Source organism: Brachypodium distachyon, chromosome 1 (genome assembly GCF_000005505.3).
Source record: "Brachypodium distachyon strain Bd21 chromosome 1, Brachypodium_distachyon_v3.0, whole genome shotgun sequence".
NCBI lineage: Eukaryota > Viridiplantae > Streptophyta > Magnoliopsida > Poales > Poaceae > Brachypodium > Brachypodium distachyon.
This window is the reverse complement of record NC_016131.3, coordinates 33,586,006-33,864,584: the sequence shown is the minus strand read 5'-3', so window position 1 is coordinate 33,864,584 and position 278,579 is coordinate 33,586,006. Positions and strand designations below refer to the sequence as shown.

The following is a 278,579-nucleotide window of genomic DNA, read 5'->3' as shown; positions in this document are numbered from 1 at the left end:
GGGTGCTACAAGCATATTACAAAGAAATGCCTTACCCCTCGTCATTTGGTAGATCTATACCTCCAATCCGTAGGACGCAAGCGACCTGCTCATCAAGGACCAAGATTTGATTCACACTTCAATTTCCAATCCGACAATTCTAAGGAAGCCGGTTGTTCACGTGATATCAAGGAGGAACCAAATAACAACCCGACAATCCGATCGTCTGAGGATCTAATGAGCACGGAGAACATGATCATTGAATTTACTTCTAATGATATGTTTGGAAATCTAAACTAGTTCACATATCTTCGAAATAGATATTATCTATATTGACGTTCCTAAGTATTGTTGTAAATAAATTATAGTGACTGTTGTAATCTATATTGTAATATTACATTATTATATCAGCACTTCGGTACCTACATATTTGACATATGTATTGTAAATTACGATATTGTATTATCAATTTAATACATAAATAAATTTGTATGTATTATATATATCTATTAAGAATGATATTAAAATTCTTCTTTTTCCATATATAGTTTTCTACGGGAGTCAATTCAAAATGGACGAAGAACTTTGTCTTGTGGACAGCGCCACCACAAACACTATACTTAGGGAAACAAAATATATTCAAATCCTTACTAAAATGCAAGGGAATATTTTGACACTCGTTGGACGCGATACATTAATTGTTGGCGCTGGACGTGCCATCATCACACTTTATTGTATCCTGATTCAACTCGTACTCTAATAATTTATAGGGATATCCGTCAAAATGGGATTCATATTGAAACCCACGATGACAATAATGAGGAATTTCTCCTATTTACAAAAAGTAACGGATATGGCAAACAAATTCTTGAAAAAATTCCTTCTTTATCGTCCGGATTGTACTATACATATATAAAACCTGTAGCCCATGTTGCGTACAAAATAATTTTTCAGAATGTCAATACATTCCAGACCTGGCATGATCGCCTTGGTCACCCCGGTATCGGGATGATACGGAAAATTATTAATAATTCTGTTGGTCATAATCTTAATAAAACAAAATTCCCAAAATCTCAGGATTTTGTATGCACCGCATCAGCACAAGGCAAGCTCATTTTAAGACCTTCTTATCTTAAAATACAAGCGGAACCACTCCAATTCCTTGAACGAATTCAAGAAGATATTTGTGGTCCTATCCAACCATTGTCTGGACCATTTAGGTATTTCATGATATTAATCGACGCATCTACAAGATGGTCCAATATGGTTCTAATTTCCAGACGTAACCATGCATTTGCAAAGATAATGAGCCAAGTAATTAAATTAAAAGCTCATTATTCAGAACATCGAATTAAAACAATTCGAATGGACAATGCAGCTGAATTCTCCTCACGCGCCTTCAATGATTATTGCATGGCATTAGGAATCGAAGTTCAGCGCTCAGTCCCATATGTCCACAGAAAATGGTTTGGCTGAATCTCTTATTAAGAGAATTAAGTTTATTGCAAGACCTTTATTACAGAATTGTAATTTACCAACAACTTGCTGGGGTCATGCGGTTATACATGCCGCTGATTTAATTCAATTGCGACCAACTGCATATCATACTCCTTCTCCCCTTCAATTAGAACATGGAAATCCACCAGTATTTCCCATCTGCGAAAATTCGGCTGCGCTACATACGTACCGATCTCACCACCACAACGTACATCAATGAGACCACATAGAAAATTGGGGATCTATGTAGGGTACAAATCACCGTCAATTATCAAGTACTTAGAACCTCTCACAGGGGATCTATTCACTACCCGGTAAGCTGATTGTATTTTTAATGAGAATCATTTCCCGGCATTTGGGGGAGAATTATAGTACCAAAAGCAAGAATGCCAGGAAATCAACTGGAATGTCCAAGGCATTTCCGCCTCAGATCCACGTACTCAAGAAACTGGACGACAGGTTCAGAAAATTATAAATTTGCAACATATTGCGAACAATTTACCAGACGCATTCCAGTTGAGGTACCCGAAATCTTATAATCCTGCACAGAACGTACCCGAAAGAGTGGAGGTACCTATAAAATCTACTCAATCTCCTGCACCTACCGTTCAAAGAAGAGGGGGAGAGGTACGACAACTAAAAAGGATCTAGCTTCCAGCAAGCAACAAAAGGAACAAACGAAGGAGCTGCGACAAAGAAAACAGAAGAATAAACCTTCTGAACCTCCTTTCACAACAACACATGTGAGTCAACATTTGATTGACTGAGATCAATTGGGAAATATACACCCAGTGGATAAACAACATCCACAACCCAGCTCAATAATGCACTCAATTACTGATGCTGGGACATCAGAAGACCTGGACTTAACCGCAACGGGAAATCGCGAACAGTCAACAAAGGTAAACGAAATTTCCGCAAATTATTTAGACACTGGAGAAATATACAATAGAAAGAATACGTTTGTCGACACTTATTTCTCTACTAAGATTGCAAACAACCTTCTAAATGATCATGATCCAAAGACCATAGCCGAGTGTGAAAAACGCTCCGACTGGCCTAAATGGAAGGATGCAATTCAAGCAGAAATAGCCTCGCTCAATAAAAGGAAGGTATTTACAGAAGTAATACATACACCTCCAAATGTTTTCCCAGTAGGATTCAAATAGGTTTTTGTCCAAAAAAGCAACGAAAACAATGAGGTGGTGAGATACAAAGCAAGGCTACCATAGGTGAGATACAATTCAAGCAGAAACAATGAGGTAGCACAAGGGTTCACGCAGAGACCCGGCATTGATTTCGATGAAACATATTCTCCGGTTATGAGTGGAATTACTTTACTATATTTAATCTCATTGTCTGTTCAAAATCGTCTATCTATGCAGTTGACGGACGTCGTGACTGCATATCTTTATGGGTCATTAGATTCGTACATTTACAAGAAGGTTCCTGACGGAATCCAAATTCCGAATACTAACGCAAAACGCAACATGTACTATGTAAAGTTGAATAAATCTTTATACGGTTTAAAACAGTCGGGTAGAATATGGTACAACCGACTAAATGAGTTTCTCATTAAATAGGATTACTCTAACAATGATGACTGCCCATGTGTATTCATCAAGAAATCCAAAACAGGATTTTGCATTATCTCTGTATATGTTGATGATTTAAATATCACTGGCAACAAACAAGATATAGATGAAGCTCGCAACCATCTAATGACGGAATTTGAAATGAAAGATTTGGGTAAAATCAAGTTCTGCTTAGGTTTACAACTTGAGCATCTTCCTTCGAGAATATTGGTTCACCAAGCTACATATATCCAGAAAATCTTGGAGAAATTTAACATGGACAAATCCTATCCATGCAAAACACCTATGGTAGTTTGATCTCTAGACGTAGAGAAAGATCCATTCAGACCAAAAGGTGATGCAGAGGAAATTTTGGGATCTGAATTCCCATATCTTAGTGCCATTGGAGCATTAATGTACCTAGCAAATTGCACCCGGCCGGATATTGTATTTGCAGTAAATTTACTAGCTAGACACAGCGCAGCTCCAACAAAACGCCATTGGGTAGGAGTCAAGCAAGTTTTTCGCTACCTACAAGGCACTAAAGATCTAGGTCTATATTTCCAAAAGGAAAACCAAGACTCTGAATTAATCAGATACACTGATGCTGGCTATTTATCTGATCCTCACAAAGCCAGATCCCAGACTGGTTTCGTGTTCCTACACGATGGGACAGCCATATCGTGGAAGTCTTTTAAGCAGACTCTAGTGGCTACATCCATAAATCATTCGGAAATAATAGCTTTATACGAAGCATCTCGTGAAAGTGTATGGCTACGCAGAATGATTAACCACATACAACAATCATGTGGTATTGGTTGTATTGAATCAGCAACAATTATCTATGAGGATAATTCTGCTTGTGTTACTTAGATGCAAACAGGTTATATAAAGAGCAATATAACTAAACATATTGCACCTAAACTATTCTATCCTCATGAATTACAACAAAATGGGGAGATAAATATTTTGCAAACCAAATCATGTGATAACCTCGTTGATTTGTTCATTAAGTCCTTACCCAACTCCACAATTCAAAAATGTGTATATGGGATTGGTATGCGATGACTTAAAAATTTACAAGCATCAGGGGGAGTATTCACCTGAATTTAACCTGTTCATAACATCATATTGCACTCTTTTCCTATTATGAGTTTTACTCACTAGTTTCTCATAAAAGGTTTTTAATGAGACGATATTAACATAAGATTATATGTCATATTTTCTATTTTTCCCACTGGGGTTTTTGTGGATAATATACAAGACATATTTATTGTTCACATAATTCAATATGAATTATCGAGAGACAATATTCAAAATATGTTATACCATTTTCTCCTTATTTTTCCCATTGGGTTTTTTAAGGAAGTTCTCGTAACATATCAATATTATTATTATTTTGTCAATATTTTTCCCACAGGGTTTTTGGAGGAAATTACAAGATTACAAGATTCCATGATGATTCAAGAATATACAAATCAACGGAACAAATTGATCAAGGGGGAATGTTGAGAATAATTATTTATGATCAATTAGGATTAATTATTAGTTAATTAACAGTTAATTAGGCAATTAGTGTTGTAACTGTTCGTGCCTCTACACTTGCCACTTCAACTGCAGAAAACCTTAAATAGAGCTCGGGCTCCTACGGCCATCGAACTATTAAAATTTTGAAAATCGTATTTATAACTGATTTGGATTATCTAGATATGTATGTATCTAAAACAAGTTTTAATGTAATGATACATTGCAAATATAGATAAATCTGAGTCACTTATTTCCCGACAGAGGGAATATATAAATATATACTGAATATAAGTAAGGCCTTCTTTGAGATTTGCGTAGGAAACTTGGAGAATTCCATTCTTAAGGAAACTCTTATGGACTAGCTTGCATGTAACTACAAAAAAGAAATTCTGAAAATTTTCATTGTTTCTATAACAATCATATCTAACGTCTAATCTTTCCACTAAGTTTTTATATTCTTTCTTATGGTACAATCAAACAATTTTTATTGCACATTTATGTGTTTTCAGCATCAAAGTGTTTCACGTTTGACTTGTTAGCGTGGCAGTCAGCCAACCTGTCACACTCTCAACAATTTTTATTTGTTTTTTTATTCTTTTACCTGTTTAGGTCTCAGAATTTTGGGATTTAGAAAACTAAATTGGCTAATGGACCAGACCCAAACAATAGACCCAAGTTAGGCTCCGGTAGGTTGGGCCAAACAATACACAGTAGACAGTAGACTAAGGCTTAGTTTGGCATCGTTAAATTATGCTGTGTTGAACTTATTTTATAATTTGCTTTTAAAAAATACACACGAAAGCAAAAAAAAAAATTGGTCAGCCAAACACGAAAATTTCCAAAAGCCGCTTGAAAAGGCTGGATTATCATAATCCACCGCAATGCCAAACGCTGCCTAAATTGGCTAATGGCCTCACATCCAAGTTGGGCTAGACCCACGCAGCCCCGACGACACAATGCTGGTGCATGAGGCTTCGCTTGGGGGATCGCCGCCAGGTAATGCTGCCTCATTGGTGTATTAGATATTTGAGGGATTGAATGTTCACTCAATACTTTAAAAAATCTTTTCACCCAAAAATACTAATACAAGAAACGTTTTTAATTGCCGGGTTTTTAATGTGTTTTTTTTCATTTGAAGGAGATGAAACCCTATAAATATTAAAAAAAACACTAATGCCAAGCAAGACTTTGACCTCAACCATGCCGGCCAGGTGTCCCGCGGATGTGATGACAATACGGAAGCAGGTAACGAGGCAAAGAGCTTGGTCCTTGCTGGCGATTTTTGCTTCCTGCGATGACATTGGGTGTGTCCGTGTGTGGTGCTCGTGAAGAGCATGCAAAGCTATGGTTCAAGCGGTGGGACGACGAGTTATGATCGACACAAAGAGGTGTTTGACGCGTGTACGGAGAAGATAGCCTGACGGTCCCAAGGCATCAAAGATGTTTGCTTTTATCTTTTACTCTTCTAGAAGAGCCACTGTTTAATTTCTGGGAAACGATTGTTTCCGCCCGACCCATCACGTGCGGCGGAACCCGTCTCCCCGCGCCGCGCTCGACACGTGGTTTCTTCGGCGAAAAAAAAAAACAGCGTCCCGTGTTGTCCCATCCACGTCTTATCCTTATCCTCTCCTCTCCTTCACTTCTTCCTCCAGAAAAATCTCTCCCGATCCTCTAGATTCCTCCCGTCGCTGCAGTCTCATGGAAGTCACAAACACCATGGCTCCGCCGGCGGTGCTAGGAGCGGTGGCCGGCGATGCTGCGAGCGACAGCCAGCTATGCCGCCAGCGGAGGAGGCAGGACGACGATGCTGCAAGAGACGACTGGCTGTGCTGTGAGCAGAGGCCGGCGGTGCCGCAAGGCACGGAGGTCACGGTGGTGACCCGTGGCTGCTGCAATCGGCGACCGGCGCTGCTGCAAGGTGGGGGGGGCTACGGCGAATCGCGGCCGTCAGGGCTCCTGCAAGCAGCGACCGACTGTGCTTCAAGCGACGACCGGCCGTGTTGCAAGTGGAGGCCGGCAACAAACAGTGCTACAAGGCGGGGAGGGGGAGCGACGGCGACCGCCGACATGTGCTGCTTTGAACAGTAGCATGCAGATCTGCGATCGACGGCATGCGGGGCTGAGGACGACAGCAGGCGGGGATGACGACGACGGCCGGCGCTGCGGCGACGGACGGCGACAGAATCAGGGGCGCCGGGGAGAACGCCGGCTGGCGCCGCTGCGACCAGCCGCTGTGGTACTTCAAACGGAGGCTGACGGTGCGGCGACCAGCAGTGCTTCGAATGGGGGCCGGTGGTGCTGCAACCGGCGGCCAATTCTGCTTCGAACGGAGTTTAGATGAGAGAGTGCTGGCAAAAACGAACTTGTGGATGAGGCTTGATGAACGGTTGGGGAGGGGGCCGATCCTTGCGCTCCTTCCGCCCGGTCGACGCGTAGCGTCGCCCTTGATTTTTCTAGTGATCTTAACGAAGTCTATAAACTCTGCAAAAATTCAGGAGCCATGTATAGGCCTTTAATAACCGTTGTACTCCTATTTGTTTCTTCAGATCTTACAAAAATGCACTGGATTGTTTCTAAATGTCAAATTCGACTACCTCTAGCTTTAGTTTATGTTTGTAAAATAAGCAAGTAATCACTCCGTTCCTAATACAGAATAACTATACAATAAAAAAAATCATGATGGACGCAATCAAACTAATTTAAAGACGTAGGTTCTGATAGTTTCCTTTTAATAAATTTGGTCAAACTATAAGAAACTTGATTTAGGAACAAAGTTTTCTAAAAATTGCAATTTTTTAGGCCAGAAAAATCTCGTCCACAATGAGCTCGCGCGAAAAAAACAAACTGCTGGGTCTTGCCATCTATACTCGGTTGCAAATCCTCGCCGTGGGTGATCCATAATCATATACCCGTAATTGCTTGGTAAAATTTATTCTTCTTCCTCATATCTTTCACCCTGTAGCAAAGTACTCGACGCACCAAACTTATTGATGGCTGATATAAAAAGAAGATACAAAGAACTGCTCGGTTCACGCAATCACGCTGACTGACCACGCAGGAGTAATTAATGAAAACATGAGCAGTCCACTGATCCATTCCTATGTTGGAATACATGTGCTGAGAAAAGAACCAAAATGGCCCAACTAACCGCACGTCCGCACCCTGGCCTTCAGGGCAGAAACCTCTTCTTGCATTTCTGCTAGGCCTAGGATTGTCCTACGTGCCACACCCATTCCAGCCATACCGTAACCCACACATGCATCTCGCTACTCACAACTTGTGCATATGGCACGCAGACATGCAGTGCCCATGCAATTTATCCACACTCACAGTGTTCACTGCACTTTTCAGCTGTCTCTCTCTCTCGGTCGTAGTCGTACTACACGTCCATCTGCTACCAACCAAAAGGCAGACATAAAATAAGAGGAAAAAGCACGGCATTAATTGACTTGCCCGGATACATCAATCAGTCTCTGTTGCTTGCCTCAGGACAAAGCAGATCTTGTATGTGTATATTCATAAAATACGCCACTCCTGGTAGTAAGCATAGGAGCTACGGCGAGTAGCATGCAGGCGCCGCAGCAATGAACTCCGCTCGCAACCTGGAAACAGTGTCATGGCAGGCAGTGCAACCACGGTACGGTGCAATCGAGTACTCCTGCTAGCTTCTCCTGTAGTGTTCTCTCGTCCAGGCGCTCGCCATTTTCCAAAGCATTCCACGTCCCAATGTTGGCCTTGCCCTGCCCCTCTGCATCCGCGTGCCCACAACTGTAGCATCCGTCGCACCGCACAGATCGGGGGGATGCATTGTCACATCGAAGCCACGGTTGTGCCTCTCCTCGTCTCTCTGCGCCCCTACAAAAACCAAAACAGCAAGGAACGGAGACGGCGGGTTGTGCAGGGGCGCGCCCTGCTTTCGCCGGCTTCGCATCCCATTAATGGCAGGATGCAGCTATGGCCCGCCGGGAAAGAAAATGTGACAAAACTTTGTCGTGAAATTATATTAGGAGCTGGTCAAAGTGTAAAAACCAAGCGCTACCGGCCAAGCGTGGTATAAATACAAGAATTATGTGCAAAACGTGTTTAAGCGGTGGATGTTCTATTCCACCTTTGTTCACAACCGATAATACACGTGAATGGTTTGCAAGTTTGCACCGCGTTAAGGTTTGTACTTTTTCCGTCTCATATTAAGTGATGCAAATTCGCTGGCTACCAATTCGCTTGCTGTTCAATCTCCACGCAGTCGTCGTATCGGCAAAAGCATCCCAACATGCTCCATCTGTGGGATGGAAGATGAGACCGCCTACCATGCCGTTATGGAGTGTACTAAAGCTAGAGGGCTACGACAACGTATGCGTCAAGATTGGAACCTCCCGGAAGATAGTGCTTTGGGTGATATCGGTGAGAACTGGGCTCTTATTGTCCTGGACTCGGTGGATGCTCCGACGAAGCAACGCCTCCTGTTCCTTTGGTGGAGGGCCTGGCATCTGAGAAATGATTCCATTTTCGGTACCGGAACTGCTTCGATCGAAGAGTCTGTTAGGTTCATTTGTAGCTACTCTTCGGCTATGGAGAACCTGAAGTGCAATGATTCCGTCCTCCTCGGCTGCTTCGATGTCACAGATGGGTCAAAGTCGGTGCTGGCCAGTACTTCTGTCGCCGAGGATGGTGAGCGCGGGCACCCTCGCGACGAGGGGTCTTCTTGCAGCCACTCAACGGATACTTGGTTCCCTCCTGAGCACTCTTGGTAGAAGCTCAACGTCGATGCTAGCTATCTGGAGCGGACGAAGGAAGCCTGGTGGGGAGCTGTCCTCAGAGCCCCTGATGGCGGAGTAATTGCGTTCGCGTGGGGTTCTTCGGGCACCTGCAGCTCAGCTTCGGAGGCTGAGGCCCTGGCGGCGCGTCATGGAATCTGCTCCCTCCGTCAGTTCGCAAACGACAGCGTACACCTGGAGTCTGATTGCAAGCTGGTCATTGGAAGCCTGTTGAACCCGGGGTCGGACAGGACGGTAAGCTGCTTCATCACACGGGAAGTTAATAATCTCCTTGATTCCTTTGGTCGCCATACTTGTAGCTGGGTAAATCGGGCGGGTAATCTGCTGGCGCACACCCTTGCGAGCCATGCCAGATGCAGTCGGTCTTCGGGTGTGCGTGTGATAGTGTGGTGTCTCTGGTCTAATGGAAGTGTTTTTCCTTCAAAAAAAATTGTCTAAATATAAATGTATATGTGTCTAAAAAATGTCTATATATATGTAATAGAAAGTCATTTAATATGAGACGGATGGAATACTCGACAAATCGCCATGTAGGATATCCACCTAGGTAATATTATTTTGTTCTTTATGTGATTTAGTCATCTTCGTACTTTCTTTCCCTCACAAGACTGTTCTGGTGTGTGAGGCAGACCTGACAAAATGCATGTAACTAGTTTAATTTTGCATGCATAGTACTTCGGGCTAATAACATGCATGCATAGCACTAGCTCTAATTCTACTTTTTAAAACCTCAAAATGCATGGCACATCCAATTTAAAATGTGTTTAAACCCAACTATTCTTGATGATGATCGCTGTTAGGATACCAGAGTTTGGTGACGGTGCTTTATTTTTGTGACAGCGATTGTTATCACCGTCACAAAAATCATATTTGTGACGGGCATAATATTGCCGACACGAAAATATTAATATCCGTGTCGGGCACCAGAACCCGACACGGAAAATCAACATTTTCGTGTCGGTTTTAACTATTTACGTGTCGATTCACCGTCACAACAAGCACATATTTGTGGCGGTGATGATGTACCCGTCACAAAAATAACACCGTCACAAATATTGTTTTTTATCACTTTTGTGAAGCAACTATCATATATCTTGCTCTAAAGAATCTAAAAAAAATTGAACATGCATAGGACTATATTTTATAGATTCTACTTGAGTATGGTAATTTTTTATACTTGTTGGCTATTATGTAGAATTAATATGTATTTTAGCCAAATTTATTTATAAAAAAAACACCCAAATGTGCTCCGAAAAATATGAAAATCAACTAGGAGTCCATTTAGGAACTAACAAGGTTGCCATAATGTTTTGAATCCAATTGAAAGAACAATGACTATACATTGCACTGTAATGGTGGCATCTCATAGGATGTGATATGATCTTTTGGAATGAGAGTGTGAAGTTAGTAATGCAAATGAAGCTTATCAACTCATAACTAATTAATAACAAATCCAACCAATGTGGTTCTGTTTGATGTAGTCTTCATTTCAATTTATTAACATGTTGTAACAATAATATCACGTGGTGTTCATCAGAAAAAATGATTTTTCAATTTCTAAATGCAAAAAATGGTGAATTTTGTGAAGCAAGCACAAGTTTTATGGTTCAAAAGCGCACATATTAAATTTTCACACATATTAGAACATACTTAATTGCTAGTGTCCAAAGGTTTCGAATTTTAAATTTTTTTTATACCTTTTCTCATGTAAATGAATTTCTAACGATTTTCAAAAGTAATTCAAATTTGTTCTGAAAAACAAAACAAAAATTGTGCCCCAGGGTTTGAGGGGTGGTATAAATAAAATACCCCCTCCTTTCCTTCTCACTTTCTCCTCATGCCTCCCCCCCTGTTCCCCCAGCCGCCTCCCTCCCCCTGTACTCTCTTCTCACCCCGTGCGTGCCTCCCTCACCCCGCGAGCGCCGCCCTCCTCCCCCACCCGGACGAGCCGGCCCCGGCCCGGCTTCGGGCTTCCCCGACCCCGCCGCCGTCAGATCCAGGTGTCCCCGGTCACCGCCCCTTCCCCACGTGCCCGCGCGACGGCGGCCCCGTCCCCAGCCCACCTACCCAGGGACCATCTCCACCCCGACCCCTTCGCCGCCGACAGCTGCCGCCGTAACGGCGCCACCCCGCCTCCCGGTGTCCTCACCGGCCTAGATCCGCCCGCCCTGGGGCCCACAGCCGCGGGATTCGGCTGACATCCGGGTGAGTTTCCTCTCCTTCTATCCCTCCTTCCATCTGGATGTTGTACTGTTCTATAAATTTGAATGTTGTATTGTTCTATCAATTTTACATTTTGACTGAAATAGAGTGTTGTGCTTGTGCAATTGTGACTTTGTGAGTGATGTGCAATTGACAGAAATTAAGTGTTGTAGTTGAATGGGTGTTCGGTAGTAGCTCTTATTGCTACATAATTTCTTTGTTAAGTGCTATGAATTCAAGTGGTACTCCACTTAATTGTTCAGTTATGCAATCTGAAAAGCTAATATTGTTAAGTCTGGAAGGGTTTGGAGCCCAGAGTATTGTTGTTTTCTTGCATTGAATATTCTTCTGTATATACGTTGATCCGAAAGGTCCCATTTTTGTATCAAATAGACTTTACAAGTCTAGTTTCTTTGCTCTCTGGAGAATCTGTTTCTCTCTGACTCATGCTATTGTATTTAGCAGTCAATGGAGCAATAGGTTGTTATATTATTGATGATGGACTTATCCTTTGTCCTTTCTCGGATAGCCTTATGGCAGACAGAAGTGATGGACCAATTGGTAGTCTCCCTGAACATCTCCTTGTAGAAGTATTCACTCGGTTACCAATCCGTGAGTGGGTTCAAATATCATGTGTTAGCTTGCATTGGGCAAGTTTATTTCAAGGAGAATACTTGTGGCACGATATGACTTTCAGCACATAAGTGCGACGATGATTATCTAATTTTTCCATTAATTCTTGAACTGCACATATGGATGCAGCCGCTTTTTACTGAGCTTGGAAAAGAACCACCAGCACACTTATTCCCTCGTCGGCAACAAGTGCAAATACAGTTTCAGGTAGGTATATTCGTCAACTATGGATATATAACATAATTGAAATGTTGATGGTGCCAAGAAACTGATGGCAGTACTTTTGTAATTGGGCTGACCTATTTAATTAATCTAGATCCAAAGTGATGGAATGGATGGTGCTGGAACCAATGCTGATCAATGTGGAGATCAATGACACTACTATTGACTTGGAGCCTTGACCAACAATTGATGTTGACAGTGAAGCCGATGCTGATCCTAGTAGCGCGGTGATGTATTTATTTTGATGGATGAACCTAGTAGCATATGGTGATGTTGACACAAAATGATGTCTAGTATGACTTTTGCGGGTTCTTATTTGGATGAATGCAATGTGCCATTGATGTCATGCATTTAATTGTTGTGCGTATATCTTGCAATTAAAATACTGATCTAGAACTATTTATTAAATTTCTGCAGATCCCAATTGTGAATTTTTTTTCTGAATGTGTTCATTTTTCTGTCGGTTATTGGACCGTCAGAAAGAATGTTTTTCTGACGGCATTATTATTTCTTTGTCGGCTACTGGACTGTCAGAAAACGGATATTTCTGTCGATTGAACCGACAGAAATTGTTTTCCTGTTGTTTAATTCTGACGGGTTAGCCATCAAACTAAAAGTTGACGAAACCGCACACCAAAATGTTTTTGTGTCGGCCACCATCAGAAATATCTGCCAGAAATATCATTTGTGACGGGTCACCAACACGCAAATGGTTTTTCTCCGGCCCGCCAGTTCTGACAGTATTTGCGTGATGGCTGACCGACACGAATTATATTTCTGCCGGTTTTTAGGCTATTTCTAACGGTTTTGAGCCGACACCAAACTCTGGAATCCTGGTAGTGTGAGATCTTGCAAGCATGACTAATATTGAATAAAAAATTATACCTTAAATAGATTGATGAGTGTAAAGTAAACATTAGATCATAACTATTTGGTGGACAATCACCATGAGCCAAGTTGGTGAACAAATTGCGACAACCCCTTTCCTCGATTAATTTGTTTTGGCCTGTTTTTTAAATTTATGTTTCAACCTTTTCTTCTAAAACTTCAGTTTTTGTTTTTTGACTTTTAATTTTTTAACTTTTGGTTTTAGCCTTTATTTTAATTTGCAGAAAAATTAGAAAAGAAAGAAATCATCGCCGACGAGCGCAAATGCGCCGGCAAGCCTGCCGGCGGCGCGCAGCAGTACGGCCTCTGGATCCAGCCTTTGCCTAGCTTTTCTTGGGGGTTGTGGCGGGGAAGGACAATTACGCATGGAGGGGAGGCCGCGGCGACGACTCCAGGAAGGAGAAGCAGTGTGGGCTCCGAATCCGGCCTTTGCCTAGCTTTCCTTCGGGGGTGGTGGCGGGGAAGGACAATTACGCATGGAGGGGAGGCGGCGGCGACGACTCCAGGAAGGAGAAGCAGCGTAGGCGCCGAATCCGGAGAGGGGGAGTAGCCACGGAGCTAGTGGAGGGGAGAGGAGGAGCTGCGAGGGCGCTGAACGAGTTGCGCGAGTAAGGGAGCGAGGGAGCGACGAGTTTCGTCTATTTGAAAACATGGCATATATGTGTAATTAAGAACACAAGCAGCGAATTTTGAAAAATTACGTCCGATGATGTAGTAAATTTTGGTTGTTTATCCAGTTCAAAAGTTCCTCCAAATCGTTACTCCCTCCATTCCTTAAAAGATGTCATATTAAGCTTTCATGAAGACAATGTTTTGACCACAAATTACTATATCAAGATGTAATTTATATGACATGAAATTAGTATCGTTATATTCGTTATCAAAAGTACTTCATGATACTTGTGATTTCATGTCATATATATACCACATTTTTATATAATAATTTATGATCAAAGCGTTGTCTTGATGAAAGCTAATGGAGTATGATATTTTTTAAGTAACGGAGGGAGTATACGAGCCAACACCTAGCTCGCTTGTTTTTCAATACGAGCCGAGAGGAGCTTAATTAGTCTAGCTCGGTCATCGATCTGCATCCCTCGAGCTCGCCAGTATACGACCATCGCACTAACCTGATGTTTAGACATATAATGCGATTTTTACGTGTGGTAAACTATACTAGTGCATTTTGTCAGCACCTGCTCAATCCCTCGCAGTCGTTGTTATACATCAACTAGATCACTTGTCACCGAATCAACATAGTAGTGTAGCCAGCACTTGCTTCCAGTTCTGGATTTTCTTTGGCAAAGTGTTTGTGCTGCCATGCCACGTTAGGTTGTACAGTACTGCTTTTATTCTCTGGAAAAAAAAGTTGTACTGCTTTGTTCGAACCGTGTCACCTGCGGGCTGCGGCGAGCAAACTTGTTTGCATCGTCTAACTATTGTAAATATTGCATTGGTTAATTATTTAAAATGTACCATTGCCCGTATTTTTCTCCGGTCACGTCCTAAAACTACTCAAACATGCATGCTTCCATGCAAATAGTGAGATGAAGCCAGGAAACTGCAAAGCCTATTCTCGCCCAATGGGCATTGGCCAGTGATGTTTGAGAAACGAGTAAAAAAGATGTTTGAGAATTAGTTTTTTCTTCACCAGAAAAAGTGGTTGCTCGCTTACTATCCCTGCAAAAATCAAGTAATCCTCCGGTTCATATTAGTTGTCTCAAGTTTGCTCAAATATGGATGTATATATATTTAAATACGTCTATATGAAAACTATCCCCACAAAAATCATGTAATCCTCTGGTTCATATTACTTGTCTCAAATTTGCTCAAATATAGATGTATATATGTTTAAATACGTCTATATGAATAGGAGGAAGTAGTAAATCCTAAACCAGAATAAATAAAGAGAAAAACAGTGATTAATATGCATGCTCACAGTAAAAAACTCTCAAGACTTCTGATTCAATACACCCTCTCTCCCAACAAAAACATAAGGACGGTCCAGATCACTCCGTACCACTTCATAAAGAAGAGCATGATGTACATTAATTAATATTTTTTTCTCTTCTTTCCACCTGGTTCCGAACAACACTAGATGTTTTTTATTTTGCCGGAGATTGTACCGTTGGATCGTGATGAAATTTCACGAGCTTGTAATAGACACAATTCCGCACAGTTCCACCAAAGGGACCAGCAAAATACTTTTTGAACCAGCAGGAAACATGCAAACAAGTCTGACGTTTGTGCTGTCCTGCACGGTTGCGAGAAATCCAAACAGCGCTCGGTGTTTTGCAATTTTTCGGAGATTGCACCGTTGAATCGCGACGGAATTTCACATTGTAGTGGTACACAAAATTCCGCACATTCTCACCGAAGGAATCGGCGAAATCTTTCTCGAGGCAGCGGGGAACATGCAAACCATTTGGACGTTTGTGCTGTCTCGCACGGCCGCGAGAAATCCGAACAACACTAGGTGTTTTGAAATTGGCTGAAGATTTCACCATTTCGCACTATCTCACCGATGGAACGCAGGAGAAAGAAAAATAGAAAGATTAGACAAGAGAAAAAAAAATAGAAGAAAAAACGTGAAAAGACCATCAGAGAAGGGGTTGTATTGAGAATAAGGCCTCAACTCTCAATACGTTCCCCGCAGAAAATAAAACTCTCGATAATTCAAATCATTCACATCCAACACACTTTTTGCAAAGAGAAATACAAACAGTACCGCACGCACGGAGTATCAAATTAAACGAGCATGCATGTTTCATGTTTGGTGTTGGCAGAGTAAGATGTCAAACCTGAAGTATGATCAGACACCATACAAAATAACAACTCGAATTACGGTGGTTCTCTGATATTAATTAGCATAGCATACGAAGCAACACATGCGACATAGTAGTAATAAGATTAGAATTTGGGACCCTCTTCGATTCACAGGAGTTTCGCCGGCATTTTGCATTCGTTTTACAACGGAGATATACGCTAGGCTTCTCCAAATTTTCCAGGCCGAACGGGGAGAATTTTCCCATGAACGCGCGAATTAAGAGGGCATAATAAAGGTGTTGCACCGGCCCGATGCATGGCATACATTACGACAAGTCGACAAGGGGTCTGTAGCTAGGACGACACCGACCAACATCTAAACCAGATTATAAGATGAAATCTATCTCCCGTTCTATCCGTCCATCCATCCACGGCCTTGCGAGGAAAAGATAGAATGCAAGATAGATCTCCGGTCGGGTGTTCGATCAGCGGGGACGGTGGTGGAGGCGTCCGACCACGCGCTCCGCCGTCTTGCGGACGCCGTCCCGCGGCGGATCGAAGCGCACCGGCAAGAACTCCCGTTCCCCGTAGCAGGGGAACCGCGACCCGGAGAAGTGCTCCACCAGGCCGTCCAGCCCCTGCATATATGCCACGCGAAACCCGAAGCAAGCAAATCGGCGGCCAGCATTAGTTGATTAGCACACGAATCCACACAAGAAAAACGCAGAGATGAAGATGAATCGGCCGGCAGAGTAAAGTGGTTACCTCGACGCGCGCGTGCACGACGTCGCACACCTTCCTGCGGCTCCCGACCTGCCAGCGGTGGCCGTCGAGGTGTGCGTGGAGGCGCCGCGCCGCCGCAGCCGTCGTCATGTTGACGAAAGCGTATCCCTTGTTGGACCCCGTCCTGCACGCAAAAGACAGACGCATCAGACAAATGCACCAGTTGGGGAAGGATTAATATGAATCAGATGTTCAGATCGGATACAATCAAGAACCCTAGCTGGAAAGTAGTGGCATGATTGTATGGAAAGGAACTGGTGTTTGGAAGGGGAACTAAACAGCACAAGTAGTAGTACCCGAAGTCGATGGGGACGTAGAGAAAGTCGTATTCCGACTTGACGCCGTCGCCGTCGCCGTCGAGCTTGGCGTTCTCGTCAGCGCAATGCTGGTCCAGGATGGCTATGAATCTCCTCTTCCTGCAATGTCCAACAGAAATAAAGAAGAAAAATAAATCAAAACCAAACAAGTACTGCACTACTGCTGCTGCTAGTTTAGTTCGTGCGAGAAGAATCGAAGAAAGAACTAGCTAGTACGTGAAACTGTTGGGGATGTTGCGAATCATCAGAGACGTAACATCCGCCGTGGGATCGAAGGCGAGGCGTGGGCACCGCGGGGAAGAGGGGGGCGCTTTCTTCGCTCCTTCAAAGGCAGGGAGCTGCCGGAGCCGCCGCGGAAGCGCCGGAGACAGCGGCGAGCTGGGCAGCTCCTTGCAGCTGTTCCTGACAGTGAGGACGGAGCGTGGGGAAATCTCCTGCTCCTCCTCGCTGCTGAGGTCGGTGATGAAGCAGGACGGCCGCTGCTGCGGCGGCGGCGGCGGCGGCGGCGGAGTCGGGAAGTTGTAGTACCCCGGATGGCACAGGCACAGCAACGGCGGCAGCGCCGGGAAGTTGCAGTACCCCGGATGGCACAGCAACGGCGGCGGCGGCGGCGGGGGGAACGCGCAGGACCATACCCCGGAGACGGAGAGGAACCCCGCGCTGCGGCACCAGTAGCTGCAGCAGCCGCGAGCAACGGGACACCACCCGTACGCTTCTGGCATGTGCAGCTGGGGCGGCTGGAAACACCGATGCGGAGCCACCGCGGGCGCGGGGAGGACTGCCTGCGGGAAGAAGGGCGGGGCTGTCTGGTTGAGGCGAGAGGCGGAGGAGGAGAAGGCGGCCATTGTTGTTTCTTTGCTTTGCTTGGTTGGGCTAGCGCCGGCGCAGGACAACGAAACAGAAGCGCACACGGCTTATAAAGACGGAAGGAGTAAAAGGAGAGTATTGGAATCCGAGGGATTAGAGAGGCGTGGCATTTGATCTTTTTTTTCTTCCTCTTAATAAGGCCTTTTCTATTCAACCGATTTTCATACGAATTTTGAAATCTGTAGGATTTTTTCAAACTATTCATTTGTACTCCGTTTCATGAGAAATTTTTCTATGCAGTCCAACCTCTTGGTACAAATCCATTGATGCAATCAAACAAACATTGGGGCAAACAAAAATTATACAGGGTTCAAGTGGACATGACACAACAATGCTCCATTTTTATTTATTCCCGTATTCTTTTTCAATCATGTGAATCAAAAGGGTCCTGAAAAATGAGTACTTCTGTGAGTATCGGTGGCTCCAAATTTACATTTTCAGAAATTGCGAATATATTTGTTACCTTGTAAAATTTCGATAATAAAAGACCATGTTCTGTGCAAGAAACAAGAATTACACACTTAAATTGATATTGCCGATTTAACTCTGGTATTTTTTTAATGCCATAGTTTGGACATATTTCAGATACCAAAGCATGAAATATATCAAAAAATAGTTTTTAGACATTTTTTGAAAACTTTGAAGTGTCCCTGTCGATATCAAAGACAGAGCTCCTATATAGTTCACATATTAAAGAACAACGTGATGTGTCCGACGTTTTTTTGTTCAACAACCATCTGACTGGGAGGTCAAGCCGGTCCTAGATTCCAGTCATGGCCGAAAGAATAGTTGGATAGAAAAATGGACACATGAACGTCGCGAACTTCTAAAAGTCGTATGCACAACAATTTCGCATCCACAAAATTTCATGATATTTGGAACTTTGAACTGTCTCAAGAGAAAATGAACAATACCGAGAAAATGAACAATACCACACCACGGCCATGGCATACAATTTCGCATCCACAAAATTTCATGATATTTGGAACTTTGAACTGTCTCAAGAGAAAATGAACAATACCGAGAAAATGAACAATACCACACCACGGCCATGGGAGTTCGACATTGCCGTTTTGGGGCGACCGCATGCAAAGTTGAAGTGCCAAGAAAAGGGTCGATGAACATCTTCAAAATGAGAGAATTCCATATTTGCCACTCAAATTTTGTCCATATGCTCAAATGCCACTCAAAATTTCCTTGTTCCAAATTTGCCATTGAAATTTTGCATAGAGTACAAATATGCCACTACTGTTAGTTGGCCGCTAGTTGACCATTAAGTAAGAGATGAACAATTATCAATTTTTTCATATTGACCAAAATACCCTTGGGTCCACATTTGCAGCGGGTCATGATTGATGAATCACTAGAGAAACAAATCTGCAGTAATTAGGCAGCCATATGGTCTAGTAAATTTCAGGGCAATCATGTGCCAATCGCGGAGTTGCTGAGGGCCCATAGCCTGAATGAAGTGTTGAATGGCCCATATTGAACCTGAACAGCCCATGGCGCAGGAGAGCGGACACACGACGTGTGTGACGTGTGTGCGACTGTAGCGGAAGTTCTAAAAAAAATTGTATCGGGAAGAGAAGATGACGTGGCACCATGAGGAGCCAGTAATCATTATCACTCATTTCAACTTTTTATGCCAAAATCACTACTATTCATTTCAATTTTTTGCTGAAATTTACTCCGATATTGTGTGTTACTGACATCGTGAAAATCTGAAATTATAAGTTCTCTGAAATAAATATTTTCTTGTAAAGGAAATCAACATATTATCTAGAGGCAAAATTGTCTTTTTATCTCTTACTTAACGGTCAACTAGCGGTCAACTAACGGTAGTGGCTTATTTGTAACCTGTACAAAATTTGAGTGGCAACTTTAGAACAAGGAAATTTTGAGTGGCATTTGGACATACGGGCAAAATTTGAGTGGCAAATATGGAATACTCTCCTTCGAAATTAGGTGGCCCAATGTATGGATGTCACCGTTAGATTTGGACCCCTTTTTGTTATGTTCGGTAACAAAGTATCTGGTTTTGTTTGTTTAGACTTGCTCGCTTAGCTTCCCGAATTTCCCCAATTAGACTTTGTTTGTTTGAATCATCTATGTCTTTACCCAAGGGAAATGGGAAATATGATGAAGGATCGTAATTCATCTTAATTTCCTTCAATTCCTTTTCATCAATATGTGGTTTTGCTCATTGCTGACAAACAAGGGCTTAGAGGGGTGTTTAATTATTCATTCCCCTTATTCTTTTCACCGCTTAGATACAAAAGTAGATTAAAAAGAGCGGAGCGAAAAAAAATCCATAACTTCAATACCATACAATTTTGGATATTTAGATTGGAACCACGTGAAACTACAGCAAAGTATAGGCTGCGTTCTTTTCGGCTTCTAAGACTGGCTTCTCCTAGAAGCTGCCCCCACCTAGCTTCCTGTAGAAGCCGCATTTCAGATTTAGCTAGGTTTCCAAAGTTGTTTAGGCAAACTAATTTGGCAGCCTAATCAAATTTAGGTGGCGGCTTCTCCAAAAAGCTAGGGGAGAGCGGCTTTTCGGAAAAGCCGGTCCAGAAAGCCGAAAAGAACTGGCCCATAAAATGTTTTCCATAAAGATGCAGATTTTAAAAGAGTAGAGCAACGTAGAGAATATTGTACTCCGATGATTCATGTCAAACAACCAACGTAATGTAAGGGCTAGGCCTCCTTGATTCACAAGATTTTAAAGACACGGTAATAGAAAAAAATCGTATGAACCGAATGGCATGGCATCAATTGAATGGCATATAATAGAAAACACATAAATTTGCTATAGAAACCGTTTGATTCCGTCAGAGAAAACACACAAATTTGCAATATAAGAATTTTCATGAGGGGTTACATGTATGCTACTCATATTTGTCACATAGAACCAAAAGAAAATTTTCACAAGGTTGGGTCTCGTGGACATTTTCCTTCAAAACCGCATGCAAAGTATTTCAGGGGAAATTTTCCTATGATTGAAATGCTACAGATCAAAGTAGTAATACAGAGAGAAAAAATATGAATAAAATACTATTTTCTTTGTCCAACAAATGATGTCAACTTTGATTAAATTGGAATGCATCTATATATTAAATCATGTCCAGATACATTCAAATTTTGACAAACTTAAGACATCTTTTTGTTGAATGGAGGGATTATGAAATTCCCATGAAATTTCTTGGAATGAAAGAGGTCCTAAGACATTTTTATCCGAATCTTTTTTCCGAATCAAATGAGACCATAGTAGCGCTAGCATCGGTATTGGCGATGCCAAACTGCATTATCACAATTTGGAAGGGAAGAGTGGTACCGAAGTAGCAGTAGTAACGCTTTGTACGAAGTTTGAAATGCACGGAACGGAAGGGTGCAATTTGGACGGTAGAGTAGAACACACCAGGGCAGGCACGTTAGCTTACGAGAGACGGATCGATTTCCATCGACGCGTCCATTTCGCCGCAGTGCTAGAAGCCTAGGTCACCCGGCCAATGCCATATAGGGGAATGATTAGCGGTATCCAGTTCATTAAATGCATAGATTCGGACGTGCACTCTACGGTCTACAGACATGCATACTGGTGCAGCTATAGCATGCCCTTGGAAGGGCGAGCCTCCCACAGGCAACACGCGCCGTGCATGTAACCGCTCTAGCTAGGGCCTTCCGGATTGGCCTCGGAAGATTTTTCTCTTGAACGCAAATCCAACGGGGAGGCGGGGAGCATTAGAATATTTACTCATGATGATGTATGCTGACAGAGCTGGCAATCCCAATAGGTGCTTCGCGCGCTTGCTTGTGGCCAGTTGACGACTGACGCGTTGGAAAGACAAGCTTCTTCTTTTTTAAAAAAATTTACGGGAAGATCGACAACCTTTTTTAATGATGACCTCGCCTCGCGTCGGACTGTACTACTCTGCTGCCCTCCGGTTTGATTTGATTTGATCTCACCAAAGCATGTCACTACTCATTTTTGACCGATGGCTGCCGAAAAGAGGAAATACAACTGCGTACGTACATCATCGACCTGGCGACCAATGTCTTGTCTCAAACAACAAGAAAACTCAGATATACAACTGCGTACTGGCACACCGGAGTACGTATATAACTCCGCACCAAAACACGGTTAAAAAATGTTGAGGAGTATCGGCAACACAGCAGCAAGAGTACTGCAGCAAGCAATCTAGCGGAGCACCACGTGGGCCACGGATGGTGCCAAGGGAAAACGGGCCGAATCGATCGATGTAACCCCTGGAATAACCCCTGCCGGCAGGAGGAGGCTTCATTAAACTACTCTGCCCGGGCATGCATGTCATGATTACTCCTGTGCCTTCTCTGTGCCCCCCGGTCACTCGACCACAGCAGAGGGAGTCCGGCTTCCTTCCCAGGTCAAGGACAAACCCCCATTGTCGAAGGATCGAAAGGCCGAACCGAACCTCAGGTTTTACCACTAGTGGCCTGGCCAACTGTTTGAACTTTGAAGTGGAGCATGTACTGCTAGTAATAAGGATGGAAGTAGAGAGTTCACTGCACTTCCACACGTTCTCGCGGCAAGAAATAGGCTCTGTTTCTCTGTAGTATCCATTTAATTTTCGGCAATGCTACTCAATTTGGCAATTTTTGACAGAAGAGTTGATCAAACATGCCTGACGACGTTTCAGGAGTAGTACTAACGTGTCCTTCTTGTTGCTTCGCTCATATTTTTTCCAAATAGAAAGGATGGCGCCTTTTTGCTTCCATACCCTTTTGGGAGATCTCAGGTACACTTTCTTTTTGGTGTTGACAATCTCCTGGTGGTTCTTCCACGACTCATGTCAACCATGCTTTATTTACGGCTCCGTATCCGAATTGCCTCCCCAGGTATCTCCTTTGTTCACAGCTGACGAGGCAGGCATGCGTGCCAAGTCCTATACAGGTTACGGGTTGTCCTAAGATCAAGAATAATAGTGGGCTGATCACATAATTTAAATATCATATTTGTATTTAGTTGGACGAATGAGAAGAGAAAGTGAACTGTAAAACTAACAGCCAGCTGCAGTAACGAGCTCCTAGACTATTTGAAATGTGAATCCGGATTTAATAAAATACAACATCTATACTTATAGCCAACTATTATACATGCTAATTATTAGACAGGCTATAAAAGTTTTATAGCCAGCGGCTGGTTATCACAATTGCCCTTGCTCTAAAGGAGTATTACACATCGTTCGTGGCTGATTGGCGGTGCAGTCTATTGCACTAGAGCCTAAAGGAGTACCAGGAGTGGACACAGGTCTCTCTAGCCCGTAGATTCTTCGTCATGCTCCGGGAAATCCGAAGCACGTGCGTGGACGGCCGGAAACATCTTCACAACAAATCTGGGTATTTCATTTTACATGCATGGAAAATCTAGCTTTACTTTTTAGAAGAGTCTATTGGTTTTACTTCCTCGGTTATTTTTAAAGATGTTCTAGCTTTACTTTAGACTGTTTTTTTTAGTTTGAGTCAGTTTATGGAAGAATATATCAACATCTAGAACTTTATTGTATATTAGATTCGTCATTATTGTTATTGTAAGTATTTTTTTCTATACATCTGTTCGTACTTTAAAATTAGGACATTTATAAAAAGGAAGTACTTCTACCTCCTCCCTGCTTAGTTTTCCGAATTGAGACTTCCGAATTAGAGGGCGTTTTCCTTCTTCTTTTTTCCACGGCTCAAACACAAAAGTAGATTTGGATACTACTCCGTACGTACTATCATCATCAGGGCCCTCGTCATCATACCCTCTTGTATCTTAGGATTGGAAACCACCTGAAACTCCACCAGAGAGTTTGTCTCCGACGCCGAAAAGATCCTTTCCAAAAAAAAATCCTGAATCAAACGAGGCCATAGTAATTTTTAGCATCGCTAAAACGTGCCGGTGTGCCAATGTGTCATCACGATGAAATGGACGGAATGAAGGTAGAACACCAGGGCACGTTAATATATGCAGATGGATCGAGTTCCATCGATGCGTCCATTGCGCCGCAGTGCTGCTACTAGCAGGGCTACACCCGGCCAATGCCATAGGGGAATGATTAGCAGTATCCAGTTCATTAAATGCATAGATTCGGACGTGTACTCGACGGTCTACAGACATGCATAGTAGTACTCCTACTCCACAGGCAGCGGGCGCTTCTTGCTCCATGCTTGCAGAGGCAGGCCCTCGTGATTGACCTCGGAAGATTTTCTCTTAAATGCAAATCCAGTGTGGAAGCATTAGAATTTTACTCATGCTTTGTGCTGACAGAGCTGGCAATCCCAATAGTGTCAGTTGACGCACGCATTGGGAAGACAAGCTCTTTTCTTTTTCTCCTTTTGTTTTCTTTCGGGAAGATGCATTGGGAAGACAAGAGCCTCGCCCGGGCTGTGCTCTGCTCTGCCCCCCGTTCCGGTTTGATTTCTCTTGATCTCACCAAAGCATGTCACTCATTTCTGCGGAAAGGAAGGGAAATACACTGCGTCGACCTCTCGTTACATATAACCAAAGAGCAAGAAAACCCACGTAGTGGCACCGAACAATTCCGCTGCCAAATACGCTTAAAAAATGTGGACTACAGGCAAACACAACCGGAGTACTGCAGCAACCAAGCATGCACCACGTGGGTCAGATGGTGCCAAGGTAGAACCGGCCGAATCGATGGATAACCCCTGCCCGGCGGGAGGAGGCTTCATTAAACTACTCTGCCCGGGCATGCATGTCATGATTACTCGTGTGCTTGCTCTATGCCACCGGTCACTCGACCACAGCAGCGGGAGCCTTCCTTCCCAGGTCAAAATTGTCAGCTGGTAGCACTGTAGCAGTCCTGGTAAACAAGGACAAACCCCTTTGCCGAAAGATTGACAGGCCGAACCGAACCATAGAAGGCGTAGCAGGTTTTACCACTAGTTTGCCTGACCAAGTGTTTGAAGTGGAGCACGGAGTACTACTAGTGTAGTAAAGGATGGAAGCAAGGGTTCACTTTACTTCCACACACGTTTTCGCGGCAAGAAATAGGCTCTGTTGCTCTGTTTCCATTTTTTTTTCGCACTGTTACTCGATTTGGAATTTTTTTACAGAACAGTTGGATCGAACATGCCAACATTACAGGAGTGCTAACGTGCCCTTCTTGTTGCTTTGCTCATATCTTTTCCAAAGCAAAAGGATGTCGCCTTTTTGCTTCCATTCGTTTGGGAGATTTCAGGTACACTTTTCTTTTGGGGTCGACCATCTTGGAATTTCTGGTCTTGTCCACCGTGTTTTACAGGTCCGTATCCAAATTGTCTGATCTACTACTTCCTCCCTTCCATATTAATTAACTCTCTATTACATGTATCTAGACGTGTTGTAAGTATAAATACATGTATATTTAGACTTCCTTCGTTCCATATTAAGTGACTTTTTATTAATGTATCTAAACGTTTTTTAGACACAGATACATTCATATTTGTATAAATTTGAGTCACTTAACATGAAACGTAGGGAGTACTATATTCACGAGACATGCATGCCTAGTCCTGTACAAGTAGTACGGATCGTTCGTGGCTCATCCGGGGTGCAATCCATTGAGCTAAGGACAATTCCATCGGGTGAAGTATTTGGGTTGGAGCGGTCCGTTCAGGTCGTAACGAATAAAACCGCGGTTCAGCGAGGCAATCCATATGCGGCTGAGTCTGGATTTTGGTTCGTCGAGACGCATTCTGGCCCAAATCTGTGCCGGTTGGCGTCTCCATAGACGGAAAACGGAATGGATCGCCGCGCGGTCCGCTAGTCCGTCTAGGGCTAAACGAGTCAACCCTTTTCACATTCCCAGGGCCGCCGGGCAGAGACCCAACAAACCTCCCCCCACCAAATCCTTTTTTAATGGGACCGAGTCGACCCAATTTCTCCACCCCACCACACACCCCACTCGTCCCCCCAAAAACCCTAGCTTCCCGTCGGCGACATGGATCCGCCGTGTCTCCTACATACATGTTCTCGACGAACGTGCGCGTTGGTCGCCGTGGAGGCGCCTATCCCTGCTGGGGAGATTTGCCAGCCGGTCGTGGAGTAGACAGGCGTCGCACGAGGCTTACCCCGAGGTGCGGTGGCGGCGGCGCGCTCTGGGTGCCCAAGATGGAGCACGAGGAAGATGAGGTGGCGCCGAAACTGGAGGAGCTAAAGATCAAGGAGGAAGCTCGGACCCTCCTGCAGCGGCGCCGCATCCCCCTCGATCTGGTTTCTGGGTACTCGGGACCGACGACGAAGTGGAACAACACCTCATCTTCTTCGTGTGCAAGGCCTCTGAGGAGCACGGCCCCAAGGACGACACCCACCGAAAGGCATTGGACAATGCGTAGCTCGTGCGGGATTTGCAGCAGACCGTGTGTTCGAGCTCAATCGGCGGGTGCGCCTTGCGGACAAGGGGCTGGCACCGCTCCTCCGGTACTCCGTCGCCGAGCCGCCGGAGGTGCTCTCCCGCGTGGACGAGGACGATCAGTAGCAAAGCTGATCGCATTCCTCTTTCCACGAACACCAGGGAGCTTCCGGGAAAGAGGTTTACCTAATTGTACTCCTCTTCCACTAATTGGAGCCAGAGTGGGTTGTGAACAATTTTGGTTTTACAAACTTGTAGCCCCTGGTGTACGAGGACGATCAGTAGCAATTTGTATCTAGTTCATACTCCCTCCATTTCACAAAGGTTGGCGTATCTTGTTTCGTTAAGATAAGGCTTTAACCAATACAAACTCTATTGATATGTGTTTTTTCATACATGAAATTTATATCAATGGATTCGTCTTTAAAAATTCTTGCTAATGATCATGATTTCGTATCATATAACTTACATATTAATAGAGTAACTAGCGGAGTGACCCGCGCAGATTGTGCGGCTAGATTTGTATATTAAAATGATATTTATATGCATCTATAAATAATATTTCTTATTATTTGATAGATTTATTCTATATGCAATTTAAATTTAAAAAAAATGCAATTTAAATATACTGTATCTTTCAGTTACTTTTTGAATATTTGATTCATTTTTACCTAACCAAGATATATAGTTTTGCGTTGATATAGATCTTTTGAATGCATATTATATTGTGGATTAGTTGGTCATTATATGTTTTAGCAAGAGAGTAGGCCCGCGCATCGGAGTCCGATATGATCGCTCCACATACGGCGGTACGCATCCTCACCTACTGTTTCAGCGTTAGTCGTCACCTCTGCTGCAGCGGTTCTCGCCCCCTCCCGGCAGCTCCGGCCTCCCTTTACATTAGCCAAATTAATAGTTGGTCTAAATTTTATGATGCTATTAGAGGTTTTATGATCGGGTCAAGAATTATCAATGACTAATCTGATTTTATGGAGCTATTAGAGTTTTTTTATTACACGAAACGTTTCATATTACCTAAGTAGCCAGATTAAGTAAGAACGGTTATTTCGTATTATTTTCTCTCTTGTCATCATGAGTTGCTACTGAAATTAAGGGTTGGACTTAGCTAATACTCCTATATGAAGTATCCATAAACCATTTTGTATCCATAAACTATTTTTCCCACATGAAGTGCTACTCATAGTTAATTATATATAAATTTTAAAAAGTTTGTTACCTCTGGGATTTATGTGTCTCGGAAAAGATGTTGTTAATTAAAGAGCTGAATATGTTTAGTTCAGGGCAGCAGATTGTATCACTTAAATATGATTTTAGTTAAGATTTCTGCTAGAAAAAAGTTAATCTCTTAGAACACGGTTTCACCTTAGACTGATATACCGGATTTTATTTTATTGGTACTCTCTTCGATTTCTAAAAAATGTCGGCCTATTTTGTACCAGGTTAGTACTAATTTTAAATGCTCATATGCATGGAATTTGTGTCAATTTTAAATACTTTACTTTCATTATTTTTGACATTAATTAATTAGCACATAACGCGTGTAGTGAGCCTAGTCTCCGTAACATGTATGGACTCCTACGATCTATGCATGGCCAACGTGAGTGTATTGGAGTTTGAACACACCCTGTGTCCTCCAAATACGCGTTGAAAGATTTCTGGTCAGATCATATTGATTAGTTTTAGATGGATTTGATTTATTCTCACCCGTACGATAACTTTGAAACAATTTACACTATATAATTTTTGTTACTTTAATTAGATATTAGATTTTTGTCCAAGGTTTGTCTTGACGAAACGAAATACGCCAACCTTTATGAAATGGAGGAAGTATTTAGCAACGAGAAGAGAAAAATCTATTTTAAACCTTGAACTTGTAGAGATCTTCGCAATCAAACCCGACATTCTAGTCTCGGATTTTCGACCCTTGAACTAAAATCCCGGCCAATTAAACCGTTTACTCGAAAAAAAACTGTTTGGTCCGGTGGGGTTGCTTGGTCCGGTGGGATTTTTAAGTTTGGGCCCACCGCTTCTTCTTCCTTGGACACCCCGCGTCTTCTTCCCCATGGCCAACCCCAACGCTCATCCCGCAGTCCTCGTTGTGGGCTGCTGTGACACTGCCGGCGGCAATAAAAGAAAGCAACTTCACTGTCGCCGGAGCTCACGTTGACCTCGCCGACGGACGCACACATTTTCTACGCCGCCGCGCACCTGCGCGCTCTCGTCTACGCCACCGTGACGGCCGTGCTGCCCGTTCCGTCCGTGCGCCGCGCGCCAATCGTGTTGCTGCCCCGCTTCAGCCGCGCCACCACCGTCGTCCGTCGAGGTTGGTGGCCATGGCGCCGATGTTGGCCAGAGTCTCGCTCGCCTACTGGAAATACGGTGGACACACAGACGCCGTGAAGCTGTTCGACGAAATGGAGACAAGGGAAAGGAAAGCAAAGGAGGTCGCATGTGAGTTTCTTTCAGGCAACAAATGCCCAATTCTTTTTTTCCTTGGCTCAGAACGGATGCAAGCCGTGCTCTTTCCAACCACGTTCTGGCTTTCTATTTTTTTAATAGTGCTGGTTTCTCAATCTAGTGGAGTAATCTCTCAGATCCAGGATGATGGATGTGCCATAGCTACGAGAATCGCAGGACAATGCAATTGGCGAGAAGCTGCAGGTGAATTGAATGATGAAATGAAAAACGAACTCGCTGAGGCAGACGGCGGACTCGAGCACGGCCATGGCATCACCTACATGTATGGTGGGGCAGCGCGGGGGGGATGGCGGGGCCAGGGGCGCCCCCGTGGCCGCACTGGCAGATATAGATCGATGGAGAAGAAGCCGATGAAGAAGAAGCCGATGAAGAAGAAGACTGATGAGCGTCACGAGGAGAACCACCGTGGGCTGATCAATCCCGACCGTACCAAACGGTTTTTTTGGGATTAAGGGCTTAATTGATCGGGATTAGTTACGTTAGGGTCTAAAAACCTGTGATTTGAAGGTAGATGATCTCAACAAGTCTACTGAGGTTTTTTCTTTTTTTCTTAACCAAGTTTTCAGGTTACTCTTTTTTATTGTAAGTAACTTGACTTGTTTAGATTTAGATGTTGAACGAAGTATCCGGTGAAACCCTCGTTCGTTGCAAACCGTGCAAACTGCATAAAAACCACGTTTAGAAGTTTTAAAATAATTCTAAAGAAATACCATATGTTGGGACTGTGATGTTCTACGAACCTGCAAAATTTCAAATTCAAAACAAAAGCATTTGGGAAATTAAAAAGAGAAATTTACAATGAATAGTGTCAAACATTGAAAAAACCACTATTCATGCAGAATTTGTCTTTTTCACTGCTACCAAACGAAATTGAGTTTGGACTTGAAATTTTACGCATATATAAAACATTAGTTTTCTAACATATGTGATTTTTTGAGAATTTTTTGAACTTTTTTCACTAGAATTTTCACAGTTAGAGGTGGTTTTCATTGGATACTTCGCCCTTGATTCGTCGGATCAAACAAAACTACTGAGCATATGGGGTTTGAAACCAAGTGCGAAGCCCGGGGATCGATCGTCAAGAGGAATCACCAAGAGAGTGGAAAAATGTTGCGGTTGTCAAGGGTTTGAGTTCATCCAATGGGCTTGGCGCCAAATCCTGCCCACCAGTTCAACACCTCCAAGATCCAATCAAGCACCATAATGGAGGGAGCAAGACGAATGAGGAAGCTGCCGTTGGCGCATGCCTAACCTAGGGTCGGAGTCATCTGCAACACCATTGCAGCCGTCATCAACGCCTAACCTTTATGTCGTTCAATAATATGGTACAGCCGGACATTGTTTGTTTCCAGGTCTGGTAATTATCTTGCGTTTGGTTATCCTGTGTGATGTTATTAGATTGATTCTTGGTGCCGGTAGCGGCCGCAAATGTTTAAGAATTCAGCACGAGCAAACGTTATTACCAAGTTCATGTTGGGTGCAACATACATAATCGAATTTCCTAGGTCAACATACAAACGATAACAATGTGCTAAGTTTAAGAAAACATTCAAAGGAAAATGAAAACAAACTCCCATTGATACTCTTTGAGAACCTTCGACAGATAAGTCCATATCTCAACGAGTTCCTAGGGTCAAAGCAGGGCCAGATCAGAGGCCAACTTTCTTCACGAGCTTTGTGTAGATAATGCGACTATCCCTTGCAGAATTACTCTCAGCAAGAGCAATTTGAACCATGTCCTACAGGCAGCAAACAACATGCCACCGTTAAACAAAAATAAGAAACAACCAAAATGGCCATATATATGTTATCGGAACAGGAATCAGCGTCAATGTTTCTCCAGATGTAAAAACTACACTGTCAATATCGTTCTCACGAACATTTCCTAAGAAGTTAGATTCTTAAAATGAAAAAAAAAATACTTGAACAGCATGTGGACAACTAATGTCAAGCCAAACTTGTCCACCTCCAGCAGGTAAAATTTAGTTACTATCATATTGAGTTGACAATAGGACTTCTGCTACACTAACCTTTGTTTCTTTAACGTGTTAAGCAAGATTATATCGCCTAGAGTTGGCAAATGAAAATAGTGGGTGAACTTAAAAAGACCAGTTTGAAATAGACGAAAAACAAGTTTCAAGAGATAGGATTATGGTACTTAGCACGGAATCCAACTACTGTAGTAGATGCAAGCAACTGACCTTCACATCTCTGTTAGATAAAAACTTCCCCAAGTTGTGAAGAATGCACCTCAAATCATCCACCTGCATTTGTAAAATTAAAAATAATGCAACTTCATATACCTAACTGAGGAACTGCTCCCAAATGAACAATGGTATCACTTACACCCTACCTTTATATAACCAACTCTGTTTTGATCGAAGTACCTAAAAGCCTAAAAGGGCAGGGAAAAGAAGATCATACATTAGAATAAACTGGGATGAATGTAAAAGGTAGAATTTTAACATTATGGCAACTCTTAATATCTTGCATACAGCAGGAAAAATACCTGCAACAGGTCCTTATCAACCACCTCATGCTTTGCCGCGTCTCCTTTTTGTGATGCAGATGTCTTTCCCTCCTTGCCAATTGCCTTTTCTCCAATTTCTATTAAATCTCCCTTCTCTGCTACAGACTGCTTGTCATCTCCTGAAGCAGATTTTTCATTGTTGTTGGCAATATTTTCCAATTTAAGATTATCTGTTGTCTTGTTTCCACCTTCATCGGCAGTTATGTCTTCTGGCTTATTTTCTCTTTCAGTTGAGTTTTCCTCATTCTGCAGGGAAAGAAAATTAAATGCCACAGGTGAACATGGTTTAAGCATAATTAGTTTCACATGACCTACAACGATAAATAAACTAGCTAAATGCACATGTGTTGCTACGGAATTAAGAATATGTATTGCACGAGCTGTTTAAATGCACACACCCTCAAAATTCCCAGTTTTGTGATAAATAATATTTTTTCACAAAATATTCGTCCATCCAATCGACTATAATCAAGAGATCACGATACATACATCTACCACATAATAGGTGGATATTACAGTGATTTCCTAATGATCTAGGAAATATTCTTGGTGGAGTGAAAGGATGACCACCAACTCGGATCTTTATAGAGTAAAAAATTGTAACCTATCATATGATGAATACGGGAAAACTGCATCCTACTACTGCCCTGTTTGTAAATAGATGATATTTTCGACATATGCAGCCTCCACACACAACTTTCATCATACAAATATAGTACAGTAGTAAAATATATTAATTGTGGCACTAGGAAAAATAATCATGACAAATCATACAGTTCTATTCTCACTCGATAAATCTCAAATTTTATAAATATTAGGGCATGTACAATGGAAGAGAAGACCGTCTTCTCTCTTCCTCTCCACGTCATTTAGAGAGACGATAAAAAATGCCTTAATATAGGTTATCTCCTAGTGTCATATCTTGTAATTAATTCATGCATGAATAAAACTAATTTTAAAAAGTGTGATAAGATGAACTCCAGTACAACGGGAAAAAGTGTCTTATCTGCTTACAAAGAGATCATCTCTTAGTTAAGAGAAGGAAAACACCTTTTTTTTCATTTCTCTCTTTCCACACCAGCTTTTATCCTACAAGCTTTGCTAAGGAAAGGCTGACATCAATTTATTGTACATGCCCTTACCCCTTACGAGTCATAGTTAGAGAAATTTGTTTGCGCAGCTCTCAAGTACATCTATAGAAACAAAGTATTTTGTAAGCTCTCAAACATAATCCAAATGTACTAGGGCAAACTAGCCTCCAAAAGTGAGCTCAAGCCAGTCCAGTCCAGGATGAGCTTGCTAAGTTCGTGATTCTGGTTTGCCACTATGCATTCAATTCCACTGGAACTAATTGGGTATGCTCCATATGTAGAGAGATATACATCCATATTTTGGAGAGAAAAATGATTTGATAACCAATGCGAAAGCTTAAATATATTTCAAATTTCAAATTAGATGAAAGATGGATAGCGACAGAAGAAGCATCAGTACTCTTATATGAAAGAAAAGTCCATCCAGATTCCAGTAATATATAGGGAGTAGTTTCTTAAGAAACAGAAGCTAAAAATGGTACGCTTAGTTCAAACTTCAAATTATCAGTATTATGTACAATGCAAAAGGGTGTTGAGAATAGTAACCTGTGATTCCGCCAGCTCTTCAGCAGTAGCATCATCCATGTCCTCATCGCCTTCGTATATTTCTACTTCCTCAGGATCTTCTTCATGTTCAGAATCTCCATCCTCCATTTTCTCTTCAGCAGGAGCATTCTCCAATTTCTCGCGGGCATCTGCGGACTGATCTTCGTCAATCTTTTCAAGACCCTCTTTCAGTTGGTCATGGGTAGCCTCTGGGTGATCTATGGCCATCTCTTGGTCACTCACTTTTATCGGTTCCTCGTGGGCAGCTGCTGATTGATCTGTACTCATCTTTTCCTCACCCTCTTTTGTTACTTCATCATTTTTACCTGGGATATCTCCAGTTAGAGTCTCATCAGTTGTCTTTGGTCGCTTCTCTGAGGATTTCTTGTCTTCCTTCTTTAGATCTTCTTCTCTTTGGCGCTTACGCTGATTCCTCTTCTTAACATACTGCCTGTACAGTTTCTGTGAAGATAAAACCAAACCACATGAGAAAACTGGAAACAGGTTGCTACCAAAACCTACTGGGTGTGACATTCACTTATCTCATCAAGCAATCAGAAAGATTCTTTTCTTTACCAAGTTCCACAAAAAAAAAAGACAGGCAAAACAGAATGACCATGACCTATCAAGTTACAACTTCCAACAACAACTTGGACCATTGACAGGGAACACAAACCTAAACAAACAGATGGTTACAACATCAGTGGAGTGTAGTCAGATTCTCAGTTCTGAACTTCTGATCCAGCTAGCAGGTCTTTATGAAGGAAGCATACTCAGCGACAAAAGTTAGATAGAAGTAGACTAACTTTTGGAAACAAGTTGCAGAGAGATTATAGTACTGGATAACAATGCAACCAGTAGAGCTTCAAATTTTTGACCCTCAGGGTACCCTTTGACCCTCCTTAGTTCAACCAAATGAACTAAAATTTTAAAATGACACAACTTTTTGGAAAACTAGTTCATTTGTTTGAACTAAGGAGGGTCAAAAGGTACCCTGACGGCCAAAAATTTGCAGCTCTAGCAACCAGACAGTAACTTGAATGAGAAAATCAGATGTTGCTAGATATTTAACAAATGAGAAAATGTGGAAAATGAATACACTTCGATAAAAAAATCAACTGGTGATTGTGTGTTTGAACTAACAATACAACTGATGAGACACCTGATTGAAGGAATTTACCTCAAGAAAGGACAAGATAACACAACCCATTCTGTATTGAAGCATTTCGCTGAATGACTCAGCAAACAAAGAAAGCTGAAAAACAAACATAAGAGCAGATCAATGTCAAGCCACATGAGCATCACCTCAAAAACAAGAAGTCTATTAAGAAATTCCGTTAGCATGTTATGCTCCCAAATAAGGTGGCAGCAATAAAGACAAAGAACAGAGCTAGCTATCTCTTGTAATGACAATTAGCAAATAAGTACAGAAACCAGAGAAAAATATGGACCTCAAATACCGACTCCTCTGTATCATTGGTGGTGTAATCTAGGAGGCCATCCAATGAAAGGGATGTTGAACGGAGCTGCAAATAAAATTCTTTCATTTAAGATTTAATGGGCAACTTATAAAACCATGTTTGAATTATGGTATTATATGAAATAAAGAGAAAATATCAGAGCATATTAGGCATACTTTAGATTCTTTACTCTTTTTGCACTGAAGAATGAATCCTGGATGTTTCGGAGGTTCATCAGACTTCTTCTTTTCTTTAGTGTCAGTGAGTGATTTTTTCTTTGGGTCCATCTTCTGGTCTTTATTCTTTTTTTCGTTATCATCCTTTGTCTTATCCTTCTTTTCATCTATTTTCACATCTTTTTGTTCCACGACTTCCTGCTGGTTAACCTCTTTATCTACACTTGACTTTTGGTCATCAGTCAATATGTGTCCCTTCATCTCCAGCTCCTGTTCTTTCTTCTGATTTGGGGTATCTTCAGCAGGAGTTTCCAATCCTTCTTCCAGCTTTGTCTGTGAAGTCCCAGCATCAGTGAGGCTATTATTCTTCTCCGGCTCAACTTCCACTTCTTGTTTACATGTTTCAGAAGGCACAGCAACGGCAGTCAATTCAGATGCTGATGCAGGAACTTTTCTTTTAACAACCCTTCGAATTACCTTCTTCTTCCCAGATTTCTTGGCATCAGGCTGCAGACTGATGCCAGCTCTCTCCTGCTCTTTTCCAACATCCTCACTCTTCTGTTCAATGTGCTCTTCAATTTTGCTCGCAGTTTCTGCCACAGCATTCTTATCAAGCTGAGGCGATTTATTGACTGAAGCTTCACCAGTTGTCTTTTTTCGAACAACTTTCACAACCTTCTTTATTATTTTCTTTTTCACGGGCTTTTTATCCTCGACGACATTGTCAACAGAAACACCACCAGAAGTGTTTCCTTCAACAACCACCGCCATCTTCTCAACTTTGTCCTCAACTTTATCAAGATTTCCCACATCATCCCTAGCAAGATTGCCCTCTCCTTCTTTGCCCTGCTGTTCCATATCAGTATCAACTTCCTCAGTTCCGGTAGCACTGCAGCCAACATCACCCTCCTTTAGGTGATCATCATTCATACTTTTAGCCTCGGTTGGCTTCCCTAAATTGTTTACAAATAGAAAATGATGATTTATTTGTTTATCAGGCAATGAAAGGACAGTCGAGTAATAAGCGAGAATTTTCTAACCTTGCTCCAGTTCCTTTAGATCACCTGGGTTCTAAAATATAACAGGGAGGTAGAACTATCAGTGCTGATTCAGAAGAAGACAAAGATGTTATAACAGCAACCACAAACTAACCTTTTCCTTCTTCATAATCAGCTGCTCCCTTTCTGTCTTTGATTTTCTGTATGCAATCCAATTATTCTTCCATACATCCACTGAAGGTAGGCATTCCGACAGGTTTGGCACAAACAGTACAGTAATTTCTTTGTGACTAAAAAGTCCATCATTGCCAGCTCTGTTGTAATGAACCTGCAGTATAACACACATGTTACATACATACATTACGATGACGACTGCATCAATAATATTCCATAAAATATGTATCGTAAAGAGAATAGCCAAATAAATGTCCTTATTGGGGTAAATGCTCTCATCCTATGGAAGAACGAATACCAGATATTGGTAGGGTTTGATATCGCATTTGCAACTGGCCAGTTACCAGTTATAACTTATATTTACTGATATTATCACCTTTTTATCAGAAAACCCATTTAGAATATTTACATTTTTAGGGATCAAACGGAAATTTTAAAAGAAAAAAATAAGAAAATATCAAATAAGTCAACAAGAAGCTCCAATCTCCAGGAAACGGGGAGGTATAGTTCTTTTACCAGTAAGGCCCTGCTCAGAATGTTGTATTTTTTTATGGGAAGGCCTGGTAATTAGTATAACTTACCCCAAAGTTGAACTGAATACCAGCCCACCCACTAAAAAATTAAAATATATAACAATCCGGGCAGACCTATGTCTTTCCAATCTTGGATGCAATGAACTGGAGAACAAAGTTTCACAAGCATTATTCTGGATAACAAATTAGGACCAGAACACCAATTTAGTGAAACCCGAACCGAATAAATAGGAATGGATGTGCTTTACACTTGCACTGTTTAGAAGAACATCCAGTAATGACCAATTACATAAAAAGGTATCTGATAGAAGGATGATATTTTCATTGAGAAGAACATATACAACAAATAACAGTTCCTAGGAAGTGCCAAGGTAGATTCAAGTACCTCGAGAAAACGGTTCCAATTGGTACAATTAGATAGATCGACTTGAACCAGTTCCTTCACATACCTATGGAAGTAGGGTTAGTAGAATTGCAAGTCATCCACGGTACACTACTTAATAGTCATACCTGATTGCAGTTTGAATCAAGCAAGAACAATCAACCAATGGATTTCCACCATCTAGTGCTGCACTCCAAGGGCCTCCAATAGCAAGAAGTGAACGATCCTTCTTGAATACAGCGAATTTTAAGATATTGTTCAAGTGCACCACTCGTTCCTCCGTGCTTCTCATCGATGTTATGTCAGCAAAGGCACCATTGCTCATACCACTCATCAAAAGTACCTGCACATGACCATATACGATATATCTAAGCACAGCAGAAAATCCATTCACATTGTTAGCTAGTATATAAGGTACAGCACAGCAGAACTTAATTGATTTGGTCTTATTTTCTGGTAATGCTTTAAGTTGCTTAAAAGTACACACAGCAAAACTCAAGTGAATGTCTGTCCCATGTGAGACTCTTGTAGGATCAGACTACCATGGAAACATATAAATGATACTGTTGCCACACAAAAACTGTACTAGTACCATCACAATAGCATATTCTGAGACGTGCCTATGTAAAAAATTCTTTGTGATGGACACATTTTTTTTAACACGGGGAAAACACTTTTTTCATGCGTTTGAAACGGTGCAACCAAAAGCTAGAATTAGACTACAGGTGTCCACCATCCTCAAAACATTACTCCAGTGACAAGCATGACACAGAAAAGGGAAGACCATCATAACACCTTTGGATAGTACAAGCCAGGACCACAAGTTGCACTTCATGTATTTGCAAGCTGTAAGAAGTAACTGTTGGTTTCTACAAACATGAGTGTCGATGTAAAACAATATACCATATCGACCCGACAGATCTTGATATATCATGTACAAAGGACAAGTCACTCAAATCAACAATATCAACTTATCACCAGATCTACTACTAGAAAAACCTACAGCTATATAACTCATACTTCAAAATAAATACAAAACTGCAGAACAAAACCTTTGCATTCCAAACTGTTTCTGGAGTCTTTATGCTTGATGTTTTCTCAGAAGAGGCCAGTACGTTTTCGTCAGCCTTATCATCTTCATAGATGCCATGCTCCAGACTGTTCCATAGAAGTGGCAATAGCATCGTAGAAATTATACCATTAATACAAAGATCGATAATTATAAGCAAGAAAAAAAACCTGTAGAACAGTACATTATGATGTATCTACTTGTGTAGTCCAGTAAAAAAAAACGTACCTTACAGGCGTATGCAAAGAAAGATTTAAACTTTCTTTGGCCCAATTCAAGATAATCTGCAAAATAAGAAAAGTAAATCTCAAATAAGCCAAAAAAATTGATATACAATGCAACCGTTCTACATTGACCTTTGATCAGTGATCAGTGACAGTCATGGATAGAATATCAGACCTTAGAAAAATCTGGAATAACTGATAGCCTAGGATATCTTTTTGTCAAAGATAAGTAGTCTCTCTCATCATCCACCAAGCGAAATGGCAAAACCTGCACCAGAGCAATCCAATTAGCATTAAGTTCATGTTGGGTGTCAAACTAAAATTATTGCACAACTGAACACACTAAAATGTAACGATGAGACTTGGATATAAAGGAAGCAGAAAAATTGAGGAAGGAAGACAACTTTTTCATGATTGCTATGCTTCAGATGTGAATCATTTTCGTATCACAAGAATAAGGTGACAAAGATCTTCAGGTAAGTGCTAACAGAAAAGAGAATGGCTACTAGAAAGTCAAACGGCAAGAATTAGTGTGGATGGATGAATAACTGGAACAAGAATCTATCAGAGATAACAGATCCAAGTGTGGACGTATATGTTCACAAAGAACAGGATTTACTAGGACAAGAGCCACGGAAACCGAAGACCAGAGTGCATCTAGGAGGCTGGTAAAGAAATAATATTATCTTCTGCAAGAACACTGTGACAAACACAACTGTCCGTTTACCTTGCATATATATTCTCTCTTTATTTCTTTAATAGGTGAACGATGCCTTCAGGACAACAAACGAGAGTGTTAGTTTAAAAGGCTGCACCAAAGACAAAGCAGCAACCTATTTGCATCCACAAAGCTATAGAGAACATGGAGACACCTATGCGCAGCATCACGTCGAGGTGAAAGTCGCCGCAAAGGCTTCTCAGACCTAACAGAAGAAGAACGCCGCCGGTCGCCAGGGGTTTTAGGTGGACTGCGCTCTCGCCTTGAATCAGCTACATGCTTCCTGTTCCGCTCCCTCTCCTTCTCACGGCGCTCACGAAGACGTTCCCTTTCACGTTCACGCTCCCTTTCTCTTTCACGTTCTCTTAGTCTTTCACGGTCCCTTTCCCTGTCACGCTCTCTTTCTCTTTCACGGTCTCTTTCTCTTTCGCGGTCTCGTAGGTCTAGGAACTCTCGTTCCCGCTCCCTTTCCAGCTCCTTTTCTCTTTCCAGCAATAGATCCCTTCGACGTTCCTCTTCTCTTAGATCCAGCTCACGACGATAACCAGCCCGATCAACTGCACGATCATCGACCATGGAGGTGCCTGGACGTGCACGGGGTAAGATGCTGTCTCGGTAATCAGAATCTGAAGATGGATGGAGCAGGCCTTTCCCCAAGGCATAGTCACGTCCAGGGGGCAGACCCATCCCATAACCACTACTTGACGATCCTTGCCCATAGCCAAGGCTATCCATGTTTGTCCTAGGAGCTCCTCCCAACAATGAAACTGCCTGTTGTCCTCCATATGGAACATTACCAAGAATGGACAAGTTGCGATGATCAGCTTCGGCTCTTGCATATGCAGCAATTTCCTGAGAATCTTGATGGCTTGGAGCGGACCTTCCTGCAAAGTAATCTGCTTGTCTGCCAGAAATGCATACTTTACTCAGTGCATGTGCTATGTTTTGTTGCAGTGATAAACACACAAAGGATTGCTACTGATTTAGCTTCCAAAAGTGCCAGTGAGATACATCAAAATAACTAATAGAACTTAGTCCTAGGAAGAGATGTTTGGAACATGCACATAGACATTCATTTGATGCACTTGTTTTAAGTGAGAGTAATTATGGTCTAACAGATGAAACAACGCCTGATGCAATCATTTTATATAACCAGACTGTGCGCTAACATACCTCATATCAGACACAGGCTGTAGTTGAGCTTTCAGTAGTGGCTGATGGCGCATTGTTGAACCCTGAAAATTTTAACAGGGTAAAATATATCATAACCTATCACAAAGAGCACTAAAATGGGAGTTACATGGTTTTGTAACGGAAAAACAAACTCTACCTGCTCCACACGGTCATGAATCTGAAATGGAAACAAATTTGGTCATACATGTGAGTTGGTTAAATAATAAGGGGAAAAGGCCAAAAAGGAAAGAGACTGCATGTGACAGACCTGATGGCCTGCAGGTATATGATCAGGATATCTTCTATCCAAATCAGTATGGCCATCTCTCCTGCCAAGGTTAGCTGAGTGTTCACCATACATTCTTCGCTCAGATGTGTAATCAGTACCATACTGATCTAGCTTCTGTGCATATCCACGCACAGCCATATAATCATCGTTTGGTCTTGCCAAGTTGGACCCTGCAGATCCAGATGAGAACTTGGATGACTGAGATAGTGAAGTTGGATGAGTTGGCAGGCTAGTTAGACTAGAAGACTCCGGACCTTTGCCACCAAGTCCGCCGACCTGTAAAAGTTATGTATTGGGTAGTAAGTTAAGATATCATGCAACAAGTTCATGAAGAAGCAGTTGTAACAGTTAAAACTAAAAGGAGGTCTGAAGGAAGTTCCAAACAAAGAAGAAAGTAATCAACATACAAGACAGCTGGAACAAATACATAACTCGGAAATGACAAAACCAAAGATAAGTTTGGTTGGCAAAATTTACACCAAGTATCTGCTCTTCATTGTATGAACTGCTGCTAAAATGGCTTAATGCATTAAATCTGAATATATGCACAAATGAACAAATAATATATGAAGGTAAGAAGATGCATTTTCAGCTCGCAAGAGATCAATTAAGCTCAAGATGGTTACATTTTTCTCATATAATTTTATTCCTTCGTAGACGATGACCTATGTGCTACAAGAGTACTGACTACAATGTTATAATTGACTAACCCAGAAATCATTACACTAAATATAAGCCAGGGTACCAGAAGGCTTAGCTTAAGCTGCATTTGGCATTTCTATGGATTATGATAATCCCATTAGCTGAACTACAAACGGTTTTATGACTGAGAGTCTGAAATGCCCTAGCATCGCTTATTTTCAAAATATTGAATATAGGATGCCTGGTACAAGGTCAGTTAATCAAGTTAGCAAACATCCTTCATGTAAATGTAATGATAATTGGTGGGATCTATTCCATTCTGCTGCTTCTTATTTGGGAGTAAAAAAAACTTCACTTCTAGATAGAAATCCCTGAAGTCTGATCACTGTTTAGACAAAGGAATTATGTAATGCTCATGTAAAATTCTTCGGATGATCTAGTAATTATGCAACGGAAAAGAGAACAAAGTAACTACACTAGAAAACAATGCTGAGATTGGGCTTCATGAAGCTGAACTTCGATGAGTGATATAAAATCAGTCCATAGTTTCCTATTAGCGAAGTTGGAGAAAACAGCAACATTTCTGGGCTTCCAAACCCTCAAAATTTAGTACCACCGCCCAAAAAAATTCAGGCATGGCCAAGACCTATGTAGGGGGTAGGGGTCTTAGAAGCTGGTCACACAAATCAGCAAATTCGATATAGAATGGTGCATACCATATCCATGGCTAGTATGTTTTAGATGTTAGGCAAGATATGGAATGGCATCTTCGGAGCAAGATTCTGGTGCAGATCAACACAATGTGATGAGAGATAGCATCCATCACTCAAAATGGCCATATAGGTTACCAAACGATAGAAATGTTGGATGATAGACATATTTTAAATAGATAAATACAGCGGCACACCCATTTTTTAAAATAGATTATCTATTTGACTTCACTGTAAGATTCCCCATCAACAGACACCGCAGAAATGACAACTCACAGAGCAACTTAAACACGGGAAACAGTAAAGAGCATGAGCTGCATTAGGAGGCTAATAATTTCAATACAATTTGAAAATGAGTTCACGAAATACGGCTAGTTAACCACCTGCTGTGTGCCATACACTGACGCGTAAGGCCCTCCATACTGCCCAGCAGCCCCTTGTCCAGCACGGGCACCTGCAGGGGCTGAGGCCCCAAATCCACTGCTACCAGGCTGCACACAAAGAATGCCAGAATAGCGCAGGTTTTTGCGCAAATATATGATGAGAACCTGCCGCACATCTGAATATATAATAACTAGGCAGATAAAAGATAAGCGAATTTTTCAGATGCATACGATTTGTCCGCCGTAAGATTGCTGCCCGCCGTACGGTGGCTGCTGCCCGTAGGGATTAGGCCCTTTCGGCGGAAACATGACTGACGAGCTCGCCTAGGGGTTCCTGCAGGGTCGCAGGAACCGACCGAAATATTGCAAACGCGAGCCCCTGCGAGACAAATCCTAGAGATCACACCATGAACAGCGAACAAACTTGAACCAATCCAATCGAGAAATGAACGCGAGATGGGTGGAAGCAGAAGATTTGTGCCCGCGGCATGTGCTAGGGTTTACCTGTGGGGATGGAAGAGGAAGAGGAGGATATGGGGGAGAGATGGGGTGAGCTCCAGTTGGAAGAATTCGGGAGTGGTCGAGCCCGGTGGGCGACGAGGAGAGCGCTCCGGTGGAATGGAAGAGGGGCGAGAGGGCTGGCGGCGGCGAAGGTAGGAGCGGGTTATCAACGGGATCGAACTGAATATAAAGTGTGTCCATACTTCGGGGAACTCATACCTGAAATATGGTTCTAAAAATAATTCACGTATTTCTATTTATTTTTTCTGTTTGTCCAACCAAGTTTTGACTGTTTTTAATGTCTATTTTCACGTCAGATTATAAAATACTTCAACGCATGACAGTCCGGCACCACAAACTGAGCCATATTCGTAAATCAAGCTTTTCTCAACGTCTGTTCTTATTTGTTTTCAAATCTTATCATCTGGATTCTTCCACGATCATAAAAGTTTCGCCTCGTTATTTTTACGTGCTTGAGCGAATCGATCTTGAGGGAGTATTTGGGTGAAACTAAACCATTGTTGCCTACGTATTGATAGGTGATGATAAATAAATTTGTCTAACATGGCATGGTTCTGAACTCTTTGCTTTCTGTACCAATATAAATTTGTCTACGTATTGAGGAACATGTCCTGGCAAGCGCCTGGGGCTCAATTCCTTACTGCTCTTCGGCCATTGAGGCTGAGTGTCTTGCCTGTGTGGAAGGATTGCGCTCTCTGTGCTTTTCCGTTGACATTAATCTAGTTGCGGAAAGCGATAGCAAGATCCTGACCAAGGCGATTGGCACTGCCAGCTCGGATCGCTCGGTCATTTGTTTCAGCCTCTGTTCCATCGCGGCCTCCCTGTCCAGATTCAACAGTTCAAAGGTGTGCTGGGTGCCGAGGGCTGGAAATGAGGCGGCCCACTGTTTAGATAAGTTTGCTAGGGAAAAGCTCTCTTCAGGTTTTCTATTTGGGTCGAGCCTGTGTCCTCTCACGGTCTCGACAGACAATGCCTGTAATACTATTATTGCCAGTTAATATAGTATTTTCCCTTAAAAAAAATGAAAAGCTTAAGTTAGGAATAGGTTTCATACAAACAGCCCATACAAAAAAATTCGGAAAATAAAGTATATTAAATACGTTTGACAACGTTGGTGATAACGACCTTAAGGACTTGCTAAGACTGAACTCCCAAACAAACAAAAATGTTGGGAGACATATCCTTCTTGCTTTCGACCAACCTACCCATTGGTAGGATCGGTTGGTTCTTGCACTTGCCTCTGTCACACGAGCTCCTTTCTACTTGCTCCCACGACATCTCTCTACCTGCATCCTCTCATACTCTTCTCACCGGTTCTTCCCTTAACGTTTTTAAAAGATCGGTATGGTCGACCAGAGGGGGGTGAATAGGCGACTAACAAAATTAACTTTTTCTTTTTTTTTCTTGAAAGATACAAACACTTAATCCTAGGGCTCACTACTCTAAAGTGAATGTAATCCTAGTACGACATGCAATAGCCGAAGCACAAGATAAATAATATAGCTTGCAAGAATGTAAAGGGGTGAAATTGGTACCACACGGGAGACTAAGATTTGACTCCAGAGTTCCACCTTTTGGGAGGTTTACGTCTCCGTTTGGATGAGTGCTCTACCACAAAGGTAGAGGCGCCACAAAGGCTCACAACACCACAAAGACGAGGTGAGCTCCACTAATGGTTTCCTTGAGGGTGAACGCCGAACCCTTACAAATTTGACCGGGGCATCACTCCACGAATCAATTAGAGTCTCCCAAACCAATCCTCGAGCTCAACAACACCAAGTATGCGCACGTGGCGACCGCTTGCTTCTAGTGTTTCCAAAAACCCAAGAGAAACGAAATCCACAAAACAAACAAGGGAATCAACTTTTTGACTTGGTGAAACCCTAGATCGAGCTCTTCTCTTCCTAATCTCAATATTGGCTTGGGGGAACAACTAGGGAGAGAAATCTCTTGATTTGAAGCTTAAAGTGTTCTTGAGAGAGTGGGGGTTGTTCTTGACTTCAAGCTCGGGCGGAATAACCGTTGGGGATGAAGGGGTATTTATATGGGGCCCCCAATTTGTAGCCGTTGTGCATTGGAAAAGTTAGGTGCGGAAGTTCCGGTGGATAGACGGAAGTTTCGGCAGACACCCGAAAGTTCCTCAATGTCCTTTGAAATTGGCCGAGAGCACCCGGAGGTGCAGCTGGATGTAGGGCGGAAGTTTCGGCACCTGGAACACATAACACACTGAAATTGTTTTCTGGCTTTTGTCTAACTCTCACACACTTTTAGGTAGGCTTTATGTGGGTGCAAATATGTGTATTTGTGTTGACATCGATTTTGACCAAAATAAATAGAGAGAATGGACAAAATACCACTAGTCAAAACCGAGAGTTCCAAAATACCACTAAGAAAACCAAACTTGTCAAAATACCACTACAGTTTTGGTATTGATGCCAAAATACCATTGTCCACTAACGGAGACTAACGGAGACTAACGGCCATTAAAAAAGACATATATGCCCTTAACTCTTCACACACCATAAGTCCCTAATTTTCACTTGCAAGCAAACTGACTAAACTTGTTTGAGAGGACTACTAGCAGTAGTTTTGCTCCTTGTAGATGCACTAGGAGGTGAAGAAGCCTTTGCAATGGCTGCTGCCCTCAATCTTGTCACTGGGCTTGAAATTGCAACAGAAGGTTGAGAAACTTGCTTAGTTGGTGTGCATGGAGTAGTGTTAATGGTTGCTGCAGTTTTGTGCGTACATGAAAACTTAACATTAGCATGCAGGAGATGTGCAAAATAACAAGGTACTCATGTTAAAGAAATTACCGTTTTGGAGGTGGAGTTGCATCCCGATCGGCATCGCTGTCCTTTTCTGGCTCTTTGCATGTCTTCATAAGATGGCCCGTTGCTCCACATCTTTTGCATACATGCTTCCTATCAGTTCCACCCTCACTGTTGTTCTTGTACCTCCTAGTTCTAGGACGTCCAGCACTCCTGAACAGCTTGGGAGGAATCGTTTCAAAGTCTGGTTGTGCCTTAGGCCATTGGGATTGGCCCCTAATTGGCATGAGAATTGGCTCATATCCGCTTTGAACTTAGCAACCGAGAAGTAATCATCAACATATTGCTCTACCTTCTCTCCTTTTGAGAATATGAAATGGAGAGCATGTGCCAAATAATTCTGCTCTCAATGACATGAGCAAGTCCATTATTTTTGCTCTCAATGGTCACACCAAACCTTATAGTTCTTGAGTCATTGCATTTGTCAAATAATTCTGCTATCTCTGACTCAGAAATTAAAGGAACGGGTCCATCTGCGGCTGCATACCGGATGGTTATTCTCTGATCAGTAGACCACTGAAACTCGTCCTCCACAGCCTTTGTTATCTTCGCCACGGACAAGTCCCGACCCACATCAAAATCCCATGTTTTTCCCCTTTGGTACACTCTTCGACCATCTAGAATCGTCAAGTATGACTTTAACATCTATTTCTACTTTGAAGGTGCCCATCAATCAACACTGAAACACACAAAAGAAAATAGCAAATTCTGAACTTGCTGCACTGCACATCGCTACAAAATCTCCAATGAAAAAGACTAATCCAAACAAAGCATACATGGGAAGAGAAGAACTGTACCAGTGTGGTGGAGGTGGTCCGGGTGGCGAGCCTGCGGCAAAGTAGCAGCAAGAATGGTGGATGGCGCCCCCGCAGCGAAGTAGCAGCAGCAGGGTCGGGGACGGCGCGGCAGCAGGTCGTCAGGCGGTGACGGCGCAGCAGCGGGTCAGCAGGGGCGGCGGCGCAGGAGCAGGTCAGCACGCGCGGCGGCGGACGGCGCCCCCGCGACGGGCAGAGTGCGCTCGCGGGAGGGAATCAGAGGGGAGGGAGGCAAGGGGATGCGGCCGGTGGAGGCGGGGACGCGGCCGGCGGAGGGGCAGCCATGGATCGTGGGGAGGAAGGGAAGGGGATGGGGTGGAAGAGAAAGGGACGGGACGGGGTTGAGAAGAGAAAGATCGTGGGGATGAGGAAAATGCGATGACCTTGCTTTGGTAGAAACGGAGGGCCTTTTGGCCAAAAAAAACCTTAACGGCGGTGTTGTTTTGGCAAGTTTTGTTTTTTCGGTGCTATTTTGAAACTCTTGGTTTTGACTAGTGGTATTGTGGCAATTCTTTCAAATAAATATGAGTATGGAAACTACGACGAAAATCATAATAAACTACTTTGAGCCGCAAAATCCCTTTGTAGCAATAATAATAATTAAAATAATTATAATGGGTATCGCCTCATATATATGTTTATTCATCCACAAATATCAGTTCACGACGAAATGCGAATCAAATACTTTCCTCGGGCAGGAAACCTTTCATAGAAATTTAGCATACAGAAATAAAATTACTTTTATTAAACAATAATAAGCCAATTTATATGTACAAATATTTCCATACCACGGATGAAAATGCACGCATACGTGCAAGTATAAATTCATGCTTTCAATATTGGAACAAAATATTTAAATAATCATCATGGTCTTGCATGCATACAAAGCTAAGCATGTATAAGCAACTATCAATTGGCTCGATCGATGCCTACTTCAAGTCACACCGTATAGTACCAAATACCAAAGGCTGGCCCATGCATGTGGTTAGAGACTAATTACGCAGTATCACCGGAGAAGCAACGACCTGCGCCCAGCCCTCTATAAATAGGAGACATCAGCAGAAGCAAAGCCCGGCACTCTCAGACGCACAAGTCTTCCCCTGATTCTCACACGCATGGATCCTCAACACATACACATACTGTCTTGCTGCTGCTCCTCTCCCTAATTTCACATAAGCAAAGATCATCCGTGAGAGAGTGGAAGAGGAAAACCAAGGAGGAGCTCGGTGCTACACATCAGGCGACGACGTGGCGTTCAATCTTATAAGAAAAAACCGCATGGCAGATGTTCCTAAAAAGAAAAATGTGGCTACCAAGAGAATGATGAGTTCTCAAGAGTGGTAAAAGATTCCATTTTGTAATACATGCAGATGTCACTAATCCTAGGTGGCAGCGCCACGTCGTCGCCTGACGTGTGGGCCCAAAGCCTAGGTGGCAGCCACGTCATGCGGCCGGAGTTGTGCATACAGTCGAGGAACCTGAGATGAACCACTTACCAAACAATGAGGACCTAAACGTGCATTTTCAAAGATTAGGGACCTACTTGACACATTCGCTAAAGAATAGGGACGTCGGGTGCATTTTACTCATTGCATCTCATCCAAAATAAATTGTATGCATCTTTCATATGGGTGCACGTAAGAAAAAAAAAGAATGGCGATTGGGAGCATAGCATGTGTCGCTTGCACCAACAATCATATAGTGCATTTAAATATTTTATTCACATAGTTTGAGCTGTAAAAATGCTAAAATGATAAACCAGTGCGTGGGTTCCCATCGGAATTCCATGATATGAGGCCGATGATAAATTATAAGTTACGCTCTACCCGTGGCTTTTTCCAAATAAAATAAAATGAATGAATCATATTAGCAAAATATATATTACAAGATACCAAACATGATGATGAAAATATAACTCATAAAACATCACTTTGAGTAGTCATACATGTGCCACTAAACTATGTCAAATTAATATGCATGCCCAATATATAAATATAGAGTCAACACCGTGAGCTCCACGCATAGCCAAAACTATATATTCGCACTTGATATCATACTAGTGCAAATCAAATCCAGAAATCTGCTCCATAATGCGAATATATGCTCCAAAATTCTAAACACAATCACATGAACAAACTTCAAGTTCCCCGAGCAGGCGTCCGTCATAGACAAGCGAGGAGGACTTCATTCTATTTTTATCTTTTGTAATAGTCATAGGCATATGTTGTAATCCTTTAGAAATGTTGGAATTCTTAATCAGGGGTTTTCTCATGAGAGATGTAATTAACAGAGTTTTTGTGTAAATGTAAGAATTCTGGAAGTAAAGAGCCTGCAACGTTTGATATTATTTGTCTCATTTATATTCATGCACTTTACATTTTTATTTAATTTAATATGTATCTATGACGTGGACGCGTAGTATATTTCCTCGCCCCATTTTCCCATCATCAATTTGTGTACGTGAAATTGATTCACCCATTACTTCACTTTTGGACTCACTCTTAATAGTACGGAGTTCCTACGACTCAAATAAATTAAAAAGGCGCTAAACTCCACTACGCTTCTTTCCTTTTTGAGGGCATCAAATCAATTTGCGCCATTTGATATCAAATCTGAAATACTTATCGCACAATTAGTCCACACGACATGTTGTTATTACCACTAAAATCGTTAGCGAGGGAAATGCACTTTTAGCTTCCTTCCTACGAGCGCTTCCCAAAGTCCCCTACATCTTCCTACTTCCAAATTCCCACCCTCTCCCCCATGGGCCAACTCACATCATGGATATCTGATCTCATGGTTCAGCTCGACTTGGCGGCACCAAGCTTTGAGAGATGTTGCTAATGGGTCCATGAACCCCCGAGCTCTAGCTCCAACGATCCAATTTCATCGTTGTTGAGCTTGAGTTAACAAAGTCGGTTCCTTCACTATGTGTTGCTTATCATGTACCTGAATAAGCGATCCAAGGTGTCACCTAGCATACAAGGTAACAAAACTTCCAATGTCCATTTTCGTTAGTAGCAATGTGTTTTTTTCTTGTAAATCTTAGTTTTTAATGTCACATTATATCAGATTGTCATAGACACAACATACAGATGCTAGAATTGCAATTCAAATAAAACATCGCAAGAGAGAAACCTCGTCCTCCCGCTTGCGGCGGCGATCCTCGTCGTCTTTGGTGTCAAGGCTATCCGCCACCGCTTAGAGGAACTCCGGGTCCTCTTCCTCAGTCGGGGCCTCCTCCTCCTCCTCCGGCGCCACTTCCTCCGTAAATGCGCAGCGTCGCATGGCCGCACGAGAGGACCCGGCCTCCTCTCGACGCGTGGGCCGGCCCAAGTCCCCGCCGTCAGCGCAGCCTCCTCCGCCAGGTATTGCTGGTACCGCCGCTCGGCGACACGGCTGGTAAACCGATGCTTCTCCCATTTGCGGGCGGCACGCCGCCAATCCTCGATGGAAGGACGACGGACCGCCTCTTCGTCGTCCCCTCCGTCGCGACCACTGCTAGGGTTTCCTTGCCCGTGCGGGGAAGCGGTACGGCGACCGCTGGACCCCTAGGAGCCTACGAGATGCACCATTGGGCCGGGTCGGAGGGACGGAATGTATGTTGCCGGAGTTGGAGAAGAAGGAGAAACGGCGGCAGATTTAGGTGGGCGGGGGTAGGGTTTGGCGGCGAATTTGGGCGGCGAGGGAGTGTGGTTGGACACCGAATACGCCCCTCAAGTAAGCATATATGCGACCCCTCGGCTGGTTTTTGGGGTAAACTGAAACGCATTTCCGGCCGGACTATTTTGGGGGATCTGTTCTGCACGGATTTTTGGCCCAAAACCGAGTATGGAGTTCGGATCGGCTAAATGAGCTATCTGATAGAGATGCTCTCATCCCTCGTTCACCCTAACACAGTGTGCATGTGCTGTTTTCCCTCTGGGCTCATTTTATTGGGCCAAGAAATAGCTGACATGCCAAGTTGGGCTGGGTAAGTAATAACCCAAAATCATTTATCCCAACCCTGAATCTAGAGTTCTTGGAAGACCGGGCAAAAGCTCATGCAGTCATACACTACCCCCACCCAGACGAGATCCAGGCGTATACAACTGAAGCTTCTTGTTCCATTCTACATATGGGATCCGTGTGCATTACAATTGTTCTTCAGAGATTTGATATTATTTAAACCAATATAATACCAAATGATGATGTGGCATGTGTCCGCGGACGATGTCTGGCTTGCCAAACCAAAATCAAATTTGGCTTGAGTTTGGCTTGTCTACGGACAAATGCATGGATTGCACGAATAGACAAGCCCCATTGGAATGATATTTTTGTCCGCGGACAAAACGGACAAATGACAAGTCTTTGGAGATGCCGGCCTCATTCCAAGAATTCTAATTAAAAATAGACACTTGTCAAGATTGTGTAGATCGTGTATGGTAGAAAATGTGACCGTTGACAAAAGAAAAATAGCTAGCTGCTAATTTCTCTATAGTTAGGGCTTATTTGACACAAATGGATTTCACGGGATTTTGTGGGAATTCCGAGAATTCTAATTAAAAATGAACTACAATTCCCAAAAAGCTCTAGAAATCTCGTAATGCCATCTGTGCCAAACAAGGCAGCCTTGAAGTTTTTCTATTATCTTCTTAATATAATTGCCGCTGTGCCGTTCTTTAAAAAATGACAGCGCACCTGCCTGGTCCTTCAAAAGGAGGAATATCATGTTTCTCAATAAAAAAAGGAGGAATATCATTCCCGCACCTTTTACTATTGCTGGGTTAGTAGAATCATGCGAATTAGAGTGTTGTTCAAATAAGGGAAGAAAAGGCCTACTGTCCAAGAAAAACACCTTATGCCGCCTTCTGAATCTTGGTAGTGGCCTAAATAAAAGTTTGCTTCCGAACACAACAACAGTTTGATATAAGCTTGCTTAAGGAGACAACGACGGTTCGCCGGTCTAGCACTCTAGCTCATAAAAAGAAACCAAGGTACTGGCAAAGGGGAGAAGAGATAACAATCTGCATACCTAATCTGACAACAGCTCGTCATCTTCCCTTATTATTCCTTTTGCTTTGACAAATAATCTGTGACAATTTACAACTGTTTAATACTACGAATCAATGGAATAGAACCCCCTCACCGAACCTCACCAGCCTAACCTTTTCTCTATGTACATCACAGGTACAACAACACCTGGCTCATTTCACAACCAAAATTAAGGCAGATACAATCAATATCTGATAACCGGGTTAGCCTATAAGCCTTCGCACTTCCACTGTTTTCTTCCATGCCTACACTCCGAGATTGGCTCGCGTCTTGATTGGCTTCAGCTTCACCCCCATGCTCTCAGGCGAGAGGAGCTCCGGCGATATACAAAATGGGTTTAAAGGGCTGCGAGGGCTGGAGCTTACATGGCTCGGCCTGAACAAGCCATAGCCCATGAGGAAGTACTCCATTGGTATGAGCATTGCGTGTGGTTGCTCCTCTGTCACAACCGACCCACAATCTTGAACCTGTGAAAACACCAGAATCAGTACTTCAAAGCAATGGAATCAAAATATGAAGATTAGTCACTATAGGTAAGTAAGTAGATACCTCGACGAGGGCACTGTATCTCTTATCAAGTTTCGCAGCCATGTGAACAGCTTCATTGTGGAACTGTGAGTTCTCGCCAACAAATATTAGAGTTCTGCATTGCAGCTGCTTCAGGCTTTCTGTTAAGTCATGTCTCCTGCAAGGGAGCACAACGTTTTGATTCCATCAGCTCGTGTACAAAATTCATCATACAAGAATTAAGCAAAAGGGTACATACTGATTGATTGTTTGGATAAACCGCCATATATTCATGCTTTGTCGTTGATCTAAAAACTTCATAAGACATGAGAGTTCAGCATCAAATATTTAGATAGAGAAGTAATAGTTGATAACAGAGGGTGAAACGTTTTCAGAATACATACACTTCTGCACGCCTGCATAATATCAGATTCTGGTACAACAGAGCCTCCTCGCAGTTTCTGAGGAATATAAATTCCAACAAAAGTGTTTAATAGAAAGCCAAGGAAATATTGCATGAACAGATCTATAATAAATCACATTCAATAAAGTAATCATGGTTTATTACCTTGCCAAAGTACCGCTGCAACAAACAATCCTTCACCATATCACACATCCCGTAATAATACAACAAATTCGACATCACCTAAGAAAATGACTTCGTCAGTACACCCTTTTTATTAGATAAATTTGCCAGTATAATTTATTCTGTAAGACAAAAACAGAGTACTAGAGGCTATATACTGAATAATTACCTTATTATAGAACCACTCAGTCCATGAGGGGGTTTTGCATAGAGGTGAAACGAGGATAAGACCTAGTACCCTTTCCCTATACTTCGTCTGCAGGAAAGGATGTAGATGGCTATATAATGGTGCGAGAAGTAGAAAATATGTGACTTCCAAAGAAACACATACAGCGAAGAGAGTAAGAATGTATGCACCAGCGCTGACACCTAAGCACATAACAGAACCCAATCTGGAAAAGCCACAAATTAATTAGTTCAAAGACACCGAGAAAAATCATCTGAACTTTGCAGAAAAATATCTGAGAATATATACCCAAAGAAATCAAGTACTTCTGCAACCTGATCTGCCAATTCATCAACAGATGCCACAGGACTATTTGGTGAAAATGGAGCGGCTCCTAACTGCAAGATTCTTGCAAAGGACAGTAAAGCATGCGATCATGAAAAAATAGATCGAATATTGCCTGACGCATCATATCAAGATAAAATGTGAAGGGCAAAAGATTTATTGTGAGAACAAAGTCTGCTAAGAACCTCGTGTCCAGGGGGGCTGATATGGTAAATGCAAAAATTATGGAGCAGCAGTGAAGCAGCTTCGGGGCAGAAGAGCAGTCCTTGGAAGCAAGACATATCTGATGAAAAATAATGAACGTAAGTATCTGTATCGTGGGAATTGTGGAATAACTCAGTGTATAGAGGGCATGCTGCACAAGTGCGCATTTAAACAGGTTCAGGCACTATTCAGTCAGTTATAATTGTCACACTTACGGTTCAAAGCAATATCTGGATAGGTAATAAGGGCATGCTTATCATGGTCACCATACACGGCAACAGATACAGGCCCATGTTTTGTTTGTATATGATGTTCCTGAAGAGGGCAGGACAAGAAGTATTATAAAAAAAAGGACCAACATGGTATAAGCATTTGATGAGTGAATAATTCGACAAACATGCCCAGCAGAAGAACACAACAATTAAATATGGCCATGCAGTAGCTTGAGCCAAGCATAATAATGAAACAAGTGACATGATGATTTTTGGCAAGTAGGATATGATGCAGGATCCACATGGTCGTTTCTTTGTTGCTATCAAAAAAGAAATATGAACTAGCAGTGCCTAACAGATGCTTGAAGGAAGGAATTTCTCTAAATTGAAGAAAAGGTTATGACATCATGATAGAAGGTTCTCTGTTGCTGCATGTTATGCTAAAACTAAAAAGTTGGCGATGTGCTAAGCTCCATTACAATGTGTGCTGGCATAAAATGATGATTCCTAAGACCATCTCTTGGACCTGAGGAAGAATGGGGAAACAGGGGAACCAGCCAGAAGTGATTCCTCCAGCATTTCACAAGCAATCACTTTGCTTGTCAGGCAACCATATGCTAGGGCAAAAACCTAGCGTTTCTGCTCACAGGAAGAATGTGTATGATAACTATTACATCACAATTATCCTATTTTCATAAATAACAGTATCTGCAGAACTTGTCGGGACAGAGACTTGTAATCTGCATTACCCTTTTTTAACAAAAAATAGCAGAAAAAAGTATTAAAATAAACCTGGACATGCTATCTAGACCATTCAGCCATCTATCCTACTGATAACATCTAGTGCAGTAGAATCTTCTGTGGGCTTTACCTAGGTGGTTGTTTGGGAAGAATGCAATAGTGAAGAGGAAACTGCCATTGGCCCTTTTCTCATTGCACGATGAAACACGATTAGGATTTGTTCACTGATTAGTTGCCTCACCAATCAAAATTTGGATACCAGAAACGTAGAAAAATCTAAAATATACTGTAGAACGTTTATAAACTATGCAAACTAAATATTAACTTCAATGTCCTTTTAGCTTAAGCATACTTGTTCGTCCACACTAATCTCGACTCTTCTGCATCTATTTTCTGATTCTGTGCAAAATTCTTTCCATGCAAACTTAAGGATGAGTGGTCTCTTGGAAAGTACTTAACTAACCATTGTACCATAGCATCTATGGCCACAAGCCAAATATGCAACAACTAATCATCAGAACTATGGTAGCATCTGCAAACAGGGACTTCAGTTTGACCAGCATCTTGTTTCATTTCAGTTTCATACATAGATGTAGCTTAAGGGTTTTGAAACAACAAGGAAACTTGTGTTCGGAAGCCCAACTAAACAATATGATATCCCAGAATTGAAGAAACTACCAACAAAAGGAGCAGTTAGGACACCCAAGCAACAACTCAAAAGCGTCAAAGTCGAATCTTTATGGCTTATTTTCTTCTCTTTTTTTGATCAGGCGTAAGCACAAACAAAGCAGGCGATTGGATTTATTAATCAAATTAATTAGCACGCGAGACATACAGAACCAGGACCACAAAAGATATCCGCACGAAGGATAGTAGGTAGGGACTAGAGACCAGCACCCTACCCACGGCCACAAGCACCCTAAAAAAATACAACTTCGATACTACACGACACAGATGGCAAGCTAGTCGATGTGGACAGGAGCAGTGTCAAGCGGGCAAGGCAGAGAAAACTCCAATCAGATTTAACCTGATAAAAAAGTTACATGAATGAAGAAGCAAGGGAACCCCAAATTATGATTTTGATGCTCAAAAACTTCGATTTGAATTTATATGTTAAAAAATCTGATAAATAAACTAATAAAACAAACAAAGTAGACCAAAGAAAGGGATTAATTCTGAAACAAACACGACATTCAAAGAACTTATAAAAATCAAGATACAAAAAATTACAAGTATGTATTATTTTGGGCAAAACTCAAGAAATGACCATGACCTTTCCCTTTGGACCTCTAAACAAACCAAAAAATCGAAGGCTAATCTCCAACCGAAGCATGATAACAAGAACCCAGCTAAACTCCAACATCCCCACCAAGTTCGCATCTTCCAGCGCCCAAACGTTTCAATCCGCCTGCCAGGCAGTACCAATGCTGCCAACCAAATCGCCCCGATACTAGCAGAAATTAACCATAGAAGCAAGACATCTCTAGATTCAAGGGAGAAAGGGAGAAGTAATAGGGGATCCCGAACCTTCCCGCCGAAGGAGATGCGCTCGACGTCGACCGACACGACGGAGCCGCCGGAGTCACCCATCCCGGCCGCGGGCGACCGCTTCTGCGTCAGCGGAAAGATGAACTGGCCCTTCCCCCTTCCCTCTCGCTTTCTCCTACCTCGCTCTCAACCACCTCCCCCTCTAAAATTTCTGCTGCCGCTTCTCTTCTCCAACTCACCTGCGCTTCTTGGAGTTCTTGCCTCGGTTATAAACCAGGCGGCCGCAATTGGCAAGCCTATGCCTGCCTACCTGCAGTCCTGTACTACTGTATTTCGGACCCTGCAATTTCCTCGTTATGACAAATCAGTCCAGGTCAGTAGGAGTATAGAGTAATTAAGCGATTTCTTTTCTCTAATAAAAACCGGCTAGTACTAGAAGACGGCAGGTCAAGGCAAACACTCACTAGTGTCTGCGGTTGGTTAGTCTCATCCGTTGCTATTTTCTAGTCCAAACTTTGTACTCTGCAATTATTAAATTAAATTATTTCTTTCTTCTCAGCCTGGATAAAACAAACATCATTTTTCTTAGGAAGTTATTTTTTAGTTCCTATATTTAGGATACTTTTGAATAGTTCCATTCCACACGGCCTCCACAATGTGTGCCAAATACCTATTTGGCATATGTCATCATTTTTCAACGCTATGAGCCCGGTGGCAAATCATGAAAAATTGGAACCGAATCAGCTACTCGCTCCGGTGCTAAATTGCAAGAACTAATAAAATAATCAACGGAGCCAAGAAGGTGCCGCCGCTCGAGACCCTCACCATAGCGGAGCCGCTGCCGCGGAGCGCCTCTGTAGTCGCTCGCCGCCACGAAGCCCCTGCCGAAGTCCCTCGTCGTCATGGAGCGCCCACATATCTGACCATCAAGCTCCCCCTTGGATGTCTTTCTAGTCCCCATGGCTGGCCGGCTCGTTTGCTTCCTACTTCCGTTAGGGCGTGCTCATTCGAGAGAGAAAAGATGGCTAGAAGAGAGATTTGGAGTAGCAACAAGCGGCGACTTGCCGGTGGAGACATTTGGATGCCTATCTCGGTGGCTTGGGTGCGGTTGGGGGAAGAGTCAGAGAAGAGGGGAAGAGTCAGAGAAGAGAGGGAGCAGGCAGATGCAGATTTTTGGGTTTTGTTTATTGTTGTGTCGGTCCCATAGGAGAAAATTTAGCTTTTAGCTACGCTGGACCGAAGATGGGAATTTAAGACCAGAGTCACATTGCAACTTTTTGGTGAATTTGGCTTTGGCACGCTGTGGATGCTCCAACTCTTACTTCCTTAAGCTCCATACTTCTTTGCAACTTTTCCATCCTCTGTGACCACAGTAAGCATGAGTATCACTCATATTGGGAATCTATCAAATGAGATATCATTTTTTCTTAAAGAAACGATCAAATGAGATATCTATTATAGCACATTGAATGTGTGTGATATCTCATAAAATTATCTCGTAAAATCAATGCATATTCGTAGCACGTTGAATTTGCGTGATATTTCGGACACAACATCGTCTAGTTTGGCCATACTTCAATCACTAATACATGCGTATACGCGTACCCGTTCTTTGAAACTTAATGGAACCCATGTTTTTTAAGATTTGGGAAATTACCAAAAGTTTAAACATGTAGAGTATTGGTACGAACTTAACTTGCGATTTCTTAAAGTTTATTGGTCATTTGCAATTAGTATAAACATCACAAGATGGATTTCTATGCAACATGTCATGTGACTTAAATTTTGTGGTTTCTTGTGTAGCTCACAAATGATCATATTTTTACCACTTTTTATAAAGAACGATTAATATCCATCCATTGCATTTCAATAATTAAAACGCAATTTTGCAAAGCTTCAAAACATAGTTAAAATAATGGTTAAATTTTGGGACAAGAGAAACATCACTGGTTGCCGACTACAAGGACCCATCACTGATAGCCAAGAATCATGGATATTTTATACTAGCTGAGTCACTCATGCGTTACTATGGACCCCGACAATTTAGTTATGTTGAAAACAATGTTATTTAGATGGATAGTTATCTTTAAACTCCTGGCATTTTTTACTTGTAGTTTGCGTGTCTTTTTTGATCCACCACTATATAGAATAATTTCAACATTTAAGCACTGTGTTATGGAAGATAGCAGCAGTAAAGAAAACCTTTTGCGTCGCATTAATATTAAACAAAAAATAATTCTTTTTTAGTAAATAATAAGATGTTAGTTCGGCAAAAGTAGACAATAGCCATAGTATCATAATAATAAGAATGGACGTTGAGTATTCGTGCACCAATCCATTGAACGTTAAAAGTATTAACCGAATAAGAACCTATGATCTTTTATCCACCTTATTCACAAGTTTTTTGTTGTTGAAAATGATGCTACAAACTCAAGGAAGGGAAATCACCGGAACCTCATATTTCCGTTTGTTTGTTGCCTTATATGTATGTGATCTGTTAGGCTCCGGTGGTCTGCGTAAAAAAATAAGTGCACTCACTTGTAAGCAGGGGTGGAAAAGTCCTTTCGGAGACACAAAAGGTAGAGGTTGGAAAAAAACCTCATAGCTCGCAAGCTTAAGGAGCTTTTTGTTGCTTGACTCGTGCTTTTTTTTTAAAAAAAAAGCCAATGTAATCAGTTCACCATGTCATTCGATCTTAATGAGCCGAACCGTACTATTAAGTTTTGCGAGCTGTTTCTTTATAGTTCTTTAACTTTCCTGCCTATATAATTTTTCATAGTAACTTGGCCATAGTAGTTTCGGGCGATCTGAGTCAGTTCATCGTGACATTCATGCTTTTGACGGTGAAAGTTCACGCAAGACAATTGTTGATTTGAAAGATTGAAATAATTTTTTTTATCTTCTTACAATTTCCCCCCATCGTGTACCAAGTTTAGGACATGTACAATGGTTGATAAGACTGTCTTATCTTAGGTATTCCACGTCAATTAGAAAAGACAACAAAACATGTTGTATAATGGATTATCTCTTACTGTTCTATCTTAGAATTAATGTTTAGATGAATAAAATTAACTAAATAAATGTTAAAAAAAGGTGAATTCTGGTACAATGGTAAATTTGCCTTATTTTTGCCTTATCATTCTTGTGAAAAGATCACCTTGTGTCTTTTCTTCGTTTATCTTTCTTCCACATCAGATTTTATCCTACATGACATCGCTAAGAGAAGGTTGAGGTCGTCCCATTGTACACGCACCAACAGGTTCGTTCTTTCCGGTGGTAGAAACGTGAAGAATCCCACGATGTCAGAGAAAGAAACGGGAAAGGGAAAAAAAAGAGCTTCACCAACGCAGATACGCAGAGCGCTCGAGGCAGACGGACCCAGACAGAGTCGCGAACGCAGGAGAGAGACCTCGACCTCGACCTCCCCCCACATCACTTCTCCTCTCCCCCCTCTCACAAGGTCACACCCCTCCTCCCCCGCCCCCCTCGTCGGCTCGATCTCCGTCGCGGCCGCGGCATCATCGCCCCCGTTCTCCCCCCCTCCCGATCCCCGATGCGATGCCCGCGCGGCGCGATCGCGTGAGCACGGCGCAATGAATCCCAGAGATTCCGACGACGACCACCCCGGGGCGGCGGCGGATTCCGCGGCTCCGCAGCCGCCGCCGCCGCAGCAGCAACCGCTGGAGTGGAGGTTCGCGCAGGTCTTCGGCGAGCGTGCGGCTGGAGAGGACGTGCAGGAAGGTACGTTCCGCGCGCACCAACGGGCTCGCGCCTCTCGTCCCTGAGATCCGGTCGATTCATGGGGCCTATGAGGGCTGTGCTGGGGGCTGTGTGGATCGGGAGGATTAGGTCAAGGATCGGTGGCTGTGTGAGGGTTGGGGTTGTTCGTGCCCAGCAGGCAGTAGCGTTTGGCTTGTTGGCTCGTTGGAAGTGCGCGCGTTCGATTTGTTTTGGATGCTGTTGGAGTATGGATTTTGCTGTATTTGTGGAATCGATTGTTGGTTCTGGTAACAAGGGTTCTGTTCTACTAGCATGTCCCTCCTTGCCACAAAGTTTGGAGCTGAAGTCAGAGTGAATATTCTATCTGTTGGGAACTTGTTTTTTTTTTAGTTAGTTAAAAAGTGAACATCTTGTCATGCTTGGGGCTTAATCATAAAAGGCTTCTGCTGGAGTTTGAAGAATGTGGTCACACACATTGATCTTATTGTTTAATGGAATGTAGGAAGGTGGTAAAGGAATGTGGAGCTTGTGTGCTCTTGTAGCTCCAGTGTTGTAGGAAATATGTCGCTTAGTGCTTCTCGTGTGACTTTTGGCGACTTAAAGGCACCTGAACGGAATTACATTTGTGGGTTGATCCCATGAAAGGAAGGAGGCTTTATGACTATTTTGGATCATTCTGGGTATTGGGTTGTCGCCTTGTTGGGAATCATGTAAGGTTTTCAGTCTAGCATGATTTTGCATTGGCACACGGTGCTTTTGGTCTTGTGTTGGATTTGGATGTATTTGTCTGAACATTAATGTTTTCCATTAGGTAATGCCCTTGTTGCAACGTGAGAAACTATGTATTTTCTATTGCGAATGTTCTTATGTCTATGCTCCATTGGTTTGCTTGTGTTTATTTGATCTCTTTTGAGGAAATAGGAAAATAACAACTTTTGATTTCATTCGTCTGGATTAGAACGGTAGTTCATTTGATAATTACTTAATTAGCCGATTTGATTTGGGATTTGAAGGATACTTGCTAAACGCTCACAGCTTGTATTACACTCTAAGGGCACTTTATCAGTTTATTTGTTTGTGTTGCAACTTGCAATTGCAACACTTCCTTTTTCTAGAATATTGGAACACTTCCTCATTCCTTGCATATTGACTGGATCTGCTGTTTTGTTTCAGTTGACATCATCTCTGCGATCGAGTTTGATAGATCTGGTGATCATCTTGCCACTGGAGATAGAGGAGGTCGTGTTGTTTTATTTGAGCGGACAGATGCTCGGGACGTAAGCACCACATAGTTGAACTTATATGGTTTCAGTTTCAATATTTTGCCCTCATGAAGTCAATCTAACAGCAGCATGCTAATCGGAGAGAACTGGAGAGACAAGATGTTCCAATTACTAGGCATCCCGAGTTCCGCTATAAAACGGAATTTCAGAGTCATGAACCTGAGGTATGTAATCCGTATTGGTTGTTGTGACCCATAAACTCTTTTCCTATTCCCATAAAGTTGTGGTTACATGATAAATTTTCGAAGCGGGTGTTCTTTTCTTTGGAAAAAGGTTCCTTAGTTTAGTCATGGGAGTATGCACCAACTGAGTCTAGAATAAAGCATTACATCACCATAACCTGGTCTTGCTTGTTGAGATCACTGGAAGATGTAAGCTAATACTCCTGCTGTCTCATTTGTATGAAATTATTTTAGTTCGACTACCTCAAAAGTTTGGAAATAGAGGAGAAGATCAACAAGATCAAGTGGTGCCAGACAGCCAATAATGCACTCTTCCTACTGTCCACAAATGATAAGACCATCAAATACTGGAAGGTATGCTGGGGTGCTTTTCAAGTTCTCTTGCACATGTCGATCTTTTCCTACTGTTTCATATATATTGCCAGTCTAGCCCTACCATGGATGAACTGTATATTTGCAATAATACCAATGTGTATTTTTCTCCATACTGGTAGGCCCATATGTGTTTGTGTTGCCTATTATTTTTCATTGGCGGGAACCAGAAAATTCATGAAATTTACAACAACACTGGCTGGTTAGTTGTAGATAACTATGGTGCCCAGCCTTCCATTTTACTATTACCTTTTGACCTTCGCTACCACAAATGAAGCAGACATTCTTCTAAGTGATTATCTTATGTGAACCATGGTTTTGCATTTTTGAATTATGGGCTGTTCTTATCATGTTTCATCTGTATTGACCTATTGCTTTAATTTTGGTACAGGTGCAAGAGAAAAAAATAAAACAAGTTTCAGTTATGAATCTTGACACCTCCCAAACTGTTGGGAAGGTTATGTCTACTCGTGCAAGTGCCAGTACTTCTAAGGCTCCTATTCCAAATGGTGGATGTTCAGAAAAGTCTGAAGGTCTCAACAGTGAGCTCTTATTTCCGCCTGGAGGTTACCCATCACTGCGTTTGCCTGTGGTAATTATAGTTGTAATCAAAGTCTGTTAATATGTTGTTGTAGACATGACATATGATCAGTTGTAGCACATGAAATTGGCACTATGCAATTGTTCATTGAGCTATCATGGAGTCTTAACTGACTTCATTTCCAACCACATGCAGGTTGCTAGTCAAGAGGTGAACCTTGTTGCTAGATGTCGACGTGTATATGCTCATGCTCACGATTACCATATTAATTCCATTTCAAATAATAGGTTAGTCTTGCATGGCAGTGAGTTTTATTGTTTTCAACTGAATCCCTTTTTGCATTATATTTCCACGAGTTTTTGTATATACCCCATTATGTCTTATTTTCTTACAGAAACAAGATAAAGATAAGCTAAAGCTAGTACTATCTATCTTCTCGAAAAATCAATATCAGTTCACCCCCCAATCTTTATAAATCACTCTTTCATAGATGAGTTTCTATGCATGCGTTCAGTGACTAAACTCGCAGGTCTCAGGAGGTACTGCAATCTTTTGCACCTTCTACCCCTGAACCTTTAGATAGGCAAATCAGATCTAAGTTTTGTCCTTTTTAATAATATAATATACTTCACTTTTCTGTTTTCTTGTATCACTCATGTGCCTTCTTTTATTACGTTCCCATTCTGTACCTTTTCTAATAGGAATTATGGTAGACGTTACCCAACCTGTACCACCCAACATGTATGTATATCCTGCACATAGTTACTGGATTTCCTGAAAACCCCTTCAAATCCTGGTCTACATCTGGGTTCAAAGTTGATATGTTTCGCTCCCAATACAGGGTAGAATTCACTTGGAAGTTGTGATTTGTGAACCCATTGATCTTTACTTGTTGTAAGAGGCCGGGGACTCACACTTCTGATTGCTCACAGTCAAACACATTAGCATTGACGCTTGTCGCAGACTGTACATGTGGTGCGATATCTTCTGCTTGTGATTCATCAGTCGTCACTGGATCCTGCTGCAGAGTTTAGATTAGATACTGCCCATGCCACCTCAGAGTTGTTGCTACCTTTGACGCCCATTGCTAGCTGCAACACCGTTCCCTGTAGGGCTGGCTAAGGAGCACGCTCGGTTCGTTAAGAGCTCGGATCGTTAAGATCGTTATCGCTAACGATCTGAGACCATTGTTCGGCTCGGTTTTAAGAGCTCGCGAGCGCTCGTTAAGCTCGTTAAAAACTCGTTAAGATAAATAGATGGCATGTTGATCTAAATTTTTGGGCATTACCTATTTGCTTGGGATAAATTTTGGCAGCAAACAAAATATATCAAAAGTTAAACAACGCTATAAAGATCGGAAATAACACAACAAAAGAGAAATAACAACACAATTCCAACAGCAAAATATATTCCAGTAGCCACTCACAAGTGACGTACGAGACGAGCTCGCTAACGAGCTTAACGAGCGCTCGCCGAGCTCGCTCGTTAAGATCGTTAAGCTTAACGATCTGAAAAAGAAGTCCTGTTTGGTTCTTTAGTTAACGAACCGAGCCCTTAACGAACCGAGTTCGCGAGCGTTCAATAAGATTATCGAACTTCGATCTTTTTGTCCAGGCCTAGTTGCCTGTAACACCTTGAGAATGAGGCAAAGCAGCAGCAGCAGCAGAACTGGGACGATTGAATGTTGAGAGACAGAGAGGGGAGTTGAGGCAGCAGCTTGAGCATGGGACTAGGGGTGCGTTTGGTTCACCGTCAAGCAAAGATGGATAGGGATAGCCATGGATGACATGGATAGGGATATCTGTTTTTTGTATTTGGTTGCATAACCTGGCGAACCACAAACTAGTTAACCATGATCCTGCATGTATGCTCACTTGTGCCCAAGGATCCTAGCAAGCTTATTTGCATATGATATTGCTACAGTGGCATAACATAATTTTCCAACGCTGTGTTCTTGTATGTTTTATTAAACTACGGTACCAATGATATGATATGTCATCTTTTATATTGTGCTGATACATTTTCTCTCTTTTGAACCCAGTGATGGTGAAACATTCATATCAGCAGATGATCTGCGAATAAATCTATGGAATTTGGAAATAAACAGCCAGAGTTTTAACATTGTCGATGTGAAACCTGCAAACATGGAAGATCTAACAGGTAATCCCACTTAGTCCCCTGATCTCTTCTTATTGTGTAACATGGTACAAATCTACTTGAAAAAAACATTTGTAGTTGCTTTACCTTTATTCATTATTATAAAGCCTTGCAATGTTTCTGGTCTCACTTGGTGCTGGCGTCACACAGGTGTTGCCGTGTTGGAGTGAAAAACTGAATATTTTCATTATTAAGGGGCTTTCTTGTTGTACTGTGACATTAGCATGTGCCTCTATTATTGTCAGCCAAAGGCTTTATTAAATACTTTGGTTATATTAGTGGGCTGACGAAATCTATTATTGTCAGACAAAAGTTCTATTAAAGCTATAGATATCGTATGACAGAGCAGGTGAAGGCCATAGGTAGATTATTTTTGGTATCAGTCGTTTTTGGCTCCTGGGTTTTTGGCGTAACCTATCCGTACAATAATTGCCACGGACTCTTTGCTGATCAAATTTATTGATTCATCAACTTAAGTTTTATTTACCTAATTGGCTCATTTGCATTAGAGTCCAAGCTGTATGCTGAAATTCATTTAGTTTTTTCCTGTGGAAAATTGCTGATGGAAAATTAGGTGACACAACTTATTAGAGAATTCACCCAAATGAATGAAGCAAACACTACCCATATTGTCACATACCATTTGTGTTAATCTGGTACTCGATATTTTTGTTGTTTATTATTATACAGGAAATGAAAACTGGTTTAGTGCCTTTGCTAGTGAGATGAATGAATCTCATAGGTTCTGTTCTTTAAAATTACTTCAAGTCTTGTTTTCATGTCTTGGCAATATGCATTGCATGATATAATTTGCTGAAATTTCAGAGGTGATTACATGTGCGGAGTTCCACCCAACTCATTGTAATACACTGGCGTATAGTAGCTCAAAGGGTTCTATCCGACTAGTCGATCTGCGACAATCTGCATTGTGTGACAACCATTCCAAGATGTTAGTAATTTCTCCTGTACCTTATCCCTGCAACATTTATCCATCTGTGCTGGACAAAAACTATACATCTGGACTATTGGAATGCGTACAGTTTATTTATATTGCTAAACGTTAAACAGATTTGAGGAACATGAAGCACCTGGGGCAAGATCGTTCTTTACAGAGATAATTGCATCAATTTCAGATGTAAAGTTTTCAAGAGATGGAAGATATATTCTTAGTCGTGATTATATGACTCTCAAAGTATGTCTGTAGTTTAACCTTTTCTGTTAGTACTTCAAATTTTGTTCAAATCTATGCTACCGCTTCAGTTTCGACACATTTTTTGTGTTGTTGCTGCTTCAAATCAGAGTAGTTTTATGTGTGTTGGTATCATAGCAAAGATCAGCTGAGTTAGGAAATACCATCAGTGCGTCACTGACATGTGGTCCTTGGCCCCACCTCCACCTATCAACTTCGCTTAAGATAGTATTTTAAATTAATGCATCTCTGCGATGGTATCAAGCAACTATTTTTTGATAGAAGATTTGAGATTGAACGCCTATAATGAAAATTGAAACAAACTCAGCTGTGCTTAATGCTTGTAGAAGTGGTCTACTGGCACCACCAGCATGACTTGGAATTGCTAGGTAATCCCTTGGTTGCAAAGATAGTGCGTCTTTTGACTGTCTGATTTTGAACTTTGGTCATAAATTTCTTGTACTCCCTCCGATCCATATTACTTGTCACTGATTTAGTACAGAGACAAGTCAGAGACAAGTCATAGGGTCGGAGGGAGTACAATATTTTATTGATAGTCACTAAACGACAATCGCAATCACAAAAATTACTCTTAAATATGAATCCCAATCATACCAAGTTTACGTAACATAAATCACATATCATTAGATAAATTGTTGGTCATAGTATGAATTTGGCTACTAAAATACACCATTTGTTCCTTCACGCTAGCCCAACTGTGATAGTCGGTTAACTACTTATGCCTGCTAGTTAGTTGTTAGATATATAATTGTTTGATAAAACTAGTTAATGTATGGCTACTTAAACAATATGGAACCACTTCTTTCTTGCTAAAATCTTTTAAAGTCTTAGGGTCTACTTTTCTCATTGCCCTTCCTATGCTTTGATGTTTATGGTGTATCAAGTTCATTTCAACAGTAAATTTAAGGTCAGATCCTTTTTTGAGGATCATATTTGACCTGCTTGATCTAGTAAATTTAATCCAAACATTTTGAGTTCAAGTCTAATATCTCTTTGCTCTGTCAGCTGTGGGATCTAAACATGGATTCAGGTCCTGTTTCAACCTTCCAGGTCCATGAACATCTAAGACCTAGGGTGAGATTTTGTAAACAAATGATTCACTAAGCAGCCATGTGATGACCTATATGTAATCTAGTCTTATGCTATCACTATTTCCAGCTTTGTGATCTCTATGAGAATGACTCGATATTTGACAAGTTTGAGTGTTGCGTTAGTGGAGATGGACTTCATGTTGCAACTGGCTCTTATGGGTAACTCCTTATATATTGAATACATGCACAATGTTACACCTATTAGCTTGCGCTTATATATTTCTGCATGCTGGTGTCTTTACATGCAGTAATCTGTTTCGTGTTTTTGGTTCTACTCCTGGAAACACGGAGGTGACCACCTTGGAAGCCAGCAGGAACCCGATGAGGTACCCTTACTTTTTGAGCTTTTGATAACCTTTTATCTTATACTCCGTACTTGTTTTCCTCACTTGGTAATTGAAACTGGAAAAGCATGATGAGGTAATTGAGTTGGATTAAACAAAACACCGACGAGGGGCTAATTTTCCTTATGTCTTCTGGAGCTTATAATATTCTTTTTTATAATCTTTTTTGGAAGTACATAATTTGCAGATTGCTTCCCTTTTTTATTGTTGTACCAAGTCATGCAATTAGCTTTTTATAATTTGATTGAGCTTTTATTTCATTGTTGGATTTGGGCATCATATAGACGCCAGATTGCAAACCCGACCAGACCCACGCGGACGCTGACCTCTATGACCCGTGGTGTGCGAAGAGGTGAGTGGCTTCGTTTGAACATTGGCCAGGAATTTACATGAGGTGGGGGAATTGTTTTGTTTACCTAGTTTCATCACTGAGACAATTTTGCTACAGGTGGAGAAAATCTAGGTGTTGATGCCAATGGAAATTCATTAGACTTCTCAACGAAGTTGCTCCATCTTGCATGGCACCCCACTGAGAATTCCATTGCATGTGCCGCTGCAAATAGCTTGTATATGTATTATGCGTAGAAAATTCCCTAGAGGAAATTTATTGTTCTTGGTATGCCACATTGTCCTTGAAGGCTAGGGCCTTTCACATGCAACCAGAGGGATGGTGCAGGGCAACGTCAATTCCTTTTGGGGCCAAAACAGGTCGGAAATGTCCAAGACGAAGACTGCTCTCATTACTGTGCTAGCGGACCACGGCCGTGTTGATTCTTTAGTAAATGTGTAAATTATATTCTGATCATCAAAGTTTTGGTCCCAAGATGCGATCACTTCGCTCTCATCGCAGTTACCGTTTATCCCAATCAGCGGTCCAAGGGGCAGATCAGAAGATAGAAAGGTTACTTTGTGCTAATTCTGGTGGCAAGGACATGACCAAATCTGCATTGCAAGATCTGTATGATTGATTTATCTTTCACATGTAATGCTACATAGACAGGGCTAACCAGTTGTTTTGAAACTTAAATTGTCTGAACGATAGGTATTACTCAGTTATTGTAGTTATTCTTCTCCATCACAGTTTTATTCATTGGACTGTTGAAATAAGTCAGCACTCGTATAAGTGCTCTTGTTGTTTCTGATTCTTAATATGAATTTGTTCATGGTACTACCCCCTCCGTAAAACAAAAGATGTTTTGACTTTGACCAAATTTGAATGCATCTATACACTAAGTCATGTCTAGATACATCTAAATTTTGACAAACTCGAGACATCTTTTGTTGGACGGAGGAATACATTATTTTAAACAGTTTAGCACATTCATGAAAGTAACTTAATAGTTTAAATTATGCCATAGCTTCTTAAATGTGCCGTTTCTGTTCCAAGGGTAGGGAACTGCCTACTCCATGTACCAGCAACCTTGAAACACACGCATGTTCCAGCCCTTGGCCTCCTCGTCTGACATTTACATTTTCTTGTATGAGCAATATGATCGTTTATCCTGAATTCCTGATTGTTCTTTTTTTGACTTGATTATGCGAAAGAGATGTTTTTGAGTTCCTAATTCTCAAACCCTATCAAGCAGGGCGGAGATGTCAGCAACACATTATATTAGCATGAATGTTATATTTGTGTATTCTCTTTTGTTTCAATTGAATCACTTAATTCAAAACCCTATCTGAAATTACATGATTTTGAACTGTCATCTTGTTAGAATTTCCTGCTTACAGAGAATGTATAGTACGTACATACCAGATGCAAGTTGAAAGCATTGACCAGACTATTTCTGTTGTCAACATAGCTTCTATGTGAGCCTGACAATTCTGAGAAGTTGAAGAGCTGAAGTAAGATTTGCCTTTTTCCCATCAATGCTAGAACGGCAGGATGGTATCTTCATCCCGGGGCGGTTGTCTCACGTACAAAGAAAGAGGGGCCATCCAGATACAGCGAACCTATACTTCCTTTTTGTTGCCATGCGTGACCTGGTTTCATCTTGTTTTTCTGGAAGATAACCATCATGTTTTCCCTTTTCTATGAGAAAAATACTTATCCATGTTCTTTTTGAGAAACTTATTCCATGTTATTCTGATGTACTAGAAGATATTGGTGCAGTGACGCTGACGACAGAAAGATCAACTAGTGAGTATTAATACACGTTCTTGTTCAGATGTGATGTATATTTCTGTATGAATCAATACTCAAACTATTGGATGTATTATACTTTCATGATAAAGGTATCATATGTGATGTATATGAAACTGATCCAGGGAACGAATGGTTAGCTCGAAGTAGTTTGATAGCTTAGTTTTCCCGTCAACATCCTTAGTGGCTAAGGTGTAAATCAACTATTTAATCACAGCAAGCAAGTGGGGTTCGGATATATTCCTTTTCTTTTGTCCTTAAGGACAATCCTGCTCTGGCCCATTCAAACTGATATCAATTGGTCTTTGCGACTAGTATAGCTTAGTCTAGGTAATCTCTATCAGATGTGACATGTCACTCGTTCTTCTTATTCTTTTTTGTGACATGTTACCTCTCAGAAAAAGAAAAGAAGAAGATAAATTCTATTTTGCCAATAGTAGTGCTGCGAAGTTAAAATATGACACAAATTGACACTCGGTAAAGATTAGTTCTTATAGCACAAAATGGATTTACAATGTAAATGCCGGGTCGTTTGCTTCTAACCCCTTCCACGGTAAAGTGGTCGACCGTTGCACAAGCAAGAAAGTTTAGAGAGAGCCATAGATTTGTCTTGACGGTGACTTAAACTCACCATTAAGTTAGTACCGCCTCATGCGGCCCTCATTATTTAAGCAGAATTTGTTGCAAGTCTGGCCTACTTTTGGTACCTTCCTGATTCATCAATCAAATGCCATAAAAGCAGAGTAAGGATCAAACGCCATAACCCGCAGGATCGATGCAAGCATGCATGCAACTGGGAATATATTATCGCTTGTCTCTACAAAATATCTTGGAGCGTCGCAGCATAATTTCTTTTCCCGAAGCTCATTCACTGCAACATTTCAAAATAACCAAAAAAAAATTGCTTTTTATTACCATTGTTTGAACGGAATTTATGTCCGAAGCAGTCCTTGGTGCCTCTTTTTTCTTCTTCTATAAAAGGGAGTTTTTTTTTTGCAAAGATCCTAGACTAGCTACTATCCGATTACGAAAAAGGGATCCAATTACGAAGATTCGTTCCCTCCTTTTTAACTGCAGCCCGTGCCGTCCGTTTCTCGATTGATCGATCGGAACTCGGAAGCTACCAGCTCGGCGAAGCTGGAGACGCCTGGCGGAGCCGTCTCGCCACGTGTCCGGCGGAAAAGCCCTCCATCTCCGCCCGCGCCTCCGTGCGTCAGCATCGGCCCGCAGCCACCGCCGCATCAAAACCCAGTTACCCAGCACCTCCTTTTCCCTCCCTCTTCTCCACCGCCCCAAACCCAGAACCTTCCTCCATGGCCCCGCCTCCTCCCTCCATGGCTGCGGCCCACGATCGCTCTCACGCCGACGCGGACGACCCTTCCCTCCGCCTCCGCCGCGCCCCTGCCGCCGAAGCGGGCGCCGCCGGCGACTCCTCGGGTAGTCGGCGGGAGAACGGCGTCCCCGGAGAGGCGCGCTCGCCGCCGAACCCACAGCAGCAGCAGCACGAGATGTTCTGCTATCGCGCGTCGGCGCCCGCCCACCGCCGGGTCAAGGAGAGCCCCCTCAGCTCCGACGCCATCTTCCAACAGGTGAGCAGTCGCCGCGAATCAATGCATTTTTTTTTCCTGTGCTTGATATGATCCCGTAGCTTGCTTTGATTCCTACTGACCGTGTTTCCTCAAGGGCTGCAATTTTTCTTAGTCTGCTTCAAGTTTATGAAGTCTAGCTGCTGCTTGTCCGTTAGCATCACGCGTGCTTGAATGGCAAGTTTGAGCTAGATTACACTTTGCTATTATTTGTACGGAACTGCTGATAGACAGTTCGTTTCATGGTGGCACATGATGCTACGGATTGAGGTCGCTGCCTTAATTTGCTCGTTTTGGTTGTCTGGGCACCAGCCGGCCTGGGCTGGCGTGGGATGCATGCGATGCAGAATTTTTGGTTTGTTGGTGGGGAAGGCAGAGCATGAGAATAACTGTGGCTGTTAGCAGGGTTTGACGTGTTGAAATGGACAAACAGATGTGTTGGTGCATGCATCAGATGTAGACTTGTACTAGTAATAGTAAGTACAGAGAGTTGTACGCAATGTGTTGGAGGCCTTGGGGATTACCTTTTGATATAAGCATCTGCGAATGCAGTGCTAATTGGGAAGTTCCGTGATGTACATGCTCAGTATCTCTTGCTGACATCCTAAACTAGGATTTGTGCAATCTTGTTCTTTGCCCAATTTGGTACGGTGTATCCTGATTCATGAGATATGTCATCTTGCCATTCCTGTTCGTGACACTGCTCGTCTACATGACTCCGTGTGTTGTCATATTAGAGAACGCTAATTTGGTTCTGCATCCCATTTTACTAGGTATGTTTATGGACTTTTTTCGGAGTATCATGTTACAGTTAGAATGTCAATTGGACACGAGATGCAGAGCACCAACACTCTGAATGATAAAATTCTTTACTGGAAGTTTTATGCAAGGTTGGCCGGAATGATGAAGTGATTGGTGCCCATAATAACCCTTCACACTCAAATGCACGCTCGATCATAGTCTTTAATGTATATCTATGCAAAGTTCAGTACATGGCTTCATTTAAATCTGAAAAATGCCGTGGTTTCAATCATCATACGAGTTTCAAAGAGTTTTTGTCAAATGCCTATTTGGGTGGAAACCTTCTCCCTTTGACGTGCATAGTGTGGTATATGTTTCCACATTACATTATTCTATAGATGTTCCTGGGCATAACATCATTATATAACCGAGTCCATATTAGAACATTTCATTAAGATATAGGAGTATGTACCATCAGAGATCACTTTTTTCTTCTTCTTTTATAAGTGATAGTGGATCCTTTATTTGCAAGACATATTACTAGGTACGTTCGAGTCCTGACCTTGTTCTTCACTTGATTTCAGAGCCATGCTGGTCTTCTGAATCTATGCATTGTTGTGCTGATTGCAGTAAACAGCAGGCTCATCATTGAGAACTTAATGAAGGTTTGATTAGTTTCCTATTTCAATGCCCTTCATTTGCATTTCTTGCTTCTGTAATCCATCCCCTCCAGAAGTAGCACTTAGTTTCAGTGCTTTCTGCAGTCTTTTATACGTCTTGACACATTACCATCATCTGAATTTGTTGCTTCAGTATGGCCTATTAATAAGAGCTGGATTTTGGTTTAGTGCAAGATCACTGGGAGATTGGCCACTTCTGATGTGCTGGTAGATATATTTACTCACCCAGTCTGGTCTGGGTTTGAAGAAACAGTACTAGACTTCGTACAATTAATCAATCTCTGACTTGCAGCCTCACTTTACCAATTTTCCCGCTTGCTGCACTCATGGACGAGAAGTTATCTCAAAGAAAGCTCATTGATGAAAATGTAAGTTTGTTTCTCAGTCTTCATCAACAGTTCTTTCTAGAAAGGCCAAGTCTTTTCATCCAAGATTCATGCTCTTTTCCTGTTTCTTATCTGTAACTTATTTCTCATAGGCGTGATTGTTATAAGGTCAATTTAGCATTTAATTCGACCTTTTTCAGTTCTGTATTTTTGTAAGTGTCAATCGCTCATGACTTTGGTACACCTCTTGCAGGTGTCTATTCTTATCCATATCATTATTACAACATCTGTCATCGTCTATCCAGTTGTTGTGATACTCAAGTAAGCATATTTATTTTTGCAGTTTGTTTGGATAAATGTTCTTCTGACGTTCCTTGAGCTCTTGTATTTGATTGTTCGAGTGCACTTGGTTTGTTTCTCATGTTTTGTTTAGTGATATAGAGATGTACTCTGTTGCCTGTTCATGTTTTTCAAACATGCTTTAACTATTTCTATAGAGGCTAGACAATGTAAATTGGTTGGTTAAAAGGAGCCAATGTAACTCTTTTGTTTGATTTTATGTGGTGATCTGTCAATCATATTACCTTCATCCATTGGTTCAGTGACAGCTACTGACTTGAGAATCCAATTTATATGTATTTTCCATTTTAGTTTTCAGCTGACAACAAAAAATTGTTAGTTATTCAGATCGTTCGGTAAATATGATACATGAGTTTTAGTAATTTCTATTAGAGAGGTGCCAGTACATGTCTGGTTCTGTATAATTTAACACGTTATATTTTTCTGTGCAAGTTAGCATGTGTCAACTTTCTGCCCAACTAGCGTTTTTTTTATAGATAATGCCCAACTAGTGTTTGGATATATGAAAATTGGCTCGTGTCACTATTTTCATTGAATAGAATGACAGAGGATTACAAGTTCATGTCATTTTCAGAATTTTCTTCTGAGATTTAGGAATGTGGCATGCATTACTTTTCATAGCCATCCATATGGGTCACACATTATACTTGCTAATTTTGTTAGATAGTATTTCTTGCATAAGTCATGGAACCTGCGGTCTGTTACATTTGAACCCTTTTCAGGTGTGAATCAGCAGTATTATCTGGATTTGTATTAATGTTCATTGCAAGTATTACTTGGTTGAAGCTTGTATCATTTGCTCATACAAATTATGATATAAGGGTATTGTCCAAAAGTATTGAAAAGGTATGAATGCAATATTTCATTCTTTTATCACAGTTACTGATTTCTAAGGCACAGAAGAGTCAAGACCGATACAAAAGCATTGTCTTAAGCAGTTTAGCTTTTAGGCTGACCACTGCCACATTTCTGGATAGTGAAAGTTGACCAATGAACATTTGTATTTGTGTCTCGTAATTGCAAATCTTTTAAGAAGACTGGATCATGATCTTCTTCTTGTTAAAACTTGTTTCTGCTGTTTTTTTCTTCCTGAACTTCTCTATGTGGTTCCGTTTAGTTCATGAGGAAAGAATTACCTCGCTTTGATTAGCTACTAATGTCGTGCTTTTACATAGACTGACCAGATTATTGATCTATGGCATGACTGTGGTTACTTTCCTTTTTTGTCACTGTTCGAACTAGTAAGTCCCTTTCATGTGTGATAGGGTGCTTCACATGGCAGTTCAATCGATGAGGACAACATTAAAGGTCCGACCATTAAAAGTCTAGTGTACTTCATGTTGGCCCCAACACTTTGTTACCAGGTAATACTCTTGGACTAGCACTTGTCATTTCTTCTTTAACTTCAAGTTATTTGCTAATTGTAACTAGTTAAATCATCATTATGCTATTTCCTTGATGCCATCTGGTGCATGCTGCAGCCAAGTTATCCCCGGACATCATTCATTAGGAAAGGCTGGGTGATCCGACAACTTATAAAGTGCCTGGTTTTTACAGGCTTGATGGGTTTCATAATTGAGCAGGTGAGCGTGTTACGTCACCCCTTGCGTACTTTGGTTATATGTTTTTTAATGAACTATGAAACTCCTTTATTTTGCAGTACATAAACCCAATTGTCCAGAATTCGAAGCATCCACTGAAAGGAAATTTCTTGGATGCTATTGAGAGAGTGTTGAAACTCTCAGTGCCAACATTATATGTATGGCTTTGTATGTTCTATTGTTTTTTCCATCTGTGGTAAGTATCTTGATACCTTGGCGTGTTACATATAATGGATTTTCTCATTTGTTCCTTCTAGTTAGGTATGGCACGTATAAAGACCCAACAGTACCGTAATTTGTTGGATATAGTGATTTTCTACAATACTCCCTCCTTTTCACAAAGAATGACGCCCACGCTTTTCGAGGTCGAACTTTGACCAACGATTAGACCAATTATATGTAGATTATATGTTACAAATTTTATATCATTGGAAAGGTATTTGAAATACGAATCCAATGATCTAATTTTCGTAACACATAAACCTCAAATCATTAGTCTAATTGTTTGTCAAAGTAAAATCTTGAATTGCGTGCGTGCCATTCTTTGTGAAATGGAGGGAGTACTTTTCTTTGCGCAATTTTCTACAATACTTAATCAATCACTTATTGATGTTATGATGGTTTCCTAGTGTCATGTGTCTGTAGCTTTTTTGCATATAATAAGAGAAATGTTGAGTGGACAATTTCTCTATGGACCTGACAAATGGTTGTCTATTGGGAAGCCTAGTTCTATTGTAACAGTAAAAATTAAGTCTCTGATAACAAACTCTTGTCTTCTATGGCTTCCATTTATATTTCTTCTGTATACAGGTTGAATATTCTTGCTGAACTCCTCTGTTTTGGTGATCGTGAATTTTACAAGGACTGGTGGAATGCGAAAACAGTTGAAGAGGTGAAAGACTTGTTCAAAGTACATCTTGTTTATTTTGAGAGAATTTTGAATATGGCTGACATATTTCCATGCAAATTAATGTGCTGATATTTTGGGGGCTTACCTCAGTACTGGAGAATGTGGAATATGGTAATCTTGTCAATCCCTCCCATTTTGAGTTCCTAGTAATTTTCTTAAAAATAGTAGTTCAGGAACAACGGGCAGTTTCCTACTAGCCGATACTCCCTCCGATCATAATAAGTGTACTAACTTTGTACTAAACCCAAGACACTTATTATGGATCGGAGGGAGCAGATGACACATGTCCCTACACCTGAGATAGTTGTCTCATTAATTGGCATTGATATAATATCCTTCCAGGCTTCCACTAATCGACAGTTCGTCTGCTTCTTGTCAGCCTGTTCATAAGTGGATCGTTCGACATATATATTTTCCATGCATAAGGAATGGCTTGTCAAAGGTAATTTCTTCGATTTATGAAAAAAATGGATATGCCCGTTTTCCCTTTCAGTGACCAATTTTAATATCAGTCATATTAATTACTGTACCATTTATTTTGTCATTTAAATATATCTTGTGTGATGACTGACGTTTGGTTGCTTCACTGGTGCTATATAAAGAACAGTCGCAGGACTAAAATCTGCTAGTGCATTTCTCTAAGAACATGGTGATATGCATTTCTCTAAGACTACGCTAATTAATATGCATGACATAAGTATAAAAGATGGCATGACATGGATCAATAAGGAACATACTGAAAAAGCTACTCCCTCCATTCCAAAATACACCTCATATAGATTTATGCACTTGGACCAAGACAGCTCTCGTTTCTAGTGCCTAACCACTCATATTAGGCTAATACTAAATGGATGGGAGTAGTTATTGGCCGGATGCGGGTACCAAGATAAAATGAGGTGTATTGTGGAATTTCCTAGAAAAATCTACACACGTTGTATTTTGGAATAGAGGGAGTATGACATAGCATGAAAGGTCGAATAAAAGAACACCTAACTTTCACTTATGAGCGAGTATGGATAATAATAATTTTGATTTCTTTTGTTTCACAAATTTAGTTTTCGATTTAAATACTTCTGAAATCCATGTTGAATCTACACTGCAGGGTGTTGCCATTCTCATCTCGTTTCTGGTTTCAGCTGTATTTCATGAGGTACTGTACTTATTTGACAATTCCAATGTACATACCTCAAACTACCATTTCTTATTGTTTTTTGTAGTCACCAGCTAGAGTGGAAAACGGCTTGGTTCCATGCTTTTTCTCATTAATGATCTAGGCTGAATTTAAATGAACCTTCTGCTGGAACTATCAAAGAACATAAACCGAACTCCTGGCATTTTTCCTGCTGCATATATGTATGTATTTGTACTGACAGGAAAAGAAGCTGGTATGACATGTCCTATGTGTCCTTCATTTCTTTGTCTTTGTCAACTTGCAGCTATGTATTGCTGTTCCATGCCACATCTTCAAATTATGGGCATTTTCCGGAATCATGTTTCAGGTATAGACCTAACTCATGTATGGATGATTTAAAGTATACTTGAGTATATGCCATTCTTACCTTTTTGGGTTCCACCAGTACCATACTGGCTGATACCCCATGTGTCGCCCTGGGTATAATAGAATAAATAATTATATGTATGCAAAATCAGTACTAATAGTCTAGCATAAAAATGTAGTACATAGAATCTCATGCAGAAAATTTTCTTGCGCAATCTTGCGGACCTAACTGTTTGGGGATGCAAAGCTGAAGATTATTTGGAAAGAACAGCCCACATACATGCATGTTGGCTTTGAGAAATTTCTACATTGTTCCAAGTGTCTACAAAATCATAATTGCAGAGAAGAAAAACTGCACTGGTCGCTTTTTGAAGCATTAATACCTGACAAATATCTTCACATAACAAAGCGTTATTGCCTGCAATCCTCGAACTATCTGGCGTAGTAAGCCTAAGAGGAAAAATACGCCAAGGATCACAAATAGTTGGTCTAGCCGTCCAAGCCAGGCTCTTGAGCCATCACTCGGGAGGCGACTGGCACCCATATGTTGGTGATGTGGAATGGCCACGTCGAATTAGCATCCTCAGTGGCCTTGCAATTGGACTTGTGCTCCGGATTTCGCTACATTGTCATGTGCATCGGTCAATATTCTTCAGGGACATGGTGAGAAATCGAAGAGGTTTGGGTTCATGTGCATGTGGCTGGAGCAGAATTTTCTTAAATAACTGTAAAGCTGATTATCTCCACTGAAGATAGGGATTAGTCTAGGAATGCTATTTAGTCGATTGCATACCATTGCTTTGCCTATGCCATGAACTGCTGCCTTGCATGAATATGGGGTAACAGATTGGAGGGAGTCAAGATTGCATTATTCATTAAGGGAGTAAAGAGTGGAAATCAGTGCCACAAAACATGAATCCGGATGGACAAATTAAGCTTATTTTTTGGCAGCACTCTTTGCGGTGATGCGGCTCACTCATGTTTTAGCTTATGACAATGAATGCGGGGAGGCACTTATATAGGAACATATGATCAGCCGTTATGGTGGCATGCAGACCTTACCTTACCATACAAAATTTGAATTGGTGCTTGTTTGGTTGTTCTCGACTGATGTCGTGAATATCACTACTTATCCACTGGTATCATATGACTGATGTTGATGTCTGTCTTCCCCAGATTCCACTGCTATTCTTGACAAAGTATCTTCAAGATAAGTTCAAGAATACAATGGTATGCTATGCTCATTACATAATTTCTCCATCTTCCATTGCTCCTCCTGACGCATTGGGCTCTATTGAACTTAACAGGTGGGCAACATGATCTTTTGGTTCTTCTTCAGCATACTTGGGCAACCAATGTGTGTTCTTTTGTACTACCATGATGTCATGAACAGGCAAGCTCGGACAATTGTATAGCACTGTTTAAATTGAACTATAATACCGATCAGCCAAGGCCTCCTTAGCATTTCACCATCAGCTGTCAGAGCTTACTATGTTCCCAATCCCGCGGTAGTCAGCGATCTGAATGTACTACGGATGTGGTGTTGTATATTACGGATGATGCCTCGGTGATGCAAATCTTCATGCAGTTCTTCGGCCATTGTACACTACTTTCAGTCCAGCGTCAGCTGTGCTGTGTACATGTTGCTATGTTAGATGTAAAGTGTACGTGCTATGTGATACAACTTAGGTCTGGATTCCAACTGCGATCGTAGAATAGCAATATGGGCTTAACCTGAATTTGGCAGCAAATAAATCGGAAATGATTTGGTGCTTGAGCTCGGATGCGCTCTTTATCTGGATCATCCTATCGGCAACGATCCGCATGGTGAGGTCCCGTATTCGTCAGGTATCCGTTCTGAACTGTTTCTTAACTGAAACAAGAGTTAACAGATGAAGCTGCACACTTAAGCCATGTTTGGTTAGGCTTAAGAGTGTTCTTTAACTTTTGGCTTACAAGCCACAAAAGCACATATTTAGGTGCTTTTGATTTTGGTTTTTTTTCTTGTTCCATCATCTAACAACATCAAAAGACAAAAGCCAAAGCCGAATGCAACAAAAAGGTGCTTTTGTGGCTTATAAGTCAAAAAATCAGTTTTAAGCCCACACCACCTTAACATGTGATACATCATGCTACAGGCGGTGCGGTAGCGTGAGTAAGCAAGCAGATGCAAGGGATCAAATACACCCACGACAGTGTGGATCGCCCTTTTCACGGTCTCATTTGGTTTCTACCCAATCCTCTCGGCTATAGTCTTTTCCGGGATTCAACACAAATACAACTCCAAGGTAAAGCCCTCAGTTGTCTCTCACATTTGTCCATTTGTAGGTTGTTCAAATAAATGGACAAAATGTGAGCGACATCGTCAAAACTCATATATGGCACATTCTTGATACCTGCTGTCTGCTGACGTGTACCATTGGAGATGCTCTAAAAGATATCCATACATCCGTTAAAAAATAGGATTTTTTTTAGGGAAAACAGTGGATCCATGACCCACTGAAATTATATTAATGAGAAAATAAAGACCGGACAAAGCTGATAATCAAGAATTATCAGGCAACTAGAAAAGAAAAAGAAAACTAACGAGACCTATCTATCTAGCTTTTAAATCTGGAGTAGTTCTTTCTTTTGGCCCTATGAAAAACAAGGTTCAGTTCACCTTTGAAAACCTGTCGGCATCGATAGAGTGAGGGCCTAATGTTATTGAAAATACACTACGAGTTTTCCGGATGTTCCAGCAAACAAGTGTAGTAATCTCCATATGGAATGGAACACCAAGATGATCCTTTAGATCCATGATGTTTTGATGAACGCTCTGCCTTGGGTTGTGTTGTATCCAGGACAAATATATCTCCAACAGGCCACAGAAAATGGATACTGAAAAAAGAGATGATCTCTGGTCTTCAACTGCAATCCATTGAAAAGGACACAAGTGTAATCAGGCAGGTGGAAATTCTTTTGATGCAACATTGCTCTGGTGTTAAGTCTGTTGATGATCAGCAGCCAAGCAAAGAACTTGTGTTTCAGTTGGCAACAGGAATTCCAGATCCACATAAGCGTGGCAGGAATGTCAATGTGATCAATCAGCATTTCATAGGCACTGGCAGTACTGAACCCAGAAAGGGTATCTCCAAGTGACCAACAATCATTCTGGTGACCGGTCCTGAATTGATCCAATAAGTCATCCATCAGATTGAATTGCTCAAATACATCAATAGATTGGGGAAGAACAAAAAGGGCAGTCCTGTCTTGACAAGTGAGTATATCATAGACAGACATATCTTTGTCTATTGCAAAGGAGAACAATTGTGGCCACTGATCCTTCAGGATAAACTCAGCCCATCTGTCACTCCAGAAGTTGGCTGTTTTCCCAGACATGATATTACAGCTAGCCAGGTTTTTGAATGAATCCAGAAGTTTGAGATTGTCCTTCCACCAAAATGAAACATTGCTTGGGTGCATCAGAGGTGAATCATTGGGGTAATGAAGTTCCCAGACCAGCTGAACTCAGGGCAGGTCATCATGGTTGAGAAATTTATGGATATTCTTCATGAGAAGAGTTTTATTCTGAACCATCAGATTCTTAACTCCAAGACCAACTTCTTTCTTGGGTCTACATACCATCTCCCATGCAGCCAATGGGAGGTTTTTCTTGGTGAGATAAAAAAAAAGAATATCCATCCATGGAAAATGTAAATCACAGTAACCACCACATCTAAAGTAGGCCACTAAACTAACAAGCATTTTTGCACTTTCTTTTCGCGTAAAAACTACGACAAAGCTTGTGCTCTTACACAACAAATTTAATATTGACAACTTAATTTCTCACCAAATAAACATTTCAAAGAACATATAAATATCTGTTGGTAGTATTTGCATGATCAAGGCAGTCTCTTCTTCTTCTTCGGAAAAGGAAAAAAACACAATGCCAGCTCAAGAAAGGAAGATTGACGTATAGATGGACCAACCAAAGAAGAGAAGAAACTAATTAAGCTGCATGGTCGCATCCAGAAGATCAATAGATCATACATACGGCATGTGTGTGATGTCAGCTCATCGATCACCTTGCAGGCTTCACCACAAGCCGTCCACCACCTGGGTGCACTTGCCCTTGAGCCACCTGACACCGCTCTTCAGGGACACCTTCACCTTCCCTTCCACGCCGTACACCCTGTACCCCGCCACCCTCCTCTTCCTCCGCAGCTCCGACGGGGCAACGAAGCCGCTGCTCCACTTCTTCGCCTTCGAACCGGCCGCCGCCGACGTCGTAGTAGTAGAAGAAGAAGTTGCAGAAGGAGGCCATGTGGTGCCTGCAGGTGCCTTCTTGGCTGTCACATAGGAGGCGCTGTAGCACCTCAGGTCGGTCTTTGTGCTGGAGGAACCATGGTCTTTGTTGCTGCTCTTCTCTGAAATTGAAAAGGACCTTGACCTCTCCATTGATATATGGTGAGCTTGATGATGATGCCTTTGTCTTGGAGGAACAAAACAGGCCAGAATGGAGTGGCAGGGAGATGAATTGTAGGCTGGGTTAGGTAGGAGTAGCTCTTAAATCTGGAAGAGCAGATGATGGAGGGGTCTGCCTTTTCTCTGCATGTACTTTGTACCCAAAAGAAAACTCGACTGTGACATGGACAGAACAGGGTTTTGCTTTGGATTACTGACTTCAGTGCATACCAGCATGTGATCTGGCTTCTACTCGAACATTTATATTTTCAAAAAGATTTGTTATAACATTTGTTATAACTTATTTCTTCCTCTGTCCCAAATTAAATGATTTTTTATTAAATATATCTAGACGTTTTTTAAACATAGATACATCCATATTTAGACAAATCTAAATCAGTTACCATGGGACGGAGGGAGTCTTCTACTTCGGTCAACTTGGGGTTGCTAATGCTATGTTGATGCGAGTGCGCAAACTAGTTAGCTACAGGATTGTACTAGTGCCGTCTTCATGGATCAGTCAAACTTTGATGTTGCAGTCTTGCAGACTTTTAAGTATATATTTGCATATACTTTCAGTTGATTATTATTGGGAACACTAATAACATGTCAGTGTTAAGTTATCGCTTTTCAAAATTAGCAGTACCATTTCTTTCAGATGGAGTAATTTAGTTCACCTGCATTCTGCGAGTTTTCAGTACGGAGTACTTTGTTTCCAGCTTTTCCGGGTGATACTTGCTCGGTCCATCGGTTGGTCCTTGTTCCCTGGGTAGGCTTGACCAGCCTGCTATAGTAGCACGAGAAAGAGCGCGAGATCGATGCTGCATTTTGAAGGAAAGGATCCGTTCATTTAAGATACTTAAACTTTGTTTGCGTTGCATAAATGCTGCTTTTCAGGACGAAAAGCGACTTGTAATTTGGTCTTTTTTTTATTCCTTGAACAACAGCACTGACGGAAACCGTGGGTCCGTTGCAAGGACTGTCGGCACCGATCCGTATCACATCAGAAAGCTGACGAAGTTCTTCCATCCATGAAATTCGGGGCTGCGACGGACCGAGTGAACAGCTTACAGCTCTCCGCCTCATCCGAGTGCGATAACAAAAATAAACTTTCCCATTTTCTTATCAACTTGTTCAAAAGCATGTAAATGGTTTTTAACTTTTTTCGTATATTTTTCATCCCAATTTTTTTTCGTATATTTTTCATCCCCGGCTTGCCGTGTTGTCATTTGATTGACTATCCGATTGGACTCAACGACATATGGTGTTGATGAGACGCTATCGCATTTCCACGCTACTCGAGTCTTTTCTTGTTTTTTAAAAGCTAAAACAAGTGGATTCGGACTAAAAAGAAAATCTAATGCCGACATGGCAAGTCGTGGGGCAAAAACATGTCGCGTTGACACCAAAACCGTCTTAGGCTGTCTTTGTTAGGCTGGAGCTGAAAACAAGTTAGCTGGAGCTGGAATAAGCTAATTTTCTGTTGGAGCTGAAACCTGACTGTCGTTCGTTTAAGCTGGCAGTGAAACTATGTATGCAGCTGGATGAGGATGGAATGTCTGAAATGTCCCTGCTTCCTGTAAATTTTGATTAATTGTTGGGTTTGATGATGTAAGTGCAAATGATGAGTTAAGATTTGTTATAGGATTTACATGAAATTTGTCAGATTTAGCATGTTCCGCATGATTTCATACATTATTTAACTTTGACAATCCAAAAAATACTACTCCGTATTAATCAAGTCGTTGCAAAGTCCATACCAGAGAATAACCTAAGCCCGAAAATTAACCATACAATTAATGATCATAGCAATGGTGAAGTAAATTTCATCACAAATTCATTACTCCAGGCATAAAATTCCATCCCAATTCACGGACAAGTCACAAATCAAACGCATTTTTCCATGGTCCAATTATCCGTCCCATTGGAGAGGAGGAAGGGGAGTAGAGAGGATGGGAGGGCCGCCGCTGGGGAAGAGGAGGGGCGTCTCCCCTTGCCGGGTCCGGCTGCCGCTTGTGAAGAGAAGGTTCGCCGCTTATTCAGATCCGGCCGCCGCGGCGCCATCTCTTCGGGATCCGGTGCACCGGGAAGGGGAGCAGATCCGACCGCCACGGTGCCATCTCTTCGGGATCCAGTCGATCCGTGCAGGAGAAGGGGAGGGGGGACAGAGGAGGAGGCGGATCCGGAGGAGGCAGGCCGGTGCCGCGCCCGGGCGGACGACGGGGACGCGGAGAAAGACGCGGTCATCTGGATCCGGGAGGATGTGGAGGATGGGAAGGGGCTGAGGTGAGGTGCGCCGGTGGCCACCTCTCGCGAAAGAGGGGTGGGGGAATCGTGGAAGGACGAAGGAGGAAGAAAACAGTTCGGGAGCTCGGTGGCATTTACGACGTAAATAGAGGATAAGTGAGAAGGGTATTAGGGCGTGGTAATTCGTAAAAGCTCCAGCCACAAAGAGAAGCATCGAAATATGTGCTTGTGGTGTGTAGTGCATTTTTGGCTGGAACCTCTTCTCTCCAGCTGGCTGCAAGTGAGGTGTTTGTTTTAGCTTGTTGGCCTGTAGTCCCTAGAAGCCAAATAAGCACAAGCTCTAGCCTAAACAAAGGGACCCTTAGACGGGGTGAGGGCCATTAGTGTCCGATCTTGATAGTTAGAGAAGGAAGAGTAGACGGAAAAAAGTTGAAAGACCATTTGAGTACTTTCGATAAGTAGTGGGACGAAAAATATACTTTTCTCTTTGATGACACAAACCTAAATGTAAAGAAATTAAAAACGAAATGATAAAACTCTACTTTTGATTTTATGTTCTAGATCATTATTCATCTAGCAATAATTCGTGGAAACCATACTCTCCAGACGTAGCAAAATACAAGTCATGTAACTTCTGTTGACTGGTAAAGGTGTTTAAGTTTGACCAAGTTTATGAAGAAAACAACAACATTTAAAGTTTAGAAACTTTGACCATAAATAGAAGTTATATGCCTTATATTTTAAAATTTAGAGTGTATAAAACTGCACGTTTTTTTACTTATAGTTGGATATAACTTATTTTGGCACATAGACTTGGATGATGTGCAATTTGGTTGACCTACAAGCATTAAATCATCTGACAACTTAGGGATAACGAATTTGTAAAAATATACTAGTTCCTCCGTCCAACAAAGTATGTCTCAACTTTGACTAAATTTGAATGCATCTATACACTAAGTCATGTCCAAATACATCCAAATTTTGAAAAACTTGAGACATCTTTTGTTGGACGGAGGAAATAGTACTCATTGTGGAACAACACCTGTATTGTAGGGTTTTAATATACCACGTCTAGTAAAGGAGAAGGGTGAAAGATCGGTATGGTCGACTAGATACAAACACTTAATCCTAGGGTTTACGAGATTCTCTAAAGTGAATGCAACCCTAGAATGAAATGCAATAGCCGAAGCAATAACCGAAGCAACAATAGATAACAAGAATGTAAAGGGGAAATGATACCACACGTGCAGACGAAGATTTCACCGGAGTTCCCACCTATTGGGATCAGGGTACGTCTCCGTTTGGAGGAGTGCTCTACCACAAAGGTGGAGAATCCACGAAGGCTCACTCTATTTTCTAACTCACCACACCACAAAGGTGTGATGAGCTCTCACAACACCACAAAGGTGAGGTGAGTTCCACTAATGGCTTCCTTGAGGGCGAACGCCGAACCCTTACAAAATTGACCGGGACAAACTCCACAACTCAATTGGAGGCTCCCAATCCAAGCCCTGAGCTCCTCACACACCAAGGGAGAGCTCGAGGTGACCGCTTCCGTTTAGGGTTCCCAACAAACCAAGAGAAACGAAATACATAAAGAAAACAACGGGAATCAACTTTTGACTTGGTGAAACCCTAGAACAAGATCTTCTCCTCCAATTCTCAAAGAATCAAGAGTTATGAGTGGTTAGGGAGGGAGATCTTGGAGATTTAAGTTTGAGGTGTTCTTGAGGTGAGTGGTGGTGTTCTTGGCTGCTTGCTCGGTCAAAATGGCTCGTTGGGGACGAAGGGGTATATAAGTGGGTTTCCAAAAATCGAACCGTTAGGCACAGGTCGGGGTAGGCCGGAAGTTCCGCTGAATAGCCGAAACTTCCGACTGACCAGAAGTTCCGCATTTTCTCCCGGGACTAAGAGAGAGCACCCGGAGGTTCGGACGGAAGTTCACCCGGAACTTCCGTCACCTGGAAACCTGAGATGCCAGAAGACACTCTAAAAAATGTTTTCTTCTCACACTTTTTTGGGTAGGCTTTTTAGTGGGTGCAATTTGGTGCAGATGTGTACGTGAAATTGATTCACCCGTTACCTTCAGTTGTGGATCTCCTCTTAATAGTACGGATGTCCTACGACTCAAATCAACTGAAAAAGCCGCTAAACACAACTACACTTCTTTCCTTTATGAGGGTCCACAATTCATCTTGTGTCGAGTTCTTTATAAACCTTAAAATGCTTAGCACAAGATTAGATAACAAGCACATTGTCATCACCACGAAAACCACTTAGGAGAGAAATGCCCTTTCAATCTCTCCCTTTTTGGTGAATGATAACAACACAAAGATTTGCATAAATAATAATCAATTAAGACTAGATGCATGGAATATAAAATATAGACGGGCTCTCCCTAGATTTATGCACTAATTTGATTTGCTTGACATGCAAAGTGCACATACACTAGGATCAACACTCCCCCTAGATTTTATAAACCAATAGCTCATTTGCAAAGGATTGAAGGTATTTCACTAAAAGCTCTACAAGGGTATGTAGGATTCATTCATAAAGAAGATATCGATCATACCTCCACAAGGCATAACAATTTTGAATGAAATCTACAATGACTTATCCAACAAGATATCGAGCAATGCTTCCAAGAAGCATAAAGGGTTAGATAAGTCAAACCAATTGAAAATATACCTGTTGCAATGAGATCTTGTGATGGAGCACATATCTAAGGGCACAAAAACATCACATCTCGACACAAGATTAGTAAGACTTGAGATAAGCATTAAAGTCATATCTGGAACAAATAATCCATCACACAAAGCTTAAAGCTAGCTATTACATCACACAAAGTTATCAAGTATTACACAAACCACGAATTTAAAATAGTTCAACGCTAGATAAGTAACACAAGCACATAAAAACTCCATGAATAAGAACGAGCTTGTGACTAAACCATGCAAATCCCCGAGGCCCTAAACTTTCCCTCACAACTACACTCTCCCCTTTTGGCATCAAGACACCAAAAAGGGAAGAATCGTCCCAAGAGAGAAACAAACAAATCACTCGGAGAAATCATCATCAGTGTCTTCTTCCTCAGCCTCTTCTTCACTACCCTCAGCAGCAGGCACTTCATCTTCATCCTCATCCTCATCTTCTTCATCACCACGCACCGGAGAAGGAAGATGACCATCATTGCGGTTCCAATCTCTATGGGTGCTCCTCCAATTCTCAAAGTTCTCAACATCGGACACAGGAGAGCTAGGCAAGCCCATGTTGTTCATAATGCGCTCTTGACGACGAAGAATGCGATGATTAACTTGCTCAACCTTGTACAACTTCCTCTCATTAGATTGTTGCATGCAAAATATCTTCATGATGCATGAGAGGTGTTTCATGCATCATGAAGATATACGGGGCATAGGAAGGGGTGTTTCACAAATGCTACATCATGCATGAGAGGTGCCTTGGCAAGAATAAGCTTCATGATGTACGGGGCATAGGAAGACACTCTCCTATGGAGAATAGCAAAATAGAGTTCATGCCACAAGTAGTCCATCACATCCAACGGTGTATCTCCATTCTTCCTCCTATGTGTTTCCAACATGAGATTGACACCAAAACCATGTATCTCATCTGAGTTACCCGTCTTGCAAGTAATGGTTTCTCTGTAGATGCGTTGCAAGATGTCATAGGTGGGCTTCAGAAATTTGGTCCCTCCAAGAGTAACTCTTCCATCCATGTAAAGTGGCTTCAACACCTTTTTGCCAGCAGCATCATTGTCATGGGGGCAAAAGCCTGAAGGGGTGCAATGTCCAGCATTCTCATACCCAAGGAGGCTCGCAAAATCGGCCCATGTGGCAGTGCAAACGTGGCTCCTTGACATCCATGAAACTCTGCGAATGTTCTGGTCATTTAGATCTTCTTGGAACACCGTGGCATAAAACTGAGCCACAAAAGTCTCATCATAAGGTTGATTGAAGGTCATGATAGGAAACAAATTGAACTTCTCACAAATAGATAGTGCTTCTCCAAAGTATTTCTTGTCGGCTTGCATAGCTTCAATATTGGTAGAGCATTGAGGAAAATCTTTGGTCTTAGGAGGCAAATATATCTTTTCAAAGATATGAATCTGAAAGTTGGTGTGGAAGTGATGATTGTTATCCTTAAGATCTGAATCAGGTCCTTCAAATAAGGATTAATGAACGTTTCATCTGCAAAAATTTGCTCGGGCCAATGCTTGATAGGAAACTTGCTGGGCTGAGCTTTGAAAGTGGACTTTCGGCGAGAGGGCTTGGACTTGGCGAGGTCTAGCTACTCACGCTCACGTTCTTTCATAACAATCTCTGCCCTCTTCTTGGTTGAGAGCTTCTTGGGAGAGGGAGGAATGACCGGATCCTTGCCCCTGTCTTGACGAGAACTAGTACCTCCTGTGAAACAGAAATAGATACGAGGGACAATAGGTAAGTATTCAGGATTGTAGAAGTAAATAATTGATTAATTGGAGTCAAGGTTGTACAGAAAGATTGTCCAGGGACCGGAAGTTCCGCCCGACCAGAAGTTCTGGCCGCGACCGGAAGTTCCGGGGTCCCGCAGAAACGGGATGAACCCTAACTTCCAATCCCTTAACAATCAAGCCATACAACCTCAAATCCAACTAGCATAGTCCTTGCATTCTACAAAACAAAGGAATTCCACCAAGACATTTGCCCTAATTTCTCACATTCATCCAAGGATTCAAACAAACCCTAAAAGGAGAGAAAAGAGGAATTACTTGATTTCACCATGGTGAAGATCGAAGAGAAACGCGTCCTTGTTGTAGATCTGAAGAAAGGAACCGGATCTTCGGGTTGAATCCAAAGATAGAGATGCTTCCTTGGAGCTAGGGTTTGAGGGAGCAAGAGAGATGAGGAGGGGGTCGGGCTGGAGTGGGGGAGAAAACCCCACCCGGTCGGCCCCCTTCACTTAACAGGAAAACTCCCCACCGGAAATTCCGTCCGATAGGTGGAACATCCGGCTGACCGGAAGCCGGAAGTTCCGGCTAACCCAGAAACAGAATATGGATTCGAAGTGTGGGAACATTTGAGCATAGAGAGTAGATGGTTTTCAGATAAGATGGCTTGGGTTAGATCACGCAAAGTTGGAATTATATTATGGCATTATACACTCAATTTGCAAGAAGCAAAGTCAAAATACCAAATATGAGTGCATTTCCATAGATACATAATATGTCATATTTGACTATATAAAGATTTGCAATGAATTAAAAGAACCAACCTCACAAAAGTTAGGCTGGCCTAGGCCACCATATTTGAGTATGTATGAGCTTGACACCGCGAATATAGATTTTTGGGCTCAAGACTCAAAACTCACATTGAAGCTCAATGTATAAAATTGATGTTAGCATAGTAAGAGTAGCATTTGCCCATGAATTGAGCTATGCTCCCCCTACATCCATGCGCACATCCAAACTAAACAAATGTTAACCGTGGGTACGGGTGCAAGTTATCAAACCAGAACACTAGAATCTAGGATATTTAGCTCATGCCTTATCTCCCGAAATCTTGCTTCATCAAGTGGCTTCGTGAAAATATCTGCTTGTTGCATACCGGTGGCAACATAAGAGAGATCAATATCATCACGGGCCACATGCTCTCGAATGAAATGATGACGAATCTCAATATGCTTCGTCTTGCTATGTTGCACGGGGTTGTGGATTATCTTGATTGCACTCTCGTTTTCACATAAAAGAAGCACACTTTCACAAGTGATTTCATAGTCCAACAATATTTGCCTCATCCATAATAATTGCGCACAACAACTTATGGCGGCTATATACTTGGCTTCCGTCATGGAGACAGACACACAATTTTGCTTCTTAGAAGACCAACTCACCAAAGACCTACCAAGAAATTAGCACGTCTTAGAAGTTGACTTCCTATCCACTTTGTCTCCTGCCCAATCCGAATCCGAATATCCCATGAGCTTGAAACTTGATCCTTTAGGATACCATAAGCCAAAGTTTGGGGTATAAACCAAATATCTAAAGATTCTTTTGACCGCCACTAAGTGGCTTTCTTTTTGTGAAATCATATGTGATGTGTAACATTGGCAAGTGTTTTAGATGAAACATTGATGTGGATACTTTGGATAATATGGATATTTAAGTGATGACATGTATTTTGTTTGGACTTAGTGCTTTGCTAGTGGTGTGCTGATCCATTAGTTTCTTATGTGAAAACATGGCGTGAGTTGTGTGAAACTTACCCTGAGTCAAGTCGTGGACTTGTGCTCGTACTGGTTATTTGTGTGTTCGCTTTCAGGTGTTGCCGGAGCTAGAAAAACGTGGTCGATGACGGGATCGAGAGACGAAGCTTGGGAAGCTGAGGTCGAGGATCAAGGTCATGCAGGACGTTCGTGCGATGGAACAATGGAAGTGAAGGCTACGATGATCCGGGAGGGCACCGGTTTGTCGTATGTTGTTTACCAGAGATGTACGGTATTGGAGATATTCGATACGTGATGGTCGAGTTTTGAAGACATCACAAGAAGAGTTGATGGCATGAAGTGACATCGAGATGAAGATATGTAGGTCCAGCCGTGGCTGGATGAGAGCTGTTTAAAGATTAAACAGTAGCGTCATTAAGATGGCGTCGGATGGAAAAGTGATCCACATGAAAGTTGTGCGCGTCGTCGAGACGAACAACTTTGCTTTTGGAGTCATCTCAATCCGAGGTCGTATGCGGGCCCCACGAGCAAAATACTGACCGGGACAGAGGAGTCCGTGTTGGATTCGGATTCGGTTTAGAGTTGCGAATTTTCCCTTATAAATAGAGGGCATCCTAGCTAGGGTTTTAGCAAGGACGTGAGCGAACTCAAAGCTTTGGATCTAAATCAATTCTTGGAGAGTTCTTGGATGCATGGTTGCATCTTTTGTAATCGATCGACATCGTTGCAATAAAGAGATTCGTTGGCGGTGTCATCTCTGTTCTTCTCGGATCTTCGTGAAATCTTCGTGCTAGATCTTTCTAATACTTTGGTGCAGGTTCATCACAAGTTCATAATACTTTGCTGCAGGTTTATCACGAGATCAAGAGAAGATTGCGATTAATTCATCTTTCTTGTTATTCCTCGAAATTGGTTTTAGATTAATCCTCGTAACTTTCTGTCAGCTGTTACTATTTTGATCATATCTTTTGATTGGTAAGTACGATTGAGCTGATTCTTGTTGGGTTGGTTAGATAATTTTAATACCTTTCTTTTCCATACTCATACGTATTTTTTGGTTCATCCAATCAAAAGTTACGGCTGTTTTACTATCACAGACAAAAAGGTGATTTAGGGTTTGAACTTTCGGGAAAAGTTTTAATTTGCTTCTGCGCAATCATTCACCCCCCCTCTGATTGCCTATCTCGATCTCACACTTTATGAAGATTTCCAACTCATTCATATTATGCTTAACAACACTACTTGGGTGAGATAAACTCTTAGGAATGACATGTTTGGTGGGAGGAGGGATTACCGAAAAGGTCTTGGCCATAAGGCACTTGGGTGAGTGGTTCTTGTTCTCATTGGGGGAGTCGAAGAGAGATGAAAGTGAAGGAGCAATGGCAATGTTCACCCCCTCCGTGGACTCTTCATCATCATTATTTTCGTCACCCGAAGTATATTTTTCTTGAACAAGAATCATTCTTGGTTGCCTCTTCTTCGTTGGCTTCTTGTGGAAGGAGGGCTTGGTCTTCCCCTTAAGTATAAGGCGACTACCATTCTCCTCACTCTTCTCATAAATACACTCTGCAACGAAATGGTCATTGTTACCACAATTATAACATTTACGAGATCTTTGACCTTTGGGCTTCGAGCTTGAAGCTCCCTTGTTGTAGTAGAAGTTGTTGGGGTTAAAGGTGTTGGTCTTGACAAACTTCTTCTTCTTTCAAAAAGCTTGAGCCGCAAGAGCCATGTGATCACTAAACTCATAGTTGCAATTTTCTTCCGTGATCTCAACCTCTTCTTGTTGGGGTGCTTCACATGGAGTTGAAGTGGGAGTCACGTTGGCCTTCAATGCCAGGTTTGAGCTTTGTGAGAGAAACTTGACGTGAATGAGGTTGTCCTCAAAGGTCTTCTTGAGAATATCCATAGCCACAAACTCTCCCATCACTTGACTTAGAGTCAAACTATAGTAGTCCGTTCTTTGCCTAATCATTGCGGCATGATCCTCTCGGTGTGGGGAGATGGCTTCTATGAATAGACGCTTGAACCATTCATCATCGATGTCACGACTTCCATGGTCCTTCATCTTGGCTCCAAGAGAGATGACTCTCCTATATAGCTCATCCGGAACCTCTCCATCCTTCATGAAGAAATTTTTGCATTCGTTGATGTCCACTTCAAACTTTGACTTCCTCACACTCTCTTGTTGTCAAAGTGGTCACCAATGAGCTTCCAAGCATCTCTAGTGAAATCAACACCACAGACAAAGGTTCTATACTCCAAGGATAGAGCCTTTAAGAGTATTCCAATGGCATGCTCATTGAGTTGATTGTCCACATACTCTCTTGGTGACAAGTTCTTTGGATCATGAACAAAGTAACCTTCTTCAACAATTCTCCACAACTCCGTTGATGTGCTCTTGAAGTGAGTCCTCACAACTCAATCGGAGGCTCCCAATCCAAGCCTTGAGCTCCTCACACACCAAGGGAGAGCTCGAGGTGACCGCTTCCGTCTAGGGTTCTAACAACCCAAGAGAAACAAAATACACAAAGAAAATAAGGGGAATCAACTTTTGACTTGGTGAAATCCTAGAACAAGATCTTCTCCTCCAATTCTCAAAGAATCAAGAGTTATGAGTGGCTAGGGAGAGAGATCTTGGAGATTTAAGCTTGAGGTGTTCTTGAGGTGAGTGGTGGTGTTCTTGGCTCCTTGCTCGGTCAAAATGGCTCGTTGGAGACGAAGGGGTATATAAGTGGGTTTCTAAAAATCGAGTCGTTAGGCACAGGTCGGGGTAGGCCGGAATCCGGTTGAACGGAAGTTCCGCATATTCTCCCGGGACTAACAGAGAGCACCCGGAGGTTCGGGCGGAAGTTCACCCGGAACTTCCGCCGCCTGGAAACGTGAGATGCCAGAACACGGGTGAACTTCCGCCGCCTGGAAACGTTAGATGCCAGAACACATTCTGAAAAATGTTGTCTTCTCACACCTTTTTGGGTAGGCTTTTTAGTGGGTGCAATTTGGTGCAGATGTGTACGTGAAATTGATTCACCCGTTACCTTCCCTTATGGATCCCCTCTTAATAGACGGATGTCATACGACTCAAATCAACCGAAAAAGCCGCTAAACACCACTACTTTCCTTTTTGAGGGTACACAATTCATCTTATGTCGAGTTTTTTATAAACCCTGAAATGCTTAGCACAAGATTAGATAACAAACACGTTGTCATCACCACCAAAAACACTTAGGAGAGAAATGCCCTTTCAAAGGGGCTAGGGTACGGCTAGCGAAGGAGACGGTGGAACGGCGATGGAAAGTGCTACACAAGTGGGACTGAGCATGTTCGTTATGATAAGGGTGTTGATCATGGCTCCAAAAGTAGAACTCGTAGTACAATTTTTTTTTGCATTAGAAGTATCTATTTATCGATTGGTAATACTCCTTCCGATTTTAAATTTTTGTTGTTGTTTTAGTGCAAATTGGAACTAAAACAATGACGAAAAAATGTAGGATCAGAGGGAGTAACAGTTAACATCATAGAAGTTGGAACTTCTAGCGACTTATAATACTCTCAAGCCAAACGACAGGGACGAAGACAGATAAAAATGTCTATTGGGTCATCTCTATTGTGTTGGGTTCATTTTTCACAAATAAACAGTAATTATCACTAATTTAATGAAGGATTAGCTAAATCCTTTGGGTGACACCAATGCTAGTGAACCAGCTCCGTCCCTGCCAAACGATCACAAGTAGTCCAGGTTTCAATTTCATTTCTCGTAAAGGTAGAGGACAGTGATAGACATATTACTAAGAGACAAACACTGAAGCAAATTAATCATCAACGTCCTTTCTCTTGCGGCCCAAACAAACATTGTCGTTATGATTTGTGCTCCATCCTTCATGGACATCTTTTTCTTTCCCGTGTAGTGCTTTGATCACCCGAGTCAAAAGAAGACGATCATTTTCATAAAATGTTTATAAAAATAATCCATTAAAATTTTCTTAAGAACATGCAACGTGAAATTGTACCGCACGTTTTTTATTTGTTCCCTGTAACGATTTTTGTGAAACATAAAAAGTAGGACAAGTGTAAATATCAAAATATGGTTTGGGTTTGAATTCATATGACCACAGGTTTTGAATTACTCCTTTCGTTCTAATTTTGTCATAAGTTGAGGTTTATAGAAAACTATACTAGTAATGTAAATATTGAACTTCTAAACAATTGATTTAGGACAAAACTCGGAGTAACTCGGTGCCTCTCACTAAAACAACCGCTATTGACACAGTTTTCTATCCTTTGAAAACTGCACCTAAGAAGATGATATGTAGTTCTAGATTGCATTTGTTTGTCCTTACGGATCAAAGTTGGAAGAAATTGCTTCCGGTTCTTCCACTGCATGTAAAAACAAAAACTATATCGCAGTGTTTATGGTTAATTCGTTTCAGTTTGTGTTTGAATTTATCTGAGTTATAGCAAAACCTAATGAAATCACACGCGCAAAGTATAGGAAAAAATTGCATAAAGAAAAAATATAAGTACAGTACTCCGTATAAGAAATGATGAAGGGGAAAGATGAAACACAAGAAATGTGATCCGGAGGCAAAACCTCACTAAACCCTACAACGATACCTCCCCCGGCCCCCCTCCATGGCCTGATTCTTTCTCCCTCGCCGCCGCCGGAGGCGGTCAAACGATGCTATCCCTCCCCCTGCGCCGCCACCTCCTCCTCATCTGCTCTCGCCGGAACCCTAGATTCATCCCCTTCTGTATCGCCGCCACGGCCATCTCCACCCTCCCAACCGGCACCACCGCCGCCACTCCCATCTCCGACCGCCTCCGTCTCCTGCACTCTCTCCAAGCCGTCCCCGCCGACCACCTCCTCTCCCACCCCCTCCCCTCCTCCGCCCACCTCTGCCTCGCCGCCCACATCCTCGCCCGCGCCCGCCTCTTTCCCCATTCCCGAAGCCTCCTCTCCCGCCTCCTCGCCCCCGGTCACCACCCCCACCTCGCCGCCTCCCTCGTCGACCTCCTCCACCGCGCGGCTCTCGCACTCGGGCCACGCCGCAGCGCCCTGCCTTCCGTCGTCGACACCCTCCTCTCCCTCCTCGCCGACCGCGGCCTCCTGGACGACGCCGTCCTCGCCCTTGCCCGGGTACGCGAGCTGCGTGTGCCCCCCAACACCCGCACCTGCAACCACATCCTTCTCTGTCTTGCGCGAGAGCGGAGCAGCGAGCTCGCCTGGCGGCTATTCGAGCAGCTGCCTGCGCCCAACGTGTTCACATTCAACATCATGATTGATTTCCTTTGCAAGGAGGGGGATCTCGCGGAGGCAAGGGCATTGCTCGCGAGGATGAAGGCGATAGGATGTTCACCGGATGTTGTCACATACAATTCCTTGATTGATGGGTATGGCAAATGCGGGGAGTTGGAGGAAGTGGAGAAGCTTGTTGGTGAGATGAGAGGGTGTGGATGTAGACCAGATGTTGTGACATACAATGCATTGGTCAATTGCTTTTGCAAGTTTGGGAGGATGGAGAGGGCATACAGCTACTTTGCTGAGATGAAGAGGGAGGGAGTGATGGCAAATGTAGTGACTTTTAGCACCTTTGTTGATGCATTCTGCAAAAACGGGATGGTCAGGGAAGCTATGAAGCTATTTGCACAGATGAGGATGAAGGGGATGAAGCCGAATGAGGTCACGTATACTTGCTTGGTTGATGGAACCTGCAAGGCAGGTAGGCTTGATGATGCCCTTGTTTTGACCAATGAAATGGTACAGCAGGGGGTTCCGTTGAATGTAGTCACATATACTGTTCTAGTTGATGGCCTTTGCAAAGAGGGGAAGGTTGCGGAAGCAGAGGATGTTTTTAGGCTGATGGAGAGAGCTGGCATCAGAGCGAATGAGTTGTTGTACACTACACTAATTCATGGGCATTTTGTGTATAAAAACAGTGAGAGAGCACTGAGTTTGTTGAGTGAGATGAAGGATAAAGGGATGGAACTTGATGTTTCGCTTTATGGTGCCCTCATTTGGGGACTCTGTAATCTTCAAAAGTTGGATGAAGCTAAGAGTTTGTTAAATAAAATGGATGAATGTGGTCTGAAACCCAATAATGTCATCTATACGAATATAATGGATGCTTGCTTTAAAGCAAGAAAAGAGTCGGAGGCCATTGCCCTGCTCCAAAAGATGATGGATTCTGGGTTCCGGCCTAACATTGTGACTTATTGTGCATTGGTTGATGGTTTGTGCAAAGCAGGATCAATTGATGAGGCAATCTCCCACTTCAACAAAATGGTTGATTTAGGGCTAGAACCTAATGTGCAGGCTTACACTGCTTTAGTTGATGGTTTATGCAAGAATGGGCGCTTGGACAAGGCTGTGCTGCTGTTGGATGAAATGATTGATAAGGGTATGTCTCTGGACAACGTTGTGTGCACATCTCTTATGGATGGGCACCTGAAGCAGGGGAATCTCCAGGATGCCTTTGCACTCAAGGCCAAGATGATTAACAGCGGTTTGCAACTTGATCTTTATGGCTACACTTGCTTTGTTTGGGGCTTTTGTAATCTAAATATGATACAGGAAGCTAGAGAAGTTCTTTCAGAAATGATTGAAAATGGTATTACTCCTGATGCAGTAGTATACAACTGTCTGATAAACAAATGTCAGAAATTGGGTAACATGGAGGAGGCAGCTATTCTTCAGAATGAAATGGAAAGTCTACTCTCTTGTACAAATGCAGATGCTGCTTCTGGTTCTGATGGTTAAACATGACTAACTGCTTGTGCTAGGTAGGAGTATGGAATTTTGAATTTAAGTGCCATCACTTCTTGAGCATCACTAACTTGAAATTTTCTATACAGAAATCAGGCAAATTCCATTGATTTTGATACACTATGATATTTTGGCAGGATCAAATTGCCCAAGAAACTTCATTGATGTGAATTATCGAAACATGCAAAAGTTTCCTGTTATATAGATACAAATTCCAAATTTCCAACAGACACAAAAACGACCTGGTTCTCCATTTTGTCCAGAGAGTGAGGTGGTACTCCAAGTTTGGAAATGCTCCATAGGCAAGGTTAACCCTCAACATGTTGCTTCCCTTTCAGTATATCCTGTGCAGATAGATGTGCACTCAGGTTGCTTGTGCAGACCTAGCGGCCTAGCGCCTTATACATCTAGATACAACAGTAATGATGGTTTCTAGTGATATTTGTCGAATAGCATTTGATAAGATCTTTATTCAGGTTACAGATACCATTTTCCATGCTATCGCTGATGTTGATGCTCGTATAAAGATCCATGAGTGTGTAAAGCAAGTAAGTTTTGCATGCCTTTTCTCTTGATCAATTTCAATTCTTTCAAATTATGAGCATTTGTTGCAGCTTATTTTAGCAGTTTGGTACAGAACAGTTGATTCTTTTTAGCATTACAGCACATAGTAGTTATTTTGCTTTTCTACTCCTTTCGTTCCTAAATTCTTGTCGTTGTTTTAGGACAAATTACTAAAACAACGACAAGAATTTAGGAACGGAGGGGGTACTATGCTAGTAATGGAACAGGCAATTAAACATCACTTGTACCACTCCGTATAATATTCTTTGCAACACAATAGTAGTTTTGCATGCCTTTGCAACTTATTCTTCTAGTTGACTATTTTTTTAAGCTTGTGTTTAATGTCTCGCAACAGTGGGTTTTACATCATGTGACTAACAGGATGGTGCAAATATATTACTCCCTCTGATTCATAATAAGTGTCACTGATTTAGTACCAACACTTATATGGATCCAGGATCCGAGGGAGTAGCACTTGCATCCACCGTTTTTCAAAATATCATCTTAGTGGAAAACCAATAAAGGAATTTATAGTTATTGAAATTTTTCCACATACTAAAATGTTATCTGGTTCTATGGTCTCCATCTTTCTGTTATGGAAAACCACTAAAATAGTATAGCTGATTCAGGTTTCATGTGGCCATGCAGAACTCGTCATTTTCCCAAACAGATGCCTGAGGATTCATGATGGGCTATCTCATGTCTAAGTAAAGACACCTGATGTTTTCATCATGTTTGTACAGAAGTCAACATTGTGTTCTTCCAGATTGCTAGTCAATAACTGCTGAATACTGTGAGAGCACATAATCTGATGCCTTTTACCAGTCAGCTAGTCCTATGACACAGTAGTCAAAACAAATCTGTGTTTTAAGGTTTTGCTTGTGATCTATGCTGAAACTCAATGGCTCTGGTAAAATCGGCAGAAGAAAAGACTGATCGTGAAGTATGGCAAGATGCTTTGCATGCACTTGTTTCTGGTGCTAGTATAGCAAATGAGAAACATCGCAGGTCATAACTCTGTAGTGAAAACAAGATTTGGCACATATGGTTACTATCAGCATTCTTCAAAGTTCAGTCAGCATCAGGGATGCAGTAATCAAAATGGTGGAGAGGGCAAGTGTTATGTTTACAAGCTACAATAACAGAAGCCCCCGAGAAGAACATCACAAGAAGCCTTAACTGAGAGGTTCATGTTGATGCTGGTCATATCCTTCCTGCCAATCATCAGGTGAGAAATCCACCTATGAAGATGTTATGGTCTCTAGAAGTGCTCAAGTCTTTAAAATAACATAGTGCCCTTGTGTTACCCCCTGTTTTTGAGGTTATGATAAATTGAGTAGGATGTGGTCCATTGTACATCTTATCGATGCCTTCTTCTGCTTAACTAGGGTTCCTGTTCAACTATGCAGAGAGGCGGTACTTCCAGTGAAAAAGGGTATGATTTGGTGATGGGAAGAAGTGAATAATACTGATAGCTAAAGGTTTCCTGAAGAAGAACGAGATGGTCATGCATTTTTCTGGCCATGATACCAATCATTCTTTTGGTGGAGCCATGGCATATCGGGAGTCCCGCAGGTTGCAGAATACGCTGGAGCTGTTATTTTTTCTAGGCCAGCATCTCGTCTCAGACTCTAAAGTCAACTGGATATTTTGAATAGTTGGCAATAACTTTTACAAGAACCACCTAAACAAAGACACAATAATAACATGGAATCTTAAAATTGGATAGGGTTAGGTACTACCTTCTTAGGAATTCATTTTGAACAGATTCTTTGTACTATGCGTTGTTGTCTGCTAACTGCTGATTCGTTTTCTTCTCTTGCAATTTGAGTATTGCAAATGTCATTGCAAATCTGTCGGCTCATTCACACTGCCTGTACGGTTGATATCATAACACTGACTGTTGAAGCTCAGAAACAGGGGTCCTGATTATTGTGATCTTCATGCAAAAACATTGCACTTGCTGTCATGTCGCTTCTAAGGATTACATAACAGAAGTATTGTAGTGATGGTCTCGTAAACGAGTACTAAATTCCCAACGCTTGTTATGGATCGGAGGGAGTAATCATCTGTCATTATTTTTTTTGTCAAGAAAAAGAAATGGATAGGCTCGCGTTAATGCTACAGGCAAGGTTGAGTTCACTGGGCTTAGAAAATTTTCTGCTACTGAACAAACTTGTTATGGGAGAATTCTGTCATCCTGAGCAATTTTTGTTTCTTTCTGTTGAGAAAATTCTGAGCATGAGCCTCATGGAGCTTGGAGCATCAGGGACACAGTTTGCCTGACGGGGGAACGCATACCAAGCCGATAGTCTGATTCTACGAGAAAACAATCCGATTCCCACAAGAATCAAGCTCCATCCTCGCAAGTGGCAACGACGTTACATCTAGACGGCCTCATTGCGCGTCAGCCTCTTGATGGCCCTGAGCTTGACGCCGTGCCTGAAGCTGAGCACCATCCCGAACTGGAACTCGGGCGGCGACTCCATCCTCGGCGACCGCCGGAACACGAATCTCCGGTACATGTGCACCATGGCCAGCTTCACCTCCTGCAGCGCGAACCGCTGCCCCACGCACGCCCGAGGCCCGAGCCCGAACGGTATCTGCGCGTACGGGTGCCGTGCCTTCTCCTCCTCGCTCCCCGCCTCGAACCGCTCCGGCCGGAACGCGCCGGGGTCGGGGGCGAACTGCGCCGGGTCACGCGCCAGGACCCCCGGCGCCAGCCACAGCCACGTCCCCTTGGGGAGCGCGTAGCCCCCGATCTCCACTTCCCGCGACGTCTCCCTCGCGATCAGCGGCGACACCGTGTAGAACCGCATCGCCTCCTTTATCACCTGGTCGAGGTAAGGGAATTTTTGCTGGAGGTCCTCGGCGGTCGGCACGGCGGCGGGAGGGTAGCGGTCGATTTCGGCGAGCAGCTTGGCCTCGACTTCCGGGTGGCCGGCCACGAGGTAGACTGCGGAGGCGAGCGTGAAGGACGTGGTGGCGGAGCCGGCCAGGAGGTGCTCATAGGTGAGCGCGCCCACGTACACCGGCGTCAGCAGCTCCCTCATCTTCCCGTCCCCGCCGTCCCGGGCGTCGAGCAGCGCCGACAGGAAGTCCCTCTTGGAAATCTGGCTCTTCTGCCTTCGCCTCTGCAGGCTCTGCTGCTCCCTGCTCGCCACGATCTCCTCCACCCTGGCCTGCAGCCGCTCGTTGGCCCGGGCCGTCCGCCGGTCCGCCGTGCCCGGGACCCGGCTCAGCAGCCGCCGCGCGGGCTCCTGCAGGGCCGGCGCGACCAGGCCCAGCACGATGGAGAGCGACGCCGAGAGGTCCATCTTCAGCGACGTGGTGGACTGCACGTGCTCCGCGATGAACTCCGCCGCCGAGGCGTCCTTCGTGCCGTCGCCGGCCGGGGGCGCCGAGAGCGCGAAGTCCACGCCGAACGCCGCCTGGCCGATCACGTCCGTAGCCAGCTTCAGCGCGAGGTCGGAGAAGTCGAAATCGCCGTCGTTGACGGTGGATATGGTGTCGGCGGCGCGCTCGACGCAGCGCTGCATGGTGGGGATGAGGCCGGCGAGGTGGGACGGCTGGTAGAGCGAGAGGATGGCGTTCCTCATGGCCGACCACCGCGCGTCCCGCGTGAAGAAGAGGCCCTTCTGGTGCAGCGCGGAGCCGGCGATCGGCGACGGCGTGCTCCGGTTGGGGATGCTCTTGAACTGCCGGATCCCGACCTCCTTGCACAGCTCCGGGTCCGCCACGATCACCAGCGGCTGCCTTCCCAGATGGAACCTATCACCACACGCTCATCCAAATTACTCCACATCAAAACAAACTGTGGGAGAAAACACTCAAATTTGAGAGATTAAACGAGCACTTGGTCGAGATCCGAGAGTGACCTGAAGATGGGGCCGTATTTCTGGGCGAGGAGGCCGAAGACGTCGGGCCCGTGCCGGGCGAGCAGCGGCAGGTGCCCGACGAGCGGCAGCGCTGGAGGCCCCGGCACCCGACGGACTCCCCAGTAGGGCGCGTAGAAGTAGAGCACCAAGCCCAAGAGGCAGCAAGCCAGCGTGGAGATGCACGGCAGCCATTCCCCAACTGGTGCCATTATTGGCGTTCGATCTCGGCTTCGGCTTAGCTTGATGACTGCTCCTGGATGCTTCTGTGCGCTACTTGCACACTCGATAAATGTCGCGGAGGTTTACTTGTAGGCGCCGTCCGTCCGTCCATGGCGGCGCGTGACGTCGGAACCAAAAGAGATGGGATTGGGGAACCTAGCTACTAAGCTAGTGTTGATGTGTGCAACTGAGTGACAGCCATTGTCGCGCGGTGCACATTCTCCTGTTCCTGTGCAAGTGGGGAAGAAGGGCAGGACTGTAGGAGAAGCTGAATCATTCTTGTCATCATTAAAATTGATGAAATTTCATGAGCCATTCAAGTGGCATCTACTGCAACTTTTGAAAGTTCTGTTCAGCGCACAGTAGTTTTTCCCTTTAGAAAATATGGGCGATCAGGGCGGAGCAAAAAAAAAGTACAAGGAGAGTCAGAATATAAGAGATAATTTATTAGAGGACCAAAACATAAAAATATGAATCTTATATGATGAAATTGCAAAAGTTATACAAGGACTAAAATAAAAATTCCAAATCAGAGGGGGGGCCAGGGCCAGTGCTGGCCTGGTCCCTGCCTCCGCCACTGTGAGCGGTGGTGGTAGCACCTGCTATCAAGTCCAAAAGAACGGTCGCAGAGGATCTGATACTAAAATCTATCTCCATTTCCGCGCTATATCAATTATCCACGATATCTTACGAGTTAGAAGAGAACCCGTCGATTGTCATGTCACCGGGTTCTCAGGATTGTTTGGACATGTATTTGGGAAAAAATGGCATCTACAGATCTACTCAGCTAGCTCGGTCTATCGCCCGTTCTTTGCCGCTTTCACGGATTTTTTTTTTGACGAAACGGACACAACGGTCCATTTATTGCCATAGAGCCGGCCGGAAAAAAACTACAAGAGAAAGCACTTGCAATTGGCAGAAGTTTAGAAACAACCAAAAACAAAACTAGAGGGTTTGGATTACTCCCTCCGTTCGAAAATAAGTGACCCAAGTCACTTATTGTTGGGTCATTTATTTTTGGACGAAGGGAGTACAAATTTAGGGAACATCTTCAGGGCCCGAACAAAGGACCCCAATGCCTGCGCCAGCCTTCTCCCAGAGCGCCACCTCTCCTTTGATCATAGCTAAAACGCCCGCAGTCGGGAAGAATTTGTGCTGAAAAATATGACGATTTCTCTCATTCCACAACTCCCAAAGGACGAGCATGGTGACCAAGGAGGTTGCCTTGCGATGAATCTTGCCCTTGGGTTAGCTCTATCAATGACTAAGCACCAGCGCTGCTTAACCGAAGATGCAACCGACCAAGTGCTCGGATCCCACACATGATTGTATGTCCAGTTCACGATCCTCTTCCACACACCCAGGGCGAAGGTACATTAAAAGTTGGTGTGAAGGGCCGATTCCTCAATAGAATGGCACAAAGGACACCACTTATCATTTGGGATACCCTTCTTTATCAGGATTTCACAAGTTGGGATTTTCTCCTGAACAAGGAGCCAACCAAAGAAGCGGCATTTCTCCAGGTCTAGATTTTCCAACAAAGCTTAATGTAAAGTTGACGAACAAGTCCATGAAATTGCGCAAGATAAGCGGACTTAGCGGATTACTGGCCGTGAGACGTAAATTTCCAGGTGATCACTTCTCTCTCGTTCTCCACAAGGTGGCAATTGAGAGTCAGAGCCAAAAGAGAGCAAAATTGCGGCAGCATGTCCACATTGAAATCAGCTTGAATGTCCAAAATCCATCTGTAATTTCCAAGGGCTTCTTTCACGGACCTGTTCTCGCGGATGGAAATCACGAACAGCTGCGCGCGATATCCATGGTCCAGGTTCCCTACAGCCACGCATCAGAGCAGAATCGAGTCGTTTCGCCATCTGGAAGGAGTACTCTGGAAGCGCAAATGGCAGGCCGAACAGTTGGAGAAGCGGGGTGGCCACACACCTAAGATCACATTCTGACCAGCGCTCATATTGATGTCAGCCAGGTCTTGATCACAGCTTCTGCGAATGGTGGCTTTGGTCTAGCATTCCACTCCCAGGGACAAGCAAAGGAGCCTTGACAGCTTGTTGTTTCTTGGTGCTCTGTCCAATCGGGATGACTGTGATCACCGCATCTTCAACAAGGAAATCATTTCTATTCAAATATTTTAAAGCTTAGGGTCTCCTTGGATTAAAGAAATGCCAAAGGATCTTTGTAGGGTTCTACGTAGTACTAGCCAATAGAAATCCCCACAGAGACTCTTTGTAGAGTACGTATACTCTTGCTTTAAAGAAATAGATTCTTCGAATTCCTATGAACTGCTTTCATACACCATAATTTTATAGCAGGAGGTTAGATCCCATAGACTCTTCCAATGCATACATTCTGCCATGCTATCTTAGGTGATGATAGTTCATAAGAGCATCTCTAAGAGGTTCCCTAAAACCGATTTCCTAAAATCAGTTTTGGGGATAAGAGAGAGAAGAACTAAGAAAAAATGTGTCCCTCTTCAACAGGTTCCCTAAAGTGGTTTCCTATATCTTGCTTCTTGTCTCACTGCTGAAGCGGCCCCACTTGTCAGCTACAGGAAAGCTGTCTTCTTCCTCCACATGCCTATTCCAGCACATCGCCACCCTCCAAGCCCAAAGCCGATGCTCCCCTTCCCGTCGCGCGAGCCAGCCGCCGTGCCCGGCCGCCTGCGCCTTGCCTCCGCGCCCCCTGTCCGCTACTCATCCGCGAACCTGCACGCGCCGCATGCCTCGCAGCCGCGCGTGACCCCCGCCTCGCGGTCGTGGTGCCTGGGGCGCTCGCGGAGACGAAGGGGACCGGTCTGCCCTTGCGCTTGGCGGCGGTGGCTGGGAGAAGGGCGCCGGAGGCGCGGATGAGGGTGGCGCCGTCGCGGATGCGGGTGGCGGCGCTGACCCAGGCGGTGGCATCAACCCGAGGCGGCGGCGCGATTTCTTCGTGGACGAGGCAGCGGGAGGCGGAGGCGGGCCGTTTCTGCGTGGATCCGGAGGCGGGGCCATGGCCGCCGCCGCCGGAGAGCAGTGGCGGCGGCCGAATCGCAGGAGGCGGTGCACGCGGGCGGTTGCGGAAACGAACGGAACCATGACAGTTATTCTCCCGCAGGAGCTTTTTGGTTTTTAGGGAATGAGATGTTGGTTCCCTACATATTGGGAAGAGGAGAGAGAAAATAGAGAAGTTCCCTAAAATTTTAGGGATTGGGAATGGGATAGGGAACCTGTTGGAGCAGTTTTTGAGACTTTTTAGGGAATGGTGGTAGTTATTTTAGGAAATGGGTGATTTTAGGGAACCTCTTGGAGATGCTCTACGAGATAAACTCCACAGCATTGTCTCTTAGTTATTGTCTTTAAAAAATATTGCATTAATTAATTTAGGAGGTATGCACATGTGATTAGTGGAATTAATGTTTTTGCCTATGGCCACGTGCAAGAGTTGTATCTCCAGCAGAGATAACCTCCCTCTTTTTCTTCATTAATTGTATGCCATGTCAGCAAAGTGCCTAAAATATTGTTCCAAGATAGCCCCATTGAGAGAGGCCTTAGAAAAAATTCTTTTTGAAAATGACAAATATCATCATTAATATTTATTATGCCAAATTCATGTATTTTTTTAGTAATACAAACAAACAACTTTTCCCTCTGTCTCATATTAAGTGTCGAATTATTACATGTATCTAGACGCATTTTAGGTACAGATATATACATGCCTATTTGGGCAAATTTGAGACACTTAATGTGGAACAAAGGGAGTACTAATTTATGTGTGTTGAATTTTGATAGGTTTCAACATGTCACGGTATCTTACTCCTGCAATTTTTCCTCTTCATGCGTTAATTTTACAATGCCTTTAGTCAAAGAGGCTAAACGTTCATTCGGTTTGCAAGACTTTTTTACAGGATTTCAATCCTTAAGATTCTATTCCTATTGATAGCATCTGTTTTCGCATATATAGAGATGTTAGATTCCTAAATATTCTTAGCATTAGATGAGACATCCTAAAGATTCCATGTCACATCGTTATAACCAAAAACACCCCGGCGGGGGGGGGGGGGGGGGGGGGGCAGCGCCCCCATGTCCGTAAGTTACGTGTACGGTGTTTATACCACTGCATCTTTGCACAACGGCGAAATCTTCAGATCCAATGGTGTCTTTTCTTTGGATCATCTTTGTCTTATGTTTGTTGTCTCTAGAATGGTTGTGTTGATATGTTTGGTTATTGCCCTTGGGTTGTCCATTTTGCAGCACCCATGTACTACAAGAACATATACAACATGTTTTACTCATATAATCCTTTCAAATCCATCTGGTGGAACGTGACCTAATGAAAATTTCTTACGAATTGAATTGTACCGGGCATTCCAATCATATAGATTTTCTATTTTTATATTCTCAAAATCTTGTAAACCGAATTAGCTTGAAAGATGGAGGTAAGCAACGAAGCTTGCTTGGGGACACCCACACCTAATGAAAATTTCTTAAGAATTGAATCGTACAAGACGTTCCAATCATATAGATTTTCTATTTGTATATTCTCAAAATCTTGTAAATTGAATTAGCATGTAAGATGGACGTAAGCAATGGAGCTTGGCTGGGGACGCCCGCAGGACCAATACTGTGTTGTCTTCTCTAGTCGTTTCTTCGGGTTGTTGTGACTTTTTTTTCTATATTTGTGCTACCTCCGATATTTTGTTTCCTTTTAATAAAGGTTTGACCACGATTTGCTCTATCAACAATGTGACTTATGTGATATAATTCATAACCATAAGCACGCATTTTTTTAATACGAATACCATGATACCAATACCTCGGTCAAAAAACAAAATATATATTATATTTTTAAACTAAGGGAGTACCCTTTTTTTTTCTCAGGCATGTTTCGAAGGGGAACAAAAAGAGGTGAGGTTATTTCCCATCATAACTTTTCTGTACAGGCCTGGACCCAATATTAGGATTCCGACCGAGCCCAGCCCAAGCCTGAAACATGGCCGATTCTTCCGGGCACATGAACCATCCAATCTCCTTTCAAAAAAATAAAACCATCCAATCACCCGGGGGCCGCGCGAAAGAAGCCAGCTCACGAGTGGGCTCTAGGGGCCGTGAGAAGCTTCGAAAGAAAATATCCACCACTGGATACAAAATCCCCCTCTTTCTAGTACTTTCCCGAATGTTCCGCCCGCAAACTATAAATAAGCCACAACCCCCGCCCACACTCCTCTCCCGCCAAGACAGACATAACCAAGAACGCCACACTCACTCTCGCCACACTACTGAACCACTTGGCAGAGATCGATGGAGTACTCTGCTATCTTAACGGACGTGAAGCAGGAGGAGCCGGAGCTGGTGGTGCTGGACGACGCCGGCGACGAGGACGACGGCTGCCTGTTGGTGCCGCCGACGCCGATGGACCTGTCGGCGAGCGCGGCGGTGGCGCCGTTCCTGGCGAAGACGTTCGACATGGTGGAGGACCCGGCGACGGACTCCGTGGTGTCGTGGGGCGCGGCGCGGAACAGCTTCGTGGTCTGGGACCCGCACGCCTTCGCCGCCCGCCTCCTTCCGCTCCACTTCAAGCACGCCAACTTCTCCAGCTTCCTCCGCCAGCTCAACACCTATGTACGTAAGCGCACCCCACGCTTTCTTTCTTGTCCATTGTATGATGTCGTGTGTTTTTGTTCACTGGTGATGTGTTGCTGCTGACTCTTGGAAAGTGTGTTGTGAAATGTGGTGAATTGTGAATGCAGGGATTCCGTAAGGTGAACCCGGACAGATGGGAGTTCGCCAACGCGGGCTTCCTCGGCGGCCAGCGCCACCTCCTCGCCGGCATCCGCCGCCGCCGCGGCGCCGACCGCCGGCCTGCGTGCCCGTCGTCGTCGAGCGCGGCGGAGGTCGGGGGCGTGGTGGAGGGCGAGCTGGAGCGGCTGCGGCGGGACCGGGAGGCGCTGGCGCGGGAGCTGGCCAGGCTCAAGCGGCAGCAGGAGGAGTCCCGCGCGGCGCTGCTCGACATGGAGCGCCGCGTCCAGGGCACCGAGCGGCGGCAGGAGCAGTGCAAGGCCTTCCTGGCGCGCGCCGTCAGGAACCCGAACTTCCTGGACAACCTAGCCAGCCGCAACGGCATCGGCATCGCCCCCGTGGAGGACGGCTGCAAGAAGAAGCGGAAGATGCTCGACGCCGGGATGACCCCGACGCCCGCGGACGGCATCACCTTCGAGGAGATGGCATTGGCGGCCGGCGTCGACGTCATCGCGACGTCCCAGAGCGCGGTGGACGGCGGCGGCAGCGGCGTGACGACGGACATGGTGTGGTACGAGCTGCTCGGGGAGGAACAGACGGAGATAGACGTCGAGCTGGACGAGCTCGTCGCTGCCGCGGCGGCGGCTGACGCGGAACCGTGGGAGGAGATTGGGGACGAGGAGGTGCAGGAGCTGGTGCACCAGATCGACTGCTTCGCTGGCTCGCCCAGTTCTTGATCAACATCAGCTCAGCACAATGGATTAGTATTACTTACTGTAGTAGTTTTAGTAGTGATAGATCATAGTGGCTTTGCAATTTGATTGTGATTTGTGTGTGCTTGGTATTAATGGTATATTGGTCTGGCTAATTCGGATGCTGCGTGTGTTTGTGCAGGATCCGACCATGGTATTTGTTGGAATGCAAGATGTGGATGCGCGGGTGTGTGAGAATATGCTCCGGAAGTTCAGATGCTTCCCCTATGCTATAAGTTTGTACCGCCCTTATGATTTCCTCTTGGAATCTAAGTTATTTGTTCAGTGTTTGATTACCGCCTTTGATGATTATGATTTTTTCTCTCTGTAGGACTAGCAACAAGGGAATGCAGCAAGCACTGGAGATGGAGAAAAGGAACATCGTCACCAAACATGTTCCCTTCTTTCTTCAACATGCTCACGGGCTTGTCGCCTGAAATCGCCTTGATTGCCAAAAGAGGTTACATTTGAGCAGAAGCTTAGTCCCAACCCGAATAATAAACAAAAAAACTGATCTCTTGAGAAATGAACTATGGAAAATTCATAATCCAGGCAAAGAAAGCAAATGGACATATCATAAGCTGAACAAGCATCCTCACAACATTTTTCAGCTAGCGACAAAAAGCACAAAACATTTACATAGTTCCAGAAGAAAAGGAGTGTGCCAACAGTTACATTACATTTTCTCGTGAAAGGCGCAAAAGCTTCCTTGACAGCGTTATCAGTCATCGTCGTCTTCATCATCAAATTCCTCCTCCTCCTCTTGTTCGTCATTCAGCCCTTCCATAGCCTCATCCTCTTCGGTGACTATGAAGCCTCCCAGTGTCTCGTCTTCATCATCTTCTTCATCCATCTCATCCTCTTCGTCTGCAGCATCATCATTTTCCGTTTTAACCTTTGAGTTCTCCTTACAAGATTTTTTTGGGTCTTTAGATCTTGTTACATACTTTGTTGGTCTCTTCAAACTAGGACCTGTCGGCAAGGAGTCTTTGTCATCCTCACTCTCACCAGTCCACTCCTCATCGTCACCTTCTTTTTTCTTCTTGTTCCCGCTACTACTACCCCTGGATTTACGCCCTGGCTTAATAATATCGTCATCATCTTCATCATTGCAGCTCTTACTTATTTCTTCCAGGAACCAATTCCAATCCTTCGGAGGTCGAATCCTTCCCTTGGGATAATTATCAAATTCATGGCCTACTGATAAAAACCTGAATTCTGCAGCCAAGTTTATACGCATTCAGTGACATGGACAAGACAAAGTGTCAAAGCAGGACGAGGTTTTAATAATATTCGTGAAATATTAAATAAATTAATCTCTATAATCTTTAGATTTCAGAAGAGCAAATAACCTATTTCAACATCAGGCCTGGACTGTTTTTAGCCAATAATAAAGAACAATAGCATGTATGAAGCGAGCTCCGCAGAATCCTAGGTAAGTTTCAGTGAAGCCAATCAAGTTGTAGTCCATAGCAATTGTTGTTCCTGGCTTCTTGCATTACAGATTTACAGATGAGCACGGTTTATTATACCCACAGAGATATACAGGCAATTGCTAACAATAAGAGGCGACATAAGCAAAAGAAATAAAAAGACAATGTAATGCAAGCTACTGGAGTACAATGTAGCCTGCCCAAACCCAAGTCTCATATCAATTCATTGCTGCAATATTGTTCCCAACAAATTTCAACCTCCTAACCCCGGGATTGGCTTCGATGTTCCCGCTAGAAGGAAGAACAGCACATATGACATGCTCACCTCGAACCGGATCGATGCTTGCTAGATCAATTTTCGAATCCTCCAGTTCCGCATTGAACTCCTCGTCACCGGCAGCCGGCGTCTCTTCCTCCTCGGTCACCTCCATGGCCTCCTCGACGGCTCCCCTCTCCCTCTCCTTCCTTTCCCGTGTCCGCTTCTCCCGCCTCGCCACCGCGTCCAGCACTGCGGTATCCACCTCCGGATCCGCATCCGCAGCCGCGGCCGCCTGCCCACCTGTCCTGCGCACTTTCCAGAACAACGGCGCCTTCAGCGACAGGGACAGCAAGTCCCCCTCCCGGAGCTCGCCCGCCTCGCCGCAGCGGTACACCTTGTCTCCGCCGACCGCTGAGCGGACAGCCACAGGGTTCCTGCCTACGACCTCGAAGGCGACCCGGGGATCCCTGCCGCCGAGGAGACGGAGTGACACGTGGCGGCGCGGGACGGTGCGGTAGGTGGGTGACGTTGGTGCCAGGGCCAGGTCGCCGCGGCCGAGGTCGGTCGCCGGGGATTCGCTGGAGAGAGCAATAACTCTGGTTGCCCCGCCGTCTCCTGCTTCCAACTCCAGCTCCATCGCGCTCGCCGACCGGTCTGCGGCAGGATTTTTTTTCTTTCTTTTTCTTTGAACGGGAGAATGGGGAAGAATGGAGGGAGGGTGGAGCGGAGTCTTTCCGGGCGGCGCAGATTATCTAACGTGCTGTGCAAAGGCAGAGGTGAACTTACCTCCCTCTGATGGCGTCCGTTGCTGATCCAACGGTGGCTTGATCTCTCAGCCTTTCACAGCAGAACAAAGCAGGCCGGTGAACAAATTAGCCCACGGGAAGCCCAGTTCAGAGACAAGGACGCTCTTACTCGGAGTCTGAAACTGCATCAGTACTCTAGACAACAAGTGCTCGTACGTACAAACATTTAAACAACCATTTTAACGTCAGTTTTGTTAACAACACGTGCTCAGTACAAATTAATTTCTTGATCAAGCACTGAGTCTCATACGACAACAGATTAGCACAGAACTGATGCTCCGAAAAAAACAAAATAATCTGCAGTACCATAGTTACTCCTACAGCAGATTAGCACCCTTTTTTCAGAGCAACTGTCAACATGTTCATCCAAAATACCAAAAGAGACTCGACCTAGCAGCAGGTAATGAACCGAGCTCTAAAGAAGATCTTCAACACCCATATCATCAAACACACTAGATCCCTGCAAAGACAAATAAAAAGTTAAAAATTGAAAATATTGGAACTAGTTTAAGAGAAATTGCAAAAATGGAAAACTGAAAGTACCGTGAGCAGTTCTGTTGTCCAAACATACCTACACAAAATTACCTTTCCATCATATTCACTTTCATTCGTGTGCCTTTTTCTGACCTCAAAAACCTGCACGACCTCCATAGTTCAACCAAAATGACCGAGCATCATCCAAGTTTCTAAATTTTTGACCAACTTGAGGTAAGCCGAAAGGATTCACGTTCTCACTACAGGAAAGGAAAATATCCTTGTTGCTAGACATCTGGATGCAAACAAATCAATGAAACCTTGAATTGAAACCTATTCTTACTTGTTTGATTGTTCCATTGAAATTTTAGATCAAAGGCAGGAACCCTCCCCTGCTTGTCGGTGTTGAAGATTGAGATGAAATCCCAGCTGAGCAGTGCAAAGTCGAGCAGCTGCTGGCCGGCAGCCGGCGCGCCGAGCACCCGATGATCGCCGCAATCGCCACCAAGAGCACCAATCTGCGACTCGCACCTGCATCTCCCGTCAAAAGCCCGCCAAATCGCCGCACCTTCCTATATACTCCCCGCCTAACCCTCGTTTTCCCTCCTCATCATCGAGTTGGGCTCTTTTTGGGCTAAGCTGGGCTGGCTCCGTTGCGCTCTGAAGGCTGAGAGATTAAGCCACCGTTCGATCAGTAAGTTCGCCTCTGCCTTTGCCAAACGAAGTTAGACAATCTGCTCCGCTTTTCAGGAAGCAGTGGTGATATCTGTGGGCCAAGTAGGCCATTTAGGGTTGTGTTAAATGGGTCGACCAAATTTGTTTTTCTTTTTTTCGAAGAACCATGCTTTAATTTGTGGAAGCTTGCTTGTTTTTGTGATCTTGTACTAGGCCTGCACGGCGGTCTATTGGCGGGCCACAACAAAGGGGTGATGCCACTCAAAAATAAAATAAAACAAAACAACGGGGTGATGCAGCCAGCTCGCTTTTTGCAAAAACGGTTTGCAATTTGGACAACAGGTTCAAGGTTCAAACATCGTCGTCACGAAGATTTCCAATAAACAAAAAGAACCGTGAGGCTACCCACGTGGAGGCTGCTGTGTGTTGTCCCTGCACCCCTATGCGGAGACGAAAAAGTAGAACTAGTACCAACTAGCAAAGCAAAGGAAAAAATGCCAAGAATTGCTTAGTCTAGAAGCTGCTTAATTAGGGTCTTTTTGTTTGGGCTGCAAATTCTTGAAAAGCAGCTGAAGATTCTTGGACCTAAGAAGCAGCTGGAGATTGTCAGATTGTGCTGGTGCTGAAGGACTGTTTGGCAACCTGCTTCTGAGAACAGCTGGTGGCATACAGTGCAATACACACAAGTGCATATAGATTTTACCACAAGTGACTAGTTAAATATAATAACAAATAGTCCAGAATATGAAGTGCTCATACATTACTATGAACCACTAGTAGGAAATATAATAACAAGTAGTCCAACATATGAGATCCAAAATACATGCAGGCTCTAGCGTGCAACTTTCCTATCGACCTATCAATCCATTAGCAATCCTTTCACGAAGCACATCCATGTTGGCATTATGGACTCCTTGATGAAGACCAGGAAGGTCCACTGATGGTGTAGGTTCTATGTTCCCCGGCATATAGTTCTCATCTTGGTCACATTTGTAGAACTCGTCATCATGTAGAGCACTCTCTCTAATCCAGTTATGAAGCGCCATGCATGCAACTATTATACGTGTTTGCTTCTCAATTGCATAAGAAGACACATGTAGTAAGATGCGCCATTTCATCTTCAACACACCAAAAGAGCGCTCGATGACATTCTGAAGTTGTGAATGAGCATGATTGAAGATTTCTTTTTTACCAGTTGGGTGTCGACCTTCTTCAATGCCTCTTCGGAACTCCGGCAAATGATACTTTTGTCCTTTGTATGGAGCAAGATATCCGGTCTGATTCGGATAACCAGAGTCAACCAAATAGTACCTGCCTAGAGAAAAACAATGTTAGTGATAAGTAAAGGAGGAAATAATATAGTTTGCAAAATAATAGTGCATAAGCAAACCTGAAGGTGGATGTGGAAAGTTTTCTGAATAAGTTATCAACGTGTCTTTGAATATCCTTGTGTCATGTGCGGATCCTGGCCATCCCGCAACTATTGAGATGAACCTCATGTCAAAGTCACACACAGCCATCACATTCTGTATGGGATATCCATACCTTCCTACATGGTTGGCAATATCTTCAGCTGGCACGACAACACGTATGTGTGTCCCATCAATTGCGCCTATGCAACCATTGAAGTGGGGTGAGAATCTAGAGTCCTGGAGCCTTTCATGCACTGTTGGAAACTGAGGATCTCTTGGTTTGATGATATCTGCTGCTAGTTGGGTCAAGCAACCCAATACATGTTCGAACTTCCGGTGGATTGTTTCTTTGGACCTCTTGAAGCGGTTCTCAACTTGGGTCACCGATTCAGGACCTCCAACTGTCCATAGAAACATAGCTAGTGCCTCCATTGAAGACATCTCCCTAGTTGACTCCAATTTGTAGCGTCCCACCAATGTGTTATGCAGTCCATAAAAACAAGCTGGATACATTCTGAACATTGCATAACAATCTTTTGACGTGCTCAGGTTCTCAAAGACCCACTGTTGTCCTGTGCATAAAGGTATTCTCCTCTTTCTCTTCATCAGGTATTTGTCATGATGGTTCATAACAAAATATGCAGTCATAAGCATTAACTGATCTTCATTTGCTTGGGAGTCCATATCACTTTCATCATCACTTCCACTCTCGCCTGTGCTCATCTAAAAAACAGCAATATATGGTTAGTATTATGCTAGAATAATACAAGAATAGTTTCAGCACGGCACAACAATTTCAAAACAGCCCACATTAATTTCAGAACAGTTTCAGCACCGCACAACAATTTCAAAACAGCCCACATTAATTTCAGAACAGTTTCAGCACAGTTTCAGAACAATTCCAGCACAGCACAATAATTTCAGAACACAACATAACTGCAAACAATAGATTCAGCACACAAATATCCATGTTTTACACGACCGAGACAAAGGGAAGCTAAATGGAAAGTACGCCTAGAATAGTTTCGGCTAAAGGAAATAACACAACAACATGACAAGGATACAAATTCTATTCCTTTTTCGATCTTCATGAAGGGGCGCGTAGAGATAAACAAAAACTTTTCCTACGCGAACTCCCAAGATCTAGCCGAGGTAGAAGGCCACGAGGATTACCACTAGACGCGCAGTTGCGGATTATCGATGCGGCGCCTTGATGCAGTGCAGTCCCTCGATCCGATCCAGCCGATCCAATCCCGCGATCGTCGAAGTGCTGAACGTACAGCACCTCTGCCGGTATCCACACGTGCGAGGAGGAGCTCCGGCGGCGGACTGCTAGGTCCGGTGCGACGGTTGAACTGAATCGGGCTAGGGTTCTCAACGCATGAGAGTGGAAAAACCGTGCCTCTTAGGCATCCCACGCCCCTGCTTATATATCGAGTGGAAGTGGGCTCCAAGCCTTGTGGCCCATCCACCCTGCGAGTCCAACTCGCATTGTCAGCCCAATTCCAGTTCGGGTCCAACCCGACCAAATACTTGCTCCCGCTCTTAAGTGTGTGACCCCGCAGGCTCATGACGACTTGGACACGATTGGAGTCCGACTCACAATCGATCAATCGGTAGCGGCTCCTAGCAGAACGTGCCGACTCCCAAGTACCATCGAGTCATGACGACGTACCTTCCAATGTGACATACGTCTTAGTCCCTTTTGCCTCACGATATACCTTGTCGAACTATAGGCGATTAATCGTCATCCCTTTAATAGTTCAACTCTCTTCTCGATCCGTGATATACGATTCATCCGACTAACTCTTAGTTGATCGACCCGGTTAACAATTAACCAAGTCGCGCATGGCCATGCTTCCCGAATCATATCACTCGAGAGGGCCCAGAGAATATCTCTCCAGTCGGAGGGGCAAAATCCCATCTTGGTTATCCACATCACACAGCTTGATTCTCAGTCAACCCGAACTCTGCCTTTATAACTGCCCTGTTACGGAACAACGTTTGACAGAACCTAAGTTGGTGATCCACAACTCGGATTGTGCGATAACCTCAGGTCTAAGGATTACATTGATTGAGACATGCAAATGACGACCTACTCGTTGCATCTCAATATGGGTCAGTCCGACTCGCTAAACTCTTTAGCCGAGTCCGTGTAAGCTGGAATGACATCACCATGCCCATGACAAGTGGAACCGAGTCATCAGCCAACTTTCACATTAGTCTAGGTTATGTGTCCAGCACAACCTCAATGACTAAGGACAATTTAGTATGAACAACATGAATACATAGTTCCACAATCAAATCACATATTCAATGATACATATCAGATGTTCAAACAAGGACAACTTAATAATATTTATGAATATATTGGGAATTACATCATACATGATTGCCTCTAGGGCATATTCCCAACACTTCATACATCCTTGTTAGCCAACACAATCTTCCCTCTTTTGTCTTCATAGTATTAAAGAAGACACGATTCTCAACTTTGCCAAACAACTTGGTTGCCATGTAGTACTCAGGACTTTCTTCGGATGCCCCACATTCCACCACCTTCTGCATTGTACTTTCAATCTCAGCAGTTAAAGTGGCATTACTAGTAGATGACACCGACGATCGGTCAGAAGTATAATGATCAACCATACGCTTGAATTCTCTCTGCATGGGGGTCTTTTTCTTATTTGGGCTTCCACCACCACTACTACCCACACGCTTTCCATTCAAACACCCACTCTTCTGACTTGTAGGAGTAACTAGTACCTCCTCACCTTCATTATCATCTTCAATAATAACTTGCTCATTGCCTGCCCCGGGCATATAAGAACTCTTCCCATCAACATGAGCTCTCGCAAACATAATTTCAAGTTCATCTATGAAATCTAGAGGTCCTTTACGAAAACCTTCAGCAAGTTTATTGCCCTATGAATAAAAACAGTACAAATTAGCATTGAATCTCATACCAACAAAGTGTGCACATAATATTAATAACCTTTTAATATAAACAGTACAAATTAGTAACTATATACCTTTATAGTCTCTTGCCACCGGTCCTCGTCGGCGGTAACAGTTCTTGTAGCTTGGTCCCAACCCAGCCCAGTGCATCTACCTCTATAGTACTTCCATGTTGAGTACAAAGCTTTCATGGCATCCCATCTATTTTTGAATTGTCTTCTAGTGTAGTTTCTTCTAGTTCGTTGGAAAAAATCTCGCTCTAAGTTCTTGTACCCTGTGGTACTCAAAAAAGCCGTTGGTCTATTTCCTTCAAGCATTTGTTCAGCGCATATCTCACAGAATGCTTTGGCAGCAATTGCATCCCAATTTGCTTTTGATTGATTTACTTTTTCTTGATCCATCTATATACATCGACAGCAAGCATATAATTGTTAATACCTAACAGCAAGAACAGCCCTATCCATGAATGCTCCATCAATACACCACAAAATCCATACATCTATGGAATACATCTATACATCCACATATAATACATGTACAAAAAAATCTTAGGTTCATCCAAACATGCAGCAGAGAGGGCATCCATACAGGCAGCCATATCAGAGAGAGGGGAGAGGGGGCTCACCTTGGCCAGATCCACGGGACTGCAGAGGGAGGGGCGGTGGAGGGCAGGGGACTCCGGCAGTGGATAGCGGCGCCGGCGGGGAGGGCGGGGAGAAGAGCTGGCGCCGGCGGGGGAGGGCGGGGAGGAGAGATGCTCCGGCTGGGAGGAGACGGAGTCCGCGGGGAGGAGAGCGGCGCCGGCGGGGGAGGGCGGGGAGGAGAGATGCTCTGGCTGGGAGGAGACGGAGTCCGCGGGGAGGACAGCGGCGCCGGCGGGGAGACGGAGTCCGCGGGGAGGACAGCGGTGCCGGCGGGGATGAGGGCGGTGAGGAGAGCGGCGCCGGCGGGGATGCGGGCGGTGAGGAGAGCGGCGCCGGCGGGGGTGGGCGGGGAGGAGACCGGCGGCGGGAACCCTAGCCGCCGCCTCCCATGCGCGTACGAACGGAACAGAGAGGAGAGGGTTGGGGAATCGGTGGGGGTGGGGGAGAGGGGAAAAAAGAGAAGGGCATTTTTCGTAATAACGGGGAAGAGGGGTGAGCGGGGAGAGCCAGAAGCTCGGGAAGCACCTCAGGAGGTGCTTCTGTGCTTCTAGTGCAAATGAGAGAAGTGCTTTCCATAAGCATTGAACAGCTTTTTTGGTGTTTGTTTGAAATTGTGCTTTTGGAGGGCTAGAAGCAGCACAAGCACAAGCACAAGCCCAAACAAACTGGGTCTTAGCCTAGTCAGTTCTCAGCCACTCAGCCTGTCTCAGCTGCGCTGCTTCACGTAGACGGGTTTTCTTTTTCAGAACACACAAATCCAGACACTCACAACGCGTGCATACACTCACCCATATAAACGCACATACGGATATCCTATCCCTACGAGGCTTCCGAAATAATGAGGATTTCGGTACCTTCAGAAAACCTACCACTGAAAGAGTAGCGCCGGTTAAATTTTATAAAATTTCAGGTAAATGTGACACCCATGTCAACTCTAATACTTAAACTTGGATGGGCTGGTCCCACCACAAGAAACCAGACCACCTAAATTAGGCTCAGTTCACACATACGACGGTTTTTGTACGGTATCTGTCGTCAAGTCTCAGCCATTGATTAAATCTTCATTGTTGTTAATCACCGTTAAATCAACCATCGTATAAAGATCGTACTACCAAATTCGTACGCAAGGCAATTTCGCCTCGAGATTGGCTATTAGTTGGCGCTTCTGCGCTTGACCCTATCCCGATACATCCGATAGGAAAAGTAGCACGATTGATGAATTTTGAAGCACCGGTGCTGGCAAATGCAAACACGTACCCTCCACTTCGCGAAGCACGGCAGCGAGAAATAACACGGAGACTTACAACTTGTATAAACAAGATTTGAAGGGGATGATGGAGTAAATTAACAAGCCGCGAATCCCTGGATCTTTTTCGAATGACATGACGGCCACCACCTCCAACTTTCCAATCCAACCTGCGCCGGTACAACCACAGGGAGCACTCGCTGTCGCGGAGGAGAGACGTGCGCTCTCCCCCTTTAATTTCGACGCTTTGGATGACGCGTGGGCCCCTGCCGGTATCAGATCAGGCCCAACTGAAAACCGGTAATTTTCCGATGTCGTAGCGACCGAACGGCGTACTAGCTTACGTAGTTTGTTAGGCACGACGTGACCGATGCGCATGTGCAGCTCGCCATGTACGTACATTCCGTCTGCGTCGGTTGTCGTCACGATCCATTTTGATTCCATTGACTATTTCTCTCCCCTGCAGAGTCTCTCTGTTCGGCGGTTCGGTCTGCAATTAGTGTGGCTTAGGCAGTTAGGCGGACCTAAATGATCGTTAGCGGTTGGAGGGTCGATCTTGTGGTACGTACGTACGTACCAGTATATCTTATCGTGCATTCATGCCGTCATGGGACATGCACTGAGAGGAGAAAATGTTTTTCTTTTGGTTTGTTATAATTGAGCTTTACCAAGGAAAACAATTATCAGCGGAGCGTTTCTTTAGCTAGTGACTAGTGAGTGTGTAAAATTAACTGTCAGGACACTCAGGACAAGCGCCAACACCAGCCGGCGTACCTCGCACGTATGCTGGCACAGTTGGACTATACAGCGTACACCCCCTGGGTGGAAAAGGTGATTGCGACGCAGCTAAAAAAATCTCGTACACAGTGGCAGCTGCAGCCTCGCGTCGCCATCTTGCTTGCACTGATTCCTTTGCATTGCAGCTAGTACCAGTACTAACTTTCAACTGTCAAATCGGCATGCCGTGCCTACCGGGGCAAGGCCACGACCCATTTGGACGTGGCCACGTAGATCACTGCATGGCTTAGCTTAATTAACCCCGAACAGAAAGGAAGGTGAAAGGAAAAGCTCTTTGACGGTACACCTTCAAAAGTAGGGGTAGGTCGAAATATGAGACGGCGTCGTTTCTTATTGCTGTTGTGCTAATCCAACCAACGAGGGTGCAAAAAGGATCACTCGTGAACTCAACTTCATGGTAGAGGAGAAACTTTGAAGTTTGCAACAAAAAAACAGTTAGAGGATAAAGTCAAAATGTACCGCAACATCCGCAATGAAAGAAAACACAGGTGTGGAACAACTTTACATATGTCCTCAGCTCCGCATCATTTTAATCTAATCCATTCCAACCTGTAGGTTGCATTTGTAGTATTCCGTAATCCCGTTTGCTCTACTCTTTGTTGTTATTTGACTAACTTTTGTCAGCTCGTGTGTATTCTAACATAAGTTTAAGTTCAGTACAACACAGTCGAGTAACCACAAACTGAGCTTTTTCTTTTGTTACGGAGAAATGGTTTGTATTAAGAGATTGTCTATTTCTCGGTCGTCTAAAAAATACTCCCTCCGTTTAATAACTCTCGTCTCAAATTTGACCAAAAATGGATGTATATATCTATTCTAAAAAAGTCTAGATAGATACATGTAATATCCAACAAGAATTATGAAACGGAGTGAGTAGTTATTTCTCAATCGACAGTCGTAGCCATCCAATGAAGATTTTTTTACCCATCAAACCTTAATTATCTTACACGAATCTCGATGATTGATTCTTAGTCGCCTAAAAAATAGCAAAACCGTTGTGTTAATCACCAGAACCAGAACCAGTGGCAGAGGTACGGGGAGGGCCAGCAGGTGCCGTGGCCCCGGGCCAACAAAAAAAATGTTTCATTAGACATAGGATTAATTACTCATAAATTTGTGTAATCTATTGATGTGTCCCTCCTCAACATTCACGCAACAAATAAAGAGCCCATGGAAAATCTGCTAAGTTAAGAAATATTTGACTAATTGAGTTCTCATCTTCTTCTGTTATATCCTGAAAGACCAAAAGAAAATACGAGGAGGCAGACTGCACTAATCGCTTGAGCCGGCCAGCCCCTAACCATCTACACGCACATGTTCTTCTTCCCCAACTCTCCCCTTTAGGTCGAACCCTTCAGGCATGGAGAAAAATCATTCCTCTTTAGCTGAAACATGTTAGTTCCTCTGTCTTCTCTCGTCTTTGTCTGTATGTTTCTCTTCTGCGATATGCAATTCAACACTTGTATATCTTTTTCTTCTCAACAATGAATGGCAGTATAATCAATGAAAAATATTTTTTGCTACTACATTTGTTTCCTTTTTTTTTGGCAAATTCTGAATATAATGCAAAAAACAAATTGCTACTACATTTGTTTCGGTCTTTGGCAAATTTTGAGTATATTGGTGTTGTGCTCTTTAGTCGGCCCTCCCTATAAAATTTTCCTGGCTCCGCCCCTGACCAAAATGGTTACAATAAAAGTTTACGGCCTCGGCTGTTTCATCCGGCTCAACAAGCACGGGAACAAAGTTGTTTTTGATGCACAAGGCTGTGTGCTAGAAGCATCATTGAGGTGATCTGCACGGAAGGAAATCTTTGTGACGGGCGAATCTAGTAGATGAGAATTTCTTTAGTTTGGTAGAGATGGTGGGGTTTTGTCATGTAGAGACACATGCTAAATTATAAAATGTTAAACATGTAATTGCTGCTCCTCATCTTTTTTTTTCTTTAAATGATGATACGCAATCTTGGTGTATTCTAGAAAAAAAAAAGCCTGGCCCAAATTTGTAAGGATATGGCTTCCTCAATTTTGGCTCTTACTATTTGTGAAAGGTTACATTGCGATTACTGACTAACCTTCGGATTTCGTCTACCCTCACTATGTGGGGTGACATATGCAGCAACATACCACATATCATACTACATGCCTCGGAGCAGCTGTCAGTTTCAAGAATAATGGCTTTGTTTGTTATGTCCAACGCGATCATCAGACCTTCCTCACCGACTTCCAGTTTAGCCTCCAAAGGTTCAGTGCTAGTCTATTGAGATTTAATTGGTGCCCATTGTTGTTCTCAGTTCATCTATATATAGTCCACGGATCAGAGTTTATGATGTACTCATGTCTAGTGTTAATTTTCTTGGCTCTTCCTACAAGTTAACATTTGTGAACTGTCAGTTATTAGCGCATAATACACAAGAGTTTTGGCCGGTAGCAGCCATGAGTGGCTTGCTCCGGAGAAAATGGTTTTGAGCGGCTTCATGGGTGTGGCGCCAAGATGGCGATTTGAATATATATTGTCTTTGTGTTTGCGTGAAAACCCGAAATTTTGCCCCCATCGGTTGGATCCGATAACGACACACATGTTTCAACTCTTTATTGAAAGCCTTGTTTTTCTGCCGACGTTTTGGCCTTGATTTTGTTGGATTTGGATTCGACAATCCCAATCTGACCTCTTGGCTGGTTCTGACAACATCGGCATGTGTGTGCGTAATCTTTTTTCTCGACAACTTAGCTTTGATCATTTTGCAAAGATTTGCATGTGATCAAATGATACGGGTACTACTTTGTGAAAGTATGCACCAGCCGCCAAGGTTGGAACCTTTCTCTTCTATGACTGGCCAACCATCCATTCCCCCCTAAATTCATTTCTCAATCATCCAAAGAAAAACAAAACATACTGCCATTGCCCTCGCGTCGCTCCCCTTTGGGCAACATGGGCGGCAGCCCTTCCCTTTGCCCGCCTCCGACTCCCTCCCTGCCGAAGCTGCCTTGTCGCCGTCGGAGGAGGCCGCCGGGCTAAGCCTGCGTGGCGGATGGCGGCAGCAAGGCTCTGTCCTGTGCGCGAGTTTCTCTGTTGCGGTTCTCGGCGGCTCCAGGGCGGCCGTGACTGGGGCGGTGGTGTTGGCCGGATCTTGGCCGGGGTGCCCAAATCTGTGCGGTGGTGGCTGGTTTCTCGGCGAGGTTGGGGCTCTTCGGCGTGGTGCCCGCTGGTTTGGGCGTTGGTTAGGGCTCTTCCGTGCTCTGGTGGCCGGAGCTAGGCTTCGGGTGTGCTTGGCTTTCCGGTGCCATGCGTGGCACCCGCAGGTTCGGGCGTGGGTGGTTCCTCTTCTCCAACGGTGGTGACTCCTGCATGAGACGGTGCGGGTTGTCCTTTGGGCAATCCGGTGGTGGTTCTGGCGATTCTTCGGACGAAAGCCTTGCACCATGACTTCATTCGGTACTTGTTGCAGTGGCGCTTTTGAGCGTCGTTCCCCACCTTGGTGGTGTCGTTGTGAAGCTCCGGCCTTCTACCACCACCTCGAGACTTTGCTCTGGGCAAAAGTTCAAATTCGGCTGCGCTGGTTTTATTGACGACGACGTCTTTGATGTCGTTTACCTTCTTGGAGGCGTCGATGTTGGGGATTGTCTTGGGGTGGTCCGCTCGTCAGTGTCATTGTTTGTTGTTGGGTTGTTGTTGTCTTCGCGTGCGGCCAGGCTTGTCTAGTCGCACCCCGACCTAGTTTGGCTAGGTTTTGTGGCCGTTTGTTGGTCTTTGGCCGGTTTCCTCTTAATTGACCGTGCTTTTTATGGTTTTTGGTCCAGTTTTCCTGTGGATCACTCCTTCCACAATCGGATTTTTACGGTCCTTTTTTTGACCATGAGTGACCCGCTGATGGTTATTCCCACTGGATGAAAGTGAACAATGATATGAGGAGGATACATATGATGATAATGTTTAAAGAACATTTTTGTAATTCGAATTTTTTTAGGTTAATTTAACTTTTTTTTTGGGAAAGATCAACTCTTCATTTGTCCCGTGACACCATCATTCACGGAACAAAACCTTGAATGCATAAAGTAATACCGAAATTCTTCACGATTCTTATTTTTAATTGTTTATATGCTTGTCTCTTCCAAAGATCTCCAACTATCCTAGGATTATTTGCATGTGAGACCCAGCTCACCACCAAAGATTACATTAATTGATTCTCTGAGGCACTCAAGAGTCTCAGATAGCAGGCCGTACTTGTGCTAATCTGCCAACATTACCTAATTTTGGTATGACTAGTGGCTCCACTCCTGTACTTGAATAATTTATTATGAAAACACACCGCTAAAACATTCACTAAACATTCTTCCAAACTAAGCAATCCTACGTGGAATTCTTGGACCGAAGGAACACTTTTTATCTTCTTTGATTCTTTTAGGGGCATCGTTTCCTTTTAGCTTTGCTTGAAAAGAATCCCTGCACCCGTATGTACTCCGTGCTGGCATGTACGTAATAAAGCAAGCTATGATTCATTTTCTCAAAGGAGAAAGTGTAGTGCACCTGTGCACAGTCATATTCCTAGCAGAAACTATGTGGTTGGAAGTTTCCTTTCACTTTCTCTTCGATTCAGATGAAACTCCCAAGGTTAAAGCGGAGCGAAAAGCTAGCAGATTACATATAGAACGAAAAAGAAGAAGCAAAAGGGTGCCTTCAACTATATGAATTGCAATTGTTACCTGACAAGTTTAGCATGAACTTTGGCATCTGATTAGCATAGTAAATGAAGTACTTCCTCCGTCCCATATTAAGTAACTCAAATTTGTCGAGTAAATGATTTTTCTGCTGTTCTTTTCTCTCTGTTTGGGGACGGTGATTCTTAGCATATCATCTAGTACCATTTTTTCTTTGAAATAAATAAATATTTTGACTGGTTATGTGAAACCTACATGTACAGATTTATCTCAAAAATACCTTCATAATATATTATTTCTATTGGGTTTAGAATTATATGATAGAAGAAATTAATGATAATTTTTTGGTAATGTATAAGAAATTAATGATAAAAGCTACTCCCTTCGATCCACGATAAGTGTCTCAGATTTAGTACAACTTTGTACTAAATCGCTGTACTAAATCTGAGACACTTATTATGAATTGGAGGGAGTACATCTTAGAGACCATGTCAATATCCAAAACGTTATTTCTGAAGACCGAAAGAAATAAATCCTATGGTGATACACCTTTAGAAATACCATGCATTTGATATCTTTTGTTTACTGATGTAACATAAAATATATTACTGAATATCCTGGGCGGTGCTGCAGGCCTCGAAGAGTAATGCATTTGCCCATATGTCAAAGAAAAGTGTATTGCAATGAATGATAATAAACATTATAATACTATTGGAACTAATGGTATGATTGATTTTAAGAGAGAATGCAAATGTGTATGTATGATATACAAATTTATTTACCTTCATGACTAATTTCTCGTGTGGCTGACAAAGTAAATATATTTGGACCAAACCACATGCTAGTGTTGCTCCGAGTCTTCTTCCATAAGAATAATCTGGAGATGTGGCATACCATTTTTCATGTGATCAATGTTGATCGATCACACAATAGTTGGTTTGTGATGTGAGCATTAGAAGAAATACTTTTGAAAGTAAGACACACCAATGGTGGTTTAGTGTCTTTCAACTTTTCAATTATATCTGTATATTTCTTATGACCTTCCATTGATGGAATGATGAAAGAAGAGCGATGACATGGTTGGGTGAAGTGGGTGACATCCTAGAGATAAAGAGTTATGATGAGATTGCCTTCACACACGAAAATTTTAATTTCCCACGGCACACGAAGGACGATGAAGAATTTTTCTTGGATAGTGCAGATGCTAGGAGCTAGTTGGGTTGATGACGACTTGAAAAATTTGCGTGGTGAGCTTGCAAACGCTAAATGAATTTTAATTAGTGGAGATCAACTTGATGACATGCACACTTTTCATTTTGAGTTTAGTAGGGATAAATTTGATGACATGGACACTTGCATGTTGATTTTAGTGGAGATCAACTTGATGATGTGAACACCTTACATGTTGAGCTTGCAAACATTAAATGAATGTTAGTGACGATCAACTTTATAGAGATTAAAATTATACAGAATATTAAATCAAGGAAGCAATTAGTGCACGGAAAAGTATCAAGAAAGAGACACACTTACTACGTACAAAAAATTGAACCGGGACAACTCGTGGATGGTAATATACGTCTTAATTTCCCTGCCATAACTCCAAATCTTGTGATGGCAACGTGATTTTCAAGGATCACAACAAGGAGATTCTCAGTGATCTCCCTTGATGAGGACTTATGTCTCCATTGAGGTTTTGTAAGAATAAAATTATAGAGAGTTAAGCCTATTTCATTCAAAGAAATTTCATGATATAATATCATAATTATGATTCTAATACTTGTAAAAGTTCCCTAAGGAATTGGCCGTTTGATACATAGGATTAGAACCTTTTGCTCATTTTTTCCATGTACCAATTGTAGTCCATTTAGAGGGAAAAAAATCCATAAGTCTGACTTTGTAGAATTTTTTTTTTTGGAGGACTTCCTAAAAATTTATGTTCGTGCCTATGATAACTATGGCATATACCTACTTTGGAAAATAAATTCTGCATTTCTGTTGTACTGCAACTAAATACTATGGACGAACTTACATAACTCATTGATGCGTTTAATCAGTTGTCCAGGACATCCAATTCTCGCCAATTCTTTTTTACATTCTTGTGTTCTTTTCTATTTCTCAGAATAGCAAAACCTTTAAAATAAACCACGATGCCTGCAGTCCAGCACTCTCTTTGTGTGCCCCTGATCCGTAGGCTCTACGCTCGGCTGTCGCTTCCTCCGCTTGTCTACCCGCAACATCAACGACCTCGACGTGCCATGCCATGAGCACATCACACATGGAGGCAGGGAGGACCCAAGGCTCTCTCTCGCAAACAGCAACGTGTTGACGAAATCAATACGCATTTTAGAGCGAAATGGATTCAAAATGACCAATGCCTCTAGAATCAAAATATAGAAAACTGTGGCCAGCTAAGTGGATGCGATCGTGCGAATAAGAAGATACCAAAGGAAGCCAAAACTCTTCTTGCTCGGCCTGCTTGCCTTGCTGTCCTACTCTACGGAGGAGGAAGGGGGCCGTGGCCTCTCGAAAAGCGCAGCGACCATGAATACGCCTCGCCCGCTAAATGGCTAACTGAAGAAATTAATCTGGAATTTTAATTAATTAATCTCTCTCACCGCTCCCCCCTCTCTCTCTCTAGTCGCCCCCCACCTCGTTCCCTGTTGTGTCCTCCCTTCTCGCTCCGCCCTCCAATCCCCAGGGCCAGCTCCCCCCCCCCCCCGCATCGCCGGCCGCCGCGCGAGAATCCCGTGGAGGGATCGGACGGCCGCCTGAACGCCAGACGGACTCGCCGCCTCGCTTCCCCCTCCCTCCCAGGTGGGCAACGCCGACACCTTCTCTCCCCCTTCGCCCGAGCTCAAGCGAGGTTCGGTGCGTGCGTGCTAGCTAAATGCTTTCTATTCGGTTGTTGGTCCTGTGGTTTCTTCCCCCTTTGCTCCCACGAGTGTTTTCTTCCGCTCAATTTTTTACGCGTTTTTTTTCTCTCTTTGTTTTTTGTTTTGTTCGCTGTTCTTCCCATTGGTGAATTTGGTAGGTGGTCTTGTTCCACGCGAAATGCGGTTTGCCGGATTCCTGGGCTTTTTTGGCACGCAATTCCCCTTCTCTTTTTTTTGTTTAGATTTATTGATCTTATTTTGGCTCGCGAGATCACACGACCTGATCCCTCCCCCACCAATTCGCAGGTCGAATTTGCCCCGACGGCACAGGAATCCCCTCCGATACGCCCGAGATTTGATCGAGAAACGCCAATGCGGGCCTACGCGTAGCGGGAATCGGCGTCCAGAGGCGGCTGCCGAGATGGCCCGTACCGGCGGGCGGAAGCGCGACCGGTTGCGATGGAGCAAGCTCTACACCTTCTCCTGCTTCCGCACCCCTTCCACAGACGAGGCTGCCGGCCCCTCCGCCACGAACGGCAGCGCCGTCGGCGGGCCGGGGTTCTCGCGTATCGTCCACTGCAACAACTCTATCCTCCACCGCCGGAAGCCGCTCAAGTACCCCACCAACTACATCTCCACCACCAAGTACAACGTCCTCACTTTCCTCCCCAAGGCCATCTTCGAGCAGTTCCGCCGTGTGGCCAACCTCTACTTCCTCCTCACCGCCATCCTCTCCCTCACCCCGGTGTGCCCCTTCTCCCCCGTCAGCATGATCGCCCCGCTGGCATTTGTTGTCGGGCTCAGTATGATCAAGGAGGCGCTGGAGGACTGGCGAAGATTCATGCAGGACATGAAAGTTAACAACCGTAAGGTCAGCGTGCACAAGGGTGACGGTGAATTTGGGTACCGGCATTGGGAGGACCTCTGTGTTGGTGATGTGGTCAGGGTAGAGAAGGACCAGTTCTTCCCTGCTGATCTGTTGTTGTTGTCGTCGAGCTATGAGGATGGCATTTGCTACGTTGAGACGATGAACCTGGATGGTGAGACAAACCTGAAGCTGAAGAGGTCACTCGAGGTTACTCTGCCATTGGAAGAGGATGATCTGTTTAAGGATTTTAGGGGAGTGATAAGGTGTGAGGACCCAAACCCAAGCTTGTACACATTTGTTGGTAACTTGGAATATGAGAGGCAAGTGTACGCCCTTGATCCGTTTCAGATACTTCTCAGGGACTCAAAGCTGAGGAACACATCCTTTATCTATGGAGTAGTCATTTTTACTGGACATGACAGTAAGGTGATGCAGAATTCAACTGAGTCGCCATCAAAGAGGAGCAGGATTGAGAAGAAGATGGATATGATCATATACGTTTTATTCACTGTCCTGGTTTTGATATCACTCATCAGTTCGATAGGTTTTGCTGTGAGGATCAAGCTTGATTTGCCCAGATGGTGGTACTTGCAGCCTCAGAACTCCAACAAGTTGGATGATCCATCACGGCCAGCTCTTTCTGGGATATTCCATCTCATTACAGCACTCATTCTTTATGGGTATTTGATTCCGATCTCTCTATATGTGTCAATTGAAGTTGTGAAGGTAGCACAAGCGCATTTCATCAACCAGGACCTTCATATGTTTGACGAGGAGACCGGCAATACTGCTCAGGCCCGAACATCCAACCTGAATGAGGAGCTTGGCCAAGTTCATACTATTTTGTCAGATAAAACTGGCACTTTGACTTGTAATCAGATGGATTTCTTGAAGTGTTCAATTGCTGGGGTTTCATACGGTGTGCGTTCAAGTGAAGTTGAAAGGGCTGCTGCAAAGCAGATGGCGTCAGGTGCTGCTGACCACGATATTCATGTAGAAGACGTGTGGGAGAATAATGAGGATGAAATTCAGTTAGTGGAAGGAGTTACCTTTAGTGTGGGAAAGACCCAAAAGTCCTCAATAAAAGGCTTCAGTTTTGAGGATGACCGTCTTATGCATGGGAATTGGACCAATGAACCAAATTCTTCCACAGTTCTTCTGTTCTTCCGGATACTTGCTCTTTGTCACACTGCAATTCCTGAGGTGAACGAGGCAACGGGTGCTCTTACCTATGAAGCAGAATCACCTGATGAGGGGGCTTTTCTTGTGGCAGCCAGAGAATTTGGATTTGAATTTTTCAAGAGAACACAATCGAGTGTATTTATCAGGGAGAAACACACTTCTAATGGCCCAACTGAGAGGTTGCATATTAGTATTCCATATTGTAGCTCTAGCATCTTTTATTTATTTTTAAGCAGAATCCTCTGCTTTTCTGATTCATGTTTATTCATTTATCTTCATCTTCAATTGTGATTTCTTAGGGAGTTCAAGATTCTCAATTTATTGGAATTCAACAGCAAAAGAAAGCGAATGACGGTGATTCTGAAGGATGAAGATAATCGAATTGTTCTTCTTTGCAAAGGAGCAGATACGTAAGATTTTAAACCAAATATATTTTCATTTGCTGATGCTTATACTGTAAGTTGATACCTCAACATGCGCTGTCATCTCTGTCCAGATTTTTTTACACTCTGCTAACTTTGTTAACCATAAACCAAGAAAATGACAAATGAACAAGTGCTACCAAAAGATCGGCTTGTACTCTTGGTTTCTGATTAGGTACTGTCCACATGGGTTGTTTATGCTTCAACCTGACTCTTCTGTTGTTCTTTGTTCCAACTGAACAGCATCATATTTGATAGACTAGCAAAAAATGGAAGGCTGTATGAGCCTGATACGACTAGGCATCTCAATGAATATGGTGAGGCCGGCTTGCGGACGTTAGCACTATCATATAGAGTGCTTGAGGAATCAGAATATGCTTCTTGGAATGCTGAATTTCTTCAAGCGAAGACATCAATTGGGCCTGATAGGGAATTGCAACTCGAGCGAGTCGCGGATTTGATTGAAAAGGAGCTGATCCTTGTTGGTGCAACTGCGGTAGAGGACAAACTACAAACAGGGGTGAGAGTGATCTATTAATTTTTGCGTTTGTGTCTTACGTTGCTTGTCCTGCTATCATGCTTGTAATTATTTTGACTTGCTAAATTTTTTTCCATGTTATATTAGGTTCCTCAGTGCATTGATCGTTTGGCGCAAGCAGGTCTCAAAATCTGGGTTCTGACGGGTGATAAGATGGAAACTGCAATTAACATAGGGTAAGCTGGATCGTAAAATAGTTATTCTGAATAATATTGTCTGTAACCCCAGATACTTCATTTAGCATAGACTTTATCTACTTACAAGGATGGCAATGTTTTATTCTGAAGGTTTTGTTCATTTCCTTTTTTTGCAGATACGCATGCAGTTTACTAAGGCAAGGCATGAAACGGATATCCTTGTCCACAACCGCTGGTGACCAAGTAGCACAGGATGCACAAAAGGTACCTTTGCAGAGCATTTTCTCTGGTACTATGGATAGATTTGGTGTACACGGTAATTCTCTTTATCTTAGGCTTTGGATTCATATTTGACACCTGAGCAGGCTGCAAAGGAGAGTCTGATGTTGCAAATCGCCAATGGTTCACAAATGGTCAAGCTGGAGAAGGATCCGGATGCAGCATTTGCTCTAATTATTGATGGCAAAGCTCTTACATTTGCTTTGGAAGATGACATGAAACATATGTTTCTGAATCTGGCAATAGAGTGTGCTTCTGTCATATGTTGCCGTGTGTCTCCAAGGCAGAAAGCACTGGTATCTCCATCTGTCACCAATCAACAACTGGATTTTCTACATAAGCCAATTCTGAGTTTGCTCACCTTTTGCAGGTGACCCGACTGGTCAAAGAAGGTCTAGGAAAAACCACTTTAGCAATAGGTGATGGTGCAAATGATGTGGGCATGATTCAAGAAGCTGATATTGGTGTTGGTATAAGTGGGGTTGAGGGCATGCAGGTCTGTCTAGATTATTATAGTTCACTTGGGAATCCAGTGCATTGCTAAGAGATACATTAATAGTTTGAATATTATTGAGAATGGCTCTTTCCTTTTGCCAGGCTGTGATGGCTAGTGATTTTTCGATTTCCCAATTTCGGTTCCTTGAGCGACTCCTTGTTGTGCATGGCCATTGGTGCTACAAGAGAATTGCCCAAATGGTACCATTCAAAGCACCTCATTAATTTGTTACATTCTAGTACTATTGAATTATATTGTTTCAAATCTGCGATTTAGTGTTCTCTAAGTCCTATTTTGTGGTATTGCAGATCTGCTACTTCTTTTACAAGAATATTACCTTTGGACTTACAATATTTTACTTTGAGGCATTTGCTGGATTTTCTGGGCAATCAGTTTATGATGACTGGTTTATGCTGCTTTTTAACGTTGTTCTTACCTCTCTACCTGTTATATCACTTGGAGTATTTGAGCAAGATGTTTCATCTGAAATCTGCTTACAGGTATGTGGTAGAATATTCAACTTATTTTAACCATATGTCTATGAGAAATAATAGCATGCTTGGAAAGGCACAATAAGGATTAGTTATGGTATGTGGTGCGTTGCATGTTGCTGTGGACTATGGGGGTAAGACTGTTGTGGAAGATAATTTTTACTGTACCTGTACCATAATGCTTCTAAAGTAGAAAGCTAACAAATAAGAAGATATAATAGTTTGTCAAACCTTGTTTCTTGAGAAATAGTGAAGCATCAAGCATCACAATCCCAATGGAACATAAATAAATCCATCAGGAACTAATATTGTGCCCGAGTTTATGTTTAGATGGTTTATGGCACTGTCATCAGATAAGAATAATAACACTATGCTCATAACATGGCCATGCATGTTTAAGAAAAGTATAATCAAACTGTGAGTACACACTGAATTTACTATCGATATTTTCCATGTTACACTTGTTTGCAATGCTGGGTTGCACTTACAGTCAAAACTTCATCCTCCTTCAGTATGCCTGATCATTTAATTCATGTGTGTGAATTAACCTATTCTTTCCATACATATTGTTAGAATTAGAAACATACACCCAGTTTACAAATAAGTGATGTTTTGGACATTGGCACGATCTTCAAGATGTAAGATCACTATTTGCTACTCCCTCCGTTCCATAATTCTTGTCGAAATATTTCATGTATCTAGACGCTTTTTAGGAATATATACATCAATTTTTGGGCAAATTTGAGACAAGAATTATGGAAAGGAGGGAGTAGTTTGTTAATATTGGTATATGTATAAAACAAAAAGGTTATATTTTAGAAGAAAATGAGACAAATATAGGCATATAGTTTTAAAGTTTTCAATTTAAATATTTAAATTATATTGGCAGTCAAAGTTTAAGTTTGAGTGAAGGTATGTCCAAAACGTCACTAATTTGTGAGCTGGATGAACCAGTTCGGTTTAGTGTGCATTGAGTTCTGTTTTCTTCGTTTTGTAGTTAATTGAATGATGTCACATTTAGAATATCCGGTTGAAGCGTTATTCACGACTCAATCCTAATGAAAGGCACAAGTCAATCTATGTTACATGCTCCGGCATATGTGATTGTAAAATACATGGTATGAAAGATCTCATAAAATGTCCTTGTAAGTTGTAACCAATAGAAGTGGTTTAGTCAATGCTATGCTGTGATATTTGACAGACAATTCTCTAACGTTGTTTCAGCCACCCTGTAAACATGTCAGTGTTTTCCTTCAAGTAGATTGTCTTGCTTAGCGTCTAGAAAATAATTAGAGAGTAGGTCAAGGAGCATATAATCAGCTTGAAGTACATGCATGTCAGTACATTTGTGCCTATCGCAATTTTGCTGTACAGAGAACAAATCGATGTGTTTTCGGATGAGTAGTTTAAATGTCTCCAGAGTAAATTTCTCTATGTGTTTTCTAGTCGGATGCTGGGTGATATCGGAGTACTCATGCATCATGTCCTTTGCACCTTAGGACAGTTTTATCTGGACATCCGCCAAAACTAATGTACCCTCTTACACCAACACTGACATGCTATAATTTGTACTTCGCAGTTCCCAGCGCTATATCAGCAAGGGCCAAATAACCTTTTCTTTGACTGGTACCGCATATTAGGATGGATGGGGAATGGCCTCTACTCATCTCTGGCGATATTCTTTCTCAACATCTGTATCTTCTATGATCAAGCAATCCGTTCCGGGGGACAGACATCTGATATGGCCTCAGTTGGAACTACCATGTTCTCCTGCATCATCTGGGCTGTCAACATTCAGATTGCTCTCACGATGAGCCATTTCACCTGGATTCAACATCTCTTTGTGTGGGGAAGCATAGGGACTTGGTATGTCTTCATTATCCTATACGGGACCGCTTTGAAGTCCCGTGACAACTACCAGATTATGTTAGAAGTTCTCGGGCCAGCTCCTTTGTATTGGGCAGCGACGCTTCTGGTGACCGCTGCTTGCAACATCCCCTACCTGATTCACATATCCTACCAGAGATCATGCAGTCCACTTGATCACCACGTGATTCAGGAGATCAAGTACCTACGAAAAGATGTCGAAGACGAAACAATGTGGAAGAGGGAGCGGTCTAAGGCTAGGCAGAGGACCAAGATTGGTTTCACCGCGAGGGTGGATGCGAAGATTAAGCAGATCAAGGGCAGATTGCATAAGAAAAGCCCATCTTTAACCATCCATACTGTATCATAGAACATCTCCGAGTCATCTGATAGTCCTGTCGACAGTAGATGTCACCTTACTTGCTCCTGCAAGGCAGCGGTTTTTGGCTTCACCGAGCGATAAGGCAAATTTCTTTTTCTTTGTCCTGCCTAATTTTTTCTTTCACTTTGTTGCTGTTCTTTCCTCTCTATTTGTGTAAGAAATGTTGGGTTGTAATTGGTGGCCTTACCCGCCGAGTAGAAGTTCCAAAGCCAGCCGTGTAAAAAGTATAGCTCCTTTCAGTTGGAAGAAACAACCGAGATAGGTATATGTATATCTGCAATTTTGACTATGCTTATGCTGCGAGTATTTGACATTGTCATCTGTCTGCTGCCCCTGCCTACTGAACAGAACATGGCAATCTATCCTGGATAATTCATACATCCATAATAAGGATCGGAGGGAGTACTATACTTCCGAACGTGCCCGCGTGAGTGCACGATCTACAATGAGCAGAAACTATTCTGAGAAACCTTCGCGACTGTTTTTTAGATGATGTTGTGGCTTTGTTGATTCACTGAAGACATTATAACTGGTAAAAGAAAACATAAATAAACACAACAACAAAGATCTACTCCCTCAAATCTGTAATAAGTGTCTTGGATTTATGATATTTGTACTAACTTTTTCAACAAAAAAAAAATCCATCAGTTTATCTCTCTTTTCACTCATTGTATCAGTTTATAATATGAGCATGCATTGATGCATAAATAAGGGCACACACTTTCTCGTTTTTATGTTGCTGCAAGGAAATTTATTATAATGGCACACATTATTTATCAAGTTGGTCGACATATATTGCTGCAAGAAAATTTATACGACTGTATATGGTTCTATCGCTTATAATATTAAATTTGTCTACACACTTTTTGGGTTCTATACTACCCTAGCTGTTGAACTCGTATAGAAAGGCTCCGGTAAGCTAAGGTCTTGTTTGGTGTTATTGTAATTTTTAGTCTAGTGTTTTGGTATTTGAGAGTTTTGGGTGTCCATCCAAAACACTCAAAAACTTGAGAAGTGTTTTAATTGGTAAAAAAATGAAATGTTTTGTTGGGAAAACTACGGATAATTCTCCTCCAAACTCTTCCTACCAAACAATCATTTGGAGTTTGTAGTGTTTTCAATTTGGAGTGGACGATACCCAAAAAAACACTCCAAAAACTTTAATACCAAACAGGGCCTAAAAAGATTCATCCAAAATCGTTTGGCAATACATCCTAAAGAGTGTGGTCTCTTTGGCAGCTGTGTGTGTGAATTGGAGATTTCATATTATTAGCTACCCGTAGGATTGTGGTGTTTGTCCTGCCCAATACCTCAAATTGTTACCTGGCTCAATTGCATGGGCAGGTTTGGCAATGGTTCACAGGGCGCAACATGAAATAGTAGCTGCTTATGATGTTCACCAGATTAGTTTTCGCATTGTTAAGGCAGAACTTGGCCGATCTGGTGAAGAACATGACGAGGCAGATCAGTCATAACAGGGGTGGCTAATGACTGCTGAAGAACATGGCGATTGGCGAGGCAGAATTTGGCTGATTGCTCGAGCCCAGGTGCATGATGTACAAGCCCCATGTGTCCACCCCACTCCTCTCTGCGGCGTAGGCAATTCCGATCGCTGCAGGACCATGCTATGTCCTGTTGAGCCTAATTGACACTCTCTCCGTTTCATAATTCTTGTTGAAATATTACATGTATCTAAATACGTTTTAGAAATAGATACATTCATTTTTTAGCAAATTTGAGATAAGAATTACGAAACGAGGAAGTACTGTATTTTGCTGCAGTCTTAAACACGTGGGATTGCTTAAACCCTTGCTTAAAACACACACACGGGAAGAAGGGAGTCGTAGAGTTATCGGACGGTCGCACGCGCAAGCAAACCCGGTCTGTGGGCTGTGGCCACACCCGAGCTAAAAATACCCTCGCGAGTCCCGACCACCTCGCGTCCATTTCTATAGCTCGACTGTCCGGCTGTCCCCTGACCTCCCACGCTCGAAGCGGAGCAGCTAGGGTTTGCTCCAATCACGAATACTAAACCCTACCACTCTCCCCCTACTAGGTAATCTAGCCGCTACGCTTCGCCGCCCACTTCGATCCGGAGCTAGGGTTTCGTCGTTCTCTGAGCTCCGCGTGCGGTGGTTCCCGTAGCAGGTGCTGCCGTGGTGGTGGTCGCGTCGGCGCCATGTCGGGGTACGGGGAGGAGAACCAGAACGCCATGAACGGGTACGAGGATGACGACGAAGAGCCCGAGGAGGTTGAAGTGGAGGTTGAAGAAGAAGTTGAAGAGGAGGTGGAGGAGGAAGAGGAGGAGGAGGAGAGGACCGCGGCTGAGGCGACTCGAGACGGAGGTGGAGGGGATGCCGTTGTTAACTCAGAAGCTGGTGGCGAGGAAGGGAAGGACGTGGCTGCGGAGCCTGCTGACGGATCGGGGTGAGTTCCTTGCGCTTTTACGGTTTGGTTTGTGGATCGGATTAGGTTTGGTTAACTCGTTTGGTTTGGTCTGTTGCTTCTACAGGAAAATTTTCGTTGGGGGTGTAGCCTGGGAGACAACCGAAGGTAGATACGTGTAATTCTTACGGGGAATTTCACTAAAAAGGGGTCGATTTTAGATATGTCAAATAAATTGTTCCTCCTGGGCTTGCAAGCATTTTTAGCAGAACAAAATATGTAGTTATGCAAGCATTTTAGAAAACTATGGTCTAAAAGATGTAGTTGTGTGCACTAGATCAACATAAAAGAGACAGCGGTCAGATATGAGTATTTTATCTCACTGGATTATGTGATTCTCTTCATCAGTTGAAATACATCCTATTTCTGTTTTTTCTTTTTGTAATTTCTGAAGAAGCCTATACATTATTTCAGAGGTATAATCTTAATGGACAAAAACCATAGGTAGTAATGAGCTGAGCCAACTTACTCATACTGATTATTTAGTGTGCCCAATTGTCAAGAAAAGAGGGACCCAAAGCAAAAATTCTGGTTGTGTCCTGTGTGTTATCACTGGTATTACATTACTCATTTCTGGCTGCCTGGGTAAGTTGCTCGGGTGCAATGTTTATTTTGATAAATGCCATTATTACCATCATAGCGAAGTAGGGGAACTTGTGTGTCACCTGTTGCAGATCCAAAGTGTTGGAAGTTTCAATATTTTATTTTACAACATTCACACAAACTGCATCTACCATGCCACCAAATTTTATATGCAATTTTGATTCATAGACAAATAGGATAACTTCGTCTGTGAATAGTAAAAAATTCAAACGAATAGTTTCAGGCACTATTCGTACAAGACATTCTGTTTTGTTTATCAATGTATGGATCGTATGTGGTTCTGAGATTTTGTGTCATGGCAGATTCATCTTGTAAGAATGATGTCAAAAAACTTCTGAAATTTTAATAACTATGAATGGTAATATCAATAGTTGTAATTGTGGTGTGCTTGGGCGAATATGCCTGCTGAATTGGGAAGCTGAAATTCTGATGTTGCATTGAGTTAATAAAGGGGGCTTGCTTCCAAACTGTGTGGAGAAATCTCTCATGGTGTAGGTTTCCATGATAGTATATTTGTGTAAATTGATTTTCTAAGGTTGAGCTGGTTCATACGGTTCTGTTACTAGAGTCCAACAAATGTTTCTTGCTTTCAGATTGTCGGTGATCATGCTGTTTCATTTATTTACTTGGGATGGGAGTTTGATGATAGGAGTATCATGAATTCATGATCTTGACATCGCAGTGATCTGTCTCATAAGGGGCTCTGTGCTTATAACTTCTGGTAGAACTATCTCTTGGGGACCACATATGAGATTTGTCCATTAATGATACTTTGGATCTGTTCTAAGCTGTCCACAGATGACACTTGTCCATTTCACAAAAAAAGGACTAGAATTCAGACACTTGATTTCACAAGGAAATGAGGAATTCACTAGGCAAAAAATATTAATGCTGATAGTTTTTTCCTTCAATATTTTCTAGTTAGATGTGTTCTAAATATTTCTTTGCTTGCCTGTGAAATCCATTTGTTTATTTTGGTGTTCTCACGCCTCATTTATTTGTGTGGGTTCACCAAGCATTTCACTGATGCGTCATTTGTTTGTATGCAGAAACGTTCAGTAAGCACTTTCAGAAATACGGAGCTATAACTGATTCTGTCATCATGAAGGACAAGCATACCAAGATGCCTCGTGGATTTGGGTTCGTTACTTTTTCGGATCCATCTGTGATTGACAGGGTTTTGGAGGATGAGCATACTATAGATGGAAGGACGGTAAGATCTTTAAGCTGACAGTTTGGTTTGGAGGTTGTCCATTTGTAACACCGTAAATTGAAGGGAGTTTGTTGTTATTGATCACAATTTTTTGGTCATTTAAGGTTGAAGTCAAAAGGACTGTCCCGAGAGAGGAAATGTCAACAAAAGATGGGCCAAAGACAAGAAAGATATTTGTTGGTGGTATTCCAACATCTCTAACTGAAGGTAGACTGCAAACAAATTGGTGTTTTAAAAATATTATTTGAAGTTCACAACTCCAGACGGGGTTCACATGTATTAATTCATAATCACTCGAATACTCAACAATTAGTTGTTAAGTCTTGAGTGTATTAGACTATTAGTTTCATTTGCGAAGCATGACTGACTTAAATTTTTCAGGTAAGTTAAAGGAGCACTTCTCCTCATATGGGAAGGTGGAAGAGCATCAGATTATGGTTGACCATAGTACTGGGCGTTCACGAGGCTTTGGCTTCGTCACCTTTGAAAGTGAGGACGCTGTTGAAAGGGTTATGTCGGAGGGGAGAATGCATGATCTTGGAGGGAAACAGGTTACCAGATTTCTCGTGTTTTCATTTGCCCCCCGTAACAATTAGTATTTTCAACTTGCTCGCAATTATTAGATTCAGAAGCAAATATTAATATCTGGTATGAGGTTAGTGGCTTGAATTTTTAATATTATAAATATAATAATTGTTACTACAACAATATGCATGGTATTAAATTGCTCTCTTATTGAAACTGATAGTTTAACACATAGTTACCAGATTTGTGGTCTGGGTTTTTAATTCGGCATGTTCTATGAATCGAGTTTGATGGGGAGCATACATCTCTGCTTCGCAAGTCGAAGTTGCTTGGGTTCGTGAATTGATTAAACTACCATAGAAGATCATCCTTGACAAGAAAAAATATTAGAAAAAGTAAGTATACAGCTGAAGTCGGCCCACCCAATTAGCTAGCCCTCACGCAAAGCCACTTACACAGCTTGCATTCCTAGAAAACCTAAGCAGAACTGTGAAGCAGCACAGTGACTCCCGAAGGCCGCCACCTCTCTATCTGCAGCTCTCAGACTTTGGTGGACCCTGCTTTTTCCACTTAGCCACCCTCCTCTACATCTCTTGTAGCTGCTGCCTTATGCCCTTCTCCATGATGACGCCCTGATTATGTGGCTTCTAACCACTGCCTCGAACTTAGGACTCCAGTCCACGGCGACATGCCTCGTTCTTTGATGGAATCAAATGTCTGGTGAGGGAGATGTGATACCTAAGGGTGATGATACACCTTTGTTGTTCCCTAATTTACTTGCTGCTACTGAGTCGGAGGTGAATTTGAACCCTGATCTAGGTACGATCTAGATCGGGTTTGATGGTGGTTGTTGCGTAGCGAATCCTGTAACTATGGTTTAACATGTAATCATATCAAACTACACTGTTATTGGAACTGATAGCTTCATGGAACATTTAGAGATAGTGCTATGTGTCAAAACCATAGTGACCCAGAATGCATTACTTGTGTCTCTTCTGGGCTAGTCTTTGTTTTAGGATGAAAGGAACTATTAAATATTACCTTTTTAAATCCCTGCATAATCTTATCTGTACTTTCAACAGAAAGTTACCTGTATGGTGCTTGCATTGCCCTTTCCAGACTTGCTTGTTCTCTTTTGAGGAACTATAATTAAGAGTACAATACTTTTAATAGTATTAATGAGAACAAAATCGCACCACATATTCTAGGAAAAGAGAGTAAAATCATACCAGCTGAAGCTGTAACTGTTCTTCTACCAAACTATTTGCTTTTGATTTTAGATAAAAAGTCAATACCTTTTCTTGCTGAACCAAATTAACTGGATTTTGCTTTTATTCCCCTCCTTAGCCTTAAAATTTATAACTCCCACTGTAGAAAAATCTACTTATGTCAAGCTATGGTGCATTGATCTTAAGGTCCTTGCATCCTTAGAGGGAGCTTTGTTCTCTGAGATATGAAATAAATGATCCTGAACACACATATATTTCATATGGTAAATGATTACTCCTAATACCTGTGCATATTTTCCTAGTGAGCTGCTCAAATGACAAAGCTTACCCATTGAATTTTCCTTCTTAATTGAGTACAGCTGTCACAAATCCTTTTTTGTAAATTTAAGGGTTTGTCCTGTCTTTTCAACACTTACCTTTGTTATCTAGAGTTAGGAATAAGCTGTGTGATTTTTTCTCATTGAGAGGCTTTACTTGGTTGGCAATTGCATAACTCAATTTTCACTCCAAGTTTGGAGCATCACTTGAATCAGAGTTAACTTGAATGGTTTTGACAACTTCTCCACCTGTTCTATAATTTGCAGGTTGAAATAAAAAGGGCTGAGCCAAAGAAACCTGGTGGGGGCGATTCGAGCTCTAATGGCAGATATGGTCATGGCGGTGGTGGCCCCCGTAGTTCCTACCGCAGTGGAGGTGGCGGCAGCGGTGGAGGTCGTTCTGGGAGCAGCGGCAGCGGCGGCGGCGGCGGCGGCGGCGGTGGCGGCGGCTATGGGTATGGAGCTGACTATCGATCAGCTGCTGCAGCCTATTATGGCAGTGCAGGATATGGTGCCTACGGCAGAGGCTATGGTGCATATGGAGGCTATGGTGCGTATGCTGGTAACCCTGCCTCTGGTTATGGTGGTTCTATATATGGAGCTCCGTATGGTGCCTATGGGGCATATGGGGGTGCGTACGGAGGTGGCGCATATGGTGCACCTGGCGGCTATGGTGCAGGAGGGTATGGTGGCTACGGGGGAGCTGGAAGCACGGGAGGTGGTGGGAGTGCGAGTGGTCGAGGTTCGAGCAGGTACCACCCATATGGAAAATGAGTATCAGCTATTCACAGCGGGCTCACAGATTTGATAATAATAGATCTACACCTTGCCCTCAGTTCTGCTAACGAGAAGTTGAAAACACCCTGCGGCATCAGAACATTTTTTAATTTTGCATTGCATCGCAATATCAGGTAACAAGAAACGTCGATTCTAGTCGCTGCTGAAACACCCTGAGCTTTCTGTAGAAGCTTCAGCAAAAACTACTGTGTTCATTACTGAACTTATGAAGCCTTTAGAACCCTCAAACTTGGAACCCAACTTTGTGGTAGAAACAATATTTATGTGATGGCACGGTGTATTGCTAGTGCTATGTAGCATTCACTCACTATGCAGCAACTGTTGACATTTCTGCTACTGAAGAGATTTGACTTGCTCTAGTTGGTGTCGTTTGATATCTACGTTGCATGCATTGAATATCTTGCAATATTTCTGTGGTACGAAAAAGTTGTTAGAATTATGCAGCTGACACATTTCTATGTAGGTTCAATGCTAACTTCATTTGAAGTGCTATGAACCACAGAAATATTTCTATGTAGATTCTAAAAAGATTCTATTTAAGGGCCGGCCCTGGGCATGTAGTGTCCACATCCAAACATTCATTATTAATGCTCTACTGCCCAAAGAGTATAGCCAGAAGAAGTATGAGCCGGAAACGAGACACTGGAGGTCTTGACCGGAAATGAGAAGGAATCGGAATCGTCGGAAGGGTGTGGCTCAGACATAAGTGAACCAGCAGTACTTTTATTTAGAAGTGAAAGGTTTTCCCGTAGATATTTTTTTCAGAGGTCATTGCCACCTCAATTATATTCCCAAAGAAGGCTCCCAAAGAAGGCCCGAGGAGTAATACAACTTGTCGTAGCAAGAAACATACGGAGTAGAAAAAGAAAAACCCAATACATAATTATAGAAAAACCCAATACATAATTATAGCACAATGCAAATGAACCTTCTAAACAAAAGTTAAGCCGGCTAAAAAGAGGCATGGTGATGCCGCATAGTTTATGGTATAATAAACGAACACGGTAACATGAGCAATAGCAGGGGAATTGTCGCATGAAGCATAGCGCCAGAGGACAACACCAGGAGAGGATCACAATCAGAGAGCTTAGCAAAACATGGAAACCGCTGGCCAGGAAAGCCACATGTATGTTGTCTCTGTGCCACGCGCACGCTCCACCGGACGGGTGTAGAGTTCACGGGGCTATGCAGAGCGATAGGAAATGGAAGACGATGTTGGATCGTCAAAAACACCATAGAGATTGCATATATCCTCTACCGGTGGTTTTTCCGGGAGAAGTAGAAGTAGCAATAGGATGATGACATGCTCTAGGAAAATGCAAGTAATGCAAAGTATCTCTCCGAAAGGGGGTGGTTTACCCAGTAAAAGAGTGTAGAAGGAGGACACATATGATGACAAGAGGATGACAACAAAGACAACCAGACAGAAGTTTGTTGGAGATCTGGAGGAGCTAGCTGGAGGGTGATAAAACACGATGGCGGATGGCAAGGAAACGACAGGAGCAATGGCACTGTGTGAAACAGGCAGAGAAGGATGCTATGAACCCCTAAAGGGATCTGCAGGAAGGCTCATGAATAGCAGCGCCCTATGAGGGAGTATGATGCTCCCAGCACAGTGGACACCGTGGTTGGATTTCTCCCGGAGCCCATCAATCACGCCCCGTCCGCTACACACATACAGTGTGGCGGTAGCAGGCAACGTTCCTATGGCAAAACACGGCGCCCGAAGGTATAGCCGTTGTCGACCATCATGCACTAGCAAGGTTTTCACCCCGCCACCCTCATCCAAGCTACACAAAGATGCATCTAAGTAGGACCCAATGGAAGAGATCTTGCCGGAGCATGCCGAAGATCACAACAGATCTATCCCTCTACGGGTACAATGTGCACGAGACATCGATGGCGAAGGAACAAAAACTAGAGTGGAGCGGAGAAGTCTTGAGGAGGGATTGCGATGGATGAAGTTGGTTGTGGCGACTTGGAGTAGGATGACGCAGGATTTGCTCGGGATTGTGGCAGGACAGGAGGCGCACACCAGATCAGCGGCTAAACTCGTCGAAAAGCCGCCGGCCGTCGTCACCGAGCCTGCATGAAACTACAGCTAGGAGTAACCGCAAGCGCAGTGAAGCACGTTGTAGCCGGGGAAGAGGAGGACGAGTCGGGGTAGAGGTGGGGCGGTCTTGGCGAGGGAGAACGATACTGGCTAGCCCACGACAAGTCATGGTGAAGCGAGGTTCATCCGAGAAGGTCGCCACCTTGCGGATTTTGGGTGTGCGGCAGCCAGTGCAGGTCAGGATACAACAACACAGATCCAACCCTCTAGTCATCAGATCCTAGGAAGGAGCCGACAAATCTGGACAAGGGACCGTGACACCAATGATGAATTCGAGCAACAAAAGGGAGGATGGCGAGGTGGGGGCGGTGGTTGGGACACACTGATGAAAGCAAAACTCGTCACCGCCACCTTCATGGCGGGAAGGGGAGGGTGGTGGCGACGGGCGCTTTTCCCCTGAGTCACCCATGAGAATAACAGTACTCCTTCCCCTCCTAAAACCGCCGCCATCCTCCTCCCTCACGCGCCACTGGGCTAATCCTGCGTGGCGGCGGCGGCGGGACCCTCATCCTTTGGTGGTGCGTGGCTGATCGACGATATGGCCAAAGCTACGTCTGGGCGACCGGGTCCTAGTCATGTTGTCCATCGCAATGGCACGAGGCGGGGCCGATCACATTGTGGCGGCGGCCAGACTAGCGGCTAACGGGCTTGCGGCGGCCTAGAGCCGAGCGTGATGACCGTGTTGTGTGTGTCTGGTGGTGGCCGTGCGGGCTATGTCCTTGGGTCCAAGGACCCTCGATCCTAGGTTCCGGGGTTAAAACCCAAAGTCCTCGGACTGGGCGGCGGCGGCACTGGCGGCATAGTTGGGGGAACACTAGATTTGCAGGTGAGGCGGTCTTGGTCAGTGTGCAACGGCAGGGCGCGTGATGGTCGGTGGCTTGGGTAGGCGTCGTCGGTGTCAGGCCTGGTAAGGTCAATGCTTCGATCCTTGTCCTGAAGAAGGGTTGGTGGTAGACGGTGCGGCTGATTCTGGGGCATGCGCATACAATACGCGCTGAGGATTGGCTTGCTTGATTGTGCCTTGAAACGGCCTCCGGATTTAGATGTCAAACCAATAATGCCGAAATATTACATGTATATTTACGTCCATATTTGAGTAAATTTGAGTCACTTAATATGGGACGGAGGGAGTATTATTATTCTCATGTACTGAAATTCTAGTGGTAAACGTTTAAATGATGTTCTTCTAAAATTTGTTACGAACGACTGAGCTTATATATATACAACAATAGGTCGTGGTGGGTTTGATCATTGTTGCTACTTCGTTTCCTAGATCATCAAATTTAGAAATTCAACATCCAAACCATGAGCATGCATGCTACACAAGTGTACCGAGTAGAAATCCAGCTCGAGTAAAATCAACCATGCATCCAACCATCATGCAGCTCTTCTTCAGAAAGGAAAAACAAATCGGCCGGCCATTGCATTTTCTGAAGAAACTAAACCACACGTCTGATCGGCGAGAAAAGTACGCAAAACCAACAAATTTGAGGCAATATTCTAGGAAAACCACATTGTTTATTTTTTTTCTTCAAATCATCACCGACTTTGGGGATACAGGTCACTCCGAAAACTAATCTTCTGGCTGAGCACGAATTGACGGTAAATCTGACAATGAGGTCCACTTGTCGGAGCCAACGTGGCATCACATCAGCACTCAACAGGCAGCAAACAAAAATCACGAATTCTGTCCCGACAGTTGACTTCGTCCTACCCCATGGCCGTGGACGAGCCTGGCCGACACCGGGGCACCCTCCCCTGCTCCGTCGTCCTCAAGCTCGCCGTGTGGCTCCATTCGTGCCACCGCCGCCCCTCCGAGCACAGGGCGTGGGAGGGCTCCACGCACCGTTCGACCGGCCCATCGCGGCGGCGCTCTGAGCACAGGGCGGCCGAAGCCTCCTGTTCCACTGTTGGAGACAGTTCCCCAGCCCCAGCGAGTCGGTGCCGTGTGGCTGACGGAGAAGATGGCGGCAACGGTCGTCGGGCATGGGGAAGAACAAGGAGGAGCCGGGCTTCGGGCTGCTGCTCGAGCGGTCGGCGCGCATGGCGGCATGCGTGCGGACGAGCGTGTGCATGCTCTGCAGGGTGGCGGCCGCCTGCAGCTTCACCAGAGCCTTGAGCGCTCTCAACTCCTTCTTCGCTTGCAAACAACAAGCATGAGAGCTGAACCAGGATCAGGATGTTTGGAACCTTAACTCTTCACCAAAGGGTTTTAGCACTGGCAAGCTTTATCTCATTTTCATTGAGCACATCGACATTGCTGATACCTTCCACTGACTCTGGCAGTCCTGCTTGCAATTGAAACATAAATTCTTTGGCTAGCTCCTGATCATTGATAAGCTTAATACTAGATGCATGTTGCAAATGAAAACTTTCCAGCTCCAATCTTATACATGTGTGCTCTGCCATGCAAGCTCCTGAATCTAGAGATCACTTGTTTTTCCAATGCCCTTTTGCTAGAGCTGTTGGAGCTATCTTTGCCCTCATTTTCATCCTCATAATAATGTGCATGAAAACTTCAAGGCTCTGAAGGAGCAACTCAATGTGCCATTCCATATGGAGATCATCACCTTTGCATGTTGGGGCATTTGGAAGTGCATGAATGATGCTATTTTTAAAGGGATATCTCCCTCCCTCTACACCTGCCATAGAATTTTCAGAGAGGAAATTAACCTGGTCTTTCATAGAGCCAGAAAAAAGAGATATGCGCACCTGTAGGATTGGATCTCAGCTTTTCGTTGATTTCCTTATTTTTGTTCTTTTTCTGCCTCTAACCGTCTTGGTTAGAGTATTATAAATACTAGTGGATTCGTCGCGCGTTGCCGCGGAAATTTGTGTCTTTGATATCTGCATACATAGAAGTTAGGAACAAATATGGAAAGTCACTTGTCTTTTCAGTCAAACTAATCTGAATATACAACTAAGCACTAACAATATGCTATTGGTGTATGTACCTGCCAATGTGTTGATGTAATTCAGCACCTGGGATAGTATACATTTCATAAAACCATTCATTCGTTAAAATAGACAGCGGAGATTCTTATACCAATCTCATTACTAACGGTTGAGGTTGCGCATGCCGGCGGTGGTGCTGTTGCCAGAGGCTGTTGGGGTTGCGGTTCTAGTTGTCGAGGTGGTTCCACTACTAACGGTTGAGGTTGCGCATCCGGCATTGCCGACGAAGATGCAGTCCCGGTCTCAGATGTCCCCGGCTTCGGCGACGCTCGAAGCGTCGATGCCAGGAGCGACCTTTTAAACAGGGGACACCGGGTTTGCAGCAGTCTCGTTCCCCCCCATGGCTTGAGCCGAAGGATCTGCAGGTGGAGACGAGGTGGCCGGGATCTCGGATGCAATGCATGTCTTTGACTGGGTAGCAGTCAGAGCCTCCCTGTAGGAAAAGAGTCATGTTACCTTCATGATTTGTTAAGAAAAACTACCAAAATACCGATATTCAAGATCTGAAGCGGCACGAGACTTACTCGACGACCATTGGTTTCGGCTTCGGAAGCCGGCAAGCAGCTTTCTTCCGCTTCATGTTTCTCGGAAGCTCTCTATCAGCAGTACGCTTCTCGCCGCCGACACCGGAGCAGCGGCAGGGGCCGCGGCAGGAGTCGGCTCGTCTAAATCGGCTATTCCCGGACAAAAATGAGCATAAGTACTCCTGGAATAAGGATTGGAACATCAACAAAGTGGAGACAGAAGTCCTCACCTATGGCGCGTCTGGGGCCGGCATGAGGAATCGCCATATGATCCTTAGAGTCCGGATCTTCCCGGTCGATTTCAATACGGTCAAAGCCGAAGCGCTTATCCGGCTCATGCCCATCCTCGTTGCGTGGGAGAGTAAATTTCTACAGAAGACATGAAAGTTAGGCCGAGATGAAGCAATATCGGTTATGGGCCGACATGAAATATGCCGGAGAAGAATTGAAAGATCAGGTAGACAAAAAACTCACGACGTGTGCGGGGTTCTTTCGGCTGAACGGCACCATGCCCCAACTCCAGTTTTCCGCCAAGTTAGTCTTGGCGATCGCCTTAACTCGGCGTCGAACCTCGCTCTTGTCCAGGGTAACCGTCGAGACTCAGTTTGGGTCCTGCTGGCTGCCGTGGAAGCACATCCTATGCATCTGACGTTGGAGCGGGCAAACCCGCCAGAACACGAATGTTGCCAGCAGATCATCAGCAGTCATCCTGTTCTCCTTGAGCGCGATGATGCTGACATGAACTTCATTGATTTCCGGAAAAGAGTCCTTGGGATCATACTTCCAGTTCTTCTTCTCTTCCGGCAGGGCGACTACGAATTCCGGCAGATTGATCCTGTCGGTGTCGGAGGTGTTCTTGACATAGAAAAAGGTCTTGAACCACTTCTTGAAGAACTCAAGACCCTGGATCCGAGGGAAAGCGGAACCCCGGCTAGGTATGACGGTGGTGGCGCCGCACTGGGTCATAGGCTTAGGTGCGCCGGGATTGTCTTTGCCGGGAAGGACATAGGGCCAGAACATAAAGTACTTGGCCCACATGTCGACAGAGGGCCAGAGGCCGAGATAGTTTTCGCAGCAAGTAATAAAGGAAGATAACGGTAGAATGGCATTAGCCGGAAGATGGTGAGGCTGGTGTCCGAAGTGATCAAAGAAATGTCGGATGAAGTCGCTGACCGGAAGCCCGAAGCCGCGTTCAAAGTGAGATACAAAACTACGTACTCACCGGGCCCGGGTGTCGGCACCACTTCATCGCCGGGAATCCGGCACTCCACTCCCGCCAGAATCCGCGGAGTGCGGCGAAGCCAGTCAAGGTCAGCCGGGGAGACGTCAGAGCCCTCCCATCCGTCACGCTCCGACCCAGCGACTTCCTCGATGTGCGGGACGGCAGGGTCGACGGTGGCGGCGTCATGGGAGGAGGAAGCCATGGCGCAAGAATAGATCTGGAAATGCTTTGATGGAGAAGCGGCTGCGCGAGGCGCAAGCAAGCACAGAAGTAGCGAAGGAGCCGCAGGCGGACGCGCACGAGGAAGCGGCGGTTAGCTTGGGCGCCAGCGGCGGCGGAGACGGAGCAGCGAGAGGATTCGACGGCGAGAAGCTTGGCACGGAGAAATTTACGCTGTGCGCGAGGAAGCTAGGGCGTCGGGGGGAGAGTGAGAACGCCGTATCTCACCCCTGGTATTTATAACGGAAGGGCAATCGTGGGGTGTGGATCTCTCGCACCCACGATCCCCATAGCCAACGGTAAGGTGGCGCTACAATCATGGGGGCGGTTTCCCCCATTAATGGCACGCGCGTGGTTACTGCGCGACGTGGCGCAGTAAATCCCGCGAAGTTATGAGGAGATAAGGCAACGGGTGGAATTCGAAACTCTCCTCTCAGTGCCAACAATGTCTCAAGCCTTATCTTCCCATTATTAAAGTGACACGAAGAATCAGTACGACATGTGGCGAAGATGTCGGCGGAGTGAAGCTGTCTAGTGCTGGTCGAGATTAAGAGGGGTAATCTCGGCTCGAAGCTGAAAGTACTGGGCCGACTAAGAATGTCGGAATCTTGATGTAGGAGGCTCGAGATCATGTCGGCATTTTACCTAGTCAACTCCTCCTTGGCGCTGAGTAGTCTGGATGTGGGAAACTGTCGTGGCCCAACATCAATCCCTGCCGGACCGCAACAGCTTCGGGGACTAGTGTCGGGGGAATGACCCCGGGTAGGGTCATGACGACACATATTGGCCGGCTAAGCGAGAGCAAAGCTGACGTAAGCAAGTAAGCCAGCATTGTTAAGCCGACTTCCTAACAGGCCGGCATACCAAGAGTATGCCGGCGTCTCTATCTTGTCTCATGTGATTGTAGGATAAGCACAAGTTATCTAATCTCGGCTGGAGCCGGGATATGCCAACGGTCTTATTCTGGTCGCATGGCCTAAAGTAAAGCTACGCTCCCTTTATGACGGAAAAACAGTCGTTGCTCACATCGCTATGCCGGACGACTGCATAGTGACCCGTCGTAGAAGGACGGTGACGAAGGCCGGGGCGTGGCTACAGTGCGCGCCGTCCCACAGTACGAAAAGCACAAAGCTGCATTGTCCCCCCGGACAATCCGGAGGGGACCATGGGCGTACCCGGCGGGCCCGGGAGTAGCTAGGGTTTCCTTTGCCCCACTTGTCAGTGTAACACCCCAAGCCTATAAATAGAGGCTCCAGCCCTCTTGTGAGAGGGGTTCCTCCCTTAGAGATTAGAAGCTCTCCTTCTTCTTCTTCCTCGAATACAACTCAAGGAGCACCATTGTAGCCCTCCGTATCTTAGCTAATACGAACAAGGAAGGAGTGGGAGTTTTACCTCTGCAAGAGGGCTCCGAACCTGGGTAAACATCGTGTTCACAGTGACTTGTGCGTGGTCACTCTACGCCATCCCTTCTCCGGATCCACCATCGTCCATCGGCCCCAACTCAAGCCATCCTATGGCATCTGCCGTGACGCCACCACGACAATTAGGTATCTGATGGAGCAAGTGGATACTTCGGAGACGATGAAGACAATGCTTCTCCAGCACCTGTTGTTAGTGTGGATTCTGATAACGACATGATGACCATGGATACGACCTTCGGCACCCTCAGTTTTATAGTACTCAATAACAATTATAATCAGGTGAATTCAATTATTAAATGTGTTCAATATATTACTTGCAAAGAGACAGAGCTACTATCTTGTCTGATCTTATTATGCAGGCATCCTATTGAACTATATAAGTCCAAAGTGAAGATGAAGTGTGATAGCATGCAAAGGAAGATTCAAAGTGAAGCCTATCAAGTCTACTTTCCAACAAATCAAACGGCACATGATTCGGAGCTTTGCTAGAGAAAGATATCACGAATTAAAGTTGAATCCGATTCGGGTCCGAGCTGTTAGGAGAACCGAATTTGTTTTAATCACCCAGGCCGCATCCGGAGTCCAAATTAAGCAAACAAGTACTTGTTGGAAAGATAATTTCGAGACCTTTCCAAAGGATCCGTCCCCACCAGAAGATTCGACGCGAGCTGACCGTGAAGGACAAAACAAGCTGACGGATCTGTTTTTCTGTTTCCTAAAGAGTTGTTGTTTTGTTAGGAAACTTAGAGATAGAGTTGGATTTCAGCCCCATGACCAAATTGGCCGAAAATCCATCTTCCTCCTCCTTTATATACCTCATGAGCTCCCTTAAGGAACCTTGGGTTTTGTTTAGTTAAAAGTTAGTCATCGCTACTACTTCGTGTAATCGCGTGTGTCGGTTAGACCACCTGTTTAACGCTTTCGAAACCCCAACTTATCATCTCGTTGAGACATTGGTTTGATATAGTATACTCGCAATTTCAAATTGCATCTGCTATTTATCTTGTTCTTGCTTGTTCTTCGATTGCTTGCAGGAACAAAGACCTTCGTGGTTAGGTTGATCGTGCCCCCGCGTGATCAATAACCCTCTGGAGTTGGTGTATCGATTGCTAAGGCGCTGCCTTCTAGGCCGTAGTCGGATCATCAACGTCACCTCCTACCCAAATCGAGAGTTATCAATCTCATCGAAAGATCGGGCCACCCCGACCCATATCAATAGCCATTTCTTGCCCAGTCTTCATACAAACAATTTTCTGGAAATTGATGTGCCTAACTAGCTTCAAGAACGAGCTGTTGTACATGGGGAGGAGCAAGATGAGCATGAGCAGGATGAAGCATTACAACATGAGGAGACTGCAGACTCAGCTGCTTGGGTAAAAGACATGCTCGCTGCGGGTGTCACCTCATCAAAAATAGAAGATGATTTCTATGACTACATAGATGATTTTGAGGTTGTAAGCAACCTTAAAACACCGTCATGTCCGTCCTCGTCTAGTGTAATATATCCTTGAACTAGGTGTTTTAACAGAAGCTAGATTGCTTTTTAGTATCATATGCAGCCAATTATATTGGCATTATAACCGTGGTATGTTTTAGATGGTATGTAATTAAATGCCATATTTAGTATCCAAGGAGATTGTGTTGTCTTGTGTACTGTTGTACCAGACAATGAGAACTATATTTAGGTGGTTGATTTAAGTTTTACTGGATAGATTTGTTATGTTCAAAGAATGTGACTAATGAGAAAACATTTAAATTGATTCACTGAATCAGTGTTTTTAGCATGATTATGTTTTAAAGTTTGATACGGTGAATGTTAAAAAAATATGTTACTCCCTCCGATCCATAATACTTGTCGAAATATTATATGTATCTAGACAATTTTTAAACATAAATACATCAATATTTGAACAAATTTGAGACAACTAATATGGATTGGAGGGAGTACATTATTTCTGGGTACAGTTTTGCTTTGCGTTCTATACATCAAGTACAGCCGGGTATATTCAAAAGCTAGGCTGAAAGAATGAAATAACTAATCTATCACTAGAGCTAGCTGCGGTTCTGTTGTGAGAAGGGGGATGGACAGCTGACAGGTAGTTATTTCTACAGTACTAAATAACCAGCCATGTATGATGGGCAATTTCTTTGTCAAATTTGGGGCTTCATGCGTTTTCTTGACACTTCCATAAGTACTAGGGAGGCCATGTGTGCAATGAAGTTTTCAGATCCCCTCGATCCTGAAATCTGGTGACAAGAAATATGCAGTCCTCTCCATCCTGAAATCATGGGACAAATACCACAGGGCTGAGCTGCTTGTTGGATGTCAGATGCGTACATTGAAATCTTATGACACCCTAGCTATGTCCATAGGTTTCTACACATCAACCTTTTATTATAGTTTTGTGGAGAACAGCTCACTGTATTGAACTTGAAAACCACTTTCTTCCTCAGCTCAACCCAGGTCTCACTAACACGGCAAGCATTCGGCCATGGGATGGCAAAGTTCATCTCTTTGCTCTGTCCACATACTCCTCTCTTCCTCATCTTCCTGATATGATTCTACAGTCATTAGTAACAACCCATCCAGAGACCATGTGTCTTCTTTGGTACATTGTTGTACTATTTGTTTGCTTTTCCTGATAATGCATAGTATGCATCCCTTATAGCGTTCATGTCGATGCACATCAGTCTTTTCATTGGTTTTTGAAGTGCAACCGATGCTTTACTCTCATTTCTTTTCTCTAAACTTTCATGGTTTATCTTCTAGTGCTAGTGTTCTGAAATATTCATTTTGGTCAGCAACATAATGTTGAAGTGCAAATCATGATTTATCTACATTGCTTTTCTATGCACTTCTCATGGTTTATCTGTTATTGCTAGTGTTCTTCAATTTGAATCCATATATACTGCTTTCATGGCTGCTTTTGGAAGCCATGAAAAATTGTGTTGTTGTAGTTTGTCCATCTAAAATGGCACATAACTGTTTCAGATAACGATTTACTGCAAGAGTATTGGTCCTTTTTATTCTTTGAAGTGCAAACAATGCTCCCCTTAGATTTGTTTGAATTGCAGATAATTATTTACTTGCATGTTTCTTGTGCCTGGTGGATTCAAGCCTCCAAGACGATTGACAAAGAAAGAAGACAATATTTTAATGGGGTGGTCATTTACATCATGTGGAACATTTGGAAGGAGCGCAACCGCCGTATCTTCCAGACCGTGGCAGCTCCTGCTTTTGTTGTCGCGTCGCTTGCCCGTGACTCAATTGATACACATAGGTTTGCTTTCCATTGCGTGACCGTGCCGTGAGATTTCTTGTGGTTCTTCGGTTTTTTCTGTCCGTCTTGCCAGCCAGCTGCGTTTGGTCCGTTGGGATAGTCTTTCTCTATTTCGTCTTTGGCTTTTTTCCTTGTTTCGACCTTGGTCGCTTGTACATATATTTGGTTTTCCCCTTCTAATATTGCATGGCAGAGCACCTGCCTTTCACGGCAAAAAAAAATTGCATGTTTTATTTGCTGGGGCTAGTGTTCATTAAATGATCTGAATTTTTTTTGTCTAGTTTTGCAAGCAATGAAACATTAGGTTGCACTACTGGTTCCTCCTTCCAGCTGATATTAGTTAGGAACAGATTTGAAATGTTTGGCAACTCAGCCGTAGAAATTTTTCAATCTGCAGATATACGGGGAAGTCATGTATTCCAAGGTGCTTACCTTCCCTGATTGCTGAACTACATGTTCTAGTTCCTGGAAGGATCTGAGATCTTTTCAGAGTATATGGCTACAGTACTTATTTGCAGTCATGCTAATGCTTCTTTTCAATGCTCCTTAGTGGTTCATTTTCAAGAGAGTGTATCTATTAACTCATCTATAACCATTCAATGATTTTTTTATCTGATAACTTCAATATATAAATATACATAACAATGAAAGAGTAATGTTTCGTATCTTAATTTGTGCAGGAATGAAGAATACATAAATATGTTCTTCCAGGTAGTACTCAATTGTCAGGAGATATATTTATGTTCTCATTAAAGATATGCACAACATAATGTTTCATGGTCTTGTTACTGGAACGATTAAGCCGGTGAATGTGCCAAAAAATCAAATTATGTAGAAGAAGGACCAGTCGGTTTGTCTGTTTTGGATCAGGTGGCCAAAACAAGCAATGTTGCCTCTTTTCAATCACGCAAATATACATAACCAAGAAAAAATAGAGGGTTTTGTTCGGACGCACTCAAAAAATAAAAACACTTCGTATTTGATTACACAAATATACATGTCCCAAGAAAATAGAGGGTTTTATCAAACGCGCTCATATAATAAAAAAGAAATAGTTCTGATTGCTCCCCGCACACGACAATGCGTGAGTAATTGGGTTACAGGCCCACACGACCAGGACCCAGCAATTACAGCAGATACTTTCCACACACAACGATACGTGAGTAATTGAGTTACGGGCCTACACGACCGAGGGCCAGCATCTCTTGTATTAGGAATAGATCTGGCCATCGGGCTATGTTTCTTCGGGCTGGCCCGAGGCACGCAAAAAAAAACAGGGCCCACAGAATGGCACGGCGCGGACAAATCAGGCCGGGCCAGGCACGAAGCCCATCACGTACCAGGCATTTTTCTTAGATGAGACCCGTGGGCTGGCACGAGCACGGCACGACAAATCGCGCGACTAGCACGGCACGGGAACGAGCCCGGCACGGCACGGCACGAAGGCAGCAACACACTGACTTTTTTTTTAGCCAAACTGCCAAAGCAACGCATGAACTAATCCAGTCTCCACGTCGCCAGCGCGTACAGGCGGCTCCCGAACGGGCGAACGGCCCAGTCTCCACGTCGCCAGCGCGCACGGGGGGCGCCCGAAGCCCCGAACGGGCCGAGCTGCCTTTCTCGGACCTTCGGGCTAATATAATAGAAAAGAAATAGTTCCGATTGCTCCCCGGGCTAATATAATAGTCTCCACGTCGCTAGCGCGTACAGGCGGCTTCCGAACGGACGAGTCTCCACGTCGCCAGCGCGCACGGGGGGCGCCAGAAGCCCGAACGGGCCGAGCTGACTTTCTCGGGCCTTCGGGCTAATATAATAAAAAGGAAATAGTTCCGATTGCTCCCCGGGCTAATATAATAAAAAAAAAATAGTTCCGATTGCTCCCCGCACACGACAATGCGTGAGTAATTGGGTTACAGGCCCACACGATCAGGACCCAGCAATTACAGCAGATACTCCCACACACAACAATGCGTGATTAATTGGGTCACGGGCCTACACGACGGAGGCCCAGTATCTCTTGTATGAGGAACCGCTCGCCAGAGCTTGGCGAAGCAAGCAAACGAATCATGTCTTTTAACCGGTCAACGAGCCTGTGAACTTCGGAAGTGGGACTATCGTCGCCAATAGACGCAGAAGTCCTCCACCCTTCCCCTTCCCAACCGATGGCTGGCACCGCCGGGCTGCGATGGTCCAGACGGGCACCGACTGGGACTGCCGAGGCGCTGACGGGGCGCACGGTCGCGGGAGGTGGTTCGCTCTCCACGACGGCGTGCTCTCCTCCACCGCCTCTCCCGCCCCTCGACTCGTCCTCTCGTCGGACTGCGTCCATATCGTTGCCGAGATCGTGTGTCCGCCAGATAAAATTGGATTGTGTCCATATCGTTGCCGAGCTCGTGGACACCTACCAGCGGCAAGTACGCCCACCGTGTTGAGGGGTCAGACGACGGGGTCGTCGGACGGGGGCCGGAGGGAGAACTGCAGGTGGACGGAGGGGGCCGTTTTCCCGCGGCTAGAGGTGCAGCCGGCGCGGCTGGGCGGAGGAGCTTGCCGGAGCGGCGGCGCGGGGCGGAGGATCCCGCCGGAGCTCGCTCCCCTCACAGCCTCACTTCCCTCGGCGGCGGCGGCCGGCGGGAGAGCCGTCCGAGAACCCGCGAAATTTTCCCCTGAGGCGCTCGTGGTAGCTGCTGACTCAACCTGACTCCGCCATGCGCTGCCAGCCGTGCGATTGGAACGTACGCCCCCGCCGCCTCTCCGGTCCTTGGACCTCCTCCTCGTCGTTCGACTCCAACGGCAACCATCTACTCCGCAAGCCCCTCGGTGAAATCTCCTACAGGTTAACAGAGGGATCTCTTCAACTGATGCTTTCCCTTTTCTTTTCTTGATTGCAAATAGAATGCTGAATTCTCAATGTTTCTGTAGAAGACAAGGGGAGAGAGTCGGAGAACATCAGAGACCTCCAAAATTACAAAGTTTTTTCTCAGCTTCCCTATATATCTTCCCCTGGAATTTTTACCACTCCCTCCGTCCAACAAAAGATGTATCAAGTTTGTCAAAATTTGGATGTATATCTAGACATGACTTAGTGTATAGATGCATTCAAATTTAGTTAAAGTTCAGACATCCTTCGTTGGACGGAAGGAATATTTCAAACTTATACATGCACACCGTTTCAGTTTACAATCCGGTCATCATTTGTGCAAGCCATGCCGGTGAAAATATATATATTTGCTTGCCATTGACAGTTTTAGGCTTTCAGTAGTAGTCACTAGCTATGATGGTTTGCATGATGCATCGTCATTCTTATTCTGGTTTTTATTTTATTTTTAATGTAATATGGCCAAACTTTGTGATCATTTATGGTGTTTTTATTCTCAGTATACCATTTCTTTCTCCATGTACTCCCTTCGGCGCCTCCTTGTCTTAGGCCAGCTAGTTGCAGTTGCCAGATAAGTTTCAGCAAAAGTTTTGCATTCTTTGTACTGAATGGTATCAGTTTTATCATGTCCGTGATTTGGATTTAATTTTGATCCCTTCACACATAAATACTCCAGCTTTGTCTTATGAGATCTGTGGCAGATGATTTAGTTCTTTCGGTTAATGATTAAGAGGAGCTAATGTAGTTGTTTTTATCCTGTGTTCTGAGATGTGTGGATTTGAAGAATGCGGCACTTGCATACTCCTCTGGTATTCAGATCATTAAGCAATAACACGTGAATTTCAGATCATTTCCGTGGTTAACCGTTTACGTATTTATGGTCATAACATGCTATACCGAGTATTGTTTTCTGCAACTGTATCATTTTGTCAAATACTGAAGTGTTAGCAGATAAAATTGCAACTTTTTAGTTGTGTTTGGGCACAACGCACGTGTCAGTTTTCCTTATGCAGTTTGCATTTATATGCCAATGTTTTGAGACATTGTTCACTGCCCTGCAGCATATATATACCGACATGGCGACATGAACTTCTTAATCTCCCAAATCTCCTGCATATCATTCTTATAGTTGCAGTAAATACTAGTATAACTACTGCATATTGATTTCCCTACTGACTAAGGAACTGATTCATGGTTTCCGTTTTCAGTAAGATACGCAAACCACGCAATATACAAATTAAATTGGTTACTTGGGCCCACTTGGAGTCTCATAAGCAAGCTCACTGTGATCGCTTCCATTTTGTTCTCAACAAAAGTAAGGAACTGAGAAAAAACAAAGATGATCTTTATCAATTAGTTTGTGTTAACAGCCTAACACTCTCATTTTGTTCTAAAGGATGCCTCCACAGGTCTTCAGATCACCGGTCCCCAGATCCCAGGCAGATCCGCACCTCTTACTCCACCTCTCGCCGCTATCGGCCCCAGACGACGACGCATGTGGCCAGCCACGCCGAGAAGCACTTCCTCCGCCAGACCAACCTGGCAAGAAGAAGTGCCACGCCACCCTCGTCGACGACACGACGAGGAGGTGCACATCTACTTTGATCCGATCAAATTTCAAACCAATTGCTATCCATCAGATCTTGCTGCTTAATTCTTCTGGTTTGCTATCGACACAGATTTGCTTCTTTATACCAATTTTCATGCACTCTGTTGATGCTCAGGCATCCTGATCAGATAGTATATATGTTTACTTATAGCACTATGCTGTAGATAGGCATGCTGCAAGGCAGGTTGTTTTCTTTAATATAGTTTTAACAAACAGCATCAATAGTTGTATCATTGGTTAAAGCCAGTTAAAGTTCTCTGTATACAAGTGTAACTTAATATGTTTCTTTACAATACTTGTCTAAGTGATACTTGTGGACATGTGTTCAGTAATTAGCTTACTTCTTCTCTTTCCATCTGCTGCTCATGTGCAGGTGAAGATGACAGGCAGGCAGGCAAAAAGAACCACCCATGATAAGAAAGGGCCAGCAACACGAGGTGACATGTCCGTTTTTCAAATTTGCTTTTCCTCATTGTCTCCATTGTGCATTGATAGACTAAGAATTATATCATAGTTGTTTGATCTGTGCCATTATCTCTTTGCTTCAACTGAATTTAGCCTCACGCAATAATTCACAGTGCGAATCGTGTCACATTTCCCCATCTATTCCAGTATCCTTTCGCTGTCATGAATAACTAAGACCTACTGTCAGTTCTAATTATCACATAACTTTCGCACGTACAGATAGAATGACCAAGTGTCTCAAGCTAATTCCCACGTCATTTCTGGCACCATCTGGTCGTAATCTACCTCTCTATTGTGTATACATAGACAACTTCTCCACATTACGCAACTATTAGGACAAATCTAGCATTACAGCAAGGGGACAACTATGGAGTTAGTAATCCATCATATTCAACACGGGAGGTGGTTATTTTGGACTTTTGGTTGGAGACTTATTTCTGTACTCCTGAGTATATAAAAAAAATTATATGTTCTTTCCCCCACTTAAAGAAATTATATGTTGTCATGTGGGGGCGCACGTACCAGCATAGGGCACGCCCTACTGCGACTGCTCAGCCCTAGTTCGTGTCTTAGTCAAATTGCTTGCTAGTTAGAAAGTTAAGTGTGAGGATTTAAGTCGGAAAGGTTTTGTCCCGTAGAAGGTTTCCCTGCCGACCTAATCTAATTAGGTTTCCTTTCTTGTTTTTCAAATTGTAATTGGCTATTTATAACCCACCCTGGTCTATCAAAAAGACAATAAAGCAAGCAGAACAATTAATCTAATCTCTCATCTCCTTCCTTTGCGCGCTGCGCCCCTCCTCACCCCGATCTCCAGCTATAGGGCGGCGTGGCTTCAAGCCTCGCCCTCCAACCTATAACGACTACAACCTCCGCTCCAACCCTCAAACCCCCGGTTCCCAAGCACGTGACAACTTGGTATTAGATTCATCTTCGATCCCCGCTGCTGCCATGATTTCACCGCCTCCACCCAAAACCCTTGAAGACCTCATCGCCAAGCAACAGGTAGATCAACAGGGCATGGTGGCTACCCTAAACAGCCTGGCCTCTGAACTACAACTTGATGCGGAGGAACGGCGCGCTGATCGCAAGGCAGACGTCGCCAAGTTTGATGCTTCGCTCAAGGAAATCATCGGAGCCTTGCAGACGATTCAACTCCAAGCCAACGAGACCGTGCAACAGCAGCGCTGCCAGCGCCTAGCCCTCGGCCATCTCGAGCAGAGCAGCTCGGCCTCGCGGCTTGGCGGTCCTGGCATCATGCCCACACCCGGGGACAGGGCCACGGCAGACCTGCTCGCCACCTCTGATGGCACAGATCGAGCCCCTCGCCTGTACAAGATCGATTTTCCCACGTTTGATGGGGAGAGCGACCCATGGCCATGGCTTACGCGCTGCAATTTATTCTTCCTCGGCTAGCGCACGCAGGAGTCCTACCACCTCATGGGCATCGCTGCTTTGTGGTACGGCCACCTCGAGGAAAAGATCGGTCGCCCGCCATGGGAGACGTTTTGGCAACTCATCTCCAACCACTTTGGGCCTCCCACACGTGCTAACCCGTTTAGCGAGTTATCTCAATTCGTCGCTCCGGTACTGTGGCAGACTACACCAAGCGCTTCCGCGAGCATCTCACTCGCGTCTCTCCGATCCCAGACACCAAGGAACGAGACATCTTCACCAACAACTTGGGTGAACCTATGAAGACGTAGGTCGAGATGATGAAACCGGCCACCTTGGAAGCGGCCATGGACCTGGCCATATCCTTCGAGCATCTCCACTACGTTTCAGCGGCCACGACGGGCTCCGTTGCTCGGGCGGCATGACCTCCTCGTCCTCCACCAGCACCAGGTCTGCCCTCGGCGGACTCCTCTAGTGTCGCCCCGGCACTTGTCTTCAAGAAGCTTACCGCTGCAGAGATGGATGATAGTCGCGCGAAGGGGCTATGCTTCAATTGTGACGAGAAGTTTGTTCGCGGGCATCGCTGCAAACGTCTCTTCTACATCCAGTCTGCCAACGACAACGCGGACACCTTCGAGGATGGCGACGACGACATCCAAATTTCGCTCCTCGCAGTCACGAGCGTCCACACTAGTGACACCGTGCAGGTTATTGTACGCATTGGCGACCGCGAGCTCGTCGCGCTCATCGACTTGGGCAGCACCCACAACTTCATCAATGAGGACATCGCTGCCACTGTCGGAGCCAATTTCTCATCCGGACGGCGACTTCGTGTTACCGTAGCCAATGGCGACCACGTCACCTGTCGGGGCCTCCTCAGGCACGACGCTCTCATCATCGCCAAGGAGCAGTTTGTCGTGGACCTCCATGTCATTCCCGGCGGCTTTGATGTCGTTCTAGGCACGCTGATAAGGGGTGGCCCTATCTTCTCAGAGAGCAACGAGGATAACTTGTATGAACTTGCAACCCAATGGAAATTCCGGCTGTTCACCCGTCGCCACACGACGAACTTGCAACCCAATGGAAATTCGCAACACCACACACTTGCGCAGTAGTCCGCCGACCACAAACGGTTTCGCAATCTTCCAATTCCCAACGGAACGACAGACTACGCTCGAACTTTCAGTAGATAAAACACCCTATCGAAACGAATATGGTGTAGGTAAAATTCCTGATCAAAACAAAGAGGAATTATATACTTTCAGATGAATGCTTGGAGCAATTCAACAAAAGGTTCTGAATAAGCTAAAACGTGGTCCCTCCTAAACATAGGCGTACCCCTTGTATATATAGGCGAGGGGCAACCAAACACACAAACGGATTCAGACTCAAACTAGGTTCGACTCAAACACACACAACCAATCTGAATAGGACTTGGCTTAAACTAGAACTCGCAGGTCCGGGCGCCCCTTAGACGTGTTGGGCTCGTCGTAGGCTGTCCTGGTGCGCCTCATACTCGTACTCAACTTGTGGTGGGCAGAGCATTCTTGTTGTTGGTTGCCCCTTGCACACAAGTTGTTCTTCTAGCTATTTGTATCCTCCATCTTCATTTCTGGTGCGCCTGCCTCCCTCTCCTCCCTCGCGCATATCTTGATGTTGGATAACAGCACATGATGATCCTCACACGCGGCCTCCTCTCCTCCATGCTCCATGGTTGCCTCAGCCTCAAACCTGATTACACAAAGATACAAAGACTTAGGCAATATAAAATTCTCATCAATATAAACGTTAGGTGCAGCTAGGAGTGAGTTCACATGTTGTTCTAATAACTTGGCACGTGCTCGTGTAATTGGTCCAATGCGTAGATCATTGGGTTTATCTTGAACAACAAGATCATCATTAGGCAAAGATGACAAAGGACTAGGGATGCCCTCATCATCCTCCCCCTCTTCAAAAGGTGTCGACCTCGACGCTCCAAGGTCTTCTCCATCATATGGCGTCAATTCAGCAACGTTGAACGAATTACTCACGCCAAACTTATCGGTTGGAAGATCTATCTTGTAAGCATTATCATTGATCTTGGCAAGCACCTTGTATGGTCCATCTCCTCGTGGCAGCAACTTTGACTTACTTGTTCAGGAAATCTATCCTTGCAAAAATGAATCCATACCAGATCGTCGAGCTGAAAGAGCACTTCTTTTCGCTTTGTATTGAGACGTGCAGCATTGTACTTGCCCTTCTTCTCTATTTCTTCTTTAGTCTTCTCATGTATCTTCCGAACAAAATCAGCACGCTTGGACGCCTCCATATTCACACGCTCTTGACTTGGAAGTGGCAGCAAATCAAGTGGCGTAATGGGTTTAAAACCACATACCACCTCAAACGGACAAAGCTGCGTTGTTGAATGTACCGCCCTGTTATATGCAAATTCCACATGCGGCAAACACTCCTCCCATGCACGCAGGTTCTTCTTGATCATTGATCGCAGCAACGTTGAAAGTGTGCGATTCACCACCTTCGTTTGGCCATCGTTTTGGGGATGACAAGTAGTGCTGAACAGCAACTTCGTCCCTAACTTCCCCCAAAGCGTCTTCCAAAAGTAGCTCATGAACTTCACGTCAGGATCAGAAACAATCGTCCTTGGTACTCCATGCAATCTCACAATGTCCCTGAAAAACAGATTAGCAATATGCGACACATCGTCGCTCTTGTGGCAGGAAATAAAATGCGCCATCTTAGAAAAACGATCCACTACCACAAATATAGAATCATGTCCTCTCCTGGTCCTAGGCAATCCCAACACAAAATCCATGCTAATATCTTCCCATGGAACACTAGGGGCAGGAAGAGGGGTATACAAACCGTGAGGCTTCAGCTTGGACTTAGCCTTATGACAAGTAATACACCTTTTGACAAACCTGTCCACATCACGCCCCATCTTTGGCCAAGAAAAATTCTTATTAAAAATAAGCAAAGTCTTTTCACGTCCAAAGTTACCCATCAAGCCACCGGCACGTGATTCCTGCAGCAATAACAAACGCACGGACGACTCGGGTATACAAAGTTTGTTAGCTCAAAACAAAAACCCATCATGTATGTGAAACTTATCCCATCCTTACAAAGATTATAAGGTGCAGCAAAGTCACGATCAGAAGTATATAAATCACGTAAACTCTCCAGTCCAGGAACTTGAACATCCAATTGATTCAAAAGCACAACTTTCCTAGAAAGAGCATCAGCAACTACATTTTCTTTACTCTTTTTATGCTTAATAATGTAAGGAAAAGATTCAATAAATTCCACCCACTTAGCATGTCGTCGATTCAACTTAGTTTGGCCTTTCAAATACTTTAAAGCCTCATGATCAGAATGTATAATAAACTCTTTAGGCCATAAATAATGTTGCCAAACCTCAAGAACACGAACAAGAGCATATAATTCTTTGTCATAAACAGGATAGTTCAATTGTGGACGACCCTCTTGCATCAAAACACCACCAATACCTATTCCACTAGCATCACACTCAATCCCAAATTGTTTGGCGAAATTAGGTAAAACAAACAATACCTATTCCACTAGCATCACACTCAATCTCAAATTGTTTAGCGAAATTAGGTAAAACAAACTACTTACTCCCTCCGTTCCTAAGAATACACATATTTTGTTTCCTTTGACAGAGTTTGTGACCAAGAATTAGCTTTTTAATATATATTTTTTGTGAAACAAAATTGATATTATTGCATCTCTATTCAAAAGTACTTGTTTATGGTTATGATTGTATCACATAAGTCACAGGCCGATGGAGTAATTTTCGATCAAAGGAAACAAAACACACCCTATTTTAAGGAACGAAGGAAGAAATCTCGTTCTGTTTTTTGTTTCAAAAAAAGAGGTTGAGACCCCCAGCCTCTGCAAAAAAATCCCGATCTATGAAAAAAACAATGAGATGTTTTGTCCCTAGCTCATCAGATATACCGACCTCATTAAATCTAAATCATTCGAAAAAAATTCTAATAGTTTAAATAATATAAATGAATGCGGATCAGGGTGAAGCCTCCTTGGGTACCCCTCATTTAGTATTTTCCGCGCAATCAACACCGTGCTAGTTCCCGGAAAGGAAGGAACAAAAATCCTAGTGTACTGTGAAGTAGTAGTACTAGTACTAGTGGTACTGTGGTTTATTGAGAAAATAAAAAAATAAAAAATTAATGTCAAACTCTTTCTCCAATGCAATTATGCAAAGCACTTGCCGGGCCAGCACATGATTCTCAGCACAAAGAAGGAAACGCCACTAAGAGCATCCTTTGCAGCCTGTCTATATGAGGTTGTCTATATCTTCATATAGACAATGGTCTATATGGATTCCTCTTTTAGCATCTTCCAGGTTTTATCAGCTTGTCTATATACATGTTGTCTATATTCTCTTTCATATATTTTAATAGTATATTATAACTACCATTTGAACTCAAATTTTCAATGGCTAGGTTTCTAACGGTTACTTTTTCCAACGGCTACTTTTCCAACGGCTATTTTTTTCCAACGGCTACTTTTCCAATGGTTCTATTTCAGGTCTATATATACATCTTGTGGCTTCTCTTATTTTTCTCATGGTGTCTTCTCTCCCAAAACACGATGAGTGGAAACACATCAGTTTTATTCATGCTCATGGATTCGTCATCGTCTTCATCTGATGATGACGAACTCATAGCTGCAGCAATTGCAGAGCGTGAGGAGGAAGAGGAGAATGTTCCACGCCCCGGTGGTTCCAAGCATGGACGTCGGACAATTAATCGAGGAAGAGATGCCGGATTTGTTGTATTGTGGAATGACTACTTTGCAGCAAATCCCGTCTACCCAGAAAGCTTTTTTCGGCGAAGGTAATTTGTTTAAACATTTGTACATTATTATGTGTTCGTGTGCTTTTCGCTTTTTTATCTCATTAAAAAATTTATGCACAGGTATAGAATGTCCCGTAATTTATTTAATCGCATAGCTCTAGCTATACTTGAGCATGAGCATGAACATCAGGACAAGGAGCATAGATATTTTAAGCAAAAAAGAAATGCTGCTGGAGCCCTTGGGTTGCATCCTTTGCAGAAGATGACCGCGGCAATGCGGATGCTAACTTATGGAATAGCAGCTGATGGTGCGGATAAGTACATCCGGTCTCCAGAAACTACTAATCTGGCGGCTTGCAAGAAGTTTGTAATAGCTATTGTGAGGTCTTTGGGGAGCAGTACCTGAGATCTCCAAATGAAGAACAACTGAGTACGTTTCTCTATATGCATCAACGGATCGAGAATAGAGCATTTCACTCACAGCTTCAGGATGATCTAGTTGAGCACCTCCGGCAAAAGTTTGGAGACAAACGATCTATGTAGTAATTTTAACTTTGTAGTCCATTTCCTTTCATTGTAATAATATGGTAGTCAGATCCTATCATGTACTATCTGTAGTCAATTTCCTATCATGTATTCAATTTGTAGTCAATTTCTTATCATGTACTATGGCATAATGCAATGTTTTTCAATATCAAATGGTTCAGAAGACACATAGTCTGCCCACTACAATTTCTATTAATAATCTGCTGGCAACATCCATAAAACTTATTGGTCTGTTCCCGGATAGTGTTCCAACGACAATTGATTGCATTTGAATTATGCTCTGGCCATGACGAGTTCTTGTGTGTTGTAGTACTCTGAAATCATATTCCAATATGAACTTGATTGTTGATCCGTGCCGATCACTGCATCCAAACTAGTGTGTGCCCATGCTTGTATCAACACCTTGTCATCATCACTAGACCAATGTTTTTCTTTCGTGGATTTTGCTTTCACAGCTGCCGAAGATTCTTGAGTTGCTGGCACCTCTTGCTCTCCAAGTGGACTACATGGCATTTGTTGTGAGCCACCAAAACTCAACATGTCCAGGAAACTTTGATCTTCCATCTGCAAAAGATCAGATTTACAAGGGCAAATTAATAGCTACAGATGATTGCAAATGCTGCTAAACTCTGAAATCATAACAACAGCACAGCTCCCTTGTGAATCCACACAACAACAGCACCTAGCAGTGCCCCTCGGCCTCTCCATCTTCCTCCCACGAACAGCAGCCAGAGCAGGGGCCCTCCTCTTCATCTTCCTCCCCAGAACAGCAGCCAGCAGCAACCCTCCTCTCCATCTTCCTCCCCACGAACAGCAGCCAGAGCAGCACCCCTCCTCTCCATCTTCCTCCCCGCGAACAGCAGCCATCAGCCAGCAGCACCCCTCCTCCTTCTCCCCAATGGCGGTGCCCCCCTCCTCTCCATCTTCCTCCCCACGAACAGCAGCCAGTAGCGCCCCTCCTCCTTCTCCCCAATGGCGGCGCCCCCCTTCTTCCTCCCCACGTACAGCAGCAGCAGCCAGCAACGCCCCTCCCCTCCATCTCCCCCATCGGCGGCGAATCCAGCGACGGCGGGGCGGCAAATCCAGGGACGGCGCCGAATCCAGCGACAGCGCCCCTCGGATGCACGGATCTAGCGGCGCCCCTCCCTTCTCCGACGGTGGCGGGGCGGCGGATCCAGCGGCATCCCTGCCCTCGTCTCACGGCGGCGGATCCAGCGGCATCCCTGCCCTCGTCTCACGGCGGCGGATCCAGCGACGCCCCTCCCGTCCCCTCGTCAGACAACAACGAATGGAGGAAAAAAATTACCTCGCGACGGACGGCGGAGGCGAGTCGACGGCAACCTCTCCTCGGCAGTGCGGGTGACCTCCGCTGGAACGGTTGGGGCGGGAAGTTTCGCGATGGTGGCGGAAGCGAGCGCTGGCGATTTGGACGTCGTCGCTCCGTAGTCGAGTTGTGGACGTCGTGGAGCTTCGTTTGGATGATGTTTCCTTTTAGACAAGCACATGGACGAGCTGGTGGAGAGGCTTTTTTACCTGATATCGTCTATATCGCATATACACAGGCACATGACAAGCTGCTGAGGATGGTATTGGCGTTTGCTCGTGGTGTGAAACGCCATGGAGTGTGGCGTTACACCCACTGACGTCTCAAACGCCACTGACTGTGGCGTTTCTTTCGGATTGGAAATGTCAGCGGGAGCGGCGTTCCAGAAAAAGGTTAGATTAGAAATTAGTTTCGAAGTGAGGTTATTTTTGCCTTAAGTTAAAAAAAAGTCAAATTTGTGGTTCTCGCCTTGCTCGCCATGGTGTCGACATCGTCGTACCTTCACGTCCATTTGCCCTTCGTGACCGCGTCCACGCCCACCCGCTCACAAAAGCCCCTCCCAAACCACACCTCACGGGCCACTGACGTGTGGGGCCAAGGCACCCGTCACCCCCTTGCACGCCTAATCGCGCCCACCACCCCCAACGTTGGCCCCGCCTGGTGCCGCAGCGGTCCCAACGAACGGTTACGATTCGGGAAATTGATCCTGCTACTGCAACTTTGCAGGTTGGCAATGACTCGATAAATTTAGGAGATGTGATAGCAGGAATCACATGTATGCCCGATGCGGACTATCCAGTATTACATAATAAATTGTATAGGGATGGAAAGAATTCTTGTGATGCAGTGAGCAAATATTTTAATCTACAATACCTCCACTTCGCCATCCGACTTTATGGGATCATCTTCATAAAAAAATGAAACAAATGGATGATGCCGAGTTCAAGATAAAAGCAACACTTGATGTGTTCAATTATCTTATTCTTCCATCCCACTATAGCAATCTGGATTTCAACATTTTTGCAAGATATTCTTCCTCCCGAGAGAATTAATAAACTGAACTCGGTCAAATTATCCCTTGACGCTCTTGCTGATGCTCGTCCATTGCTTCGAATTACGTCCATTTGGTATCTGTGAGAAAACATAACACATGGATGTTTTGTAGGGCTAGAGAAGTCCGACTCCTATCTACTAAGATAACATCTTCGTACTTATATAGTTATCCTAGAAACATAAGAAGATTATCTAGTTTTAGATCATATATACTCATATTTGTTCTCCTAATTATTATTTAAATAATACAACCAATTTATTATTATCTTTTCATAAGTTATATAAATGTGTTTTTTATTTATTTTCCTAAATTTGGTGCGGATCCTTTTCTTCACTGGCTGAGGTTTTTACCTTAGCTCTGTAATTGTCCCTTTGTACGTGACATTTTGTTAATGAAATAGACTTACTGTCAGGGCCTCCCCTACATTTCTCGGTAAAAAAACAATTTGTGCGGAACGACAATCATCTCAAAATATACATAAAGCCAAACAGTTGTAGCCAAAATATTTTTTACATATATCTACCTTATTGAATATTTGAAAATTATAATAATTATTTAGCAATATAGGGAATAGTCTCAATAGAGTGGAAGGATGGCCAACAACTAAGATTTTTATGAGAAGTAAAGATTATAATATTGTTTGTAAGTATTATTAAAAATATCTGATTTGCTACTAAATATCCGTCTCGCCCGAGTTTCTTCTAGATCGACACATAATGCTTACTTTCGATTGCAGTCTACACAAATACAATTGTGTTTCTTATTGACATGTTTTTTTTTCTTTTGTATTGTATATAGTGCCATATTTTGGTTTGTATTTAACAACTTTTGTAGGCTGTCCAATTATGAGTGTGTGATAGAGAAGTTTCGTTGTGCTTGAATTGTTTGTTAGTAGACTCACTGTCGTATTCATTATTTGGCTGATATTTCCTCATATGAGTACTAATTTAAGTGTTGTTGGACCTGTAAATCCCATCATATTGGATCTTCAATCTAATCTCATTGGGAAATGTCATTTTGTTAGGCTCTACATAAGCCATGCATCTAGTGGAGGAAATTGCATTGCGGGCCCATTAACTCGGCAACTATGTTCATTTTCATCCATTAACTCGCAGATTTGAAAAGCACATCTATGAACTTGGCAAGTTGGTTAATGCTGAACTCTGCCCAAACTATGCCACGCTGGCTGCCGATGTGGACATGCAGGGTGCTTTTCGCAATTTCATGTGGGACGAAACTTTGCAGTTAAACCCCTACCAATCTCAGCTCGTCAATCCATGGTCCAGGGCGGCACACTGCGCAAAAAATTTGCACGCACACCCTCATCTTCATTTGCTCTCCACCATCGGGTCCGTCATCTTAGAAGAAGAGAGGTGGGGTAGGGGCTGTTTGGTGTTGGCATACGATTCAGACATCCCATTTTTGGGTTGTTCATTTTTTTTTTGCCTTTTTGGACATCTTTTTATTTTTTTCAACGTTTTCTTTTAAAAATTGAGCTTTTAATTTTTATCGGCTTTTTATTTTTACCTTTTGATTTTAGTCTTTTATTTTTGAACTTTTATTTTTTATTTTTGTGTCTAGCTTTTTAATTTTGTTCAGTTCCAATACTTTTTTGACCGGTGATGCTATATAATTTTCAGAAGGAGAGTAGAGTATAGAGACAAAAATTTCGGGAGAAACATTTTTTAAAGGATTGTTTGGTGGTTGTCAAAGAATATCAAAGAGATAATTTTTTGTTGCATGCCTTAAGTGTATCATTTTACTTTATTGTTCAGAGCAATCCTGCTAGTTTAAGTGTAAACAAGAAAAAAAAAATGAGCACTTGATTATTCCTAGACAACGCAAAGAGCTCGCGATCCGACCGGATGTACCGCCCGCAAAGGGCCGTCCGAAAACACAAACGAGTCTCGTCTCGTCTCGTCTGCACGCGCGTCGCTCGCCATTGTGTCGACATCGTCGTAGCTCCACGTCCACTTGCCCTTCGCGACCGCGTCCGCGCCCACCCGCTCACAAAAGCCCCCCTCCCAAACCTCTCGACCTGTGGGGCCAATGTACCCGTCACCCCCCTCGCACGCCTAACCGCGCCCACCACCCCGAACGCTGCCCCGCCTTGGCGCCGCACGATCCCAACGAACGGCGACGGTTCGGGGATGACGACATCTTCGCGGCGTCGGCGGCCCCCACCGCGCGCGCCCGATGTGTACGGGTTGGTATGTCTTCTTGCTTCCCGTCGCATGCGCGTAGTACCATATAGATTGATTGATTATAAATTGTTGGAGCTGGACCGAGCCGGATCGATTGTTCTGGTGAGTCGTGAGTCGTGAGTCGTGACCAGAAGAAGAGGATTGGATTATCTGCGGCGGCCATGGCGTTCTTCGAGGTAAGCAACACCTGCTTCCTTCTAATCTGGTGAGTTGGAACTCGCTGCGTGCGCGCGTGTCCGCATGCCACACCTCCCTTCCGAGTTTCTTTTGGTGCATGCTATTCTAGTTCTTTTTTTTTTAGCTATTTTGGTGATTGTTTCCCTCTCTGGGTTACAAGTGCACAACGCCGAATTGGGATGCAAATTTCATTATACTTAAGTGGGATTTCGACGATATATATGATTCAATCCTTCTGTTGCTGACTTCCGAATTGGGGATGCAGGGAATGGAGTCGTACGCCCCCTACCTACACCAATTCGCAGGTAGATATGTATGCTAATTCAGGGGTAGATTGTGATATCCTTTTTCTTCTTCTTTTTACTCGTTTACTACAAACCCATCAAGGCAGCTCTTCGCCATTCTAATGCGCTGTGGCATCGCTTTGGTTGGCGATGATAGCAGCATCGGTCTCCGGGACAAGCTGCGACAGGGCGGCGGCGGACGAGGAGTGCCGCGACGATGCGGCGGCGCTGAGGCTCAAGATGGTGGCCGTCGCGTCCATCCTCGTCGCTGGAGCGGCGGGCGTCGCCATCCCGCTCGTGGCCCGCAAGCGCCGCGGCGGCTCCGGCAGCGGCGCCGGGGGCGGCGGGACGTTCGTGCTCGCCAAGGCGTTCGCGGCTGGGGTGATCCTGGCAACGGGGTTCGTACACATGATGCACGACGCGGAGGAGAAGTTCGCCGACCCGTGCCTCCCCTCCACGCCCTGGCGCCGGTTCCCCTTCCCGGGATTCGTCGCCATGCTCGCCGCGCTCGGCACCCTCGTCGTGGACTTCGTCGGCACGAGCTTCTACGAGCGCAAGCACCGCCGCGACGAGGAGGATGCTTCCGCCGCCGCAGCCGCCGCACGCGATGAGAGCGAGGCGACGCGCTTCCTGCTCGACGACGGCGTGCCCTCCTCACGGATCGCTGCGGCTGCGGTGAGCGGTGGCGACGAGAAGCAAGACGCCATGCACATCATAGGGATCCGCGCGCACGCGGCCGCGCACCGGCACAGCCATGCGCACGGCCATGGCGCCTGCGACGGAGGAGCCGTGTTCGACGGCCACGGCCACGGGCATGAACATGGCCATGCGGACGAGGAGGGCCCGTCCCAATCTCGGCATGTAGTTGTGTCACAGGTACGTACGGACAGTTTTCAATGTGGTTATCTATTGTTAAGGCGCCAAATAAATTTCTTACACATTGAATCAAATTACAATTACTGGTAGTTCAATCACCCAACTAATCCAATAACCCAGAAGTCAGATAACTTTAAATTAGGAAAATCTGACTACGTACCTTCCTATGCATATAGGAGTAATTCCTTCCTTAGTTCCTTGTGTTTGAGTCTGAATGAGTCCAATTATCTAAGCTATACCTGTATGTGAATGTTAGTATGACTGCACAGATGAGCAAATATACAAAATGTGTTCTTCGAGTAGATGGTTTGTGTCGTAAGTCTGCGAAATATGCTGAATTGTGATTTGCTGTATTGTCAACAAGATTCTAGAGCTGGGGATTATTTCGCACTCGGTGATCATCGGACTATCGCTGGGTGTTTCGCAGAGCCCATGCACAATCAAACCTCTGGTTGCTGCCCTCTCCTTCCACCAGTTCTTTGAGGGTTTTGCATTGGGAGGCTGCATTTCTGAGGTTGCCCACTTCCTTTCTGCTTTGTGCTTAACAGTTTTCTCACTTGAAACTAATACTCATGTGCCCTTCATGTTCATTGCATCAATTTATTGTGCATGAACGATTACAGGCTCAGTTCAAGAATTTCTCTGCTCTCCTGATGGCTTTCTTCTTTGCTATCACAACACCTGCGGGGATCACCGTGGGGGCAGGGATCGCATCATTCTACAATCCCAACAGCCCCAGGGCGTTGGTGGTGGAGGGCATTCTGGATTCAATGTCGGCTGGTATATTGATCTATATGGCACTAGTTGATCTCATAGCTGCTGATTTCCTTAGCCGGAAAATGAGCTGTAATCCAAGGCTACAAGTGTGCTCCTATGTAGCATTGTTTCTTGGGGCTATGGCCATGTCATCACTTGCTATCTGGGCTTAGTGTTAGTAAGTATACTTAAGCAAGATGAAGGCATAGGGGGAAGCTGCCTGGTGTCCTAGACTCCAAGTAACTTTTGTGGAAGATGGGTTGATCCTTTTCTTTGTCTTTTTTTGTTCATTCTTTTGTTTGTTTGTTCTTGTCTTGGTGGTTGGGTGGAATAAGTCCCTGTTCGGTCATGCAAAACGAAGTCCCTCTTTGGGATACATTGTGAATTTGTGATGGGTGGAGAAGAGAGGATGAGAGAGGAATTTGTTCAGGGAATAGAGATCTCAATGAGTGTTGGATATGAGAAATTGTCAATCCACGTTATAAGTCTTTTAATCTTACATGTACATCAATGTGGATCCTGGAGCGGCCAATTGGACTGTTCGAATATTCAGTGTCAGGTGCTGTTCAAAATGGGAGTGGTACTTATGCAGGCCCACTGACTCTTCTGCTGCACCTTCTATTACTGCTTTGATTATACAGAATGTGGGTACTAATCATTCTCAATTTGAGTGCAAATCTGATCACTCGGTGAAGTAGAACACTTGGTTCATATTGTTACTGCTGGACTGCAGATTCAAATGTACATCACAATTACATACACTTCGATCATCCTTATGACTTTGACTATAATCAGTAGATTTTTTATCATGACTTATGTGCTGGACAACTTCGGTAGATTCCAGTTCGGTACACATCTTATACTTAGTTAAGTGTAAAAAGTGAAATTTTTGTGAAGTTCCAGGCTCCCAGCTTCATCCTTGTATTGTTTGCACCTGAACAGCATTTGTGTACTTCTTTTCCTGTGTAATTATGTATCCAGGTGCTGACTGCTGAAGGTATTATGCCTACTATCAATATCTATCTATCATCTGAAGGGTAAGGACTAAGGAGTTTGTATGGTTTTCCATCTTGAACCAGTAGAGGCCTGTGAGCGAATATTGGATTTGGGCAGCTTTTGTTCGAAGGTAACCCAGGTACATTTGCATATTTTTTCTTGCGTGTTTTACATCTTTTTCTTAGTCTTCTTATGAGATGCCTGATACCAATTTTTTTATATGAAATGCAGCTTTTTTTTTTAGCGAAATGCAGCAAGCGCTGCTTTCATTGATAAAGAGGAGAATATGCAGCTTTCTTTCAGCTTTGTAACGTCTCTTGCTCACCAGCCACTACAACCGTGCAAGTTTTAATACCACTACTCATTACTGGCATTGTTATTCAGTTTTTTATTTATTTTCAAGTACAGTATAAGGAGTAAAAGTGTCTTCAAAACTTTTTATTTTCATTAATTACAGTTCATGGTTGTCGCGGAATTTAGCCTACATTTAGCTGAAAATTGCCAGATAATTATGGGGAAAATGATATTCCGCTATATGCATCTCATATGTCATTTTTTTTGTTTCTTAGTTCTTATAAGATCAGACGATTAAAAGCTTATTGTTTTGGAATAACATTAGTATCTGCAAGCTGACTAGAAAACTATACATGTCGTTATTTCTTCTACAATTGAATTCCTTAAACTATCAAAGAATGGATAACAGATACGTGGGTGAGAAAAATAACATTGTAACTTCTTTTTTTTCAAGAATGCAACCTAGCGGGTGCATCATTGATTAAAGAAGAAGAACCAGATGGCTAGTACAACACTGAAAACATCAATACAACGCCACAAAGTGGCCAAAAGATAATATTGCAACTTCTGATCAAATATGAAAATAGATAATGAGCATGGTAACAATTTCAATGCTGATCCAAGTCAACCTATGTGCTCCCATCTTTAATAGGATTCCCGCTAAAAGCATACATGTAGTATAATGCGCTTCCCCATGGGTATCTGGGAACCACGTATGGAGGGCTTTAGTTGGCAGTTTGACAGCATAAGCAATAAGGAAGCGAAAATAGAAAAGTTGCAGGGTATGATCGATTATTTGATCTTTTTTAAATCCAATCCCGGTTGGTTGGAATCATACAAGCCCACTGTTGAAGTTTGTCTACTTGCTGTTGTTCTCTGTACACTTAATCTTCTGTTTGATGTAGGTCTTGTCAACTGGAGTAGAAGAAAGATAACCCACAAGTTTGAGCCGACCCACAAGATGATGAAATACAAGTTTGTTCAACACTTTCTTATTAACAGATGGTACTCATCGGCAGCTTTGAAGACTTGTTTCATTTGCTTGCTTTCTCCTTCTGCAACATTGTGATCTAGATATATATGGTAAATTGGTAATGATAGTTCTATCGGCGGTGGAGTGGAGAGTGATACAGATCAACACACACGCCTATAATATTCCAAAGCCCTTCCACTGGACCTGGCAAAAGTGCTGTCTGAAAAAAAACCATAAGGTCTCTTCTTGTTATTCCTAATCAATAGACTGAACGCGAGAGATGCTGCAGTGTCAAAACTTCACTTTGCCGGTCTATTCATAGTAATCCAGAAAGTACCTGTTGCTCTAGGCAGGCAGCAGCAATGGAGCAGCTTAGGAACAGGTCTAAACATCACTGGCAAGAGCGAGTTCGTCTTCAACAATATACAGCCCAGTCTCACTCGGTGCCGCAACAAGTCTTTGCTTTTGTTATCAGAGCAAAAAGGGAAAAAATGCATTCAGATAGAAATATCGCTTATATCCCTAACTCATGTATTTTCTCTCTCCCCGTTTATTTTTATAAAGAAATAAGTCCATTTTACCCCACTCAACTAATCAAGAGTTCAAAAAACACCCTAAACTGAAACTGGGTATTTAACCCTCTTGAACTTTCAAAACCAGACACCTGACCCCCTGTGTCTGTTTCCGCCTGGTCTGGACGGTTTTGACCGGGTTGACCGTCCACGTTGGCTGCCTCTCTGGCACTGCCACGCTAGCAGGTGGGCTATCTGAGCCTGTCTTACCACCCCCCACCCCCACCCCCACACACACACCCCCGCGCCCGAGCCCGTCTTTGTTTTCTCTCTCGCTCAATTCTGTTCTTTAGCTCAGGTGACCAGAGGAACCCTTGTTCGTCGCCGTTATTCGATTTGGTTTTCCTTCTCTTTCCTCTGCTGGTTTACCCTCTAATTTGTATGTAATCGATTTGATTTGCGGGTAGATGCCTGACTTCCTTGAAGAGGGGGGAGATTGGCCTGGAGCTGGGGTATTTCAGATGATGGACGAGCGTTTTTGTGGTGGTTCCAGGAAGAAGACAGAGGAGCATGGCCTGAAGAATGAACTGAGGAGAACTGAAGAAGAGAAGTTGAAGCTGGAGTTTGAATTGGCCTCACAGGACCTGAGGATTGTAGAGCTGAAAAAGGAGGTCAATGACCTGCGAGTTGAACCAGAAGAGATGAGCAAGAAGTTCATGTATGATGTGACTGTTGCTATTACACTTGCCGCAGTTCATGTGTGCCTCTTGAAGCCAACATTGCAGTGCCAGAGAGGCAGCCAATGTGGCGGTCAACCCAGTCAAAACCGACCAGACCAGGCGGAAACAGGCAGGGGGTCGGCTATCCGGTTTTGAAAGTTCGAGGGGTTAAATATCTGGTTTCATAGTTTAAGGTGTTTTTTGAACTTCTTGATTAGTTGAGGAGGGTAAAATGGACTTATTTCTTTTATAAATTTATGTACAGTTTTTTTGGTAGTGCAAGTACTTCAAACATGTTAGAAGAACAAAAAATACTCCGTATAGTACGGAGTAGGATGCTCTCCTACTGTTTCCCTTTAAAAGAAAGGTGGTCGTCCTCTGTGTTAAATCCGAAATCTCATTGCTGAAGGTATTGATGACCTGTACAGCCCTCGAGCGAAGTCGATCCATGTCTGACTTCAGAATATCGATGATGACACCTGAAACTCGTTCATCATCAGCAATTCAAGAGGCTATGGTGATAACTATCTAGTCTGCTGCACTTCATGTCATAATCTCCCTGGATATCGAATCCAGCAAAGCCTGCAGCGCGTCTTTGTTCCTGAGATACGAAAGGCCCCAAGCTCAGTGTGTTTTTGCCAGCTTCGCTCATGCTGCTCATCCTTGACCACGGCTAAGTGAGAGAACTTTATAGGACATGCTACATAGACTGGCAGCAAGTTAATTCAACGTTAATGGAAGTGGGTGCTTGCAACGGAGATTAAAGATTCATAAACTACTGCAGGCTGCCCAGTTCATCAGGTAAATGCAGAGCTTGAGCGTCCAAGAAATTAGACCAATGATTATGTTCTTATAAGTGTTCTTCCAAAAATTAAAATGATACATTAGTGAATGGAGTTACTGGTCTAACGATCGTCATGTTTGGTATGCAGATTTTCAGATTTTCCAGGGATCAGGACAAAACAAAGAGAATGCAAAATGGGACTGTTGATTGTTGAGGATATCCGGTGTCAGAGAGCTCTAGCCAGGGACATGATGATACGGTTCACACTCACGACAAGTGAATCTGTCAGAGGTGGTGGTGGTCTACCGATTGTGGCAACTGGCCGAGACATGTTCCAAGGCCAAAAAAAGGGCACCCGTGAAGGAGGAATATAAGCACGGACCGGAGCTCTTCCGAGCGTTTGTAATTGTATGTGTCAGCATGAAATGTGGCAGCCTGCCTGCCATCATGAACCTCAAAAAGGACGAAACGATCGATGGCACCTAGCCTCGAGTTAGTTCAGTTGAGAGATAGATTCGGCGTCTGGCGAAAATCTTGGCGTTTTCAGTTATCACGGCATCTGGCAGAGAAAACTGGCCGTACCACCTCCAATAAGGGAAGAAGATATAAAGGAGAAACTCAAATCAGGAGTGCGCCCAGCCTGGATGGAGCCCTGACTTGATGAGATGGCCGAGAGCTTCAGACATCCGCGGTGATTGTGCCAGAAGCGCACTTGGCATCTTCTTCCGCCGTGGGCAGGTGCTCCAGGATGCTTCACCGCGCTTGCTGCACCAGCCTAAGCAGTGGCGGCTCCAGGTTCTAGACACTGGGTATTCATTGAAAAAAAATCCAGTGGACTCTATGAGATAAAACAACTGATAATGAAATTTTGGATAGCATTGGATGCAAGTTCTAGACACTGGGAGCAATATTGGATGCAGCTGCTATCTGATTCGGTGTGGATGTATCATCCAACTTCTTTGCCTTCGAAGCTTTTTCACACAACGCAAATAGGCTACTGCCAGCAGCGCTCTTCTTCTTCATCTATATACGAAGAAAATAAAGGGAAAATTCAGATAATAGAAGATAGTTTCCTTGCATCTATGGTCGAAATTAGAAGCTAATTTTCTACTCTGGTAATCTGATGATTTATCCCCAAATTTACACAGTACAATGAAGAAAAATTGTAATTGATCTGATGATTTATCCCTATGTAGATTGTAGTCTGTAGAGTAGAGTACCTGGCTTCTGGGCACCTGGCCACGCCACGATCGAACAATCCTTGCTCCGCTGCACTGGGTCGTCGGCTCGCCACTGCTCCGCACGTCCGCCGACGGTCGCCGCAATCAAGGCCTCGCCTCTGACGTCCGCTGCTCTGCTCGCTAGGGTCTGGCGGCGTTCGCGTGCGGCGTGCCGATCGATTGATCGAGGAACGAAACCGTCAAGCAGAGGCAGACTAGAGTCGCGGACGTAGGGTTGCTGGGCCTTGACCTGAGGTCTACGGACTAGTGGACTACGGGCTCAATGACTAATACTAGTACCAATATATGTATATAATTTTTTTTTGCTCAAAATCTTGGGTATTCATCTGAATACACGTGAATACACCTGCAGCCGCCTCTGAGCCTAAGGTCACCTCCAGCGGGGCGACCCATTTGGGCCGGCGCAATCCGTTTGCGGATAACGGACAAAATGCGCGGTCCAGCGGGGCGATGTATTTTGGTGGACGTCCGGTTTTCTCTTTGATGGACCCATTTCCGTCCCAAATTTGGGGCGGGAATGAGTCACGCGCAGACGAGGATCGGAGCTCCGCTCGTCCGCCCTCGATACACCCTGGCCACCCTGTCTTGACCGAATCAATTTCATTTGCCAACTTTCTTCCCCACTGCCTCCCGCGCCCTCTCCTCCATGACGGCAAAAAATCCCGCCCTTCTCGCTGGCGCCATCAACGGGCGAGCCCCAGCCGCCCCCGCCGCCGCCTCATCATCAGAGGCAGCCGCAGCATCCCTAGACCCAGTTGCTCCTGCCGCCCTCACTCGACCTAGGAAACCGAACAAGGAGATGACCCCGGAGGCGAGGGCCATCGAGACCCAGAAGAGGGGGCAACGGTGGGTGTGCAAGCTCGCAAGGGATGTGGAGCTCGCCGTTGCCAAAGAGCGGGAGCTTGAGGAGGAAAGGGAGCGCTGCCTCCAGGAGGAGGCGATGCGAACCATCCTCCTCTTTGGCATGTTGGCACAGGGCGCATTGCCGCCCGACAGCTGGCAGGCGACAGCGGCAAGCACGGAGTCTAGCATGGTGAGCCGCCCGCCGCCACCCCAGCTGACGATGCCGGCATCACGGCCATCGTCGGAATCGCCCGACACGGCGAACTGGGCGCCGTAAGGTGCCCCGCACTTTCCTTGCCTCTTCTTTCGATAGCGGCCGCAACCTGTTCGGTGATATGCCCGAACGGGCCGTTGATCCCGTCGACCCGAATTACTACGACGAGCCGTCCCAGTTCATGGAGGACCTCATCAGCCATATGATTTCTTCCATGAGCATCGCCTCTTGCCCCCGTACAACTTCATGAGCGACCGGGGAGAGGTTCCCCTTCAAAAGGGATGGGGCCTCATCCAGTCTGAATGCAACAAGTTCGCGGGCGCGCATGATCACGTGAAGGCGAGGCCACTCAGCGGCGTCAGCGTCGGCGACATGATGAGTTGTGTTACCATTCTCCTCTTCTCATGTGTTTTGTTTGTCCTCAACAATATGTCGTCCTCGTTGTCGGCAGGCGTATCAAGGTTTGGATTACTTCAAAGTTATGTATAAAAAACCATTTGCCTTGATCCGTTGTTGGCGGATCCTCAAGGAGGCCCCGAAGTGGCAAGATGTTTATTTGGTCACCAAGAAGAGCCCTGGCAATGGGAAGAAGCGCGAATGCAGCGTCATCGACCTCAGAGGAATGATGCCAATGCGGCGGCGACCAAAACTGCAGTCGAGGCCGCTATGCTCGCTGAGGAGATAAGGATCATGACGGCAGACTTCAGCCTCATGGACCCTCCGACGCAAGCTTGGTTCGCGCCCTTGGAGGAATGATATGTGGCCAAAATCTGAACACTAATTTGTATTTTCGTATCTTAAATTGCCATCGATTTGGCCGCAATCCTTGCCGGCGAGGAGTCTGGCCGCGAACAGGGAAGAGGCACAAAAAATGAGCTGCCGCGTTTGGATCGCACTGCTGGAAAGATGGGCGACCCAAACGGACGAAGACCGGACAACAGATCGTATTCAATACGGCCGCGACCCAAACGGACCAAAACAGAAAAAAAACCGGTCCGTTTGGATCGCCCCGCTGGAATTGCCCTAGTGGAGATATTACTCCTGTCCTAAACAAGGGAGTAGCAGCAGCAGCATGTGAAGAAAATAGCATCAGTGTCCAGCTCAGACGCCTAAACAAATTACCAGCGTGGAGCATCTCTCTTGGCTTTCGAATATGTGTCCTGCCGTACGTGACAAAAAGAGCATTTTTTCCCCTTATATTATATCGCTGCAAGATCTGAGTTGGGTGTTTGGCTGCTCAGAGACTTTATTGAGACAGCCACCACCACGTTGCCTCTTGAACATACAGCATAGCAGCAAGCCAGCAACCTACCGTACGTGACCAAGATTCATCGCAAGATATTCAGGTATATACGGAGTCTTGGATAGTGCGCACATTTCTGTCGTGCGTCTGTGCGCGTTTGTCGGTTTCGCCTTTGTTCAGGTTCTTGCAGTTTCCGAGGTTTGTTGACATGTGCTTCTTGTACTTGTACATACAGCAGAAATCAAGGAGCAATTCAGTTCATGATGGATGGATGGCACTTCACGTTAGGAATAGACTTGTTCAGCGTGTTAAAATAAGTTCATCTCCAGATCCATGGACGGATTAATTTCAAACTTTTCAAAACAGAATTCTACGAGGATTGACTATCCAAATTGAATTACGAGAATAAGGATGTCCTGCCAAGGCCTTGGTCGGTTGCAACAATACCTGCAGGGACTGAGAAGGATTTTGAAAACTTAACTAGATTTTCACCCTTTTCTGTCAATCCCACCGAGAATGGCTTAACTGAACAGGGCCTAAGAGGGAAGTCACATCCGCCTCTCGAAGAAACACAGAGCAACAAAACTTCGTGTTTCTCGAAAAACAAAACACAAAGGATTCCACGTCGCATCACGGCGTAGCAAGCTAAGATTGCGCATGTGCGTGCGCCTACAGCAAGGAAGATGTGAACGCGAGAAATTGCGTGGCTTCAGACAAGCTTGATCGACCACGTTGGCGCGTGGCCACATTGATTATATCAGCTGAAAAAGCTCAGCAAGTACTACCTGTCAGCGTACTTGATGACCCAAGACAAAATAATCAAGGGAGAAGGCCCTTGATCGAGCTTGACTCTTCCGATCGAGTCAACGTCAACCACGCGGCAAGCTGTTAATTAGCAGTTAGTTGGCCGGGGCCCGTCTGGACCTCGATCACGACGCCATTTGCATATAATAAAACGAAATTAAGGAGCGAGCAGGGGCCGATCATCGTGAAATGATTAGACCCCGTGGGCGTAACGTGACGCACCGTCCCTGGCGTCATACCGCCCTTCGGCAGCTCACATCAGCAACGCCGCCGACAAGGGATCGAAACCTACGGCACGGCAAATCTCACTCTCACACGGTTCAATGCGCGTCCCGTGTGTGTGCTCGTACATAGTGATGAAATAGATACGGATATTTGTATCGGTTTGGTGTTGTAGAAGTTGATAAATAAGAGATGAACAATTGTCAATTTTTTCATGTTGACCAAAATACCATCGTGTCCACATTTGCAGCGGAATCATGTTTGATGAATCACCGGAGAAACCAATCTGCAGTAAGTAATTATTAGGCAGTCATACATGGTCTACGAAATCCTGAGGGCAATCATGTGCCAAATCATGGAGTTGCTGAGGGCCCACGGCGTGGACGAAGTGCTGAATGACCCATATTGCAGATGAACAGCCCATAGCACATGAGAGCGGACACATGACGTGCGTGCAACTGCAGCGGAAGTTCTAAAAAAAATTGTATCGGGAAGAGAAGATGACGTGGCACCACGAGAAGCCGGGAATCATTATTACCTCTCTAAATATTCCCTACAGTTTTTCGTCAAAAAAAATCATTATTACTCATTTAATTTTTTATGCCAAAATCATTATTTTATTATTCATTTCAATTTTTGCAGAAATTTACTTTGAAATAGTGTGTTACTGACACCTTAAAAATCTGGAATCATAAGTTCTCTGAAATAAGTGTTTTGTTGTAAAGGAAATCAACATACTATCTAATGTCAAAATTGTCTTTTTATCTCTTACTTAACGGTCAACTAACGGTAGGTCATATTTATACCCCGTACAAAATTTGAGTGGCAAATTTGAAACAAGAAAAATATGAACGGCATTTGGGCATATGACCAAAATTTGAGTGGGCAAATATAGAATTCTCTCTTATTCCTATAAAATTGTTCAAACTCTAGAGCATGTCGGAAATGAAAGGAGACAACGAACAACTCATAAGAAAATGGTAACCTTTTCTGTTAGTTTTTCTAGAAAGAGAGAATCCAAGATCTCTTTTAAATATAAGCAAGTACCGGTCTTTAAAAAAAAAACTGGTCAAAAAAGTACCGCTCTTTATGGTTCGGATGGACAAGCCGAGACGCGGCACATACGGGCCAAACATAGTCTCGCGGGCCCTGGGACTGCTAAACCACGTGAGAGAGAAAGCTACGTCCGGAATCTAGAGATGAACAGCTGGGCAGAGTCGGTGTCCGTGGTTGGAAGCCGGGACGGAGGTACGCCGTGGTCGTTGCGCTCGCGAGTACGCACGAAACGGAATCGATCGGTAGGTCTCTCGGACCGCGATGTGCCCGTACTACGTACGTCCAACGACGCGCGCGGTTTCACTGTTCTTGGCTCGAATATCCCGACCACTCCGGATTGCTCAGCTGTCGACTGACGTCGTGTCTACGCAGATCGCGTTTACGGGTCTACTCCCTACGTACGTACTCATGTGTAGCTGGGTCACAAATTTAATTTAAGAGATTTAAAGATCTGATCTTAGCTAAGGTTATGTGTGGCGGTAACATGCCCGCCTCCCTACCGAACCCCCAATTAAGTACTCCGTAAGTACCAACTGCTTTATTCGTGTACTTTGTTTTAGTTAAGAAGGACGTTTGACGCTGCAAATGCAAGGGTTAAGCGGGTCAATGCTCATATATCGTGTGTGAACGCAGAGCGACGACTAATCGAACAGCAATGAAGCATGACTTGGTCACCTGTGAGAGCAACATATTAAGCGTGGGTTTTATTTATTTATTTTTGAAAACCGAGGCAAATATTAAGCGTGGATTAAAACTGCCTACAAGTGGCTCTTAATATTTTAGACAAAGAAGTGCCTCTCATGGATAAATGTTACTAGTAATTAAGATAAGCCAGCTAACGTGTTTTGGGCATGACAGAGAAAATGGGAAAAGTTGTAGAAAATGAACACAAATACTCATACTCGTAGTCACCTTGATCCTCCATCTTGCTATCAAAATAAAAAAACTTGATCCTCCATTTTTGGGGAAACTTGGTAGAAATGTCTAATACGTCGCGTATTTGTTTACGGATTTGCTAGAACTCAGTCGATTGGTCTAGGCCATTGGATCATGTGTTAAGATTCATGCTGGCGTTAATCTGAAGGCGATTTAAGTTAAATAAAAGACAACTGATTCTATATATTGACAGCAGGTTGTTTGGGTGGTTGGTGGCCGGTGTTGTTGGGCTCTAGGTTGCAAGTTCAAGTTCTGTGCTCTCCATTTTCTTTTTCTTCCTTTTTTCTATTTTTGTTTCTTGTGTCCTGATTTTTGTTTGTACGGGTTGCCCACTGACCATGATTTCTTATTGCTTTGCTATGTCCTAACTCCTAACTGACCGTGATTTCTTATTGCTTTACGAATGTGCAAGTATTTTATATCAATGCCTAGCCCAATGTATTCGTGTAGATATCACACACTTAGTAAAATTGAGCGTCCACCTCATGGGTAATTCACATATCAACAATGTGAACTCCTTTTCATTTTTTAAAAATGTTTTATTTTTGTTAAAATATCCCTCCCATTTCACCTGCAAATTTTATAATCGTGCATAAATTTTCACCTACAGTTTTTAGAACCGCACATACAGTTTGACCTGTAAATTTTAAAACCGCGCATAAACTTTTACCTGCAATTTTTAGAACCGCGCATAAATTTTCACCTGCAATTTTTAGAACCGCACATAAACTTTTACCTGCAATTTTTAGAACCGCGCATAAACTTTCGCCTGCAATTTTTAGAATCGCGCATAAAATTTCACCTGCAATTTTTAAAATAGTACATAAATTTCACTTGCAATTTGTTTAAATTTTATCGTTGTTATAGTTTCGGCCTAAGAAAATTGCATATAAAATTCCATGTGAAAATTTTGAGGTTGCACAAAAAAAATTCAACGCAATCATAAAACTTTCACCCCCAATTTTTTTCAAAATTTCACGTGCAATTTTGATAACTGCACTTAAAATTTTAAGTCAGCAGACACACACGCACACACGCACGCGCACAAAAGCACGACACACACATCGACTGAGAAATAAAATTTCTCAGTCGACTTACACCTAGGCACTCCATTTGTTTAAGAGTAGGAATTTCATTGGAACTCTTAGCTTGGTCCTGGTTAATTAAACCCAATCCCAAGTCAATTGGTCATTTATGCTTCTTGCGGGATACAGGTTTGTAGAATGAAACGAATTACAATGGTTACTTGAGCCAAAGAGAAAAACACCCGGAGAGCATTTGCTCTTACTCCTGAGTCCTAACTCCTCGGGGGTGGGGGGTGGGGGGGTGGGGTGGGGAGCATTTCCCCCCAATATCAAATAGTATCTTTAATGATAACGTAATATTGATTCATGAAGTATCTAAAAATGCATCTACACAATCTTTGTGACAATCTATTAAGCCTAAAAATGCCTCTACACCACAATCACATTTCATCTTTCTTACAAAATGTCCCGCTAGTGTCTTTATATTTAATACATTTCCTATTGTGCCTCAAAAGGGTGTATTTATGATTAAAAAATCCTCGCCAATCCTCGCCAACTATGTGCAACTTTTCTCTCATAATCTTTAAATTTCACATATTTGCAACATTTTGTGTGCACAAAGTCCTGACAAATGTTTCTCTCATGTCATAAGTTCTGCCCTTTAATCTGCATCGATCCACGCACCAAGTCACGTCCCTTTTCACATCCATCAAACCACCGCGCCAAGCCTCCTATTTTGCATCCATCCACATTGCATGCGAGTTGCACCCTCTTTTCCGCATCCATAATCCGACTACACACCGGAAGTACACACCTATCCCGGGTCACTATTCACGCGTAGTGTCATCTCATGACAGCGGTATCTCGAAACTTAATAATTTCAAGAATAGGAACAATAGCCATTCTTTACTTCATTTTTGTATTTATACACCTCTCATCAATGAGTACACACACAAATGCAGAACATCGAATTTATGTGGTCATGGACACATGAGTTGCTTACCATTTTATCAAGCAATCCTGAAAACCTTATTTAGTAAAGAAAATGGAAAAGGTATAAAAATTATGAAAGAGTAGCTTGCATTCATTGTGAGTTCTCTCCCCTAACATGTGCACGCAATGTTCCCACCACCGCTTTCACCTCAGTCTTGTTACCCCAGAACTCCAAAACCTCAACCACCCTCATCGAAGAGGAAGAAGAAGGGGGCACAATGCTGGAGGTGGCATCCCTTGCTCCATGGAGTACTGTGCATGTTCACGTCGGATGTATTCACCGTTTATGAAAAATCATGAGTGTCATTAGGAAGTGAACAGATGAGCAACTCACCCTTGGCTTATAGTACATACATGTGTAAGCCCAAGCTGAGGACTATTCTTCCCCGCAGGAACCCTATGTCTGTAAGGTTCCCACCTGCGTCACATGATCAAATTGTCTACCGTTAATTTTAGCCTCGTCCCTAGAAAAATGTGGCATGTTTTACATCGCACCTAGACTGATGACTATCTATATACAACTCTGCTCTCATAATCTTTAAACATCATGCACCTTTAACGCTACATACCCACAAAATCCTCACCGATGTATCCCTAACATTAAAAATTGAACCTTTTTCTGCATCGCTTCACACACCAGGCTGCAGCATTTTGTCACATCCGTCTAACCACCAGGCTGCATACCCTCCTCCCTCGTTTTTTGCATCAATCCGCGCCGCGGGCTGCGCCCTCTTTTTCGCATCCGGCCACGCTGCGGGTTGCGACCCACTTTTTCGCATCCGGTCGCGCACCGAAAGAACAGCGTATGGTGTCACGCCATCTATGTGTAGTGTCCACTGTTGACTTATCTCGACACTTAGACTTTCTAGAATGAAGACAATAACCACTTAACATTTACGTTTGTATTTATACACCTCTCATCCACAAGTTCACGCACAAATGCACAATGCAAAATTCATATAGCCATCAAGATAGAAGTTGCAATGCATATCATTTTATCAACAATTGTAAACCTCTTTTTTTTAATTAAGGGAAACAAGAAAAATGTGAAATACAAATTGTCTATTGTAACTTTTAGCCTTGGCACTAGAAAAAGTGTGTTCTGTTAACTTTTTTTCTTCCCACCTAGACTGATCACCGTCTTTATACATCTCCTCTCTCACAATCTTTAAACATCACACACCTTTAACGCCACGTGGCCACAAAAATCCTCGCCGTTGTATCCCTGACATTAAAAGTTGCATTTTTTTTCCGCGTCCCTTCCAGCACCACTCTCTTTGTCGCATCCGTCCAACCACCAGGCTGCATACCCTCCTCCCTTGTTTTTCGCATCCATCCACGCCGCGGGCTGCGCCCCCCTTTTCGCATCGGCAACGCCAAGGACTGCACACCCCCCCCCCCCTTTTTCGGGTTGCGCCACCTTTTTCGCATCCCGCCGCGCACAGAAAGAAGGTGCGTGTCGTGTCACCACCTCCGCGCAGTTTCATCTGGCGACTTATCTCGAAACTTAAACCTTCTAGAATCAAAACAGATACCATTTTTTAAGTACAGAAAACAACAGGAGTTGCAATGCTTATCATTTTATCAACAATGGTAAACCTGTTTTTTTAAGTAAAGAAAACAAGGAAATGTGAAATCCAAAAAACGCAGCCCTGATTGTCCGCTTCATCTCCCCTCCCATGTGCCGCAAACGCCCCCCCCTCCTTACCCTGCCTTTAAATAACACACCCCCACTATCATCCCATCCCCACCACCGCTTCCTTCCACCACCTCCGGCCCCCCAAAACGCCAAAACCCAAACCCCACTCCGCGAAGAGGAAGAAGGAGAAGCGGCCGCAATGCTGGAGTCGGCGATCCCTGCTCTGCTGAGCACCGTGCACGGCTGGTTCACCCCGGCCGTGCTGTTCGTCGTCCTCAACATCGTCATCGGCACCATCGCCGTCACCTCCAAGGTCGCTGCCGCGTCGGGGAGCAGAGATGGGGCTGCGGCTGGGTCTGGTGCTGGCGCTGGCGCTGGCGGCGAGAAGCGGGGCCTGTCCCGCGTGCCGTCGATGGCGCTCGACCGTCTCCGTTCCTTCAACCTGTCCTCCTTCGCCGCCCCCGCCCCGGAGCCCGCGGTGACCGGAGTTCTGGATCTGGGGCTCGACGAGCAAATCCCGGCGCTCGAGACGGATGATGAGGGCGAGCCTGAGCACGCGCCCATGGAGAGGAGCATGTCCGAGGCGGCGGCGGAGGCTGAGCTGCCGCGTCTGCCGGCGCGGCTGCGCAAGTCGGCCAGCGAGAAGTCCGCGTTCGCCCACTTCGTCGCCGAGGAGGACACCGAGACCGTGGAGGCGCGCAGGCCGGCGACAACCAGGGACGCGGGGCGCCGTCGCACCCTCGCTGCGGAGCCCGAGGAGCCTGCTTGGGAGGAGGAGATAGAGGAGGCCGCAGCAGAGGTGGACGCGCGCGCCGACGACTTCATCAACAAGTTCCGCCACCAGCTGAAGCTGCAGCGCATCGACTCCTTCATCCGCTACAGGGACACGCTCCGCCGCGGTCAGCAGGCAGCCACGGCGGGCGCCGAGCAGTAGAGCGAATCCGGAGGAATCCAGGGGCGAGACGCAAGAACGAGAAGAAATGTGGGGATGAGGAGGAGACGGTAGTTTCGTCCTTCCTTCCTTCATTCCCCTTCTGTTTTTGCTCTTTCCTTTCCCGTGGATGCGAGTAGTATAATCTAGTTGGCCATAAAACCTTTGCGCAATGTGGAACCATATCCTGTGAATTGCAGCCTCTTGAGAAGGCGTTCGAGGAATAATTGGTGGCTCAGCTTATGTAAATTCGTTGCTCCATCTCTTGTTTATACTTGTGCAAATGCGGCCTATTTCTGCAGGCTTCTAGAACCAAAGCATAGATTGCAAAATCACGACGAAATTCCTCTGTTCCAAGAGCATCCATATCCATCCAGTTGCTATAACCACCGAATTTTCTGCAGGTCACCAATGCGAATTTTCCACTGACTGATCATGATGTGGTGTTCTTGAAAAAGTTTCATCTGAATATATACGAGTAGAGTATATGAAAAAGTTCCATATCCACCTCTGGAAGGGACGGGTGTGGTTAACTCGCTAACATACGAGTAGAGTATATACTAGCTGGTGCCGTTGCTCTGCTGCTTGTCGTCGTCAGTCATCAGCAAGCCTGGAGCTGGAGCTCTATCCGGCTGTCTGTCGCCTGCACTGCAACGACCGGTCTACCCTACGCGGCCTACGCCGTCGTGTTCGGTCGCTTTCCCTTTTCTTAAATCGCCTTGCCCTCGCCGGTCCGGCGGTTTCACATGGCCCGAATCACCACCAGCTTATTATGTAGGTGAACACCTGTACCACCCATCCATAATCCATTGGTGACGACACCTGCATCTGCTTGGTTACTAGTGCTTACTCTCAAGTTTAATGCGATTCTTGCTCGTAGAGGGAATGCAGATCGCGGTATTGTATTACCGTTAGGTCGATGGAATGATTCGTGCATTTTGGTTAGTGGCAAAGCTGGTGGCGGAAACGGGAGGGACCGCCTCGATGTGATGTGGACAGCATCCGGCAGCGTGTGCTCTTTGGAACTGGGGAACTTTGCTGTGAAACATTACATCCTGCTTGTAGCTCAAAGCAGAGTGCCGCCTCAGCTGTCATCTCGTACGAAGCTCCGAAGCTAGGTTCAAAGTGCACGTTTCATTTTCATCGCAAAAGTGGGTGCAGTCAGACACTCACACTTGTATTTCAGTTACTCTTTTCAGTTACAATAGCCTGGCTCGTGTAATTACACCATCTGGATTGAACTCTTCTTAGCTCTGGATTTTTCCGGTTTTTCCCAGACACTAGTCGCTTCTGAATGTTTCTTCTAAGTTTTTTGCATACAGCATAACAGCAACACGATTTAACCTACATGTTCAATCAGCCTCGTGTTTGGGTAATAACCTATGCATTGGCTGGTTGTATATGTGTCGTCGTCGAGTTATAGATCCTTCTCCGTTCTTTCCCTGCTGTAGTATGTCTGTATGTGGTCCACATGCGAGGTATAACATCGGATGCCCTGGGCACAACAAAACCAAATGGGATGAAGGGTGTCTTTTGACTAACACATGATGCTTTCTGGGAAAAGCTAGAGTGCTGGCCAATGATTGGAGTGGATCTCTACCCTTGTCGCTCCTCCTAGGATTGGGATTGTGAGAATACTTGGACACCAATCGTCCAACCCATCGGAATAGCAATGGGAGGTGTTCATCTTACGACTAGAAGGTAACCACATTGCTTTACAAAGAAGCTTTTTTCAGTTGACAAAGAATTTTCTCTGGCGATTGAGAATTTTATATTTCCTAGTCAATCCAGAAGTTCCTATTTCTCAATCATAACCGTCAACATGTATACCTTTTATCGGAGAGAAGCTAGATCGTTGCACGTTAAACAAAGATAAGTATATTTTTCATCTTTCAATTTTCATAAAAATATGCATTTATCCTGTTATATTTTATTCATAGATATTTAGCTGGACACTTCGGCCCTCAACCCGCCCAAAGTGGTATTGGTGCCAATGTGTTTTTTTTGGGTTCCTTGCCCCTCTCATGCTTTTTTGCACACATCCTTCCTTTCCTTGCATCTCTGCATGGCCTTCTTCTCTTCTCTTCATCCTTGATGCATCCTTCTTTGCTACCACCGTGAGCGCATGTCAAATGTGCTAGGGTGCTTAATGGGGATGGGGTACCAAGCTAGTGTGGAATAGCCAGTCCTGGCTCACTCGATGGATGCCCCACGTCGTGGCGAAGATGCAGTCAAGGTACATAGAGAGCGGATCCCTTTGTCACTACGGTCAGATCTAGAACATGAACTGACACTTCTTCTCAAGAAGCAGACACAATAAGAACACTGGAGAGTAACAGAGTGACACGAAGCCACCATGTGCTCCGTTGGATGCATGGCCACGTGGCAAGTAACATGCAAAACTACTCCATTGGCACCAATACTGCCTTTTGTGGATCGAGAGACCGCAAGAGTCTGATTTTGACAGTTGATGGACAACATATGTATGAAAAAAGTTAAGAGACTAGCTGTAAACTTTTGCCTTAGTTAAAGGATGAAAAATATTTGTACCGATCTCTTTTAGAAACTGTGTACAAGTTTAGGTATAAGAACATGCAACCGAGCACTTTCTTATTTCAAGAACGCAAGTTGGGCGCAAAGAAGCCAAGGGTTGTACGCAAAAAAGTGTCTCCAACATTTAAGCTTTGAAGCGCAACTCAATCGATTTTAAATAACAATTACACCAATGATTGAGAAATAGCAACAAATTTACTTATACAAATTGTATAATTTCATTATCATCTTGTGGTCTCGACACCTCCCCCTTGGGGAATATGTAGACCTTAGGGCGTGTTTGGAATTCATGGCTAAGGTTGTCGAGGCTAACTTTAGTCATGTGGCTGGTTTGGTGGCTTGCCACATTTCCTTAGCCCTTAGTCATATGATCCACATGTTAGAGTCATTAACTTGTCCACCACACCTTGTGGCATCCACAATTTGCACAACATTTGTATTGAACTGCATGTGCTAGCCATCTGAACCAAAAGCCCGAGCTGATTGAAAGAGGCTAGATAATTTACTTTAATCTCACCCTCTGTCTTTGTCTCTTTTTTTTTTAGCTATTTTGACGTTTTTTCGGAGAGCCGCAAATATTTATTTAAAATACTGCATTGCCCAGGAGTCAAACTTGAGACCTCCCGTTCTAATACCATATTGAATTGCAGCTAGACATCTGAACCAAAAGCCTGAGCTGATGGAAAGATGGCACACTCGAAATAAATTGTCTAGTCTCTTTCCATCAGTTCGGGCTTTTGGTTCAGATGCTAACGCATGCAATTCAATAATTTGAATGGTAGGTGCACCACGGTTTTTGTTTTTGTTTTGAATATCTAGCAAATGTCGTAGCTCGAGCAATCTCTCCGTCAAAGTCAGTTTGCTATCCACGCTCCATTTTGGATTACAAGTCATACGAAAAGATTAGAGTTGTCCCAAACAACTTGTGTCCTATAAGCTGTGGGGCCACTGATTACTTGCCAGCAAATATCACACGGAGTTCGATCATCGAGGTGCACATCCTGATGCCTCTGCAAGTCAGCATGACCCGAAAATTATTGGCTCCGGGCCTGGCGCGAATGCCTCTGCAAAGTCAGCATGACCCAAAAAAGAGTGGCAGTGCAAAATTTCCAAAGTCCAATCGTTCTGCACTAGCTCATATATGGTGTAGAACCGCTACAGAATTTCAAAATATGTAGCCAGCGGGCATTAAAGCAGACATCCTTGCTCGAAACTTTGGAGGTGAACCAGAACGGGGCAAATTGCTGGCACAGAGTTCAGCCAACAACTGCGGTTCTGCCCTGTTCTTCTGGATATACACAACCCAGCCAGCACAGAGACTCAGTCCCGCAGCAGTCCGTGGCGTGGTGTGTGTAGCACGTGCGACGCCTACAGCCGCGGCCAGTGACAGGGTCCCCTCTGCTCTCCTCCTCCTGCCGGTGTCGGAAAAGGCTCTTGCACACACGCGCACCATCAGTGGCTTTTCGGACAGAGGATGGCCACGTGCCCAGGAACGAACTTCTCTCTCTTATCGGGCGAAGAGGAGAGGCGGTCGCCGAGTACACACCGTCTGTGTGAGCCAGAAGAAGATCTCGGTTGTGTACTGCAAATAGTATTCTTTTGCTGCGTTGCTGTTCTAGGATTGCCTTTTCGCAAGGCATTGGACAGCAGCAACCTGCGAGAATTAGGTGGAGCCAGAAAATGATGCTCCTCCGTACGTGTTCGCTCATGTAACAGCACATGGAGTATAAGCTTAGCCTTGTAGATTTTTGTAAAAATGTGTGATAATTTGGGTTTTTGCAAATGTCACAAGATACCCCTGTTCTTTAAATTAAGGCATATATTGTTTCTTTTGACCGAGAATTTGACCAAGAATTACTCCATCAATGTATGACTTGTGTGATATAAATCATAATCATAAACAAGTACTTTTAAATACGAATCCAATGATATCAATTTTATTTCATTAATAGACTAAATCTTAGTCACTCGGTCAAAGAAAAATTTAAGGAACGAAGTGAGTATTAGAAAACTTGTACTTCTTTCATCCCAAAATAAGTGACGTGGATTTGTATGATTCTTATACAAATCCACTTCACTTATTTTGAGACGGAAGGAGTACTCGCTACAACAACTTGTTTCAAACATTATTTTGTGAGTTTTGCATATCTCAAATGATTATAACAAAATATTACAATGCTAAGTATTACTTGCATGATTGTTTTAGATTTTCTTAACTTAAAATGCCAAGTTACCGAAGTGGGACATGTGACCATGATTATTTTTGTATTTAACCAAAAAATCATAGATCATAGAAGCACAATTTTCTCGTCCGGCATAAGTAGGAGGCGACAGGAGAGAAGTTCCGAAACGCGAGACGAATTGGCCAGCGCCGAACGAGGTTGTTGGCAAAAGCGCCGAACGACGTCTTTCCTCGGCGTCGCCCATGTACAGTACGTCTATACGTCTTGATCGACATCCAGGTCTCACGACCGTGGCGTCTCCTGTGTTTCTTTCTAGGCGTTCCATTTCCACGCGCTGCAGGAGCCAGCTAGGAGGCACGAGATGCCAAAAGGAACTCAAAGGCGCCGAACGGTGGCCCGTGTGCCGGCGCCCCGATCGAGCCCGACGACTCATCAACCGCCAGCAGGAAATCGGTGAGACGCGACGACAGACGGGGATGGGGATTGGGACTGACAACAAGACCGGATCGACGAGGCTAGCTAAGCTAGCACAGCGGGCGAGCTGTTCGTTCACTTCGATGGGCACAAGCTGTTTTGTCTGGACTGGGTTGGGTACTTGGGTTTGATCCTTCGGTAATGGGTCTAAGCCACGATAAATTCTACAAATGTTATACTCTTAACTAACTGCTCAATTTGGGGGTCTAAGGTCAAGTCCAGCAGTTCTCCTAAAATGTCTTTTCTATATCTCAAAACAGGTGACTTTCTTAAAAAATTTCTCCCCTAAAAATTGTTCAACTCAAGCAGTTCCTCTAAAAGATCTCTCCTATTCTTTTTCATTACTCTTTTTATTTCAGATCACAGCACAATATGTATAACCATCCATCGACGAGCAGCCCCATCCTTCCATCCATCTCCACGAAGCAGTACTGAATCGAGGAGCAGCCCCATCCTTCCATCCATCTCCACGAAACAGTACTGCATCGAGGAGCAGCCCCATCCATCCATCTCCACTATGCCATCCACGGTCCCAGATCGAGGAGCCGACCTCCTCCGCTGCCACCACCACATGGCCGGCCGGACCATGGCCACCACGCCCTCCTCGCTCTCAACCCCGCGGTGCGACGAGCTCCTGGCCCTGCGCCACCCGCTCCTCCCCTGCCCCATGGCGCCGCCGCAGTGCATCTCCCCGTCGATTCGAGCTCGATCCGAATGAAATCGGAGAGAAACGGGGAAGAGGAGGAACCTGTCGATGGCTCGGGCTCTGGCTCGTGGCGGGACAAAGAAATCCGAGGCGAGCCACCCCCATGCGCATCTTCCTCTCCCTCACCCTCTCTGCTTCTGGCCGCCCGCATCTGTGCTTGCCTCCGCGCCCGCCTCTGGCCGCCGCCCCTCGCATCTGGCCCCCGCCGGCTCGTGGCGGGAGAAAGAAGGAGGGCGGGGACGTGGTGGCAAGCTCGTTTTGGCGGGAGGGACGACCTCGCGTTGATAGGGGGAGGGATCAGCTCCCCGATACATCGGGAAGAAGGAGCTCTGGATTGGGGACGCCCAAATATCGGGGAGGGTATAGGGGAACTGCTGAAAGTCTTTTTTGAGCTTTTCCCCCCTAAATTTGGTATTGGGGAGGCTTTAAGAGAACTGCCGGACTTGCTCTAAGCGATCTGAGCACCTTGCTCCTGGCCATGGATAGCCCTGGTCCACGATATCAAATAAAAGGTCACAACGTTCGTATACTGTACATTTAAGCATGCAATTCGTTTATGTAACTAGGCAACACATGTTCTGGCAAAAATATGACGTCACTTCATGTTAGGCCATCAGCCCACTGTCTCAAAAAAAAAAGGGTGCAGGGAAGGGACCTGTACGCCAGCGACCACTTGGGAAACCAAATCCAAAGAAACTAACACCAATAAATCTCAAACTTCTTATGCATCTCAACATATCTAGAGAACGAAGAAGGATCCTCTAACGTACCCACTAACGTGTAAGCCCTCCATCTGTGGAACCCACATGTCATTAATCCCACATTAGGGTGCAGTTCGTCAAGGTATCCACGTCCCTGAAGAATACACAAGTCTGACCTCAAACTTCTGCTGTTTTCCCACAAGTGGGCTTACAAAGGGTAACAGCAAAGGACATCTTCACTTATTTCAATCATGTTTCAGACAATTATTTTGGGGTAGCGTTTTGGAGCAAAGAAAACTCTCACATCAAACTGGCCATACTCTAACATCGATTTATCAGGAATCCTAACAGCCCCAACATGTCCATCCTGGAAAGTCCACCAAAAGAGTGATTCCTCCAACTTCAATGAAACATCCAGTTTTTTATGTGCCTTCACCGCGACTACATGCTGAAACAGTTTCTTATTCCCAGAGAATTCGTCATCAAACAGCAGAATCTCATGATCAAAGCCACTGCTGAAAGCGGCAAATCTGACATGATGAGGAACATCAACCTTTGCAAAGACCTGTATTACAGCCTCAACACAGTATGTAAACAATATGAAGCCTATGTCCAAGCTGAATAGGCCACTGCGAATCTGTCCATCGAGCATTTCATCAAAACTTGGGCAGTTGTCAATCTCAGCATATGCAGAGAGTATTTGTTTGTCAGCTGATCCATCCCCATCCTCCTTAACCCAGAGATCGACCTCTAGTAATGCATCATCCAGTAGATACATTCCTCGACAAGGGCTACAGAGAGGTAAAGTAAAGGAATCCTACAATTTAACAACTTGTTAGAACTTAGAACTGAACATGCTAAATTCCACTTTTCGATACATTGGTATATGTGGATGGAAAAACTACATAAGAAAGGTAAGATCAGTTGATCACATTTAAATAAGAAAAATAGTCCTTTTGAAGTAAAGGAATACATTTTATTTCTAGTTTGTTTCGAAATAAAAGGTATGCATGTATTTTCTCGTTTTAACCATCATTTATATCTTGCCAACCGCTTCAACATGTATAATTAATTACTCCCTCTGTCCCATATTAAGTGACTCAAATTTGCCCAAATATGAATGTACCTAAAAAGCGTCTAGATACATATAATAGAAAGTCACTTAATATGGGACGGAGGGAGTACTAAACAATAACATATAAGAATTGTGGGATTTCATGGAATGTTATTGTGATCCAGAACAAGGAATGGTTAACAACTTGTACTTCGAAATGGGTTTAACGCCAATATGTAGGTCTAAACGCATACATCTGGACAGACTTGATTAACTTTTAATCAGTCAATCCAGCCAATGAAGACAAGTGACACAAAACTCATTCATACCGTGAACATCAATCATTCTTGAGCAACCAACAGTGTGCATACAAAACAAGCCTAGCTTGAATACCTGATCAATGGTGACAGCATCATCTCTGCAGGGACGGTTATAGAGATAATTCCGTAGCGGCTCCAAGTCATCCCGAACGGCAATTATTCCATAGACACTAACAGGATAGGATGCAGAGTTCGATATACGCAATGAGAAGACCTGCAGCATCAGATCTGGTTTGGGATGTGCAAGAGTTGATTTAGCTGCAAATAACAAGAGAAAAAAATAAGTTGCCAATGACATTCACACATAGCACCAGAGCAGATTGGTTGGTTAGGAATCAACGAGACTAACTTACTGATGGAAGTATCATGTGTTTTGTAACGGCGGTGGTAGCAGTTGCCCCGCTCAACACATCGACCTGTTACCTCAGGGAATACTTTCATGGGAAAAGGAGGAAGGGTAAAATTCTCATCTCCCTGTGCTCGAAGCATCTCACACAGCTGTATGTGTTCAGAATACTGTTTGCAGTCACTAGCTATCCATAATCGGTTTATTTGTCTTGCTTTTTCCCTAGGGAATTTCTTCCCTGCATAATCAAATCAATCGGCAATTAATCATTCTATGTTATATTTTGGAGAATGAATTTCACTCTGGAGAAGGACCTACCTGGGCAATTTGTCTCCTCGCCATCTGTCACCCCTTCCTCATCATCGTAGTCAACAATGACCAAGTCCTCCAAGTTAACTAGATCATCATCGCTGTCGGATATGCAGATGTCGTCCCAGTAAAGGCGAGGCGGCTCTGGATCATCCTCCTCCTCCTCCACCTCCTTCCCCTCCTCCTCCTCCAGCACCACCACCTTCCCCTCCACGCGAGCACCTTCGAGATGCTGGAGCGCGGGACCATATGGGTCTTCGGGGTATCTGAAGATGTCCAGATCGCGGAGGTCGCGGTCGCTGGGAAGTGCAACGAGGGGCCAGACTTGCTGCTCGTTTGACAACATCGTGACGATTAGGGTTTCCTTGCCGGCGGCGGAGGTGTAGATGCGTCGGGTTGGGAGAGAGAGAGAAAGAGGTAAGGAAGCGTGTGCCGTGTTTATCTTTTTTTTCGAGAGATCCCTTTCTATCGGATTTCCTCGCGTAGTCGGATCCCTCGTCGAACATGTAGAAACTGTTTTAATGCATTGCAATTTTTCTTGAATCTCACCCTAAAATAAGCATAGTTAAAATCGTTAGTTCTGAAACGGAAGATTTATTTTCCTACCGTCCGGTGGTCTGTCTTACGCGCTGACGCGTTCCGTGCCGTTCAATTTCAATCATGCGAGCTCCTCTGTCCCCTATTCTCCTCTTTCTTTGTCTTCTCTCTCTCTCTCTGGTATCTCTCCCTATGCAGCTCTCTCTCTCTCTGTTGCCTCTCTGCAAAATCCTCTTCCTTGGGCGGCCTCTTCCGTGTGGCGCCCCTCTCTGAGATCCTCCTTCCTGTCCTACCTCCTCCCTCTCGTTGCTCCTTGCACGAGCTGGTCAAACAAGCTGCGTGTGATTGGGAGGTCGCTGAAACAAAGGAGGGAGGTGAGGTGCGAGTTGTGGGAGACATGGATAAAGTGCGTGGCCCATGCTTCTGCAGGAAGCCGGAGGCATCGAGCAGGTTGCGCGTGACATCGGGGTGGCCAGGGAGGCCAAGGTGTGGCCTGAGGGAACATGTGTGCCAGGAAGACGAGTAGGTGGGTGGCGGCCGGGAGACAGATTTGAGACGCTAGCGAGGGCGGACATGGTCCACATCGACGTGGATGGCCAGCTTCCATGGCGAGGTCGTGCAGGCGGCGGCGGTAGAGGCAGCAACAATGTTGCTGCTAGTGGATGGCTAATTTTTTTTGTGCACTAGAGGTGTTTGATAAAATGGTGGCTCGGAATTATTCTATGCACGGGAGGTGTTCGATGAAATGGTGACTTAGTTTATTCTTGTAGCTGCAGTGAGTGGCTATTTTGATACATGATTTCTTCTCTTTATTCTTGTTCTCATGGACCATGTACTTTCAGTGCTTCTTTGAGAGGTGCTCAAAGTCCCAGCCATTAATAAGGTAGTACTAGGTAGTTACCGTTGTAGCATGTACAACTTATAGTTATCACATGTTCTGATGTATTTACCCACTATCCGGATTATAGTTATCATAAGTGTCACTAATGGAGTTGCTAACATGTCCAGGTTTTAGTTACCATCATGAACTGATGTAGTTACCCGAAGTTCTTATTATAGCTATCATCAATATTATTGATGTTGTTACCAACTTGTTCACGTTACAATTATTGCCATGAGATGGCATAGTTACTTGATGTTTGGATTACAATTATCATTAATGCCATTGCTGCAGTTACCAACTTGTCCAATTTATAGTTACTACATAGCTAGGATGGAATTTACCTGCTAGTTCAGGAAAGAATTGCCTGCTTGTCGTCATAGCATTGATTTAAGTTACCAACCTTTTCAAATTGTAGTTACCCTCATCTCACTTATGTAGTTACCGATATGTCTATGATATGACAGTTATCACCATGGCATCGATATAGCTACCAAGCGAGATCTATGATTTTGAACCCAATAGCTCCACATTAAATACCATGGTAACTCGTATATTTACGTGTTGGTAACTTCTGACTTTGAAGAAATCCTCCCAAACATATTGTATCTACTTGTGAATAATCTAGTCTGGTAACTCACATATTTATCAGTTGTTAACTTCTGATCTTAGTTTTAAGCATCTCTAAGTGATTCATAGTTTTAAGCCAGTGAAAAATATGAATTGTTAAGTAACTCAATCATTTATGAGCCGATAGCTTCCGAACTTGAAGAAAGTTGTCTAGAATAATACCCAAATAAATTCTTAATTCATTTATGTTACAGTTACCACCATCATGACTCAGTCATCACCATGACTCAGTCATGTAATTATCCAACCATTTTGCCCTTATTTATCCTTTCCAGACCTCTCAGGGCATCAGGCCCGCTGACTGTCTGATCTGTCGTCGTTTCGATCCTGCCGTCCGTTTGATCCTCAAATTCCGACAGGACTTACCGATTTGGCCCGTTGTCCTCTGGGAGAAAAATCCCAAGGCCCTGGTTAACTGGGCCAAACACGCAGCCCGTGAGCCCGTATATACCCCGATAACACTCGTCTGACCCTTCTTCACGATGAAACCCTCTCCCGAGCGTCCCTCTCCCTCCCGAGCACGGCGGCGCACAACAATTCCCTGACCCTCGCATGATAAGGCCCCGCGCGTTTTCTTCCCCTCCCTCCAGTTGCGACCGAACGAAGGCGGAGATGCATGCTCGTTGTGTGGCATATATGTGGCTTCACCGGGCTTGGGGAGCACTAGATATGTGGCTTCACCGAGCAAACGAACCGGACTTGCGGAGCACTAGATGCAGGCGCGGGCGCGGGCGCGGCTTCGCCGATGACGGCCCCTCGTGCAGCGTGTGCCACGCTGCAACGCGCTGTCCCCTTTCTCCGCTCTCCTCGCCCCCTATTCGTCAGCATGGGCACCACACAGTAGAGTAGCAGCCTGCAGTTCCTGCCGTGCTCCTAACGACCCGCCTCCTCGTGTTGATCCGAATCACAGGTAAGGTAGCTAGACCCTCTCATTACCGTACCGTCTTCGTAGTCACAACTCCTTTCAGCCAATGCATGTGAACTGAAGCATTGGCTAATATTCCACATGTTTTACACACTTAAGATTTGAAGCCCAAACACAAAGAAGAAGAATGGGATACTTTCTGATAATAAAATAAAATTGGCAGGAACCATGCAGGAACGTTCGGTTGTAGTGGAACATGAACTCATAGGCAAACAACTTGAGCGTTGAAAACTTTTGGCATAAGACTTGATAAGGTAACCTACCCTCAGTCTCTTCATATAATCAAATTCAAGTTAAGAGGGGAACTGACAGAGTATGCTTCGTTCAGTGCTAATTTAGACCTTATTATATAGGTAGGCTTTACATCAGTTTCATAATCATGGAGAAGTGCGCTGTACATGAACTTATTAAGATGCTTACCTGAAGAATGCAGAGAAATAATATTTTCCAGGACATAGATAATGCTCAATCTACCTCATCGATTGTATGAAGTGTTTTTCAGTAAGTTATCCTTGAAATATGACAAGCGCATCTTTAAGTTCTGTCCTTCACCATCATATATATCCTCTCCTAGGTTCATGGAACTTGAAATTTGTTTCCATCAGTTTTTTTTTCAAAATTAGCATGTTCATTTTCTGTAGGTTCTCACCATCAAAGGAAATTTAACAATTTAAACATATTATGTCCTCTGTTCGATTCATAGTCTATTGGCTGCACGTTCTAGCACTATTCTTAGGCGAGTGAAATATATTTATGAAGCAGAAGGCAATCGAGAATTTTTCTTATGATCAAAACTCATGATTTTGCTCATGTCAATGCACTAAATAATACACTGATTAAAGTAGGCATTTTTAGGAATTTTACATATATCATTGATCCCTGCTCTTGGACATAGTATATATTAGTTGATTTTCTGGTTACCCATATACTTAATGCCGGGCATCTTCCTATTCCAGCATGAGCTTCATATTTGCTGGAAAGGAAATATCATACATATATTAGGTAAATTGTTTACGCATTACATAAGTTGTTGATTTACTTCTACAATTTATCACCCATTGTGACGTTGCACTGGACATGGGATTAAATTGGTCCTTCCAATATAGTCAGTCACTTAGTCATACATTAATTGATTTATTTTTACAATTTATCACCTGTTATTGCTGTGCATGCAGTTTATATTTATGTCTACACATTATAAGGTTGCACTGGTCATGAGATTAAATTGGTCCAATATGGTCAGTCACTACTTAGTCATTTACATGGTGGGAACATCCTGATCCATGCATACTGGACAAGGATATTAACCTATGGGTGCTAATTGCCAAGATTCATCTCAGAAATCTTCTCTTATCCAAGATAACCTGTTTTTTTTACCAGATATCCAAGATAACCTGTTATGTTAAATTTCCCCAAAGCATGTCAAATAGCCTGAATTAGTGTCACCCTGGTTATGTGGCATTGTATTTAGAAAATTCTCTACAAATTATAAAGGTTTTGGCTATAACAAGCTGTATGTAAAGACATTACTGGGAGCTTCTAAAAACACTTGCATAAATATACCTTGTTAGCTTGTTTCCTTTTTATCACAAGCAATGCTAGGTTAGTTGTGATGGTCGTGTGGATCTCCCAGCAGGAAGGATTTAGATAGGAAGCTGCTGTGGTGCTGTTTCTGTTATGGTTTTCTTCTGCCACTATTGTAGTTTCTTTTTGCTTATATATTGTATGTGCTACAGTTTCACTTCAGTTACTTAATGAATGCAAAGTTGTTCATTCAGTTGTTATCAATTATTTCTTTTGGAATGAGCTTACACCTGCCAAGTGATTAGGATGTATAAGGCATGGATCAGCAAATATTTAGTCATATAATTTATGTTCATAGAATGAAAACTTTATGCTTGGTGAGAATTTAGTTTGTACTATTTGTCAAGAGTAGTTCACTACTACAGAACAGACCAGCCAAGCCGCGTATGGCAGGCCCTCATGTTAGGTGGGCTGGCCCCGGAAAGAATCAGAGATGTGCCGCAGGGCAAAAAAAGTCCGCTGTGATTTGTGCAGATCTTTGCTGACAAATCGCAGGTTATGATTTCACCTTTGAATGGTTAGAGTAACCTGATGGTGAATGAAACCTCATGACATTTATCTTAGCTGGGCATGCCGAGAGGGTCACTATGGAGTGCATGAAACCACATGACATAATGTTCAGCATAACCATGTGCCTTGTATTTGTTTTTTCTGTTTTCTGTTTTCTTTTCTTTGTACAAATAAACTAATTGCCAACTTATTTATTACACCTTTATAATAATGACGGGAAGGCTAACTTGTTAGCCGTTATAGGACTCCCTCTCCTTTATGTAGTTGTGTACTAATTGTGTGAAATCAATGTGAAACAATACTGATTGTATATGCGCTTGCAAGGCAAGTGAAATGACAAAGGTCGTGTATGCTGCTGTGTGGAACACCAGCTGCTATCATGCATCACAACCCCTTATTTTCAAAATGTATGGAGCAAAACAAAACATGTTTTACTTCTAGGTCGTTGGGTATATATAGTTATTTAGGACAGTAAAACTGATGCCACTTTGAACGCTCACGTCGCGTTTTCGTGGCCGTCCTATCGTGCAAATCTAGCTGTCCGTTTGTGGGTTTTCGTGCTAAGCCTTCTTGTTAATCGGACCACCTGGACCAAGCTGGGCCGATGCGCAGTCGAGTACTTCTCGAGAATCCGATCAAATTGAACATATCGTTGGGAAAAGAGAATTCCAGATGGATCAAAACGGCAAGTCGTTGGGAAAAAAACTGAAGCATTGAGGAAGAGAAGTGGGTTGCAACGATGTGAAGCTGTGGTACTAACCAACTAAAAAACATACTTCCTACTTCCTTCCTCCGATTCATGTTATATTAATTTTCTCAAATTTGCCCAAATATGATGTATCTATGCATAAAAACATCTTGATATATGCAATATTTTAACAATTAATATGTATCGGAGGGAGTATTTAAAACCTGTTTTCCTTTATTGTCCAGAATATGATTCAGCTTGTGCAAATAAAATTACCATGTCTTGAGTCTTTGTAAATTGCCAAAGAGTTTGTGAAAGATGGATGCATGCAACATCTTTGAATATTTGTGTTCTTCCTACATTGTATTGTCGAAACTAACGGGCACGGCGATCAATTCTTATCGGTTCTGAGCTAATTCTCACTGATGCCAGACGTTGATCCGTGCACCCCCCCCCCCCCCCCCCGCCCTCTCAATGCCGAAACGACAATCAGAGATGAAGGAACCGCCGGATATCAAAATTTCCTTCAAAGGAGCTAGGTCTTCTCTTCTCTTGGCGGCTAGGGCAGACGATGCGACGAACCAAAAGAAAAAAGGTATACGTATGTGAGAGCATCTCCAATGGCATCCTCCAAAGCTATCCCAAATGTCATATTTGGAGGATATGGACATTTTGCTTCTAAAGTCATCTTCCAATGGCATCCCCTAAACGGACAAAATGTCATGTTTGTCCAAACATATCCCCCAAACTTGCCTCAAATTTGAGGGAGGTTTGGGGTGTCCGGACATTGTCCGGTGCTCTCTTTTGTCCGTCCCGGCCTCACAACAAGAGATCGAAAAAGGAAAAGAAAAAGTGAAAAGAAGAAGAGAAAGGATAAAGAGAAGGAAAGGCTAATTTGGGATAAGAAATTGGAGGATGGGGTTGGGTGACATGGGGAGGACATATGTCCACTTGCTCTCCCAAATGACCAAAATAAGGACATTTTTGGACGAAATTTGGAAAATCCCATTGGAATTGCTCATACTGGGCATGATGGATCTGGCACGGTCGGCTCAGATCTGGGCCTTGGCCTGTTTTATCTTTTCTTCGTGTTTTTCCATCGGGCTTTGAGGAAGTGGGCCGAGAGGGGGTGATACTGGGCTGGCCGAGTGTGGCCCGCCATGGACGACGGACGGTTCGGGTCGGTCAGGGGTAAACGGTGTGGTTTGGGTGGCAAGCGGTGCGACGGCGCAAGGATGGAAAACGGGCGGAGGAAGGCGGCGCTCACCGAGGGCTTGGAAAGGACTCCATGTTCGAAGGAGAGCCTTTGCAGCGTAGGCGTAGCAGAACGGCGGCGTTTCACCGGCGATGAAGAAGATGGCTTCGTCCTGGCGACTCCTGTCTTCGAAGCGACGGGCCGGAGAGCTTGTCGGATAGGCGCGCAGAGAGGCAGCGAACTCGGAATGGTAGGTGGAGCCGTTGAGGAGGCTAGAGGGGAGTGGTTCGGCAGGAAAGTGCTCAGCATCGTGGAAAGCTCGGCGGCGAGAGGAAGAACTCCGGCGAGCTCGGGATGGGGAAAAGAAGAGCCGGGGGCTACCTTTTATAGCGAGGGGGAAGATGCGGGAGATGAAGAAGCGATCTAGGCTTGACGACAAGGAAGAAAAGGCGTCGCCAGAAGAATGGCGCGGTGCCGCGGTGGCAGGCGCTGCAGCCTGCAGGCGACCGGAAATGGCGACGGGCCATCTTCTTGATTCTTGAAGCGACGTCAGAGAAAGATTCGGCATGTTGGCAGGGAAAGGAGGGAGGCGATGGGGTCTGCGGTGTGACGTGCCGGTGCAGACGACGTGGTTCAGGCCGAGCTACAGGGCTTGGTGCAGGCTATCGCGGCAGAGAAGGAACGGCGACAGCATTCCTTGGGTGATTGGGTCGGCGGACTCCGCACGTGACACGCGGCAGTCCAATACTGGCCTGGGGCCGTGGTCTCACTGCCGGTGGGGCCCGCTTGCAACGTGTCTGGCGCGGATAGGGCCCACGGGCCTGACATGGCATGGCGGGAACAGCAGCGCGCTGGACGCCGAATGCCCAACAGGGAACAGATGTGTTCGGCCGCTACAAGTCTTCCCTCTTCCGCAGCTCGTTTGGCATGCATATAATTCTCATTCATTTTGAATTCCAGAAACCAATTTGTTTGGATGGCACGGAATTGGTCATAGAAATCCAATCTTAAATTTCATGGAATTACACTATAACTAACCCCAATTCCTCTCTAAAAAACATCATTTCTTTAAAATTGTCTCTCACTCTACAATTCCAATTCCATGTGGTAGACAAATATGATTTTTGAAACCGGAATTCAAATTCAACCAAATGAAATCTTATCAAAAAATGGATTTCATTTCATTTCATTTCTACCAAATGAAATGAATTCTTGGTTGCCAAAAAAGCTGTAAGGTATGTAGAGCTAGTCTTGAAATGTTTTTCTCCACCGACTGTAAAGTTTCAGCTTATTTTGAACAAGTTTGACATAGTTTAAATTTAAATACTTGTTTAAATCCTAAAGGCACTAAAAACAATTATAAAAATTCTTGAAACTTTGCAGGGGCTCATCTTGTGCAATAGTAATTCCTAATTTCAATGGACGACTTTTAAAGTGGGTTTTTTACAATTTTTTCAATTAAAGTGTAACGACGAATAAGAAAAAGTTTTAACAATTTTTTGCAGTCCCCTAAGGAAAAAATCAGCCACCGTCCAATCTCTCTTTTATAAAGTTTTGTGATGTTGCCACATGTGGCTTAATACTACAAGTGAAATGGGAAAAACACAACCGCGAAATGTTGGGGTTTGAAAGGAGGACATCAATGTTGTAGACGCGCCACAGGGATTTACTAGTTCTCTCGCTTCTGGCCATCACCTCGGATCTACGAGGTGGATGAACCTCTGATCCCTCCGATACGTATCAAGAATTTTTACTAATTTGAATTGTGTGATCCATGTTGACAATGTTATAGTGGTGGGAGCGACATCATTGAGAATAAAAGTATTCTAGTTCTTACCGCCTACCGAATGATGCCATTGGGCTAGAGAGCTTTTCCATCTATGGGTTCGGTGTGTCTGATCTTATAAATTTTGGATGTGTCCTTGTAGATTTGTTTATACAGATCTGATGAGTTTTTATTAGTGCGTCCTGGTGTTTTTATTTGCCTGATCTTTGTGGCTTTAGAGTTCTTCTCTGGTATTCTGACGAAAATCTTGTGATTCAACGACATGTATGTTTACGGGATCATCCTTATATCAAACTAGCTGATTCCCCGCGCGTTGCCGCGCAAAATTCTATATTCTATATGCACGTCTGGATATGATTTTAGAAACAAATGATAATAATATGATTTAATGTAAAATAAATATGAATATTGTGGGAAAAAAGACTTTATCATTCATAACACCTATGCAACAAAACAATAGGTGTAGTTTTGATGTGGATGAAAATTAACAATTTCGAAGAAACCGAAAGTGAAGCTTCGTCAACCTGAATATTTGCAGATCTTAGAAAAATTGACATATCATGAAAATATGTGTGTTCAGGTGAAGTATTATATGCAACAGGAAGATGAAAAATCATAGGTATCAAAATATTAAATTCGAATGGACCACTGAAATGGATTCTTGGTGTACTACAACAAATGATGAGAATGATGATGTGGAGACTTTGAATGTGCATGATGTGGATGATGATATGAACACCTTACATGTGAAGTTTGCAAACATTAATTGCACTCAGTGGGAATCAACTTTATAGATTATATAGATACATTCAATGCTCATGGCTTCACATATTTTTGGATGGCGATTCGAGGGGCTTTTTGAAACCTCCGAAAGTGGTTGAGTTCATGCAGGTGTTTGATTTTGATTGTAATGTCTTTACGAAAACCTTGATGGTACTTTGTATTGCAAAGGTTTATAATGGGTGATGCACAAGTACACCCGGCCGCACCACACCCTTATATCCAACCGTCCATCGTAGCGGAGAGAGAAACATAGATGAGGAGAGAGAAGGGAGAGAGACATGGTGCCGGCACGAAGGAGACGTCTCGCCAAGACATGAGAGGGACACAAAGAGACACTGCTCGGCCCGCCGACCCGTCAGCCTACCACTGCCTTGCCGCCACTGTACTCCCCGCCACCCTGCGGGTTGTGATGCCCCGCTGCCCCGTGGCACCCCCACTGCGTCGATTTGGGATTGTGGACATCGGGACGTGAAGAAACAATGATAGTTGATGTGGGCGCAAATCTCAAAGCAAATTGTGCCGGTGGACAGTGCGGGGACAGTTGCGGTGCCATGGGCGCACAAACCCCCTATCAAGATTTATATACCAAAGAAAAAATTATTCCAATTCGTAGTTGTAAGAGTTTTTTTTTAGAAAATAGTTGTAAGAGTAGTCGAGTTTGATAAAATTTTCGATTCCAAACTTTTTTTTATAAAAAAAATAAGCCTCCAGGCTCCAGCCCTGTCATTCTCTCCCCACACCTCCTTCTGTGCCCCGTTGGCAACGACATGCAGATGGCGGTGCCTCCAAGCTCCTCCTTCCGCCGCCTCTGAGATCCTTGGCCCCTCTCGTGCGGTCGTGCCGGAGTTTGTCGACGCCCGGTCGTCCCCGAGCTCTCCCGCTCCCTTGCTCGATTCCTTGCAGCACCTCAGCTCGTCTCCGGCGGCTCCCATCCCCGAGGTCCTCCCCGCCGCTTGTCGCCGAGTTCGACTCTTCGGTGCCGTCCAACATCTCGCGTCACCTCCTGCCCTCCGGCCACGACCTACTACGCCCGGAGGGAGGTCGGCTAGCTCTGCTCCAGCATTCCTTCTGCCTCGCAAGTCCTCAAGGAGCAAGGTACCCGACCCTCTCCCGCATTTCGCGGGGTCGGGATTTACTCGCCGCGCCGCGCCACGGAGGAGAGGGCAGCGGCCGCGCCCCCGGGCAGGAGAAGAAGGCGGCTGCACGCCGCGGAGGAGGGGAGGCGGCCGCGCTTGCAGACGAAGAAGAGGGAGCAGCCACGCCGTCGTGCAGGTCTGCAGGAGAAGGAGGCCAGGGCTCAGGCGCGGAGGAGGAGAGGCCAGCTGCGCCGCCGCGCAAGAGGAGAATACGGGCGCGCTGCTGTGGAGGAGAAGAGAGGGAGAAGACGTGCACCGCCAGCGGAGCGAAGGAAGAGGGCTGCATCGCCGCCGCACGTGTGAACTGACAGCAACAAGAAGGTATGATTTAGCTGTGTTACTGTTTTCCCGCTGTGATGTTGACTGCTCCGTGCACTTGTAGTGTTTTGCCTCTGCAAATGGTTCACTGATTATACGTTGTTGGCTTGAAATTTGGCAGAATTGGAGTTTTGTGTAATTGTGGGTGATGTGCAATGGCAAATTCTGTTAAGGGGGTGCCCTGAGACCTGAAGTTGGTATTGAATTCAGAAGTTTAGATGAGTTTTGGATGTTTTGGATAGCAAATATGGAGACTGAAAAGTAAAGTGTCATTGGAAGTTTACCCAGCTGATCATAGCTCCCCCTACTAGTGATGGTAGTCTTTTGGGGTTATTTTGGGGGGCTAACTATAGTCTTCCAATTGTGTGAGTGATCTGCAGAAATTGCATGTATGCTGGGTTCAGTTTTTGCTACAGATTTTCAATGTAATATGTGACCTTAATTGCTTCAGACCCTCAATGTTAAGTTCTACAAAATGTCAATGTTAGCTGGTTCAGTTTTTCCTCATAATCTTTTCAAGTTTTGCCTTCCATAATCTTTCAGCTATCCAGATTTTCTTCGGTCCGTACAATTGTCAGTGCAGATTGCTTCAGGTGTTTGGAATACTCTTTAGAATAACTCATGGATGTTATTATTTCCTGTACCATGAGCTTTCTAAGTCTTCTTGCTATGATGATTAGCTGGGAGGCATGGGAAAGAGCGGTCAAATGCGTAGAAAGAACAACACAACAGAGTATGGTCAGCGATCGAAACATTGTGATAAGGAGGGGGTATCTGGAACTGAAATTCAGGTCACAAGACCAGACCCAATACCTGTTCAATGCCCGGTATATATATAGACATTTCATCCCTGTGACATGGAAACACCTTTTCTCGAATTTGAATTTGATCATCTTTTTTTCTCTCTATGAACAGGACTATGCTGTGTTGGATCTCAATGGCGATCCATCTGAAGTTCGAAGGAATTGGGAGAGAACAATATTGCTCTTCCGCTTGTGGTGTTTCAACAATACCGATGAAAGATATGAGTTTGGCAATCCCCACAGCAGGAGTTGCATGATTCCTCCTGCAGGCCATTTCTTGATCTATATGCACTTTGGTTCCAAATGGCTATGTGCTGTTATTGATGGTCCTTCACTCTATCTTGACGGGTATGTTACCAGAAGTTTTGGGCATCATAGTGAACTCAGAGTGTTTGAGAATAAAAAAAAAGAAAGGAGAGTACCGACTTTGATAGAAAACTCAAAGGCATTGCCGTGGAGGGGATCCTATAACACAGCTGAGCATTGTCGTCTTGGTTACTATGGCCTGTTGTCAGCCTTTAAAGTAATGCATGCTTTTGTTGACAATCCCAAAGCTAAACCAAGTGATAAGGAGATAATGGCTGGGGAAACGTTGATTGTGCACCTTCCTGAGGCAGCGAGGTCCGACAACCTGTTCCAAGATATTTATGTCAGTTTCTGTCAAGGTGACACATTAGGCAAGGACCGACTCGGTGCTGCTAGGCATTGGAGCAAAGATTCAGAAGACGCAAGATCAAAAATGGGCAGTGTACTCTCACTTGAATCTGTAGAGGAAGAAGGATCAAGATCTACAAAAGAAAGTTCAAGTTCTGCTGAAAGCAAAGACAAGAAGTCACCCATAGATATCATTGAAAACTTCAGGCTTCTCCACCGACCATACCATTCCCATGGTTTCTTTCAGCTAAGAAATATGCCTATACAGCTCGGGAAAGAAGGTCCAATTGGTGATGTGTGGGGAAGGCAACAGCTAATAGATAAAGATATGTCCTCTTTTAGATTCTTGATCCAGAGATTCTCAATTAATGGCTGCAATACATACAAAAAACTGGACAGTGAGAACACCGGCAATAAAACAGAGAACCGCTGCATCGAACACGAAGGTACTAGAAGAAAACCACATAACCATCTTGTCAAAAAATCCATTCCACTTTGGGAATTTAATGAGGGCAACTGTGCAGGAGCAAGGAGTTCACTCAACAAAGACATTGCAAATTGGGAGTTTGCAAAGAAGAGCCATGCTGGTGAAGATATTGCGAGTAAAACCAAGAACCAGTCTATCAAAACAGCTGTCACAAATTTGGAGCCTATTGAAGAAAAAATTGCATTCCAAGGTAAACAAGAACTTGAAGTTTGCTAGATTTGGATTGACTTTGATCCTGATAATCCTTTTGTGAACCTAATGATGATAGGTACACAGAATCCACGTGTGGAGTGTGCAAAGAAAGCAACAGATCCATTTAAGGTCAGATCTTACTTTAGCTAGTAGATTGCAAAAAATCATCACATTTGAGGCCATGATATAAGAAATCCATTTATTTAGTTTTTTTACAAATCATCACTGTCTTTGGACGGACATACCAGTCATGCCGTGCACTGATTACTCAAGTGTGCGTGATTTGATGGGAAAACTGAAATGGAGCCCATTTGTCGGGGCCAGCATGGCTCCACGTTGGACTCATGGTCGAGACCCAACAGCATTCACCAGGTTCTATCTGGGTTTTGAACAAGTCCATCCCCTCACCCCCTCTCTCGAAGAAGACGAAGCCATCCACTACCGCCGCAGTTCTCTCCCGGCTGGCCATCATCAATCGCGGTGGCATCATGGCTGACCGAACAACTCTACTCCTCTCCTTGGCCGCCGCCCCATGCTCAGCCACACGAGACGCACCAACACTGCCACCCACAGATGCTCCTCCGTGCAGTCCCCTACCTCTCTCCTCTCCTCGTAGGCAATTCGTCAATCGACGAGCTTAGCCAATAGCCACCTTGCTTGTTAGCTCCGTCCTTTTCAGTAGAGCCTCCCCATAGAAGGAATCAGGCCAGCAATGTTGAGTTTCACCGCCGATGTGCTCGTCTTCTTCGAGTCCGGCAGGATCCCGCCGCCATGCCGATCTCCTCCACCGGCGAGTCCTTGTCTAGGTCAGATCAGAGATGCTGCAACTCATCTATATATGCCATTAGAATCCTCCCTCCTCGGCGCAAGTCATGCACTCTATCCTCAGTTTGTAACATTTGCATGAGGTTTCCCTTACCAGAGTACATTTTTAACAGTGTACTCCAGGTACTCCAGACTGCCGCAACACTATAGAGACCCTCAGCCGAACCAGCAATGGAAGGGGACAAATAATTCAACAGCCAAGAAAAAAAAGGAGAGGATTGGTTATACTCTATTTTTCCCATTCCTCACTTTCCTTGTCCTCCGGTTTTGTAATCTTTCCCGGCACATAACCTTGCAAACCCTTCCAATTTAAGATTAGCAAGGGTCGGTGAGATCAACCGAAGTAATTTCCCATACCTTCCAGCTTTACCTCGTACAACATCAGCTCGAGCTTCTGCACTACCTCTGGTTTGGTTCCTATAGCGCATCCTCTTCTTCTAGAACCTGAAGCACCATCTGCATTCTTGGCTACAAGAAGTTGAGCCAGCTTCTCCAGAACAACTTTCAGCTCTTCCCCCATGCTTCCTTGTTGCACGTCTACCTCAATACTCCTTTCTTCACCTCCCAGACCAGCCTGTTCCTCCTCCGTGCCTGCCTTCCTGGATCTACCCTTTCCAGCAGCAAATGAGGGGGAGGATTGAGATCCAAACGCCACCTTTGGCTGCAAATGAAGCAACCAACAATTGCATCTTGGTGACCATCAACTCTGGCACCAACTCCATCGTCTTCCCTGTCGTGGAGCCTATGCAGCCTCCTCCAGCACTCGCTCTGATACCTTGTGGTAATGGAGAAAGTAGCAGTGACTAAGCTTGTTGCTGTGTGTGTGTGGAGACTGTGTTCTGCAGTGGAGCTCCTCCAGGAAACCCTTAAGTAGTTAGGTCACAACCACCATGGGCTACGTAGGATGAATGTGAGTAATAAGGAAGCCCAATAACATATCCAACAAGATATGATATTGTTGAGGTGGAGAGGCTCGCCACGGTTCCTTGTGAGGTGGAGAGAGACGAGGCGGCAGCAAAGCACGATGGCGAACAATGGTCATGATGTGCGTTAATTGACGGCAAGGCTTTGAGAAAACGGGGAAAGAAAGAACGGAAGGAGAGGGCGCATCGAGGTGGAGCTCGGGCTTAAATAGTGAAGAGAAGCGGCCTGACGAGGACAGCAGTATGTCACTGCAACAACGCACCAAGTCGCCAGGGATGAGAAAGACGGGGTCGATACGGGAGTGAGCCCGTGGTGGGCTGCGAAGTGGCGAGGGCAGGCATGTGCCCGTCGCATGCTCCACCATCGTGCTCCTGCGCCACTGTCCACATGAAAAAGCTCGCATGCTGGTGCGACGGTGTAGGCCTGCAGTGTCTACAAGATGGGAATGCGGCAGCAGCGATGAGATGGACGGCACGATGGTGGATGCCACTGCCTTCCCGCGCTCCGATGGCGGCGTTTGCTGCTGCTGCGGCGGCAGAGGTATGGCCAGCACCGAGCAGCAGTGAGCGGCCAAGTAAGTCATTGCGATCAGGCTCGAACCAGGAGTCCTGCGTATCCCACTGTCATGTTTTCCATCAAACGCCCTCAATCGATAGACCAGTGCGCGGGGTGACCATTGTGCCAAAAGACAGTGGATGATCTGTAAAAAGTGGTTTTCCTAGAAGGTAGCCTCAAATGTGTTGGTTTTTTGTAAAATACGCTACTTTAGCATTTCAATTATGGTTTGTTTCAAATACTCTTCTTTCTTACACTTTTCCTTATCTTGAATTTCAGGGACAAGGTGTCGGGCTATATAATCTTGGGCAAACGTGTTATATGAACTCCACTTTGCAGTTTTTGTCTATTGTACCAGAACTGATGACCGTACTAAAAAGGTTTGTTCTTTTTATATTGTAATACTTATTCATTTTGATTCATCCATTAATTTAGTAATGCTATTTATGAAGATTTTTTGTTTATCGTGTTCATGTCCACTGTGTATTACTCCTACAGGTATTCACAGAATGAGAACGGGCATGGGATTGACGCCTCATCGCACAGTCTAACTGTTTCAGCCCAGCGTACATTTTCTGAGCTCGGTGGAAGTACCACGCCAATTAGACCTTCACATTTCTTAAACGTGAGCAATCAGCTTGTCCAATTGGTTTGTAACATCTTGGAAAATGAGGTCAAAAGATACTATTGATCACGGAGAAGAGTCAACTTCTTTATATTGTGCAGGCACTACATAGAAAACATCCTGACTTTGCACAACTAGAAAATGGTGCTCTCAGGCAACAGGTTCCTATTGCTTCTCTATAATTAAGACATATATCCTCTTGTGTTGATATAATAACTAAACAATTACTGTCTGATCATAGGATGCTGAAGAATGCTTGTCTGTGCTAGTGGATACGTTTTCTAGAACTATGGCATCAGAAGCTAGGTAACTTGGCAGTTTTGGGTAACTTATCATTTACTTCTAGTGTACGGTTGATTAATTGGTTTGATTCTATTTCCCTTCTTTTATAGTGAACCTACTGCTGATCTGATGAAGTCAATTTTTGAGATCGATCTTCAAAGCAGGTTCTCTCTCTCAGTGCACAGATTGTTACAACTTGCATTTTGATGTGCTTTGTTCTGAGATGAATCTATTTTGATCTTGAAGTGTCTTTTCATTTATAAATGTTTTTTAGGCATTTCTATTCGGTAGCATACATGTCTGCTAAGGAGATTCCCTTATATTTTTATTTATTTTTAATGGTGACGGTGCACAGACTGTTGCCATTTGCATTTTGTTGTGCTTTATTTTGTGATGAAGACGACACTCTCCTTGAGGTAGCTATTAGGTGGAGAAGATTCTGCGGAATTAGTTGGAATTGGTAGTGTAACCCTGCTCTCGCCGCCTAGATGGCAGGGGAGGATGCGATGTTGCCCTTCTAGATGGCAGGGGATCCATGGGAGTCGCGGGTGGAAGGTGAAGGAGCAGAGCCCTAGCTATGCCTTGGATACCTAGCAGCGTGAGATTGGATGCAGAGATCAATCAGGAGATTTTATAGGAGAGGTGGATGCCGTTTGACAAGTCACTTACGATGAATGGCGGTGTGGTAGATCAATAGGAGCTTTCCATGGTTAGGCGATTGGCGAGCTTAAATTGTAACTCAAAGAAAAAATTACATTGTTTTAAGGAAGATATATTCAGAAAGAAGATGTTCCATAGCAGTGGTACTGTTTCTAATTACAGCTTCCCGAAGGACTTAAAGTATCTGTTAGTGATTTCTTCTATTTGCAGCTTACACTGTGCAAAAACTGGCGAGAAGGGTCTAGTTGTAGAAACTGTAAACCTTCTACGATGTCCTATATCTGATGGTATGGATCACCTTCATGAAGGACTTAAGAATGTAAGTACGATTCCATTCTTATTTCTTCATTTTTAACATCAAATAATTCATCACTGGTGCTGATAGGATAGTTTTTTTTACAAGTTTACACATATTATTTTATATTGTGTGATTGCACATGTCCTTGATTTTTCATAAGACAATTGCTGTTAAATTATTCATGTATTCTCTTGACAGAGTATGACGACAGAAATCGAGAAGCATTCGCCATTACTTGGCCAGAATTCTATTTATAAAAAAGATTCAAAGATAAATAAATTGCCAAGGCAAGAACCTAAAGTTTTTCTGGTTCATGATTATTTCTATAGTTATTTGACGAATAATACTTTAGATTACTAGTTTCTTCAGGTACCTTACCCTACAGCTTGCTCGAATGGACTGGGACAAAAGCAAAAACGAACTGGCCAAAAATTGTCAAGTATGTTAAGTATTTTGCTCTCACATCTCTTACAAAATTTGAGTTGCTTTCATAGTAAGACTTCAAAAACAATGTGGGAAACTTTCTACTGCATGGGTTAGCCTTGTTAGCTCAAACATGATTTTGAATACTTCTCTCAAGAATTATTGGTTTCTGAAAAAAGTCTGACCAGGTTTTGTTGTTGTTGTTGTCGAACAACACTCAGAATATAGGGTGCCAATGCTCAATAGCACAAGTGCTTAACGTAGGGTGTATATGACAGCCTTATAGAGAAAGTCATCATATACTTGACAAGGTTCACACGTCGATGTTTTTTTTGAAATAAGTTCGATCGACCCTGCCCATACGACTTAGTCATATGTTAGGAGGGGCTTCGAGGGGATCGTTAGCCCAAGTGTTCGGACCGTTCGAGTCTTTCCGAATCACGCGGTGAGAGATCCTTTGAGGAACACTCGGACTTGGACCAATCGAGTCTTTTTAAGTAGCGAGATTAGGATACCCGTAGGATTCTAACTCGATCCCTCTCCTTTGAGTCCGGCCAAACGATTCTTCCTGAAATCTTGAAACTAGAGCTTTTCGGAGGCTCTAGACCCTTCTCTTGAGTTTATTCAAGTTGAGGGTGAATGATACATGACCACATGGGAGGGTTTATGTAGGCTAGGGGTCTCAAAAGACCATGACTACCCTTAAGGGAGAAAGAAAGTGGGGGAAAGTGGTAAAGTTGGAGCCTTGGTTCACGATTGAGCATATTCCTTACCATCCTTTGCCTTTGATTCTTATAACCCCTCTTCTTCTTTCTTTTAGCCCTTTTGGGTCCTTCCACCAATTTGGCTTGACTTAATGATTTTCTTTGACCGGTGCCTATGTTGGCATGTTGACTAATGTAGGTAAATGATGATTTGGTCTTTACCATGTAGGATTTACGTCTTGGCTCATATAAGAGATTTATTTTACTACAACACTTTTTTCCTTACATCACAATTTAAGAATAATTCTTTTTTAATACTTTTCTAATTCCTTCTTTTTAACTGCTGGCAGAAAGTAGATCATCCTCTGCAATTGGATATGTATGATCATTGTTCAGATGAATTGAAGCTTGCTCTTGAAACTGCCTGACAGGTAGTTTTTTTTTGTTCACATGCAAAAAATATAAAAAATATGTGTAGATATCGAGGGAAAACCAACAGCAAAATGGTCTTTTTCTGCTAAGCAGAGTAGTCATTCATTATGAAGAACTGTTAAGAAACGATTACATCATTCTCTTGTCACACAGGCTAGTTAAGAATTTCAATATGCTTTTTAGTTGTTCCATCCATGTTATATATATTTTTATAAATTAGTGCATTTTGTTTCAGGTCTCCTCAAAATCTGTCGCCTTAGGATCATCCTGCATGGACACTGATCAAGGCAAGTAATCTGACTTTGTATTTATATATTAAAGCATGCAACTAACTTTTTACTGTAAATACATGCTAACAAAAGATGTCTATTCTGGTTTCTGGAGTATTTTTACATAAACTTTTGGAAAGTTTCGCTCTCTAATATAAACTAAGATGCACACATTTTGGCTATACTTATGTGCAGCCGATTCTAGTGCATCAAAGAAACATTTAACTGGTGTATACAATTTAGTGGCGGTCATTACACATAACGGGCCTACCACAAATTCTGGACATTATGTCAGCTGGATCAAACAGACCAATGGTCAGTCAAACATGAAGTTTTCAATTATTAGAAATTTAGAGTCAATTCTTTTCCTGTCACTAGATATTGCTTTTTCCTTTTACCATTCAGAAACGTGGACTCGGCTTGATGACCACGTAGCTACAAGTCACGAAGAACAAGAGATTCTCAGCTTATGCGGTGGCGCTGGTGAGCTATTGGTTACTTAATTAAAAACACGGGATTAAGATTTCTGAATTGTCTTAAACAATCCGTTGTTTCTCGTAACAGATGAGGAACACGTGGCGTACCTATATCTTTATAAAGCTCAAGTTACCTGAATCCAACAATGAAGAGTCAAGAGAGGTCTAGTGCTAATCAGTTTCTTCATTCTCAAGTTGTGTATGTCTTGCATGTTTTTGGGCCATATGAGCGAATTTATCAACCATTTACCATCAAGTTTGATTCAAATTGAGAAGATATCACCGTGTAACCTGTGGTTGTGTCCAACTAAGTTTTGTCGTGGTGTGTGTGCAGAGATGACATTGCCTGGTGGGAATATGAAGATGAGTGTTATTGAAGAACTTTCCTGGGGCCATCTATTAAACAATGCTTTGGGCAACTATATTTCATTTTGTTACACACAGTATATGTTCTTGTAATCTCCAATGGACCATGGTCCGTGGGCTGTAAACTGATTTCTGATTCTTTCTTTCTTGCAGTTGTTTCTCAAAAATGTATAGCTGCTAAAACCAAATATTTTACTCATCGCCATAATAACCAAAAATAGTCACCTAGCCTCACCTAGGCGGAAAAAACTTGGTTTTGTTCTTTTTTTGAACGTACGTACACGGCAGCTCTGCAAAATAATTCTACGCTGAAAAAGGTTATGCATTTCTTTGTGACAAAACCGCATGAGTTTTGCTAGCTTATGTTACCATATGGCATCGGTTGGTCCTTGCGATGAGTAAACTGGTAAAACCATCAACAAACGTATTTTCTACTCTCTTTTTTTTTTCTGAATGTAAGATATTATTTTTACAAGTTGTAGCATCTAAGGATGCGTTTGCTTTTGAGCCGACCCTGACCTTGCCAAAAAATAGGTGCTCCCACATCTTTTGGCTGCTGCTTAGACTGGCATTAAAATTTGTGAAAAGTTCAGTTACTCTAAAAAAAAGTTCAGCACCGCGCCTCCTTCTATACAGTATGCCGAAGAAAAAAATCGCTTGCTGAAAGTACATGATGCGCTGCCTGCCGCCGCCACATGGTGGGAAGAGAGAGAGGGCGAGCCCCAGTTGCCATATCGCTGGCAACGTGATCGAGAGAGAGAGAGAGAGGGAAGGGGGGAAGCCCTGTCACCCACCGCTCTCCTGCATGGAACCGCAAACACCGACAACGCGCCGCTGTGGGAGCCGTGCCGCCGCGTCCGCCGTGCTGCCAAACGAGGCCCGTCCGCTGCGTCGCGGCCGCGCTCGCTGCGCCGCTGCTGCAGGGCAGGGGAGGCTGCCAGGAGCCCACGACACGTGCAAGAGGTGGGTGACGGGGTGGGACCCGTGGGGCAGGGAGGGGAGGCATTATGTTATGTGTTTCGTGCACGGATCTCAATGCAAAATGGAAGGGTACAGATAGCTAGAGCAACGTGGTAGAAAATCCGGTCTCTTAAAATTTTGGCTAGCCCGTTGGTGTCAGTGCATTTTTTTGGCGCAAGACACTGAAATGGTTCGCCAAATATTTGACTGCCAATTTCTCTTCTCTCCCCAGTCTGTTTCAGCCGTTTTTCTGTTTTTGCTTCTTTTCTCTTCCATGTATCAGCAAGACGTCCAGTGAATCAGTCACATGCGCATGCATGGATGCCATCTATTCCCACTAATCTCTTTTTGTCTCAACAAATCAAAGAAAAAATGTCACCAGCTTCTAACCCTATCTCAGTTTCCTGTTCAGATCCACAATTTACCACACCTCCATGTCTTGGCCCAATTTGATGGGATATATTGTTGCTTTAAGTATTTTGATATCTTCAATTTTAGTCAATTGCCGGATGAACTAGGCTCCAACATCAATCCCCTGCTTGTTTCTATTTGGTTCCTGGAATTCCAGCCCTCTCGAACCTGTTGTGCCCCCGAAGTCGACGAACATATTTTTTTTTTGAGAACCAAGACGACGAACAGATCGATATGTTCTGTCCGGACTGGGCCATAGCGCGTTCCTGTCTCCTTCTCTTTTTTCCTGAGCCTCTAACCGTATGTGAGGCTCTGGGCTTTTCCTCTCCTTTGGGCCTTGGATGGTCCTGGTCCTCTCCTGGCGAATCGATCGAAGGCAGCCTGAAGCCAATCTCGTGGTCTCGCCTCCTCCTTCCGTTCCCAGTCGCCCCCTCCTCACTACCAGAACCGTTCGTCTCCTCGCAAGAAAACAGCAGTCCGATAAAAAATATATGCTTTACTAATTCATTTTTCTTCTCTAGATTATCTTGTGACCTTGATTATTTGTGCGGAGGAGGCAGAACTCAGAAGTTGCGGGGAGTTCCGAGAAGCACATCTTGAGATGCATTTTTCCTTATATCATTTCAAGTTTCTTTAATCTCAAAGAGCCTAGGCCTCTTCCAAGATTTTTCGTGAGAATGGATGTGGATCATTAATAAACTAGTACTTTCTCCCATCCTAAGTTCTTGTCGTGATTTAGTACAGATTTAAACTAAAACAATGACAAAAATTTAGGATATGAGGAATTGCGTCTTTAGAGTTAACTATATTGACTATTGTACTAGCTATATAGCTGACATTATTTAATAACTAGGGAGATTTGCCGAACGTTAAACGTCGGTTCTCGCACAAAGTTTGAGACTCACCAAAGCGAGATTTTTTCTTGAGAGGTCCAAAGCGATAACATTTTTTTTTGTCCAAAGCGATAACTTTTTTTTTAGAACGTCCAAAGCGATAACTGAGCCGTGGCCGTGGGCTTCCAAATTTCCTGCTCCAGTCGTTGCTGGTTAGTCGTTAGGCTGGGGGCCCAGTGCATCAAGTAGGGTAGTTTCTAGTTTCTAGGCCTTCAGATCCGGACCAACGGGCCACTTGAATCTTTACGGCCCTAAAGGTGGGTCTCGTCTCAGACTTCGTTCTCTGCCTACATACGACACCAGTTCGTCGCGGCGGAGACGAGAGAAGACTAGTTGGCAGGCGACGGGGACGACGAACACGCTCAGATCCGACGAGATGGTGAGCCCTAGAATCGCCAACCCTTCTGGGGGTATAGCCTCTTTAGGTTTCGCGGTGTACTTACGCGCTTGCGGTGATGTTCTCGCAGGCGGCGAAGGCGATCTCGAGCCCCGTGCCGGTGGAATGGTACCCGACGCTGGCCGTCGTCACGGTCTCCGTCGGCCTCATGCTCACTGCGTCCTTCTTCATGTAAGTCGGTCGTCCCCATTCCATATATCGCCAGCTCCTCGTGCGATTCAAGCAGATCGATGATCTGATCCGATCTGATGTGTCGAGTGGCTGCAAGTGTTTGGTACTTTGCCGAATTGGTTCACCCCCGGGTTTGGGATAAGGGATCTGATGTGCTACTTTGTACTGCTAACTAGTACTGAGCTCGCACTCGCAGAGTAGGTAGTCTCATCCTCTAGGGGAGAAACCCAGCCACGATTAGTTTATGGCCTATCGCCCTATCGTCTTTGACTTCTTTTCACTGCGCGGTAGCAGTTCTAAATGACAGAAGGAATCTTCAGAGTTAATTTTCGAGGTTGAATATTGCTTTCTTGAAGTTCAGTCTGGGCTGTGGACTTAAGTTACTCTTGCCCCACTTCAATCCGCGTGTTAGGAGAAGGATTTGCTCGTATTGGACAATCAGTTTGGATACTTCAGATTATATTTGAGCTGCTACAACACAACAGAGGACAGATGCGCAGAGCCATGAGCCGCATGCAAATTCTTGTTCTGCAGAATGGAAGGATTCTTCTTCTTGTTGCTGCCTAATGTTATTGATTTTCAGGTTGATATATTTTGTATTATTGCCTGGGTCCTCGTACATTCCTGGAAACTGAAAGAATAGAAGAGGATACTGTTGTGAAACAGACCTTTTTAATTCAACGAGCTTGTAGTGTTGTACCTTATAACCCTTACCATGACTTGCCGTGAACAAATTGGTGAAACCCACAAAACTTCTAGTTGCATTTATCTTTAATCTTAATAAAAATAAAATAAACAAGTAGTATTACACTGTTTATTAGTGTTTAACACATGGACAAATAGAAACTTGGTTAACCTCTTATCGATTATCTCCAGTATTGTGCTAGTTAGAGTAATTTGTCCTAACTGGCTAGTCTTTGTCCTTGGTGGGTGGTGAGCACTGACCAGACAAGTTAGGGTTATTTGCAACTGTGATTAACATCATTGGCCTTAAGGGCCTTAACCAACTAGTACAAATTACTCATTATTGCTATTTTTCTCTGATGCTAGTACTGCTTATATTTCCAAGTAGCATATACTCCAATCAACGTAGATTGTAAAGTCCATGCGCAGAATTTAGTTAGCTCTTTATCAGGCGTTACCGACTCCTATGCTGAGCAAAATATATAAAAAGATATGGCCATTTACACTGTAGGGTCTATTTGAAATGCAGGATTAGAAGGAAAAAATAACCCGTAAGAGTTTGTTATCATGACCTATTGAAGCCTGCGGGAACTAGAAGCACTAAGACAGGAATATGCAATAGAATTATTGGTTGCAACACACAAAAATCTCAGAATCTTCTTGAGGGCATGCTATTGATGCCATAGGCACAAATACAATTATACAAGAGGTCTAAGCTAAAGCAATCCATATGAATTTTGATTGCCTCATTCTGTATCCAAAGGACCTCTACAGGAAATCCTACAGATCATTTGAGAAATCCTTCTGTCCAAAAGGAACCTCGGTCTAGTTCAAGTACACCTACCTCTTAGGTTTTGAGCCATCACATCATGACATTTGTGATGATGTCTGAAGTGTAACTGCACTGCTATAGCTTTTGTATCATCTGTAAATTACCCACTACTTAGTACATATAGGAAGAAGTTAAGCAATGCGATTATAAATGTCTAATTTGTCTTGTGGTGCTAGGAGGTATAGTGTGGTTATTTATCAGAATATATCTAATTAGAAAGGATACATGATATCTGGAGGTAATTTCGAATTGATTAGTGAACAAAGGTGTTGTTTCAAGCCTTCAGCTATTGAAGCTAGTTCAAGCGCCCAAATATCTAACTAGCCGTCTGGTCCATTTCAGTTATGAAGCCACTACTTCCAGGCGTAACCGTAGTTTAGCAAAGGAGATTGTCACAGCGTCCACTGCTTCTGTCTTTCTGGTACGCCCCTTAAAAGTTTGTTTCACAATTCCTTATAGGTGATTGATGCATATCTAAGTTAGCTTTTAATTGTTTCACAGGGCTTTGGATCTCTGTTCGTGCTCCTTGCGAGTGGTGTTTATGTCTGATGATTGGCTATGCGAGCTTCTTGTTCATGTTCTGGAGTCATTGTCGTAGCTAGGATGTCATATTCTAGAAAACTGAAATTGTGTTGGTTCCTGGAGAATATGCAGAACAATGATGTTTTAGACAAAAAGGATGAGAGACCTAGAAATTAAACTTGTGTTGTCAATATTTTCTCTATCATACCGTCGGATCACAATTTCAGTTCTATAATTACTGTTGTTACCAATTGCTGCTTGTTTCACAGAAACCACATCATATTTCTACTTGTGCCTTTGGATTATTTATAATTATATTGTTGTAAGTTGAAAAACGTGCTACACGTGACAAATGAAAGATGGCATACCAGCCAAGAAAGAGTTGTCGACACAGGTTGAGCATCTTGTGACTTGAAGCCATTAGAGAATGCCCGAATATATAGGCACAAACTGTCCAATTTGATGTTACCAAGACAATAAATATATAATATTTCAGCTTGTCTATATGGTCATCTATACAAGTTTTGGACAATGAAAGAGCAACATGGGTTTCCAGCAGCTTGTCTATACAGTTGTCTAAAATTAGAGACATTATCCAAATTCAGTGGAACGACGCCCACATTTGGACCTTCCAGCGATGGCGTCCCAATCCCAATTGCTCGCCTGGGCGCTTGCTCCTGCCCACACCAGGATCGGTTGTAGGCTTGGAACCGAGGAAGACGGGCTGCTAGAGATGCTCTTAGAGCCCTCGAAATAAGTTTATTTAGTTTTTTCATAGATGAAAAGGCTGAAGCCCTGTGAAACAAAGTTACATTTTAGTCTCTGATTACATGTTCAGAAAAGGAGTACTCGTCATCGACCTGTGAAACAAAGTTACGTTTAGTCTGTGATTACATGTTCAGAAAAGGAGTACTCATCATCCAGAAATAAGAAACGACATAATATCTTAAGCTAGGAAAGAGTCAAAAGAGAGCATGACTAGATCTTCAGAAGAGCTTCATTATCATCCTTGGCTCTCCCAGACTCATGTCGCGTTTTTTGATAAATTTATTTAGTACTCCCTCCTTTCCAAGGGTTACCAATGAGGAAAAATCTGGTTCGCGACTTGAACACTTGTCCGACCACAGTATGTTTTTAAGGGGAAAAGAAATCATATGCTTGTTTCTATTATCTTGGTACAAGCTAAACTATCTGTCCCTACAATAGCTTAAACCTTGACGTTGCATATTTTTAATACCACCTATTTTTCAAAATATATGTTATATAGACTTAGTCCTAAGTCAAACTCTTACACATTTGCCCAAGTTGGTTAGCCAAAGGCAAAGCGGATGGCATAAACAGGATCATGAGAATTCACCGCAATACCAAATACAACCTTCGCATAAGAGGCAGTTTCATTATCTTTTTATCACTAACTACGTGTCACTTAGATGCTGTCAAAAGAAAATGTGTATCATATAGATAAAAAAGCTGGCATGGCCCATTAAGGCATTAAATTGGAGCATTGGGAGAGGCCTTATAAATAAGTAGACAGTCCCTCTCCATTTACTCTGAGAATTGATGTATTTGGTGCTAAGTTCTTGTTGCGGCCCTGAAATTTCTGTGATTCAAAGATTCCCTAACAGCCTGTTTGTATTGTTGTATTTTTAGTGGGAGGGCTCGTATTTAATTTAACTTTACGGGTCTAAGTGTAAATTTGTATTTTCCTACGAGTTGAACTAAACACTGACTTCTCCTATAAGAAAATAAAACATTCCAACAGGCCCAAGTCTAAAATTTGTATTTCCCTATTGTAGAAAATTTATATATGCAACCTGCAAAAAAGAAAAAGAAAATTTATATATGCAGCTAGCTCGAAAGACGATCTTTGGCCCTGCCTCTTTTCTCTGAATACAGTGTTCGTGATCTAGAGTCACTCTTAGAACAGTGCTTGTTTATGCGCTCAGAGGAACATGGTCAGCGATGGCTGGCCTGGCTGGACAGGTGGTAGGTGGGTATTACTCTACGTCTCTACGCTCCCAGAGAGAAGTCCCATTCCGTCATATTTTCAAAGCTCAACTTGCATCCCACTCGTGAAGCTCACGTCTGTCCCTGGCTCACCTCCTTTTGATTGGTTTCCTTTGCAGCTCATCTACTCTCCAGTATCAGCATCCATCTCTGTGAAACTGCAGGTCTTATTTGTTGTAGTCTCTTCTCCAAGATGTTGTTTACCATTTTAGCAACCTGTTTTTTATCAAATGATTTTGTTCATCAGTTAATTAATGCTCTCTTAAGAGTTTATTCTTTTGAATTTCCCCAAGTTCTTGAGATAATAAAGCTACTTTTCTTTCTTAGGTTTATAGAGCATTCTGTTCATGCTAAAATTGAGTACTGAGCTTGATTGACGTTTTAAGGATTAGTGGTTGGTCTAGGAGCATCGAGTTGATACCAAATTTCCTTGAAGTATTGCTTCTGTTCTTTTCTTTCTTTAGAAACTCTCAAGTCTTAAGGCAAGGTAAATTCAATGCATGCATTCAATCTCCTACATCATTGATTAACCCTCTTTCTTTTGAGTGGGAAGTTTAAGTTCCAACGGAAAGTTGGATGGCTTTATCTTTTTAGATCACTAGTGACATGTAGCCTAACCAAATGTATGCATATATGTCACTATGCTGCATATTAGTTCTATTACTATTATTTTGGAGTTCTTTTAGGCAGACAAATTGCTAATGGAATCTCCTCCCCTGTTCAATCTGAGCTAAGCTGGCACATGGCTTAATAGAACAGTTGCAATACCTAACATGCACTATTTTCTAAACTACTTTTGGAAGTGAATGCAATACAACCTGACAGTGTGCTCTTTTGAGTTCTGTACAGTTAACATTCTTTTGGTTAAATCGCTCACTGACAAGTTGCCACACACAAAATTATTGAGGGCATCATGCGGTCTTACGGAAGGCAAACCAATGTTTGCTATCATGTGAGAGTATTTCTGTAATATATAAAGTGAAAATGGACGGTGAATCCAGCAGACTTGATAACCAGGAGAGTATATTACATGATCAAACTCCAAGTCCGGACAAGCTACCACTCCAATATTTGAAAGAGATCACAAACAGCTTCTCTGATGAGCGAGTACTTGGTGAAGGTAGTTTTGGCGTGGTATATAAGGTAAGATTGAAGCATATTTTTGTTCATCTTTTCGATAATGTATGATCCAAAAAAATCATATGCATTAAGATTCTTTAAACAGGGAGTGTTACAAAATGGAGAAATGGTGGCTGTGAAGAAGCTTATGGCGTTAATGCCGGGCTTTCAGAAGCAATTTGAGAATGAGGTTTATCATCTTATGAGGCTTAACCACCCAAACATAGTGCGTTGTGTAGGCTATTGCTATGAAACACAGAATTTTTGTTTAGAGTACAAAGGAAAATATGTCTTTGCTGAGACAGCTGAAAGGTTGCTTTGCTTGGAGTATATGGCCAAGGGAAGCCTTGATAACTATCTTGCAGGTATGACAATTTGGAACATTATCTTGTTTCTCAAAATCCAATAATACCTTTTTTTCGTGATTACAGTTAGTGTGGTTTGTGATCATAACTTGATCATAACTTTTACTAAATTAAGACTACCTAGTTTTTCAAATATGCTCCATCCGCTTTTGAATAATTGTGAATAACTCCTGTTTGTTGGGATTCATTATTCAAAGTAATTATTCGTTAAGAGAATCAGAGCGTAGTTTAGAAATCCTACTGATATGGAGCTTCAGTGGTTGTAACATGTCATTTTAACTATATGAGTAAGTATGCTATGAGTCATTAACAAATATTTGAACATTCTTTGGCCTTCTTGGTCTGTGTGCATAATTCAGTTTGACGAACTATTTCCACATGCGGTAGTTCCATGAAATGTTATAAGGATCAGTTAATGTATGATGCTGATTCGGTCATTATATTGAAAGAGGACAACATACGGTAGTACATTAAAACTTCGCTGTCCTTTAATTTAATAGCACCTTTTGGTTACATATGTAGATTTTGAGATAACATCTGTTGATACGCTCCCTGGATACATATGCAGATGAATCATGTGGACTTGATTGGCACACACGCTACAATATAATTAGTGGGATTTGCTATGGTTTACATTACCTTCACGAGGACTGGCAAACTAATACTCCTATCATTCACTTGGACCTAAAACCAGCAAACATATTGCTCGATGACAATATGGTACCAAAGATTGCGGATTTTGGTCTGTCAAGACTTTTCGGTGAACAACAAACCCGAGCTTGCACTACAACTCGTGATGGAACATTGTAAGCTAAATGTCCCTCCATTGTTTTTTAGTGATCAGCGAAGTACCTTTTCTTTACACTTCTATTAACACTTCAATGTCTTGCCATCCATTTGGTGATTCAGTGGTTACATGGCACCAGAATACATACACAGAGGTATAATCACAACTAAGTCAGATATATTCAGTTTGGGTGTGATTATCATAGAGATAATAACGGGTCAAAAGAACTACCCTTTTGGTAATGGAACATCATATGACTTTGTTGAACTTGTAAGTAATTGTGCTTCAACATTCAAGATGGTGGTTCCTTTTTATGGAGATTATGCTATACTTTATCTTTGCATAGTATAACTTTAGTTCATTATAATTTCACAGGTACTTACAAATTGGAGAAATAGGTTGGAAGCGACATCATGCTCATCACTAGAAACAGATTGCCAACAAATAAGAAGTTGCCTTGAACTGGGCCTAAGGTGCTTGGAATCTGACCCAATAAAAAGGCCAGCAACAAAGGAAATTATCGAGAAGCTTACTAGATGGGGAGGCACCAATGTCGATGGTGGCAGTGATGAAAGATCACTAACACTCTGGGTATGACCTATTAATGATAATGCATTGTAGAACTTATTTTATTTGCTACCTCTTTGTTTTCTCCTTTTTTTTCAAAAAGTAGGATAACCCCGGGCCTCTGCATCGGTCGATGCACACATCCATATATTATTAATCCAGGCAATGTCAAGTACTGACTTCAAACAAAATCGACCCAAATAGAAAAAATGGAAGCCAAATGCCTCGCTACAGGGATTCAACCAAACTACCACTAACCCTGTGGAAAAGACAGAAACAAAGGAAAAGACACCACTCCTAGGCAAATCCTTCAAGAAAGAACGTCGCAGGAGCACAGATGATGAAGAGTCCAACCGTAGGTTGAACTTGGGGTTTTCATCCCGGAAGACGTGCTTCGAGCCACCATCTTCTTCAACAAGAACACGATGCAGGCGCGTGTCAACATTGCCTGATCAGGGATCATGTGTTTCCACCGGAGTGTGCAGACTTGTCATCGAAGCTGCCTCTACCATCATCACATCACTTCCTAACAACACATCTTTAGCCAGATGCCACTGAAATGATACTAGAATACAAGACATCCATCCCCTCGCTTCTAGCCCCTGCCGCACAATCTTCGGTCCGGCCGCAACAGGCATGACTTGGCGTCTCAAGCATGAGATGTCGTGCGTAGCACCTGCCAGCAACATATCACCCCAGTACAAAATCTCATAAGACAGTATTTTTTTGCTCACTCAACAGATCAGTATGACAACTTACGTACCGTTGAGCATTCGACTGACTGGTGCTAACTGCAGGATAAATAACAGCTATACTGATTGATTTGGTTAAGTAATGCTCTCTGTATGTATTCTGGTGCTTAGGCTTTAATGGTAAATGTTCAACTTAAAATTTAAGCCCTCTGGTTAGGGAGATGGATGCTTAAGATGCTCTGGATCTGCCGAACTCGTGATTTTATGTTAGTATAAAGACATAGATATCGTTATACCCCTCTAGAGAATACAAAACATTGTATTTTAACATCTTTATATACGAAAAAAACATCCCCCACCAAAACTCATTTCTTACTGAAACTAGCAATCATATTATATATGTTAAGCATCATCTATGTTTGGGCACTGAAACTTGTATATCCGTGTATTAGGCTCTTTAAGTTTGATACACTTATTTCACTCACTGTATCTTGCCGTAGCTGTGGCCTTGTATGTAAATCACATCTACACATTCATGGCTCGTGTGTATGTGATACCTACAGTTTAATTTAATCGATTAATTTGACTTGGGTTCCTATCTTAGCCCAATATGAGTATGTTGGTTATCTTGGTACAGACCGATGGAAGTTTTGTGCGGAAATATATTATTTATGGCATAAAACAATGACATAAAATACAACATTGGAAAGATGGAAATTTATATTATGTGGCTGGTGACTCTAACTTAGTTTTCTCATATTCTCCAGACAGATCATGTTGTAAAATTTAGGCAAAAATACCTTAGTCCTATCCTAATGCTTACACATCAAGTTGTATTATCATTGTGAAATAGCAGTCTGAAAATCAAAGAAATTATCAGAATTTGTCTAAGGGCCACTCCTCTCCCTCCCTAATGCTTCGAGCTCTTTTGTGCAGATTCCATCTGATCCAAGCGAGTTTCTTTGCATCAATCCCCGCATGCTTCAGTTTTTCTTGGGGTTAAACAAGTGGAGCCGTTGCCTCGTACAGCTAACTAACAAGACAGAGGAGCATGTTGCATTTTATTTTGGAGTTCAGAGGGCGACAACCAACTACTGCATTGAACCGGCTAGTGCCTTTCTCTGTCCACGGTCCACATTTACTGTCTGTGTTACAATGGAAGAACAAAGTGAGTTACCATCGCACTTGCAGTGTAATGATGAATTCCTTGTACAGACCATTGTAGTGCGGGCAAATACACTCACATCTGAGCACACAACCGTGGATAGTTTTAACATGTCAATCAATGTGGTGCACAAGGCAAACTTGACGGTTGCTTATGTACCACCAGCCCAACCGCCGCCCCTATTACATGTAGGGTTGGACGAGAAAAAGACATTAGATCCACGACGATTTGAAGGCTTTTCGGTAAGTTCCTTCCAACAGAAATTTCAATCTATTATAACCAGGTTGCTCAATGGAACTGCAGGTCAACTGCTACCTAGCTCAATGAAAGCTAGCTGACCAGCTACTTTGACCTTCATGGTGTTCAGTCCTAATTCCTCTCTGATTATATTTGAACTTTATGCCCCAGGACCAAGAAAATGTGGATATATTGATAAGGTGCATATGCCAAGATCTCGGATTCTCAGATGACAGGCCTATTGCAGCTTGTATTGTCTACAAGTGCCTTTTACACTGGAAATCATTTCAAGCTGGAACGACTAATGTTTTCGATCGTATTATTGCGAGTATGTTTAGTGCAATAAAGGTAAATAACACATACAGAGTATGATTTAATACTACAGTTCATATTAAGTAATTTCTCTTTACATGACACACAAAACCTTTGGATTTACAGCAACATGTTCCATAATCAACCGATTAATTCTGGCACTTCCATACTTGCATATAGGATGGTTCTTGGTTTGGGTGCCTACACATATAATTAAAGTAATCGCAATTCACATGTGTTTAACTAATCTGTTGGACTTCAAACAAATTGCTATGTTACGATAACAGAACATTAGAAGTATAATAAAGTAGATGCAAAGAGGAAAAGGTGCACTATTAGTGATTACAACTCCATTTTATGCAATCAAGATTTTGTAGTCGGGTCCTTTACTCAACTATATGCGAGTCCACAATGACCCTTTTTTATGATACACATGGTCTAATATGTTGCACATGGATGACTGTTTTTAATTTATTTCCTTATATGCAGAAGTGTGTGTTTCCTATTGTGCTCACACCCACAAATACAAGAAAAATCCACTCTGTAATAGCAGGAAAACCAAGAAAAGTAGTAGTAAGAATGTGATCAAAATGGTTAAGAAAAAAAGCAGAAACTAAGGTGCCTATCTTTGTATGGATAACAATTCCATATTTCGTTTGCCTTGAACGATTTATTTATGAATAGTTAAATTAGTTCTTCATGATAGAAATCTTAAATAGTAACTAATCCAGTTCATTTGATTGTGCGTCGGCCCTCTTCTCTTCGATAGGCACTTGAAGAATTTTCTTAGCATTTATGTTTTGTGCTATTGTTATCCAGTTAAGTTTGACTTCTTCCTGTCCACAGGCCCAGGGCAATGAGAGGTTAGCATATTGGCTCTCCAATTCATATTCATTGCTTATGCTTATGCAAGGAACAATGAAAACAGCTGGAGCAGGTAGATTCACTCCTCGGAGATCACTTACTGCAATAATCCGTATGGTAATCGCGGTAAAGCATCTTTCTTCTCTCCAGTTTTTACTCTTGGTACTCTGGTTTTATATTCTGAAATTTCTTAATCCATTGCTTCTGAAAACTAAGAGAAATCGAGAGTTTGGTGGTAGCCACTTGATTGGAGGAAAGGGCGGTATGCAGCAAATTGAAGCCAAACGTCCTGCTCTGCTTTTTAAGGGGCACCTTACAGGTTTCTTTGAGAAGGTTTATGGAATGATAATAGATAATCTGACCAAAGAGATATCTCCATTGCTTGGTTGTTGCATCGAGGTAGAGATAATTACACTTGAGTGCCTTTTATTTTTATGAAACAAATACTAACGTCAGATTTATTTTTTGCTGGCACTTTTTTTTTTGCTGCAGGCACCAACAATAACATCTCAAGCACTATTCGACCATTGGCAACGCATTGTGAATATATTAACAGACTGCTTACTTATTTTGAAATCCAATTACGTATGTAACCTGAATATGAGTAATCACGTACCATTTCTGGCAAGAATACCATTAACATGTCTTTTATTGATTATATGTGCAGGTTTCATCATTCTTAATCAGCAAGGTTTTCACTCGACTCTTCTCATTTATTGATGTTCAGTTGTTTAATAGGTAATACTCCTAATATTTAGCCGTTTCTGAGTGCATGTCTGTCGTTATACACTTTCCATTAAGATTTCCAAGGTACTTTGGACTCAAAAATAAAAGATTGTTAAGATACTCCTTATCTTGTAGTCTGCTCCTATCCGAGTCCTGCTCATTCAGAGATGGAGAATATGTAAAGGCTGGACTAGCTAAGCTAGAACAGTGGTGCACTTATGAGACTGAAGAGGTCTGGGACTCTGGGTGAACTCTCTCTCTTCCTTTTTTCTTGAGCTTCTTTATTTGTATGCTAATTATACTTGGTACACATAGTATGCAGGTTCTTCCTGGGAAGAATTGAAGCACATTAGAAAGGCTGCTATTTTCCTTGTAAGTTTTCTATGCTGACTTGTATGTTTTGTTTGTGAGTTGCTGAGTGGATAACCTAATGGATTGTATTATTAGACTATGCGTGAAAAACAAAAGAAAACATTGAAAGAAATCACCTGCCATGTGTGCCCTGTAAGTGGTATCTGAACTCCGTTAAGTTCATTAATTCATTATCAATTCTGTTGGATAGGACATGTCAGTTATCTTGTAAACTTTCAGGTCCTTAGCATACCACAGCTATATCGATTCTGCACAATTTATCAGGATGGCAAATATGGAAACCATAATGTTTCACCCCTTGCTGATGTAAGCATTTTTTACCCACTTTGTCGATCTGCATCTCCTTCTTAAATGGGTCGTGAGGCTAGGGATCCACAAAGCAGCGTGGCTTTGAGCGAAATGCTCAATTCTCAAGAATCGTGACAACCATATTTTCTTATCCCTACATTTTGGTTTCTTCTCAGCAAAGAAAGAAAAAAGGTTTCTAATCAAGAAAAACATGATTGCAGGTCCTCTCGAGTATGGAAAGTCTAATGATGGAAGATGAGAATAACACAGAGAAATATTCTTTGTTATTGTACGACAAATTAGAAAGGTTATTTCCCCAATCAGACTTCTGTACAACCAATGCTCCTTCCAGTTCACAAAAAGATGGCGTTTTGAGTCTAATCATACTTTCAGAACTCTCATCACCTATATTTTCTAAAATGTTTAGATTAGATACTCCATCATCATCTTTGTTGGTTGTCTCCAAAAGTACTAACATAAAATCATATTCTTACTAGATCTTATCATTCTATTAACATATTAGTACAAAAGTTCCATTTTTGGTCATTTGACTATTTACCAAGTTTAATTTTGATTCCTAAACTCTGATATAAGACATGTCCGGCCCTCAAATTCCAATATCAAATAGATACGGTCCTTAACTTCAGTAAAATTGGTATGACTGATGATGTACCACTAGTTTCACACAAATCAGACATTTTCAAGAAATTCCCGAATACAAACAATAAACATTTATGAAATATCATGTTATTTCGGACTACTTCTGACAGTTGTCTACGTGTTTTCTACTCCGTATTTTGGAAATCCCTAGTTTAGAACCATTCGTGGATATTTTATTATTTTTTGTATAATTTCTGAGTTTTCATGTTTTTCAAACCTTATTCTCCCTTTTCACTGGTTTTCTCTAAATATCAAGTTCTTTTAGCTAGTTGCACTGCTTATTGGGTGAAGACTAAATATTTCCGGTCAAATGGTTAGGGTCAATTTGTCTAATTTTGGAGTCTATAATAGGAGCAAATGATCATAGTTGTGTAGTGAAGCCCATGTCAATATCTAAAACATGCTTTTTGAGAATTGGAGAGGGTAATAACTAGAGTTTTCTCTTAAAAGCCTCTTCTGTTGTTCATGTGATTTGTAACTGCAGCAATCCATTCTCGGTGGAGGACATTCCGAACTCTGTGGCAGAATTCGAGTTGATAGATGCCGATATGCCTCCTCTGATCCGAGAGAATCCTTGCTTCGACTTCCTATACCGAAGAACAGACTAGCAGCTCATTGCTGCATGAATGCTCCGTCAGTTGCTCCTGCTTTTACATCAGTCTTATGTGCCATTCAACGCAATATACAGGAAGCTCCAGGTCATTGGATTCGCCCTCAGTGTGATCGCTTCCTCCGATTCACAGATAGCAAAAATCTTCTACTGTTCGTCGCATCCCCAGGGATATTAATTAGTGTGTCTAGATCATCAGCTTGCCTGCAGCGCTTCAGGGTGTAACACTCACATTGACTACTTTCTCTTGTATAAACTCCAGATCGACGGGTTGTCTGATGTTAAGGAACCTCAACAGCCTCGGCGCTTCCTGTCTCTCGCTGACCTCTGTACTCTGTTTCTAATCCAAAGTGTGTGATCTTCCAAGCTTTACTTCAACTGCGCTGCTGAATTTATCAAAACTAAGTGTCGATGCATAACACTCTGCAGACAATGAAACATTGATTTTGAGAGAAAGCAAATACTCCTTACAGCTCGTTGTATTGAGGGATGTGGATTTTTTTTTGAATTTCAGAAACGAACTTGTTTGGTTGGCGTGGAATTGGCCACATGAATTCAATCTCAAATTCCATTGAACTGCTTATAACTAACCACATTTTTTTTTTCAAAAGTCGTCATTTCTTTGGAATTGTCTCTCACTTTACAAATCCATGTGGTAGACAAACATGATTTTTTAACAAATATTTCAAATTCAACAAAATGAATGTAGGGATTTGGACAGCAATTAAGCAAACCTAAACCCCCTCAACCTGTAATAAACTTTGAGGATAGGTTCAACCAACAAGTATCGGAATAAACACAAATCACATGCACAAGTGAAACAATGATTTACGTGGAAAACCTCATCAACACGAGGAGTAAAATCACGGGACCGACCGGTCCACTCCAACTTCCACTATTAGTAAATGGATAAAATTGAGTCTTCTCTAGAACTTCTAGAGAATCACAACTGCACCATTACAAGTTACAAACTTGCTATCACCATCAACAACAACCACTCTTTACAGGAGCAAAAGGATATAGCTCAAATTCAGCTAAACAGAAAAATGCAGTTTCTGTCCCTTTCGGTTATCAGATTACTGTTCTTAAACGGATGGACCAAAATGCGTGAAACTTGGCAGATATGTAGTTCTATGAGTCCTCAACACGCCGTCAAAACTTCAGTTCAATCCAACATCATTTGACCCCTCAAACTGACAATATCCCAACATTGCGCATCTCTAAAGTTTCAGCAAACAGATCTGACGAAACCACTCACTAATCCAGCTCTCTGACCACTTAATCCTCAAACCAACCGACGAAATTGAAGTGCTCTGAATGTGAAATGAACTCACCAAGTTTGGAGCTGATCCACCCCCGTTTGAGCTTCCGATGAACAAGCCTGGTGAAGATCAATACGGAGGTCGAATCTAGACAGATTTTCTCTTCCTCTCTTCTTTCCTCTCTTTTGTTGTAGGTGTGTGCTGCTCTCAATCTCAACAGCCAGCAAAGGACTCAATGAAATGAGGAGGCAAGGGCTAGGGTTTTGTTTCTCCTTTCTCTCAAGGAGGCATCTCGGCCATTGGATTGGACTGAGATCAACAGTTCATGTGAGCTGGACTTTTGGGCTTCATTGGGCTGCAGCTCACGACCTCCATGTGGAGGGTTCAGCCCAACAATGAAATTCTATCAAAATTTAGATTTTATTTTATTTCTACCAAATAAAATAAAATGATGGTTGCCAAACGGGTTATTAGAGAAAATAAGAAAATAAAAACAGAGATGTTCAGACGGTGAGGAAAGATGTTAAATTCTTAGTAGCCGTGGGCATGCGGATAGTTGCACTTCAAACTCAAGTCCTGGAAATAAGTCATCAAATATGCCTTTTTTATCTTTTAACCGAGGCGAAAATAATTGCCTCTTTACCAGCACAAATAAAAAGAATACTCCCTTAGTAAGTACCAAAAAGAAAAATCCTCGGTGGTCCATGTGGCTGTTTCATTCAGGAATTGACAAGGTCAACTTAGTAAGCAAGAACCCAGTTTTTTTTCCATTCCAAATCTTCCACCATGTAAGCACAAGGAGAGAGGTGAGCTCTTACCTTCTGTGGTTTGTAGTGCTGCTGACAGTTTTCCTTCACCGCACTGAAACATAAAAAAATAGAAATGTTGCGGGCCTTCTTGGGGGTGGGGTCATATTTTTAACCTAAGTGGATTGGATATTTGATGGTGTAGTGTTTTTAATTGTCACCAAAATAAGATGTTTGTGCGGATATTTTGGGTACTCTTGTAATTCAAAATTACCAAAAAAAATCAGGTTTTAGTGTTTCTCTGTTTGAAGTCGACAATACACAACAAACCCAGAAAAACACTAGTGTCTGCGTGATATAAATAGCACGCACACGACGAAAACCAATTATCCAAATGCTTGCTGGTGGACCAGGATCTGCTGCCATATTGTGTCGAAGGGCCGAGCGACGTAAACTGGCGCTGAAAACGTGGCCTCACAGCTTTTCGCAGAGGCGTCCGAGAAAGTCTTGTACAGTCTACTCCACTGTGACTGTGTGGCCGAATCGTGGTCAGAGCTGGGACCCGTGCTAGCTAGCTGCCTGTACCTACGTTCGTCCTCTTCCTCTCATGGATGGCACAGTGAGTGAACACGCCGACATGTCACGGGCGTCCCTCGCCTCGCTTTCCCGGCCGGCACACTGCAAAGTCCAAGTCCTGTGGGAAACGCGATCCCCACCTTTTTTTCCTTCGAGTCTCTTCGTCGCCATCCAAAATTCCAGAAATTCTGTCCGTGCAATTGCTGGGTGTGCATCTGTATGATTAAGCGACGAACCCCAAAGACTCGTTACACGAGCAAAAATCCTACTCGCTTGTGGTCGATATGATATCTCTCCGTGTGGAATTATAAAAGTTTCTCTTTCTGCTTTCTACTGTACGCGGTGTAGCTAGCTCGTTACTGAGCCAAGGGTAAAGAGGTACTTACTCCGTAAAGATTAGTGTGGTTGCACAACCCAATCACCTCTCTCTTCTTTTTGTCGTCCTCTCAGTTGACCCCCGCCGGGCCGCCGTTTACTTCGGTAACAACCTTGTGGTTACGCTGCGTTCTCGGCTGGTGGATGCTAACTGTAAAGACAGTACACACAAATCCACACGAGTCCTTTTCAAAACTAAAAAATAAACCACACGGCCGGGAGCACCATTCCGCCTAAAAAAAAGGCGGTGAAAACCAATGGCCGGCCGCCTGTGTGGCTGTGTGTTGTGTGCACATGGAAACTCTGGGAGGGAGGCACGATAGATGCTTGTTCGCCGAGTATGAAGGTGATAGCCGGAGACGCACAGGAGTTAAGTGATGGAGCGACGAGTGGCATCAGAATGGCAAAGGAATAAAAGTGTTCCGCTCTGTTCTGTTGACGTCTCCACCTTGGTTATTTGTTCCCCGTCTGGCAATTGCGTGTAGCGTGTTCCTTGAAACGATCAGCTTCACACTTTTGGCTCGTCCCTAGCTTTGCTTTATCGCCTGTTAATTAATGCTGAAATACTAGTAGCCCGGCCTGTGCTTTCCGGAAGAATAATCTTGACATATCTTTGTTTGCGTGGAGAGTTCACGAAAGGAATAATTACGGAGATGTTGGGAAAAAAGATCGTGTGATTCGTCGACGTGGGAATTCCGCGAGTCAAAATAATACGGAGGAATTATTTTGTTTACCTTGTCCCTTGTGTTCATAACTCCTCCGGGTTAAGGTTTCTCGACCCTTTTGATATATAAATAGCACGCCGTGTTGTTTCGTGTAAAAAATAAACCCGGAGGAATTAAGTGAATCATGCATCTGCTAAGAATGACATGGAAATGGGAGGTTCATAAAGTGTTGCATTAACTTGTGTTTGGTTTTATGCTCCGTTTTGTATCGTGGTCTGCTCTAGGAACTTAGCTTGGCATTTGTGGCTCGTTGCATTAAATCGGTCTGACTTTTGCCTAGATTAGCAGTCACTCCATTCCCAGATCAGTAATATCTCAATGGAGACGATGTGATAATAAAAAAAGAAAAAATCACAATGGAAAAGATCCACTCAGAACAATCAAGGGAAATGGAAACAATCAATGGATTTATCAGGGAGAAAAAGATAGTAGTATGAAACATTAGGAAAGACACAAGCTTTATTTCACAACTCAAAACATTAAGAATACATTAGAGGAGTCTTTGACAAAACCCCGTGCAAAATGTTGGTTTGTGTTCCAAATTCCCAGGGGCCGGAAGTTCCGGCCCAACTTCCGGCCATTCCAGGCGCCGAAAGTTCTGGCCCAACTTCCGGCTGAACCTCCGGATGCTTTCTGTTACTTTTCGGGAAATTGCGGAAATTGCTGCTGAACTTCCGGATATTCAAAAATATGCGGAACTTCCGGCCTCCAACCGGTACTTCCGGTGTGACCGTTACAAATCTGAGTTGCCCTAATGCTTCTGCTATATATACCCCTTGTATGCCGCCGTTTTGGGACGAGTTGAGTTCGTGAAATCTCCCTGGCATTGTAAACACTCCCATGTAGTGAAGTTTCACTGCCTGGGCCCGTGGTTTTTCCCTCTCGTTGTTTGAGAGAGTTTTCCACGTTAAATCCGTGTGTCCTTGTGCTGTGATTTCTTCTTCGTTCTTCGTACTTGCTTGTTGCGTTCATAACAAGTGGTATCAGAGCCCCAGGTTCCGCCTAGGGTTTGCGACATGTCTACTTTGAAGTTCGATCTGCCACAGCTGAACTACACCACACGATTCTCGTTGTGGCAAGTGAAGATGCGGGCGATTCTCGCCCAAACTTCAGATCTGGATGAAGCGCTTGATTTCTTCGGCAAGAAGGATGAAAAGGAGTGGACTGCCGAAGAGAAACGCAAAGATCGTAAGGATTTGTCTTTGATTCAACTTCATATGTCCAATAATATTTTGCAGGAAGTGTTGGAGGAGAAATCCGCAGCAGCCCTGTGGCTGAAACTGGAATCGATCTGCATGTCTAAAGATCTTACCAGTAAGATGCATGTAAAGATGAAATTGTTCACCCATAAGCTGCAAGAAGGTGGATCGATAATATCTCATAAAATTTTGAGAGATAGTTTCTGACTTGCAAGCTTTGGAGGTTAAGTATGATGATGATGATGATGATTTAGCCATCTTACTCTTATGCTCGTTGCCTAGTTCCTATACAAATTTTCACGATTCAATTCTTTATAGCCATGACTCTCTAACCCTTAATGAGGTTTTAGAAGCACTTAGACAGAAAGAAAAGATGAAGTCTATGGTGCAGACCGATGGGTCGTCGTCAAAGGCAGAATCTTTGCAGGTTCGTGGCAGGACGGAGCAGAGGAACAACAACTATGGCAACCGAGATAAGAGCCGGGATGGAAAAGCTCGTTCAAAGTCCCGAGGCAAAGATAAGTTATGCAGGTATTGTAAGAAAAATAATCATGTCATTGAAGATTGTTATAAACTGCGGAACAAGGAGAAAAGAAACAGTACCTACAAACCGAAAGATAAGTCCGATGGTACTGGTAAGACCGCTGTCGTTTCCACCGACAGCTCTGAGGGTGAATGCCTCGCTGTTCTTGCTGCTTGTATTTCCCGTGATGATGAATGGATTCTTGATATAGCATGTTCCTTCCATATTTGTTGTAACAAGGATTGGTTCAGTTCTTATGAGTCTGTGCAGACTGGAGATTTTGTGCGTGTGGGCAATGACAATCCTTGTCATATTGTTGGCGTTGGGTCCGTTTAGATCAAGGCCCATGATGGCATGACACGCACGTTGAAAAAGGTGAAGCACATACCAAGCATGGCAAGAAATTTGATCTCACTTAGTACCATGGACTGTGACGGGTACAAGTACGCCGGTGGGCCTAGACTTCTGAAGGTATCTAGAGGTTCTCTCATTCACATGATAGGTGATATGAATTCTGCCAAATTATATGTTCTTAGAGGTAGCACTTTGTCTGGTTTTGGTGCTGCCATTACACCTAATGATTCTGATGATTGTGCAAAAACGAATCTGTGGCATATGCGTCTTGGGCATATGAGTGAACATGGGATGGCAGAGTTGGTCAAGAGATAGCTCATCGATGGCTGCAACTTGAGCAAGCTTGAGTTTTGTGAGCACTGCGTTTATGGTAAGCACAAAAGGGTTAAGTTCATTTATTCCGTTCATACCACCAAAGACATATTAGATTATGTGCATGCTGATGTTTGGGGACCCTCCCGTAAGACTTCTATTGGTGGTGCTAATTACATGCTTACCATTATTGATGATTACTCAAGAAAAGTTTGGTCTTATTTTCTGAAACATAAATCTGATGTTTGTGGTGCATTCAAGAAGTGGAAAGCTATGGTAGAAAAGCAAACTGAAAAGAAGGTGAAAATTTGCGTAGTGATAATGGTGGTGAATTTATTTCTGATGAGTTTGAGGAGTTTTGCAACAATGACGGTGTGGTTAGGCACTACACGGTTGCCCGTACTACACAGCAAAATGGCATGGCTGAACGCATGAACAGAACCATCATCTCGAGGGCCCGTTGCGTGCTGTCCAATGCAGGTTTGGGCAGGCGTTTTTGGGCTGAGGCAGCTTCCACCGCATGCTACCTCATAAACAGGTCACCTTCTATTCCACTTGACAAGAAAACTCCCATTGAGGTATGGTCTAGTAAACCTGCTGATTATTCACAGTTGAGAGTTTTCGGTTGCACCGCTTATGCTCATGTTGATAATGGAAAGTTAGAGCGTAGAGCTGTTAAGTGCATTTTTCTTGGCTATGGTTCTGGAGTTAAAGCTTTCAGGTTGTGAAATCCTGAAACTAAAAAGATTTTGCTGAGCAGGAATGTTGTCTTTAATGAAAAAGTTATGTATCATGATACTTTGTCCACTGATGCCTCTCGCATTGAAGAGGAGAGACTTAAAGTGCAGGTGGAGCATGTTGATGAAATTGTTGACAACAATGATGCTCAGGTAGATCATGGTAATGATGATGAGAACAATGATGATAATAATGATGATATTGTTCCACCCTCACCACCTGTTTTGCAGCAACCCACACGGTCTATTGCAGCTGACCGTCCAAAGAGTAAAAGGTCCTCGCCTACGTTTAATTGAAGAGTGTGATCTTATTTATTATGCTTTGAGTTGTGCAGAACAGGTGGAACATGATAGTGAACCGGCCACATATAATGAAGCTGCTGTTTCCGGCGACCGTGTGAAGTGGTTGTCTGCCATGCAAGAGGAGATGCAATCTCTTGAGAAGAATAGCACATGGGATGTTGTGCCCTTGCCTAAATAAAAGAAGGTCGTTCGCTGCAAGTGGATTTTCAAAAGAAAAAAGGGTTTGTCTCCTAATGAGCCTATGAGCTTTAAGGTAAGGTTAGTGGCAAAAGTTTTCAGTCAAATATCAGGTATTGATTACAATGATGTGTTCTCTCCAGTGGTAAAGCATAGTTCCATCCGTACTTTCTTTGGTATTGTTGCTATGCATGATTTTGAGCTTGAGCAGTTAGATGTGAAGACTGCATTTTTGCATGGAGAGCTTGAGGAGGAAATATACATGGACCAGCCTGAAGGGTTCATAGTTCCTGGTAAAGAGAAGTTTGTTTGCAAGTTGAAGAAGTCCCTTTATGGTTTGAAACAATCTCCTATACAGTGGTATAAATGGTTTGATTCATTTATGATCTCACGTGGCTTTAGTAGATCTCAGTATGATAGTTGTGTCTACATTTAATTTGTTGATGGATCACCTATATACTTGCTGTTATATGTTGATGATATGTTAATTGCTGCCAAGAGCATGAAAGTAATCACTACTTTGAAGGCACAATTAAGTAGTGAATTTGAGATGACTGATCTTGGTGCTGCTAAGAAAATCCTAGGTATGGAAATTAAAAGGGACAGAAAATCTAGGTTGCTATTTCTTAGTCAGCAAAGTTACATTGAGAAAGTACCTCACCGTTTTAATATGCATGATGCAAAGTGTGTTAGTACTCTTATTGTTTCTCATTTCAAGTTGTCAGCATTGCAATGTCCTACTTCTGATGAAGATATTGAGTATATGTCACGAGTTCCCTATTCTAGTGCTGTTGGTTTTTTTTATGTATGACATGGTTTGTTCACGTCCTGATTTATCATATGCTATGAGTTTGGTCAGTCGTTACATGGCTAATCCCGGCAAAGAACATTGGAAAGCTGTTCAGTAGATTTTCAGGTACCTCCGTGGCACATCCAATGCTTGCTTGAAGTTTGGCAAGACTGATGAGGAACTCGCTGGCTATGTGGATTCAGATTTTGCTGCCGACTTGGATAAGAGGAGATCCCTCGCAGGTTATGTGTTCACGATAGGTGGATGTGCTGTGAGTTGGAAGGCAACACTGCAACCAGTTGTTGCTCAATCTACAACCGAAGCAGAATATATGGCTATTGCTGAAGCTTGCAAAAAATCTGTTTGGTTGAAGGGTTTATATGCTGAGCTTTGTCAAGATGTTTCTTGCATTAATCTGTTTTGTGACAGTCAAAGTGCTATTTACCTTAGTAAGGATCAGATGCTCCATGAGAGAACCAAGCACATTGATGTCAAGTACCATTTTGTTCGCGACGTTGTTGCACAAGGTAAATTGAAGGTATGCAAGATCAGCACTCATGATAATCCTGCTGATATGATGACAAAGCCTGTTCCTATTGCTAAGTTTGAACCATGCTCAAGCTTACTTGGTATAACTGTTTAGCCCCTGGTGGCTGTTGGCACCGAAAGTGTTCTTTGTTTGTTTCAGGATTTGTTGATGTTCATGCTACAAGGAGGAATTTGCTATAAGGAGGAATTTGTCTCAAACTGGAGTTCGTTGGTTTGTGTTCCAAATTCCCAGGGGCCGGAAGTTCCGACCCAACTTCCGGCCGAACCTCCGGATGCTCTCTGTTACTTTTCAGGAAATTGCGGAACTTCCGAATATTCAAGAATATGCGGAACTTCCGGCCTCTAACCGGAACTTCCGATGTGACCGTTACGGATCTGAGTTGCTCTAATGCTCCTGCTATATATACCCCTCGTATACCGCCATTTTAGGACGAGTTGAGTTCGTGAAATCTCCTTGGCGTTGTAAACACTCCTATATAGTGAAGTTTCGCTGGCTGGGCCCATGGTTTTTCCCTCTCGTTGTTTGAGAGGGTTTTCCACGTTAAATCCGTGTGTCCTTGTGCTATGATTTTTTCTTCGTTCTTCGTTCTTGATTGTCGCGTTCATAGCACAAAAGGCAAGCGAATGAAACAGAGTGTCCTCACAAGTTAAAATATATACTGTTGTATTTTGATTACCAAATCTATGTATCGGCCAACAAATAATATAGTACATCTTTGAGCGACTAAGTCGGCAAATCTTGAGGCTGACGAAGTCACTACAGACGTCTCATCATTAATGGGTACTTCACCTGTAACTGAAAGAATATTAACAATGTATCATAGAATAAATTTAGGTAAATGCGAACACACATGATAAGTGGAGGACCTGAACCCGGACGAGCACACTCAATTTGCCACTTTTTTTTTCAAAAGGGGAAATCAGCTCGGCCTCTGCAACGATTGATGCACACAGTTAGAAATTAAGATATACACTAGATAAAAGCACGTGTGTTACTACAAAAATATTGATCAATCTAGTTTCTAGCTGTATAGGTAATAGCCCCAATTAAGTAAATTGACGGCCACCAACTCAGATTTTTATAAGAAGTAAAGACATTTTGTAACATTAACTCTTTCATTTGTTTTATGCTCCATTTGACATTGTGGTTTCACATTTGTGGTGTTACGCGAGTCGCGAGAAGCTTCGCCTGACTGTTTTTGAGATAATCAGCGCTAGCTGTAACTAGTAATCGGGGAGATATGGTATATGTGCAGCGCTTCGAGTGACAGTGGAGCTTGACCTCAAAACGGCAACATAATGAAACGTTGCATCGAACTTGACTGGCGTCAAGGTGTACTCCACAGCTAGCACGACCCCCCGCTTGACGTTTGTGGCTAGCTAGCTAGCTCCATCTAACTTTTATCACTTCGTGATACGCTAGACTAGTAGCAATCTGCATGACATGTGTAGCTCCTTGCAGGAAATTCCGGCCAGCTTTTCTCACCCTGTAATGCACTCAAGGTAGACTAGTACTAGTTGCCGTCCTCTTATTTCCACATATTACCAATCTTTCTGGGGAGAATTCAGGCAGGGCCAATTGTATACATTGCCTTGTGAGAATGGGGAGAAGAAGACGTGAAGTTCTATTATCAGGAGTCAAAAGACTATGAAGGCAATTGAATTGGGTGAGAGTGATGTGTGACATACGAAGACAAGTGTGCATAAAGTGTTGCATTTTGTTTCTGTTTGGTCTATGTTCCATTGGGTAATTGGCGTCCGCTCTGGGAAATTCCGTTTGACAATTGTGGCGCCAGCTAGCTGGGAGATACATATATCTATACTTTATCAGTTCGAAATGGTAAATTAGTATGAATTATTGGGACAATTAGTAATGCGATACGATGGGAAAGGTGGTCAATTTTTCTTCAAGGAAAAAAAGGCGTGTGCAATGGGGCACATACACTTTGGAGTTGATGCAATAATCTTTTTTAGGGAAAACAGTAGGCCATGGATCTACTGCGAAATTATATTAATGAAAAAAAGTGCAGATATGGCAATAACCAAGGAGTTGATGCAATAATCACCACACTGTTTTCAAGTTTTTTATATACCAATATATTAGCAATACAAATGTGGCTCTTGGATTGTATTATGCCTTGATTTATTCGGCACTGCTACACGCACGATATTTTTACGACACCTCACAAAACGATTGAAGCAGCAATTGGGCATGGGTTTGGGGCTAGGCATATTTAGCAGGATACCAAGATCTTAGGAAAAATGTCGCACGGAAAGCATAATTTATTTGCCGATATTAAAATGGATGTGTGCATTGATTGATGCAAAGACCGTATGTGTTTTTTTTACAAGAAAAATACGCTGATACCAAGCATACACGATTTATGTAACAACACAAAGTTAAGAGATAATCGAATCATCGAGGACGCACAGAACTAAATTATTACAAATAGGAAAGACATACATACACTCACTGTCACACCAAAGCGGCAAAATGATCAACAACAAACGTCAGTATGAACTACCACCGTCGGCAACACTAGAGTGCTAAAAAGGTACTCTATATAAACTAGCACGGTCGGCAACACTAGACAGCAAAAAAGTAATGCCTCTAGGAATTCAGTTGTTATCTATATGTTGAGCGAATAAAGAATAAATTTAGCTTTGTAAGCAAGAAATTAATAGCTCGTCATGTAGGTTTAAAAAAAATGAAAGGTCAATCTTCTAGTCTCTGCATTGCAAATCATCATACTAATTAAGTAGCTGAAAAAAAAAACTGACATTCCTTGCGTGTATTGTACTCGATTCCGTGGCAAAATATGGTCAAAGCCTGACAAAAAGGAGGTTGTCGCAATCATTCCATGTAGATTTGCACTGTATATAACCGATCCTTTGCTTTGTCGGATCCTAATTTACTCTTAGCGCGGTAGTGATTATGAGCAAGATCACAATGATGGTTTTCACTTGAGGTAAAGCAACATACATTTTACATTGTGCATGAAGAAAACATGATTTGAGCTGCAGAAACAGAGCACGATGAATTAAGATTGAAGACCAATTAACTCTGATTAATATACGTGCACTATCTAGTGCAAGCTATTTGTCCACTAAGCTACGCCTTTTCTAATTAAGCAATGCGACACCTGCATATTTTTTTATTTAGAAAAACGCCTAATTTCTACAGTACTGTATATGAAGCAAACTTCTAAGGGAGCATTTACATGAATTGTTCATGCGTCGGCGTCTACTACGTACACAGTACACACTGCCAGGGAAAAGGGCCCATAATAATAATCTGTGTCCAAATTATGAAATATAAAGCTGTGCATACAGATAGGATTCTCTTTTCGAAAAGAGAAAACCATGTGTACATAACTTTTCGTCTTTCGTAGTTTAAGCAAAAGAAAGAGTTGAAATAGCTTTGGGAGAAAAAAAATGCACACTAGGTACCAAAAACATATGCATGTAGCATGTGAACCACTAAAAGATATGAGGAAATGGACGCGCTTATTTCTGGCCATTGCATAAAACCACTTGTGTAGACTCACAGAAATAGGCAGACTACCGTCACATGCAACAGATTTAATAAACTACAAAGCAACAAAATGGCATGAACATCTTTATCCTTTGGCCAGAAAGATGCAACAAAAATAAGAAAGTTAAGCCACTTCTAGCGCTAGTTCAAGCCTCTACTAGGAAACTGCCTATTTTAGCAGGTGCTCCAAAACAAGCTGCTGTCCCAACCTAACCCCACTCAGTTCAACTTTTTTTATTATTATTATTTTCCTTCAGAAAAAAACAAGTAAAATAAAATAAACAGCATCACGTTGTTGCTTTTGAGAAGCTCTTTTGGCCAGTATAAAACTAGCACACATCCTACCAACTTGTACAGGCATCATCTTTCAAGCTCTCTTCCCATTTTGCCTCTCCACTTTTTCTCCACTTACTAGTCTTTGCAACCTCGCCATTGTTGTTTGCCAATGAGGCTTCTTGTGTTCTTGTTTGCTTGCCTCTTGGCATGTGCCGCTCTTCCACATTGTGCGGAGGCAGCCAAGGCCAGGCACTTCAAATGGGAGGTGAGCAACATGTTCTGGTCGCCGGATTGCGAGGAGAAGGTCCTCATCGGGATCAACGGGCAGTTCCCCGGCCCGACGATACGCGCCAAGGCCGGCGACACCATCGTCGTCGAGCTCAAGAACGCGTTGCACACCGAGGGGGTGGTCATCCATTGGCACGGCATCAGACAGGTAAACAATAGAGCACGGTATATTTTGCACTGCTACTGTTATCTCTTTTCCATGACATGTTCAGACAGAGCTAATTAACCTAGGAGGATGTGCTCTTTTTGCTAACGTTTCACCAATGGCATGATCAAAAAATCATGATAGATTGGGACGCCATGGGCGGATGGCACGGCGGCGATCTCCCAATGCGCCATCAACCCCGAAGAACACTTTACTTACCGATTCGTCGTCGACAAGGTATATACAACCTTCCACTGGCCAAATGATCTCCTGAAAAAGACATGTTCATCATTGCACATCGAACTTAATCTGAAGATTAGTGCTATGTTGCAAAAACCAGTTTTTATTTGACTTGGATTTGTGAGTGACCATATGGTTGGTTTCATGGGTGCAGCCGGGGACATACTTCTACCACGGGCACTACGGGATGCAGAGGGCGGCAGGGCTGTACGGGTCTCTGATTGTGGATGTGGCAGATGGGGAGGAGGAGCCGTTCAAGTATGACGGGGAGCTGAACCTGCTGCTCAGCGACTGGTACCATGAGAGCATCTACAACCAGATGGTTGGCCTCTCCTCCAAGCCCATGAGATGGATCGGCGAGCCACAGGTAACCGTCAATTATCCATCTTGCCATGTACTACTATATAATATTTCAGTAACATGCAAGTTTTCATGGAAGAAAAAGATGGTTTATGAATGGTTGAAGTGACAGTCATGATCCTTTAAAAAGCAGTGCTTTGAGTAAAAGTTAAAAGTAAAAAAAAACAAGCATTGTTTGAGTAGCGGGAGTCTTGTAATGCATCCATCTGACTTGGATCTTGGAAAGGTTTCCCCCAAAAAACTGATCCTGGAAAGAGTAGTGATTTTGTTCTCTTCTGAAAACTGTATACTGCAATGACCCTATATTTGTTCAATAACTTATTTTTAGAAACACCGATAGTGCAGTACTGTTTGATGATTTAAAAGCTCACTCAACCTCAGTTTTGAAAATGAACACATAACTTTCGCGTAATAATTTTGTTATTTGAAACTTCCTGATTGTGTCGTAATTGTGTACTCAGCTGTCGGTGTTGAGGTAAAAAGATTTATTTGGTACACCATACAGATATGTAGAACAATTCAGGGCATGGTTAGCATTTGTTGTTCAGAAAATGCTTACTCTTGTGAGTTGAATAATTGTTTAGGAAAAATTATTGGCTTGCCACTTGCTGGACCAGTCACTAAAGTTGTATAAGCATGGTCCTAAATATCCAGCTGATGGTGATAAACCGATAAAAATGCACATAGTCAGCTTTCTGAAACAACACCAGAAAGCTTACATGCGAATTTTTTGCACCATTGGCCCCCCTACAAACGGAAATGCTAGAAAGGACCCCCTCCCAAACGAAATGTCAAAAATGACCTGGCGGAAAGCTCTGAAGGTGCCACGTCATACTTTGTGCCAATGGCATTAGAGGAAAGTACTTAAATCCAATTGCATTGGAGGAAGGGCCTTAATTCCAATTGCATTGGCGGAAGGCCTATGCATGGGCAGTTTAGAGCAAACGGGCCCGCACGATTGTTCTACGTTTCGTTTTCTTTTTATACTGATTTGTTCTGATATTTGTAAATTTATTTGAAGATCCAAATGAACTCCGATCTTTATGAAATTTTGAAAATAAGTTTAGAATGGTGTTACCCACCTGTAGTAAATTTTTTGATTATTTTGGAGCAATTTTGAATTAAAAAAGATTAGAATTCAAATAAATCCTAGAATTTTGAAATTGCTCCAAAATAATTTAAACTTTTACCGTACGTAGATAACAACATTTTAAACTTATCCTCAAAATTTTATAAATATCAAAACGAGTAAGTATAAGAAAAAAACGAAAAAGAAAATCAATCGGGTGGGCCTGGCTGCTCTAAAGTGTCAATGCATAGACTTTCCGCCAATGCAATTGGACCTAAGGCCCTTCCTCCAACACAATTGGAGTTAAGAACTTTCCTCCAATGCCATTGGCACGAAGAGCTACGTGAGATCTTCCGGGCCTTCCGCCGGTCCATTTTTACCATTTCATTGGAGGGGGTCATTTTGCTTCCTTACATGCATCCAGGGCCAACTGTGCTGATCATCAGAAAGCCCCCAAAAAATGGAACCCACCCTATTGGGCTCCCTAGAAAGAAGCACTCCCACTTCAAAAAGCACATCATGCATAGGACACACGAGACTAGTATTATGTGCAAACATTGTCAGAACAGATCATGTTGTTTACGCTGCTGCCTGCACGTCACAGATTTGTAGTAGCAAAGAAAAGGCTGGGGATGTGTGTCACAAGACACGATGCAAGGCCACATGATCTTCAGAGAGGACACTAGTAGTCTTGTGCCACCAAAAAGCATCGATTCGAGCATCCTTTCTCTCGTGATCTTGGAAACATCTGCCTGGGAAGATGCATGATGCAGAGCAGAGACATAGAATTATTCAAAAAACAATGGTAAAAAACAGAGGGGGCAGAGAGGTAGTACTGTTATTATTGGTGGGGAGAGCTTTCTTGGCCATTGGCTGGGCACGCAGGGCAAAGGTCCAAGCCAACATGAGCGCGTCACAGTGGTAGATCTTTTTCTTGTGTGCACACTGCACATGATTTGCATATGCAGTGTATGTGTTGGAAAGGCAATCCAAGAAGAACAGTGATGTGTCAATGCTGGTTCACACACTTGACACGCAATGAGCATCTGATAAGTTGCAAGTCTTTGAGGATTTGAAGTTCACAGGGTCTGTTACTCTGTTCTAGTATGTCATATGCTAGGAAATTGATATTTTTGTTATAAGACAAGCAAAGCATAACTGAAAGTGGTCAGAAGTACAGGCAAAATGGCATTTGCATTCTGAATTTCCTGTCACCTTAATAAAAATTCAGAGTTTCAGACTACAATTCCTGATGGGAGATTCTACCTGGATTTCTCTCGTGTGTGCTGCAGTCGTTGCTGATCAACGGGAGGGGCCAGTTCAACTGCTCGCTGGCGGCGGCGCACACGCAGGGAGCCAAGCAGTGCACCGGCGGCGGCAACAAGCACTGCGCCCCGGTGGTGTTCCCCGTCCTGCCCAACAAAACCTACAGGCTCAGGGTCGCCAGCACCACCTCCCTGGCTTCTCTCAACCTCGCCATCGGGGTAAGCAATTCCAACATTCATTAGTTAACAACCCGAGGATCCTGAAAGTACTAACCGGCTGCGTTGTTTTTGCTTTTGTTTTCCCAGAATCATAAGCTGACGGTGGTGGAGGCGGACGGCAACTACGTGGAGCCGTTCACGGTGGACGACATGGACATCTACTCCGGCGACAGCTACTCCGTGCTGCTCACCACCGACCAGAACCCTTCGTCCAACTACTGGATCAGCATCGGTGTTCGAGGCCGGAACCCCAAGACGGCCCCGGCCCTGGCCCTGCTCAACTACCGGCCCAACAACCGCGCGATGAAGCTCCCAGCCGTCGCGCCGCCGGCCACCCCAGCGTGGAACGACTACGCGCACAGCAAGGCCTTCACTCAGAGAATCCTCGCCCGCGCCGGCACACCCCCTCCGCCGGCGACCTCCGACCGCCGGATCGAGCTCCTCAACACGCAGAACAAGATGGACGGCGGGATCAAGTGGTCCATCAACAACGCGTCCATGGTGCTCCCCGCAACCCCGTACCTGGGCTCCCTGAAGCTGCTGGGCCTCAAGCCCACGCTGGGCGCGTCGGCCCGGCCCGCGGAGAGCTTCGGCCGGGGCTACGACGTGACCCGGCCGCCGGCGAACCCGAACACGACGGTGGGGGACAACGTGTACGTGCTGGCCCACAACGCGACCGTCGACGTGGTGCTCCAGAACGCCAACGCGCTGGCCCACAACGTCAGCGAGGTGCACCCGTGGCACCTCCACGGGCACGACTTCTGGGTGCTGGGCTACGGGGAAGGCGCCTACAACGGGGACGCCGCCGACGCCGCCAGGCTCAACCTGAGGAACCCGCCGCTGAGGAACACGGCGGTGATCTTCCCCTACGGGTGGACGGCGCTGCGGTTCGTCGCGGACAACCCCGGCGTGTGGGCGTTCCACTGCCACATCGAGCCCCACCTCCACATGGGCATGGGGGTCATCTTCGCCGAGGCCGTCGAGCGCGTCGGGGAGGTGCCCAAGGCGGCCATCTCCTGCGGCGCCACTGCCACCGCGCTCATGGCCGGCGGCGACCACCCCTGATTCTGAATTAGCGTGAGAGCACCTCTTTGGTGTGTGAGCTTCTATCTGATCGAGGCGTGTACTTCCTTTCCTTGTGTTTCCAATTAGTTAGGGTTCTTCGATTTTTTTTAACCCTTTCTGAGTAAGATTGTATTGGTTAAATATCAGCGTTTGTGATTCGTTCGGGTCTGGATTGAAATGCAACGGAATGGTTTGCTCGGCAGTAATGTGGTGTCAGTCTTGCTGATTTTTTGATTTGGATAAAAGGAGCAGTACAAAAAATCTTCATGAACTTTCAAACTTATTGCAGATTAAACAAAATTTTAGACATTCAGAATGATGAATTTTCTTAACTAAACATCGACATGCTCTAGACATAGTCATTCAAAGTTTCAAACATCAATCCAGAATTTCCTTGGATTGTACGCTTTTTTTTAGGGATCTTGGATTAGCGCTTGATAATAATTTTAGATTACTAGTCATTGGAATTCTTGCATAATTTCGCAGTTCAAAATTAAAAAAGGATTAAAAAATAAGCCAAGGTTCTGTTTTCTCCTACCAGCCGCTTGTTTCGGGCCCAGCCCACTTTACTTTCATTACCCCTTTTCGCTGCAAATAGCGATTGTAATGGCGTTACCATTTTAGGCCGGTCCAGGTACACTATACCATATCATTTCTTTTTCTTTCTTGCTACTTTTTTATTCTGTGTCTTTTATTAATTTGTTTGTTTTTTATGTTCTTTTATTTTCATTTTATGAGGGAAAGAAATGAACATTTACTGATATACATTCCAATTTCTTAAACCTAAATATGCAAACATTTTGTTTTTCTGCAAGTCATGGACGTCTTTTGTGAAATGCATGAAAATTTATGAAGATATTAATGAATATTTGTAAAAGCATGTAGAGGTTAAGTCTTTACGTCGATCCTGCGAACGGGAGTTGTGCGGATATATCCTTGTGCTATTTGGCTTGCATGCGGTAAACTTCTAAAATTTTGGCTAAAGTATCATGTGAATCGGCGAGAGATGCGTCAAAACGGAGCAATACAAGAAAGATCAACACTTGGACAACAAACCAAGGGCATCCTTGCCCTTTTCTTACAGTAGAAAATGCAGGTGTTCTGCCATTGCATTAAAGAGCTAAGGACAATCTAAGAACATAAATTGCACCGGCGGTTCATGAACTTGGCACGAATGTCCGCACCGTTAGTCCAAAACTCAGCTACTACGCAACATTAATCCACAGAATCCGGCGTTAAATGGCTACGTGGCGCGTGACGTGGCATGAGGAGAGGCACGGGATGGTTTTTTCACATCTTTTGCGTTTTGCCCCCAAATCTTATTGCAGTTCAACCCGTGGTACACCCTAAAATCTCCCTCGTCCCTTTGTAATTCCCCACCTGAGCAGCACGTGATGGCAACGAAATGTCACCTCCTCGCCCACTCTTTCTCCTCGCGTCTTAGCGACTTGGTCGAGGGCGGGGAACTAGTGGACCATAATTCAGTAGATGAAGGGCACAACACCATCACTGAACTAGACATTGGATGAGCTGCACCAGCCGTTGTGGAGCCAGGAGAACATGGATTCCCCACCCTCGTATGTGAAGCCATTGCGGCCAGGCATCCTAGTGAGAAGATACGACGGTAAGGGGGTAGGCAGAGGCAGAGCCAGGACCCAAGCAACAAGGGCCATGGCCTGGGGCTTGGAACTTCTTTTGCCGTATGTTTTAGTATAAACAACTGGTTTGGCCTGTGGTTTAGACAAATCACAACATATAAAACAATGTTGGCTCCGTGCTTGGTTGAATTCTGGCTCCGCCACTGGGCAGAGGATTACCTGCGGCGCCGGGGGAACAGGAGGTGCGGCAGAGAGGATGGTGGGTCACGGTGCTTTGACGGTTAGGGATTTCAGGCTTCAAGGGTGAGGAATTTTAGAAGAAAAGGAGAAATTGTGGGGTATGGACTGTGTTATAGATCAACAGAATATCCGGGGGGCAAAACACAAAAGAGTTTATGCGGAAAAAAAAAAACTCCCATGCCTATCTGCATGCCATGTCACGCGCATGTGTCCATTTAACTCCGGATTCTGTCATTTGGACTAACGATGCACAATAATGTCAAGTTTAGGACTAACGGTGATCGGTTTACAAGTTAGTGGACTAAAGTGAACATCCGTGCTAAGTTTGTGAACTAACGATGCAATTTCCTCATCTAAGAAAGAGAGAAAAAAACCAGCTCCGCAATACAGACATAGCAGACACAATAATCGCCATGCCTCGAGGCGCACCTTGGCTCAAAGCTCGCTTGCAAACATCCAGGGGCATTGTGTTTCCTTGTGATCTTTTATCCTATGACAAGCATGGTATATTCCTATCACAGATCAAATTAGTGTTTTGTTTGAGCCAGGAGGTAGAATTGCATTGAACCGTACGATACACTACTCTAAGAAATCATTTGGTTCCGCATAAATAGAGTTTTCTCATTGTAAAACCAAACATCACATAAATTAGTGACTCCGAATGCTCTACGGATCCAACAGACAATCGACACCGAATGAAGGGCGTGGTCACAGGTGGGTCTTTTTCACAGTGATTTTAGGTTTTCACTTTCTAGTCTAGTGGGACCTTAGTGGACTGTAATTGTTAGTTGTTTATCATTTGGGCTACGGACATCTAACCGTCTCGCGGTATTTTTTTTTCAATATATGATACATCCAAGCGGATGTATTCTAGAAAAAAAATTGCTCTATCTCTTTTTTTTTTCAACCAAACATATGAGTCACAGCCCAGACGAAAACCATAGCGAGCCGAAAGGGAAACAAGGTGTGACGGTCCGATTTATTACGCACACACAATCGTGAATCGTGTTTCACGAGACGTAAAAGGATGGGCCGATGTTTCACATATTTGGCGTCCAGTGACGACACACCTGAAAAGCAGACAGTACGTGTAAACCTATCCACCCGCTCCCAATCGAAAACCTGAAAGTGAAAACGATGTCCAGCGGCCAATTAACCAGCCCCCCACACTGTGTGCCACACAAGGGAAAAACAAACGGAATCACGCAAAACCAGAACCGAACAGACGCGCGCGCGCGCGAGCTGTCGACGCCGTCGTGCGAAACATTTTGTCGTGTAACACACACACACACAGAGTTTAAAAAGAAATTCCCATGAGGTCCTGACGCCGACTGCTAGCTGCCAACCACGGTGTCCCCATGTACGTTTCTTTACGATAGTGAGCAAGAGGACGAGGGGTCATGAATCATGATCGTTCAGATTGTTCCTGTGCTAGCTAGGGACCTACTCACTGGCTCCACACAAACATGGCCGTTGCTGCAGCGTAGGAACAAACGATGGAGCATGTACTATTTTATTGAGGACAGGGGCATTCGTGGTGTAGACTCGGGACTGTTTCAATGGAAGGGCCACGTTTCCCTCGTAAAACCCCAAACAACCAACTTTATTTCTAAATTGCTAACTTGGTTTATTTGTTCTCGAAACTGTTTATGGGATCACTTGTAAAGTCATCTTACACAAGTGTCTAATGTGAGAGAGAAACACAAGCATCTACATTTCCAGTACAAACTATTATTCCAGTTGAGTTCTATGTTTTTCAAGGCAGCCAGCAGCCGGGGAGCTTCCATTGCTTCGATTTCCAGTAGCGATATGAAGTCGTTCCATCTCTGATCGTCTTTCTTGGGGCACAGCGGCTTCCATAGGTTCAACAATCTCTTCCAAATAACGTGCTTACACATCCAAATAGTTCGAGCAAACACCATGTCATTACCAAATTTCGATGGAGTCTTGTTCTTTTATCATATTTATAACTGCATACCTTTTGTTCCAATAAATTGCGGTATTATCGTTACAAACTATTATTTTTCAAGAGTCCGTGAAGGACATACAACACCGAATGACCATGTGATAGTCGGCATTCGGCAACAGGTCATAGACGCACCAGGGGGCTAATGACAACGAAATACCCAGCCGGGTAGGCTCATGGAGAGGAAATGAAACCACCACCATTCACTGCTACAAAACAGCGCATATGTGACGAGACATCAGTGACGGACCTTTTGTGTCCGTCACTGATGATATGACCAACATGAGTGACGGTCGTGTCCATGCCCGTCACTGATGAAGCCTCATCAGTGACAGGCGACGTACGCTCGTCACTGATGACCATCACTAATGGTTCAATGTGAAAAATAACAAAATTCAGAAAAGCACACATCACTGGCGGGCTCAATATTAAGGCCCGCCACTGATAAGACCTAGAGACATTTGAAGATTGGAAAAATCAGAAAAATGTGATTCTTTTTGCTAAAATCTTAGTTTTTCTTGCTTGACATGATGGAATAGTAATATCATATGTTAACATTTGAAAAATGACTTGTGTGGTACAATTTTATAGTTTCCCACGGTTGGGTTTATGGTTTAAACCAAATGATCAAAGTTTTGTCCATTTTCATGTCCTAATTCATGATAATGTATCCATTTTTTGCACATAGTTGTATATTACCATGCCAAACAGTGTTGCGAAAGAAATGTACAAATGTTTGGTTGAAAAACGTATTCTTTGTTATATCTAAATGCAAAAGGTGAGGTGTTTTGTGAAACAACTACAATTAATATGGTTCAAATAACACCTATCCAATTTTCACATAAAGTAGACTACATTCATAAATTTATAGGCCAATTATAAGTTATAAAATACTTGTATTTTATACTAAGCAAGAAAATACAAAAAAAATCATGTTCGAGCCATCACTGACGGGTCCTATAGCTACGCCCACCACTAATGCTTATATGGGCCAGCCCAACTTATTTGAGGCCCAGAACCAAACTCATTGCGTATATAATGCAACCCTAACCCTAACCCCCACCCCTGCTGCCGCCACCTCCCTCCCTCACTTCTGCCCGATCCCATCTCATCTCCTCTATCGCCCGATTTATGCCCGTTCCCATCCCATCTCCTCTATCTCCTTCCTCTCCCCAGTCCACACGCATCCATCTCTCCCTCTCCTTTCTTCTCCCTCCTCACTCTCTCCTCTCTTCTGTGTGTGCCTTCGTCCTGAGCTGTTGCCGCGCCGTGCTGGAGGAAGAGGGCGGCGCCTCCGGTCCCTGCCGTTGCCGCCACGCTGGAGGGATAGGACGCCGCCTCGGGACCCAGCCGCCGATGCCCCGTAGGAGGGCGCGAGCGCAGCCCCCGGTGTCGGCCGCTGCCGCCGCAGCTGCTCCAGCAAGGGTTCCGCCGCTGCTCCAGCAAGGGTTTGTTCTCCCCTCATCACACGGTGCTGCAGCTGCTCCAGCAAGGGTTCCGCGTCGTCGTCGTCGACAGCCTCGACAACGCCTCCGAGGCGGCGCTCCACCGGGTCCGACAACTCGCCGCCGCCAACGCCAAGAACCTCGACTTCCGCAAGGTTTTTGTTTTTTATTTTCTGTTCCCGTTTCAATTCTCCTCTGCGTTGTTGTTCGTGATCAATCGGTCGATTTGTTTCTCCGCTAGAACTAGATTGGGATTGGGGATTCATTATTGGGTTTGTTTGTTCGACTCAGGCAGGCCCTTGAATCGCTCGCCCAGAATTTGTTTGATCTGTGAATTGTAATCTGTAATTGATCTGTGATTTGTAATCCATGATTGATTGATAAAATTGTAGGGGTGTCGTGTGGATTTGGGGCAGGCCTAGGGCCGGACAGTTTTTTTTCCTCCAAATTCCTATCAGTGTCGAGTGTGGGGAGTGACCGCCACTGATGAAACGGGTGGGCTGCCCGCCACTGATGATGGCATCATCACTTACGGGTGGAACGACCGTTAGTGATGATGCCCATCATCACTGGCAGGAAGTGAGTGACGGGCGTCCCACCCATTAGTGATGTACTTTTCCAACCGTTACTGATGACCGTTTCTGTAGTAGTGTCCGGCAGGATCGAGGCCCAAGACAAAGGAGAGTCGGGGCCTACCAACGGATAAGTTGGCTCCTAGAAAAATACGTGCTAAAGATGTAGTTTGACAACCATCCCTAGGAGATAAAACTTATTAGACACGGTGCGATCATAGGTTTAAAGAAAGAGTAAATTTCACATAGCCACAGTTTTCGGGGCAGTCGTGTCGCTGAACCACAGTTAACGAATGCCGTCTGCAGAACCACACTTTTTGAATCAAGTTGTCTCAACTAAACAAAAGAAACGTAGATTATCTTGGGAGAGATCTTGTTTCCTAACTAACTTAGGAAAGATTTTGTAACCCTAAGTCAGCCATGTGTGTAAGGCCAACCTAGGACACCCTCGAGGGCCAAGATCATCACACGTAATCAACACCCGATACACCAATAACAATCGCAAGCAGGACGTAGGCCTCTTGCTCATCTCAAGGGCCCGAACCTGGGTAAATCTCTTGTGTCTCGATCTCTCTTGTTCCGATGACCCTAAGCCGAACTCCAACCTCAACAAGTCATCCACAATGACATCTGCTATAATATTTCCACGACACTAAGTGTCTTGGAAAGACCTGCGTGGTCCAAGCACGCGGCTAATGCTCTCCTCGCCGACTTTCGTAACGTAAGACTAAGTCACGCCTCTGAGTGGACCGATCCTACTCAAAAACATCTTGTGTCAACTTTGTCGAATATACGACGACTTCTCTAATAAGATCCTCGTATAAACCCAACTTTACTATTTGTACCATCAAATATTTGGAACTCCTATACTAAGTATTGTTCTTGTATGGCAACAACAAGGAGATACTTTTTGTGCCCTTCATAGTTGTCCCACATAGGATTGAGCCATCTAGGAATTAATAGCCTGAATGACCCAATTGGAAAATTTAATCACATAAAGTATGGTGGTGCTAACTAAGCAAGCTCTAAGAGCGTGTTTGGATGCCCCTTGATTTGCCCGCAAAATGCAAAAAAAGGTCTTCCGAGCCAAGATCCCGGGTAGGTATCGACCTTCTTTGGATGCAGGCTCATGTTCGACACCTCCTCCGCCACCGCCGTGCCCTGCCCAACTACCCCTTCTCCGACCTCTTCTCAATATTCCCCAATTCTAGGAACCCAGCGCCGCCGTTGCGTGGCCCTCCTCCGGCGCCGGCTGCCACAACAGAAGCCCCGCGAAGATGGAGGCCTTCGTCGGCCACATGCCTGTCGGTGCCCTCGAATGGTCAGCTTCGAGCCCTCCGCGGATGCAGAGGCGAACTCCGGCACGGGGAGAGTGGCGACGAGGAAGAGAAGTTACGTGGCCCTCCTCCATCGCCAGTTGCTGGCCGCTTCTTCTCCGTCCGCTCCTTTCCGGCCGACAAACACCTTATGCCGCATCGCTCATGCCCTGCAGTCGGTAGTAGTCGGGGGAACCAAACACCCCCTAATTAACACATTTTTTCGCCATAAGTTAATAATCTTCCTCTCCATCCAGCACTTTAATTGATAATATTATCAATTACAGGTTGTAAGTCCTCTTTTCTCAACTTGTATGATGCAAAGGCACACCTAAGTACAAGTGTGCAAACCTTGCAACCAAAAATCCGGGCCTGAGCTCATTCTTACTACTAGCATTTTCCAAGTTAAAAACAGAGTGGATATATCAACGAATCAAAACACTCCCAAAATCGATGGAAACACGTGGAACCAGCTCAACCTTTTTTTCCCTCCAGTGATCCATCCAGTCCTTCATTCCCCCAGATCAACTAATTTCTCACGTTCCCTCAAAAAAAAAAACTTATTTCTCACGCCTACAAATAGCACAACGCACCCCACGCCAAACTCACACACAAAAGCTAGCTAGCCACAATGGCCAAGCCTCGTGGTAAGCTTGCAGCAGTAGTGCACTTGCTGTTCTGCTGCATTATTGCCCTGGCATTCGGCGTTCCCGCTACCGCCGCCGTGTCCCCTGCTCCTGGTCTGGCTCCGGCTCCGGCAAAGGTGATCAACGCGACGTGGGACGTGGAGTATATCCTGTGGGCGCCTGACTGCCAGCAGCGCGTGATGATCGGGATCAACGGCGAGTTCCCCGGGCCGACCATCCGAGCCCGCGCCGGCGACATCGTCAGCGTCACCGTCCGGAACAAGCTGCACACCGAGGGGCTCGTCATCCACTGGCACGGAATGAGACAGGTACGTCAGCAAACCCGGTTGATCAGCGTAGTAAGTATTTCGCTCTGCCTTAAGAAATGAATGAACATGCATATTCGCAGTTCGGTACACCGTGGGCGGACGGGACGGCGTCAATATCCCAGTGCGCCATCACCGCCGGGGAGACCTTCACCTACGAGTTCGTCGCCGACAAGGTACATACTCTTAATAACACCAATTTAGTACTTCACGAGAATTTAATTAACTTGGGGCAGCTGATGGAAAGAATGATGTGTGCTGCAGCCTGGGACGTACTTCTACCACGGGCACTTTGGGATGCAGAGGGCGGCGGGGCTGTACGGGTCGCTGATCGTGGACGCCACGGAGGAGCAAGGGGAGCCGTACCGGAAGGACTACGACGGCGAGCTCAACATGCTCCTCAGCGACTGGTACCACGAGAACGTGTACGCGCAGTCCGCGGGACTTGACCTCAAGGACAAGCACTTCCAGTGGATCGGCGAGCCTCAGGTATACCAACTTAAGAATGACGGTGGACACGAAGAAATTACTACTAATTGATAGAGGTGTTTAAGATGGGAAATCACGCGTTGTTTTGCAGACGATCCTGATCAACGGGAGGGGGCAGTACGAGTGCATGCTGGGGTCCGTGAGCCGTTACCACGGGGCCATACCCACAGGCCGGAAAGCCAAGACCTGCGACCGGCCGGGCTCCTTCTGGTTCTGGTGGAATCAGCCGTGCCGCGACGTGGACAAGTGCGAGAGGCGAAGCGAGTGCGGGCCGCACTGCCCCCGGAGCCAGTGCGCCCCCGTCGTCTTCGCCGTGGAGCCAGGGAAGACCTACAGGCTCAGGATCGCCAGCACCACCACGCTCTCCGCTCTCAACGTGCAGGTCCAAGGGGTACGATTACGAACGAACGAACGAACGAACAAAAGTCATCTTTCGATACGTTGGCAAATACTCCTAGCTAGCTTGTCACTCTCCAGTAATTAACAAAAAAAAACTGTGTTTTGACAGCATGAGCTGGTGGTGGTGGAGGCGGACGGCAACCACGTGGAGCCGTTCGCGGTGAAGGACCTCGACATCTACTCCGGCGAGAGCTACTCCGTGCTCCTCAAGACGGACAAGAACCCATCCTCCTACTGGATCTCCGTGGGCGTCAGAGGACGGGAGCCCAAGACGCTCCCGGCCACGGCCTTGCTAAACTACACCAACAGCAGATCCGAATGGCCGACGGGCCGTTTCGCCTCGCCTCCGGAGACTCCCGCGTGGGACGACCTGAAGCGGAGCAAGGACTTCACCTACAAGATCAAAGCCCGGAACGAGACCAACGAACCGCCGCCGCCGAAGGCTTACAGGACGATCGTGATGCTCAACACGCAGGCCCTGGTGGGCGGGCACGTGAAATGGTCCGTCAACAACGTGTCCCTGGCGCTCCCCGCCACGCCGTACCTCGGGGCGTACTACTACGGGCTCCAGGGCAGCGCGTTCGACGCGTCGGAGCAGGCGCCGGAGGGGTTCCCGGAGGAGTACGACGTGGAGAAGCCGCCGGAGCAGAACGGGTACGAGACGAAGCTGAGCGACCGGGTGTACGAGGTGGCGCACGGGGCCGTGGTGGACGTGGTGCTGCAGAACGCGGACATGAGGAGGGACAACGACAGCGAGACCCACCCGTGGCACCTCCACGGGCACGACTTCTGGGTGCTGGGCTACGGGGAAGGGCGGTACACCGGGAAGGAGGAGCAGCTCAACACGGCCGACCCGCCGCTACGGAACACGGTCGTGGTGTTCCCGCACGGGTGGACGGCGCTCAGGTTCGTGGCAAACAACACGGGGGCATGGGCGTTCCACTGCCACATCGAGCCGCACCTCCACATGGGCATGGGCGCCGTCTTCGTCGAGGGCGTCGATCGGATGCGTGACCTCAAAGTGCCCAGGGACGCCGTCATGTGCGGCGTCGTCAGGACGGCGGCACATCACCTGTCTCCAGCTATGCCGACCTCACCGTCACCAGCGCCGGCACCGGGGCTGGCACCTTGACATGGAAACGTTCCTCCATCCTCGCATGCCCGTTCCAGTATAGTTTGTGGTAACTTGTGATTGTCAAATGCAGAACAAGGCCACCTGAGGATATGATAAGTTGTTAACTGTTTAACAATGTGCTTGTTAAATAAAGAAGTAACAGGGTTGCTTTGTGATGATTTTATGGCATAATATGGTTCTAGAGTATTACTCCTACAGAACAGCAGATCCAAAAATTCGGTGACTGATACCTATGTAGTATAAAATTGCGGTTACAGAGAACTTGAATGAAGAACTTCTAATAAAAAGTTACATCCAGTCAAAATTACTGGCGTGTACAATTCCGTGTAGCAGAGCCATTTTAATTTGGCAAAGAAAGGATGAGCAAGAACCATGACAAATCAGGTGCAGTGACCACAGATTCACATTACGAAACTAGATGGTTGCAATAAGACCTTGATACTTACCGTATGATGGGGCCACGCCCAGCCCAGGGGAGGCTGGATGTATGCTCCAAGAAAAAACAACATATTACGGCCAACGCATGAAATAAATGGAACATGCATGGTAAAACAACATATGGAACATTACAAGCATTCAATATCCTTAGAAGTACATAATCCATGCTACACTGAGAGAGTATCAAGATCTCTCTTGAACATTCGGCGATTCTTCCTACCAGGCTACATGTTCTACCAAAACCATGGAACTCCACCTCAGATCTGTTTTCTTCATATATGACATCGAACATCACCAAGTATCACATTGTAACACATCCTTAGCCTTGTAACACATCCTTAGCCAGGTTGATGCTCTACTAGCAGACAAGTTTCTCTCGGCGGTTGATCCGTCAGTCAATCTTCACAGAAGCATAGATCTTCCTCACGAACCAGAAGCAAGCATAGAAGCCAATAGTACCAGTCAACACAAAGAAGGCATAAGAAATGATCAGCATGTAACCAAAATATAGAATGCCTGAAACAAGCTTTGTGATCTCCAGCCTATTGAAGAAGTAGAAGATAGCATAAGCAAATAGATATAGAGCTGAAGAGCCTGCTGTCAGGTATGCCCTCCACCACCAATGGTAGTCCTCGCTACATAGCTGGAAGTAGCAGAGCACAATTGTGATCTCAGCACACGTTACCAGGAGAATGACAAAGACTATGAAGAGGAAGCCAAAGATGTAGTAGAACTGGTTCAGCCAGATAGATGTGAGGATGAAGAAGAGCTCAATAAATACAGCACCAAATGGCAATATGCCACCAGCAAGTATCGAGAAAGCTGGCTGCAGGTACCATGCTTGCTCAGGAATTTGCCTGGGAATCTTGTTTGTCTTGACTGGGTCCTCAATTGCTGGCTGCTTGAATCCCAAGAAACTTCCAACAAAGACCAGAGGCACAGAGATGCCAAACCAAAGGAGAAACAGAGCAAACATTGTCCCAAAAGGAACTGCACCAGATGATTTCTCACCCCAGATAAGGGCATTCAAGACAAAAAAGACCCCAAAGATTATACCAGGAAACATGAAGGCAGTTTTGAGGGTGATCTTCTTCCATTCAGTGCCCTTGAACATCTTGTAGAGGCGAGATGATGTGTAGCCGGCCAATACACCCATGAAAACCCACAAAAGGACCATAGCAGTCATGAGCCCTCCACGGTTTGCAGGTGATAAGAATCCAAGTAGTGCAAACATCATGGTTACTACTGTCATACCAAAGAACTGCACACCAGTTCCAACATAAACACAAAGAAGGCCTGAATGAACAGGAGGCCTGAAGGCATCACCATGCACTAACTTCCATCCAGTTTCTTCTTGGGCCTCCTCCTGATTGTCTAGCTGATTATAATTTGCTATGTCCTTGTACAGGGTTCTCATCATAATCATGGCTATCATGCCAGACAGGAAAAGGACAATCATCAATGAGTTAATGATTGAGAACCAATGGATTTGACTGTCGCTGGAAAGAAGGTACACGTCCCAGCGAGATGCCCATATGATCTCACTAGCCTGCAACAGGTTGATTACAAATGAATCAACGCGAGAGGAACAAGAAGACCAGTAAGACCGTACATTGAGAAGGAAATATACCTCAAAGATAACGTCATAAGAGAATACAACATATGCCTCAGGGGCCACCTCTTGAGGTGTATGACTACCAGGAGTTATCTTAGTGTTAGCATTGCAAGTTTGCACTGTAGGATTCTTGTCATCCCAGGCACCATATTCATGCTTAATGCTGTATACAGGTAGGCAGCAATTAGACAAATTATCATAGGCAGATGCACCTTCATACAAAATAAAGGGCCAAACAACAATTTCTCCTAAATATCGGTGTGATGAACATCAGCTCATCCCATCAATTCATTCAAAATCAGCTATCCAGTTACATTTTTGCATTGATCTATCAATTCAAAGCATGTCATCTCATCTATTCAATCATGTCTTCTTTTTTGGTTAAAAGTTTTCTCCTTTTACACATCATTTCGTCACATACTTCTTAGGTTTTATTGTGTTTAATTTTTAAATGTTAAACAAGAACACTTTTACATTTTTCCATTAGTTTTAATTAATTTGAATAATCTATTTGTGCTTTGTTTTAACACGGTTCCGCAGCAACGCGCAGGCATCATATAGCGTTAGACATGAATAGGTATCCTATACCTGCTAGGAATCACATGGAAGCCAACAATACGAGCTTCTGCGGCGTTTAGGTCTTCATGGTACAAGACTGTAAAACTCAAGTGATTGTTGATATAGTACTTGTCATCCTTGAGCTGTCAATAATGTGGTCAGATTAAATAAGCTGCTTCATAGATATCTGAAAATTCAGAAAGTATCAGCCGACTTGGTGAGATGCTCACCTTGTAGCCAACTCGGTACCCATGCTCAAAGCTTGGTGTTTGGCTTCCTTCCCGTGTCTGCCTAGGGACCACAACTGGGAGATTATCCAAAATCCTGATAGAAAAAGGTTATGAAAGAAACATTGTTAGGCACTGCACTGCAATGTAATATGCATCTGCAAAAATAATGCCACAACTTGAACCAGTCTTGGTCAAAGAAAAACAACTTGAACCAGTAATATAATAAGCTGGCTAGATGCCCACGTTTTTCGACTGGTAATATAATACAAACTTCGAATTTAGAACATACATGTTCACTCGATATTCATCATCAATCTTCTCTTTGAAATTCTTTGCAGCTTCTGGAGAAAGCTTTGTTCGACAAACAACTTTGCAACTCTCATCCCTCCTCATCTTGAACTGTACGAAATGGGAAGTTATACTACATTAGACTGTTAAAGAAGAAACAGCTTCACATATTATGTGAGCATGCTCCCTTACGCCGTAGAATCTAAACTACAGGCAACACCATTTCTAGTGTAACTAATACAAAATACAGGGATAGTATCCTTACATTATAGACGGAATTTTCAATGCGGTCTCCACGAAGGACTTCCCCTAAGTTCTCAGCACTATTCTTAATCGCCTCAGGTTTGCAGTAGTCCAGGAAATAGTAGTCATATGGAAGTTGTGTTTTTATAGATGACAGTTTGTTGACCTTCACCTGGAGATCGTCATCCTGCAATGTAAATGGTTAGTTAACCTCTGAAAATAACAATGCCTATAGAAAGGAAAAAAATAGATGGAACTGGTTACAGCTAATACTGGAATACCAGAAGTTCGATTATTCAAGTATAGTTAGCTGGTAAGTTGGTAGGCGGCTAACCGCTAGTTAGAAAAAAAATGGCAGTCATCGATGCAACACAATGAGTGGAGTCTCAAGAACAAGAGGAAACCATCAACTTGTAACTTGCAAATGGTCAAACAATATGCAGACGTTCATCAAGTTATACCAAATGTATTGTGTGTTCTCCTAATCTCATGAGATAGTAACTAAATTAGTTGGCAAACTGAAAGAACAATCATGCACTTGTTCACATGTGGGGCCTATTCAAGTAGATCACCAGACATGCAACAGCTTTAGGCTTTAGCATAACGGTTTTGCTCTTAGGCGACTGAGAAATACCTATTTCTTGGTCGATGATCACAACCTTTTGATTCAATCATCGAGATTCGTGTAAAATTAATGTAGGTTCGATGGATAAGAAAATCTTCATTAGATGGCTACGATTGTTGACTGAGAAATAACTATTTCTTAGGCGACTGAGAAATAGACACTCCCTTAGCATAAACGTTAATATTGTAGAATATAAATGTGTGAATAACATCCAACAAAGTGAACCAAATGATGTTAGAAAATGACAAAGTGCTACACTATTCATGTATGCCAAACTTTTATATTATGATGGTATGACAGAAAAGGACCTGATGATCCACATGCCATTTTTAGATTATTTGGACATTTTAATCTTGTCCATCTTATCCAACAACTCTACTGCATCCACAAGATTATATCGGAGATTATCTACATAACACACATGGTATGTAAATTTCAAGTATTTCAATCAAAGAATGGTCCCTTTGTTGTAGTTTGCTGCAACCTGATGTCATCTGATAATCCTTAGGCCCTAGCAAGTTAGACAAATATAACACTTGAGCTCATGTCACTTCCCCAAGATTTATGATTGCAGTATTGCAATTCCCGTGAAACCTGCCAACATAAACAGCAGTAGGTACCTACAGACTTATCAAGCCTAAACACAAAATTAGTTTACTGCCAACATGAACTGTTCTCTAAATCGAAGAAGACCAAAATCAAACAGCGACGAAAACAAGCAACACAGTAATACTGTGTCTACACCTCTAGGCGAACTCAAAAAAAGCAGAAACCAAACCCCCTCCTTAACAAAACCTTAGAAGTGTGACCCCCACCCACCAAAAATAAGGACACTACAAAATAATAAATTTCTTCCTATGACGTGTCATTTCCTTAGGAGCATATGTATACCCTATACCAAACACAGGTAAAAATATATTATAGACTTCTTGTATTTCGGAGTAATAAAAAATGTAACTGCGATTCATGCTATGTGAAAAACAAATAGAAGCATCAGGGGTCAGCCAGGGAAGTAAGAGTCCAACCCCATACCATGTCTCGGCAAAATTAATCACAAGCAATCTAAGGCTATGGGGACATGGCCCCGTACAGCTTTCCCCCTATCTCATGTACGCTCAAAACGCACGTGCAAGCTAGTATAATCCAGACATTTCGCTCTCCACCTCCATTTCTCAGATCACTAAACCCTGAACCACACACGCACGAACTACCACTAATAATCCTCCAAAGGCGGGGGAACCTTCCAGACACGGAAACAAGGTCTGGGAAGCCAGATCTGAGGCCGCGCCTCACCGTAAACCTAGATCCACCGGTGCGGACGGTCGGGAAGTCAGCTAGAGCTAGATCCGACTAGGAGAGGGGAGTGGGGGATGGATTGATCACCTTCTGGAAGTCACGGGGGGCGACGCCGGGGAGGTAGAAAGCGCGGGCCGGGGAGGACGCGAGAAAAATGGAGCAGACTATGAGGGGCAGGAGTAAGCGGCGGCGCGGGCCGCCGGTGATCGCCATGGTGGAGGGCGCGACCACGCGACGCGACGTTGGGGCTGACCGGCTGTGTCTGTGCGAGAAGAGAATGGGGGAGGTGCGAGTGACGGGAAGGTGCAATAAACGGCCGTGATTCCTCTTCCTCGAATGGAAAAAAATACGGAGTAATATAACGTGCTGTGTACGTATGTATTATATAGAACAAACTATTATTTAAATTAAAAATAGTCTTAATCAACGGTTCTGATCAACCACAAATTACCTTCATCCTTTCGTTTATTTGGATGTGTTCTTTGTAAGATTTCAAAAAAATACTAGTACTTCAAAAAAATATTAATGTTTATTTGGATGTGTTCTTTGTAAGATTTCAGTGCTTTTCTTAGAAAGGATTTTACTACTTTACTAATATTTCGACAAATAATTTCGGCCGGAGAAAGTACTGCTATTTCATGCATATTTTGTAAATTTTTAGTACTTTTCCTAAGAACAAGATTTTAATACTAAATCAGTGTAGAACTAGTACGTTGTTAGATGGCACTTCGCCTTCAGGTTAGATGAGTAGATGACAAGAAAACTTTTTTTTTAAGCCACCTTTGAGAAAACTTGTTAGAGCAAGGAGCACCAGCCTAGGCTTATTAAAACCACCTAAACAAGCTACCCTCATGTTGTTGGTCAGTTCATCATCGAGAGCAGCCACCCTTCTAATGTTGTCAGTTCCACGGCTGTCATGACCATAGTTCTCTTTCTTTCTATTTTTGTGTTAAAAACATCTTTAAATTTGAAATTTTGAAATTTCAAGGTTTGCTTTATCTAACTCACAATTCCAAACTTTTAAGTTCAATTAGTTTTTGTTATTTGAAATAATCTTTTAGGAAGAAAGGCTGTGGAGCTGCCATTAGCCAGGCTAACTAACCTTAGATTTTGCTTGGTGAAGGTCACCTTACAATATTACTCTCATATTATTTCTTCTCGAGGGCACAAATTTTCAAGATTTTGTATGATATGTTCAATACTCCCTCCGGTCGGAATAGCTTGTCGAAATATTACATGTATCTAAACGGTTTTTAAACATAGATACATCCATAGTTGAGTGCTAAAAGATTTGCATGAGAGGGTGGACTACTATCAAAACACCATCACCACGTACACACATTTTAGTCTACTTTTTAATTGTAACAATCGATTGAAAGGATATACCACATCGCTACAATAGAAAAAAAACATTAAAGCTTTATCAGATCGCTATTAAACATTTCAATATTGAGGTTATCCAATAGCAGTATTTTCTCTCGGAAACAAGAATGCAATCTTAAGGCAATAAAGAATGAGGTAATAACACTAGGGGTACAAGAACTTGTATCGCGCGTGCAGTTTAGTACAATAACTTGCAAAATGGTGTCAGGTGGTACAAGAACTTGACTTGCGGGTGCACTTTTGGTCGGATTAGTCCGAAATTAGCCACGTCAGTGTCACGTGGAGTTCAGACCGATTTGTACATTTGCGTATAAGCCCTTCGCTATGTTTTTAGGTCCCTACATTTCTCATGCAAGTTGTATTTTTGCAAAAACACCCTATAAGATTATTTTTTTTCGTTTCACTCCCTGCCCCTTCGATTAGTTCCTCTGCCCCTTCGTCTCTCTCCCCCGTGCACGAACCGAACCGTTCCATCTTCCATCACTGACCTCGAGGTCGTCACCGGCGATCACTACGGAGTCGGTGGCGCGGCGGTGACATGACATAGAGTTAGGGCCTTAGGGATTTGATTCGTAGGCTTTTTTGCAAAAGCGAATAAGCATAGGGGGGGTGGGTTCCGTAAATGAACATGTAATCCGGTGCGTGCCAAACCCAGCGTGGCAAGCACGTGTCGTCCCTCCATTGGTTTTGACAAAAAGTGCACCCGGAAGTCAAGTTCTTGTACCATCTGGTCCCATTTTGCAAGTTGTTGTACTAAACTGCTCGTGCGATACAAGTTATTGTATCCCCAATGTTATTACAGAATCTACATTAAGAAAGTCCAATATGACTACAGTTGCTAGTTCCATCCTTAGTTGCAAACCCTAGCAAGAGCATGTGTGTGAGTGCACCATATCAAGCCATAGATGATCATCTTTTCGTTTGATGAAACTCTGCAAGTTCACATGCATTAAATTTGAAAAGTTCGGTGTGTGGGCACACTATATGAAGTACTCTTTCCGTCCTGAAATATGTGACGTGGATTTGTATAAGAATTTATACGAGTAAAATACACCTAAGGTCCTAATTTTTTCACAAAGGTACCAAATTAGTCCCACATCTTTGAAAATGCAGGTTTGAGTCCTAAAACTATTTTAAGTGGTTCATTGCAGGTCCCAAGTGTGCTTGCGCCTCTCTGACCGGTTGACGTGGCGGTTTGACTTATTCCACGTAGGCCTGAGCCCACGCGTCAGGGAATGTAACTTTATAGAAACCCCCTGAATGTCTCATCTTTCATTACACGCTCCTTCCTTCTCATTTCTCCTCTCTCTAGTTCACCGTCCGTCAGAACAGAGCACAAGAAGAGAGAAAAGGGCCATCACCAACGCGCCTGCTGTTGGCTGCTAATCCTCATCCACTACTCGCTGCCGATTGGGTCAAGAGGACGCTGGGCTCGTGTAGCGCGGGGTAGGACGGAGATGAGGAATCGTAGGCCTGCAGCGATGGCGGGGACCCCGGGCGAGTGCTACGTGTGCACACAGGCTGTTCATTAGGGTACTTAATCATCAGGACAGGCTTATACTAATAACTCTGTATTTTTTGACCCTTACCAAAAGGTGCAGCAAGCATGTCACCTTCTGAAGTGCTCTTTTTCATCTAGTTAGATGTCACAATTTTATGAATCTAGGCATGAGATAATTAGAGAAGGAACACCTAGCTACAAAGCTTAAGAAGTTAGCTTTGATGCTTGTTCTATATACTGCACTGATGCACTTTAATTTTGTATATTCCTGCTATGTACTGCTGCTTTGCCTGCTATGTACTGCTGCTCGGCTGAAGGCTGTAGTCACGTCATATTATTGTTGCACAGTAATTTTGTTGCCTGCTATGTACTGCTGCTCGGTTGTTCCATTGCCTGCTGTGTACCTTACTATTATTGAACTTATGATATTATGTGCTTCACAGGTGATGGAATCAACCGAGACCGGAGATGAGAAATTGGACATTCCTTCGCCCGCAGTGCATATCCCTTCAGTACGAAGGTCCCCTGCAGCGATGTCTTCTTTGGCGCCGAGATCACCAGATGCTGCATCAATAATTTCTTTGGTGGCGAGGACACCTCTTGCTGAACAAGTTACTTTGTTAGCAAGATCACCCGTTGCTGCTGCTGTTTCTTTGCTAGCAAGATCACCATCAGTTGCTGCTGCAGCTTCTTTAGTGGCGAGGTCTCCTGCAGCTTTGGAAGCTTTGGCCGCGGTGTCTCCGTTCATTAACTCTTCTACCGCAGCAAGGTCGGCGGCTTTGGCAGAGTTAATTGAAGCTTTAGACGCGTCCCATCCAGCTTTGGCAGGGACTGATGTCGAGATGAGAGAGTCATATGCTGAATATGGTCCAGATGAATATGGCGAAGATGAATATGTTATGGAGGAGGATGCTAAAGAGGATGGCAAAGCTGCCAGTAAGGACAATGCAAGTCTAATAGAAGAGTATGGCGAGGAGAATGCTAAGGTTTATTTTGACGAGGATGTCCAAGCTGTCAATAAGGACAATGCAAGTCTAATAGAAGAGTTAACAAAAAATTTCACATCAGAAGCTTGGAAGGAGTATGAAATCTTACTCGAGGATGGAAAGATTGGATCAGGAAAATGCAAGCACTGTTCTAAAAGGATCAGTGCAAAACAGGGTAATGGCACAAGCACGTTGTTGAGGCATTTAGAAAGATGCCAGAAAAGAGAGATGGCAATCAAGGTGGTGCAGAATATGAACTCTTCTCTTTGTCCTGTTGATGGTGACAAGAAAAGAAAGTGGCGCTTTGATCCGGATGTGGCCAGAGAAGAGCTAACGAGAATGGTAGCTTTACATGGGGTTCCATTCAGTTTTGTCCAGCATGACGGTTTCAGGAGGTTCGTGGCAAGTCTAAATCCATGGTTCAAGATGATCTCTAGGACAACATTAAAAAATGATTGCATCAAGGCTTTCAAAAAGCAGAAGTTGGAACTCCAAGATATCTTTGATAGTGCAAAGTGCAAGTTCTCGTTGACGACCGACATGTGGACCTCTAACCAACAGTTGGGGTTTATGTGTGTGACTTGTCACTATATATATGATGATTGGAAGCCCCACAAGAGGTTGATTAAGTTCTTTGTTGTCGAGTTTCCACACATAGGAGTGGAAATATACAACCAAATCTTGAGTTGTATCCAAGAGTGGAGGATTGAAAAGAAGATCTTTGGAATAACTCTGGATAATGCATCAAACAATGAAAAGATGCTTGACAACTTGAGGCGCAATTTAGTTGGTAAGAATGCTCTCCCGGTGGAAGGACTGCTACTACACAACCGGTGTGCTGCACATGGCATCAATCTGATAGCACAAGAAGGATTGGACTTTATCGATAACTTGGTAGTCAATATAAGGGAGACGATCAAGTATCTCAAAACACCGTCAAGGAAGCAAAAATTTGAAGAAATAGTTGCACAAGAAGGAATAAAAATAAGGAAGTGACCCTCATTAGATACACCTACTCGTTGGAATTCCGCATATTTGATGTTGGACACCGCAAAGGAATTCAAAAGCGTGTTTGCATCTATGGCAGCTCAGGATGCCAACTACACGTATGCACCTTCTTCGATTGAATGGGAAGATGCAGAAGTAGTTTGCAAGCTATTGAAAGTCTTCTACGACGCAACCAATGTGATTTCGGGATCATTATACCCCACGTCCAATCTCTATTTCCATCACATGTGGAAGATCAAAAGCACACTTGAGCAAGAAGCTGTTAAAGTAGCCAACGGAATGCTTAAGAAGTTTGATAAGGATTGGCTAAAATCCTATGTGTCACTTTGCGTCCCTGTTATTCTTGATCCACAATTCAAACTCGAGTATATTCAGTTTCGCCTTCGGCAAGCATTTGGCAATGAGAAAGGTTTGAAATGCTTCAGGAGAGTGGAAAAGATCTTTAGAAGTCTTTTTAATGAGTACTTTGCTCAGCTGGGAAAAGGTGGTTCCAAACAACAAATAGGAGGTGTTCATGAGGTTGCAACACAAGATGATGACTTTGCTGATTGGGATCAACACATTAACCATCGCCGGCAAGTACAAGTATCAAATGAGCTAGATAAATATTTGGAAGAGAGGCAGTGTCCTAGATCTGACAAGTTTGATATCTTAAATTGGTGGAATACCAACTCATCCAAGTACCCGATTCTTGCATCCATGGCTCGAGATGTGCTAGCGACACCAGCATAAAGTGTTGCGTCAGAATCTGCTTTCAGCTTTGCAGGTGGAATCATAAGTGATCATCGTAGCAGTTTGAGCCCGAGGACTGTTGAGACAATAATGTGCTTGCAAGATTGGTTTAGAGGATCTAGTGTTGATAGGGACAAACTGATCACACAAACAGTTGAGGCTTTCATCTATTTTGACAATGAAGGTAATGCTTTTATATGTTGTAGTAATAGCATTCAGTTTGATTTGAGCAGTCAATGGATGACACTTCACACTTCTATGTTCATTCTATTTTATTTTCAGCTGGGCAAGAAGAAGCTGCCCCTCAGGAACCCAGCAAAGTGAAGCACACGAAACTTTCAACTAGGAATGAAGAAGCTGCCCCCCAGGAACCCAGCAAGGTGAAGCACTCGACCCATTCAGCTGAAAACTCGAGTCGAAAGCGAGCTAAAGGAGGAGGATCACAGACTCGTTGAGGTAATATTTTCTTCCAGTTGTGTTCTGTTCTAGATAGTGAAAGAGAGAAAATAAACTCTTGTTAACTCGGAGTGCATAAATATTGCATACGCTAAATGAACCTGAATGATAAATTAGAAATATGTCAGTAGGCTGTCAGTATATGATTTGTAAAACTATAGCAATCTAAATCCCATCAAATGGAAGTTGTGTGTTCGCTTTACTGCTTGTGGCTGTATACAACGATTCCTGTTAAATCTTGCCAGGTTGTAGCTGGTGCCAGTAGAAAAAAAAAATCTCCTATCCATAGTCCAACACTGTCGCGCTGCAACAATGAATAAAGATGCTCAACAATAATCGGTCTGAGATCTTACTAATACTTAAGTGAGTGTCAGCTATTTAGAACATGGGGAACAACATTATAGAACCCTAAGAAAGATCATGTTCTGATGTTCTCAGATCAGTACCAATAAAGCAGAATTAACCATACTATAGAATTAGAAGTTCGAGGATCACTATTAGCACAACTAGTACTCCATTATACCTGAAGCAAACTACTCCATTTAACTATATACTTTTTGGCCCTTTTAGTCCAGTGATGATGTGCACCTTTGTTTGAAATAGATAGATGATGTCCATTATATTTCGAATAGAGTTATACATTTTTCTAATTATTGTTCATTCCAATGGCTGAACCAATTTTGTTTTCTTCCGCCACCTGAATAATTATTAGTTTCGATGATAATGTCCATATAATTGCCATGCTCTGTCTCATATGTCCAAAACTTATTTGTGTTGTCGTGTATACTCACTAGTGAACTGATTTGTAACTTGTAAGTTTAACTTGCTAGTTATTTTATTTGTAATAGAATATTGTGAACATAATCACATATGTTTTCTGGAACACTCAACATGACCAGGTCTTACATGACCAGGTCTTATGTGTAGATTTTCTTTTTATTCTGAGAACAGTAGTCAGTACATGTGATGCTTGCCATGGATTATGGATCAAACTGTTTCTCTAACTGATTTATTAAAGCCTCCATTCAAGCTTCATAGTACAAGCCAATAAATATTGTGCAGTCTTTCCATGTTCACAAGCTCCTTTGCATAACAGTCTTCTTAATTGTGCGGGTGAGACAAGATGTAAAGATTTTCTTGATTGTGCAAAAGATAGAAGAAGCTAGGACTTGTGTAATGTGATGCTGACGGCAACTTGTAATACAAAGAAATGTGGCTGTTAAATTTTTGAATGATGAATGTTGCAATCTAAATGCAGAGAAACTTGCATTTTAAATATATGAATGCCTGCTGCATTGTCCTACTTATCATAGATTGTAATATGAATGTTGAATTGTGTACCTACCTCTCATTTATCTAGCCTGTAATCTAAATGTTGAATGCAGTGTGCATGGTTCTTGTTTTCAGCTCACCCTGTGTTCGGTTCTTGGAACACACCACTAAGATGCTGAACGATGTGATGCTGAATGCGAGTTCTATATGTGACTAGCTAGGTGGTCTTCGCAAGAAAAGGTCTAGCTAGGTGGTCAGCCGGCGGACAGTAGGGCAGCAGCAGAATTATTCCGATGACCTGTGATCACAGTATTTTGGCCGGCCGGACTGAAGGGTCAGCTAGGTTCACCCGCCGGCCCCGTTGATTGAGGAGTGGATCGACCCTTGGCCCTCCAATTTGCAGCAGGGTCGGGAGGGTCAGCTTCAGGGTCAACCCGCCCCACTTGCAGCCTGACACACAGCCCGGGGTGCCGGTGTTCCACAATACGACGTGCGACAAGGGGCACTCCTCGGACTGGGACGCCGATGCCGGCTCGTCGCTAGTGCCCGTCCAGGCGCAGACGCGCAGTAGGCCAACGCGGCGCACGGCGGCGCGGCGGGGGCAGGGGCTGTTTGGCCCCGTGCTCAACCAGGGGAGCAATCACGTGCAACGGTGGAACTGGTGGATCCTGCTGGGCCACCGCTCTTCTTCTAAGGCCGACGGAATCAAGGCGAGTGGCGCCACCCGAATCTCGGACGTCGCCAAATGCCGGAGCAGTTGGAGCCACCATGCTCCTCTCGGTCCTCCTCCCAGTGCCCAGCAGCCGTGTGGGCTTAGAGGCGGTGTAGGCGGCGACGTGGGCTCGAGGCGGCGGGCACGCAGCCACGCAGGCCATGCGTGGGTCGTGCATGGGCGCAGGCGGCGGGGTCCGCGGCTGGAGACCGTCGCGCGCTGGAAGGAGGACGAAGACGAGGATTGGGCTTCAGATTTTGGGGACAGAAGGAGGGATCAGGTAGGGAAGAAGAGAAGATGGAGGGTCATATTTGCAAAATTACATTTGTGTGGTCACCTGACCGGTGGCCCCAAACCTGCGTGGCATCGAGTCAAACCGCCACGTCAACCGGTCAAAGAGGCGCAAACACATTTGGAACCTGCGATGAACCACTTAAAATAGTTTTAGGACTGATACGTGCATTTTCAAAAATTTGATACTAACTTGGTACCTTTACGAAAGAATTAGGATTTCTGAATGTATTTTGGGACGGAGGGAGGAAGTAGATTTTCACGCCTTGGAGGTCATCTAATGACCTATGTTTTTTTCCACTGTTAACACTCTTTGCATTGTTGTTGATGATTGTTAATATATTGGTCAATCTTTTAAAAAAACACACATTTGTTGAATGACACGGTATCCGGTTGCCATTGTGCAGCATACCTTGGTAAATTAGTCTCCACTTGCAACTGTGAACACGACAACTTTGTACTGTGAGTTTCAAGTTCCAACAAGAAATAGCAACTAACACTCATCTGTATTGTGATAAACAATACAGATATATACTCTCTCCGTTCTTTAAAGATTGGCATATTAGATTTCATTAAGACAAAACTTTGACCACAAATTACTATGCCAATGTGTGGTTTATATGATATAAAACTAATATCGCTAGATTCGTTATAAAAAATACTTCATGACACTTGTGGTTTCATGTCATATAAATTACACTTTAACATAGTAATTCGTGATCAAAAACTTATCTTAATGAAATCTAATATGCCATTCTTTAAGAAACGGAGGGAATACGTAAACCTGTGTCCAGTACATCATGTCAAAAAGCAGTGACACTGCCACGTGTAGTCCAACACAGTTTATTGCCCATCTTTATTCATACACAAAAGTAGATACAACCAGCGCGTTCGAGCATTTGGCCCATTGATGCTCTTGCTAACAGTTCTGGCAAGTGAAACCAAAAGGAGCTCAAGTGGTGTTGCTTTAACAATACAGGGGATAATATTACAGAAGTCGCCGTGACCGAGACATCTACGAATAACTTATGCTTACTGACCGAAAAGAATGGGATATGACTATATATAACTACAGCAAAAGGGCCACAAGTCCAAACTGTTCAATTTATTCAAGATGCACTTGAGAAAACAGTAGATTTCTGAACAAAGATAGGATCAGTGGGTAGCATCTCTGCTATAGAACTGATCCAAAGTCTTAGCAGGGATACGATGGAGAAGCTCGCGAGGGAAAATGCGAAGCAACGTCCATGCTAGATCAAGTGACTGGAAGATGTTCCGAGTATCATATGCTCCTTGTGCTACAAACTTCCTCTCGAATTTGTCAAGGAATTCTAGATAAAGCTGCACAAGAGGTAATGAACAGTACATTAGATTTTTGGACTTCTAAAAAAGCATCAGATCATGGGTTATTTTGCTAGTGAGTAGTGACGAACCAGATCCTCAGAAGAGAGTGCCTCTTCACCCACCACTGCTTTCATGGCCTGGACGTCTTTACCAATTGCATAGTTGGCATAAAGCTGAACAGAAAATAGTATGTATGAATTCCTCTGTAAGTAATCATCAGGGCTTGAAGGAAACCAAATCTATGGGTATGCAAATACAAACCTGATTAGACACATCTGAATGGTCTCGACGGGTCATACCCTCACCAATAGCACTCTGCAAGAATTGACAGTTCTTAGAATCAACATTCATCATGAACCCTGATGGCATCTAAGTATCTAACTGATAAGAACAAGTTTTGTGAAATTAAATTGAAAAGCGGCAATCTTTACCTTCATCAACCGAGAGAGAGATGGAAGGACATTGATGGGTGGGTATATCTGAAAGCAACAACATGACATCACGTCAGCATAGAGAAAAGATTAAAGTATAAAAACAAAAGGAAAAGAAAACAGTCGCAGGATTTGGCTCCTGAGTGACTTCAAATCTCCAATAAGGTAGACTTCCTTAAATGATATAATAACTTACTTACTAATGGAGCTGTGTGTTATGATTTATGAAGTTGTTGTCTTTGCTAACGAATACCAAGCTAAATACTAGTGCGTTGCTACATAGTTTTTTTTTTATGGAAAAGGGTAAAAAATGTTTCTGCAATCATATTCCCCTACTTTCTGTCAAATATTTTTTAATACCAGAATATACATCAATCGAATCAACTAACTAAAGATTGTGATACATATCTCTACTACTCCCTCCGTCCAACAAAAGATGTCTCAAATTTAACTAAATTTGAATGCATCCATACACCAAGTCATGTCTACATACATCTAAATTTTGACAAACTTGAGACATCTTTTGTTGGACGGAGGGAGTACATAGAATGAATGACAACTGCAGCAATTTTCTAGCAACTTAAGAGATAGTCTGTATGAGGGTGAACAGACCACCACCAACTAAGATCCTTATAAGAGTAGATATAAGTAAAAGAACAAGCAAACACACCTGTCTGTTATGGAGCTGTCTGTCAATATATATCTGTCCTTCAGTAATGTACCCCGTGAGATCAGGAGTTGGATGTGTGATATCTGTTCATTGGATCCTTATGTCAAATAACCAATACAATGAAATGCATGGTACCGATTCATCTAAATGCAATCATATCAGCGAGTAATATTGGTCCAGAAGCTGCCAGATTGTGCAAAACAAGACAGCCGAAGTAGCTTCTACCTAACTCGTACAGAGCAAACAATTCATTACTTACCATCATTAGGCATTGTAAGAATGGGTATTTGGGTGATGGAGCCAGTTCTTCCTTCAATACGCCCAGCACGCTCATATATGGTTGCTAAATCAGTATACATATATCCAGGATAACCACGCCTACCTGGCACCTCTTCTCGGGCTGCTGATACCTACACGTAAGAACAATCCCATGTAGGGTTATTGTAGATTAAAAAAATGGCATCTCAGCAATTGCCAATTTATTTAAGCTGAGCACAAATGTAATTAAATAAGAGGGAAATGTAATACTACCAAGTCAAGACAAGTTGCCAGATAGAGAAAAGAGAGAAAACTACAGATCACTGGGAAGCTAGTAGAAATGTCAAGGTTCTATTTTCAACATTATTTGGCATTTGGCAATGGCATGATGATCACGCAAAACAAGAAGTAAAAAATACATAATTTTGACAACAGATCACGATCAAACTCATGCAATTTCTTAATACACTTCAGTTTGCACGGCATCATGCGCATTAACTAAAATCGCAGCCTTTCATATTTTAGTTCATTTAGACAATAAACTTTCAAATTACATGGACAGAATTTATTGTGCAGATATTCATGACATCAATAAAATATCACAAAAGGAAGCAAAGAGGTAATTGATTGGAAAATGCGCTTCTATGAATTAATTCCACAGAGTAATTTATCAAAGAAATATCAAGTGCAATAATACCTCACGAAGTGCATCTGCATATGAACTCATATCTGTCAAGATGACAAGCACATGCTTCCCACATTCGTATGCCAAATATTCTGCTGTGGTTAGCGCAATTCTTGGGGTGATGATGCGTTCGATCGTAGGATCGTTTGCCTAACGAAAACAAATGAGTAGTGTTAAAAACATTATAAAATCAATTAATATAAGCAGATTCCAAATGGCACACGTTTTGGCGCATGTTCGAGAACATATATAGCAATATAAGCAGAAATAATTGTACTGCAATATTAAATGAATCTGGATAACAAGTACAGTGTCAATACCAAGTTCAGGAATAGGGTGACCCTCTCCATTGAACCATTCTCTTCAAAATCACGTTTGAAGAATTGGGCAGTTTCCATGTTCACTCCCATAGCGGCAAACACAATAGCAAAATTGTCATCCTCACCACCACCCTAGAAGGTCAAGGAATCAGATCAATCAATAAGCAATGGTTGAAAAGCAGTTTCCATGGGCAAATTCAAGCAGGTCATTACCTCAGCATGCTTGCCTTTCTCCAACCTCTTGACTAGACCAGCCTGACGACAGATCTGAGCTGCAATTTCATTATGAGGAAGCCCAGCAGCAGAAAAGAGAGGAATCTTTTGCCCTCGAGCAATGGAGTTCATGACATCAATGGTAGATATCCCAGTTTGAATCATCTCCTCAGGGTATGTCCTCTCACTTGGATTAATAGAACTTCCTGAAAAAACATAACAGTACATAATTATCAGAAGTGAAAAATGAAGACACTTTAAGTTCATATTTCTAATTTCTTGTGTGTCCTATCATGAACAAACAACATAAAATTAAAATGAGGTTCTTACATAACAGTGTGCTTGAACTGAGAATGCACTTACCGGAGATATCCAAGTAGGCCTCAGGCAATATTGGGGGCCCATTATCAATAGGTTTTCCAGAACCATTAAAAATACGTCCAAGCATATCAAGCGATACAGGAGTTTTCAGAACCTGTCACAGAAGCAGCATACGGTACGTAAACAAACAACAAAGGGTGGCAACTAGCAAGTCAATATTCACATACAAATGAGGAGAAGGCAGACAACATTATAAATTTCATTCCAAAAGTTCAACATGGACTTGTCCACTTTAGTCAGTGTTATACTATTGTGAAGCCTTAATTACCAACATGTTGTCTGTCCTATTAGAGAACACTTAAACAGCATGTAACCAGGAAATAAAAAAACAAGTGGAGGCTTGTGGAGAATGGTCGATTACCTCGCCTGTGAACTGAACTGTAGTATATTTGTTGTCTATTCCTGAAGTGCCTTCAAAGACCTGGATAATCAAGCAGTTCGGTGATAAACATAAATATACAGTAAAAAATTACAAAAAAAAGGACTTACACTAACCGTATTGCTAAAACTAAATCAGATCTGAACATAATATTACTAAAGGAAGAGTCAAAACTGAACAATTTTTTGTCACAACAATACAGAACAGAAAAAAAAAAGTAACCTGCACAACAGCTTTTTCACCATCAACTTCCAGAACTTGACCGCGCCGAGTGGTCCCATCTCCCAATCGGATGTTTACAATTTCCTGGTATTTTGGGCCCTATAGACCATAACAAGAAGAATGAAATAAAGAGAACAGGATGATACTAGAAGAGTCTAGTCAAAAAGTGTGATTATGCTAACAGACGCAAAATAGAGAGATGCATACACACCTTTACTTTATCCAAGATAACCAGAGGTCCTGCCACACCAGAAACAGTCCTGTACTCTGCATATGTAAATAGTTATTAAACACCATCTCTGTTAGTTATTCTGGAAAGAATGCTTTTGTAACCAAGTATGACTATGTTGACTTTGATCCAGATGTCATTGATACAACAAATAGTATCTTGTGAAACTCACACTTTTGGATATGAACCAAATGATCCAAAAATAACATAAGAAAATAAATGAACGTGGTAAACTAAAAGCAATTGCATAGCTAGAGTGCAGGACCTGAAGGCATGATATGATGTTGCATAGTTAAAAAAAATGTAAGGGGCTGTTTGGTTTGTGCATCCAACTAGCCAACCAGAATATTGGCAGCCTATGAAGATTTTGTGTGTGTTGGTTGGATACCAAAATTTTGGTTGTCTATGGAAACTTGCCAATTCACAGCACCATCCCTTCACAAATGTTGCCAAATTTTTGGCCATCCAAGGGCCAAGAAATTGCTGACCAATATTTTGGCTAGCCTATAGTTAGCAAATTTTGATAGGGCAACTGGCAACTATTGGCACAAACCAAACATACCCTAAATCTCGAGAGGCAAACTTTGTCGACAGTGGATTAGACCCCTCCCTATTGGCACACTGCATTTTTTTTAGCAAAGGATCCATGACTATGTTATGTAATCGAGGATACCAGCAACATTACATATCAATGCAGCACAGTTCAAATAAGCCTGCAAGGCAGTGTGTGTATCCCTGACGCATACCATAGTATTACTATATCTAATGATCCATTATCCTTAAGACTAAACTCATTTACATGTAAATTGCTCGGCATCTCCAGGCTTCAACCAAATTATTTATCAATACAACAAGCAAGTCTTCCGTACACACATAACCTAGCAATCCAATGCAAGTGCTGAAGAGCTGCAACATTACCACTACCGAACAGAACACAACGCAACCATTGCTCGGAAACTACAGCAAACGAGCTTTGTTAAACGACTCACCCATGCCGATCTCGAGGGTTCCCTCCTCCATGTCGGCTCCATCCTTCACCAGACCCATGCTGGACCCAGCGAAGAGCAACCTGAATGAGAAACATCAACCCGCCATCAGAATGACGAAACAAAACCGGTCCGTCTTTCACCGAACAACGCGGATCACCCCAGACACTCCGATCCACCGACAAAAATAATAATGAGGCTCGCCGCCAATCGCTCCCCGCAGTCCCCCAGATCAGGTGAACCAGTCGAAACACTGGGCATTTGCACAGTCCCTACACCAAGATCTATCCATTGAGAGCAGATCTCGATCTCGATCTCGGACTCGAAACCCGTGATAGCGTGGATGGACAAACCTAATATCCCCGCGCGGAGTGGGCAGCGAAATTGGCTGCGTGCGAGCAAAGCTTCATGGTACTAGGGGTGGGGTTTCGAGCGCGAGAGCAGGGACGAGACGTACCTCGGGTCGGGATCGGTGGTAAGACGACGAGGAGGGCGAGGAGGTGGTGGTGGTGTTTCGTGTGGGCGACGACGCAGCTGGGAGAAGAAGGGGAAGGGGAGCCGAGAAATTAACAGGAAACACAACTGGATGTCGTCAGAGGAAGGAGGACGTTTTGCGTCTTTGTCCTGGACAGATATGGCATAGCCAAATTCACCCCCGTCGTCACCCCGTGACAGGATCAAACACGAATAGCATCGCATCCAAATTACATTCTTGCAGTGGTGGTTGAGGAATCTAACCTGTGATGTCAGATTAGTTATGATGGAAAAAATACACAAATTTTGCACTTATATTTGATGGTTTTGCTATCTTTTTTATGAAGTATCCGGTGCAAACTTGTAAGAGGTGCAAGCTTGCAAATTATTCACGTGAATCATTGGATCTAAACGTGTGATGAATCTTAAATGTGAGATTGCAAACAGCCACTTAAACAACGCTTGCTAACACTTGATTCTCATCTTCAATTTGCACCATATTTTTTAGAGCCAATGGTCCATGTAGATAATTGCAAGTTTGCACTGTATTAAATAATTACACTGGATATGTTGTCATCTTTTTATTCTGGATATGAATTATGTTAGAAACCGAAAAAATGTATTTCGGCAATAAATAAATCAATAATGATTGACTCTTTGTTGTTGTGATCTAGATTTAAAGACTTGGCAAATATCAAAGTGCAATGGAAAGAAGTAGAGGGGCCTCATGAAAAGCTAGGGAAGGTTCATCCCCTAGTAAACCAGACTAAAATACATTGTTCTTATAGAAGCTGATCTTTTGGCCAGACAAACTTTTTTTTTTTTGAAAGGGGACCCCAGCTCAAAGATGCCACACATCCGTCTTTATTACGAAGTTCGGTAGCAAAATCTTTCATTCATGGGCCACACAAAGTGGAAACAAAAATCAATCAGCGAAAAAGAAGATACATAAAATGCATATGCATCACGTAACAAGAATTCTTTTATAGACGGTCATTCATCCAGGCTGAAAATATGTCGAGTAAGTGTCTCCAAAAGGCTGCACTAGTAACCAAAGGCAAGACAAACTAACATCACACGAACAAGAATGTAAGATCGACATTGGTTCATGTGTGGATTTTTTTTTTTGCGGGTAATGTGTGTGGGTCTTTTCCTCGCAAAAAAAAAAGTGTGGGTCTTCAATCATGCCCTAGGGTCGTTCGCATGCAGAAGATGAGAAATGCCCCCTCCTCTCCCCTCCCTCTCCAATAATCCAGCAAAGCAAATGGGCTCACATATCACGTCTTCTTACAACGTCCAGTAGCAAACAGCCTCCGCTAACAAAACACCATTTTTTAGTGATTTATCTTAAGTTAAGTGACTTAATATCATGTCTTCTTACCAATAGAAAATGTAATGTTCGTGAGATATACTAGTCATATACTCCCTCCGTCCCGAAATAAGTGACGTGAATTTGTATAAGAATCTATACAATCTATACAAATCCACGTCACTTATTTTGGGACGGAGGAGTAGATACTTACAAATAATGTAAAATCATTATTTCAATTCATTTTTTTTGTGGGTAAAATATCTCGATTCATTTCTAGCAAGTTGTGGAATCATTAATTCAATCCATTGGTGGACCATGGCTTGACATGCTATATTGTCTTGGGACCATAGCTCCTTGGCTAGTCCGTTCTCGAAAGGGCCACTGCTTCACGATTGATACCTGCAGCCGATGCAACGAGCCAACTATCAAGGTCGACATGGGTTGGTTTCAGGTCCTTTTTTGTGATTGTACCCTTGTTAGTCCAAGTAGATCTATCGTAGCCCATGTGGCCGGCCACCTACATGCCCCTCACGGCAGGGAAGACAAACCGAGGTCTCTTTTTAATCTTCCTGTTTTTCAAGCTCATGCGTCAGTTATTTCAGTTTCGATGGAAGTACACCGCTCGACACACGACGGATGGAGCGCGCGCGTCGGCCGAGTGGAGAGCCGTCCATCGCCGCCTCATCCAGCCATCCAGGGGCTGAGCATCTTTCCGCTTCTCTCTCGCTCCTGGTGTACCACAGTACGATCCGTTGGGACGTCGGGTGCGGAAGTCCGTCATGCGCTCGCAACTATACCTGAGCATGGGTGGCCCGACCTGAAGCCCAGGGTCCCAAGCCGGACCTGCGTTTCACTTTCGCCCCCAAAGTCCGGCCCGAAAGTCCGAAATGGTTTAAATTGAGTGTTTTTATGGAAAACAGGTATGCAAATATATTTATTTATTCTGAAAATAATTATTTTAATATTAAAATGGACTATTTTCCGGGCTTCTGGCCTAGCGAGCTCG

The 278,579-nt window shown here is 43.7% G+C and overlaps 27 protein-coding genes and 5 long non-coding RNA genes across 54 annotated transcripts; 20 read left to right on the top strand and 12 right to left on the bottom strand.

Annotated features, from left to right (window-relative positions):
• The first annotated feature begins 11,191 nt into the window (after positions 1-11,191).
• LOC100833019 lies at positions 11,192-12,840 on the top strand. Of its 3 annotated transcripts, none has more exons than XR_002961624.1 (3): positions 11,192-11,557; positions 12,020-12,394; positions 12,504-12,840. It is a non-coding gene; the product is annotated as an uncharacterized LOC100833019 (long non-coding RNA). The 3 variants fall into 3 exon arrangements; XR_002961623.1 differs by having other exon boundaries at positions 11,195-11,557; positions 12,317-12,394; XR_001405072.2 differs by lacking the exon at positions 11,192-11,557 and having other exon boundaries at positions 11,564-12,394.
• Positions 12,841-16,548: 3,708 nt separating this feature from the next.
• Positions 16,549-17,885, bottom strand: LOC112270077 (protein MEI2-like 6). Its single transcript, XM_024457742.1, has 4 exons — positions 17,380-17,885; positions 17,143-17,262; positions 16,829-16,970; positions 16,549-16,701 (listed from the first exon to the last, which is right to left on the bottom strand). Exons 1-4 carry the CDS (start codon positions 17,883-17,885, stop codon positions 16,549-16,551), a joined length of 921 nt encoding a protein of 306 aa, XP_024313510.1.
• Positions 17,886-28,385: 10,500 nt separating this feature from the next.
• LOC106865783 lies at positions 28,386-29,553 on the top strand. The gene is made up of 2 exons (XM_014896594.2): positions 28,386-28,874; positions 28,983-29,553. Exons 1-2 carry the CDS (start codon positions 28,757-28,759, stop codon positions 29,351-29,353), a joined length of 489 nt encoding a protein of 162 aa, XP_014752080.1. The 5' UTR covers positions 28,386-28,756; the 3' UTR covers positions 29,354-29,553.
• Positions 29,554-30,332: 779 nt separating this feature from the next.
• On the bottom strand, positions 30,333-42,692 carry LOC100840292 (cell division cycle and apoptosis regulator protein 1). Of its 3 annotated transcripts, XM_003563697.4 has the most exons (24): positions 42,504-42,692; positions 42,231-42,378; positions 42,000-42,107; positions 40,519-40,540; positions 40,244-40,434; positions 40,133-40,153; positions 39,976-40,037; positions 38,957-39,706; positions 38,812-38,857; positions 38,260-38,352; positions 38,089-38,144; positions 37,844-37,949; positions 36,920-37,134; positions 36,795-36,858; positions 35,857-36,030; positions 35,745-35,775; positions 34,705-35,657; positions 34,520-34,594; positions 34,249-34,323; positions 33,069-33,530; positions 31,411-31,677; positions 31,255-31,296; positions 31,103-31,165; positions 30,333-30,640 (listed from the first exon to the last, which is right to left on the bottom strand). In XM_003563697.4, exons 2-24 carry the CDS (start codon positions 42,306-42,308, stop codon positions 30,551-30,553), a joined length of 4,044 nt encoding a protein of 1,347 aa, XP_003563745.1. In that variant the 5' UTR covers positions 42,309-42,378; positions 42,504-42,692; the 3' UTR covers positions 30,333-30,550. The 3 variants fall into 3 exon arrangements, with proteins under 3 accessions (XP_003563745.1, XP_024318167.1, XP_010227596.1); XM_024462399.1 differs by having other exon boundaries at positions 40,244-40,540; positions 42,231-42,392; XM_010229294.3 differs by having other exon boundaries at positions 40,244-40,540.
• An 8,479-nt stretch (positions 42,693-51,171) lies between these two features.
• On the bottom strand, positions 51,172-55,726 carry LOC100839677 (protein NDL1). 2 transcript variants are annotated; one of them, XM_003563695.3, is made up of 11 exons: positions 55,487-55,725; positions 53,222-53,321; positions 52,988-53,085; positions 52,767-52,855; positions 52,623-52,683; positions 52,461-52,547; positions 52,274-52,351; positions 52,110-52,166; positions 51,965-52,020; positions 51,748-51,883; positions 51,172-51,665 (listed from the first exon to the last, which is right to left on the bottom strand). In XM_003563695.3, exons 1-11 carry the CDS (start codon positions 55,547-55,549, stop codon positions 51,444-51,446), a joined length of 1,047 nt encoding a protein of 348 aa, XP_003563743.1. In that variant the 5' UTR covers positions 55,550-55,725; the 3' UTR covers positions 51,172-51,443. The 2 variants fall into 2 exon arrangements, with proteins under 2 accessions (XP_003563743.1, XP_024313250.1); XM_024457482.1 differs by having other exon boundaries at positions 52,461-52,683; positions 55,487-55,726.
• Positions 55,727-58,858: 3,132 nt separating this feature from the next.
• LOC100839377 (serine/threonine protein phosphatase 2A 55 kDa regulatory subunit B alpha isoform) lies at positions 58,859-67,515 on the top strand. Of its 2 annotated transcripts, none has more exons than XM_003563694.4 (14): positions 58,859-59,188; positions 60,341-60,444; positions 60,516-60,614; positions 60,867-60,986; positions 61,396-61,596; positions 61,741-61,832; positions 63,587-63,705; positions 64,528-64,651; positions 64,771-64,894; positions 65,918-65,986; positions 66,071-66,162; positions 66,252-66,329; positions 66,632-66,699; positions 66,796-67,515. In XM_003563694.4, the coding sequence occupies exons 1-14, from the start codon at positions 59,041-59,043 to the stop codon at positions 66,930-66,932; spliced, it is 1,575 nt and encodes a 524-aa protein (XP_003563742.1). In that variant the 5' UTR covers positions 58,859-59,040; the 3' UTR covers positions 66,933-67,515. The 2 variants fall into 2 exon arrangements, with proteins under 2 accessions (XP_003563742.1, XP_010227595.1); XM_010229293.3 differs by having other exon boundaries at positions 58,860-59,188; positions 60,519-60,614.
• Positions 67,516-69,609: 2,094 nt separating this feature from the next.
• LOC100832396 (diacylglycerol O-acyltransferase 1-2) lies at positions 69,610-77,969 on the top strand. Of its 2 annotated transcripts, XM_003560607.3 has the most exons (16): positions 69,617-70,079; positions 71,402-71,482; positions 71,631-71,704; positions 71,790-71,865; positions 72,077-72,144; positions 72,906-73,029; positions 73,449-73,547; positions 73,665-73,766; positions 73,844-73,980; positions 74,595-74,676; positions 74,785-74,805; positions 75,074-75,136; positions 75,797-75,844; positions 76,131-76,193; positions 77,369-77,422; positions 77,500-77,969. In XM_003560607.3, exons 1-16 carry the CDS (start codon positions 69,804-69,806, stop codon positions 77,605-77,607), a joined length of 1,476 nt encoding a protein of 491 aa, XP_003560655.1. In that variant the 5' UTR covers positions 69,617-69,803; the 3' UTR covers positions 77,608-77,969. The 2 variants fall into 2 exon arrangements, 1 of the variants encoding a protein (XP_003560655.1); XR_729519.3 differs by lacking the exons at positions 77,369-77,422; positions 77,500-77,969 and having other exon boundaries at positions 69,610-70,079; positions 75,037-75,136; positions 76,131-76,170.
• A 2,011-nt stretch (positions 77,970-79,980) lies between these two features.
• On the bottom strand, positions 79,981-80,729 carry LOC104581537. The gene has a single exon (XM_014897656.2). It carries the CDS (start codon positions 80,630-80,632, stop codon positions 80,270-80,272), a length of 363 nt encoding a protein of 120 aa, XP_014753142.1. The 5' UTR covers positions 80,633-80,729; the 3' UTR covers positions 79,981-80,269.
• Positions 80,730-93,679: 12,950 nt separating this feature from the next.
• Positions 93,680-98,347, top strand: LOC100831795 (putative pentatricopeptide repeat-containing protein At2g02150). Of its 6 annotated transcripts, none has more exons than XM_010229291.3 (5): positions 93,680-95,887; positions 96,008-96,177; positions 96,354-96,418; positions 97,083-97,662; positions 97,844-98,347. In XM_010229291.3, the coding sequence occupies exon 1, from the start codon at positions 93,786-93,788 to the stop codon at positions 95,862-95,864; it is 2,079 nt and encodes a 692-aa protein (XP_010227593.1). In that variant the 5' UTR covers positions 93,680-93,785; the 3' UTR covers positions 95,865-95,887; positions 96,008-96,177; positions 96,354-96,418; positions 97,083-97,662; positions 97,844-98,347. The 6 variants fall into 6 exon arrangements, with proteins under 6 accessions (XP_010227593.1, XP_024313702.1, XP_010227592.1 ...); XM_024457934.1 differs by having other exon boundaries at positions 97,064-97,662; XM_010229290.3 differs by having other exon boundaries at positions 96,347-96,418.
• A 282-nt stretch (positions 98,348-98,629) lies between these two features.
• LOC100831495 (cytochrome P450 711A1) lies at positions 98,630-100,783 on the bottom strand. Its single transcript, XM_003560604.4, has 2 exons — positions 100,313-100,783; positions 98,630-100,205 (listed from the first exon to the last, which is right to left on the bottom strand). The coding sequence occupies exons 1-2, from the start codon at positions 100,519-100,521 to the stop codon at positions 98,822-98,824; spliced, it is 1,593 nt and encodes a 530-aa protein (XP_003560652.1). The 5' UTR covers positions 100,522-100,783; the 3' UTR covers positions 98,630-98,821.
• A 4,971-nt stretch (positions 100,784-105,754) lies between these two features.
• Positions 105,755-107,485, top strand: LOC100838765 (putative heat stress transcription factor A-6a). 2 transcript variants are annotated; one of them, XR_001406183.2, is made up of 3 exons: positions 105,755-106,143; positions 106,272-107,248; positions 107,344-107,485. XR_001406183.2 is itself a non-coding variant. In XM_014899124.2 (2 exons), exons 1-2 carry the CDS (start codon positions 105,823-105,825, stop codon positions 106,995-106,997), a joined length of 1,047 nt encoding a protein of 348 aa, XP_014754610.1. In that variant the 5' UTR covers positions 105,755-105,822; the 3' UTR covers positions 106,998-107,304. The 2 variants fall into 2 exon arrangements, 1 of the variants encoding a protein (XP_014754610.1); XM_014899124.2 differs by lacking the exon at positions 107,344-107,485 and having other exon boundaries at positions 106,272-107,304.
• Positions 107,486-107,569: 84 nt separating this feature from the next.
• On the bottom strand, positions 107,570-109,436 carry LOC100831195 (uncharacterized protein DDB_G0283697). Its single transcript, XM_003560603.4, has 2 exons — positions 108,771-109,436; positions 107,570-108,230 (listed from the first exon to the last, which is right to left on the bottom strand). Exons 1-2 carry the CDS (start codon positions 109,339-109,341, stop codon positions 107,734-107,736), a joined length of 1,068 nt encoding a protein of 355 aa, XP_003560651.1. The 5' UTR covers positions 109,342-109,436; the 3' UTR covers positions 107,570-107,733.
• A 2,612-nt stretch (positions 109,437-112,048) lies between these two features.
• Positions 112,049-112,827, bottom strand: LOC106865806. Its single transcript, XM_014896625.2, has 2 exons — positions 112,205-112,827; positions 112,049-112,124 (listed from the first exon to the last, which is right to left on the bottom strand). The coding sequence occupies exons 1-2, from the start codon at positions 112,792-112,794 to the stop codon at positions 112,112-112,114; spliced, it is 603 nt and encodes a 200-aa protein (XP_014752111.1). The 5' UTR covers positions 112,795-112,827; the 3' UTR covers positions 112,049-112,111.
• A 112-nt stretch (positions 112,828-112,939) lies between these two features.
• Positions 112,940-115,548, bottom strand: LOC112270075 (L10-interacting MYB domain-containing protein-like). Its single transcript, XM_024457741.1, has 3 exons — positions 115,104-115,548; positions 114,468-114,996; positions 112,940-113,007 (listed from the first exon to the last, which is right to left on the bottom strand). Exons 1-3 carry the CDS (start codon positions 115,428-115,430, stop codon positions 112,940-112,942), a joined length of 924 nt encoding a protein of 307 aa, XP_024313509.1. The 5' UTR covers positions 115,431-115,548.
• Positions 115,549-115,783: 235 nt separating this feature from the next.
• On the top strand, positions 115,784-116,224 carry LOC112270073 (PE-PGRS family protein PE_PGRS16-like). Its single transcript, XM_024457735.1, has one exon. It carries the CDS (start codon positions 115,784-115,786, stop codon positions 116,222-116,224), a length of 441 nt encoding a protein of 146 aa, XP_024313503.1.
• An 8,808-nt stretch (positions 116,225-125,032) lies between these two features.
• LOC100838453 (probable phospholipid-transporting ATPase 4) lies at positions 125,033-132,230 on the top strand. Its single transcript, XM_003563691.4, has 11 exons — positions 125,033-125,189; positions 125,555-127,477; positions 127,598-127,708; positions 127,964-128,240; positions 128,346-128,434; positions 128,572-128,659; positions 128,761-128,970; positions 129,045-129,170; positions 129,272-129,370; positions 129,479-129,670; positions 131,241-132,230. The coding sequence occupies exons 2-11, from the start codon at positions 125,670-125,672 to the stop codon at positions 131,895-131,897; spliced, it is 3,657 nt and encodes a 1,218-aa protein (XP_003563739.1). The 5' UTR covers positions 125,033-125,189; positions 125,555-125,669; the 3' UTR covers positions 131,898-132,230.
• Positions 132,231-133,810: 1,580 nt separating this feature from the next.
• On the top strand, positions 133,811-139,413 carry LOC100837968 (heterogeneous nuclear ribonucleoprotein A0). 3 transcript variants are annotated; one of them, XM_014897621.2, is made up of 7 exons: positions 133,812-133,965; positions 134,058-134,336; positions 134,422-134,462; positions 136,007-136,170; positions 136,275-136,377; positions 136,552-136,721; positions 138,509-139,413. In XM_014897621.2, the coding sequence occupies exons 2-7, from the start codon at positions 134,089-134,091 to the stop codon at positions 139,013-139,015; spliced, it is 1,233 nt and encodes a 410-aa protein (XP_014753107.1). In that variant the 5' UTR covers positions 133,812-133,965; positions 134,058-134,088; the 3' UTR covers positions 139,016-139,413. The 3 variants fall into 3 exon arrangements, with proteins under 3 accessions (XP_014753108.1, XP_014753107.1, XP_010227591.1); XM_014897622.2 differs by lacking the exon at positions 134,422-134,462 and having other exon boundaries at positions 133,811-133,965; XM_010229289.3 differs by lacking the exon at positions 134,422-134,462 and having other exon boundaries at positions 133,836-134,336.
• Positions 139,414-152,846: 13,433 nt separating this feature from the next.
• Positions 152,847-162,666, top strand: LOC100837053. 5 transcript variants are annotated; one of them, XM_024456530.1, is made up of 7 exons: positions 152,847-153,607; positions 153,697-153,743; positions 154,858-154,964; positions 155,046-155,237; positions 155,632-155,695; positions 161,839-161,992; positions 162,074-162,666. In XM_024456530.1, exons 1-7 carry the CDS (start codon positions 153,480-153,482, stop codon positions 162,357-162,359), a joined length of 978 nt encoding a protein of 325 aa, XP_024312298.1. In that variant the 5' UTR covers positions 152,847-153,479; the 3' UTR covers positions 162,360-162,666. The 5 variants fall into 5 exon arrangements, 4 of the variants coding, with proteins under 4 accessions (XP_024312298.1, XP_014753044.1, XP_024312300.1 ...); XM_014897558.2 differs by having other exon boundaries at positions 152,848-153,607; positions 153,694-153,743; XM_024456532.1 differs by having other exon boundaries at positions 152,851-153,607; positions 154,150-154,964; positions 155,059-155,237.
• Positions 162,618-164,033, bottom strand: LOC100837660. The gene is made up of 2 exons (XR_729518.3): positions 163,806-164,033; positions 162,618-163,063 (listed from the first exon to the last, which is right to left on the bottom strand). It is a non-coding gene; the product is annotated as an uncharacterized LOC100837660 (long non-coding RNA).
• Positions 164,034-166,922: 2,889 nt separating this feature from the next.
• Positions 166,923-169,765, top strand: LOC100830270 (zinc transporter 10). 2 transcript variants are annotated; one of them, XM_003560601.4, is made up of 5 exons: positions 166,923-167,257; positions 167,524-167,563; positions 167,703-168,418; positions 168,783-168,932; positions 169,042-169,765. In XM_003560601.4, the coding sequence occupies exons 1-5, from the start codon at positions 167,243-167,245 to the stop codon at positions 169,345-169,347; spliced, it is 1,227 nt and encodes a 408-aa protein (XP_003560649.1). In that variant the 5' UTR covers positions 166,923-167,242; the 3' UTR covers positions 169,348-169,765. The 2 variants fall into 2 exon arrangements, with proteins under 2 accessions (XP_003560649.1, XP_010227589.1); XM_010229287.3 differs by having other exon boundaries at positions 167,007-167,257; positions 167,700-168,418.
• Positions 169,766-183,765: 14,000 nt separating this feature from the next.
• On the top strand, positions 183,766-184,749 carry LOC100829968. Its single transcript, XM_014900124.2, has one exon. It carries the CDS (start codon positions 183,868-183,870, stop codon positions 184,600-184,602), a length of 735 nt encoding a protein of 244 aa, XP_014755610.1. The 5' UTR covers positions 183,766-183,867; the 3' UTR covers positions 184,603-184,749.
• Positions 184,750-191,223: 6,474 nt separating this feature from the next.
• LOC100836740 lies at positions 191,224-193,711 on the bottom strand. The gene is made up of 4 exons (XM_003563685.3): positions 193,255-193,711; positions 192,944-193,174; positions 192,664-192,848; positions 191,224-192,033 (listed from the first exon to the last, which is right to left on the bottom strand). Exons 1-4 carry the CDS (start codon positions 193,589-193,591, stop codon positions 191,473-191,475), a joined length of 1,314 nt encoding a protein of 437 aa, XP_003563733.1. The 5' UTR covers positions 193,592-193,711; the 3' UTR covers positions 191,224-191,472.
• Positions 193,712-195,752: 2,041 nt separating this feature from the next.
• Positions 195,753-198,556, top strand: LOC104581536. Its single transcript, XR_729516.3, has 2 exons — positions 195,753-196,202; positions 196,381-198,556. It is a non-coding gene; the product is annotated as an uncharacterized LOC104581536 (long non-coding RNA).
• Positions 198,557-203,895: 5,339 nt separating this feature from the next.
• LOC112271878 lies at positions 203,896-204,713 on the top strand. Its single transcript, XR_002965395.1, has 2 exons — positions 203,896-204,220; positions 204,339-204,713. It is a non-coding gene; the product is annotated as an uncharacterized LOC112271878 (long non-coding RNA).
• Positions 204,714-204,919: 206 nt separating this feature from the next.
• LOC104581535 lies at positions 204,920-213,380 on the top strand. The gene is made up of 18 exons (XM_024462119.1): positions 204,920-205,044; positions 205,133-206,120; positions 206,199-206,351; positions 206,430-206,482; positions 208,937-209,037; positions 209,156-209,282; positions 209,384-209,443; positions 209,524-209,588; positions 209,675-209,728; positions 210,435-210,543; positions 210,721-210,809; positions 210,892-210,961; positions 212,000-212,080; positions 212,317-212,368; positions 212,546-212,665; positions 212,756-212,833; positions 212,915-213,025; positions 213,161-213,380. Exons 1-13 carry the CDS (start codon positions 204,925-204,927, stop codon positions 212,075-212,077), a joined length of 2,067 nt encoding a protein of 688 aa, XP_024317887.1. The 5' UTR covers positions 204,920-204,924; the 3' UTR covers positions 212,078-212,080; positions 212,317-212,368; positions 212,546-212,665; positions 212,756-212,833; positions 212,915-213,025; positions 213,161-213,380.
• Positions 213,381-215,673: 2,293 nt separating this feature from the next.
• Positions 215,674-218,342, top strand: LOC100836429 (transmembrane protein 258). Its single transcript, XM_003563684.4, has 4 exons — positions 215,674-215,835; positions 215,924-216,024; positions 217,883-217,961; positions 218,042-218,342. Exons 1-4 carry the CDS (start codon positions 215,833-215,835, stop codon positions 218,087-218,089), a joined length of 231 nt encoding a protein of 76 aa, XP_003563732.1. The 5' UTR covers positions 215,674-215,832; the 3' UTR covers positions 218,090-218,342.
• A 1,733-nt stretch (positions 218,343-220,075) lies between these two features.
• Positions 220,076-229,205, top strand: LOC100829658. 2 transcript variants are annotated; one of them, XM_024458053.1, is made up of 17 exons: positions 220,076-220,233; positions 220,919-221,212; positions 221,295-221,553; positions 222,122-222,359; positions 222,463-222,610; positions 222,716-222,931; positions 224,536-225,006; positions 225,173-225,349; positions 226,160-226,576; positions 226,670-226,762; positions 226,845-226,915; positions 227,039-227,135; positions 227,219-227,275; positions 227,351-227,407; positions 227,495-227,581; positions 227,785-227,870; positions 228,708-229,205. In XM_024458053.1, exons 2-17 carry the CDS (start codon positions 221,054-221,056, stop codon positions 228,829-228,831), a joined length of 2,757 nt encoding a protein of 918 aa, XP_024313821.1. In that variant the 5' UTR covers positions 220,076-220,233; positions 220,919-221,053; the 3' UTR covers positions 228,832-229,205. The 2 variants fall into 2 exon arrangements, 1 of the variants encoding a protein (XP_024313821.1); XR_002962588.1 differs by lacking the exons at positions 227,785-227,870; positions 228,708-229,205 and having other exon boundaries at positions 227,226-227,275; positions 227,495-227,579.
• A 12,126-nt stretch (positions 229,206-241,331) lies between these two features.
• Positions 241,332-246,129, top strand: LOC100828749 (L-ascorbate oxidase). The gene is made up of 5 exons (XM_003560598.4): positions 241,332-241,708; positions 241,850-241,942; positions 242,100-242,312; positions 244,667-244,858; positions 244,946-246,129. The coding sequence occupies exons 1-5, from the start codon at positions 241,442-241,444 to the stop codon at positions 245,921-245,923; spliced, it is 1,743 nt and encodes a 580-aa protein (XP_003560646.1). The 5' UTR covers positions 241,332-241,441; the 3' UTR covers positions 245,924-246,129.
• A 7,516-nt stretch (positions 246,130-253,645) lies between these two features.
• Positions 253,646-256,203, top strand: LOC100835816 (L-ascorbate oxidase). The gene is made up of 5 exons (XM_003563682.4): positions 253,646-254,015; positions 254,096-254,188; positions 254,277-254,501; positions 254,593-254,892; positions 255,010-256,203. Exons 1-5 carry the CDS (start codon positions 253,692-253,694, stop codon positions 256,030-256,032), a joined length of 1,965 nt encoding a protein of 654 aa, XP_003563730.1. The 5' UTR covers positions 253,646-253,691; the 3' UTR covers positions 256,033-256,203.
• A 356-nt stretch (positions 256,204-256,559) lies between these two features.
• LOC100836122 (transmembrane 9 superfamily member 7) lies at positions 256,560-261,636 on the bottom strand. Its single transcript, XM_003563683.4, has 7 exons — positions 261,416-261,636; positions 259,430-259,594; positions 259,166-259,275; positions 258,877-258,970; positions 258,677-258,789; positions 258,104-258,251; positions 256,560-258,022 (listed from the first exon to the last, which is right to left on the bottom strand). The coding sequence occupies exons 1-7, from the start codon at positions 261,539-261,541 to the stop codon at positions 256,865-256,867; spliced, it is 1,914 nt and encodes a 637-aa protein (XP_003563731.1). The 5' UTR covers positions 261,542-261,636; the 3' UTR covers positions 256,560-256,864.
• Positions 261,637-266,937: 5,301 nt separating this feature from the next.
• Positions 266,938-267,596, top strand: LOC112271536. Its single transcript, XR_002964626.1, has 2 exons — positions 266,938-267,122; positions 267,221-267,596. It is a non-coding gene; the product is annotated as an uncharacterized LOC112271536 (long non-coding RNA).
• Positions 267,597-270,472: 2,876 nt separating this feature from the next.
• Positions 270,473-276,263, bottom strand: LOC100835507 (V-type proton ATPase subunit B 1). 2 transcript variants are annotated; one of them, XM_003563681.4, is made up of 15 exons: positions 276,245-276,263; positions 275,791-275,870; positions 274,784-274,839; positions 274,573-274,671; positions 274,333-274,392; positions 273,954-274,065; positions 273,591-273,796; positions 273,378-273,509; positions 273,070-273,207; positions 272,374-272,524; positions 272,115-272,197; positions 271,445-271,492; positions 271,275-271,328; positions 271,103-271,186; positions 270,473-271,010 (listed from the first exon to the last, which is right to left on the bottom strand). In XM_003563681.4, exons 2-15 carry the CDS (start codon positions 275,846-275,848, stop codon positions 270,825-270,827), a joined length of 1,467 nt encoding a protein of 488 aa, XP_003563729.1. In that variant the 5' UTR covers positions 275,849-275,870; positions 276,245-276,263; the 3' UTR covers positions 270,473-270,824. The 2 variants fall into 2 exon arrangements, with proteins under 2 accessions (XP_003563729.1, XP_024313137.1); XM_024457369.1 differs by lacking the exon at positions 276,245-276,263 and adding an exon at positions 276,141-276,161 and having other exon boundaries at positions 270,497-271,010.
• Positions 276,264-278,579: the final 2,316 nt, after the last annotated feature.

Excerpts from the sequence above, each read along its gene's own strand:
- LOC100837968 (XM_014897621.2), top strand. The coding sequence starts at position 134,089 with ATGTCGGGGTACGGGGAGGAGAACCAGAACGCCATGAACGGGTACGAG. Across the intron at positions 136,171-136,274 it reads ATACTATAGATGGAAGGACG|GTTGAAGTCAAAAGGACTGT; the intron begins GTAAGATCTTTA and ends TGGTCATTTAAG. Across the intron at positions 136,722-138,508 it reads ATGATCTTGGAGGGAAACAG|GTTGAAATAAAAAGGGCTGA; the intron begins GTTACCAGATTT and ends TATAATTTGCAG.
- LOC100836122 (XM_003563683.4), bottom strand. The coding sequence starts at position 261,541 with ATGGCGATCACCGGCGGCCCGCGCCGCCGCTTACTCCTGCCCCTCATA. Across the intron at positions 259,595-261,415 it reads CCCCCCGTGACTTCCAGAAG|GATGACGATCTCCAGGTGAA; the intron begins GTGATCAATCCA and ends TTTACATTGCAG. Across the intron at positions 258,023-258,103 it reads CTTATGACGTTATCTTTGAG|GCTAGTGAGATCATATGGGC; the intron begins GTATATTTCCTT and ends AACCTGTTGCAG.
- LOC100828749 (XM_003560598.4), top strand. The coding sequence starts at position 241,442 with ATGAGGCTTCTTGTGTTCTTGTTTGCTTGCCTCTTGGCATGTGCCGCT. Across the intron at positions 241,709-241,849 it reads ATTGGCACGGCATCAGACAG|ATTGGGACGCCATGGGCGGA; the intron begins GTAAACAATAGA and ends AAATCATGATAG. Across the intron at positions 242,313-244,666 it reads GATGGATCGGCGAGCCACAG|TCGTTGCTGATCAACGGGAG; the intron begins GTAACCGTCAAT and ends TGTGTGCTGCAG.
- LOC100836429 (XM_003563684.4), top strand. Across the intron at positions 216,025-217,882 it reads CTCACTGCGTCCTTCTTCAT|TTATGAAGCCACTACTTCCA; the intron begins GTAAGTCGGTCG and ends GGTCCATTTCAG. Across the intron at positions 217,962-218,041 it reads CCACTGCTTCTGTCTTTCTG|GGCTTTGGATCTCTGTTCGT; the intron begins GTACGCCCCTTA and ends ATTGTTTCACAG.
- LOC100831495 (XM_003560604.4), bottom strand. The coding sequence starts at position 100,521 with ATGGCACCAGTTGGGGAATGGCTGCCGTGCATCTCCACGCTGGCTTGC. Across the intron at positions 100,206-100,312 it reads AAATACGGCCCCATCTTCAG|GTTCCATCTGGGAAGGCAGC; the intron begins GTCACTCTCGGA and ends GTGTGGTGATAG.
- LOC100837053 (XM_014897558.2), top strand. The coding sequence starts at position 153,480 with ATGCGCTGCCAGCCGTGCGATTGGAACGTACGCCCCCGCCGCCTCTCC. Across the intron at positions 153,608-153,693 it reads CTCGGTGAAATCTCCTACAG|AAGACAAGGGGAGAGAGTCG; the intron begins GTTAACAGAGGG and ends ATGTTTCTGTAG. Across the intron at positions 161,993-162,073 it reads GAAAGCTTTTTTCGGCGAAG|GTATAGAATGTCCCGTAATT; the intron begins GTAATTTGTTTA and ends ATTTATGCACAG.
- LOC100839677 (XM_024457482.1), bottom strand. The coding sequence starts at position 55,549 with ATGGGTGACTCCGGCGGCTCCGTCGTGTCGGTCGACGTCGAGCGCATC. Across the intron at positions 52,856-52,987 it reads TCAGCCCCCCTGGACACGAG|TTAGGAGCCGCTCCATTTTC; the intron begins GTTCTTAGCAGA and ends AGAATCTTGCAG. Across the intron at positions 52,684-52,766 it reads GAAGTACTTGATTTCTTTGG|ATTGGGTTCTGTTATGTGCT; the intron begins GTATATATTCTC and ends TGGCTTTTCCAG.
- LOC100836740 (XM_003563685.3), bottom strand. The coding sequence starts at position 193,591 with ATGTTGTCAAACGAGCAGCAAGTCTGGCCCCTCGTTGCACTTCCCAGC. Across the intron at positions 193,175-193,254 it reads CGAGGAGACAAATTGCCCAG|GGAAGAAATTCCCTAGGGAA; the intron begins GTAGGTCCTTCT and ends TTGATTATGCAG. Across the intron at positions 192,849-192,943 it reads AACACATGATACTTCCATCA|CTAAATCAACTCTTGCACAT; the intron begins GTAAGTTAGTCT and ends TGTTATTTGCAG.
- LOC106865806 (XM_014896625.2), bottom strand. The coding sequence starts at position 112,794 with ATGAGCACAGGCGAGAGTGGAAGTGATGATGAAAGTGATATGGACTCC.
- LOC106865783 (XM_014896594.2), top strand. The coding sequence starts at position 28,757 with ATGGCGCCGATGTTGGCCAGAGTCTCGCTCGCCTACTGGAAATACGGT. Across the intron at positions 28,875-28,982 it reads GAAAGCAAAGGAGGTCGCAT|TGCTGGTTTCTCAATCTAGT; the intron begins GTGAGTTTCTTT and ends TTTTTTTAATAG.
- LOC100838765 (XM_014899124.2), top strand. The coding sequence starts at position 105,823 with ATGGAGTACTCTGCTATCTTAACGGACGTGAAGCAGGAGGAGCCGGAG. Across the intron at positions 106,144-106,271 it reads TCCGCCAGCTCAACACCTAT|GGATTCCGTAAGGTGAACCC; the intron begins GTACGTAAGCGC and ends TTGTGAATGCAG.
- LOC104581537 (XM_014897656.2), bottom strand. The coding sequence starts at position 80,632 with ATGGAGAGGTCAAGGTCCTTTTCAATTTCAGAGAAGAGCAGCAACAAA.
- LOC100829968 (XM_014900124.2), top strand. The coding sequence starts at position 183,868 with ATGCTGGAGTCGGCGATCCCTGCTCTGCTGAGCACCGTGCACGGCTGG.
- LOC100830270 (XM_010229287.3), top strand. Across the intron at positions 167,564-167,699 it reads CTACCTACACCAATTCGCAG|CAGCATCGGTCTCCGGGACA; the intron begins GTAGATATGTAT and ends TGGCGATGATAG. Across the intron at positions 168,419-168,782 it reads GGCATGTAGTTGTGTCACAG|ATTCTAGAGCTGGGGATTAT; the intron begins GTACGTACGGAC and ends ATTGTCAACAAG.
- LOC100829658 (XM_024458053.1), top strand. The coding sequence starts at position 221,054 with ATGGACGGTGAATCCAGCAGACTTGATAACCAGGAGAGTATATTACAT. Across the intron at positions 226,916-227,038 it reads GATGTTCAGTTGTTTAATAG|TCTGCTCCTATCCGAGTCCT; the intron begins GTAATACTCCTA and ends CTTATCTTGTAG. Across the intron at positions 227,408-227,494 it reads TCACCTGCCATGTGTGCCCT|GTCCTTAGCATACCACAGCT; the intron begins GTAAGTGGTATC and ends GTAAACTTTCAG.
- LOC112270077 (XM_024457742.1), bottom strand. The coding sequence starts at position 17,885 with ATGCCAGAAGCGTACGGGTGGTGTCCCGTTGCTCGCGGCTGCTGCAGC. Across the intron at positions 17,263-17,379 it reads AACATCCCCAACAGTTTCAC|GAAGAGGAGATTCATAGCCA; the intron begins GTACTAGCTAGT and ends TGGACATTGCAG. Across the intron at positions 16,971-17,142 it reads TACGTCCCCATCGACTTCGG|GACGGGGTCCAACAAGGGAT; the intron begins GTACTACTACTT and ends TTTTGCGTGCAG.
- LOC100831795 (XM_010229291.3), top strand. The coding sequence starts at position 93,786 with ATGCTATCCCTCCCCCTGCGCCGCCACCTCCTCCTCATCTGCTCTCGC.
- LOC104581535 (XM_024462119.1), top strand. The coding sequence starts at position 204,925 with ATGCGTAGAAAGAACAACACAACAGAGTATGGTCAGCGATCGAAACAT. Across the intron at positions 206,483-208,936 it reads AAGCAACAGATCCATTTAAG|GGACAAGGTGTCGGGCTATA; the intron begins GTCAGATCTTAC and ends CTTGAATTTCAG. Across the intron at positions 209,729-210,434 it reads GAGATCGATCTTCAAAGCAG|CTTACACTGTGCAAAAACTG; the intron begins GTTCTCTCTCTC and ends TTCTATTTGCAG.
- LOC100839377 (XM_003563694.4), top strand. The coding sequence starts at position 59,041 with ATGAATCCCAGAGATTCCGACGACGACCACCCCGGGGCGGCGGCGGAT. Across the intron at positions 61,597-61,740 it reads CATCACTGCGTTTGCCTGTG|GTTGCTAGTCAAGAGGTGAA; the intron begins GTAATTATAGTT and ends AACCACATGCAG. Across the intron at positions 65,987-66,070 it reads ATGAACATCTAAGACCTAGG|CTTTGTGATCTCTATGAGAA; the intron begins GTGAGATTTTGT and ends CACTATTTCCAG.
- LOC100831195 (XM_003560603.4), bottom strand. The coding sequence starts at position 109,341 with ATGGAGCTGGAGTTGGAAGCAGGAGACGGCGGGGCAACCAGAGTTATT. Across the intron at positions 108,231-108,770 it reads AAGCATCGATCCGGTTCGAG|AATTCAGGTTTTTATCAGTA; the intron begins GTGAGCATGTCA and ends ACTTGGCTGCAG.
- LOC100835507 (XM_003563681.4), bottom strand. The coding sequence starts at position 275,848 with ATGGGTCTGGTGAAGGATGGAGCCGACATGGAGGAGGGAACCCTCGAG. Across the intron at positions 273,797-273,953 it reads GGCCTACTTGGATATCTCCG|GAAGTTCTATTAATCCAAGT; the intron begins GTAAGTGCATTC and ends ATGTTTTTTCAG. Across the intron at positions 272,198-272,373 it reads TCTTACAATGCCTAATGATG|ATATCACACATCCAACTCCT; the intron begins GTAAGTAATGAA and ends TCCAATGAACAG.
- LOC112270073 (XM_024457735.1), top strand. The coding sequence starts at position 115,784 with ATGCTCCGGCTGGGAGGAGACGGAGTCCGCGGGGAGGAGAGCGGCGCC.
- LOC100840292 (XM_024462399.1), bottom strand. The coding sequence starts at position 42,308 with ATGTTTCCGCCGAAAGGGCCTAATCCCTACGGGCAGCAGCCACCGTAC. Across the intron at positions 40,038-40,132 it reads TTCATGACCGTGTGGAGCAG|GGTTCAACAATGCGCCATCA; the intron begins GTAGAGTTTGTT and ends TAAAATTTTCAG. Across the intron at positions 37,135-37,843 it reads AAACAGTTTGGAATGCAAAG|GTACTTTTGATGAGTGGTAT; the intron begins GTTTTGTTCTGC and ends GGTCATGTGCAG.
- LOC100835816 (XM_003563682.4), top strand. The coding sequence starts at position 253,692 with ATGGCCAAGCCTCGTGGTAAGCTTGCAGCAGTAGTGCACTTGCTGTTC. Across the intron at positions 254,016-254,095 it reads ACTGGCACGGAATGAGACAG|TTCGGTACACCGTGGGCGGA; the intron begins GTACGTCAGCAA and ends GCATATTCGCAG. Across the intron at positions 254,502-254,592 it reads AGTGGATCGGCGAGCCTCAG|ACGATCCTGATCAACGGGAG; the intron begins GTATACCAACTT and ends GTTGTTTTGCAG.
- LOC112270075 (XM_024457741.1), bottom strand. The coding sequence starts at position 115,430 with ATGGATCAAGAAAAAGTAAATCAATCAAAAGCAAATTGGGATGCAATT. Across the intron at positions 114,997-115,103 it reads GGTGGCAAGAGACTATAAAG|GGCAATAAACTTGCTGAAGG; the intron begins GTATATAGTTAC and ends TTTTATTCATAG. Across the intron at positions 113,008-114,467 it reads GTTGGGAATATGCCCTAGAG|TTATGTTGTGTTCTGAAATT; the intron begins GCAATCATGTAT and ends TATTGTTTGCAG.
- LOC100832396 (XM_003560607.3), top strand. The coding sequence starts at position 69,804 with ATGGCCCCGCCTCCTCCCTCCATGGCTGCGGCCCACGATCGCTCTCAC. Across the intron at positions 74,806-75,073 it reads ACTGGAGAATGTGGAATATG|CCTGTTCATAAGTGGATCGT; the intron begins GTAATCTTGTCA and ends GCTTCTTGTCAG. Across the intron at positions 75,845-76,130 it reads TTTCAGCTGTATTTCATGAG|CTATGTATTGCTGTTCCATG; the intron begins GTACTGTACTTA and ends GTCAACTTGCAG.
- LOC100838453 (XM_003563691.4), top strand. The coding sequence starts at position 125,670 with ATGGCCCGTACCGGCGGGCGGAAGCGCGACCGGTTGCGATGGAGCAAG. Across the intron at positions 128,971-129,044 it reads CTCCAAGGCAGAAAGCACTG|GTGACCCGACTGGTCAAAGA; the intron begins GTATCTCCATCT and ends CACCTTTTGCAG. Across the intron at positions 129,171-129,271 it reads GTGGGGTTGAGGGCATGCAG|GCTGTGATGGCTAGTGATTT; the intron begins GTCTGTCTAGAT and ends TCCTTTTGCCAG.